The 288358-nt window shown below is 41.6% G+C and overlaps 3 protein-coding genes and 2 long non-coding RNA genes across 21 annotated transcripts; 2 read left to right on the plus strand and 3 right to left on the minus strand.

Moving 5' to 3' along the window:
* Positions 1-12794: 12794 nt before the first annotated feature.
* On the minus strand, positions 12795-133870 carry TNRC6B (trinucleotide repeat containing adaptor 6B). Of its 12 annotated transcripts, none has more exons than XM_032444638.1 (26): positions 133756-133870; positions 118066-118138; positions 112363-112461; positions 97651-97718; positions 57360-57447; positions 53415-53436; positions 51492-51836; positions 44366-46699; positions 43359-43517; positions 39367-39545; positions 38112-38186; positions 36825-36870; positions 32408-32556; positions 31030-31200; positions 28625-28750; positions 27526-27657; positions 26896-26994; positions 26569-26743; positions 26151-26285; positions 25775-25951; positions 21890-22036; positions 21557-21652; positions 16835-17155; positions 16377-16447; positions 14411-14550; positions 12795-13598 (listed from the first exon to the last, which is right to left on the minus strand). In XM_032444638.1, the coding sequence occupies exons 3-26, from the start codon at positions 112414-112416 to the stop codon at positions 13211-13213; spliced, it is 5697 nt and encodes a 1898-aa protein (XP_032300529.1). In that variant the 5' UTR covers positions 112417-112461; positions 118066-118138; positions 133756-133870; the 3' UTR covers positions 12795-13210. The 12 variants fall into 12 exon arrangements, with proteins under 12 accessions (XP_032300529.1, XP_032300536.1, XP_032300549.1 ...); XM_032444641.1 differs by having other exon boundaries at positions 13211-13598; positions 112372-112461; XM_015860596.2 differs by having other exon boundaries at positions 13211-13598; positions 16931-17155.
* LOC116653458 lies at positions 119480-128266 on the plus strand. Its single transcript, XR_004307298.1, has 3 exons — positions 119480-119563; positions 120896-121114; positions 128169-128266. It is a non-coding gene; the product is annotated as an uncharacterized LOC116653458 (long non-coding RNA).
* Positions 133871-133934: 64 nt separating the features above from the next.
* Positions 133935-138412, plus strand: LOC107312881. Of its 4 annotated transcripts, XR_001554679.2 has the most exons (4): positions 133935-134967; positions 136621-136669; positions 136852-136991; positions 137610-138412. It is a non-coding gene; the product is annotated as an uncharacterized LOC107312881 (long non-coding RNA). The 4 variants fall into 4 exon arrangements; XR_001554674.2 differs by lacking the exon at positions 136621-136669 and having other exon boundaries at positions 133935-134524; XR_001554683.2 differs by lacking the exon at positions 136621-136669 and having other exon boundaries at positions 134786-134967.
* Positions 138413-147750: 9338 nt separating this feature from the next.
* FAM83F (family with sequence similarity 83 member F) lies at positions 147751-166355 on the minus strand. The gene is made up of 5 exons (XM_015860482.2): positions 165196-166355; positions 161364-161531; positions 154747-154868; positions 153518-154227; positions 147751-148097 (listed from the first exon to the last, which is right to left on the minus strand). The coding sequence occupies exons 1-5, from the start codon at positions 165649-165651 to the stop codon at positions 148033-148035; spliced, it is 1521 nt and encodes a 506-aa protein (XP_015715968.1). The 5' UTR covers positions 165652-166355; the 3' UTR covers positions 147751-148032.
* Positions 166356-186124: 19769 nt separating this feature from the next.
* On the minus strand, positions 186125-228219 carry GRAP2 (GRB2 related adaptor protein 2). Of its 3 annotated transcripts, none has more exons than XM_032444708.1 (8): positions 228043-228219; positions 202125-202227; positions 198784-198875; positions 196765-196884; positions 194964-195132; positions 189630-189761; positions 188108-188227; positions 186125-187722 (listed from the first exon to the last, which is right to left on the minus strand). In XM_032444708.1, the coding sequence occupies exons 2-8, from the start codon at positions 202200-202202 to the stop codon at positions 187543-187545; spliced, it is 891 nt and encodes a 296-aa protein (XP_032300599.1). In that variant the 5' UTR covers positions 202203-202227; positions 228043-228219; the 3' UTR covers positions 186125-187542. The 3 variants fall into 3 exon arrangements, with proteins under 3 accessions (XP_032300599.1, XP_015715959.1, XP_015715950.1); XM_015860473.2 differs by lacking the exon at positions 228043-228219 and adding an exon at positions 207153-207658; XM_015860464.2 differs by lacking the exon at positions 228043-228219 and adding an exon at positions 203812-207085.
* Positions 228220-288358: the final 60139 nt, after the last annotated feature.

A 288358-nucleotide genomic window follows, 5' to 3' on the forward strand; every position in this document is an offset into this window, starting at 1 on the left:
TTATATACGTATTACACCATCTCTCAGTATTAATGAAATGACGACGACTTGTTTCCTTATTACTCCCAACTTGTCACACTCCAATAAAACATCACCCCTTTTTGTTTGCTTTTTCTTTTGCTTTTTTTTTTTTTAGGTTTTTTTTTTAGTTTTTTCTTTTTTCTCTAAATCCAGCATGAGAAATACAGTACCTGCTATGGCAAAAATACACATAAAATGCAACATTTCAGCTTATTTGTACATTAGTAGAGTTTAAACATTTTATTGTTGGTTTTTTTCTTTTTTTTTTTTTTTTTAAGTGAACCAGTGATTTTAAGTACCACTATACTAAAAGTAAAATAAAAATATAGGAAAGGAGGAGAAAGGGGGAGAGAGGGGGGTGGGGAGGGCAGCCAGCCGTACAAGAGCACCTGCTAAAGTGCTGAGTTTCTGTGTCCATGGAGAACCCTTGGGAAGGAAGCGTGGTGCCTGGGGGGGAGCGGATGGAGCGGCCCCACCGCAGCCCCCTGCCCTGCATCTGCTTTGTTACTGCACGTGGGAGAAGGAGGGGAGAACCAGAGCGACGGTGAGAGCTGAGCTAAGGAAGCTGTTTCAAGTATAAGAGAACAACAACAACAAAAACAAAACAAAACAAAAAAACCAAACCAAAAACTCAAACACAACCAAAAACACTTACAGGTAACTTGCAAATAGCATCAATATACAGCCACTATTTTTATTATTACGATGTCTGCTGCTGGGGGACAGTGTTTCAGGCAAGAGGACTGAGCTGTACCTTCCTGTTACCTAGTTATGTGCAAAGTAGAAAAGCTGCCTTTTCTCATTCAGCCAGTTCGGACATCACCCATTTCTGCTCTGCAACCTCCTCCATTCGTGGTGCCTTCTTGTGTTCTTTCTTTTCCCTCTTTCTTTCCCTGAAGAGAGGAAGGCGGCACTGCTTTGCTGACAAGACAGATGAAATGAACCCATTTCCCACTCCTCTCGACACACCTTCTCTCCCACTGCTAAGTGCGCAGTGAGAAGCTCACCAGACACCTGATGCCCACTGTCAGCCAGTTTCCTGAACAGGTAGAAGGCATTGACCTTTGTAAACATAATCCCTTATGTTTGTGGAACTGAAAGCAGCATTTTGCATCTCCAGCCGAGCGGTGGAGATAGATCAGGATAGATCAGCGCGCTCCCACCGCTGCACCTCCTCCCTCCTTCTGGAAGATTGCATTTGGTTACTTTGTTAGAAAGGAATTTTTTTGGTTCTTTAGGGAACACAGCTAACCTTGGATTCAAAGTAAACATGGCAGTTGCCATCAGCATTCACGCTGCTGTTTGTTCTTTGTCTGAGAAAGGAATAGCGTCACATAGTAGATGCCCTGCATGCACCCGACAGAAATGCAAGATACGTGTAAGGAAATGCTGCGGGTGCACGCGCATCATTTCAGCTCCTTCCTCTTCAGAAGGACTACATTTTGCCTCAAGGACTGGCAGAGATGGAGGATGGCACACTGCAAAGAGTGGAGAGATGTCTCTAACGCCACAGGGGGCAGCGCAGTGCAGAAAGAACCAGGCAGTATCAGACAGGAGGTTTTGCTTACGCAAAGGCCAAATTCTGAAAGGCCCAAAGCACACCCTGGAGATCTGCATCCATGTGGTGGGAAACTGGAGAAAGCAGCGAGGCTCCCTGACCGCTGCAGGCCCCATGGAGGGCCACTCCCTGTAATCCTGTGCCCCTACTGGCAGGAGACGGCTTATGGTAGTGTGGGTGAAGAGAGACACTGCTGGAAGTGTCACTGATCGCACAGTGATACGTTAATGTGGGGAAGGGAATGGGAAACCACTCTGCCCTTTGTTCACGGAGCAGTGTAAGGTGGTGTGGTTCTCCATCTGACAGCCCTTCTCTCTGTCCACAGACCACGGCCTCCCCTTCACAATGGCAAGAGATGTGCCCGCTTGAATGGCAGACATGAACAAAGGCTCTACTGAAAGGGAGGGAGAAGCACACAAACTGATCCAACCTGGAGATCGGTGAAAGCAGCAGCAAGCTCAAGTACTTCAAGTTCAAAGGTTTATCCAGAAGTGTAACTAGAGACGTGTGACCTGCAACAGAACTGGCGTAACCCTACAAGAGCAGCAGGAAAAAACTGGCATGAAGAGAGGACAAGTATGAGTAACTGAGTCTCCATTAACTTCTGTTATTTAGGATCTGAGTTGTCTAATGGCTTTATCACAGACAGTGTCACAGGTTCTCTCCCTCCACACAAGGAAAAAAAAGAAGAATGAACTGTCTTGCTGTAAAAACTCTTTAATACTTCTACCAAGCTTTTAATCTTCAAAGAACATCACAAACACGCACTAATTGATCCTCACAAAACCTCTGTGAGGTAGGTAAGTGTTATCATCACCCCTGTTTTACAAATGAAAAAACAAAGGCAAAGAAATTGAATGATTTGCGCATGGCCAAAGAGGGAAGAATAAGGGCCCATGTTACAATTCAGGAGTTCCGGGCTTCTGGTCCTGTGCTCAAAACCAACAGTCCAAACATTTTTTCCAGAAAGGAGACAATGGATGGAAATAAAAACCCATCGAGCTTCGAAGAAAAGGTAAGATCTGAATGATTACACGAGAGGGGGAAATGTACCACGAGGTATTGTTGTGAGGGAGTTTCAACTTATGATATTATTTTTTTTTCCACTTTTTTTTTGTCATTTTTTTTCCATGTATGTATTTTTAAAGGCAATCTGACAGAGTGGAACCCTGATAAGATCACATCTGCAAGGCAGGCACAGATGCGAGAGTGATCATCAAGTCTATTACTTATTACAGTACTGTGAACGTCAACAAAAATAAAACTGCTGCATGAAAACACTGAATACAGGCAGGATAATCTCTCGGTATACAATATCACATCTAAGATAATGCCAAGAATAATGCAGGTACCACGGTACCGCGGACAAAGGAGAAAAGTCAAGTCAACAAAGGGTCCCTATCCAGATGATGAAGAGGGCAGTGAGATCTACATTTTTCTGAGAAGATTGCTCCTAGAAGCTCAGCAGGCTTCGTGGAACACGTGCAATTCACAAGGACTGCATTTTGGAGATGTGAGGAAGTCAATCCTTTGTTGCCCATTGCGATACCAACTACTTAATAACGATCTCCTCTTTTAAATAGAGAGCCTAGTCTACACGTCAGCCTACGTTCCCCAAAATTTCACCTAATGCCAACATTAATGCTAAATCGCCCACTGTAATGCCAGAAGACAAAGCACTGGTAGATGCTTTGATCAGCACTAGGAAGAAGTATCACCTCCACTGTCTTGTCTGTAGCTGTGCTGCCACTATTTGAGCAGAGCCAGAAGCAGGAGTGATGAAAATCTGAGGGGAAAGCGGGTGTAAACAGACAGACCGGCTGTGCTCTGATTCTCCTGGGAGAGTGCAAGACCGCTGTAATGGAAAGCAAGTAGTAAATCCAAAAGAGCCAGTGCCTATGGCACTGTGTTTCCTGAGCTTGACCGGGGCCAGAACACAGGAGGTGGTGGGTGGATTGTTCCCCAGGTAGAGCTGGTATCCCATTCACCCTACTGGCCCTGGGTTAACACTGCATGGCTACAATTCACAATCCTGCAGAAGGTTTAGAGTGGATTTTTTTTTTAATCTTCCTCTTGTTGTTATTGTTTTGCATTCTACCTTGGTTTTCCAGATCTCCATCCAGCTGCCAAATTCTGCAAGTTTTACCAACTCCTTATTTCTAAGTCATCACTTCCCCACTCCTCCAAACTGTAACGGATGCACCATGGACACAGAAACTCCTCAACAGTTTAGCAAAGCTATCTCCGTCCCCTCCTCCCCCTTTGCAGAATGCATAGTTTACAATTCACTTACAAAATAAAGAAGCGATGCTGACCACATATGGGACCTTTTTTTTTTTCTTTTTTTTTTTTGAAAAAAGAACAAACAACCTCTTCTTAAGTTCAGTATCAAAATTCACATTTGCATAATAATACATTTCAAGGCCATTAGAGAGGAATGAGAGCGAAGCAAAGAAAACTGCAGAGTCTCTCCTCTCTTTTTGTCTTCCTGAATAGAGCTGAGGGATCCCACTGGAGTTTCTTTTCGTGGTGGGAATTATGAGGGGCTACAGCAACAGCTCTTGATCTTGTACACCTCATCTTGAATGGGATGAAGAGGTGAGTTATCAGAAAAAAACAAACGGAAGGAGACACTGCAGATTCCCATGTTTAGCTACAAACAGCTTCGAAGAAAAAAAAATTACTTCAATTTTTGTTTGTTTTCCTTTGAAACACTTCTACCTCACCATTTCAGAACCTCTTTTCTTCTTCTTCTTGTGTAATACCCTGTTCGTTTAAATGGCAACATTAAGTGTGCTGGAAGTTGACAGGTTGAAAAAAAATAAATTTTCCCATTTCTTTCATCAGGACACGGACAGAGAGGGTAAAAGTGTGCCTGCACCCACTATTTAACAGAAGCTACAAAACATCCACTTCTCTACACGGATAAATTTGTCTCAAACATCACCGCGTTTCAATTCTCCAGTGCTTACAAAAAATAAAGCCACACACACACACTCATGCACCCCAACAGAAAGAAAAGCCACATAAAACATATACAAACTCAACCTGCAACGGCAGACTAGACTGAAACTACCAACAGCTTCTGTGCATCACACGACGGCCCTTCTCACCCCCCGCCCCAATCTCTACCACATAAGAATACGTACTGTGCAGTGCAGAGACCAGCCCAAAGATGCTGCTTGCCCGAAGGGACCAGTGGGCTGAAATCTCAACATCTGACCTCTTGAAAGATAAAACTGACCATTGTCTCCCCTTCAGCCCAAGCAGTCTCCTCAGTTAGACAGTCACTATACTCACAAAGGCACATTCATAAATACCACGTTTATCTTACTGCTTGTAAAAACATACAAGGAGGAAAACATTAAGCGCTTATACCCCAACCCATCCCTACTGACCCAGCAAGAAGTATCACAATAACGTATCACTCGGTGAGACCTTACTCTACCTTCAGAAGGTACATATTAAAGAAGTCTTCCTTTTTTTTTTTTTTTTTTTTTTTTTTTTTTTTTTGCATAAATGAATGCTTCTTGTCTGTTTTTGGCTTACATATTTTGGAATACAGCACACTGACTATAAAGCTCTGTTGTAAGGCTACCCCCTAAAGTAAGGCTGTTCTACCTTGGCTTGCATTTTCACTTCATTTTGCTTCTTCTCCACACATCTCCAAAACAAAACAAAACAAAACAAAACACCACACTCAGTGCCTTATATAGAAAGGGTAGGCCATATCTGGCAGGGGGAGGGAGGGGAAAGAAAGCACATCATAACCATGTCACAAAAATTGCTTTTCTAGCAAGCTGTGCAACCTGCTTACTGCTCAACAGTAGATGGCGAAGAAAATATTCACTTATGGTTGTGTGTCATCTGCAACAGGAAAAGCATCCACTTTATCTAAAAGTAAGTAAGTTAAAAAAAAGGGGGGAAATGAGTTCTGTGAATGCAACTATGCACACTCATATCCAAGAGGAGGCATTTGATGCTCAAGGAGACATCTCTTGCAAAGCACTGCCTGCTTGTATTGCGCATCCATGCTAATTTCTCCCACCTTTTCCGCTCTGCCCACCAACATCAAGAATGTCTGCTGCAAAAATACTTAATGCTGGCTGGCACAATGCATTCTTTGCTTTTTTTCCCCACCCGTGTGCTCCATATTCATGTATGGAAAGGCTGTCAAAAACTCCCTCTCTCACAACAAAGTTAGAAGGAGCCCTAACACTGCAGAATGTCACCAGTCCCAGCTGTCACACACACGGAGAGAAAATGGCTCTTCGCAGAGAGCATTTCATTTGCTAGAATCTTGCTTACATAGTACTGGATCCCGGGAGATTTTTGGAGAGAAACTTTCCTGCATAGCTCAATGAAGACACACACACAAACTGTAGATGGGAACGGATGCTGTCTGCTGTATGCCACTGATGAAGTTGTATCTATCTTGGCCTGACAACAGTGAAAATAGACTCCATTGGGAGCTGCGGCGCTTTTTTGTATCACAAATGAAATCTTTAATTAGTTTTCATATAAAGATTAAAAGCTATAGTCACTATGACACAAGTTTTAAAGTTCCACATACACCACGAAACAGAGAGCTATGTTTTAATGGGACTGTGACTGAGATTTAACAGCAGTGCAGTCAGACCCTTGACTCCTACAAAGCTCTCTTTGGAGAGCCACTACAAGATAGACCTGGATGTTTTCTATTATCCATTGCAGGGGAACTCTGGTAAAATTCAGCAACACTGGTGTTTACAGTGACAGAACGCTTAAGGGACACACTGTGAGGGACTCAAACTAGCAAGACAACCAGAAATCTCCAGCTAGACTCTCATCCGGTAGTGCAACCAACAGCTCTGCTCCAGCAACACTTAAGGGTTTGCATTTTAAGCCTGAATATGAACTCAGCACAACAGAGGGAAGCTGGGTTTGTCAACATCAGGGAAGGTTTACAGATTTTCCCATTACTGCTAACATCCTTCTTCTGTGTTGGGAAGCCCAGTACTGAAAAGGAAGATAATTTGGGCTGTATTTTGATCACAGCAGGACTGACTGATATGATCTAACAGTATGAAATGAGGTTCCTGACGCTGAAAAACTATGGGAGATAAAGCTGTACAAAACTGAAATGGTATTTTGTGCAAAAATCACTTTAGTCACAGCAACAGATTGTGCATATGTTGTTTCAGATTCAGGAGTAAAGTTGCATTTCAAGAGCATTTATTTTTCTTTTAATTCCTTTCAACTAAATTTTCTTGGTATTACTTTCCTGCCCACAAATACATGCATGCATATCTACAGATAAGAAAGCTGCTCCTGCTGGAGGGGAACCTTTCCTCCTCAGAGATGGAAGAAACTACTTCTCACTCCATTTGGACTCGTACCCTGAGACACCAACCATCTACTGCGAAGAGAGCATGTTAAGCTCACACGATTTACAGTGAATGTGATGTATGCAACACTGGTCTGTTGGCTGCTTTGGAAATGTAACAAGTCCTCATCTACTATCTGGCCCTTGATCCAGCTTAAGTTTACTTACACAAAGAGCCCTTACTTGAGCAGTATGCACTCATTTAAGGTCAGTGGGATTAATTTATGTGAGTATCACTCCTGATTTCCCGGATCAGACTTGGCCAGATGAGGGTATCTCAGGAACACACAGTACTCCTCTTAATGTCTACAGGGAAAGCACACATCAGATTTAGAAGCCTAAAAGGTAAACATAACAAAGAATGAAGCAAAAGAAGAACCAAAAAGGTTTATGGTCCTGTTTGGATGCACTGTCAAGACACAAATAGTGAAAGATGCGGCCAACGTTTGTAGGAAGAAAAAACCTTGGGGAAGAAGTTCTAAGGACTAAATGTTTAGAAATCTATGTTAGGAGGAAGAAAGGAAAAAAAAAAAAAAAAAGCAGCCACCATAATATAAAGGTTCAATTGTTATTTCATCTTTGATGCTGCTATCCCACACAGCTTGTTGAAGAACTGTGTTTATACTGCAAAAGAAAAACACACACTTGGCTTAATATTCTTGCTCATTACTCATGCCACTTAACCTGAACTAAAGAAACTTGTAAGAAAAACCTGACACCCTGTGACTGGGAAAAATATACAACAAAAACACTCTTAAGAATGTTGGGTGAATGTCCAGGAAAGTACAAAAACTGTGGGAAAACTGGCAAGTTTTCCAACGTACACATTAAACCTGCTTTCCAAAATAAGCATTAGAGGTCTCAACACACATTTCTGAACTGCATTCTCAAACTGAGGAAGAACCAACAAACCTATTTAAAAAGTCTCAGCTGGATGCACACTGCAGGCCAGGTATGCCAACTGGAATTAACAAATGGGTACTTGTTTAGAAGACTGCTAAAATATAGCACTGAAAAAAATCAAAACAACAAAGCAGGACACATGAAACCACCTGCAAAGTAAGTACATATTTAAACTGTATAATTTGAAGAATCAAAACCAGGTACAGAATGAAGAAGTGTTCTCTGTTGCTTGAGAAAGTAGAGCTGATTTTTGAGCACAGGAGGTGCTAAGATGCCTTTCCCCCAGCCCCTTTTCTTTACTCTCTCTGTCAACAGTTTAAACAAGACGTTGCTGTCAGTTCCTTCCCTGGAATGGTTGTAAAAGCCCCCAAATACTGTAACATCTCTTCCAGCTGTCTTTTTACTCTTACAAGCCCAAATGGTAGCAAAGTATTTACAACATTTGAGCAATTGTCCTCCCTGGTAGATGAGCATGGTTACCACAATGCTCAAATAGTTTGCAGTGGGGTTAGGAATGACAGGACCGAGCCATGCCAGCATCACGGTCAGCTACGCGTAATTCAGAGAGGAATGGAACTATCAACTGTGGCTGGAAAGCAGTAAGACTAATGTGGCTTTACTGGAACAATTTTGGAAAACTGTCAGTGAGAAGATAGTTACATTTGCAGGCCTGTACCTTTAAGGAATGGAGGAGCAGGCTGCTGTAAGACAGGAGGCCTGAACTCAGCTGATGATGGAAGCTCCACACTGCATCCCTTCAGCACTCACGATTCAACTTCCAAATGACTGCCTCGCTCCTGGCCTCTATTTGACAAAGTCCAAGATCTCCCCTTTTTTTTTAAGGATACTGCCAATCTGAACAGCCTCTGGCCAAAAAAAACCTCAGTTTTTCTCCTTAAAAATAGTAATAACTAAAAAATCTTTAACATCCTAAGCGAATGTTCCTCTACTGGCCCATTATACAATTATTTTTTTTTCCCAAATTAGCTGATGCATTACAGTCAACACACACACATTTACACTCGTATGTACACAGACCACAACACAAAAACACCGGGCAACTGATATGAAAAGGACATTAATTTGGCATCTGACTTTTTTAAATAGTAAAAAGCTATCTTAACAACTACTGCTATGTAACTCACTTCATGACTCACCGCATGCACTTTTTTTCTCTAAGAACAGGTACATTTATTTCCGTTAGTGACCACACTGCCTCCCCTCCCCTCCCTTCCCCTACTGTAGAGTGCATATAGAAAGGCACTAGCGAGGTTTCTGTGGTGTGTCTCGCCATTTCAGGAGGAGTAAAACCCCTGACCCTTAGAGCCGGGGGGCAGAAGTCAGGCACCCCAGCACCAAGCTCTGAAGATCAAGACTGTCTGCCCCGACAGCCAGCAGCAATAGGGTGAACAGAAGAGTTTACCAGCTATTCCCCCCAACATGAAACAACACAGAAAGACTGAGGGTGGGCTGGGGGTTAAGAAAAGCAAGCAGCAAATCTCCAACTGGGGGACAAAACTGACCAAATAGCTGAAAATAGGGAAGGTTGATTTCTAATGTACATTTTACTGCAGTTTTTCCGTATTACCTCCCTTTTTTTTCTGTACTGAGAAAGGCAGGATAGAACTACCACTTCCTTCGGTGTTCTGTCAGCACTGGTATTTAGCACTACTTAGAAGTGGTTTAAAGAAGCAACATCGTGTATTTCCTGCTGCTCCTCCTCACTGAGGACTCTTTCAGTTAAAACTACACTGCATTTTAGTTAGGTTTACAGTTTCACTTTGCTTTTAAGAAGGTGCTTGGAAGAATATCTTAGTTTCAAATCGAAAGGGAACACACTAATAGATTTCCATTCACACACTTCTCTTTTCCATGCAAATGCACACGTCTGCACGAGTACCAAAGCACTACAAATGAGAACCCTTCTTCTCCCACTACTTCAGATGGCAACGGATTTCTGTTGCTCATGTTGACAAGTTCTCTTCATGTATTTTAATTTACTCAGTCTTTACAATTCTTGACCCCCTCCGCTCCCCCCTGCCTGACAGTAACATCTGGAGATATTTTTTTTCCTTTTTTTCTTTTTATTAATTTTTTTTTTTTTTTTAATATATTTTGAAGTAAAAACTTTCAAACATTTTGAAGATTCAGGAACTTGTAAAAGTTTATCAACAAGAAACAGCCACCTATCTAGGATAAGGTTAAATAAACCATCTTCAAAAAACTGGCTTCCTACCCTAGAATTCCTGAGAATGCTTGCAAATTTAAAGCAGGAAAATAAAATGTCAAAATTAAAACAAAAACACTGTTAAATGCTCCCAGAGTTAGTCTTCATCTAAAATATATATATGCACTTTTTGGTCTTTTTTTTTTTTTTTTTTTTTTTTAAATCTTTTAAGTTTTTTTTGTTTGTTTGTTTTTTTCCCTTTAAGCTTACAATGGAAGAACAATTTAGCTTTTCTTTTAAAATATTTCAAATCCCTCAGTACGTCTTGTAAACAAGAGGGGCTCTAGCACCCGGCTTTCACCGTAGTATCGCAATGAACTCAACTAACCCAAAGTGCAGGAAAAGGGACCGTAGGGCAGGCTGGGAGAGAGAAGCGAGGGTGGCACACAGCGATGAACCAGCGTGGAGAGCAAACCATGGGGGAGAAGGGGCACTGGCTGACTCGGGCCAAAGGTGCTTTGCTAGGAAGAACTGCTGGCGCAAGGCTTTTAGGAACCTGCTCTGCCTGTGGGAGCGCAGCTGAGCTTCAAGCAGAGACCGTCAGAAACAAAGCTCTAAGAACACGTGCACGCTTGCTAGGGACGCTAGCTAGCAGGAGCTGGAAGAGGAAATTTTCTTTGTGCATGGTGGGATGGAGGAGATGTGATAGAAAAGTATATTCCAAAGGAGCCAGAGTACGCTGCACACTCCAGTTTACTAAGCAAATACAAGCCTACTCATACTTTTTGTCACGTAACACTTGGTGTACAAATCTACAGGCATGTGTAAATGCAGCATTTCCCTCAGTCATCCTTGTGACACTGGGTTTACATAGAAAGGGCGAATTGAAAAAAGCCACAAAACTCCCCAGCCCTTCCCCCCGCCCCAACCCACAGGCACACGCACCCAGACGCACACACACACACCCTCACCCTACTTGAGTCTGCTTCTGTTTCTCCCCACCTAAGCCCTACTTAAATGTATTAGACACTGTTGGATCCTTCAATGAAAACGCTGGAGACTCTCCTATCCTCCCCCCGACAGGTATTAAAAATTGAGAACTGCTCCCGCTGAGGGTTGGAATGGACAGGTAGTTGCTGGTACTGAATGTCGGCACTTTGTTAGACAGTACGACGGCTAGACAACGCCACACGGACGCTAGCACTTACACAAAGAGTACCGGCATCTCTCTTCCCTCTTTTCCCAGCCTTCCTCCAAATGACTTCTGACTTTGTAGAAAGAGATGCTCCTTCAAGGCTGCTACGGCTCTTCACAACAAGCAGTCTCAGAAATTTTGTTCCCAGCGCACACATGCACGCACACACTGGCTATCACTGTGGATTACAAAGGTCACCCCTATCCTGCCCAGAGTACTACTTACACTGATGCTAAAAAAAACCCAAGCCTTTCCTTAAATACAGAACTTAAAAAGCAACAGTACAGAAAAAGTAAAAACAAAAAACAAAAAAGGTGCAATACTTTTTTAAAAAAAAAGTCTTTGCTAGTTATATACCTCCCTAAGCAAAACCACGTACACAGGAAAAAACACAACACAGAGAAACAAAAGGAAACGTTTTAAGTACACACTGGTTTAAGAACATTCGTAAGTAAACTTCTCTGTCAGTGATGATCTGGCGTCGTAACACACCAAGGCCTGGCACAGGTAACGCTCACTGTGAAGGACGCGGAAGGGAATCAGCTGCATGTGCTTTCAGGGGATGAGGCCAGCCGGCCAGCGGTTTGCTGACACTATGTCACTTCTGTCAGTTTTAGAGCAAGCAGTACATCAATTGAAAAGCTAATGTGGTTGGGCTGGACTTTCAAGCTTTTGATGGGTTCTTCAAGAATGAATATGGGTGCTTATTTATGCATTTGGGGGAGAAAAAAAACTTTTTGTTTTTTTTTAAAGGTTCTTGAAGTTTGCTAGAGAATAAGAACATTTTTCTTTGTCACCCAAAAAATAGCAATGTTTTCTTTCCTCCCCTTTTCCTCTCTTCAGAAGAAAAAAGAAAAATGGCTTGCATTATAGAACAAACATTCTAGGGTTCACTCCATATAAAAACCCCACATGCAGACATAAATAAATAAATACACTGATACTCAAAAGACAACACTGGCTCCCCTCTCACCAAATCCTTTGGATATGGCAGTGTTCTGCTCTACCACAGGGTTAGAACAAGGGCTAGGAAGCAACTACCCATTCAGTACGATCTGCAAACTTGAGACAGCACCCGGCTGAAATGAATTTAGAAAAAACTTACAAATTTTACTCCAGCCCAACAGGATCCTGCTTCAGCCACAGGGGCTCCACCATGCCCATCTTGTTTTCAGAAGCAAGACACGCAGATGGCCAGCCAGCCCACAGACCATCAGCAATGCAGCGTTTCAAGATTATATATAGAGAGAAAAAATGCACACACACGAATATGTGCACACGCACTCACACAGAAACAAGCACACGTGGGCAGTTACATGTGCCAGAACACACTGGTACTTATCAACCAGCCAATCACAAAGTGTTGGTTTTGTTTTTTTGTGGTTTTTTTTGTTTTGTTTTTTTTTTGTTGTTTTTCTTTTGTTGGTTTTTTTTTTTGTTTTTTTTTTAATTTTTTTTGTCTGTTTTTGTTTTTAAAGTGAGGCTCCGTCAAGTCTTCCCCTCCCTCCCCCCCATCTTTTTTTCTTTTTAACCCCACCCCTACCCCAACCCAACATGGTAGACCTAAGGACGGAAACACACCCAGTGCAAACAAAGTTAAAAAGCTATTTTTTCAGTATATATGTTTCTTAGCAACAACTTCCGTATAACATGAAAAAGTGAAAAACTAGAAACTAATTTTTTTAATTTTTTGTGTTTAAATTTAAATGGTATGTGTACTTGCTTCACATTGTCTTTCTAAGTTGGCGTTCATGATTCAAGTATTTCAAGAGTGATATGTTCTCTTTTTGGATTCATATTCCAAACGAAAAAACTGAAGTTATATAAGGGAGGCAACTATGTGCTCAGACAGTCTGTCAATGACCCACCTTTTTTTCTCTCTCCGTTTTCTTTTTTCCTTTTATAAATGTATTTATTGCAAGTTGAAAAAAACGAAAAGGTCAAGTTAGTGCTGCTGCTGTTCCAAAAAAGGTCACGAGGTCAGAGTTGAAAGTTCTAAGTTCAGATTGAATCCGACCCTCCTCCCAGAAGGTCTCCAGGTAGTAAGGGAGCAGGGCTGCCCATTCTGTGTGGATCCTCTACGCTTGGGACCCCCCACAAGCTTGAAGAATAGTTTGGGGGCCCCCACAACGAAGCGCCAGTGAGATCACCCCCACTGCTGCTGCTGCCACCACTGCTCCACTGCCCAAGCCCTGTTGACCCACCAAAGAGATTCAAAGCAGGTCCAACTGGATCTGTCTGGTTCTGTCCCGTCTCCAGGGATTGCCAGCCTGCTGTGGGTGCACTTGGGGTTGCTGCAGGTGTAGGGGGCTGAGCTTGTGTCAAAAAGCGACTAACCTCTTCATCTGTGGCAAACTCAGCCAGGATGGTAGTGTTTCCCAACACACACCTGGAAGACATATGGAAGAAAAAAATCAAAACTTCCAGTCAAAGCTGAAGTTAAGGGAAGGGATTCAGAAGGCATGGAATCAAAGCAGAAATCAGTTGGCCAGAATGGCATGAACACAGAAAACATCAGCTGTTCTCAGCAGTGAAACTGACTCAAAACACAAGAACTTCCATTTTATGAAGGGCAAAAATCAAATACTCCATTCTTAAGCTTTCTATATTTAAGCTAAAGCCTTGAACATAAACACAAGGACAATAGAAGTACATATGTGGTGTAGATAAAATGATACACGCATGTACGCTACCATTCAAACAGAACAGAGCAAGAGAAGTTTAAAAAGCCCAGGAAGTTACTTTTGTCTCCAAACCTCTCATGTTTTCAAAACATACAAGAGCCACTGTGAATTCAAAAAAATTAAGAACTGAAAAGTAAAGAAAGGTAGCTTTTCAAAGGAGCTATTTCAGTTATATCTCAAAATAAAGCATATTCCTGCACATTTGGATGACAAATTAAGAATGATCTAAATTGATTCATGGTCTTTCATAAGACAGCCCAAACTGTACAGCAATTTGCATACTGGTCACAATTCCATCCTGCTATTTGCACCTTCTCGGTTCTGCATTTTCCAGTTTTCGCCAATACTTGAAACAAGATAAATGGAAGGCACCCTTGTTTTTCATCTTCTCCTACCAATGAATGAAAGCCTCCCTTCAAAAATGCCTGAAACAAGCTTGCAAAGCACAGCACTGGAGAGGCATTTTGGTGTTCATGACTAGTCTAGCAGCAAAGGAAGGACACTGGGATTTGCTCACATGTGCAGTGCAGTCTGGGCCTTGGCTGCCTCTTGTTTGGTGTTGTATCGGATGAGAGCGGTGCCCTGGGTCAGGTTCAGATGGAATGTCAGCAGTGGGCCATGCTGCATGCAGATCGTCCTCAAGGTTGACCCATCGATCTGCGGAAGAACATCCAAAACAGAACAGATGTTAGGAACTACTTTACTACACGTACTTCAGTCTTAGTAGCTACAGTCATTAAAAGATAGTCTGCTCTCACAGAAGAAAATAGGTGGAAGCAATAGAAAGAAAGCAAAGGTAACAGGATTTAACTTTCAAACAGCATCTTAGTGTACCCCAATTTTGCATTACAGTGATTACACTTCATGCAATTAACTGACTTATCTTTTTAGCTCATCTGTAGCTTGACTCATTTTCCCCTCCTCTCTTTCTTATTCCGTCACTACCCTTACATCAAAAGGTTTTCCAGTAATGGCAGACAGGCTGTACTTCTCAGCATCTTCAGCCATTAGGATTGTGCCAGAAGAACTACAATTTATTAGTTTCCAGCACTGTGATGCCAGCAGAATTTAGACCAACCAGTAGGTAAAATGTTCTTTGCAGAATTGGAAGTCTCACCTCTACAATAAGGGGGTTTTTCAATTTTTGTTTCATTGGGTTTTATTGGTTATTTGGTTTTTTTTTCCTGGTCTCTGTGGTTTATGAAACAGTAAGCCATAGAAACAGTTTGCCAAACCAGGAACGTTCATTCCTCCTGAACTGATGTTTCCTCAGCAGTTGTTGCCTACATTCCTTCCTGCAGCACAACAGTTTCTTACCTCCAGGAACTGCTGTTCTCCAAGGCGTTCTGTACAGACAGATTCTGTTCCTTGTATGCCACAAGAACATGCACACACAAATGGGATCCACATGTGCAAATACTTAAAGGAAGTATTATTTTCTTCCTTCTCCCTTTTCTCCCTTAATACAATCTCAAATGAGGGAAAAGAAAGTTTTATGTGGCTGCAAATATGGGCAAAGTTAAAAAAAGAAACTGGAGATACTGTTTCTGAAATCATGCTGATTTTTTACTTCCTTTTACTTCAATGCATCTGATCCACAACAAAAAGAGGATTTACTACAGAAGGTTCAACTGTAATCTGCTTTTCTATTGATCTGAATACCTTCAAAGTATTATTTTTATTCTGTTAAATGATTCCTAAAGCAGCATTAATCTAACTTGCACAGGGCAGGGACTTAGAATTGTGGCTCTTTAATTCACCCCTACCATTTCCTTCGCATTAAGGAAAACAATCCTTTCTATGAAAGAAGTGTCACTTGCCATTTGGGATGATCCAAAGGAGACCTAAGTCTTTCACACTGATGCCTTTTTAAGCTCTATTAGAAGCATGGTAAATTTACTCTGTTGGACGGGAACTAGGGTCTAGACCTTAGGGCACTGCTGATATTCACACAGGTTTTTCCTAAGCATTCAATACATACTGAATGAGATTGCCGAAACCACGACACCCAGAGAACTCATTCTGAGAGGAAGAGTGCTGAGAACACTTTTGCAGGAATAACCAACTTAGCCTGTTTTTGGCAGAAGAGCTGGAAACACTGTGGTTTCAGAATGGAAACACCAAAGTGAAAGCTAGCAGTTATACCAACGTTCTTCCATCCCAAAGAAACACTGCTGTAAACCATTCTGCATTACGGTCATGCAACTTTTCTTCACTTCTAGGAAAAACAAACCTTTATGTTCCAGTACTTTCCTTAAATGCTAGGTAAGAAAAGGCTAAGTTAGTCATTCAGAAACACTGAATGTCTTGAAGTGAAATGAAAAGATTACTACAGAAAAGCTGATTAGACTACAGCCTGGGTTAGTAGAAACGCGTCTCATGCACGCTGACGAATTTGATTCTGTTAGATTTTATTCACTAAAAGCCAAGTGAAAAGCCCACAAATCACTATCTCAGCAAAGCAAACAAGTAACAGAAAATACCTGCGGAGTGAGATTGTGAAGAACCAGCCAGTAACTAGGACGAACTGAGCTACCATCACTCCAAGTAGATGCTGCAAACGGGAGACAGAGGAATCAAGAAAAACGTGTTAAAAACCTTTTTCTTTATAGTCAGGTCTTTCAGTCCCAAACAAATTCAGCATTGTTAACTCTAATAACAAACGTAAGCACAATATTTACTCCTGACAAGAAAAAGTACATCTTTCTTCATATTTCACATCAGGATCCACTTTACTAGAGTTTATTTCCTAGCTGTTTCCCCCCATCAGCTATCTTTAAGTTTTGAAAGGCCCTATGCAACAGAAATTCCTTCACTGCAGTTGTTAGCCCTCTCCACTAATCTCCTGCAGCATGACCCAGGATCCTCCCCCCTGGCCATCCCAATCACCACAGTTCATTTCCATTTCAAGAACTTAAGGAACTTTTTTTTTTCCTTTTACCAGGTAACTGCAACTTTCTCTCCTCCAAACCATTACTGCTGTAAAACGCACACTCCTCAGGTCTGATCAATGGCGTTATCAGATGATTCTTCTCACCAGAGGAAAGCCTTGAGTCCTGTGCCCCCCAGCCCCTGACCGATCGGGGTGCTGTGCTGTTCCATGGAGATGATGGTTTAGGGTTGGTCAGGCCAGGAGGCGGGCGAGGCAGCCCTGTAGTGTTCCTTGAGGAAATATGGTTTTTCCACATCTTGTTGGAGAGATGAGTGGGATTGTGTCCTATGGGATCTGGGGACCATGTTGATTTGTAATCACTGAATTTTGCTGGAAGATTGAATAAACGGTATTAGAGAAACCTAACAAGATTCAACCAGCCTTCAACTACACTATTACTGCAAACTCTTTGCAATTTCAATCACAGACAAACACATAGCACAGAATAAAAAAAGAGTTAATCTGACACAGCAAAAAATCCATGACACATGTAGTTAATCTTGGCCTACTTCATACACCCTCGCTCCCCACAAAAAGAGACTACTGTCTGAATTAACATTACTTACCACACTATATATAATCATTAACACGAGAAATATAAGACACCCATATTACACTACCACATTTCATCTGAGAAACCTGAGGATTTCCTGCTCATCTGGGTGCTACTGACTTTTAATGCCTAAAACCAAACCTTCTCATGGCCCCAATCTTGCAGAGATCCAAAGTAAGTATTTACTGCTCTTGGTCTACTAAGCTAATATTACCTGCTAAAGATGTCATTCAGTAAGATTAATTCTTTCTTATGCAACATAAATGTCATTATAGAGTGTGCACAGCAGTAACACATGATGAAGGTCATTTAGCTATATGACAACTGGACTTTAAAACCATCTTGACAGCATGCGCTGAATTTATACTAGAAAATACTGCCAAGTACTTATTAGGAGAAGAATAATACTGGGCATCCCTCATCACTCAGTAAGAAGAAATACACTTAAGCTGAAATTGCTTGAGTAATTTTCTTTTTCCTTGCTCTGTAATCAGAATCAGCAAACAGACCGACTATCCTAGGGGAAAAGGCTCTTGAGACATACATTACCTTAATCAGAATTCATTTATACATTTGCAAATGTATGTATTAATCTTTCTTTACTCACAAAAAGTAGTAAATTATTCATTTGAAACAGGAAATTAAAATCCATGCTTAAATGTCACAAAATAATACATTCGGGACTCAATAATAAAACATAAGAGCAAGAAGTAAAGGCATGCTTTGCTTCACATTTGGATCACTGCATTTCCATGACAGTAACTGTCAACAGTACTTGGATTTCAAGCACTAACCTCTGAAGTATATAAAAGTCCTTAGAAACCTTGTTTACTAGACCAAGTTTGTTTTATAGATTTGTGAATTCTAAATCCTTAATTCAGATGAACTGCTTTCCAGCTGTACAGCACTGGTGTGTAGTTTATTAAGATGTGGAGGATTTATGGCAGGCAGTGGGTACATTGTCTTCAGTTTAGCTATGACTTTAGGTTTTTCCCTTCCTCTCTTCTCCTTATGTGCTAGACAAAAGCAAAGAGAGATGAGAAAGCTGACACAAAATCACAGAATCACAGAATGACCCGGGTTGGAAGGGACCTCAAGGATCATGTAGTTCCAACCCCCTGCCTAGCAGGGCACCAAACATATCACCTTTTACTAGATAGGTTGCCAGAGCCTGTCCAACCTGGTCTTGAACACCTCCAAGGCGGGGCATCCACAACCTCCCTGGCAGCCGTGTCCAGACCTAACCACTCGTCCTATAAAGAACTTCCCCCTAACACCACCTAAATCTTCCTTCTTTTAATCTTAAAACCATTTCCCCTAGTCCTGCTATTATCGAGCCTTTTCGAAGAGTTTACTCTTCGCGAGTAACGTTCCTATCGAGTATTGAAGGCAGCATAGAGTCACGCCAACCTTCTCTTCTCCAGTGAACAAACCCAACTCCCTCAGCCTGTCCTCATAGGGGAGGGTGCTCCAGCCCCCTGATCATCTTCGTGGCCCTCCTCTGGACCCTTTCCAAAATCTCCATGTCTTTTTAGTACTGAGGCTCCACCCTGGACACAGTACTCCAGATGGGGCTCCACAAGAGCAGAGTAAGAGGGACAATCACCTCCACTATCCCTGCTGACCACCCCTCCTCCTGATGGAGCCCAGGACCTCCATTTGCTTTCCAGGCTGCCAGAGCGCAGCTGTGGCTCATGTTAAGTTTCTCATCTATCAGGACCCTAGGTCTGCCGAGCTGCTCTCTAAGGACAACTCCTCCCAGCCTGTACAGGTGCCTGGGTTCTTCCGGCCCAAGTGCAAAACCTTGCACTTTGCCGTGTTGAACCTCATTAGGGTTCACGACGGAGCCCAGCTTTCCAGCCTGTCAAGGTCCCCTGAATGGCATCCTTCCCTCCACTGTATCGACTGCACCACTCAGCTTGGTGTCATCAGCAAACTTGCTGAGGGTGCACTCCATTCCTTCATTGATATCATTAATAAAGATGTTAAAGGTCCCAAGACAGACCCTTGAGGGACACCGCTCGTTACCGGCCTCACCTGGACATAGAGCCATTGACCACCACCCTCTGTCTGCGGCTTTCAACAATTGCTTATCCATCTAGTTGTCCACCATCAAATCCACTTCCCTCCAATTTGGGAGATGAGGATGTGATGGGGGACCATGTCAAAGGCCTTGCTAGCAGGTCCAGGTAATGACATACGGTCCCGCCTTCCGCTTCGTCCCAACAAGTCCTTACGTTCACTCCATCATAGAAGGCCCACAGATAGTTAAGCATGACCTTCCCTGCGCTGCAGCCGGTGCACGCTGTCTCCGGATCAATGCTAGTTCTTTATGTGATGCAAGTATTTTGTCCAGGAGATCTGCCTCCATAACTCTTCCAGGCACGGAGGTGAGACCTCACCGGCCTGTAGTTTACCAGGGTCCTGCCCTGTCCCCTTCTTGTAAATGGGAGTGACGTGACACCTTCTCCAATCATCGGACCAGTCACCTGACAGGCACGACTTCTCAAATATGATGGAGAGCGGCTCAGGCAGACCAACCTCAGCCAGCTCTCAGGACCCTGATGCACACACCTATCTGGCCCCATAGACTTATACTCATTCAGTCTAAGCGAGGCACTCTCGGACCTTGCATCTACCCTACAGTGGGAGGCGCGATTTACCTCCCTTGGTCCCCACATGGAGGTATGGGGTGCAAGACTTAGGGACGTGACAAAAAGACTAGAATCCTGGCCACCAGTGAAGACTGAGGTGAAGAACTCATTCAGCACCTCAGCTTTCTCTTCATCTGTTGAAGCCATTTCTCCTTTTAAATTTACCAAAGTAGGTACGCCCGTTTTGGCCTGTCTCTTCTGGCCAATGTACCTGTAGAAGGTTTTCTTATTGTTTTTCACGTCCCTTGCCAAGTTCAATTCTGTCTGCGCCTTGGCTTTCCTGATCCCATGTCTGCAAGTCCGGACGGCATCCCTGTATTCTTCCCAGGTGATACAGCCTTGTTTCCAGAGCTTGTACACCCCTTTCTTCACCCTCAGTTCTCTTAGCAGGTCCTTGCTGAGCCATGCCGGTTTTCTACCTCTCCTGCCCACTTTCTTAATCAGGGGAATGGAGACCTCTTGTGCTGCCAGGAGGGCATCCTTGAAGAGCAGCCAGCTCTCCTCAACATCCTTGTCTTTGAGGGCAGCACGCCAGGGGAACACGTCATTCCTCTACTCAGGCTATGAAAGATAAATTGTTTATGTATTTTGAATCCTGCATATGTGTATACTGCTTCAAACCAATGTGATGCCACAAACTGGCAGCAGGAATACTATCTTTCTTGAGAGGTAAGCAGGATTTTCAATGTGTTTTGCAAAGATGGCAACTTATTGCATGAACTCTGCTTTTATCCCTGAAGTTGGAAAAACTGTGTGAGACAGATGCAGCTCTCAGCTAAGCTCACCAGTTCTGCTATCCATATACAATTATCCAGTTTTAAGTAGCTGCCAAAGACAGTGATGTCTCTAAAGAAAACTCCAGCATTTATGAGCAGCTCAAAATACGAAGTACGTGCAGAGATCTTTCTTCACAAGACAGCTTTGGAGACCTTACTTACTGATGCAGACACTACTGTCTGCAGGCCACCCATTGAAAGATCTATGCCTAAGCCCTTCAGTTCTTTGACTAAAAATTAGTTTCTCTCCATGTCTCAGGGAAATTTGAGCATTACAAAAAGTGAGGAAAAAGTGTTCCCTACATAGAACTTTAACACTCCAAATTTAAGATGAATAAAATCACCTCTTTATTACTCGCAATATTCCTTACCTCATGCACACAGGAACAGGTATTTTAAAAAAAAATTACAACGGCTCCCATAAGAGTTTACATATAAACAGACCACATTTAGATTGTGATTTTTCCCTCTTATATCTATTGCCTACTGCTATCTTGTTCTTTAACTTGCATGATTAAAAATGTTTTAGTGGGAGAAGGGTAGGTGAAGGAATTTTAGCCTAGTTTATAAAGCAACTACAACAGAATATTTTATTATCACAAAGACAATGACCTGATCAGCCACACACATTATTATTTCCAAATTTCGTAAGGAAATGCTGAAAAGGGTATTTCAAGGTGGAATAAGGATGAGGAATTAGTGATAATTGAAAAATGTTCTGCCCGGGTAAATTTTGAAGCCTGCATACCTGAAGTGCTATGAACGTTGGTGAAGGAATTGTCAGAGGCACTGTAGGGCCAGGCACCAGGTGAAGGCAGCGAGGTGTTGAGGGAAGAATTAGACCCTATCAAAGGCAGAAAGAGAAAGAAAGTGAAGAGTAGGCCACTTTCAGAGTTAAATCCCAAGAAAGCCATGATTTGTACCAGTGTCAGCTTTCTACATGATACACAGCTGTGGTGCACAGACACACAGGCTTCCTTCTTAGTCAAATGCAAGAGACTTATCCTGTTACGACAGGAATATCAGAATATTCTCAAATATCAGACATAAATAATCATACGCCAGTTGTTCACTGTTTTACCTGTGGTGTTGTCCCGCAGAAGTTGGTGGTCAGTATCTACAATGGGAGATGTGGCTGTCCCCCCCAGCACACTTCCAGGGGTCACGTAGGGGTCAGATTCAGGGTCAATGTTTTGTATACCTTTCCATGGCACTCCTGGTTGGAACTCTGGAACAGGACAAAAGAAGGAGTTAGATGCAGACAATGGAATGTCATTTACTAGAAGTAACTGTGGAGGATATTTCAGGAGGATAATCTTCCACACTGTTCCTAAAAAAAAACACATCAGATTTCTCTTAGATGAAATCTACTCTGTATTTCCTCCCACAGAGCTACTTCTAGTATGAGATTACAAGTCAATACTGCAAAAGTGCTGAAAGAGCATACAGAACTTTCACTTTTTGTTTAACTGGCTTCAACAGTTTTAACCTTCCTGAATACATTATATATCTGCTAAGATACTTCCTGTGTTTACAGTAAGTATCCTGAGCTTGTAAATGCAACCTTGGATGCTCTGTGCTGTAGGTACACACACAGTTTATGCATTACCCATCAGTACTGAAGTAATGCTAATGTGAGATACCTTTTGATAAAAGTGGTATGTGCATAGATTAATATTCTTCATACCTTGTTCTGAAGACAGAATATGCTTAAGTCTCTCAATTATAACTCCATGAATGTCAGATCTTTAAGACATTATACAGAGTTATAGAGAGCATGAACCAAAAAATTCCATTAACATTAAGAAAGATCAGTAACTTGGTTTCTCCTTCAAGTAGACAGATGTTCAATTAATAAAGTTCTGTGAGCCATTCTGGAAGCGATAGTAAGAAATGAATAATGCCAAATACAAAAACAGAAGCTTCCTGGGTACTGTGTAACAGTTTGGACACATGTGAAGGAGGTGACAGGTAACAGATCAATAACTTGCAGATACAAATGCAGAATATGGAATGAAACCTTCATTCCCCTGGAGTTTTGAAGTAACTGATAACCAAAGATCTACGTGAAATGCAGCAATATATATGGGAACCTGCCATGGAAAGTCTTGTTTCAGCTACTGTTACAATGATGCAGCATAGTCAAGACTACAACTTCGACAAACACAGAAGAAGGTGTGATAGTGACGATTCAAATAGCTGGCATATCGAGGGCAGTATTAGATTATGATACTGCACTGCCAGGAGAATCTCAAGAGAAATATCCTGATGGGTCAGAGCCATGACCCATCTAGCTCAGTACTCTGCCTCTAACGCTGGTAGCAAAGATCTCACATAAGGACAAGAACATAAACCTGGCCACCATGGGCAAGCTACAGCCATTGCACTCTATTAGCATTTCCATTAAGGATATCAAAATGCCTTCTCTCAGCTAACACTTGCTTGTGAACACATTTTCCACCACTTTTTCAAACAGCTAGAAATATCTACCTGTAGAAGCTCCAAAAGCAACACTACTCACATTCACCACTTATTATGGAAAAAAACTATGTTCTTACCTATGTAAAATACATATTCTCTTAGTTCCAGCACCTGTACCACAGCTGTAGCACTGGAACGGTTGAGGAATTACAATTCTGATTTTACCTTACCTACTGTCTTCAAGATTTTTTAAATGTCAGTCATTACCTCCCAATTTTTTCTAACTCTACAACACTGGACTAGGGAAGTGATTCTGCCCCTTTACTCAGCATTGGACCTGCTCTCATTGGACTGCTCTCCTGAATGGCAGAATTTCTGCATCAGATGGCATTCAGTAGGAAAACATGAAAGCTGTGATGTGGGTTAATGCTGAATGACCACTGTGTATTCACTCAAAGGAAACTCACATGCATTTCAAGAGGTTCCCTCTTGTAAACTCATTTTTATTAACTTGTTTCTCAACACTGTAAGGAAAATTTCCGTACCTAGATCTGACAGTGATCCTCATCTGCAAGCCTAGACAGAAAAAGGATCTTTATCCTTAATCAGGGTTCTTGATAAGGTAGATCATGATTATAGGTACCTCTTCCTTCTCAAGGATGCTAAAAAGCTAATAAACCCATGAAATAGCTTAAGTGGATGATGGTTATGGGACAGTAACATTCATCTCAGTAGTCTATGGACCTCACGAGAGAGACATAACAACAAAATGACAACTACCTAACAGCTGCATGACAAAACCCACCATCTCTTACACGAAGTCCACAATCACAGTCAAGAGCTATGCATTTACACAAGAGATGAGGGATGGTACTCACAATCCCAGTGACAGTTTATGTTCAGGATTCATGAACTCCATCTATCCTCTCTCAGAGTGAGACAGTAAATAATAGCAAAAAATTTACATATCACTGACAGCAGGACTGCAAGCATCACTAAAGAAGCTCAAAGGCACCAAAATGGGACAAAGTATTCTATTCAGTTTCTTGCTTCTGTAATAGCATTCTGGTACCAATCATCTTGTCAGAGCCAACATCTGCTTCAAAACCCTGGAATGCAGCAGAGCTGATACATCCCTATCCGAGTATCCTAAGCAGTACTGTGTTTCTCAGGTGGTACATAGGGGAACGCTGCTCAACTTGTGTTTCTTTTTTAGTAACCAATGAGCCTAGGAGACAGGCCCTGAAAAGAATTAAGCCCTGGGGATTTCTGGCATTATGAACATTAATTCCAGTTCAAGAAACCCCCTATGAGCAGCCAGGCCGACAGCAAAGTAATGTAAATGCACTTTTACAGAAAGCAGTCAGCGGTCTGAAAAGTCATAAACGCACAGACATTGTTCAAGTAATCCTTGAACTGTGTTACCTCATCAAAAAACATTTTCTTACCAGAGTTACACACTGAAGGTTTCTCACATTAAAAGCTTTAACTACTTTTTGTAAGCTTCCAGCTATTTTGTACCTGTAGAACAGATTTCTAGGCTTTTTAATGCAAGGCCTGTACTACTGGTTTACTCAAGGTACCTGTACCTACACTTCTTTGTGCTTGAGTGGGTACACAGCAAAGGATTAGCAGCAAGGGATGTTTACTTGGAATCTAAGAGTTCTCCAGGCACAAAAAAATCAATGCATCCTGCTATTTGCTGGACAATACTGGTGACTGATCCATAAAACAACCAGGGCACCATTCTGGGCTTAGCAACTCTTTTATATAGATAATTATGTGTTTAAATACATACACACTTTCCTTAAATATTCTTGTGTCTTCTAGTGGGCAGAAAATTCTGCCAGTGAAAGTTGACAAGACTTAAAGAATATGCCAGAGCCTGTAAATTAGAAAGAAACTTCTACTCAATCCAAAAGATTGATGCAAAGTGCTGAAATATGCCTACACTCTTCTAGCCTTTACACAACACAAGCAAACACGAACCACAACAAACATCACAGCATATAGATTTTACACAGATACTGTTGGCAAAAGAAGCCTTGTGAGTCATATTTATAGCTAACTCCTGAAAGGGGAAGTTTGTGTACTGACAAATAAGAGAAGTCAGGAGAGGAAAATCCTTTTCCCACCACCACATGAAGGCAGCCTTTATATCTTCTGCATTCTGATTCCATACTATCCATTACAATTCTTAAATCCTCTGTCAGCATAACAGAAGTAAGGAATAAATATAAAAGGAAGGAGCTGGTATTATGCATTTCAGGGACAAACGTTCAGATGAGAATTTCCTTAATTGTAAAGTCACAGAACTACAAGGGTTCAACTCATAAAAACAAAATACTAATCAGACGATTCATCAGTTAGTTCCTATTTAACTCAGACAACTTTTTAACTGGAAATTCAACGTTTATGTTTTAATTTGCATTTTTTTAAAAAATGTAATAAGCCAACCAAATACTTTCCTTGCAGTGGTTACTGAGGAAAGATCCCGGCACATCTACTATAAAGGTGGGACATAATCCCTGCCCTCATGTAATACCTGGAGGCCAGCTGGCGTTGCTGGACTTGCTTCCAATCTTGTTTGTCGGCGGAGATTTGGCAGGTAACCAACTATCACCAGCAGGGCCTGCATGGCCACCTAGTGGGTCGCCCTGAATTATGTCAAACTGGTTGTAGGGCGATCCTCCACGAGCTTTTCCAGGGGGCACTATTGCACCTGAAGCATTAAAAAGACATATTTACATTCTGGAAAGGTTGGGTCTTTATGAGAATACGGAATGCTAAAACCAAACATAGTTAAGATGCATGGTAATGAGGTCAGATGTTAACTAGCTGGAAGCAGTTACACCTGAGCTATTTCACCTCTGGTGAGATGATACTGCAAGAACACTCCCAAAGAGTAAATCCTTTCTTACCATTTTTGTGCATATTGGCATCTTGTGAAGCCACAGAGGGCAGCCCTTCCATCATAGTCCACTGTTTAAAGCGGGATTCTGTTCCAGCTTCTTTCCCTCCTACCATGCCATAGTCCATGCCGCTTGAGCCAAAGCCTGTGAAGCAAAACCAAAAACCATTATCATTTGCTGTTTATATTTAAACGTCCTCAAATGTGGAGGCCCTGCCATTATAAATAAAATAAATTCAAGCCCTAATAAATGAAATGTTTGAAAAATAACATTATAATAAGCCTTTTAAGTTGGCACTCTGCTTAAGGTACGCTGCAATATGCTGTTTTTATGATAAAAATTATGCAGTTTTATCAAGAGCTCACATTTCTTATAACCTTTGCTCTAGCAACTACATATGAATTGCTCATCCCATGGGAGCACTTACCTGAACCGTATCCAGGTATTTGTCCTTTGGTCTGCAAATCTGAAAGACCCACATTCAAAGGATTGGGTACCATGCTGTCTATATGTGGCTTAGGCCCAACAGGGTGGGATGGTGAATGCTTCATGCCAGGCTGCCTCTGTTGCTGCTGCTGGAGGGCACTCACCATACGAGCAATCTGCAAAAACAAACAAACAAAAATGCAATAAAATAAATAGGGATGGTACTGAAGAAACAGTCTGAAAAAGATCCAAAGGCCTGTGATCTCTGACAAGTACAGTGTTAGTACACTTTATGCTTTCACATGACTGACAGAAACAGTGCCCCCACCTGTTGCTCCTGCTGCTGTCGCACAGCTTGAGATAACTTCCTCTGGCTCTGTAACAGCTGCTGCTGCTGCTGCTGCTGCTGAAGGAGGAGCTGACACGCCTGCAAGACAAGTGAGGGTGGGAAGGGTGAAAATTCAAAGCTCTTCAAGGGAAATCTAACTGCCAGGAGCTGACCACCAGCTAATGCTTTACTCACAACTCAAGCATAGGCAAACCATTCCTCACAATGAAATAACATTAACAACAAAACTTTAGAAAAATACTACCTTCTTTAATTGTTTCTAACTATACATCATGCAAGAGCATCAGTAGTGCTTGCTTTATTGCCATCACTGAGACTACTAGTCTGAAGAAAATTTCATTAAAAAAATCAGCCAATTGCTTTCAATATATGAAGGCATGGCTCAGAATCATTACCAACCCATGATAACATATATAACAATTACACAGGGTTGCTCAGATTATCTGCTGGCCTCTAAGGGCTGTATTTTCACGTACAAGAAGCAGGGAATACTTGTACAAAAAAAAATCATAGAATCGGTAGAACAAAACAGAATCAGAACAGATGTAAAAAGAAAATTCAGCAGACAATTTGCAAACAGTCTGTTTCACAAGATAACTAGCTACTTACTAATTGAAACTGGGGAATCTGTGGAAGCTGGCTCAGCATGGCAATCTGCTGTGGAGAAAGCTGGGGTCCCACATTGAAAAGACCTGGATTCAAGCCACTGTTGGGGAACTGTTTGAGCATGGAGGCCGAAACCTGCATGGAAACCAATTAGATATCCTCAAGAAATACACTTCTACAAGATAAGATAATGAAATGCAAGTATTTGTATATAGGAATAGATAGGTCACCAATCTTAAATGGTGTTTGGGGAAAGACATTACAGATTTCTTTACACATCACATTTAAACATGCACAGTCTATGGCTGGAGCAGAGTGAATCTCACTTGGTTGACAATGTACAGTATTACATGTGCAGATGCAGGGACACACACACACACACACACACACACACAAAGGTTCCTCCCCCAACCACATAGTTGCTAGAGACTACACTAGCTTGACAAGGAAAAAGAAAGGCATTTGGGCAGTCACCATAGCAAAGAAACAGTGCCTCACAGAAGGGTTAATTTCTGTGTATGCTGAATAAGCTTCAGTAAAAGACAGGAGTAGGCGGAGAAGAATCCCCCTATTTTTCCCTGCATATCTGATTTACACAGGTACTCAGGATAATCTCCAGAAGTATTCACCAAGTGCAAAGGCAAGCTAAACTTGTGCAGTTGGAGAGCCTGAAGTCTTCATTAAAAGTTCTGCAATGTAACTGAAACACAAAGCTTGAGACAAACCTGCTTGAAAAAAAATAAGCAGTTTGTCACACTTCAGAAAAAATTTCATCTTTCTCTTGAGTTTTATTTTAAATACTTTCCAAAACTCTATGTAATACACAGGACTTCTGACTTCACCCTCAGGTTTTACAATACTGGGAGAGAGCATTTACAACCCACTGCCTTGGAACGACAGCAGGCTAATTCTTCTGCAGAATTTCATCTCCCAACGAATTTAAAACTCACAGTCGAACATGGTTAAAATTTTTATCTACGTTTTCTGTTTCTTAACATCAAGACTATGACAATCTCAATGATGCGCGCTGAAGGCTGTAGCTCCCTCCTTTGCTTTCTTTTTTATTTTCTTTACAAGTAACCAGTTACTTTAAATTCCTTACCTGGGGAGAAAGAAATTGGGGAGGCACTTGCGCCCGGATATTGGGGGAAGGATTTAGTGGCTGCACTGGTGTGTGCATGCCCCTCGATTGTGCTGTGCTGTTTCCAAACAAACCATGATTGCCACCCTATAAAATTAAAGCATTAGTGAGAAGAATTCTTCAGAATAATGGGTTTCTATGCTACTAGCTATTTATAAATAATGAGGCAAGTACTGACTTAAACAGAGTATTGTTCGAATTACAGAAATGCCTGCCCTTAATCAGTAACATTGCACCTGCAATAAGACCGCAATAAGACCATTTTCAAGATGCAGGCTCTTTCTTTTCTACATCCAAGAGTCGTGTTCATGTATTTAAAAGCACATGACTAAGTTTGTATTTCGCATGGTACATGTTGGGAAACAGAAACTAAATATAAACAATAACCTCAAAAAACATTCCACTAGCTTAGAAGTTTGGTAAGCCTGCCAGTGAGAATTTCTGGCCATTGTTTTAGAAAAGCGAGGTACTTTGTCACACTGGGCTGTCACGTATCACTCAATTCTGTTGCTTTCGCTGCAGGCTTTCCACTAACAAATCGGAACTCAAAACTTTCATGAAAAATTCCCTTGTGATGTGAAATATTCAGCATTCTAGACTGAGATTTTTTTTTGTTTTCCCTTCCCCCCCCCCATTATATTAAAGTATAAGGTAAAGAGTAGGTAGACTCTCAAATACGAAAAAAAAAAGCACCTCTCCTAGTGATTTTTTTTTTTTAAGTAAAAAGAACATTTGCTGTTTCTTCATTTTTTAATGAGATCTGCTTCCTGTTTCTAAAGGAACTTCTGTAGTAGTAACTCCGACTATACAGAAAGACCAAAGAGAATTTGGTCCATAATTCCATAATGGAGACTGTGTTCCATTATTTCAGACTCTGAGCAGACTCTCTTGTCTGCTTTCACCTTTCAACAAAAAGCCACAGGAGATGTTATGGACAGTCTCCTACCTGTGCAGCTGTGCGCTGCTGCTTCTAAAATCAGAAGCCAAAGCACTTCTCTCTTATACTCCTAAAGGTTCTTACATGCCATGATCCTGTCCTTTCCAACACCTTCAGCAACTCCCCTTCTCCACTGTATACAAGGATCCCTTGATCCATACCTGCATCTCTCATGTACTACGGCTTCTAAACAACTCTTTTTTTTTTTTTTTTTTAATCCCCTCAGCCATCATTCTGTTCTCTCTCTCCACACCAACATCACTGTATCTAACATAAGTTCATCCTTCTTCAAATCTGAAGTTGCGGAGGTCCTCTCCAAAACCCTCCCTACCCCTGTAAGCCAGAATTTCATAAGGTTTGCCTCCCTTCTGCCATAATGCTGTGCATTCTCCACTTTCTTTTGCTACAAAAGTCTCTCATTCTGCTTCTGTACTGGTAGCACTGTGGATCAGCTTGTTCACCTACACTGCATTTTCTCAATACTCAATACTCCTCTTTCAGAAGCAGCTCAGTAGTATGTCATACTGAGCATGCAGCAGGAGGATAAAAAAAGAAAAAATGATCCCAAGAGACAGAAAAGCTCGTATTCTGGAAAGAACTTGCTGGGATCAATTGCCTATTAAAATAATTGAGAAGCTTGGAGCTGCTGCTACACTTTCAGCTTTCTCTAAAGCTCAGTGGAGTTCTGTACACTAAAACTGAGAACGTGTCTACAAATTCTGGATTTAATCTGATGTCCAGTGCTGCATCACATAGAAACAGAGAGACAACACACAGAAACACCATTATGTCAGGCACATGACTATATAAGCTAGTCCAGTTGTAATACTCAGTTCCGTTCTTACACTTCCTAGCATTCCTCCTTGTATAATGCAAAACACAACAGCAAGGAATTATTCCAACTATAATCAACCACTCCATTTCTTCCCTGCCATTCCTCCATGCACGGAACAAAATTATTGCTACTTCAACCATTTTTAAACGTTGCTAAAATCAGTCCTTTCTATGGTCTGTAGGGAAGGGAGGAAGGAACTGGCACTATGCAAAAGGACCGCAATGTTTTTAAAGAAACATTTCTACACATGAGGTTACTGGGTAGTCTGGAACAACCCAGTGTTGGGGGTTGGTGGGGCAAATCAACAACCTCTAACTAGATTTTAAAACATCAATATACAGTTCTTCACTAACTAACTTCATGACTTCTGAAAAATAAACATCTGCTGCTGCACTGTGATTCAATAAGTAAGAGGCCAACAAAACCAGAAAGAATACATTTTGATGACAGGAGCCAAAGTGGATGGCTTGATATAACTGAAATTTCTGTTATTTATTTATTTGGTAGGAAAACAAATGCAAGCAACCAACTAACCAGGATTAAGCCCAGGTTGCAGCCATATTAACAACGCATCTTATAAGGTGGCCTGCTTACTTGTCTAGCAGCGTAGTTTTGGGGACTGAGCCCTGAGCCGATTGCTCCAAGGCCGACGTTGGATAGTGTGGAACCAGAGGGAGACAGCTTGTAGCTGGGAGAAGGGGAGAAGGGAGAGCAGGGAGCCTCATCCCCAAGGCACCCATCTTGATTGGAGAAAGGCAAAGTCAGCTGAAGCCAACAGCAGGAGTTGGTTAGTGAAGCAACAGAATGCAAGAGGAGAAAAAGAGGGACGGTGAGTGACTAGGAAGAAGCAAAGTTAATCTGTAATAGCAATTACATGGACAAAAGTTCCGACTCAAACGAGCACTTAACAATCATGATTCTGGTCCAAGGAGATGATCAATAAGTCCCTTTTCTTCTAAGGAAAACATTTTGAGAAGTAGGTTGCACTAATAAAGTTAATCTCCGACAGTGCCTACTACCACTACAGAAACAAACAAATCTTCAGTTAATTCCTAATATTAGCATATACCTATGACCACAATCTATGTTTGGAAAGCATTAGGTCTGCTAGTGGTATTTATTAAATGGGCCACCAGAGGGAGTTGACAAAATTGTTTTTGGCCTGTTATACCAAAATGGAGGAGTTTCAAAAATCAAAAAAAATCAAAAAAAAATCAGACATTAACACACCTACAGCATTTTTACACATTTTCCCCCCCATTTTACATGTGATAAAATGTATTTTAAAAAAGAAACATCACCACCTACAAACATTCTGAATCTATTGGACAATCTCAAATTCATAATGTGCGGCAATTAATATTTGATAACAACAGTGAGTGAAAGCTTCTACTTAAAACAGGCAAGCATATGAAAGAAATGCTTAACATAACATACAACAGATGTCACAGAGAAACAGATGCCATACAGAAGCTCACAGCACACGGACATACAGCCAAAAGGTTTGCAGAATTTAGAAGGGGTGTTTCTAATACATCACAGACATGAAAGCAGAAAAATATCTGAAAGACTGTGATTACTTATGTTTACTTAGATCTAAAACCCATCTTTTTTACAGTAGATGACTGTTGTCAGTAACCAAAAGAATCTCCGTGATGAAACCTGTAATGAATTTCATTACTACCAGTCATTTACCCTTCCAAGAAGAGCAAGAGAATTCCTTCCTGATCATTTAAAAGAAGTCTGTTTTAGAATAAAAAGCATTTTTCCACCTAGATAATTTAGCTTGTTTGTACATACCTGACTCCTGTTTTACAAACACATCCATTCTACAAACATAACTCCCTCACACCTTCTATTGTTGAGTTCATCCATGGTGACTGGATTTTTAGCACTCCCAGAGGAGTAGGATTAAAACTAGTATCTCAAATACAGAGGCTGATTTTAATTTATCTGGAGATATTTTTCTCACCTTCTCAAAATAAGGCCCACTATCTGTGGTTCCCATGTCTTTGGAATTAGGTGGACGGAACCCAGATCGATCCTTTCTCATTATGTCATTAAAATCCCCGAGATTCATGGCTCGTTTATCTACCTCAAACTTCTTATCTGGGAGACCACCTGCAGAAAAGAAGAAAGAAAGCATAATTAGTGCCAATCATATCCACTGCCTTGCATACCATCAGGTTCACAGCCAAAGAAAAAATATTTAAGATCAGATTTGTCTTATTTACATCTTGTATAAATCATTTATCTTACAATTGAGTACAGCAAACAGTTCCCACCAAAGAACACTGAGAAAATAAAAGAGGAAGTTTCATTTTTAAGACTGAACAAACCAATTCAGGGAATTTAATTCAAAGCATTTCTTGCAGTTTGTGTGCAAGTATGAATAAGTTAGTCAAAATTCTCCTGCAGTAATGTGAACTTAATCCTTGAACACCAACAACTTTCTGGTTGAACATAACTTCCCCGCACCAGAGAATCAATCTCTCTCAGCCTGTATGCAGCAATTATACACCCCACAAGAGACACTTTTCAAACAACCTCTTCAAGTCTCCTGACATTGTTTACTGAGTAATCCAGTGTAGCATGAGAAAGAGATGTTAATAACAGATGAGGAAACTACCACTCGCAGTGGACAAAACATCTTTCTTTTAAGCATATCATCAGCCAAGTCCTGACCAAAGGAAGTTGCTGCTTTACATATAACCACGGTCAGAGAACAATTCCTTCTGTTGTACTTGGCACTTCTATCAGATGAACAGTGTTATGCTGAAGTAAATGGAAAACATATTAATTTTAAAATATAAGCAATGTGGTAGAATCAAGCTTTAATTGTATTTGCAATTTTAAATAATTGTGTTTAGTGGAACACGTGGCCTTCACAAGAACAGTTCAAAAGGCCTGTCACCATATTTAACCAGAATTTATGACTTTCAATGAAGGAACTTGGTGATGGATATGTTATCCTACCACTGACAAGCACTGAAGTCTTTATTATACAGAGCAGACAACTAATGACTGTAAAATCCTGAAAATATTTACTTTCTCAAAAATGATTCTCAAAGGCAGCAGCATCTCTTGTTTATGTCCTATTGCAAACTGTTAATATTTATAGGTTTCCTACTGCCAAGGACCTATGAAATTAACCACTAATTACATGGGTTCTTCTTTTTGGTATAGCCTTCAGAGTTGATCTGGTTTCATCCTCTCAGATGATTTCAACATCATTTATCACAAAAACAGTGACATACCACCTCTGCAGTTAGCAAGAACACTTAAAAACAAGCACACATAAAAACTCAAATCATCTACATAGGGAACTGTAGAACAGGTTAAAAGTTCTATCATTTTTGTAAAAGACACTTCATCAGATTTTTTTTCTCCCCACTACTAATAGCTCTAAGAGACACTGTGAAAACTAGATAATGAAACAAGAGCTTGAAAGACCACTTTCATGCCTGATGAAGGAAAAAAGCTATTAAATATATCTCCCTCACCACATGCACACAGCTTAAAGGAGAAAAAAAAAATCAATCTATAAGTATATAAACATAAGAAATCAATGTGGTAAAAAAAAAAAAAAAAAAAGTACTACTAATGTGGTAAAAGTAATACTGAAAAAAAAGAACATTTGAAATATGTTTTCTAATTGACCACAAAAACTAAAACATTTGAGAGATACTGGTTTTAAACTTTTGCCATTAAGTCACAACATCCAACACTACTCAGCAACCACACTGAGTTGTTATACTCTGGTTACAGCTTTGTTAAGTATTTTCAATAGTGTACAGGATGAACTGCATTTGAATCAACAGAAATGGAAATGAATTTCCCAGTCTTCATAGATGATTTGAGAATTCCATGATCTGCAGAAGTAGCTGCTAATACATTAAAGAAATAAGACAGAAGTGACTGTCAAACAAAATAAGAAGCTACAATACTAAGCAGTCCTGGCAAGCTACTTACTGTAGTATCAAACTTCACATCTCACGACTTCTGTCAGTAGATAAAAGCTGCAGCCTATTTCCTATTTACAAAGTTCAACAAGCTATCTGTTGAAGAGATCTGATAATAAACAAATAGGGAAGTAAATCTGCCTCAGGCATTCTACTGATCCATCTCTTTTCTCTCTCGGTCAGCACAGTACCTTGCAACCAAAGCAACATATTTTTCAAACAAGACTGAGACCCACATAGTTAGAATTACTATGGCAATTACTATGACAACTGGACCTATTTTAAGACGCGTGATGATCAGAGCCAAGTTACTCTGTGCATACAAAAGCCTACGTTTTCTTTGATACATGTGGTCTCCAAGCACAGATTTAATGGAGTTCAACGCACATTTATCCACAAACTGGGAAAATATTAAGTTGGAGCTATTTGGCTGCTAAAGTCTGTCACATTGTAAAAGCGACCAAAATCCAGCTGAGGAACAAGACTACCTCATAACGAAGTCCAGCTTTTGAGGTTTAGATGTAAATATAGGCTGAGCAAACAGCTTATACTTTTCACAACAAACATAAGCAAAAAGATCAGAAATTCTAAGCAGAGAAGTAATATAAAAGCTGTAGGAAAGTCTCAGTTACATTCTTTTACTTTGAAATAAAATGCAAACTATAATAAACACATGTACCTAGGAACAAAGATGTGGCCATTAACAGGCAAGTTGAAGAACAGAACTGCAACACATCAAGAGAACACAACCTTTCTGCAGCACTTTCACAGGACATTCTGAGTGTCTAACACTCTTCCTCACAAGGTCAAATGGCATTTAAGATCCCCAAGAGTAGAAAGTTTCGAAGATCAAAATTAATGTGGAGATAAAGAATAAAAAGAACCATAATCAGCATAAGCAAGGCTACTCAGAGAAATGTGATACAAGCAGAGTCGGAATGCAGAGACCAAAGAGGACAGAGGAAAAGTTCTGCTACTTTCCCCGTAACTATGTATTACTATAAAAAGTCAAGGGGTCCTTAGCTGTTGACAAGAAGAAAGAATTCGTGGAAAAAGGAACTTTCCCTTCACCCTCTATAAGGTGTACTGCAGCAGAAAAATATACTTAAGAAAGTATTTTTTAAGCCAAGAGAAGAGAAAATGTTCAGATTGCATTAATATACTAAAACTGGAGCTGATACCAAATGTACACCTTGATTACCGCAAATCTACAACTTTGCTACCAATGAAGGTTAAAGCATGATCCAAATGATCAATTTTTTTTGGTTGAGAAAATGCCAACTCCATTACAAGATGCGATGCCTACAACAGTGGCAGATGCTGTTGACAGCACTGGTGCAAAGACAGTCAGCATCAGACCAGACGCCTTATCATTGCCACTTATCCACATAAACAAAATTGAACTATTTCATTCATTTGGCTTTAACTGGACTAGGTTTGTCTTTGTAAGCAAGGACATAAGGCAACCTTCCTGCTTCTGCAGATTCCAAAGAATCAAAAACTGAACATAGGAAGGAGACCTCCTTCCTGTTTCTAAGTATCAAAGACTGTGCTGTGTATGTCTTCATCTGAGTCTTCAAAGGACACAATAAAAAAGAAAAAAAGAAATATTAAAATTGGATCATTTCTTTTAACATATACTCGAAGAATCTTGAAGGGAAATAATCAGCTCAAATGGCATTTCTAAATGTGTGGTATTTTTACCGCAATACAATGTCAACGACTATCCAGAAACAATCTGGAGAAAAACAGAACATAAAACCAAACTTGGTTTCAAGAACAAAAAAATTCTGACAGTTTACTTTGTAGACAGTCTGCCAAAGAAAAAAGTCGTCACAAATTCCAAGGTGATTAAATAGGATTAGGTAACACAGTTAATCCAAGTGGTCAAATTCAACTTCTCATTTAGGTTCATGTTTTCCCCATGCTCCACTCCACTTAAACAGCAGAGGACTTGTGAGGTTATCTACAGGGAAAAATCTAGTTCTACTGAGCAAATAATTCACAATAACCTGAGGCAAGCAACTGAAGAAATCACCAACAGATAGTCTTTAACTTGCATCACCTCCAGGGACCTAAGCTAACTGGGATGTCCTACTGCCAAGAGGAACAGGAAGGAATGACCCTCACTTTCTTGACACTAGCAATGAATGTGAACTGCATAAATCAATACAGCCTCACACGATGTCCCTTCCCCGAGTTACAGTTGTGTTCTGTACAGGTATACATCCCAATGTTGCATTCTAGCATGGGCTGTGTAAGTATTCAAAGCTTGCAGCCAAGATACCAGATGGCATCTATCACTGTGTCCTTCTTTCAAGGGGAGCACTAAAAAGTAAGGATTAAACCTTTCCAAAGCGGAGCGTATCATCTACATGAAAATATTGCATGTGGTCTCATATTTCAATTAAACTAAATTATACGTACCTACAGACAAGTCCATCTTATTGCCTGGAATGTCCTCAGTTTGACTCTGGAAGAAAAAAGAAAGTCAGTTCTGACTTCTTTGAAATGTTGAGGAATGTTTCTGAAAGGAGCCCTTGATGGATAAAGGTGTAATTAAGGAAAAACATGTTTGTGACAATTGAAGTTTCATTCTAAACTAAAATTTAAAACAAAAACTCCTGATTTCAGTCTGGGCACATCTCATCCCAACCCCTCAACTCTGTATGTGGTGAGTTTACAGAAATGAAACCAGACACACAACACATGCAACAGACAGAGAAAGATGGATAGACAGCTGCTCTGTGAAATGAACCTCTGTCCTCATGTTCCAGTGGTCAAGGGAAGAAACACTGAAAATAGCTGCCAAAATGATAGCTCATCCTCATGACCCATCAAGTCATCAAATCTTGAAACGCGCTGCCAAGTTACACTTTAGCTGGCAGTCTGGGACAGTGTGTTCCCATAGCTTTCAGAAGCATCTACGGTCTAGCAGACTCAGTTTGAGCCTCGGAGCCAAAAGTCTTTACAAACTAATCCTAGCCCGGTTAGTGACAGTTTGTGCAGACATGGCTTCTCACACAATCTCTACATTATGATCTTTTGCTAGCCAATATTATTACTCCTGCATCAGAACATTACAGTTGATGCAATGTTCAGTAAAACATTTGACACATGGACCAGATCAGAAGTTTCCAAGCGTTTTTGTATGTTGGTATTTTTACAGTACTACTTTGCAGACTGGTTTTTGCTCTCCACGACTCCTTTATTTATTCACCATTCTAATCCATCTTTAAGTATCATTTAATGTTGAGCTCTTTTTGTCCCCAAAAAAGACCCTGTTGCACATTATTTAGTAAAACTAATTAAGACACAGGGTTGTAACTTCTCTGGCAGATGACGGAGCTTCAGAAACCTGAAGAGTCTGGAAAATCATAGATGTCTGATGATGTAACCATGAGCTGGGGCTTCTATCTTGAGTGCTCTAAACAGCACGTTATGAATAAGGCCACCAATTACAGCTGTCATAAAGTAGCTTTAAAGTGCGTACGTTTTTGTGGGTGGTTTTATTTTTGGTTTGTATTTTTTGAAGAACCATTCTTACTAACAAGAAGTTCTGGATACCCAGCTACTACTGGGTACTACGTACATGCCTACGAGGTAAATGCAGGGTAAGAAGTAACACACTTGAAAGTGAACAATCATCTCACTACTCTAAAACTTACAGCTTTATTATGAAGTTGTATGTTGTATTAATCAAAATTCACTTACTAGCAAGCCCATATTTGAAAACTGTTTGGATATAGGGTTCATCCATGAATCACTATTTCCTCCTTTTAATGAGCACTAAAAAGAGAAAAAAAAACCAGACATTTTACACATCTTTTCCACTTCCTAAATTCTGTTTTATCCTTGGGATGTGAAGCGTTGAAAGAAAATCCTAATATCTGAGAAATTTATCTCTGTAACAAACTGCTTTACATTTTTGCACAGTTGGAAATGTTTATGAAATACTTTTTTTTTCTTCATAGAACCGCACATTCCTATGTATACTGAAGCAGACGACTATGCAATATGTTTAATATACTCTTTAATCCATCACAAACAAAGATCTTTCCTTGGCTTTCTTCCCATCAACATGGACTCTCTTTCAGGGGCACTGTGCAGACCTGGCTCTCAATCTGGCCTTACTGCAACATGCAGATAATCGAAGTCAAAATTGAAAACATTTAGACAGAAATGATATTGATTTAAAAAAAAAAAAAAAACAACAACAACAAAGAATGAAAAAAACTGCACAGTGCCTTTGGTGGTTAAGAAAAACCTTTAAGTAAGAAAAAAAATCCTGAGAATAGTTACTGCAAAATAGGAATTGTAAAACTCCAAACTACACCACAAGAGTATTTCCTTGTCCTTGGAAATTGCTCTGCTCTCACCTTTTAAGTCTGCCCTGAATACCTGATTACTAGTAGACAAAGCTCAGTCTTTCTGACATTAATAGAACATCAAATGTTACTGTTATAGAGAACTTTAACATGCATGTAAGCCTTAGAAAGCAATTCATCTGGGACTGCAGCCCAGATCCTGCTCAAGGCTGAAATTTAACCATAACAAACACAAGTCAGACCCAATTCCAACAGTCAATAGAAACCGGAGGGCATGTGCCAAAGGGATTGTGGGTTCTGAACTCCAACAGGCTATGCAAGCAGAAGAGCGGCAGCTTAACAGATGTGCCAAGAACAGAAAAGCAATAGTCCTGAGATACCTACTGCTCAGTTTCATTTAGTAATGGCTCTGCAGCCTTCATACCAATATGACACTTGTTGGCAGATCTGTTAGTCACAACAGGTGTAACACACTTGAACAAATCAAAAAAACTCACATTTTTATGCTGCTCTACTGAGCACCTTCCTAGCTGAATTCCGTGCAATACCTCTTAGAAGAATTAACTATTAGAAATGCTCCAACACATCAGTCATACTGCTTTCAGACAACACTGTAGTTATGAATCATTTGAGTGTTTTACCTTCATCTGTGTTTTCTTTCCCCCTTGCCCCCAGCTTGTTGAGTTGTGGGAGGAACTGCTTCCCTGAGAGCCTGCCGTGTTCCAGACTCCTCCCTCCTCCTCCTCTTCCCAGCTGGAATGACGCGTGCCTGTCACTGGCCCATCACTCTCTCCCCAGCCATCTTGCATAGATTTAGAACCTTGATAAGAAGAAAGAAAAGCTTAAATACAAGCTCCAGTAACATGCAGCAGGTGACTAGATACTGCAACATTAGCTGAAATTTTCAGAGCGGCATAAAGTCAAAAACAGAAGTGTATTCACTCCAACAGCAGTAAAAACTTGTCTATGAACCCCATAATCCAAGAGATCTGGTGGCATGCCAGTACGTCACACTTTGCAAGGACTTTCAAGCGATATTAAATCTCTAAAAGAAATAGTGATAGACGCAAACTTCTCTCTTGCAACTTCAGCTGCATTTGGACACTTTAAAAGACAACCTATTACTTTCTCGTGTCAATGGAAGACTTCAAGGACACTTAAGAAAAAAATCCAAAGGGTGCTAAGGACTCTGGCTCAGGTGATTTGTGAGTAATTTCCTGTCTTCCTTCAAAACTGTACCACATTTCCACAACGCCAAATCCCTTCACAGAACACAGAAATGAAGAACTTAAAAGAGCAACAAGCAGAATCTGAAGGAAATGACCCAACATTGTGCTCTGACATAAGCAACACCAAAACAAGTTTAATCCCTCAAAAATCTCTTTGATTTCCGGCCTTAGCAGTAGCACTAGAAGTACTCATTAGCAGTACTGTTTAAACAGAGATATAATTGCCAGAAAGTTACAATTTCGTTATACAAACTCATGCTAAGGGCTTCTTGTCCCTGTTGCCGCCTTCTTTTGTTGTTACTCTCTAATAACAGCTGTCATGAAACTTAGAATTCTAAGTCTACTAACAAGCCAATAAGAGCCCAAATCTTTATTTTGCCCAGGGTCCAGCCATTCTCCTTCCTACAGCAACTCCTCAATCTGTGCATTTCTTCCCCGAGCACTCATCTCCTTTAGAAAGGAACTCCACCATCACCACCTTTTTCTTCACTAATCCTCCAATTGTCTGGGGTTTGAGAGTGGAAATGAGGAATAAGAATGTAGCAGGAAATCTCAATATAAATAGCAGTCAGGAAATGTAATTAATCTGTCAAGGGGAACTCTGCCTGTATTGGGCAGAAGATAAGTACAGCAGCTTTTCATGGCAATTTAAGAGCTACCTTAAACTTCACCATAAATAACAACCAAATACTTCACAGGAAACTTAACCTTTCAACACACATTTGTGTACCAAAACTCAGACCTGCTTAGGCACCATACTGGTCCAAACATAAAAATTTGCCTCTTGATCCTTTAATCATGCTACTTACACAGAAAGGGCTACAGGCTTTAACTTACTTATTTCCAGACACAGTGTTTAAATATAGTACTGTGATCCTGGTTTTAACTACACAACCAGAGAGAATTTTCTGCATTGACAGCTCTCAGGTCTAAGACACTCGAACACGAATTAGAACAGAGGTATAAAGAAGCCTTGTCAGCAGAATTCCTGCTTTATTTTCTTCGTATGTTGATTGAGAAGACACAAACAGCTACAGTAACAGAAGGAAGATGTTGAGGTACAACTAAAATTATGTTGCTATAAAAAACCCAAATACCTCCTGTCAAAGAACTGCTTTGCAGTGCTGATGAAATGATAATTAATTGAAATAATATTTCAATATTTTCAGAATATTTCAGGTCTTACACAAAACCCTTCTTTCCATGCAATGCCATCACAGAATATGTGATACAATGGAGCAAATCAACATTGCAGAGACTTTACGTCACAACTTCTCATCTTCATTTAGTTTTTTATATAAATCTATCATAATTGAAAAAACACATCAAACAAAAACACATTCCATAAAACAGCATCATACGGACATTCACATGACTTCAGTTAAGGTGAAACCTTCACACTGACTGCACAAACACCTACCACAGGAGTTAACAGTGCTGTGAATAAGGACTGCTATTTGCCAGCATTGTAGAAGAATGGGATATTATGCCAATGGCTGTCACCAGCACTAATGGCACAGTTTCTGTCTTGACCTTACCTATCCAAAGCTAAGAACAGAATATTCTCTAAGAAGCACAGCTGAGTGCTCTCCCAAGTGCTAACTTTTACTCTGCCTCACATTTCTGTACTCCAAGCAACTTTCCTAGGCTAAGCTCTACACTCTTTTGTTTGGTTGCCTGAGTCTCCCCTGTCCGACCTCTTCCTCATAATACATACAGGAAATCTACTTTCACAACCTTTTCTGCTCATTCAGTTCTCTTGGGGTTGGTTGATTTTTTTTAGTCACACCTCATCTCCCACTTCCTTCTTTGGCTCTGAACTGTAATTTTCTTGTCCAGCTGGTGCAAGTCTTTATTTCCTCTCTTTACTTTCAACCATAAATTACACCTTAGCAGGCGCTTTGCCCCAATTTCCTCTTCTAGCTTACCCAAGATATGAAATATCTCCCCTTAGTCCACTGAATAATGCAGTTTTCTCTTTTGCTCTGTCTAGGTGCCAATTAGAAAGGACTTGACATAGCATTCACAGTACACAGGAGAATGAAGGTCCCGGTTCTTACCTCTGGTGACATACTTTTAACAGCCAGCACAGGGAAAATTCCCTGTATTTTGCTCTTGCTGAGCTGGAAATAGTTTACACAAAGCACAACACATATGCTTTAGCTCTTTGGTTATGTCACCATGTGCAGACCAGCTAGGATAAGCAAGTGATTGTGTTCTTTAAAGACTATCTTAAATATTAAAAAGTCCACAGATTTTTAAAATGGATCATTAGCACCTCAGTGTCTCTTATTTTGGACACACTTACATGGCTTTTTACAAAGGAAGGAAGATGAGCCATCTAGAAAAAAGTCCAGCATCCTGAAAAGTGCCAAGTCTGTCTGTCAGGTACAAGGAGCACCACAGCCACCCAATAAACGTTTCAATATATGTTACTGGAATTTTCCAGTTTTGTTTCATGAATGGCCTAATTGTTTAATTCAAGTGTGGGAAAGAGAACATGGGAGAACAGCAAAGAATCCCTATGGTGCATTTCATCCCAGACAATCAGATGCTGTAAGAGTAGCTTGTAACTGGAAAGTCTTACCACCGGTATAACCACCAAGGTTCAGAAACAGTGAGTATTTTCAGTATTTCCTAATGGAAACTTAATAACCAAAAGTCACTGTCTTTGGCTATAACACTGCTATGCTGTAACAGCAGGAGATTGCTTTGTTTGTTCCACTTTCCTTACGAACAGTGAAATAAAAATTCTACCCATTTACATCAGGAATAACTTCCACACAAAGCAAACTCAATACAGCAGGATTCTAACTTCAAAGTGATTTTTTTTTTTTAAAGGTTCAACAGGATCTCATTCATGGAGAAGAGTAGCTATATGCAGGCAATAACTAGAAAGTATTCAGCCATTTAGGTTAGGCCACAAGGGGAAGGTCAATTTATGAGTTTTTCACATTCATGCAGCAAAAAAAGTGCATTCAAAGGCACTTCACACACATCTATTGTGAAATGTTTCTATAAGCTCTGAATTCCCTCTCCTGATGTGATCAGAAAAGGTGATTTACCATGTAATGAGCTTGTACCTTAAGTAATGGGTGTGCAGAGAGAAGATGATGTGAGAAAAAGAATTATTTCCTTGAGCAGATGTTCTATTGCTTCAACACTTGCACAAACTGAAACTGCCCTTTCAAGCAGTTAGGTAAAGAACATTTCCATTACCTTAAAGGTAAGTATCCAGTCATTGGTAAGCACTTAATCACTCATCAACCAAAATCTTACATTACATTCAGCATTGCTTCTAGGCCTCAGATAACAAATCCTCCATGGGTGACCTATATCAAAAAGCCAAACACTAGAAGTCTCCAGGACCACTGCAAATAAACTAGTATCTGTCCTATACTCACTAGATTTCATGGCATTCGGGGCGTTGGAAGGTGCATTCCCCCAGCCTGTTGTCGATGCTCCTGTATCATCTACTTCACCCCACCCGGGACTGGTTTCATTTGGCTCACCCCAGGCGGACGTACCATTATCTGGAGCAGGTGGAGTGCTTTTGCTCCAGACTGCACAAAGGAGAAAGAGTTTTCATTACAGACCATTTAGACAACAAACTATTTACTGCTGTGCAGCACCATGTCATTTATCTACTGCATTACTGCTGAAGACTCTGAGCTCTCAATACTGTGGGTGAAACAGAATAAAAAATTGTTCACATAACAGTTCACGGTGGGCTCTGACCTTCAGGTAGGAAAAGAAAGAACACAGTAATGAATAATATTCTTCTCTCAGGTTAAATATGAACCTAACCCTATTTTATCTTCTGGTGAACTTCTTTTAACTGAAAGCACCAGATCATTTGGGTTTTCATACACTGAAGAACAACTAAGAGCATAACAGTATACCTTATTTATTTCCAGGCCACGCAGGGTTGATTTCTTGATTATTTTTTTAATCATTATTTCAAAGAAGAAAATACCTTGCTAAATATTCTTCACCACACAGGAGAACCAAATTGAGCTAAGAAACTAAAGCACATGCTCATTCAATGTCAGCTGCTATTAACTATGTTTCGAAGGAAACTGTTTTTGACTTGAAACAAAGAGATTTTTTCCCTGTTTCTTTCGTAATTAAACACAAATTCTCTAAGAATTCAACCCTTCTCAGATAAGTTTTTTTTTGTTTTTTTTTTTTTAAACTGGCAAGCTGCCCAATGTTCAGATCAAAGTTACTAAGACACAATAAGCAGAAGACTGTTTGATTCAAATTAACGACACTTAAACTCAGGACCAAAACATTCAAGAAATGTTTTTTCATTATGAAATAATGCTATTAGTTGTAGGCTACAAGTGTATCTCTTATGCGTAAGGGTTACGATCGTATAAAGAAATCTGCTGAAGAAAGAAATGAGTACCTGATGCTTGGGATTTGCTAGTCATTGGAGTAGGCAGGCTCTGTTCCCGTGAGGCCTGTCCTCCTTGTGAGTTCTTGTCCCACAGGTTCACATTCTTGTAGTTATAACTACTAGGATCTCCCCATGCTGAAGTGCCATCATCAATATCCATTTTTCGACTGATTGACTGTGGAGAAGGTTCTTCCCAGCCACTAGGCTCCTCGTCTTTGGGGGCAGCTGGTTGTGGTCCGCTGTTCCAGTTTGGGTTTGAAGGTCGCCCATTACTTGGAGTTTGTGGAGGTGGACCCCAGGAACCAGAAGTCTCCTGCTGTTGCTGCTGTTGCTGCTGCTGCTGCTGCTGCTTGTTCCAGGAGTTGGGCTGTCGACCCGTCTCGTTCCACGTTGAATTTCTTTTACAATCATCCCAACCACCCTTTGAAGCAGAGCCTGTATTTGCACCGTTACCCCAAGTTCCAATCTCATTTTGCCCACCTTCACCCCAACCAGATGCTGGCTTATTTCCCGCACTTTCCCAGTTGCTGTTTTTTGCTTGGTCAACTTCCTCTCCCCAACCGTTCTTTCCAGAAGACCATCCTTGATTAGGCTGCCGTCCACCCCACCCCTGATCCTTACTAGAACTGTCATTCCAAGATGATGATGATTTCTCTTCTTGTCTTCCCCCTCCCCAATTAGATGAATTGGGGTTCTTATAGTCACTCCATCCTCCAGTATTTTTGGGGTCCTTCCACTCTGTTGGGGTTGAGAGCTCACCCCATCCAGACTTGATTTGATTGCTTTGGCTGGGTACATCGCCCCAGCCCCCTGAGTTCTTTGTCTGTGTGGCAGAGCTCTCCCACCCCTCAGTTCCTTTATCAGACTTCCCCTCGGGCCGTGGCATCTCTTCAATATCCCATACGGTATCTTGCTTAATTTGAGTTTGGCCCCAGCCAGTGTTTGAAAGCACTCGGGGGTCCAAATCAGTCCTGCTCAGCAAAGTCTGCAAGACTGCCTGGCAATCAGGATGTGTAGGCCTGTATGATCGGCGTCCAGAATTGTGACTGTCACTACTTCCTGCTTTGTGGTTGCTTCCAGTGCTTTGACCTCCAACCTCACTTCCTGCGGAGCTGGAAGATCTTCCCCAACAGGGAGCCTGGGAATTGCCTTGGTTTTCAGGAAGAGGGTGGCCTTTTTGATTGTCCCATGCTCCAGTGCTAGAATTTGGTTGGTTTGGACCACTCCATTCTCCAATCTTCAGTTCATCAGACCCAGACAGCTGTTTCCATTCTCCCTGAGAGACCCCAGATGTCAATTTGTTCCCTTCACCCCATTTGCTTTCATTTGCATGCTGAGGGCCAAAGTTCCAAGACCCACCACCCGTAGACCGGTTATTGTTATCCCAAGAATCGTTTCTTGACCCATTAGGTTTTTGAACAGAAGCTCCTTTCCAGGAGTCCTCCCTATCCTTTCCATTGTTCCCATGGTTTCCAGAATTGCTCTGTCCAGAGACTGTGTCAGTTCCAGAAGACCCCCTAGCTGTACCCCAAGATCCAACACTCCCAGTCTTTCTTTCTCCAGTGCTTTGTGAAGGGGTGTCAGTGCTCCTGGAAGGGTTCCCCAAGCCCATTTCAAAGGGCATTCCCTTATTCTCCATAGGGTTTGGTGAACTTAAGTTCAAGGAGTTAGTGTTTCCATTTTTTGGTCCATCAGTGTTATGAATTTGAGCCTGTTCTCTGCCAGAGACAAAGTTAACACCCGCATTTTCCATCTTTGACTGCTGTTCCCTAGAGGTCTGACCTACTGTGCTAATCTGTGCACTGGAGCTACCACTATCAGATTCCGAAGTCCCTTTCCTAGAATTGCCTTCTTGGACCAGAGCTGGCCAAGCAGACGGGTTGCTATTTGGGTTAAAGTTGCTGAAGCCAGAACCAGAACCAATTCTATCTTGTCCAGTCAAGTTTCTCCAATTACTTAGTCCATTGTTACTCTCGGCAGCAGGGTTGGAAGATTGAACAGATTTAGCCTTGGGATCAGATTTCCAGGCCCCAAGATTACATTCATTTCCAGCGCTTCCAGACTGGCACTGGCTTCCTTTTCCTTTGTTACTAGTGGTGCTTCCTGGCAGAGTGTTCTTCTCCAAGCCAGGGTTCGAGGCACTGTTGTTATCGGTGGTGTTTTCGGAAGAAGACTCAGCATCTTTGCTGGCAATACAAGGCCACTCTTCCATGTCAGACCCGTCTACAATCACCTTGTCCCAGATGTGAGTTGGGTTGGCGTTGGTGCCGCTGTTGGAGGAGGCTCCAGGACCCCAAGTGGAATTTGCATAATTTGAAGCAGCAGCACCTCCAATTGTTGAATCTAAAAAGAAGAAAAAAAGCATAAAAAAGACCCCAAAAAACCATTAATACTCAATACTGTCTACAAACACTGAACATCACATTTTTGATACCACTTACTATTGATTCTATTAATACATTAATCCTTCTCTCATATACGTGTAATGAAGTTGCTTAGGAAGAACAAGAGACTGGAAAACAATATTAAATATACAGATTAAAAATGTGTTTTAAGAAATTCCCCAGAAGCAATTTGTGGGCATGTGAATCCATGGTTAAGTCTCTCTGTGGCTTACAGTCCAGCTGATTCAAGTTCAACAGTGATTGCAACTCACTAAATGAACCTGCTTGGTCAAACTGGCACTGGTGGTGGACTTTTCAAAAACAGGTAAAATCATACAATGCACAGAGCAAGAATATGTATGTGCACACTTTTACGCATGCATGTTTGCATAGTCGAGTAGGAGACTGACAGCTACATGACAGTGTTCAAGAAGCATCTGGACAATGTTCTCAGAGATATGGTCTGATTTTTGGGTGATCCTCTGTGGAGCCAGGAGTTGGACTCAGTGATCCTTATGGATCACTTCCAACTCAGAATACTCTATGATTCTACAACTGATTCAAAAAAGAGACCAGTATTTCTGACAGGTGAAAAGGTAAAAAATGAAAAACAAAGAAGGAACATAAAGCTGAAGAAGTATATCCTTTGGCTTCAGGTACATCTTTTTTGAAGTGGATTTTGCTGGAAAAGTTTCTTTTCAAAGTAAATCAGTTTGTGGTTTTGTGAAAAACAGAATCAATCTTTCCACCACTAGCCAAAAGCTAACAAGATATCAAACATTTCCTCCTCTCTCTTACCCGATCTACTCCAAATCTGCCAAGTTCCAACAGCCCTTTAACTAAGTCAACTGTATTCACAAACTCAACAGAAAACAGTTAACTTTTTGCTAACACTGCATTGTACAGGGTGACCTCCAAGTCCAATAGCTCTTACAGTCAGTTAAAGAAAATGGCAGGATAAATGATTAAGGAATAGGACTACAATGTCAAGGTATTTGCATACAGTTTTAAAGCACACAAATTAACAGTGTCACAATGAAGTCTATATCAGTGCTAACAGCATGTTTGCACATGTACAGATAGTTCTCACTATCAATTTAAGAAGTCAAGCTCTCCCCCTTCCACGCAAAGTCACCTTCGCTCACCTAAATAATTTCATTTCAATTCTACTTATATCATGTTCTCTCTATATAGTGTCATTTGTATTACAAATATGTAGAAAAGTAAAAGAACTCAAAACTACCCACAAATTCTTTGTAACAAAGACTGAACACTCTCCCTTCTACAAACTCACACTGAACACTAATAAAGTTATAATGACTTATAAAAAAAGGTGATTTTTTAAAGTATACTGTTACATATTCAAGAGTAAAGACCAACATTTCTGATTACTATTAGCTATAATGGAAGCTTTCAAATGTGATGAACTGAAGTCTGCCTTCATCCATTAATCCTGGGCCACCAAAATCCAAAAAAATCATGCAGTTCCCATGCACATTCTGCTCCTTCTGTTATTTCAATGTCAATTACAAACTTCAGAAGAGCAAGGAAGTGCGATTCTAGAGGTATTTATTCCTGGCTATCCTTTTAATACAGTGAGTAACCTCATCCTTCCCTCTTCATTTTTTTTTTTTTTCCAATTAAAAAAATTTCTGATTGGACTGATGGACAGAGAAAGACAAGTTCAAGAAACAGCAAGGTTTTCTGAATGTAGCAAAGACTCAGCAAACAAATGTAAATGCAGAGCTGCCCACGCCAAGATCTTTATGTAGGTGATTCCAACAAGTATTTCACATTTCATTTCTGTGAAGATATCCTGATAGTATTAAGATAGGGATGCTTCCTAACACAGTATACTAGAACACAATTTAATGGACTATTTTAATTAAACAGCCTTCTGCTAATTGGACAGTGGCAACAAATTATCAATCTACAGTTCTGCCCTCATAAGTCTGCATAGGGGTTCTTGGTTCTTAAGCAGACTTGTCCATAATAACAAACGTGCTGAAGATGAACAAGCTTCTGATCTGACTACAATGAATAAAGTTACCAGCTAATGTTCACTTTTAAGGGTGAAAATATGGAACTGAAATAAGTGGAAGTATTGAAATGGAGTCCTGAAACAAAGATTCAGTTTTGCTGCAAGAGACCACCTGGTGATTCCTGGAGGATATTTTGATGACTGAAAGATGTTTGGCTAATAGAATTTAAGCTTTGTTTTCAAAAAATGTCTTGCACATTCTGAACAGGACTTGTAGTAGAAAAATGATATACAACCCTCTACCACACAGCACTGCTACAAGACAGTAGTACACTTGGCAAACAGAAGTCATCTTACATGGGATTAGAGTTTTACCATCTTACACTGCATTCTGGTAGGAAAATTCTGGTAGGAAAACATATATGTGAAGAAGGATTAGGTCTTCACCCTCTGTATTAATAATTGCTCTTGGTGTAGATGTTCAGTTCTGTTTATTTTCCTTCGTTTTGTACAGAAGCTGCACTGCTACAGGGCAGCAAAGTAATATATTTTTTTTTTTTTTTAATGGATCAGTTAGTGGCAATTGAAGGCTTCACCAACACAACCTATAGCTCCTTGGTGAATTTAACAATGAGAAGGATTAGCTAAACTATTTTCCCCTAGGGGAATATGCCCTTTTTCTTTGGTGTGTGTGTGGGGGGGATGAGTTCATCATAATACATGTCTGCTTGACAAATCTAGGTCCAAATCTGACACACGATTTGTAAACAGCGAGGATCTCAGAAGGAATTAGTGACAGGAGAGGCACAGCAACACCATACCTCCATAAGCAATTTCCTGAAGCCTTTTAAGTGTAGCAGCACTAACCTTCCTCTTAGACAGCTGCCCATTTCCAGTCCTGTGCCACACCTACTCCCATGTGCTATCATCTGTGTTGCTACTAACTGTCAGTGAGCTCAACTGGGAAATTATCCAGACTGAAATGAGCGTTAAACAACAACCTAGGTTAATTTTAATCCAAGTCAGCTCCTCAGCCCAGATACTGTGTTATGGTGCAGAAGTGTGTTAGGATGGGGTGAGGCAAGTCTGAAGGGCACAGATAAAGATCTCGGCAACACTCCAGACTTGCACCAGATTAAAGGAAATAACCATAGGCATAAAAGTTGCCACAATCAATAGAATACAACTATATAACATAATCTCAGTAATTCCCTTAATGCTGAAATATGAGAATTTGTAAAATCTGAGGTCAGTCTCAAAAACAATTAACAGCTGTTCAACACACAGTAATTACATAGAACTTAAGAAGTGTCTAAAATACTTCAGATTGGTCTTAATGCAGTTCATTCCAAATTAAAAAAATGGCTGTTGGAAGAAATGAGAAATTCTGAGTATTTTCAGAAAGTTTCACTACTGTAATTGTCTCTTTTGTCAGTCTATCACTGTGACTGTATGCTAATGCTGACATAATGCTAGGATTTTATACCTAAAGTGTGAAAACTCTGGGGTGTTCTTTTTCTTTTCCCACCATTCCTCTTCCCCTTCAAAAACAGCCATCTCTAACTGATACATTTTTAAACCCATTAGCTAACACTGTTCTGTTTTAGCTTAAAACTTGCCCACCATTAAACAGGGAATATCAGACATGAGACAAAAAAATCTGTCAAGCAGTGATTCACTACAAAGGAATTCAAGCGTGGAAGAAGCAAAACAAACTAAATTATTCATTTTCCAAGAAAACTTTTTTAATAAAAACAAAATCATCTCACCTAGCTTACTACATTCCAGAACTCCAAGTCACCTCAGAGTTCATCTTTTTGTGGACTGCAGAGAACTAAAAAGTTTATGCTCTCAATGATGGGTAAAGTAACCCACTCTGTTGGGGCTTTCAAAACAGACATAAGGGTAGCATTTTTCCTTTTCCTTTAAATCCTGATTGTTAGAACTGAAGTTGTCCTTGAATTCTCACATCAACTAAGTCTTTCTTTAGAAGGCAGATATCCCAAGTGGACTTTTCTTTTTCTATTATTAAAAGTTAAGAAGGAAATATTACTGTTTCTACAATCCCTCAAGCCGCTAAAATAATCAAGAGCAGTCATTAATTTTCCTGTGCTCACAAAAAAATCTTAAAATCAACATACTGCCCCTAACTCAAAGTGATCAGAAAAGCAAAAGCAAGATACTAGTTAAGTATTTTTTAAATACCTAGGATGTGTTTTAGGGAAAACTACTGTAAAAAGGCTTATCTAAGGAGTAATTCAAGAAGATTACTAAAAAAGAAGAAAAAACCTCAGGAGCAGAGGGCCCACCTTGCTATTTTTTCCAGAAGATTCAGGTACCTTTTATTTGCTAACCTGGCACCTATATGAACTTACTGTAAAATTCTGATTCCTGTTTTACTAGGACATATTAAGAAGTGATAACAGAGGAAACGCATCAAAGAAACCTTAGAAGATATTAAGAACTACTCAGTGGCAGCTATCAAATGCTACCTATTTATCCCTGTTTTATTCACCTTGCTGTGGTCCAAAGAACCCTATTAGCACCCAATTCAAACCACTCAAAACATGCATTATCTTAAAAAAATAAATAAATCACCCTTCTGGTTCCAGATCGTAGTAAAAATTGCATACAATGCTGTTAACAGGAAAATAAAAGTGTACATGCTAAAACAGTAAGAGTCAGCTTTCCAAAATTATTGTGCTTCAGTGATCCCTTTTCTTACGAGTGTACACTCACACCACTATGTAATGCCACTATTATTATTCACCTGTTGCAGTCCCACTGTCGCTCTGCAGCAGTGCTCCTGTCACTGGTTGTGCGTTGTTTGGGTTTGCTCCTGGTGCTGTCGGGGGAGGAGGCCCTGCTCCACCCCCAAGGAGCATACAGGATGGTGGAGGGGGCTGCCCACGTTTCAGTAACACTTTGTGGTCCTGCTGGCAACGGAATCGCGGCGGCACCTCCCGAGGCATGTAGCGGGCGGCGCTTGGCGGTTGTCCGTTCGGCACTGCCACCCTTTTGGCATTGTTGCCACCATTGACTGGTGGCGATGGAGAGTTGCCAATTGGGCTGGCAGCCACTGGTTGGCTTAAACTTGGTTTCGTCACTTCGGGCACTGAAAAACAGGAAAAAATCAAAGTTAGGAATTTTTCCAATTAAACCTGTGTTAGCTACAAGATGTCACTGCAACTCTTTTCTAATGCCATTCTTCTCTAAAATGCAATGCAGCTTCAACCTTATACAAATAACATTTAATTGGAACTCTGCCCTTGGCAAGCCTCTCAAAGTATTTTATTTATTTATTTATTTTAAAGTAATAGTGGTAAATGATAACACCCCAGGGCAGGACAAGGTTTAAAAGATGAACAGTCATACATAACCTTTTTTTCCCCTTCTCTTCCCCATCTTCAACTGGTTTTAGAATTGTTGTGCATCACCCTTACTGGAGACCTGAAATCAGATTCTAAGTTTTGCTTGCTTTGGCCACTGCTAGAACACAGAGCAAAAGACCATCTTCAACAATTGAGAATTAACAAGTCTGAGTGCTCTAATCTGCTCTAAAATAAGGCAGTAATATTTTACTCTTATTCAAAAAGAAGTCCTATGTTCAGCATTTGTATTAGGCCTGCCTAATAAGTTTACCACCTGGTCACCAGATGCCCCTATAAGCAAGGACAACTGCTTCTGAAGGCTATTGTGCCTTAGAGGAAAGTGAAAATGCAGACAAATCCTTGAGAAACCAATACTGTCCAGAATGGGGGGGAGGAGAGTGGGTTTGTGTCCCCTTAATAACACTCTCCCTGTGCTTTCTGAAATACTGCAGAAGAAAATCAGGTATTGCTTTAGTCATGCACCTGCAATAACTGACTAACAGAGCAGATTCCAAAGACAAGGAAAATTTAATACATCTGCTCTAGCCTCTGCTGGAGACTAATATGAGAAAGGCATGCTCAGCAACTCCTCCCCACCAAAGTGAGCATTATCAGCAAAACTTCTGCTCTTACAAAAGAGAGATCAAAACCAGGGAATCCCTCTCTTGCAGCTGTGCCCCCACATATTGTTTTGATGAGCACTTTCTGACTTCTCTATATAGGTTGCTTTCTTTGCTCCTAAGCAAAAAAAAAAAAAAAAGGTATTGTCAGCTGTAAAATCAAGCTACTATCTTAGCTCTTCTCTGCCAGTTCTTTTCAATGGCAATTTCCTCACACAATTTTTAGAAAGCTGACATACGTCACTTTCTGATCAGCTAAATAAGCTAAACATTCAAGATGTTAGTTCTTCAGTTCAGCCTTATCTTTCCGACTTTTAGGTACTTGGACTTCATTATCCCTTAATAAATTTTCCAGAAACAAGCCGTTTATGCTCGTTTCAGTATGTCACCGCATGCAGTACTTTCCTTGTCTTCCATTCCATTTACATAGTAGGTTTCAGTTTTCAGTTACTCATCTAAAAACTCTGTAAATTTGAAAGTCAGGCTAAATATTTAGCAGCCTATTTTATCTACAACCACCGTTTCCACTTCTAGTATTCTGATGCTGACAAGATGGATAGTTTTAGTTTCTTCATTGTATTCCTCTTAGCTTTTCTCTCTTCCAAATGCTCTGAGTACTTCATCCATAACTGTAACTCCCCTTCCTTTTCCAAAGGCTCAAGTCAATATGAATACTCTTTAGGATTAAACAAAGACTCCTACCTTTGGTTTTTTGATCTGTGACCTGCAAAGTAAGAGCAAGAATGTAAATACAGTTTTAAGAACCTCAAAACAAACATTCAGCAGGTCGCACTAAATCCTGAATTTATAAGCACAAGATTGGTATATGCTGAAAGAAAATAATCAGCTGATGAACTGCAAGCATCAGAACTACTTATGTCTTATATACAAATTGTGAAGAACAACACAGTTCCTGGAATACCTTCACCTCACACAAAATCATCTGGCATAAACATAGATTACAGTATTCCTGAGTTTTAGTATTCACCCCCTTCCTCTTACCAACCACTTACTTGTAAAGCACAAATAAGCTCAATGCTGATTTGTGAAGCACAAATAAACCTGAGCTATTTAACATTACAGTTTCTTCAGATTGTGCACATTAAATATTGTAGTTAAAGCACAACAAAACCTACCCTCTATCCAAGTATACCTACAGCAGATTGTTGGGGCTAGCAACAGAATTCCCACAGGGTTGCTGCATGTGAGAGTACCAATCTGTCTCTGCCACCTTCCCTTTCACTTTTCCCATAGCATCTCCTCCAAGGAGACAGAAGGTTTGTTGTTTCAATTACAAGACATACTAGAAATACCTATAAAGCATCAGGCTTCAACATCTCCTGGATGCAAGTAGTTGATTGTTGAAGTGAGCCATCATGCTGACCAATGCACTCAATGTGTCTTTTTGCTGTACTTCTACGTTCTTACAGCATAGCAGATTTCAAGCTACAGTAGACACAAGCATATCACTGGCATATTCTCTGGAATCATGTGAACTGTGGCATGTTTTGATCCTATCGATCATGAGTTCCACTACACAATAATGGAAAAACCCTAAAGATCATCATGTGTCAGGCTCTATGACACCTGTACCGAAAAAGAAATTGCTGAGCTAGTCCATAACTCTGGAAAGCACACGGGGACAGTATAGAATAATGAAAGCACAAGTAAAAAGCAGTTTATTGTTTAAACCAACCAAGCCAGAACCCTTTTGTACAGTAAAGAATAAAAAGACAAACTGAATTGCTGTGACATTGTTTACTTCACAAAGGTGAGGAGCGCAATATGCAAAGTGAAATATTCACTAAAATATAAACCAAATTCAAACATCCTAACTTCAGATTTATGCAGCTCTTCTAAGATACCAGCAATGCACCTGGACCAAAAACATGTCCGTACTGTGCCAGATGTCAGTTTTCACTTCTTTTATGAAACATCCCATGCGTGTGAAACCGTATCTGCCTCTAGAGCAGTTGAAATTCTGTTAAGCACTTAAGTGACTATTATGTTTCATTACTAAAGGAAGGTGAAATGGAAGAAAAGAATTCATGATACCAGTGCTGTAATGCTGATAGGTTTCCTATGGTAAGAGTAAACACGACCTGTAAATAACTTGTCTACTTGGAAGAACACCACTTCACCAGATGTTCAGAAAATCCTAACTTATAACCACAGCTGTCTTAGATTAAAAAAATTCTTTTGCCTGTGTTACGTCCATACCAGTCAAAACTATCTGGTTTTGTCATTTTTCAGATCCAGAATACGGAAGCTGAGAAAGCGACTGTGTGTCTCAGACTTACAGCCGTCGTCTCTCTGTGGGAAACCTGCGAGCACTGGCAGGACGGGGCCAATCTCAGCCTCCTGACAAGCTACCAAAAAGCCCCTGGGACACAAACCACAGAAATTCAGCCTATGAATCTGCTTGCATAACCTTCGGTGATTTTCATCTTTTTATTTTGTTAAGTTTCTAAAGATCCAGACAGAAATGGCTGTTTCATGTTATATAAACCCTATCTGAATGAGGTACGCCCCCAAATCACTGCTGGTGACCACCACCACAGTCACCAAGAATGGACACACACACATTTATGTTCTGCATATACTCCCAGCTGTCTTCAAGTATTACTCTTACACTTGGTCTCCAGGAGATTAACTTATTTTTGGTGTTTACCTTTTCCCAGATTTTGGCATAGTATCTTTACATTCAATCATAGCAAATAAAGTGGTGGATGAGGGACCACACAGGAAAGCTGGCAAATCTCCTTTGTATTCTAAGTACTGATTCCTCTGTAAACACTCTCAGCACTATTATCAACACTATCAATACAACCTTTCCAAGTTTTTGTTGTGTGGAGTAGTAGCATACAATCCTCAAATCACTACCCTTTACTCACAAGCCTCTGCACCTCCTGGTTCCTACGCAGCTGAAAACACACCATCTATTTTTATTTCATGCTTGAACATAAAACAGCAGCAACACTGAAGGAAAAAAGACAGATGCTGAAGAAACCTTATTCTGTAACTACTGATTTTCTGCAGTATTACTGGGGATGCATCATCATGACACTGTAATAAGGACAACAGAAATACACCCGTTTATCTGCACCAATTCTAAAATGATACACTTAAACTGGTGAAAAAAAAGTCAGAATTAAATAAAAGCTAAAACGAGCAAAAACTGGCACCACAGAATCAGTATCAGCTGTTCTTAACACAAAGCTACATAACCTAGCAGGAAAAGAGTAATGCCTAGAATGTGAAGTGTCCTGAAAAACAAGGATTGAGAGTAAAGCACTCTGCTTTCAATTTCACATTACTGTTGAGGTTGGGAAGCACAGCCTCTGGAGATGTGACAGCCTGTAGTGGTTCTCCCTCAACCTGCGTGTCTTCCAGCTCAAAGCAAATTATCAAACCCAAGTTGCTCAGGGCCACGTCCAACTTGTTTCTGAGCATCTCCAAAGAACCACAACTCCTCCAGCAAACTTGTTCTAGTGGTTGACCACTCACACATGCTCACAAAAATATCCCCCTGTGATTAAGCAGAATTTCTTGTATTTCAGTTCGTGTTTTCCTCCTCATGTTCTATCTTGTGTGCCACTGAGAAGGGCCTGGCTGCATCTTCTCTATTCCCTCCCACCAAATATCTACATGTGCTTCCCTGTGCCTCCTCTTCCCCAGGTTGAGCAGTTCCTGCTCACTCTGCCTCCCCTCATTTGTCAGGTACCTGAGTCCCTTTATGAACTCTGAGACCCTTTGCTGATTACACACAAGGATGCTTACAGCTGTCCTGGACTGGGACGCCCAAAACAAGATGTAGAGGACTTAAGTAAAAAGCACATTACAAAGTTGCAAGAGCTGTTGAGTTCACACTTTAGGTTAATCCCTGGTATGATCTACTACATTTTTAACAAAAGAGAGTTTTTTTGAACAAACTCAAAGTGTTCAATCTCATCTGTTGAGCATAAACAATTTTCAGTGATTCTTCAAGAATCTCCGCTTTAACAGAAGTGTTACAGAGAAAATGTAAAATGTAAATGATACGTAGCAAAAAATAAAACCAACTTCAACAGAAATATTTCAAACAACCTTTTCTAAGAATTCGTAGCGTTCCCATCCCCAAACACCTCCAAACACTGTGAAATGCACAGTCTGAGTGCCCATATTCAGTTACATTAATTATATACTTCTTATCACAAAACCAATCACTTTTTCTTCACCTGACAAACCAAAGAGAAAAAATATCAAAGTTTACTAAAAACTGAAGTTCAAGACAAATAATGCAGAAAATCCTTAATGAAGCATTACTGTAACTTATACAAGAGGTTTTATTCTCAAATACAAGCAATTAATGTTAACGTACAAATTAATTAATTACGTGTGTGTGTGTGTGTATATATATGTATATATACACACACATATATACGTATATATATATACATACATACACACACACACATATATATATGTGTATATATATATACACACACACACACATACATGTATATATATATATATACATATATACACACACACACACACACATACATGTATATATATATATAAATAAAAAATAAAGATATCAATCTTACCGCCCCCTACACTATTTACACTCTACTTGGACTGAAGAACTCAAATATCAACACCTACCTTCTGAGCAGATTCCTTCTTTTTCTTATCCTCCTTCTTCCTTTTCTTGTCTTCCATTAACTGTTCTTCCCTTTCTTGCTCCTTCTCTCTGCCAAAAAATGAATATAAACACTATGAGCACTTCCAAGTTCTGTGTGATCCACACGTATTATATACCTCTTCCCCACAAGAAAAGACGTCAAGACAGCAGATTCTTCTGATCATCACACTTCATTTGCATTGAAGGTTTCAGCCTAACTGAGATCAGAAAAGCACCTTCTAGTTCAGTGAGGCCACGATTGTGAAACTTATTGCAAAAAGTAAAAGTCCTATATTTGGATCAGGCCTCTTCTAGCGGTAGCCTATGTGAATTACCTACATCTGATACTAAAAATTCCTTCGAGGCATTTTGTCCAAAGCACATTTTTAATTAATTTGTACTATTATTTAATGAAGTCTCGTGTATCTTTTCATATGGCAAAAAAGGGAAGCAGTAATTTAAATAAGATGGTTTGGTTTGATATGACATTTGTCTTCACAAGGGGAAGAGATTATTCCCTTCCCTGTAGCTATGCCACTTGTAAGAGAGTAGAAGTGTCATATCAAATCAAAACCATAATTTACTAGACAAATCACCAAGTTAATTTCTAGCCTATTGTACCCAGCCAGATAGCTTTTGTCACAAACTGTGTAATATAAACTACTTTCCAGGGAGAGTCTTTTCTACCCAAGAATATTCCTTTAAAGAAAATTAAATGTAAGAAGAAAAATATGTGCAGTTAACTATTTTGTCAAGCTATTGTATCAAAACGAAAGTACCATTACATGGTTAATTCACTGCATATATACTACTGCCTGAGCTGTTTCTATGGTGAACCACGCTTTGATTAACTAATTATCTTCACTTTAATTTAAATGGATGAAGATAGATCTGGGAAGTTTCAAAACATCAACTTTAAATGCACAGAAATATCTGTACCATATTCAGAGTGAGGGGGAGAGGAAGGACAAGAAAACATTTCAACTCAGTAAGTTGGCTGTAACAGCTGAAGCTGATAGTTGTATTAAGATATTTATTTGATGCACAAATCAAAGGTCTTTGTGAGTACAATTTAAATAGATTAGAACTGAACTGCCTTTGTTATGTCTTTCAGAATTCTCTTCCACTCTGAGCTGCAATTCCTCAGGTATGAGTTATGCCCACATTTTTACCAGATACTGCCAAGTTAAAGTACAAAGAAACACAAAATTAATTGCTTCGATTCAGACAAAAACATTTTGAGATGTGTTACCACTTTCTGATTGAAGACTCTTCTAAATAGCAAAGATTCTGTTTACCTCTTCTACAGATACAAAATAGAGCATTTTCCTGGTTTCATGAACTCATTCTCCTCCTCGGTGTATGGATGAGCACTCAGTAATACCACCCTCAGGCTATTACCACATGCAGTTTATACAGTAACGGCAAGTCCAGTCTCCTTTTAACTAAACTGGAGGCAGGCATTCTCCAACATACTGAGCAGCGTTTTATGCACTCTGTCTAGGATTGCTGAAGCAAGGTCAGCTGTTGCTCTTTTCTGTTCTCTATAAAAAATCAAAGCACACTTTAGAGCTCTACACTCTGGCAAGGAAAAGCCCCACAGGTTTTTCAGTTTCACTGACATGCACAGGATGCAAAGCATTTGGGGAGGTTAGTGTACTTCATACTGTTGCGGCACTGAGATGGAATTTTCCAATTTTCTTTGAGCCACAGATTTTAAGTAATATGGAAAAAGCTCCCCGGTGACACCATTCTAAGTCACTATACCCTCAAATTCCATTTGCTACCTTCTTATTGACAAACAGCTTGGACCCTTTGGGCTGCAATGCCAGTTATAACTTCACTGTCTCTAAAAAGCTTTCATGCTGCAGGCAAACATTTAAGAGCTGTTTTAAAGGAGCTGCTGAAAAAGAGTAGGATCAAAAAATGAGTTCCAGTAACCGTCTGGCATACAGACAACTTTCTGCTCAAAAGCACCTACTTACTTCTGTGAACAGAGCAGGGAATGGAAAAGAATGAGAAAAAGTTAAAATTCACCATCAAAGCTGAAGTTATGGCTCACAGAAACATGGATTGCTAACAATAAAAAGAACCGAGGATAGAGAAGCCATAGCCTGGAAGAAAACATGTGGTTATAGTCACCTGTCTGAGTGACCTCAAGTCCAAAACAGGCAGACTGCTGCTGCTACTGCCTTGTTTTTCCATTCACCTGGATGAGGATCTGTGTTACTAAGGCTGCTGATGAATGCTCAGCCCTGGAGGCCTACCTCCCCCTGTGCTCCTTCAGTAGAGGCAGATATTTGGTACCCTACCGGGCACATCCTCATCAACTATTATATAGTTATGATCAGTACTTACTAATTCAGGCTTCAAAGCACACCGCTCAGTTCCATTGAGCTGTCAGGGATCTATCTGAACACTTGGGATATGGTCTAAGTTCAAAACCATTTAAGTTCTTGACAAAAAACCTATCTGAAACCTGGACAATTCTAAACCTAAGTTTACCACTGAAAGAACGGCAGCTACAATTATGCTGATATAACTGCTGCCAGTCAGCTTTCAGCTGAGCCAGCCTGCACTGGCAGCAGGGCAGCAGCCCGGTGAGCCCCATGCAGGAGATAGGCAAGCAGGTGACAATTTGATGGGTGGGGTTTTACTGCTTGTTTGTTTAATGCACCTTTTCTAACATCTTCTGGAGCATCATCGATCAGGCACTGATCAATACAGCAAGCTGTGTCTTTCGTGGCCCTCTTCTCTACAACCACAGCTTTTGAGAATGCTATTTTCCTGCAAAATCCTGCAAATAAATTCCTGCAAAATTTCCTGCATTCCTTTCTCCTTTTCCCCCACAACACACAGGCTGGAGGCCTGTGTACAGAGCAGAAGCTATTCTTCACGGTTGTTGTTATCCGACTGGCACCGCCAGACGAGAGGACGCAGTGCGTTGCACGCTATCTGCTGACAGCACGCCTTGGTGGGTGCAGATAACGCCACACAGAACCTTCGTCTATACAAAAAGCCACAACCCTACGAAGTCACCCTCAACTAAAATGGCATGAAAATGCAAGTTACGTGTAAGATACAAATTCCTGGAAACCCAGGAGTGGCACTTCAGAGTATAAAGTTCCAAGTTCCTTCCAAGGGCTGCAGAGCAGCTGCATAAAAGTGCCAGCAGCCCCCTGCAATGATGCAGACCAGATAGCAGAACTACGAGTTCTCTTCCCTCCTTTTGCCCCTGCTCTTTACCTTCACTGTTGTTTGCAATAACACAATATGAGAGAGACAGCAAATTTCTCTGGGTGCATCCTGAAAGTTTTCCTCCAAGCTGGGAACCAACCTTTCTATTTTCCTCCAGAACAGAAGAGATTATGAAACCGCACTTGTAGGACTGACAGCGCTTTAACAGAACAAGCTTTTATCTATATAGCTACAAGGTCACATTAACAACTAATTTTGTCTAGAGACTTAAGCCACAACCAACCGCAGCTGGAGGCCTTCACTTGACATGGGAGAATGATATGCACTGCATGGGGCAATCTCACTTGGAGGCAACAATTGTCAACCTGAACTAGCTCAGGTCTCCTCTGATTCAAAACATCAGTCCAGAAGTAAATTAATTAGTATTTTAGAAATAGATCAAAAGACTCAAATTTGAGGGTTTAAACCAGGGTTTAAATCTACAGTAATGTATCCAACTCTGGCCAAGATTTGAAGAAAGAGGGATTTCCAGTGAGGTGCAGCTACTGGTACATCTAATTAAATGAAATAGCAGCCTTCCCACACAGCACTCAGTTAAAACTCTCTATATAAATGTTATCAATAGAAAGATTGATCAGCAGAAGTATCTGCATTTCCTCCTGAAGCTGACTCTGCAGCTGTGCTAGTGAAGACAACGTGTCTTCTCAACTGGACTGTATTCAGTCCTTTATTCCACCCTCTGCACATGTTGCCCTACTGCTGTTGCTTGCATCTCTGCAGTTTTAATTGTAACAGGGGCTTTACTGGTACGTTCCTGTTTCATGCTTTATATGTACGTACATTAAAAAGAATACACCGATAGGAACAAGGGCCATGAGCAATGAAGTAGAAAACATATCACAAACTCCTAAATGAATACACAGGATTTCAGACCTCGCACTCCGAGGCTCAGGCCTTTCTTGTTGCAGCTAAGAACACCAGCAATCGACTGCTTCAGTTGGATGAAAGCTTTGAAATCAAATGAATTAACTGGAACTTCTGACACTAAAACCAAAGCAGAAGGAACTGCTGCCCCGTGGAGCATGGAAAACTCAACAATTTTAATTATACTTTCATTCAGAGTGTTACACTTTAACCCAAGTGTCCATTATTTCAACACCGTGAGAAGAGCATGGCGTGTTCAAACACACACAGGTGTGCTCCAGTGTGTTCAAACAGAACATCAAACACAAGTGAGATGTTATGCAGCCTGGGCTACAACCCAGAGCTGACCTGCTGAGTTCCTCAAGGTGAAATTACTTCCACTAGGACGGAGCCATTTAAGGTGTCGTGATCTCTCTGATCAAAAGATTCATAATGTGATTCATTGTATAAAGCAAGTTACACAAATGCACATCACAGCCACATTCTTTCTTATGCAGTGCTCAAGTGCATAAACTAGACTGGCCCAAGGCACGCAAGAGCTGGCTGAATGGGGGATAGTCCCTTAGAAACTTGGCTTCCAGGTTGAACTGCAGAAGTGGAATATGGAACTACTTTAGGACAAGTTAACTCTGACACATAGAATGGAAAAAACCAACCAACCCCTCAGAACAGCACTTCTGAGTACAAATATTTTCCAGGCTATAAAAAAAAAACAAAACTAGAGAATAAAACTCTTGAGGAAAAACTAGTTGTTTGCTTGAAATGAGACTGAAGATTGTACCATCACTGAACAGCTACAACACTGAAGAGATTGGCTATGCATCCCAAAACTGACCAGCTAGGAAAGGGACAACTGCTCTACACTTTTTGAATGAAAATGAAAGGTTAGTAGCAGAATTCAGTCCTAAAACATGAAACAATTTTTCATATCTCTAACATCATATATGAACATATATACATGCAGCATAACATGTCAGACAATAACAAAAGCCAAACCACAGGAAGGCATGCCGTGGATTTGATACACACATAAAATACACACTTCGCTATACGGGAATTGAAAACTCCTTAGAAAGTGTCTTTGAAGTGCTCTGTAAAGCAGCACTTTTAAAAGCCAGGAGTTGTTTGCCCATCAAGGAGTTAGAATAAGCTGCTTCTGTCTTCTCTTTGGCTGGAGACCAAAACCACGTCACAGCGAGAAGTTTGCTTACTTTAAATAGTGTATCTGGAACAAGAGATAGGCCTCTATCACTGCAAAACATCAGTAATTTGAAGTCGCTGGAGAAAATAACTCAACTGAGAAGATCTACATGCTGACTGCACTACAGCATGCTCTTCTAAAGAATGACTCCTTACAGAACGTTACTACACTTGTTAATAGAGAAGGATTAATTATTCCTGGAGTATTACACAGATGTACAAATGCACGGTGATTTAAAGGCTGACATATGCTCATACAGACAGAGGTGCGCTCTCAACACTTCAGCAACTGGTTGTGGAGGGTTCCAATTCAGTTTCATTAGCCTCCTGATGAAAAGAAAACCTTAGACTGCGTAAAATAAAACTGAAATCTCTTTAATATTCCATATCTCTTGTTTGTGTTTGTTCTATAGCATTACACTTACAACTATATACATTGAAAGCTCTAGTTCAAGACAAGTTCTGAGGTTTCCAAAAGTCGGCCTCGGTCGACACAAAGTTTTAAGGAAATGAAGAGCTACAGCCAAAGTTCTGGAACGTCAAATCCGAGCAAGCTTCCTTCCCTCCTTCACTCTTCAACTGCTTCAGAGCTTTTATGGATCAGTAATTATTATTTCATTACATGTGCACACAAAAATATCAAAACCACAGAAAAAGCGTTTAGAGAGTTGTGAAATGTGGTGAAAAATACCTCAAGAATGGCAAAGCATTCAGTTAGAAATCAACCCGTCATTAACAGCTCAATGATTTGTTGTCATATCAGAACATTCATTCAGCAAGACAGTTCTATTCAGGATTTCAAGGTTTCACTGAAGGATCAAATAATGTGATTTTTAAAATAGAAAGTAAACTGCATAGAAAGCCCTATTATCTGAAATTGTTTACCCAGAAAGGTACCTTTGTGGTTCTATGACCACAAAAAAATATGTCAAGAAATGAATGAATGACAACAGATACAGAACAATTAGTGGGTAACAGCTACCACAATACGAGCTCAATAAAGAACATGTGACTGCTCTCAAAAGGAGCTGAACTCTCCCTTGCATGTGTGCGACTTCTTTTCACAACCCCTTCTAAAAAGAACTTTTTACCCATCCCACTGTGCATACAGAAGCACTTCAAGAGCTCTACTTTGCCACACAACATGGGGCTCGAAATAAAGGCAGCCTATCTGGGAAAAGCGCCAGATGTCAGTCAGAGGATTGCTTATTAGTCCGCAAGTGCAGTATACACAAGTATTTGATGGTACTAGTTTGCATTAAAAGATTAAGAGCTGTAAATTCTACCAGTTTCATAACTCAAATGGCTTGTGTGTTGGGAGGGGAAAAAACACCCTCATTTGAAAACTGACAGAAGGAAAGTTGCAAAAAATCTTCTCATTTCTCAACAGCACATTTCAGGTTTCATTCCTTATTTCCAAACCAATTCACCTCTTAAGAAGCCAGTGACACTTCCTGTGCTAGATACACTGTCCTCTTACTGGTCTTATCATCAGTCACAAGAGTGACTCGTATTTAAAAGGACCTCTGGGAGTTACCTGGTGTAACCCCATGTTCACAGCAGAGCCACCATCACACAGGCTGGCCAAGGCCTAGTCATATTCTAAGTGCCTCCAAAGGCAGAGAAATAACCACCAATACGAAGAGCCTGTTCCAGTTTTTGACAACACTCACTGCACTTCCTCAAAATCCAATTTGAATTCCCTTTCTTCACCTTGCATTCACTGCCTCGTGGCTTTTTTTTTCCCTCACTGCACATCATTTCCACTAACAGCCTGACTCTCTATACATGCTCATTAGGTGGCTGACGACAGCAGTCAGCAGCATTACCTCCTTTGCTTTCTAAGGGTGAACAAATCCAGTTCTCTCAGCTTCTCCTTGTGTAAGATGTGCTCCAGACTGCTAAGTATCTTGGTGGCCATTTAATGCAACACTGTCTTTCCTGTATGGGTGCCAGAACTGGTCACAGCACATTAAAGGCTGTCTCGTAGGTACTGAATAGAGAAGAAACGCTTCTGTTGGCCCACTGGCTATACTCTTGCTAATACAGCCCATGTGTGCTTGGTTTCTTAACAGCAAGCACACCTTTCTGACTCACATTCTGGTTTTACTCTTCCAAGACCTTCAGGTGTTTTTTCTGCAGAGCTCCTTTCTAGTTTGTAGATGCCTAACCTGTGCATGACCTTACTTTACCAAAGGTGCAAGACTTCCCATTCACACTGACTGAATGTCAATAGACTTCTACTGGACCCTTCCTTCCAGCCTCTTTCCTCTTGCTATTCCCTTGAATAGCAATCACATACTCTAAAGGCATCCAGCACTCAGCCCAGCTTTGGATTATCTGCAAACTCAGTGAGGGTATGTTCCACCCCACTGACCGGGTCTCTCAGATGTGGAACAGTACTGGCCCCAGAGATGACTTGCCCAGGACACCCTACTGCCCAGCTGCCCACAGGACTTGCATCGTTGACCACAACCAATATCACTGACTCTGGCCATCCAGCTCAGGAACCATTTAAAAATAAATAAATAAATAAATAAGATTAGAACAGAAAAGTATTTCTGTACCTAGTTGCTGTGTGAGCTGGATACTAATTCCAGATGTTTTCTGCAGACCTGCAACAGAAGAACTGTACCAGTTATCCATCTGCACAGGCTGCTTGCCTATGCTGGTACACTGCTGCACTTTGCAGCCTAGACAGGCTGTGCAAGCCAAGCTCAAAGCTCTACAGGCAGCTTTACTAGTGTCTCCAAGGTGCTTTGAACTTGTTCCAAATAGTGAGGAAAATGAAGTTGATGAGCATTACTGCCATCTTAATAACATATTTTTACATGTAAGGTTGAGAATCATTATTTAAAAAAATAGCACTATTTTACCCTTCTAACAGCAGTTAGGAAAAGCTTGCTCTCCTGATGCTGGCATTACTTAGTTCTAACAGAAGCAGCTCTGTAACTTTTTATAGACTTCTGCATTAAATGCCAAGAACAAAATCATTCTTTAAGACACACACACACGTAAAAACCCCAAGGAAGCACGCTATTTGTTGTACATGGCAATTACAGCAACACACTCATAACAATTATGACACAAACACTGAAAAGGTGTAGAACAGCTCAATTAAACTATGCATTTTCTACTACAGGATCATTATGGTACCAACACAGGTCACCTAGACCTCAAGACACTGGATCACAGAACATCTCTAGTAACAAAAGTAGCGATATTTACACAGAATCACACTATGATTTGGACTGAAAGGGACTGCTGGGTTCATCTACTCCAGCTCCTGCCTTTACAGGGACACCCACAGCACCGTGCCAGGGCCACATCCAGGCGGCTTCTGAAGATCTTGAAAGGTTACAGCCAGAAGGTTCTGATCAATGGCTATATGACCAGGTGGAGGCAGGTGATGAGAAGCATCCCCCGGGGTCTGCCTTTGGACCAGTACTCTTTAACACCTTTATGATGACATAGATGATGGGATTGAGTGCATCCTCAGCAAGTTTGCTGATGACACCAAGCTGAGAGGTGCAAATGATAAGGCAGAGGAAAAAACTCAAAAGGTGGCCCAATGTGAACCTAGTGAGGTTTAAGAAAACAAATTTTTTTTTTTTTAATTTTTTTTTTTTTACACTTGGGTTGGGGTAGACCCATACATGTATACAGACTGGGAAAACACCTTGAGAGTAGCCCTGTTAGTGGTCCTGGCAGATAAAAAACTTAATGTGAGCCAGTAGTGTGTACTTGCAGCCCGGAAGGCCAACAGCATCCTGGGCTGCACCAGAAGATGGGTGGCCAGCAGGATGAGTGAGGCGATTGTCCCTCTCTGCTCAGCTCTCACGTGTTCAAGGCAGGGGGGTTGTAATACTATTGTCGTCTAGTTCCCTCAGGCCCCATGGACTTCTACATAAGTCACCCCAGGAATAATGCTTCCTATTTACTTCCACAGAAGCAACAACAGAAGGAAGAGCAAAGCAACAGTGATACAACATATTCTTAAAAACAGAAGACTTTTTTTTTTTTTTAAGTTACCACCATTAGTTGACAATCCCCATTTTGTGGTGTGACAGCAGTGCACAGCTATCTGCAACATAGCTTGTCTTTCACATTGCTATCGTCACTGCAGAAATGCACCATCCACTGTCTCTGCGCTCACATCCACTGTTTGGTCTTCATAGATGTTCAACATGCCTTAATGAATGCCAGTGGGTGCAATTCTTTCTGTATGGAGGAATTCAGAGACACCATTGCTCCATCTGCACAATCATCTCAGCACTTTGTCAGACTGCTCCCTTGCTGCTATCTGTCACACGGCAACAAAACGCAATGAATATTGGCAGGAAGGTTCAAACTTCACTGCAATTGATTACTTAAAGCTCACTGTGCTGCTTTCCAGACGGCTTGCTGCCCACAAAGCCACTTCTCCACCTGTTCAGTTGCATGACTGATGCTCAGTCTCTCAAAGGTGGGTCTTAGATTACAGAACCGAAAGCTGAGAGTGCCATTATCCATACAGGCCATCCTTCAACTGGTCTGTTTTCCTCCTTCTTCCTGTGTCCCACTCTCCAAACAAGAAGATAAAGAAGAATACCACCTGCATTCCCAAACCCTTCAAAATATCAAAGAAGATTTTAAATTCCTTGGAAATATTTTCGTATTTTCGTCATTGCAGCTACATTCAAACCTTGAAAGAGTAGGAATGGGCAGTAGTCCTCTGACTTTACGAGGCACCAGAGTATTTTCCTAACAGACAGGAAACCTCTTCAGAGAGATTGTCCAGGTAGCAAATAGGTGTTTCAGTGCATTTCACCAAAGAGCCCTTAGTTTCTAAACACTTTACACCTTTGTTTTGGTAGCACCATTTCTAACACCGTTGACTGGTTAGAGCAACTTTACATGATTGTCCCTTTCCAGGTTGTGACCTTTATCCATCGCCTCTTCTTCCATCCCCAGAGTTTTATTTCTTCTGCACTGGGGCACTCTGGGAGCAAGAGGGAGATTCCTCCCCCTGCTCTGAGAAGAGACGAAGGTACAGTCTTTCTCCTCTTGTGTGTTGCTTCAGTCTTACTCCTCTGCACTACAAGCCAGCTTAGCTTCTTCCTCTCTCTGGGACTTAAAGCTGTCAACGAGCTTATGTCAGTGCACAGCTACTCATGTATAGCTGCCAAGCCACTCTCTAATAGCTGAAAAGTCATGGCTGTCAGATAAAATCCCCAGTGACAGAAAAACAACACTCCCATTTTTAAGAATGATAAAACTCGTTGTTTAATTGATAACGGATCTTATTACATTTATTTAGTTTCCAAACACACACTTCAAATTCTCATGCTATAACAGTGAAAATAATTTAACCAAGTAAAGTAACACCCTGACAGGTGCATTATAGACCTCCAGCTCTGTAAAATATAATACAATTTTGCATCTCTGCTGCTTCAGGACACTACAGTAATAAAAACAGCATTTCTCAAATGATAAGTCACTATTTTAATTATACTAAATCAATAAACTAAAGCAAGAATGTATTTAATTTTACCAGTGGGAAGTTAAGCACAAGATTTTCTGCACAAAGTTACTATTCTTCTGTTGCAGGCCAAGTCGGAAGACGCAGGAAGTTGAAATTGTTTGAACTTCTAATGTTAAAAAAAAAAAAAAAAAAAAAAAAAAAAAAAAAAAAAAAACAAAAAAAAACAAAAAACACACACAAAACCAACACAATTTGCTCAGGTTTTTTTTGTTTTGTTTTTTGGCAAAGACATTTCGAGTTTATATTTTCTACTGCAATTATCGACAGAGGCCATATTTATTTTTAACAGGTAAAAAAAGTTTATTCATTCTCTTCCTGCAAATACACAGTTTACAAAGTTTCAAGACTATTACTATTCCTATCAGGAAATCTAAATTAGAAGTGGTGAGAGAAAGTAAGCAACATATTTTGCAGGTCTGCTTAATGCTCTATCAATCTTGCCATATCATCATTTCTTCCATCAAATCTGTGTACACTCAGTGTACTGTTAAAGTTCTCGATATTCAGACTTTTAACCAGGGTTATATAATGAACCTTTCCTGACGTCCCCTTCTCCCCTAATCAAGGCAGTCATGCTATTTTATACAGTGGCTGAAGTTGGAAGGGACCTCAAAGGTCAGCCAGCTCCAGCCCTTGTAGTGGGCAGGGCTGCCACCCACTAGAGCCCCATCCAACCCATCCATACCACTCAAATTTAGAGCTGAAGACAAGAAAAAAGTCCCCAGAAGTTAACAGTCAGACTACAACAAAACAGGAAAGATACGGGTGTGCTCAGTCACAACCCACCATAATAGATATGCACAAACCAGCACTTGTGTTCAGCTATGTCTTACACTTCACTTGTTAGCAAGTTCCTTGGAAGGCACTCTAAGGAATAGTTCTGAAGCCCCATGTGCTTTGTGTAATGAGTTAAATACAGATGTATAACGTTACATGGGAGACAAAAAACCCTGAAACCCTGCATTTGTATGCATAAAGCTTGGCAGATAATTTCACTTAACGCTATTGTGCCTTACGCAAGTTGACAAATTGTTAGCTGGCAATATTTTAAACAGCTGTATACCATCCAAAAAGTTCAGAGGTACCTCGTAGCTGTAATGAGAGTCTGCGCTCATAGCATTCCTCTGTCAGACTGCGGAAAGAAAACCACACGAGAGATTGCTATGTTTACTGTTATGAGCGAGCCTAATACTAGATGCTCTAAGAGCCAATTATCAATCTTGGCAATCACAAATACAGACACAGTCAAATACAAACAGTATTCTGCCTGCAGTAAGAACATGTTTACCAGCTCAATACCATGGATTAGCAAGTGAGTTCTTAGAATGCGATATAGATTATATGCACTTCATTCACTCATTGTGAACTTCCAGTTAAGCGCAGTGCATACAGCCTCTATCACTCAAGTTCAGTTACACAAAATTGAGCTAGTTCTGTAACTGGGTATAACATGTTCCGGTTCTGACTCTAAAACCAACTATTAAACACTGTACCTTCTCACCCTGTGCTACTTCTAACGCTGCATGTCCTTACAAAACACGGACTGTGCTTAGAGCTCAGTGAAACTGTATGCCAGGTTTTACTTTTTAATTTTGAGTTGACGTTGAGTTGAGATGACATTTAATATCCCACGCTGCAACAACACAGATCTTTCCCAGATTAAGTGACAATACAAGAGGCTGCACGACCTGCTCAAGGTTACAGTATGACTCTATTGCTCACTCCGAATTAAGAACTGGTATCCTCCTGACTCCGCCTGTATTTTCACTAATAAATACCACTAGTGAACACTTACACAGTTCCTTTCATCACAGGATGTCAAAGGTCTTTATAAATATTAATTAAGCATTGCAGCAACAACTAAGAACTATGTAAAACTTAATTCTGCATGAGTAAACCCAAGCAAAGAATAAATAACCTATGTTCAAAGACACAGGACAAGTCAGCAGCACGGAGAATAAACAGTTCTTGCCGCTAAGGAATACTTCATTAGAAATAGGGGCAAAGTTAAAACTCCAAATGTGATTTGAACAATGCAGACCTAGATAGAAAAGGTGGATTTTACAAAGCATATCAGTTGTTGGTGTCTTCCAAGGAATTACCAAATCATGTAATTAACCATTCAGCAAGATACCAGCTCCCAAAACCACAAGAAGCAGTTGACAAGTTGTTGAGCTTTCCCAGGTTACGTCTGTCACCCAATCTTCATCAAAAAACATCTTAGAAGATCCTGATCAACTCATTGTCACTTAAAAGCACAGCTAAGTTCAAGGTCCAAGTCTCTTGTAGCACGTTCAACTTTCTGGCGCGTAACCACAAAAGCTTTATGCGCAAACTGGCAGTATCTGCTCTCCAGACTCCCGCAAACACAGCCTTCAGCTGAGTACCCTCTCCAGGTATGGAAAAGCACAGATATGTGACCTTTTTATTCCAATCCAGTATTGTCATGTACCTGCTTTGGTTTCAGCATCAGTCAAACTGATTTTCTGCAATACTCCTAACCAGCTCTCAGTTGAGTTCTGTTTTGTGTGCAAAGCTGCTGATCTGTACCTTTTATCTAGAATGATAAATAATAAACATCCAGTGCCAATTGTGTAGCTGTGTTTCAGCACATTCTCATTCATTTAACAGACACTCCATAGGTCAGGGAAGACCTATGTGTACATTAACAAAGTAATGAGAACCATTTTCCCTTTAAAAACAAACAAAAGCAAACCACAAATAATGGTTGTATCAAGCACTACCAACCAGATTCTGTTTTGGAATCTAGTCAGGTCTTGGTGTGCAGGCACTACAGGTACAGAAAATAGCACTGAAAAATCTGTTTTATAAAGCTACTATTCAGTATTTGTTGTTCATAAGTTATTTACAGATGATGAAAACCTAAAATCCAGTGGAGCAGCCCAACTAAATTTTAAGCCAGGCGTTTCACAACAAAAAAGCTTAAATATATTTGCCTCTTTGAGCATGTAATTAAAGCAAATTGTCTTGTCAGACAAACTTTTAGTATGCATTTTAGGATATACACCTTAGAATATACAAACTAACTAATTTCCTTCTGTTCTTTTTTGTGCATACAAAGACTTAAAATCCAACAAAAGTCACCTTGATAAATGAATCAGCTGCTTCCTTCAAGCAGCTTTTAGAAGCAAACATATACAGCCATTCATACCATGGAGCAAAACTCGCAAGATGTTCTGCATCTTGCACCTGTGGTAATGGCAGGCAGGGATCAGCTCTCATTAAAGCCTCCACGACAATGAGAGGCAGCAGACCCTGCTCAAGGAACTAAGTGAATCAGAAGAGCATTACGTGCTTTCCTTGAGGCACTCCTACAGATATCCTGAAGTCCAAAACAGGACATGAATTGAATAACAACACTGAACGTCATAAAATGCACACCAATAAATGAAAAACATGGCTTTTACTATGAAACCATATACGCTTTCAATCAATAAGGAAAAGTGAACTGTAGTATGGTTTGCTCCTAATAAAGAGAGATGTCTGACTCAGCAATTACCTTGAAAGCAGCAAGACTTCAGAGCACTCAAAAACAACTGTGTTCAACTGTGGAAGAACTCTTTAGGAACCCTGAAATGTGTTAAGCACACAAAGCCTGCAATGGAAGCATTTGCTTGTAGTTGCGTGCTTCTCAGCCTTCTTATTGCAACCAGCTGGCCAATCTTTTCATCAGTCATTCTTCATTCAAAAGTAACATGAGTGAATTATTATTCAAAATATCACAACTCATTATTTCACAACTTGACCTGTACAAGTTATTAAGACATGAAGTGAAATTGTTTTCATTTTGTGAACCTGTGAATGAGTCAATTTTAAAGACACTGTGCCTAAGAAATGCAGAAAAACACAAACACAGCAATGCAGTACCAGCAAAAGATACGACTTGTTTTGAACAGGAAACCAATAATCCTTCATCATGAACTTATTTAAGCAGCTAAAAAATTCAAAGCCTCTTTAAACCTGTCTTTTCATATCATCACTTGAGGACATAAGAAAGGTGCGATCATTCTGATGTGGCACTGCAAGAAAATGGTCATCTACGATCAGCAAAAATGCACATACCCACATCAAAGCACATAGCTCCTACAACCATGGGGAACAGGTGTAAGCAGCACAAAATGGGAAGCAGAAGTTGCCATAACCTTTCCTAAACTCTCAAGACTGAAAATTGCTGTGTTTTTTAAGAACAGCTGCTGAATGCTTGACGAAGATGAAGTCCGTTGAATGTGAGCCATGTGCCCTTCCTTCCTTGTGAATTCTTGGAGATAAAATAACTCTAAAGGGCAATACTAAGCTTCTACACATATCAGACCATAGGCCCATGTATCACAGCACTGAGTAACTATCAAGGAAAAATCCTACTTCTAGGAATCCCACAGAATGAACCTTGTAGAAAAAATGAACCCGATACACTTCAAAGTCCACGAGAAATCAATTTTCACATATACCACAGAAAAAAGCCTCAAATACCTTGTTTTCACTTCTAAAAGCACGATGCACTGACACATCACACTGGTACAGAAATGCAAAAGTTCGCAGTATCTAAAACCTTTCAATTTCTATTTTCTTCACATGTTTAAGCGACTTGACTGCCTTAACTGCTACTGTAGTGAAAAAGAATAATCTTGAATTTAAAGGGGTAAAAAAAGTTCAAGTTTCCTTAACCTTGGTCCCCCCACCTCTCCCAGCTATGTTTGGAAGGATACCGAGAGCTGAGTGTTCTCCATAGGAAGCCTTATTGGAGACGGTATCAGAAGTCAAGTCAGGCACTTTGTAAGGTCACCGAAAACTGCTACTGCCCAATTACAAATGCATTTTAATAGCTTTAAAGGAGAAGTTCACAATCCAGAAGCATGGCTAACACTGGAAATACTACTTGTCTACTTGAAAGTTTTTGCTTAAAAAGAACAATCAATCATTACTGCAAGTCATGGAGCAAGACCATCATGAATAGCAGCCACTGCTATTATTATTAGCAACCACAATAAAGCACACACCTGCCTCAATCACACATCTGCTCAATTTAAATTGGAAAATTCAAAGCTGTTCTAAACACTGCAGTATTATGTACGGATCTTATCACTGATCTGCACAGATAACCTGAAAATGACACTCAGTGCTACCTCATAAAAAATGTGGAGCGTCCCTTCTTGTGGAAAAATGCACTCTGCAGGCCATACGCTCATTCTTAATACAGCTATTTCAAGTTAACTGGCCACAACAATTAGGAGTTAAAAACAAAATAAACTCAAGAAAATAACCCATTTGTAGGCAGAGCATCGTCACCTCTTACGTTCTGATGATCTGGTCTCCATCATCCCTTTTTATAGACTCACCACGTGCACCGTTCCCTAGCTGCAGATTTTAAAAAGTCAATTTTGTTTCATGCCTTCTGGAAATAAAGCACAGATTAAACCACCTCGTCTAGACATGAAACTCACTAATTACTGAGTAAACAACCATTTCCTTATTTCTTAAACTTTTTACAGTCTTTGCTTAAGTGAAAAGTGTTCACTGTATCCTCAGGCATTTGCCTCCACTAAGGACAGACTCCAATCAAGGAAGACTTCCTTTAACCAGCTGATGCCTGCCCAGCCTTAGTGGTCCCTCACCTGAGAATTACTGCTATTGGTGTGGAGGATGGAAAATGAGGTGTCCAAAACCTTGACTGAGGATTATCATTCCTTGTATCTCTTTTCAGAAGTGGTGATTTGCAGCTTAAACAGCACTGCTCAGGTCATTCACAGATACCAGACCCATTACAACATTCAATTCCATTAACCTGCTGTTTCCTAATGCAAGTGTTTAAAATAAGCTCAAAATTTTAGAAGCATAAAACGCCTATCAGAGGATTGGATCTACCTTGCAATTGAAAAATGTCTTGTTCATTCATATTCAAGAAGTAAGAGGGAGGCATATTAACATCTAACTATACATCACTATACATCACCACCAAAAAAAGAATCTTCTCTTGTAATATAAATTGGTTCAGTATTACTTGTGAACTCATTGGGATTCATTTGTTCACAACACGGAAACGCACTTAAAAAAGTTCTTTTGGCACAGAAAGTTTCTAAGATGAATGGGACTCGCAAACCATATATTCAACATGGCTCTGGGTCATCTCCCAGGCATGCACCACTCCTTTTTCCTAAAGAAGAGGGAAATAAAGCAGAAAGGAAGAAGAGGTAATCCGGAATATTACCTAAAATGAGGACACCACTGAACTGCCATCTGGAAGGCAGAAACTACAGACGAGCACTACCTCTGGTGTATGGACAATATATATGTAAAGGCACAACTGAGAACCTGAGGTGGAAAATACAGTGAAATGATGCTTACCATTTACAGCATTGCTGAAGTTTTAACATTAAACAGATTTGACATGTTAAATTCTAAAGTACTACATATTACTTTCAAGTAATTTTTACATTAAGATAGGCATCTTATTTCTAATTAATAATAAATATTTCTCAATCTATTTATTTTACTTCTGAGCAGTTAAAAATACTCATTTTGAACATTGCTGCTAACAGGGAAGACAGCCAGATCAAAACCATTTAAGGCATCCAGTGTAAAGATTCATTTAACAGTTTCCAGCTCAAAGTAATTCCTATCTCTGCTGACAGTGAATCTGAAGATTTCTCCACTCTGTAATATCTACATCTTCCTATCTAGCACTGACAGAGTTTGTGGAAGTGTGGAACAGAACAGCTCAATTTTATTTAGACACTACAGCAAAACACTGTATGATACTTAACAGGAATGCAAGACACCCCACAAAAACTGCTCTCCTGCTAAGTTTAACCATCTCTCTGTCCTCTTTAAGGAAGGTGGCTCTGCATAAAGACAGGTCAACTCTTTGCTGCTATATAAAGTTGAAGGTTAAAATGCATAAGCTGGTGTGGGAGACTATTTCCTGCTGAAAGAAAAGCCCTTTAAACACTAGAACCTCAAATCTAATTTGTTGGCTTATTGATACTTCTGCGCATACTGCAGAAAGCTTCTAACTCTTTCTGAAGCCACTGCATTGAGAAAATGGACTGCACAGCCAAGCAAAGAGTTTAGTATGACCACACAGTACAAGTAGCAGGGAATTCACTTGCATATGTATTTGAAATTCCAAATTTTGGGCAAGGGATCAGACCAAGTGCTTTAATCAAGATCATCTGCTGGCAACAACAACCTGAAATAAAAAGGCCTTTGATAAGCTTGCTTTTGCTAACATGTTACTTTAAAAACAGAAATGAGAACTTTAATCTGCTACTGATTAATCTACCCATCTAAATCAAAGTCCACACAGCTGAGAATGAACAATCTTAGTCAGTCAGGTCTCTGTCACCATTGCTAGGACCCAGCCCACAGCACACTTCTGGGGTGGTAATGAGATAGCACTCTACTCTGTACACTGATGAGCAGCCGAGTTTAGTTACTCAGTTCAGTATTTCCAGACATCTTTTGGGAAGAACAATACGGTTTAATGTATTACCAGTTGTAAGAGGTGAATAAAGCAAGAACTGTCAAAGCAACGTCCATCCCAAAAGCAGCCCAGGACTGCGCAACAGACCTGAAACAGTCGTTCAGTTTGAACATCGTCTGAAGCCACAGCCAAAAGGAACCGGGACTTGTAAACACCAGAAGAGCTGAAACTGAAAGGGAAACTACTGCAGAGAGCATTTCTTATCTGCTTCAGTTTGCAGGGTGCGTATAAGAGGACAGTGAGTTAGGAGGAAAAAAAAACCAAACACCAAGAAACAGACCATTGGTACTGATCACTTACTGTAACTTTTGTCACTACCAATGAAAAGTCTTAAATGCAGCCACCAAATGCACCAGCATCCACTAACAGTTCTTTCTGAATAGACAGTCACAATGCCATGCTGAGCAAAGAAGCATCAAAATGCTACATCCATCAAACAGTGTCAAATACTCTGCAAGTTTACAGTACCTGAACCTTTTTATTGTTGTTGTTAAGAGCTATTTAAGATTTGTCACATAGTCCACAGACAAAAGCAAACAGGTAGGACATCAGGGTAATGCAGTGAGTTGTTTATGGTTCTTTTTGTTTGCTTTGGCTTTGTTTGTTTCCCCCACCAGGTGCCACGCTAATAATTCATGAAAACATCCCTACTGTGAACTTGCCTGGGGCCACAGATTGCAAGAAACCTTATGTATGTAAACAGTGCACCTGAGAAAATACAACCCAAGCTCTCTTTTGCTATAACAGCTTGGAACTAACAAAACTGTGTGGAAAAGTCCCTTTTACCACCAAAACAGATTTGCTAATCCATGCCTGGATTTTCAACGGTACAGAAAAACAGCTTGTAATCACTCTATAGAATGAAGTTCTAAATCAAGGCCTCCTACCTAAAGGAAGCACCTCAATTAACCAAAACTGTCCTTCAATAAAAGCTATCAAAGTTTCTCCTCCAGGAATGAACCAACAGTCTGTGCATCCACAGAAAATCTACAGAGGTTTCCCTCTCTTTTTCTGTAGGTTTCACATGATGAAAGCCTTTCATAATTCACTGAAGGATAACAATATGCAAAACCTCATTAAAAACTTGGTGAGCATTAAATATAGAAAGTGAATAAATACTTCAGAAGGATTGTGTCTGAACTAGACTTTAACTTGTACTTTGAAACATCAAAGGAAATTGTCTGCTTTTCAGGGATTTATTTATGCATATTTTTAACATTAGGATTTCTCAAGGTAGTATGCAGAGCAGCTTTAAGCCCTGAATACCTCTACTTGCAGCAGAAGCCCTTAGTCTGACCTCGAGACCCCGCACGATGATTTATTACCATGTACGATCCAGCTTCATTAACCATATTCTTCAGTAGATGTGGAAATCCACAATCATTAAATGCAAGCTTAAAACACAGAACCTTCAGCACTGGAGATCTTGAGAAAGGTGAAATACACTATTCCACCTTTTAATCCACATTATCGAGTTATTTAAATCAGCTCTGTTCCCATAAAGCATCAGGAAAAGGAAAGCATCCTTCTATTCACAATTCAGTACAGCTGTGCACGACTGGCTGGGGCCCCAGGCCACAAGCCAGGAACTTCTGAGTTCAAGTCTGGCTCTGCCACTGACTGCCTTGCTGTGTGGCCTTCAGAGAGCCTCCACATTTCTCTGCTGCTCCTCTTCCATCCATACTCTACCTTACAGGACGGCGTTTGCTTTGTTTTTGCAGACTTTTCCACAAACAAGATACAAACTGAGAGCAATTTTTCCACTGCGGCTGTAATTGGTACAGCCTGCTAAGAAGTCTCCATGAGCCAGCTGATACTTAGTAGTTTTTAAATACATTAACTGCTAACATGCACTACATACATACGATATACTCACAAATATCAAAATAAGTAGTAAAATGGAAAATAGATTATTACAAAGTAGACGTTTCGTTTTTTGTTAAAAACACACACATGTACACACACACAAAAAAAACAAACCCACAAAACAAAGTGAAATGAAATCTGCCCTAAAAGCAATTTTAACTTCCAGTACTCAACAACCTACGACCTTGTTCTTATTAACCTACTGAGCCGGTGATGAAATCTGTTTTTAACAGCTTATATTAAGCGTACACATGGCATGCAATGCTTCAGCTCAAGCAATTACAACAACTAATATTTTAAGAATCTTAGTTTAACAACAGAGAATGGCCTAGGAATGTGCAGTACAAAAACGATTCAACCTTAATTGTAATACCTAGCATTAACTAAACTATCATTTTAAATATTAGCTTTCTTAAGAAAAAAAGATCAAGAGAAATTACATAAACTGAAAGCTTATAATATCTTGCATGTCTGCTGTAGAAGTTTCGCTTCTCATTATCTGATGAGGCAGAATGCCATGGAGACTGACAGCAGTGAACCTCAGCTTTTCCTGGACTCCAATGAAGCAGTCACGCAAACGCAGCTGGTCACCTTTAAAACAGTCTGCAGTGCTTTTAGATCCACACCCTGGGAGAAGAGCTGACCTCAGAACCTTATCGAGGCAGGCTGCCTTTCCAAAGGCTGGACCGTTCAGCCAAACCATGCAGGCATGTTTAGACTAACAACAAAGCAACTCAGTTTTATGGTATGTTAGCTAACAATACAAGTCATTGCCTTCAGCTTAAATCCTAGGATTTAGCATAGCCTCCACCTACTATCTCCTTTTGCTTCTTGTTTTACCTAAAATCTGCTAAGAACGCACTTACTGTAGTTTTTTTCCGGTATCGGGACACTGAATTTATTTGGGCAGTGATAAATTTAAGGCTATTTCCCAACTAGTAACACAACAGCAGCATAAATGAACTCAGAATACTGCTTTATTTTGAGACAAAAACAGTCAGAGACTTCATCAAAAACAACAGTTCCAGAATAGCTCCCATGCAAAGAGGAGGAGGTAAAATGCAAATTCAGACAGCATGTGTTCAAGGAGGACTAAAATGGTTCAGAGCCATGAAACATTACCCACGTACAGCATTTACAATTCTCCTGTTCCAGGTCATTTACTAACAGTTTAGCACCTTATCACAGCAGCTTTCGAAATATATTTGCTGATTAGACCCTGGAAAGTTGAAGAAATACCATCTTGAAGAAGCAGGCACGAACAATTACTAGCAAGATTAAATCTTCACCCGAATAAGATTTTGTTTTCTGCTTCCTCCAGCACGCTACCATCCACCTGCTTCCATTAGATGGAGCGAACACAAATACAACAGCAGGGCTTGTACAATGGTTAACAAGCACCGTTGCCAGGGTAATCTAGATCAGCCCTGAATAGGATTACAAGACACAGGTAGAAACCAAACCAAGCAAAAATAACCCTAATGCCTTGTCCACATCCTCCCTCTGCATCATTTGGTCTGGTTAAGACGAATCACGACATAACCTGAACATAACCCAAAAAAGAATGTAAATGTGACTTTGTAACAGAAGTATATTTAAATCACAATTGCCATTAGTTACTACGCTGGACTTATGCAGCTCCAGCTGGTGTATTCTTGTATGGAAGCGTTAAAGCTTTTGGGGTTTTGATTCAGGCTAACCAACTACGCTTAAAAACAGTTTGACCTTGGTCAGCGTTTAGATTCCAACCACTGCTCATCAACTTGTCATCATACCCACAAAGAAAAAGAGAACTGGACAGATGATGACATATATGTAACCTAAACAGAAGATCCTCTATCTACTTTCACTGTGTTTAACTACTTTTACTTATTGTTGTAAATATTTACAGCCAAATCTCTTTTGAATAAAGCAACCGGCTACTAATGACAGCCAAGGAAATGTTTATACCATCTCAAAATTCATATAAGAATCAAGGAGCCTAATGACCATTCTGCTTCATGGGATGACAGATCCCTGAAGCACACATAGAAGAGGCAGCAAAGGATGACAGTTACATTCTGATTCCTTTTGCTCCTTTTCCTCCCACATCTGTGTGCAGAAAGTCACTTTTACTGACCTCAACCTCACTTCAGCAAGAGGCAGAAAAGCCTGGAAATAATCCAGGGAGGGTAACCAGATCAGAATTTCCACACAATAAAACACGAACATTCATCTGTATGTTGCGATTACATGAATTATTATCTCTGTGAATTGTTCAGAGCAGAAAACTGAGCATAAGCCCACTGTTTATCTAGCTGGCAAAGTGACACATGAAGATGCATCAGTCTCACTTTCTTTGATTGAGTTCTTACTAGTAGTTCTTCCTCTTGCCAAAGAAAGATGTTTTGTAGACAAATACACGTAGAGTATAAATTCAGAACTCACGTAACATGCTACACATTGGGCCCTAGTACAATTATGTAACTGAAATTATGTATTTTTAATAGTATGTTGTATAAGTGCAAATAAAAATGTTTCAGTGAGAACGCTAACACAGCTACACTTGAATGCTGCAGTGTCTTCTACTACAAATAATACAGTTCAAACCAGTAAAAAAAATGGGAGGAAACCCAGAAGAGAGACTGTAAGGGAGGTTTAGGTGATGTAGGACACTACATCCTGGAGAACTGGATGGCTCAGGCATCATCAAGCTCTCAAATACAGATTGAATTATGATGACAACACATCTGTGCGTATCTGCCAAAGAGTATGTGTAAAATGGAACAAGTGAATTGAAGCCTAATTAATGGTTAAGTGGCATTAAGAGAATACATATCTAACCATTCCTGCTTTTATATAGGTCAGCTAGCCTAAAAAGTTCAGTACCTAAAAAGGCTATGGCGTGAATATACTTTAACAACTCAATTCCAGCAGCCTTGTTGCAGCTGGTTTCACATACACTTGTGCATACAGAGGCTGTGGCAAACCACCACTGTGGAATCACAGATGGGCAGCAGCTTATGACTGTTCTGCACTAATAAATGCTGTGTTTAGAGGGGAAAAATGAATCAAGGTTTATCCATAACATAATATCCCAATATTAGATCAGCTGCTTCTTCCATGACTTCTCTGAAATGATTACAAGTCCATAACTATAGAGCAGCAGAGCATTTCAGCCCTCAACTATAACCCAGCACACACTACACAAAGAGAAAGGAAAACATCCCTTAAATTGACAATACCCATCAAGCTTTAGGAACTCGCTTCAGAAGTGTGTGGATGGCACCATCTATAAAAAGCCCACAGTTTGCATATGCAGTGCTCCAAAAATATAATGCTTTGTCTCTACAAAAAATGAACTGCTTTGTCGCCTTGTCTTAGAAACAGATTCACAAACGTGAAAGAATTTAGGCAGTGAGACATGCTGGATGCACAGCTCCAGAGCTGGTACTCACCGCAGACAGAGGAAGGCACCATTTCTCATGTGCCCTTCAAAGCACTCATGGCACCACCACTACAACAACACGGAAACACTTTCAGCATACAGCATTTTTTATCTCCGTGATACTTCCACATTTGCCCTTGATGTTGAACTGGCCAAATCTTTCCTTGACACCTCACTTTAGACGGTCTGACACAGATCTGAACAGGCTGCCCAGAGAGGTCATGGATGCCCTGTCCCTGGAGGTGTTTGAGGCCTATTTGACCAGGGCCCTGGGCAGCCTGGTCTATGATTAAATGAGGAGGTTGGTGGCCCTGCCTGTAAGCAGGGGGCTGAAGATTCATTCCTTCCTACCCGAGCCATTCTGTGATTCTTAGATTTGTAAGTGTGGCACATGCAATTATATCAACTAAATTCCAGAGTTGTGTTATTAACAGAACTTGCTCTTTCCTCAAGTAAATACTGAAGTTACCTTGCTCTGAGAATCAGTATCTTCTTAGTCACCTCGACTGAAGCTCAGATCTGTGTATCCAATTAATTCTGCAGCAACAACTACAGCCAAATATTTAAAGTTTAGCCACTGAATCTAACCAGCTTCCTCAGCAAAGTTCTCCAAAGTGGAAACCCAACTTACTGCCACCCTGCTGTCACATTGCACACTCCACCAGACTTTCTGAAAGGTTACAGGACTGGAACTCAGATATCTACACCTGATCCCCTTGGTAAAAAACTGAAACACAGCTTTTCAGGGCTGAACTTCCCATGTCTTATTCCCCTGTCTCACATTTTGAACTGTTTATATAGGAACCCAGGCCTTCTGCTGAAGCAGCCCTTCAGAATGAGGCAGGTTTATTAATCAATTCAAGCAAACAAATGCAACCATAAAGATCCTCATGCCTTTTGGTTACAATGAAATCACTAGTTAAAGCAAAGACAATACCACGGCAACACCTTCCATTCACGTCAGCAAAAGCAAAGTGGTTCTATGATACCCAAAATTAAGGAGTTCCGCTTCAAGGTGCAAGCCACAACAGAATTTTCTAATAGAATGGGAAAGGGGCAAATATTCTTCCAACTGTCTGTGAACTCACATGGCGAATTTTTCTTTGCTTGTAGAGGTGGATGCTTCTACTCTACACAGCCATCTATTAATAAATCAAAGACAGAAGTCTCAACAGGTTTTTATCTGAGACCAGCAGCACAGACTGCACGACCTTCTTTAGTTTCTCTTTTATTTTCTTTTCCCTCTTTCCCAGTGGGAAGTAAAAAGGATGAAAAAAATAAGAAAGAAGGATGCTGAAAAAAGTAAGCACACGTTTTTCAGACGCTTGTTTTTCTCGATTTTTTCTTTCAATTCCAGCTGCAGGCTCCTGTATATTGACGCTCAGTGGAAATAAGGCCTTTCTCGTCAATTATCTCTGAAATGTCGAGCACAAAACTCCAGGGGCTCTGCTGACTACAGAATTCGCTGCAGTTTTTAGTCTGCTGAAACAGTCTGTCTTGGAAAAAAGAGCGTTTCCTGCAGACACCAATAACAATTGTCAGAGAAATGCAAACAGAACAATAAAATCAGCTTCCAAAGCTACTGCCATTGCTGTAAACTGGATGAAGCAAAAAGGTTCATGCACCCCAACACGGCACTGCTGTAATGCTCCAATTTTCATCTAGGAAACGTAACTCGTGTCAGGTCCTTCAAAATGGACCAAACCCCTGTTTTGTTCCTTTTGTACCGCAAGGGCAAACTGAATGTACAGCACTGACAACTGTCCAGACCTTCCTTTTGAAAACCCCGCCATTCTGTGGGTGAAAGAGCATCTCAGAAACCTACTCAAAGGACAGAGACTACACACTGGAATTGTTTCTACTATTTTCAGTGATTACTTTTACAATACTACATTAAGCATCTGAGATAGCTTCTATAGTTATGAACAGCTGCAGGTATTAGAGAATATCCCACAACTCATTTCCATACCATCAAGACACATCAGCATTTGCATGATCTGACAGCGTACAATGGAGAGTAATGCAGGAAGGCCGAAAAAGGTGAGGACTTTCCCCAAGCAGAGCTCCTAATCCGCAGCACTGCTGCTCCAGGACAAAGCTGGCGTGCCCCATGGTTCAACCATTCTAAGTTATGGCCACTACCACTGGAACTATGTAACTGATGGTTTGGTCAACTGAGCTGGGAATCCGATCTGTAACATTGTGTTTGGGAACTGTACTCCTGAAGTTCACCAATCAACAGGTACAGTCAGTCGGTTCTGGCTACATGAGGGCTCCACTAAATCCAGGGCGGCTCTGAATAACAAAAGCAAGTTTAGCCACCAGGCCAAAGACAAAGAGTGTCTACAGTGTTCTCCCGCTCAGCTACATGCTACCAACGTGAGAGTAGATTCCACTAGGTTCATTAATCCTAAACAGGAAAAAAGTACGTTACATCATATCAGAACTAGGTAATACATTACCTCTGAAGTTTCTAAGACCAAATTCGAGTGCTCTTTTTAATAGGCCCACCTTAACTGATAACACCTTTTAATCTCCAAGAGAAAAATCGATATACTGTAGGATTATTTAAAATACCTTCCAGCCAAGGGTAGGGGGAGGGGAATCTGAACTATACTACGAGACTGCAATGAAGACATACGTGTTTCCTCCGTTTGGATTCAGCTGTGCAAATATAAGGCCACAAAGAAAGGTTAAACGATCCATCTTGTGGATCTATAAAGTTGGCCTGCCAATTGCACCCGATGCACACAAAAAAATCTGTAAGTAGATTCTTTTATTTTCATCATTGTCTGCTGCTTCGACATCCAAGGTAAAAAGCACCAAAGGACCTACCAGGAGGAGATGAAGAACGTGCACCACCACCGAGAGATTTTTTCATTTAACCTCACAGAAGGAGCATTACATCACACTCCTACAATGCAGGGGGAGGTGCCTGTGCACAGCCAGCTTCAGCTATTTCCCTTTAATTTTCTGCTCGCTTCTGGAGGGAGATGCAAAATTAACTTGCCTTTCAATCGTTAGTACAAGAGCGGGCGGGGGAAAGGCGAGAAAACGCCGCTTTTCCCCTATATTTACCAACAGAACGTGGAACGCTTACGCTCCGACGAGCGGCAGACACCAGCAGCGCCCTGCAGCTGCCAGCGCGCCTGCCCCACTCCGAGCCCGCGGAGAGGGCCCTGGGGCCGCCGGGGCAGCGCCGCGCTTCGCCCGCCGCGGGGGAGGGGAGGGAGAGAAGGGAAGGAAAGGGAAGGGAGAGCAGCGCGGAGCTGCGCCGAGCCCCGCCAGGACAGCGCACGGCGCGGCGCCTCTCCCCGTGCCCCCTCCCGAGCAGGGCCGACGCGCGGCGAGCGTTTCCCCCATCCGTCCCCGCCGGAGCCGGCGGCAGGAAGAATGCAAAGCCAGCTCCGTGTATGCAAATTTTTGCAGCAGATTGAAGAGCTCGGGGTGCTGCGGGGAAGAAACGGCTGTTTCGGGAGCCTCCATTTAAATAGAACGAGATTTTCTGTACGATCTGGTAGCCGCGCGGCTCGGGGGAACGAGGAGGAACCGCAGCCATCCCGCCCAGGTGCTTTACGTGACGAATCGCCCCCAAAGCCGCACTCGCACAGAGCCATCTTTCCCAAGCGCTCCGCAGGCGCCGCCGGAGCCCCGCACACAGACATCCGCGGAGCAGCGCAGGGCACGGCCGGGTCGGGCTCTTTAACACCGACGAATGGGTAATTAAAATAAGAATAAAAAAAATTAACAGTAAAAAACCATCGCAGTAATAAAACATAAGGGCGCCACTAACCTCATAAAGTGCAGCAGTGCTTAAATCCAGCGAGTTGAGGCATACAAGGTAGAAATGGAAATGAGGAAAAAAAAAAAAAAAGAATCCTGAAACTATTTCGCGTTTGTTTTGTTGTTGTTTTTTTTTTTGTTTTTTTTTTCTCAATTTCAAATGTTCAGCAGCCAGCAGAGACTCCGTCGGCCATTTTGGCGTGAGCTCCCTCCTCCCTCGCTCGCTCGCTCTCCCGCTCCCTCCCTCGCTCTCCCTCTCTCTAAAGGAAGCAGCTTTTTGTGACCTTCAAATACAGCCCGGTCACGTGACGCCGCCGACCTGTCAATCACGCGACTGGGCCCGACCCCGCGCCGCCTTAAAGGGGCCGCGCAACGCGTGTCTGAAAGAGCCCCGCGATGGGAGACGCGCCCGGGGAGACGGCTGACGGCGACTAGATGCGCCAAGTAAGCCACTGTTTTGCACAAATGAGCTGATCGAGAGGCTCTTCCATGGTGTAACAACTGTTCATGGGCATCACACGGCTTGTCTTTCTCGTGGCCGTCACCACCACTGAAACTCACCACCCTTTGCTGCACTGTGCTCACATCCACTGCTTGGATGTGATGAATAGTGGTGGGTGCATTTTTTCCACTCAGTGGAATGCAATGACACACCTCTACTTCATCTGTACTTCCACGTCAGACACCATGGTGTCAGACTGCCCCTCTGCCACATGGCAATAAAACATAATGGGACACTGGTGGGAAGGTTCAATCCTTACTGCTGTACCACCAACATCCACCTCTGACATCACAGGCCATCAAAATAAAACAGGAGGCATTACTTTCGGAGCAGCCATTCTCCTTCACGGCTATGAAGTTTGTTGTGTTGTTGTTCCACAGACAAAGCTTTTCAAACTGGAAAACTTTTTGAGGGCAAGAAGCAAACAATCGGGGAACAAAACCATTTTGCAGTGTGGATAAAAGTTCCCAAGTAATCTACCATTCTGTCAAAAACACACGGACTATGGGTCCTAACCATTAAGCTTTCTGATGCTGACAACTCTATGAATAGCTAGTGTTAGTAAGTTATATCCTCGTTATATACTAACTTACCTGACACTTCACTTCTAAGCACCTTCCATCTGAGGATCGTAAAGCATCTTAAAAACTTGAACGAAGCTTCATAGTGCTCCTATGAGGACAGCATCTACTATGAGCAGACACGCGCGTTAAATGCTCATAGCCAGGGATTCTCTGTGCTCTTACAGCTGAGGCAGGAGAGTGCTTTTCTATATTCACATCAAACTGCATCTTGGTTTTAGACACAGACAAACCTTCTAGGTGATCTTTGTATACCAAACCAGTAAATTAGGCCTCAACTTTATGTATACAGGGATATTCTGCTGTCCAGCAGGTAAGCTGGGATATCGACCATACTCTCTAGCAGTCACCTCAAGGAGAGCAGGTCCTGGCTGATCTGCAGATCTTCAAGCTGTTTTAAAAGGATTCAGGATCATTTGGCTCTTATGCAAAACACCCTGTCTGCAGGGCTGCCATTTTGTTTTTGCTCAAAGTCCTACAGTTTGATCTGACCTTGCTTATTTTGAAGGCTGCACCCTTACCATCCTACATCACTCATCCCATCGGACCATCCGTATTGCCCATTCTACCTGTGGTAACAAAACTTATTTATTCCCTCACTAAGTTCTTCATAGCTGATGTAATGGAAGTGAAGATGTCAAATCAGCTGAGGACATAATTTTTGATGCTTCTGCTGAGGAATTAACAAATTTCTCATAGCACAAATGCCTTCTCACCAACTTTCCCCTTTTCTGTTAGTGAACCATTTGTTTCCTAGAGTATCAGAGGCAATTTCCAAAGTGAACTGAGGCCTGCAGGCCCTCCATCCTACTGCAGCTCATCAGCTCAGTTTCCTCCCCAGCCCAACCCCATAATGTGGTTGTTGTGACAGAAGCAGGAAAAGTGGTCACCAGAGGATCAACTGACCTGGATCACTGTGCTTGCAAGCACCAACTGCAGCTTGTTCACCTCTTCAAGATAAGGGGATTTAGAAAGGTCACGTTGTCTTTTCCCAAGATATAGTTAAAAGCATTGCAGGTCTGAGGGTGGGAATATAAATGCACGTAGTTGCAATATCTACTAATAAAAAAAGTAAGCAGAAAACCACTTAATTTAAGGAACAAAATTACAAGTCTTAACTATTCCTTGTGTGCTCTAACGTATGCCACGCTATTTATTTCAAGAGAACAAGTGAAAACCTAAGGTTAAAAATCAGGATTCCTAAGCATCTTGCTTCCTAAATTCGGTAGATGCCTGTGTCAAGTTCCTGGATATCAAATAGTTCAGATCACTTCTTAATTCTTTTCTGCAAACAGAGGTACCAAATACCTGCCAGTTTTCAAAGCAAAGACAATAGCTGAGTCTGGCTGTATCAACTATCAACTTTTTTATCCGCCTTCTTTTTGAAGTCTTCAAAGCAATTGTACACAAGCCATTGTTCAAGAGATGGCCTCCCCTCTGTAGGAGTTCAGACTTTGAAGTGTCCAAGCATTCTTCAAGGACAAAATACTCATTCCTAAGGATAACTATATATTCTTCTCCTCCCCCAGCTTCAGGGAGCAGTCAGACATTTGACGCTGCAGAACTGTGAAAACAGTGTTGGCAGGTGTTTTGTTTTTTTTAAACTAGCAGCCACAGGATAATGCAGCTTCTTTTCACGCAGAAAAATGCTGTGATTAAAAGTGAGCAACGTAGGAAAAGCGCAGTTTCTGAAAAGGTTAGAACCGCTTGTTGCTTCCCATACTCAAAGGCACTTATCAGTGCATTTGAGGAACACAGTATCCAACTTTAGTATGCAGAGTTTATATTGCAGTGGTGGTTTGGAACCACAGTAGAAGTCAGATCTCTTTTCTTGGCAGGGACAAAAGAAGAGCAAAAGACCCGAACACACACAGCACATTACATTTAAGAACTACGCATTACTTCAAGGCCAAGACAAAGCTTTGAAATTTTGAGAACACCCACTTTTCCACCTAATTTTTCCTTAATCTGCCACAACACTTTCCCTTACTGTTCAGCCCATGAATAATCCATCGCTATGCCTCCACTTGTTCTATCTCCTCAGATTCCCTTTCCAAAGTGGAGAAGCATAAAGCCTTCTATCTTCCTTTTAACAAAGTTGTTCCACCAACAATGGAAGTAAAAACTCATTTCCTACCAGTCTCTGTCACACACGGCTGAATCTCCACCACGCTAATCCCAGCTTCCTGCACATCCACTTCTCCTTTGATGCCAAGGCTCCACCAGCATACAAGTCCTATGCAGACTCTTCCCATAATTGTTTTGCACCTCCTGCAGCACCTCCGACCAGGCAAAAGGCAGCATCTGCTGCAGTTAATCTCAAAGCACATCTTATGATGATGATGAGCTACCAACAGACATAGCCAGAAAATATCATCTTTTGCTTTGTTCCGAAGCCCTCCTTTCAGTAGGAAATAAACTTCCATCTCTTTTCTAGGCAATCACTGATATTTAATGCATTGGTAATAGTAAATATATTGTCATTTCTTTCTCCTCCTGCTCCCTCGAGCAAAACCAGACAAGAGACTCCAAACTTACTTGGAAAGCTACATACACAGAAAGCAAATTGCATATCATGTGAGACTTCATGATAGGAAACAAACAACAAGCTCTCCAAGTCTTCCCAAAATCTTCAGTCAAGTCTCTTCCAAAAGCCAACCGAGGTTTTTTTGGAAGTTGCAGGAATCATTTACACACATATCCTTGCGAATTATGAGAGTACTCTGCATTAACACAAAGAGCAAGGAAACCTGCACAGATAATATATGAACAGATGTTCAGGGAAACAGCATAGACTACCACTCTGCTCATATACACTGCAAGCTGCTGCTTTCTAACTGTTGTTTACAACACGAGAATTCCCGTGCCAGTTAGAGGATTGATTCAACTGTCCTTCCATCCACAATAGCTGTTACTCTGCACCTCAAAAGCAGCAATAAACTCACTGGTTAAATGCTTCCCTCCCCTCTGTTTAAGGCCAGAAGCCTTAAATGTAACAGCAGCAGGCATTAAGGTTAGAATATTTAAAGAACAATCTAACTTTCATGTCTATAAACACATCACCGCAAAGGATCGCCTCCTTGTATGGATCCTTTAGACGTATCTCTACTAAAATTCAGTACATCCTTATTCACTTCAGTCTCATCTATCTGTGCAGAGCAGATTTCTCACAAATGTTTAAGGGATGTCTCACAAAAGATTCCTGTAATGAAAGCATTAGTCTTTCTCTAGACCTTCTGCTTCTTGTTTTCCTCCTGTACCTGAAAGGAAGTTGTGCTGCAGTTTGATTTCTGTAGATACTTTTTTATTTATGGTGAGACAGATCAGTACTTCTCCACAAATTGTTCTGACTTGTTTTGAGTTTTTGTGTGGGGAGTTCAGTCACTGGCCCGGAAACCTCTGAGGAAAGGAATTTCTGGCATCTTGGTTTAAACTGGCACCAACCCATTTTCCTTTGTTCGCATTAAAGGAACCACAATACGATAAGAAGAGAATATATATATTTTTAAAATACTGATGGTAATTCAAAACAAATGCATACTCAGAGGATTACTACTGGAAAAGCTTTCCTTAATCTGATTCATTTTTCTAGCAAAAAGAATTATTTGTTTCGGTAAAAATCCATGAACTGATCTTTCCAAGTAAGCTGAATATCTTTCCTGAGTAATCTGCCTTCATGTACAGGGCTGTGGTTTGAAATGTCAGAAGTAACAGCTAGCTGCCTCTGAAGGAAATTCTACAAGCTCTACTGCTGTTAAATACTCAGATGTATGCACCAACCTAACACAAACCGGTATGAGCCCTAAACATGACTGAGTTGATTAAATGCAAAGAGGTCAGCAAATCTATCAAGGCAGGAGAAAGAGAAATCATACCAGCTCACCAGATCATAGCACAACAGAGGTATGATGCAGCTGAAGAGTTCCAAAACACCTCTATAAACAAATTTTCAGTTCACACCATCTTGACCATAGGGAGTAGTACTTTTACTTGTACAGTGAGTCCTACCTTCTACATCTAATTTACTTCTATGAGGAGCTCTATATTGTACAGCAGTGGATGGTCACTTCCTGAAGGGTCTAGATAAGTTCAGCAACTTGCAACCAAGTTCATGTAATTGTTTACATCTTTTTATCCTACTTATCATTTAGCTTTCTTTTTTTCCCCTTCTCTCCATACTCTTGAAATGAATATTCAGTCATTCATCTGGATGTGCATACAAAGAATACAGAAGATCCAATGATCCAGTCTGAAGGTACTCTTTAAAACTATAATTCACAAGCATTTACAAAGCCAATGGCTTGCTCTAAGAGGCCAGATGTGAACCCTTTCTGAAATTGAGTGGCACAACCAGCTTGCTGTAGCTACCACATCTTTTTTCTCAACTACACAATTACAGTAGTAATACATAGCTATTATGCTAGTGATACAGAGAATATAGAGAAGGAGCTCAGAATTATTCTTGACTCCTAAAGAAAAGCAAGGAACATTATTTAAGTCTGTTGCTATTATTTGACTATTCAGATTTTGTAGTAGGATTTTGAGGAATGAATACAAAATCATTCCAACTTTTATTTTATGAACAAGCAACTTGCCTGATCACTTTTTTTTTTTTTTTTTTAAGCTAAAACCAGTGCTTGGTTACAAACTAAGCCACTTTTTTCAGCAGTAAATACCTCCACAAGCAGAAAGACTTTCGCCTTTTTAAGTTCATGTAGTCCAGTTGAACAACAAACTATAAATAAATAGACAATAAATGCATCGACAAGGAACTGAAAAGCAGAATTCCTTCCACCACCCCCCCCCTTTCCTTCTGTTTACAATTTGGAAGACAGTATCTCCTCTTTCAGAAAGCACTGAAATAAATATATGTTTATATATACTAGTCAGAAGTAATACATTCAATTTACTAATGGAAAATACCAGTTTTGTTTAATGAACTTCTATGCATGCATCCCAGGGATTTCCTTGTCTAAACACTGGCAGGATACTACTAAATGTTTTATTCTTATTAGTCTTTGTGACAGTTATACTAAGAGGAACCAGTAGTAGGGAGAATGAGCAAGAAATCAAACTGTCCTCCAGTTTCTTTAAGCCACGCTTTCTGCCCATCTCTAGCAAGCTACTTTATAGTAAGTGGTCATCTATGTAAAGGTAGGAGAGAAATCATGAACGGAGTATTTAGCAATTATTTTTCGATCTATGTCTTTCCAAGTAACATTTAATACAGACATCAATCAATTTTCAGTTTGTGCATCACAAGCAGTTGTTTGAGAAGAGCAGTATAACAACAAGAAAAAAAAAAGTCAAACCTATTGATACATGTTTTAGCTAAAGACTGAAACAAAGAAGAATCACAGGTCAACCTGTAAGCAACTTATCTCATTCTTGTTAAGATGCCACTCATCAGTTCCTATCTCAGAGAAACATACAGCTGAAAAGAGAGCAATTTCCAGCCATCCATATAAATGATGCATCAGAAGGCAGTTACCTGGGGCAGCTTCTGAGAAGTGTCTGCTTAGGAGAGGGAGGGGCAACAGCCACTGCAACCAAACCAGAAAGACGGCCTGAACAGTGAACTTGACGTTAATGGAGTGTCCCGTAGGTAGTCCTTAAAAAGGATGAGGGAGCAGGGGGTGGAGGTGATGTTTGAATAAAAAGGCTCCGGGATTTTAGGAATTTGGTCAGTATACAAATGCTCTCTGCTTCAAAGTACCATCAGGTGCTCAAGATGGTGGTAAATCAGAATACAACTCCCCTCCTTTTTGCTAGGAATTACAAATAGAACTAGATGATGAGAGAAATCAATAGTGGTGTTGGTGTCAGTGTGATATCAACTGGGAAATCTGCAATACGACATTTATAGATCAGCAAATTGGAACAGAAATGCACGTTCTTCTTGTTTTGGAAATACTACACGTGCAGTCTTTTCTGACCAAGGGACTTTTTTCTAAGTTCAGAAGTAGGTTTTGTGTGCTTACTATGCAGGACAAGTGCAGATCTTGGAAAAAAACAAGCTGGGATGTTCTTACCAGAAGACATCTGGAAGTTACCAGAAGACATCTGGAAGAAAGTGCTATGAAATCCCAGGGGAAAGCAGCATCATACTGTTCACATGTACAATGCGTACTGTCCACAAATGTTTTCCTCTCAGTGTCAGTAGCAGTGCAGGACAAACACATGTGAATATTAAGTGGAAACTTTACCTTCAGATTTAATATTTTTCTGTGTCATCTCAATTGTTTCTTTTTCCTCAGTCATCTACTTTCCAATTTTCCACATGCTCAGAAAATGGTTGCAGAATGACACTACGCTAATGGAGGAGGTTATAGATGTGGTCCATGGAAAGCTGGTATCTCTTCATGACAAAGTAAGACATGCTGTGCTAAATGTTTGCTATCTCCTAATACAAGCTTTGAAAGAAAAATGAGTGAGCAGGTGAAACAAGGTAGCTTAAAAACATGTAATGACAACTGAAAACATTTTCACACATTTTTAAGACTAGCCTGCAGAACTAAATACTTAATTTAAATGATTTTTGCATAGAATATTCAGGTAAGAATTTTCTTGGGGATAAATACCTCTAATGTTAGGTACAAAAAGATGAAAAAAATAACCAAAACATTGAACTAATAAAATATGGAACAGAACTCATGAATCCCTTGGCAGTTAAAATACTTCAGTATAAACTCTGCATATTTTTTCTCGTCACATTGCTTAGAAGTACTGTATCTTAAGCAGTGCAAGCCAGATTTTTCAACATTATTGACTTACAAGACTTGAAACTAAAACGTAGCTGCTCTATAGCTCCAGAACTCACTGCTGTCCCATCCATTGCTGCCCACTCAATTGCACAACAAAGGGCAATGTTTTTCCGTGCCTCAGGCTCTCCCCTTACACACACAGGTAGAGATGCAAACTTGTCCTGCCTCTCCATCGAAGGGAGTAAAAAAGGTCTTCTACAATGGGAAGCTGATGAAAGTATTCCTGAATCTCAGCTGGAACAGCTATTCAGTTTTCACCTTGAGCTTTTGTTTCATGGTCTCCCACCCTCTCATATCCTTTCAAATTTCTAATGAAGTAAAATAAACCATAAAAAAGTCAAAGGCAGAAGTCTCCTAATCGGATGCCAATACAATAGCTAGTCTGAATAATTACTAGAACTGAAGCATGTTGAGAGAACTGCAACACCCTGTGACAAAACCATCTAGTTTGGCCTCTACATATGTAGCACACATCTCAGCAGTGGCATGTTCGGATGTCAAAGGATGCTTTAGGAAAGGGGAAAGGGGAGAGAGGGGCACAGGTTTAGGCTACGTTTATCTAATGAGCTTATTCTACATGCAAAGAATCAGCTATGAGCTTTACTTTTAAACGTAACTGTTGATATTTCCAAGGAAGAGCACTGTTTGCCACAAACTTCAAGAGAAGTTGAGGTGACATAGAAATGACATACACAAAATGGAGTTGATAATCTCAGGATTTGGAGGTTATAGGGCTGCTCCAAAAGTAATGCCTCCTATTTTATTATACTGGCCTGTGACATCAGAGATGGATGTTGGTGATATGGCCTTTTCACCAATATTTCATTACATTTTGCTGCCATGTGACAGAGGGCAGCAGAGGGACAGCCTGACCGAATGGTGTCTGATATGGAAGTGCAGAAAAAGCAAAAGCTTGTCACTGAATTCTTCCATGTGGAAAAAATTACACCCACCAACATTCATTGCCGCTTGCTGAATGTTGATGGAGACCAAACAGTGGACGTAAGCACAGTAAGGCAGTGGGTGATGTGTTTCAGCAGTGGTGACAGCCATGTGAAAGACATACCATGTTCTAGATGTCCATGAACAGCTGCTACACCATGAAATGAAGAGCCTCTCAGTCAGCTCATCAGCTCAAGTCAGTGGATTATTACCAGAGAACAGTGCACGGAGCTGAATATTGGCTTCAGTGCACTGAGAATTTTGGTGGCAACGTTCAAATATTGCAATATTTGTGCCAGACAGGTCTCACAAAGGCTGATGCAGGAACAGAAAAGACATCTGTATGTAGGTATCCCAGGACCTGTTGAACCAATACATGGCTGAAGGTGACAGCTTTCCAGAGCACATCATTATCATGACAAGACATGGTATCACCACTATGAGCAGGAGTCAAAACAGCCCATGAATTCCCAATGGATGAATAAGTTCAAGATGTGGACCTCAGAGGGCAAAGTGACGTGCGCTTTCTTTTAGGATATAAAAATAGTGGTGCTTCAGGATTTCCTGGAACACAGAAAAACTATCAACTCTGACCACTACATCACAACAGTAAGCAGAATGCCCAAACTTGCATAGTCAGGCCAGAGAAGAAGACAACACCAGGCCCTGTACCAGTTTGAAGACTGTGGAGCACTCTGCCAATCTTGGCTGGACTATCCTACCATACCTCCCCGTACAGTCTGGATTTGGTGTCTTCTGACTTCCACCCATTCAGGCCAAGGAAGGGTAGGCTGCATGGGAAACAGCATTTATGCTGTCATGGCAGCTGTGAAACAGTGGGTCATCTCTGCAGGTGCAGATTTTTATGAGCACAACAAAGGCTTGTGTTCATTGCTAGCAAAAACACACAGCTAACAGTGGTATGTTGAAAAATAGTGTTTTGTAGCTGAGAATTTGCTCTGAGAAATAGTATTATTTGGTCTTTGTACTTCAATACAGAAAATAGTGAGATTATACCATTTCTTCTTTTTTCCTTAATACTAGAAGTTACTCTTGCTGTGTCATGTGTTTATCCCTGGATCAAACTGCATTAAAATAGCCAGAATTTCAGAAATAAAGTGCTTGAACTCACCCATAGATGTCGGCTCCTTGCAGCCTACTGTACAGCTGCAATTTTGCAAAGGAAATTTCAAACTAAACCGCAGCTAGTTGAAAAGTACTGCTTACATTCAACATTGCTCAGAAGTATCTTTTTATTTCTGGTTTTTTCATTGCCAATTCAAATCTTATTTGAATCCATTGGAATGCAGTTAAATATTAAAAAATATCTGGATTTGCCTAAGGTTAACACTTGCTGACTCCTCAAGCACTCTGATGCAAGTTAATTCCCTCACAGGTCAGTCGCTGAAACCACACCTTCTGAATACAGTGTCAGTGGAACTACCCAGATGAAAGGCAATTCAATTAACATGGTCAGCTTTTCAGGAAAGCAAATTAGAAGCACTCAAAAAGTAAAAATTCCATCTGCACAGCTGTAGAGAGCTGTAGACACTATGAAGTCTGAAGAACAGCTGGAAAAGACTAGTCTTCATCTAGTGTATCTAGGACTGTAGCAAACATCTGACCCTCATTCAAACTTATGATCTATTTCTTCTCATTAATAAGCTCTGATTTTAATTCAACCAAGCAGGAATTCACCACTGAATATACAGACATGGAGAACTACAGAAACATACAGGATGGAAGGGATCTCTGGAGATGATTAATCCCACCCTTTACTCAAAGTAGGGCCAACTACAGCAGGTTGTATACAGTTGAATCCAGCTGGGTTTTCAGTATCTTGCAGCACAATTTCTCTGGGCAGCCTATTCCATTGCTTGACTATTCCCATGGTTTTTGGGACTCTTTTTCCTTTCTTTCTTGAGTGCAACTTTCTGTATTTCAGGTTGTTTCCACTGCTTCTTGCCTCACCGGGCAGCACAGAGAAACATCTGCAATCCCATCAGGTATCTACCTGTACACACAGAAAAGTTTGCCCGACTCCAAACCTTCCAATCTCTAAATTAAACAGTAGCAGCTATCAGCTTTTCCTCATTTTCAGATGCCCCTCAGCCCCTCTATGGCCCATCATAGACCTACTCCAGGATGCTCAACTAATACGTAATGGAAGTAATTTTTGAATGCTTTTTTCCCCCCTCTTCTCCTTTTGAGATTGGTTCAAGAAGCTTTGAAGACAACACAACACAACCGTTCTGGAGTAAATTAAAGATATAAATTACTGGAGCTTTTTATGTCAGTCCTCTATTTATTCTGTATGCCAGATCAACGTCACTTACAAGTGTTAAGCTCCATCTCAATAGGCAGTTTTGGTTAGGTAGATGAAAATTTGAGATTGTGGGTAGAAAAAGATTCAAGCAATCAATTTAAATTTAAGAGCAATACCCACAACATAATATTCCCAGCATCATGTTGAAATTACATAAAATTATTTTCATCTCTTAGCTGTATTACTTAAACTGCTCTTTAAGACTTCTATCGACTTCTTATTTGGTACACAAAAACATACATTTATTAGTTAGAGAATAAAAAAAAACACTCCTGCCTATCACTGATGTCATTCTCTTTCCAGTAACTACAGTTTTCTGGAGAACAGAGCTGTTGTAAGGCACTTGGAAGAGCTCTAATTAGAAATCAGGTCAACTGTAAAATAACCACAGCTTCCACTTGCACCTAAAATAAGACAGCAAACAAAAGGCCAGGATAAATCCAATACAAGGTCTCTCATATCCTCACTGTAACAACAAGGTACTACTGTATAACTAAATAAGTAATTCACAAGGGCAAAAACATAACTCCCGCTCTTTAAATTTTATTCCTGCACTGATTGCTTTCTGGAACTTTCTGAAAGTTTCTACTTTTCTACTTCAGTAAGCTTTGCATCTCTTGGTACCACAGTAAGTTGGGCAGTCTGAATAGAAAGAAATAGCAGCAATTAGTTTGAGAAGTTTGGCTCGCTTCCATGATGGAAAGAATGTGCATGCTCAGCACTACAACTTCCCCAAGCTCATCTTGGCTACCTCAGAAAGATTTTCTCATTGTTGCAGAGGCAGTCAACTTAGTCAATAGCTGATCTGAAAGGTAAGGAAGACCTTCTACTTGAGTCGAATGCCAACCTTTCTGCAACAAAGTATATAGCTGATGAAAGTGACAACAGAATCCCTGTTCGTGAGGTGACAGCCAACAGGACACACTGGGAATGGGGGCTGTTGATTAAAGATTTCCACTGTGAATTTCCTAAAGATAATCTTGCTTGTTCCAAAATGTATGTCAGGGAAAACATTTAATTGTGATACCAACATTAAATTACCATTGTATTAGCCAAAGGAAAGAATACAGAATACAGCCGTACTGCAATACTCATTTAGGACCAAGCTCTGCTCTTCTGCTACTGGACTTCGGTCTGAAGTCATTGGAAACACCGTTTTCTCCACATGTTTTACAAATAGAAATCTGTCATTTTTTCCTCACATGAAGCTTTTTTCCTTATACCGCTAAGTACCGGGATCTTCAATTGCTCATCCTTACAAAAGCAATTTTGTTTACAATTTCAGTTCCTTCCATACAGTACATTTTAATGAATTAAGTCTTGTATTTCAAAGAGAACCACTCTACCATTTGCACAAGAGAAAGATCCCCTAGTTCTAGCATATTTCAAATTATTTCCCTGAAGAAGAAATACATAAATGCTTAATGTACGAATTTTCACTTTAAAAATAAAAAGTAGAATTTAATACATGAGCACGAAGCTTCCAGAATGATTCTCTTCCACAGCAAATTCTGATTTACCTTCTGAAATTGCAAAGCATATTTCTATGCTTTTAAATGTAAGGCAAGTTATCATCCTGATTATTGTTTTTTTTCAGCTGCTATCCACTGTTAAATACCGGTATCTATGAACCAAAAGGGCGAGCACCAAACAACCAACCAATGCTCCCAGCACATTTAGACAGGAGTGCTTCACACCATGGTAAGGCCCTTTTTAAATAAACATGTGACTCACTGTTTGTTTTCTTCACCAGGAGGTGGAGTCTTGCCATGCCCCTCCATTACAAAATCCTCATGTTCCATCTGCAAAGGCAAGCATTGCAGGTCAGAATTGGTGGAGCAAAACGCAAATCACCTAAAGTGGCTCTTTTCCATATGCAACAACTTAAGGCAGCCACTTGATCGGAGCAACTGGTCCAGAACAGACCACGTAGTTTCTTAGCAACAGATGTTCATCCCCATTGCTATGGTACCGTTTTCTTGCACAATTCTCAGAAAATCTTGCAAGGGAAGAATGATTTAATGGCTACAGCAGAAGACTTATCAGTCATTGTACAGACATCCTTCATGATCCTGAGCAAGTGTGACTTCTGTTGTTTCTTCCTTGTGTATAACGTAAGAATTAAAAAGAAAAGCAAAACAAACAAAACCACATTTGTCTCAACATGATCTCTCTCCAAAAAAGTTTTCTTTTTCTTGTAAAAAAAACTAATTAACTACAGATAGAAACGGCTGTAAAAACAGTCTATTTGTTTTAAAAAGTATATTTTTATACGAAAAAGACTTTCACTGCACATATCTAGCTTAGTTAGCAGGGTAAAAAAAGAGGCCTGAGGGAACCTCAAATAAATGCTGTTCCAATGACAACATAAGGTAGGCATTTCCTTTGGCTCACATGATAAAAGATTCCAAGGGCACTAAGGAAGTTTTCTGTTTAATTGTTTGCTCTTTAAATACAATTTTAGCCCACATTTTCAGTAATTTCTTCATCACAAAAGAGGAATTGCATTATATTTGTTCATTTATTATGCACACTTCACTTAATTACTTCATTCAGCCAGAAGCTCTTGCGAAGGTAGCAGAATATTCTTCTCTTTCTACAGAAATTTAACACATGCACTTAGTATTTTATGGAAACTTCCAGGCATGGTTAGCAATGCTCTACTTTATATGAAGTCAGCAAGCAGACCACAATGCAATGTTCCACAGGCTATACAAGAAATAAAGCAAATAAATCCTGATCGCACATGAATCCGTGATCCACTACATTACACTAGGAATGGAAAGGAGAGATCTATTCTGTCTGTAAAGATAACAAATTTAATTACTCCCTTAAGGATAAAAACATCAACAATCTCACATGCAAAAAAAAAAGCCCCATAAACCAGCCAACAGCCACACCAGTGGCGCAAGTGGTAGGAATGCCGCATTGCAACACCGTAGGCCCTGGGTTCGAATCCCCCTGTGGCGCAAGTGGTAGAAGTGCCGTTCTGCTACAAAGGAGGCTCGAATCCCGGGGGGTTGGACTCGATGATCTCTAAGGTCCCTTCCAAACCGCACAAGACTATGCTACTATGATGATACCCTAGGCTTTCCCTTGTGTCCCTCCTCCCCATTAGAGATAACTTCTACTCATTTCAGTCTTGATCACGTTAACAAGTGAAAAAATGCTGACAAAAAAACATTAACTGCATGGTATTGTCTAGCAAGGACAACAGAAATTACTTTTTTCTCCTGCACAAACACAGCCCTAAGTAAACACCAACTGAACTGAGAAACTGAGAACTATATGGTGGTAACAACATCCAGAAGATAGTCAGTCAAGAAAGCATAAGGTAAATTCACGCTTGTAAACATTTACCCATGCAACCAACAGTAAAAACAGTCATTTTGTTTTAAAGCATAGTTTGAAAGCAACAAAGAAACGTGCAAACAACGTACAAACAATTTAGTGAATGACTTGCACTTTTATGCATGTATTCCCACCACAAACACCTTCAAACCTGGCTGTACCTCAGCCTACACTTGCTTCTCAAGAATTCTAACATCTGCTCTTAAACTGTCATGTGAAAGGTATTCCACCAGTTGATCTGTTGCAAACTAAAACAAAAAAAGATGGGATAACAGATCTGTGGAGGCACATCAAAACAGGATGCTTCTATCAGTGAGGGGAAAGTGGTTAATAAGTTACTGTTATACAGCCTGAAATCGGGTGCTATTCTAGCATGAATGACTCTGTTTAGTGTATTTTATGTTCGGCTGAGTTGAGGAATGCCTCTTGGTTTGAAATGAGTACAGTTCACATGAATGGTAAGCAAGGGAATGGTTTGTGGGCAATACCAGGAGGAAGGATGAAATATAATGCTTGGGAGTAAAAGAGAATGACATAGAGCACGTATAACGCTAAGCTGAGAAGGCTCCCACACAAAACAGAAATTTGGTTTAATGTAGAGAAGAATTTGTAAGAATTCAAGTATAAAAATAGAAAGCTTTTAAAACCAACACAAATTTAGAATGGAATGGGAGCTTATTTTATTAGATCATAAAGAAGAAATCTGAATGAGAATTCAAACGTTAGATCACCACCAAAACAAGGTAATTGCCAAAGTATTGCCAATAAAACTGCTGCTTTACTACAGCTGTAGAGTAAATTCCGCTGGTAGCAGAGCCGCTCAAGAACATTATTATCTAGCAAGCATATCTATCAAAATTACCATTTCAAAGAGAAGAGGAGGCAAATAATTAAGAGCTACAAATCCCCTGCACTGCAGACAACATTCTTGTAGGTCCAGATCCAATCTGTTTTAAAGCAGGTGGAAAAAAAAATCCCAAATCTGCTTTGAATACGAATAGGAAACAGATACTAGGTAGAATTATCTGAAATAATCTGCATTATAAAAAAGAGGCTAGCGCTTGACTTCTTAAAGAACTGCCATGGCAAAGTCTTACAAGAACCTCACCAAAAAAATTAATCACAGTGCAAGGAAATGAACATAAGTCATGAACATAAGAACTGTCAAATGCATGAAATAAAGATTAATTGGTAGGTTTTCACTGTGCAGAAAAAGCTAACAATGAAATGCCTTGGAACACTAGAAGAGGACATGGGAACTTTAAGAAATCAAATATCAGGGAACTGGAAAACTCTGATAGAATGGATGAATGTTAAAAACATAGTTGAGTGGCCAGAGGAGCATAGTCAATGGGTGGTAGGAAGAGGCTGGCAAAAGGTGAGATGCTGAAGAGGTTTATCCTAGAAATGATCTTTACATCTTTACCAGAGACTTGAAGGGCCAAAATAGTGAACTCTGAGGTGGTCAGGCTCAGCCAACATGGCTGAGGCAGGGCTGCCATTCAGAGGGACCTAGACAGGCGAAGGAGCAGCAGGAACATCAAATTCAGACAGGACAGCTGCAAGCACCACACCTGAGAGGCCCTGGCAAAGACACCGTCTGAAGAATGACAGGTTAGGAAGCAGCTCTGTGGAAAAGGTCTTGGCAGGCAGCAAATGGATCATGAGCCAGCAGTGTGCCCAGGCTCGAAAGGCCAACGGTATCCCAGGCTGTATTAATACAAGCCTTGCCAGTAGATGAGGAAACTGATTATTCTCTCTACTCAGAGCTCAACAGACCATAACTGGAAAAATGCATCCAGTTTTGGGCCCCACAAGAAAACATACCCACAAAGTGGGCTGGCTGGCTTTTGCAGTAGTGACCACTGAGATGCTTGGTCCTGCAGCATCTGTCCTGTGAGGAAAGGCTGAGGGTTCTGAGCTTGTTCAGCTTGGAGATGGTTTTGGGGTGTCTATCCATACCTACAAGGATGTCAGCAATGAGCCAGGCTCACCACAGTGGAAAACGGTGGGAGGACATGAAACAATGAGTTCAACTCTAAGAACAAAAGCTCTGGACAAAGCAAGGTCTAAGGCAGAGGAAAAATTTTATGTGAATAAAGCCCAGTTCTGCGTTAACACAAAACAACATATGACCAATGCACACACAAGAAAGCAGTTTGACAATGTTGTAACAAGCAGCACTTCTTCACTATGATTTAAACAAAACAAACTCAGAGAAGTGACATAAAAGGATATAGTTACTTGTAACATGTACTAATTAATCAGCAATTTGTTACTGTACAAACATAACTGGCAACACTGAATTTTTAAAGTCCTTGTTGACTATGAATTTTTACCTATCCAATATAAATAAGAAGGTTTGTGTACTGGAGGATGACAAAACAAGCAATACAAGCTCCTCTGTTTCTGACAAGGAGACCATATTTACACAGTGAAAGGGACAGGACTCTGAGCAACATGATCTAGTGAAAAGCATCCCTGCCCACAGCAAGGTTGTTGGACTACATGATTTCAAAAGGACTCTTTCAACAAAAATCATTCTGTGATTCTATGCATCAGGCTATTCCATAGGTCTGATCCACCTTAGCCTCTTTTTGCAGAACCTGATTGCTTCTTGAACTTGCTTCACCAAGGGCAAGTTAGGCCTGACAAACTCGGTGGCCTTTCCTGATGGAGTTAAAGCAGCTGTGGATAAAGGGTCTGAGGCACTTCACTTTCTTAAAAGGACTGCAGGGGGAGCCGTGGGCTCCAAGAATCAAAGCAAGTGCTCTCAGCACCTGTTTCTCCTGGCAAGAGATGGTGAAGGCTTCAAGATTCTGGCAGCTGGAAGCAGGAACCAGAAATAGACCCTCGAACAGCAGGGGAGGGAAGTTGATAGAAAACCTGCTTTTATTAAAAGAGGAACTGCAAGTTGTCAAATTCTGTATTCTATTATTTTAATCTTTCTTTCCAAGCATCTGAGCATTCAATTTTTTTTTAATAAATAACTTATATGTTGAGATATCTAAATACAAGAAGACAGTTTTATATACATTCCCAAAGATATTCACAATTAGACACTTCAATACTTAGCTTCTAAAGAATGAGATATAACAAAAGTGTCTCAGACATAACAAATCAGTACTACTTTTTCCTTTCCAGAAGTCCAACAGCTGTTAGCATGGTTTCATTCCACTCTTCCTAAAAATATTCTCAACAAAGCCCTAATGGATTTGATTAGGAAGTGTACCTGGTGTGGAGTTCCTAGATAATGTCCTGTTTGACATGTTTTGAAGTTTCCACAGCAAAACCCTCATCTGTCCTGAACACTGATATCAGAAAGCACACTTCCCTAACACAATTCAACATCTCCGTTAAATATCCAAGCCCTACAAAACTGAATTGAGCATATGAGAAAACAAATGATTTTTCAGGAATGCGACAAACCCTTGTAAGAAATCCTACACTTTATTTTGAACAGTATTCCTTTCCCACCCCACCTCCCCTGCACCAGTCATAGAAACACACTGATGCAGCTCCACCAGAGAGCTACTATCGCTAACACTACCTTTTCCCATTCAACAGATCCTTTTCTTAAAAATCAAGCAAAAAAAGAAATCACATACAAAAAACCACCCTTGCCTTTTAAATAACAACAAGGACAGTAACAAGCCGCCTGAGTGAACATGAGACAAAGTCTCAAAACAACTTTCATTTATTAGCATCTCCAACGCATGAACCGAAAGCCTCACCCAGCGTATCACTAGACTTCCCTCACTGAGGAACAGTCAAGGTCAAAAGCTGCCGTCTGCGGATTGCAGCAATTTACTTCCCATGCTTAAACTTAATTTAGCACAGCCGGTTGCAAGTCCAGTTTAAGACTGATACGTTTGGTGTTTCACCACAGCTACTGCTTTAAGAGCAGTAAAACTTCCTACTCCTCAGCAGCAACAGAGCTACAGTAAGCGTGCCATCAGCATTTCTTTTGTCTCACAAATACGTGCTTTAAGTGTAATTTCACAACCTAATCATTGAAATTCAAGCAATTAGTCACCAGTCACTGTTGTTAGCAGTTGTGGAAACTATAAATGCCAAGCTGCTAGAAGGACCTGTCGGAAATATCAGACAGTTTGAGGTCTAACAGAAATGTAATCACTACCACAGTTGAAAGGAGAGTTGAGTCACCGTTCTGCCTGACTTAATATAAGCATTTGGGATAAACTGAACTAAGGGTAAATTTTACTTGTTAGCAACAGATAAAACTGTCTAATTAAACTTCCTTGAATAAAACTGGCGCAACTTAGCTGCAAATACTCAAAAGATTTTCTTAGGAATAAGTTTCTGTTCAGCAAGCTGGTATCTCAGAATGTGCACGGAGTAGCACAAATTTCTTGGCACGAATTAGTGCCAGTGTAAACTTGAGACTTTACCTTAATTTCAGTGCACAGATGAAAACATCCAAAAAAGTTTCAATTGCTATTTCCACAGCCCTTAACTTTCTTTTTTTCTCAAGTGAGAAAGTAAAGGATTTTCCTGAACTACACACAGGAAAACCCTGGAGACAAGGTGCACAGAAAAGCTGTCTGAATTTTTGGACCCATGCAGGTTTTTGCTGTATTGCACAGCACTGCAATGTTGCTGAATTTTCACCTGAACCTATTTCTGCTTTTTCTTCCCCTCGTGAAAGCACAACCTCAGCACACAACAAAACACCAGCACAAGATGAGAATCAGCTCCAAGCCTACTTGCTATTTTATTTTCTTCAAGTTTCTCATCAGCATCTCGATCGTGCATTACAATGGTACCACCATTATGCAGTCTTAACTGGTTTTCCTGTTAGTAAAAAGAGAAGTGAAAGCTTACTGATGCAATCCTACTGATAGATCACAATCTCCTCGCTAATCATTGACTGTTCTTCTGCATACTATCACACTTAAAACTCACATGACTACTTTCTGAAATCTCTAATCTGGTATCTACGTTTGGTATATGCAGCCCAATGGCTGCTCAAGTCCTGACTCAACACCAAGTGCCAACACAGTAACATACACCACACATGCATAACCCTAACAAAGCAAGGGGACAGATTACAAATGACAGCTCAGTTAGACATTAAGAACAGAGTTGGTGTAACACACAATAAGTCATTTGTGTTTCACTTAACCACTACAGCACCTGGCTCAACAACTCTAGGAATTTTCTTCTACCACCAACTCAAACTTATCATCTGCACTTGCAGAAATGAACCACATTCCGTCTTCTCTGCTAACTTCTGAGGTGCAGACACTATCTAATATTCCATGAAATTCACAGCAGCTTAACGTGAATTCCCTGCTAAGCTTAAAACAGATGTATGAATATTAATGACAGGAGTCACACACTGAAAATGCTCAGAAGGTCTGGATTCCGGCCACATTTCTCTTTCCTACTGTATAGATAGGAAAGACTGAAAAAATATTTTCCACTTCCTTCTTAGCTGTAAGGTATTTCAAATGCAACAACTCATCAACATATACAATAATCTATCTGAATCTTGGTCTGGAAGTACTCTGAGATAGTCCGCTGTTTGTGGCACAAAACTCATTTTCTAGTAACACCTTCAATAGGTTCCTTCAAGTCACTGAAGATAAGGCATGACAGGGTATCTAGGAAAGCTATTTGAAATCTTCAACTTTGAAGCTAAGAAAGCTCTGAATAGTAGTTCGGCAAATTCAGGCTCAAAATATATAAAGTATTCAGAATCCAAGTGCTCTGCATATCCTGCCACAGCTGATAATGGAGCCCATCCTTTTGTTAGCGTGTTCTGCAAGGATACAGAATGGATCTCAGTAAAATCTGTATTTAATAAAAAATGAGCATCTTTCAGTTCAATTCTTTTCTGTATTATTCTTCTGATAAAAACCAGCAGCATTCCATGGCGCATGAATTGTAGCTTGCTGGTACAACTCCAAGGTATAAAAAAAAAAAAAAAAGCAACAGCAAAAACTTCTGTATTTTCCAAGTATTTAGGGGAAAAAAATCGGACTTGAAAGCCCTCGACTACTAGTTCAAGCAGCCACTTGTATGCTGCCCAATGGCTATACAGCCAGTTCAGTTAACAGCTTATGGGACAGACACTGATGAACAAGTTATGGCAGTTTAAACTGACATCTGTAAGTAGCTGATATTGTAATAGACACATTGTTAACCACCCTGACAGAGAAGAAAGCAAACAAGTTAACTGCTCCCTTCCCCTTAGATTTGGAAAGCCAGGTGCTGCATTGCCACAAATGAGCAACTGGCACAAACAAGAATTATTAATGTACTGAGAGAGCAGATGATCATGATATTACCAAAAACTGAATTAAACTTCTGCCCTGAACATTAAATCACCTTCATTGGGCCATAAATATTCTTTGCTAGTACTAGCTTATGTCATTTCAGTCAGGCAAAGAAGTGCTGAAATTATTCGTCACTAAGAGATCTGATAGGACAGAACTCATTTTCTGTGTTTACAAGAGACAAATTATTGTGTAGACTATAAACACAGGAACTACTATTGGCCCAGAAAGTCCCTGAGCAACAAACAGCCAGAGCCTTCAGCAAGTATGCATTAACCTCATTTTAGCCTCTTAGGCATCCATTTTTGACCACTGTCAAGAAGGAACAAAAAAGCAGCAGTTATCAGAATGCACATCCCAGCTCACTTCAGCTAAAGCAGAGACACTGGCAAGGCTGATGGCTGGCTAGTATATTTTTTTTCCAAATTTCTCAGGGTTATTAAAGTCTGCGAGACATCCAACAGGCTGCCGAGCTACTGCAGCATCTGCACATCTCTGGGAGGCACACAAGCCACTCTTTCATACATCACAAACTCATCCTCAAACAAAAACTCAAAATGCCAATACAGTAAGTTATTTCTCTAGCAATCACAAACGAACGCTCTGTATCTGGGGAAACCTATCAGTGTGAATTCAGAGCACTTCCACAACATCTCTTAGCAATCTCATTCCACACAAGCTTACTGCATCTGCAGGCAGCTATTGCATTCTCCTTTCTTCACAATAACTTCTCTATAATATACACTCTTGTCTACTAACCAAATGTCTGAGTTAAATGTCTGACTTAAAACAAGTGGCAGGAAACATCGATGTGCTTTTAATGTTGCTTTTATCCACAGGGAAACTGGCACTGCACAATGTCTTTTCCAGAGTTCACGTGTTCTTAGCTGTCCACACACTCTCCAGTCTAACATAATGATGAAGATGGCTATTTTTAGAGGCAAAAACAAAAGTCTTCTTCACAAACATCATCTTCATTTCTTCCACGTGGAATGAGAGGAGGGGAGAAAAAAGGTTTAAGAAACTGAAACAAATTTAGACCCATAGAGATCACTGAGTGAAAATGCAACTGTCCTTTTAGAATCATGCAAATGTATGAAGCCAATGAGATCACTCAGTGTTACACTTTTCAATGAACCAACCCAACTAATCAGCCTACAACCAATATGAACTCCAAGGCTAAGAAAAGCTTTACTGCCCATGGCTCAAGTTCCTCCCCAAGTATTGTCTTCTGGCAAAACAAGGGAGAGATGTCAGAACAAGAATATTTATCAATGCTTTCCCCAACAACGAGATGTTAAGTAGCTGATTATACAGAGCTCTAACACATCACATTCATACACACTACAACAAGTTCCAAAACTTTTGTAAAGCCAATGCTGAATGGAACGAGATCAAAGAGCAGTATACTGAAAAGTGGTGGAAAAGTCTCTAACTGTAAACCAAAACTAACCTGGCTTGGAAAGAGACACTTCCTTAGCAAACCTATAAAGCAATGCCCATCTCTGTCCAAAAACATCATAAAGGGGCTACACTCTGTTAGTCCCAAGATGCAAAGCCATCTTTTAAGCAAACATTGTTTGCTTCATTTGTTCTGTGTTTTTTTCCCCCGTTTTACACCATCTTCTCATTTGCTGTCATCAGTTGAAGCTGAGATGCTACTGGCCAGGAAAACAGTACTGAAGAAAGCATTTATGAAAAAAAAACCTTTAAAAGAATGGAAAAGGTGAGTCTGAACTGAATTTTATTTGAGACTGACGTATTTTTTTCCCCCTCTAGAAACCAGATGCACACCTGTTCACTGGAATGATCCCATACTATTATGTATCCTCCACATGGACTGTACATATGAAAAGGCTGGATGAAAGGACAGTCTGACAACAGTCCTTAACCGATCTTAAAGTCAATTTGGTAGATGATGGTATTTCCCAAGGGGGAAAAAAAAACCCCACATGATTTTATTAACTTTCTTTTTCTGTCTCTTAAAGCACTTCAGAGTGTGCACAGGAAAATGGACGGAGTCATCTTTCAGTTTTGTAATCTGTGTTTTAAAGATTTTAGAGTTCACTCTGCATAAGGAGGTTTTACAACAGTCAGACTAGTAGAATTCTTGTCCTTCAAGCTGAGTAAATTGCTATAAGACTATCCAAAAATCAAAGTTATGAACAGCATTCCTTAACAATGGCTTACATAGTTCTGTCTCTTTAATTACGTGCTCTTTCTCACAAATTCTTCAATTACTTTACCTTTGAAAACACAAGGCCAGTGGACCCCAATAACATACTGTAGTTTATAGCTCTTTGCTACAATGCCCGGTGCTCAGAGCTGATCTTATGCTTAGAGGGAAGCATAAGGTAAGTGCCTGCAGGGCAGAAAACCCCTCTGCTTCCAAGAGACTTTACAGGGTATTTTATACAAAGACTCCTACAACTCACATTCCAAATGATGGAAACATACCTTATATACCAGGGAACAAATGCTGGAGGTTCTATGAGTAACCTCCAAGCAGAGCTAAAAAACTGATAGAGTAACGTGGTTCCAAAAATACGGTGAATGATTCATAAAAAGCAAAAAAATAGGACTCTTCAGGATCCAAAGGAGAGCTGACAGCAACTTAAGTTGAAATCCTTGAAAACTCCGACTTGCCAGGGGTTTACAAGGTTGAAAATTCATCTCTTTCTAATACGCCAATATTGTCAAGTGTAGTGGGGATTCATACTGCAAGAGAACCCAACAAGCCTGAAAGCACCAGCCAGTACTAGATTGGGAAACAGCTTTTTAAAGAAAACAGCAACAAAATCAAAGCCACCCGAACTCCAGTAACAGAGTTATTTATTCAGTTCATCACTATGCAGGCCTTCAGCCTGAATGTTTAAAATTATTTAGCACCATCTGAATAGAAACCCATTTCTGCATCACTAAGAAGAGACAAGGTTTTGGACTTACTGTTAATTAACTACCCAAATATGATTTTCTTCTTACTGTGTTAAATGTAAATCTCAAACAGTGACACCTGCCTAACTTTTGACAACCTCAATCCAGTTAACATTGACTACCAAAAACTGAGAACAGCTTGCCCATATAGAAGGGGTAAGTGAACCATTCCTTATTTTTAAGTAACAGGTATCTCCCAGCTGGCAACACTGCCCTCCCAACAATGCTTCTAGTTTCTGTTTATAAATATCAAAACATGTAATTTATCAAATCAAATACAAATGCTACTCTGGCAAGCTTAAGTTTCCTTAGTTTCAACTTCTTAAATCTTTGAGTAAGCATTCTGTACTTTTTAACCTTTTCATTATCTCAGTGTGAATGCCTCCAGATAAAACAACCACAGCCATTATCAATAGTTCTGAAGTGATGTAAACAGAAGGAAAATGCTAGTTCACAATTAGACACCAAGAGGCAAGAGAAATGAGAACACGAAGGCAGTAACATAAGAAGATTCTCACTAGCAGATAAGAACAGGTGGGTAGCTTGAAATAAAACAATGATTAACAGGTAACTTCTTCAATACGGTTTGATGAGCAGCACTGAACAGTGAGACCGAATAACAGGACAAGCTTTGACTTTCGCATTGCTGGTTTTGAAACAGCCATACTTGAAAAAGACAGAAGAAGCTGTTTTCCTACTTTCTCTCCTACAGCATGGAACTAAACCCACAATTCATAAACACCTTTCTATACACTATGCAGGTCATCATCTTCCTCCTCTGCAAGTTCATAGGTTTTTAGTGAATTATGAAGGATTATAAGGGCAGGAAGGGAGAAATATTACAACACTTGATGTGAAAATTTTAATTGCATTTTTGGGGAAAGATGTTTGCAACTTAAGCTCTGCCAATACTGAAATAATTTTAAAAAATATATTCCAAATCAGGCATAAACTTTTAGCTCCCCCTTGCAATAATTTACTGTAAAGGAACAACTGAGAAACAAAGTAGAAGTGTTGTCTGGGCAACAATCCTTAACAGATGGATAAAAATATCTGAAAAGAAATGAACCACAAAAAAGAAGCTTGCTGATATTTTCAAAGTTTTGAGTCTGCTAATGGAAAAAGCTCAATAATCGTATGTAGGAATTCAACTCACATAACATGAAATTAGAAAAAAGAAATCATAACCCAAGGAGCAGGAAAAATCGTTGGGTTTGAAGGAAGAATTTCTTAAAAAAAAAGAAAAAAAATGTAGAAAAGACTCAAAACAGACACCTCCCCACCACCACATTATTTCTATAAAGTGATACATTGTTGTGTGTTATACATGCTGATCAGTTAGATAAAATAGATCCAATATTTGCTGTGAAATAAGGCTTCCGCATCTGTCAAAAATAACTACTTAAAAAAAAACAACAAACAAACATATTTGAAAAAGGTTACTTTTGTGTGTGTTCTTTTCCCTCTTAGTGGAGTGATTATCATCTAATTATTGGAATCAAAAGTGTGCTATTGACAGCTGCCTGCTGTCTTTACCATGTTGATGCTATGCTAACAGAAAGCGTGTTTTCTGACAGCCTGGCAACAAAGAAGAAATCATGAGATATAACAATAGAGCCAGTTTAGATGAAAAGCCCTGGCAAGGAAACTGTCAAGACAGTAAGGCTCCCGAAGTCCAGTCTAGTCTACAGTGGTTTGTGGAGAGAGGAAAGCTCGCTCGTTGCTGGAAAACAATCCTTGAAAGAATGAATGACAAAAATAACAAATAAATAAATAAAACATGGTCTACCTTTCAGTCCCAACCCTATGACACCGAGTGGCCACAATGTTTAAAGCTATTTTGAGACTGGCACCATAAAAAGTTCATTCTTGCAGTACCCACATCTCCATACTCAGATGTTCATCACATTTCAGTGAAGGACATTTTGGTATCATCCCTAAAACCCTACAATACTTCACTCAAGCCTACCTCTACCTGCAATAGGAGAGAAATTCTGAACAATACAGTGAAATACACATTGCCTCAGTTTTTCTAGGACAGATCCTTCAACTGTTACAAAGTTCTCCTGTGACTATTACCTACACTGAAAACAAACACTGGGGCATACACTCCAGTGTGTAGCCCTGTGTATCACAGGATGAGGAGGACTTGATGTAGTCCTGAGAATGTTTTGCTTAACATATACCAATTCTGTGCAACTCTGAATCATACCTGTTATCCAAGCATATGCACTTAGGGATCTAAAGTCAGCTTAAAAGACTTTATTTGGAATTTAAGCTCTGCACTTTTTTGGGACACCTAATTTGGGATGAAGCTCATAATCTTTGCCATTCCAATTAAAATCAAGCACATCAAAGTACAGCATGTTTTTTATTGGAGGAAGAGTAAATTTCACAAGAGTGTTACCTCAGTCTGCTTTCTGCCACACAGACAAAAGAAAAAAAATAATACAAAGCTCATATATACACGCATTATATATACATATAAATACACACATACATGTATATATGTGTACATATGTGTGTGTATACATATAGACACACACACGAATACATATAACTTTTTGTGTATGTGTGTATATATCCATATACAAGCACTACAGCTTTCTGTGTATTTATATATCCATATGTAAGTACACACACACACAAACACACTGATTCTGTCTGATGATAATTAAGCACCAGTGACTATGCTGTTGAACACAATAATTAAACACACCATGATGTTTCCTCTCATCAGTATCCTCTACTGGTACTTGTAACCACATTCTTGTTCAGAGAAGCTTTCAACCGTCTGAGTGGGTGTAGGTGCATCCACAGATATGTTTTCATTTGTTAGTTCCTAACCTATTGAGTGATCCTTTAAATCCATTTAAAATTAACACAGTCCCCAAAGTACATACGGGACAACCATCAAGTCATTTCTATAATAATTAGTTACCTTCTAGCATGATGACTAGAGCTTAAACAATGTTTTGTTCTATTAGAGCATAAAACTACAAGAACATGTCCTCGAAAGCTACAGCCTGATAATGACAAAGTCCTGTAATGATTCCCTTTTTCAGCTGCAATTGCATTACAGGAAAACTACAAGCTAACAATGATTTGGATCTTCATGAACTTTAGAAGTCATTTTTTAAAGTGTATTAATTTCAAAGTTAATATAAATTGATTGAGAAAGGACTGTAAAATACATTTATAAACCTATTGAAAAATATGATAATGACCGTGACATTATGTAAACCAAAGTCATTCATGACTCAATACCTGCACCTTCAGGAAGTTGGTCTCAATAGCAAAAAGCAGGACATAACCACTATTATATTCAAGAGCAAACCTAACAACCTCGTCTCAACAATGTATGTGTAGTATCACAGATACCTTTACAGGTAACAGTCTGTCCAGCCTCACAACAAAGCACATGCTGATGCGTGCAAGGAGATGAAGTGATCAATCAATCAGTAATATAAACACAGATACCTGCACCCAAGACCTCACTTGCATGCCTACTTCTTCAAGTTAGTTAGCTGACAGGGTGGGTATGTAGGACAGAAACCTCAACAACTCCTCCAGTTCTAATAAACAGAATACAATCAAAGTTAGTATTTCTTGTCAAGAGTTCCCACATATCTTCCTGGCAGCACCCTAACGCAGATGCTTTCAGCCCTTAGCTTCCAAAAAAAGCTGGTATTCCTGAAAGCTTTTAAAAATGTTACTTTTAAATGCCTCCAGCATCATAAATATTATTTACTGCATGCAGTTATTTATTTAAAATATCACCAGTAGTCAACATTCACTCCACATATTTCCCATTTCAGCCAAGCAAGTTCTTGATCCGCCAAAATACCGTCCTGTTTACCTCACTGACCTTGGGACTGCCTTCCTCCAGTATTTCTCCCTCATCAGTTTGCATGGGAACAGGATCTGTGCAAAGCTCTGCAGAAATGCAAAATACTGCCTAAAAGATAAAAAGAAATATATATTTTTAAAAAGAATTATTTGCTGCCTTTAACAGTATTACACAAGATTGCAGTGCTTGACCAGGCTATGACCTTCTGCGTTCACATTCTGCACATATTCCCTGAATTTATGTTTTGCACAAACAAGGAAGGCATCTGCTATTCAGGATAAGATACAACTCTACTTAACAAGAAAAAAGCACCTAGCAGGAAATTGGTGTCTTTTCAATGTTAAAATGTGTCATTGTTGAGTATTTTTTGCATGCATTGCGTTCACTGATTAAAGCTATGGTCAATATGGAATAATCACAGACAGAAGAGGGGAGCAATTTTTTCTTACTAGAAACCAGCTTTTGTACAAATACAAGATTCACAGATTCAGCTTACAGTCTAAAGGTTATCAGTCTGAAATATTATCAAGACTACCAGTCATCCTAGGAGTTACTCTGAATTCTTATTTCAGAGATTTTCTCTTCAGCTTCATTTTAGAAATAAATATAGTCTAAGCTCTAAACGGTTCAGGAAGCAGATAAAGTCAGTCATCTTTATGTCGCTATTTCCAATCTAACAAAGGCCAACAGCTCCCAGCGCTTTCACTGTTCAGCTCTACTTGGTAACTTTTCAAATTTGCCTGACAGTATCAGTGCATTTCCAACAGAACAAATTCAACTTCCCAAATTACTACCTTAAAATTATTATCTCATTGAAAAATGCAATACAGTCAGAAAGACTTTGATTAAGAAGTTAAGAACATCTTTCACTCCAGAGTATATCTTTCACATGCAATTCAGCAGGAATCTCTAATTCAAAAAGGCAAGATATCTGCTATTAGCAGATCCATGATATTCCAGCTCTGTGGAAAGCTAAGGGCTCACACAAAGTTTAAAACAATAAATGAGCTGTTAGCCTTTAATAACTGTTCCTCTCAAGATGCTTAACTCCTCAAATGCACTAGCATTTAAATGCCTCTTAAAGTCTGCATGCCATATTTGCTCCTCAGACTACAGAGGTGCTGACTTCAGTATCACCTTCACTGCAGTAATTTCAAGCCTGAGAACTGACAATTTCAAGCACGCAAACTGTAATGAGGTCAGAAAGAGAAAGCTTTAAAAATGCGCCATCTAGGTACACATCTCTTCTGTCAAAGCTGGAGGCTGTTCATATGCAAAGGCTGTACTGCCTTCTGTGCACAGGTGGAAGACACCATTCACTGCTACAAAGTCAACACAAGAACTGACGAATAAGTTCCGCAAACAAAGGGTCTGAAGCTACAAAATGCTGCATACAGTTTAACAAGCCTTGCAACCAACAAACTGTTATGTTCATTAATATTACATAGTCTCAAGCAAAGCAGCAGCATTTTTCACAGACTTGCAGCACAGTAATATCCTTTCCTGGGTAAAGATGAACTCTCATAAAGCAGAACTCTCACCAAAATTGCCTCCCTCTTTTTCACAGGGTGTGAGGGATCTCAGAAGAATCTTGCCCTACTATCACAGCAGGTTCAGTTACAAACAATTTTATTTCCCCTTTTCACTGAATGCTAAACCTTTGAACTAGCACTGTCACTACAGATGTGGTGCTTCATCTTAGCCCATATCTTCACACACCAGCACAAGGCACAAAAGGTATAATCTTTCCAAATTAAGAAAATGCTTTCTGAACAGCTCATGAACTTGAAATGGGCAGGCTGTACAATCAATGCCACTACTGAGTGAATATATCGATCATTCTCAAACCTAAGATTTAGCTTAACAAATCAGGCATACTATGTTTATCCAAAATCTCCTCCAAATATTCAGATAGGACTTTTTGAAGTGCATGAAATAAGATCATTGAGATCCAACACAAGCTGAATGCGCTATTTCAGCTAGCAGTATAAGAAGATGCATTATTTTATCCCTTTGGTGCCCCAATCCATTGCATGCAAGTTAACTATGAATACAGTGTGACAAAACAGTTCTTTCTAGCACAACACAAATCAGTGCTCCGGAAATATCTTCAGCTTTCATCCCCTTCCAAAAACTCTACTGTAAATTACGAAGGGGCATAATCAATTCATACAGGATTAACAGCAGATTCATCTAAATTTCAGCCCTGTCTGCAGCATGTCACTGAACAACATTAATATATGCGAGACTAAAGTTTGTCACTTTAACAAGGAGATTAAGTAAACAAAGGCAGGAGCATCTCAAATGAAATACTGTATGAAATGTTCCTAAAGGAATTTGGAGTTAGGCTCTATTAGCCATATAATCCCCAAGCACAAAATACGTCTGTGCTGGAGTAACTTCCCTTCTAACAAATGAATGTGATAAGGACAGACCGTGGGGAAATTACAGCTGTAAGGCTGATAGAGAGAAGTTATTCTGCCAGTAGTCAGAAATCTGAAGTACCAAATGTTATGCAAGATACGCGTCATGCATGTGGCAAAGATCTTGCGTCCATACCAAGTGCTCTCCACCAAGGCGAGATCCCTGACCACAGCAAGGGCTCCAGCAGACAATGGATGGGCCCTGTCCATGGTACTTGACCACATTTCATTTCCCAGCCCAACCTCAGTTTGCCAGGGCACTGACTTCCTCATCTCACTTGGCAAGACCACATTCAAGCAATTGGGAAGCTCCACAGACTGTTGGACAGACAGACAGCATACAGCCCAAGAGCCAGAACTGCCAGAAGGACTGCTGTGGCACCAAAGTGACTTCAGATCAGAACTACAAGAAAGATGGAACTTGAGCTGCAGAAGCACTGAAGAGAGTTAATAAAATAAAGCAAGATCAGTAAGGTCAAAACAAGACCACTGCGAGGACTTGTCACTGTTCATTAAGTGTACTAGAAGAACTCAAATGTGAACCTCAGAACTGCTATGCTTATTTTCTGATATCTCCCCAATTATTAAAGGAAAAGGGCAAAAAGAACTAAGAAATAAAATTAGGAAAGAAGATAGAAGGGCTATAAGAACATCAGTAAGCAAGATGCCTCATGTAGGGGGGACTAAACACATCAGAACAATCCATAGCTCAGAGAGTGGAGTGAGAAGTAAAAGAAACTGCAATGGAGAAGGAAAAAGAAGAAAAAAAAGAAAAAATAGAAGAAAAAAAAGAAAAAAAAAGATTCACTTTTCATTTGCCCCACAATTCATCCACAACACAGGTTTTATCAGCTTCAATGTTCAAAACATAATTGATTTTACCACTGCATACAACATTCAGCTAGCATGAACTCATTCACATGGGATGGCAAGAAGCTGGAAGTTAAAAGGTTCTAACTTGGGGGAAAACAGAAATGCACAGAAAATATTAATCTTGCAACCGGTACAGGAAGAGCTTAAGGCCCTGAAGCCACAGACTGCAGGAGGAAGTTTTGCTGAGTACTGTCCTTTGATTGTATTTTTCCCCTGTGGATTTTGGCTTTTTTCAGGATACAAACTATGTAGTAACAAACTACATGGCCAACTTGATAGTATTTTTACCCACTTTCCTTAACTCCCTACAAAAGAAAGGATTCACACAGCCACTAGCATAAGAATGCTGCACTTCAAGCTTCCTTACTGCCAAAAGCAGACATCTAGGGATTCCCAAATCCCTGAGAAAGCATTTCTGCGGCAGACTTTTTTGTAGTAGTCATTACAACCGAGGATGACTTCACAGCCAAGGAAGTGACTGCCTACTGACAGCATACGAAGAATTAACAGTTATTTCATGTTGCTGGCAGTGTCAAACCTCTTAAGCTTGTGAGCAGAAAGTTAAAGATCACACTCAGGGTAGCTTCCTTATTTTGTACACAAAGGATGGACAGGCAGTTGGTACTGCCTGTAAGATTGAAAAGGAGGCAGGCAAAATAAGCAGTAATGTGATGCACTACATTCCCTGGGGATAAAGTTACATAAAGTTACCAGACAGTCCATTTAGAGTTTCAGATCTGACACCTATGAACAAAGCCACTCTTGGAAAAGGTCAAAGCATGATAATCCTCTTCTTTCATTCTTGCATATACACATCAAAATTACTTCAGATGGGACTGAAGTTCCTCAGCCTTTTTATTCATCTGAGGTCCTCTGGAAATACTTACTAGCTTCAGCGTGAGTGAAAAGCACTCCAGTGAAAGTCTGACAAAAGGTATGTCAACATACACCTAACAGATGCATATCTAAAGTTAGTGACAGATTTTAACTCTAAAATATAATACAGCAATTAGGAAAGGTAGAGACACTCACTAATGTGAACATGCTACCGTTCTTATGAACCTTAATGGCTAAGATAATGTTATCCTATCATAAAGTAATAAGGCTTCAGGCCAGATCAGCTTTAATGTTTAGTTCTATTTGTGTTCCATCACTTTCTCAAGCAAAGATGTACAGAATTTATTCAGCAGTAACAGGATGATTGGATACAGCTACCAGACATAAATACAGGGTAAGCACGACAGTGCAGAGCAGCCATTTTCTCACTATTGCATTCTAGAAAAGTCTGCAAGCAAAACCTAGCCAAACTTCCATAAATTCTTAAATCCATGAAGAGTAATCCCAATGAACAAGGTACTTCCTCAGTCTGACTTTCCCTCACACAGGAAGGCTGATTATTCAGAAACATAAGAGCCTCATCAGCAAGAGAGCTGGAATCCAAATGTCTTGAATTTTGCCAGGCATCAAATAATCATCACCAGAACCAAGCACCTTATCTAATTACTACATGGGTCTTTCAGCACTATTTCTTCAGATTGCCAGCAGCAATCACAGAACAAAGAGGAAAATATTGTCTTTCATTTGATATAGAGAAAAGAAGAGCTTTATAATGTAAAATCAATTGTGGTTCCTATGCATTGTGAAGTCTGAATCAGCTATGGCCCACAGAAAAACCCTCAAAGGATGGCAAGGCTGTCACCATTACAGATCATCAGCAAAACCTGAAGGTGCTCTCAAGAGCACAAAGCAAAACAAGCACACAAATGCTCTTCAGAACACAGCGAACTTGTGCCACCTTTGTAAACAGGAGTTCAAATAAAGGCAGTACTACACAGAACTATGTCCTAAATGAAACTGTTCATTTTACTAACATAACAGTTTTGATAGATCATTGCAACCACTGGCCTTTATGTACATGTGTAGACAAAATATGTTAATTTTCAACAGATTATCTAGTTATATTGCTACAGTTTCTACATTACATGGAGTTTGTTCTCACTGTACAAAAGCAACACAGAATTTAATACGTCGAAAAAGAACGTTAGAGTTTTTGTCAATTTAAATGAGTTACGATATATAAGCAAGAGCATCCAGAAGAAAAAATAAAGCTTAAATTTAAATTAATTGCTTATAGAAACTAAAAACTTGCAGAAATTAGTGGCTTTGAAAAGGAATTAATTTATGATGAGATTCTAAAGAAAGCCAACATACAAACCAACTGTAGCTGACATACACAAATCCCATCAGGCAGCAACATAAAATCTTTCATATCCAATCCAACCAGAAGTAACAAACTGGAAAAATATATCCAATGGCAGCAATGTGTTGTACAGATGGTTAAAAATTAGTATGGGTAGATGTACATCTCACCTTCAACTTTCAAGAACGCAATATTGAACTTCAGTTGATTTTTTACCTTTGACAGTTTCCAAGGGCTGCCAAAGCCCACAAGGATCCGTCCTGGCTACATTCAGTGCAAAAACGAAACTCTAGAAGACAAATATATATATATATATTAAAACATTAATAAATCAGACATCCAACATAGTCTTTACTAAATAAAAACCACGTAGAAATGGAAGACAGTTGCCTCTGAAGCTCAGCAATGCTTATTTACAAAGTATTTACAAAATGTCACAGTTACCTTGTCAGATAACATGGAGTAAATAAAAACTTGTAATTGCAAAAGAACAACACAGTTTCCTTTCCCTCAATGTAACGTATACAATATTGAGCAGATGGGGAAGAAAAAGAGCTGCAGTTACACACATTGCTAATCAAACGCTCACTCTTCACTATTCTCCTACCTCAGCTGCTACCCTAATCTAGGAAATTATTCTCCCAAGACAAGAAAGTCACATGTTGCAAAGTGATTTATTTGCTGATCCTTAGGGCCAAATTTGGATTTAATGTTTCAGAAACTTAAGACTTTTACAGAATAAAGCTGTACCACTCCTGGAAATGCATTTTAAGCTACCTTCAAGAAAACCCCAAAACCACAATACAGTTTATTAATTCAAGAAATTATTACTTACCCATCCCCCAAAAATTAGGCCAACAACCAGAACAACAAGTTCTGAGAAAAAAAGGATGCTTATCCTGTGACCTACCAAGCCATTTAAGAGGCAAGACCATTTGACGAAGACTGACAGTAAGCTAACCAGCCACCAGAATAAATTCCACATGCTGCAGCCTGACATTAAATTCTGCCTGAAAACGCATCTTGCGTGACAGAAACATCAAACTGATCCTGAGCAGGATATTTCTCTTCCAAGATTTTACTGTTGTTATCAAAGTCTGTAGAAACTTTGCCATTGGAACCACTTGTTGGGAGGGGGAAAGGGAAAAAAACCAAACAAACAAGAAAAAAAGCTTTTTGTGGTTTAACTCAGCAGGCAGTTAAACATCACACAGGCATTCACTCAGTCACCACCGCAAGTGGGATGAGACAGAACTGGAAACAGGGTACAATTCATGGACTGAGATAAAACCTATTTACTAAGGCAGAAGAGGAAAACAATCAAATATGAAATGGTAACTATATAGATATAGCCACAATGCAATTACTTGTCACATGCTGAGTGAAACCCAGCTAACAACACAACTGCCTGCCAGCCAATATCCTGCCAACAACACAACTGCCCACCATTCTCTGTTGACTGACAACCAGCAACCCCAGAGCAACAATTGCCCCAGGACAACTCCCCCCAGTTTTACAGCCTTCTGTGTTGGGTCAGGAGGTACGGAATACTCCTTACTCAATTCAGGCCAGCTGTCCTGGCTCCACCCTGCCCTCTGCTGCCACACCATAAAGGCAGCAACTGTTGCCTTTGAGCTGCCTGGCCAGGCACCAGGTGAGCACCCATCATGCAGCAACAACCAACGCAGTGGCACACTGTAAATACTATACACATGTACGCACGTTATCATTTTCTCATTATAATCATATTACCCTTTTCACAACAGTTTTGAACTGCTTGACCTATTTTGAACCACTACCTATCTGTAGGTACAGGACTGAAATGTTAGCCTTCCTTCGGAAATGAACATGAGAAACAGTACAGACCCACAGGCACAACATGCTACCTTCTCAATCAGTTTGAAATAGTTTTCCAAAGTGAGCACTACCACCTTAACAACATGATGTCCCAAAGGCAATAGCAGCCTCATACCTAAATTGAGTACAAGCAAGACGTTTTAAATTGTTGCTACAAATTAAGGATCTGGAGAATGAAGTCTAATAAAACCCTAACTCCCAATTTATTTTGCAATAAGTGAGTGCATACCCACACTATTGTTAGTAAATGCTCCATCTTTCCCTATTGATTTCTAAATGCTATAGAAGTGAAAACTGAATTGTTCAACTAAACAATTATTTATCATCCACCTGCCTGAAACACATCCAAAACATCCAGCAATGTCATTTAGAACAGTATTATTTATCCATGCAGTCCAGTACACAACACCTTATAGGTGAAGTAAAAGACTGTTGTTGGCTGAAAATGCACATCTGACATCCACCCCCATCCAATGACAGTATCAGCCAAAAAGTAAGTCTAACATCTATGCCACTTCAGAACAGAAAAAGATCTGAAGGTGGATAGCCCTGAAAGCCAACACTTAATGGGCTGCATTAGAAGAGGGGTGGCCACAGGGAGAGGGAGGTGACTGCCCCTCTACTCCGCGCTTGTAAGGCCCCAGAGGGAGTACTGCATCCAAGCCTGTGGCCCCCAGTACAGGAAGGATGTGAAGCTGCTGGAGTGGGTCCAGAGGAGGGTCACTAAGATGATCAGAGGGCTGGAGCACCTCTCCTATGAAGAAAGGTTGAAGGAGCTGGGCTTGTTTAGCTTGAAAAGAGAAGGCTCTGGGGAGACCTCGTTGCAGCCTTCCAGTACTTGAAGGGAGCGTACAAGGAGGGGGAGAGGATTTTTACATGTTTTGGCAGTGATAGGACAATTCCTTTAAACTAAAACAGGAGAAATTTAGGTTATAAGTTAGGAAGAAATTTTTAGCTCAGAAGGTGGTGAGGCACTGGCACAGCTGTTCACAGAAGCTGTGGTGCCCCATCCCTGGAGGTTCAAGGACAGGTTGGATGGGGCCCTGGGCAGCTGAGCTGGTGGGGGGGCATCCCTGCCCATGGCATGGGGTTGGTAGTGGATCTTTTAAGTTCCCCTCCAATCTAAGCCATTCTATGATTCTATGAAGTACTGCAGAATGTAGCAATAAAACCCATTTTTTTTCCCCAGGGAGTCTGCTATAGGATGGATGCCGAAATACCACAGCATTAGTATCTAGCAAAAGCACTAAAAATTCCAGCCAAGCCACCAAATGCTTATGAACCACTAATGTCTCCACAGGAAGAGATAACTGCTGCTAATTACACCAATAACATGTCCTACCTCATCACAGAATCTTGGTCGCGAAAAAGAGTATGGATTCCTATCCCTAATAAGAGAAGGCCTCAAGTGAGTATCTATCAAAAGACTGATCATTTTCCTATGGCTATTGTAAAAAATATAAAGCTGTGTTTCTAGCACAATAATGATGTTAATTAGCAAAACCAAAGTAGCTCAAAAAACTAGACTGGGTTAAAGGCAGAATATGACATGCAGATGAGTAAGACTGCAAAGACAGTACAGCAAGGAGAATCCCAGCATCTGCAGCAGTCAGAATGAATGTAAATATTACAGATACATCTCCTAACTCAGATCCTCAAATTATCTAATTCTGTCAGCAGCTTTGGGACGTGTCAACGTGCTTGTCTGGACTGCAAACGAAAAAATTATTAAGAAAAGCAGACACAGTTTGATTACGTAGCCACCAAGTGCCCAAGAGAAACAAGAGGGGAGTGAAAACAAAAATGAAAGCAAAGAAATCCCAGCCACAACTTAGGCATCTCTCAAAGGACAAAGTTGGGAGGGATCCTACCTTTCCCTCCCCAATACTCTGACATGTCTTAAGAACTAACCAGTTAATAACACGTACTGATTTAATACCCAGGTGCACTGTGACATCAGACTCAACATGTTACTTTGTCATTATGGAAACAATTCATTATATCTACAAGCTGCTGCAGTACATAAATTGTCATACTTTGACACACCAGTCCCACATGCACATACAGTGCAGCCTCCACAACATTCCCCATGCAGTTCAGGCTCTCATACTGCTAACTGCAGCAATTCATTTAGCTGAGGTAAGATATCTGAAGCTGCAGAATATCCCCTACAGTCAGGACTGCCAGGCTAACTTTTCCCCTTAAGTATTTTTTAGGGAGCTTACCAAGTTCATGATATACAGCAAGTACCTCCTTTCTGCTCACATCACATAAGCTGCCTCTATAGGAACACCACAGTATTCCAGGTGCACAGAACTGGAAGGAATAGTTTACAACCAGTAAAACGTCTTCTTCAAACTCTCCCTGTAATCTCCTATCTGAATCTGGATCACACCAATAACACGTGTGACAGAATTTCCTACTGGCTGAGAGATTTCAGAACAGCAGGGAATACTAAAAATATTTGCAGCTGAGAGGAAGAATGGGGTGAAATTTGTTCCTTATTTAAGGACTGAGATAACGCATCCAGGTGCACTCAAGGAAAGAAGGTTTGTAATTCTGAGAACTCCTGAGTATTAATTACATGTAAAAACGAATCTCATTAATAATTGTTGGGTATGTAATCCTATTTTGAAAGAATGACGACATACAAACATCACTGAACTGGCCAACACTTAAGAACACATCAATTAATTCAGAACCTACTGCCCTGTCTTAACAGCAGCTAAGCCACAAGATACTCCGGTTTTAGTTTTGCAAGCCATAACTGACTTCCAGGAACAAGAAGAGACCCACCATACATCTAAGTTAACAGCACACACCAAAAAAATGTAAATTTTTCCAGTGGCTATTATTTAGGTGCCATTTAAAAAAAGGTTCATCATATAGTTAATCAGCAGGTGGCATTTGCTGAATTCACTACAGCATTTTGCTGGTGACTGCTTGTGCTTAAGGTGTATGTATGGGAAACTGGTAATCACAGCCTGAACCTCTGATTAATCAGCTGAGGCAAGTTTTGGGTCAACTGTGGGAGCACAGGCGAGGGTAATTCAGCTGTGCTCCCGGAAGGGGGGGAGCCTGACTCCACCTCCTCTAGACCTCATTTAAGGGCTGACCACCACTGAAGCAGCATCTCTTTGAGATTGCTCCTTGGTGGAGGTTGCCTCAGTGTTTTCCAGCAGACTGAAGGCCTCTATTGGGTGAGTCTTTCCTTTAAATAACCTTTTGGATACTTATCACCACCTCTCCTGTACCATCTTTGCATTATTGTCACTATACATCACTGTACAGGCGTACAACATTACATAGTGACAAACTGTTCCTCCAATTGGAATAGCTGCCACAAACAGAAAAAGTATATATATATATATATATATATATGTGTGTATATATATATATATATAAAATTATTTTTTTTTCTGAGCTTCTGGCATTAACTAAGAGCTTTCCTGAGTATGATTTGCATTAATTTTATTTCTGACTAGCAACAGCACATTTGGAGAGAAAAAGGGGGTCTCACCACTGCCGTTTAAGTATCCCAAAATGTTTGACAGCAGTAAATTTTAAACTCTGTTCCAACTTACACACTGCAATGCTTCTGATAAAGCAACAACGCACACATGTGCTCCTTCCAAAAGGCCTCAAGCTGTCTAAAATCATCACCTCACAAAAGCCAGCTGACATAACTACACAAAAACATGACATTTCCAATTAGGAAATTGAGAAGATGGCCCAAAGCAATTCCCAACTTCAAAATAGCACAGAAATATTTCATTCCTTTCTCTCCCTCCCATCTACAGAACACTTTCACTGCAAAGGCCATGATCTACCATAAGAATTGTCCAAGACAATCCATATTGCCAAGTTTCATCACAGTAGTCCTTTACTGCATTTCACTTCCCAAGACTAAAGAAGGAAATGTAATTTATAATCATCTAGGAACAATGAAGTAGGAAAAGAGACCCTAGTGGTGTCTGAGAAAGAATTGACACCACTCTTCTATAGTATTTAGAACCACTCATTTGCCCTAATTAGGTGGAAGGAAATCCTGAAGATGCCCCTCAAGGAAAAAATAACTAAAGATACAATTCTAAATAATGCAGCCAGGAAGAAAGGGAAAAAAGCAGAAATGCTTTTTTTGTTGTTGTTGTTTTTTAAAGTAAGAAACAGGAAAACAGCATTCAGCAATAGGAGTCAAGTGCTGCACAAAAAAATCACCACAGTGTTCTATAGCAAAACACGACATGAGATGAGACATCCATTATGTTTAATTCAGTGTTGGCTGCACGACTTCATACCTTCGTTCAATATTAACTTATCTGCACTGAAGTTGTCTGCTCTAGATGGAAAATGACTCAACTGTTAATGTAGATCTGACACAGTCACTTTCAACAATACACATAACTATAACTTAGAATAGATACCCTGCGTGGCCTGTTCTTCTAAGGGACTGTAAGAACAGAAGGACTATGCAAACATTATGTCATGAACCTACAGGTACCAAGCATAAGCCCCAAACCACAGCAATTGAGTCCTACACCAAGAGCCCAAGTATAAATTAAGAAAACCACTTCATGAAGTAAAATACTGCTTAAGTCTGGTCTGGTGGTTGGCGACCGTGCCCATGGCAGGGGGACTGAAACTAGATGATCATTGTGGTCCTTTTCAACCCAGGCCATTCTATGAATCTAAGATCTGCTAAACAGACAACTGCATAACATGAAAAAAAAAATCATTTTAAAATCCTAGTTATAGGACTTTTTCTAAGCAACTAATAATATTTCTTAACTAATGTCTGTATAATTTATTTTAAAGCAAAAATTGTGATCACTTGATCACATGGACACTGGATCACCTGTCACATGCAGGATAGTAGTTAAGAATGGCAGCTCTGTACAACAAAAATGGTGCAGTCAGATTCCCTATACAGAAAATCCTGTCTCTAGCTCCTGAGTCTGAAGACGACCTTGAAAAATGAACAGAAGACAGAACATTGCATTGCCACCTCCCCAGTGTTCCAAAACATTTACACAAACAACATCCAAGGTGCCAAGTGTTCCTCCTCTCACTAAAGGAAAAAGAGATTGTTATGTGTGCTTTTTAAGAACATTTTGCTTGCACCTTTTTGATGCTTCCCAACACATAAAGAAGCAGGAAAGTTCTCTTATTTCCTGTTCATTTTTGGGTTTGCTAAAGAATTCATGAAAAACCACAGTGAACTTAAGATGTATTTTTGTCTCTAGTTTGCTGCAGCAGCCTACCCTACGTTACAGATCACTTCTCTATTGTAAGCAAGGTTAAATCCCAACTGCTGCCAGCCCAAGGCCACTCACTGGCTAAGCCTGCCAAACTCCTTTGTGCACTGCCCCCTCTATTCAGTGTGGCTGAAGCATATCTATACTTTGTATATATAAAATTACGTGTGCGTGTATGTGTATCCCCCAAACTGCTTCTACTTCTTCCTCAAACCCTTCAACGCTTCATCCCCATATTTCATGTGAAAACTATCAAAATTGAGGATCTTGGAAGTGTGTTTTATCTTGCCTGACCAACCACATCTTCTTGAATCAAACTCTATGTTCACTGATCTAATCTTTGCAAGCTCTCCAGAACGCAGGGCACTCCCCCTTGTGCTCTGCCCACTGCAATCTCCACTGGACAGGCAGCAGCATGCTATATTTTGAAGATGATTGAAGCATCTAGGAACTAAAATGTGAGGAACTGAGAATACTGGCTACGTTTTCAGCTCTACATGAAAGTTTTACTTAGTTAATGTAATGAAAGAAATTTTTGAGTAAAGTCAGAAACAAACTATTACAATATAAAAAGCCCAAGTCATTTCTTTCAATTGTTCATCTTATGCGCACTTAGGTATCCAAAACAAATGCTTTACAGGCACAAATGAGAGCTATTTCACACTGCTAGTATGGCTTCCCCCACGATAATAGCAACAATGATCGGAATCTTAATGGCACACAAGCAGTCATTACCATGAGCATTACAAATACGGTGTAATTTAATGGTGCCCTGGTGGCAAAAAACGGGGATGCAGTTAAGACATGCAAAGTGCGAGCAATCCATTTACACAGCACTCCCAAAGCTGTGTAGACTTCTCTCAGCGCTCCCAAAACTTCAGCACTGCTGAAGCAAACAAGCAGAACAAAAGCAAGGCTTTATTTCAGGATATTTGCAAAACGAGGGAAAGCCTTATGAAAACCGAGGACCTGAGTTCCAGAGTGGGAAGGGGAACAAGAGGGGTGGTAAGCTAGAGCAGACCTTAAGCATTTTTGTCTATCTTAAAACACGAGAGAGAAGACAACTTCGCAACAGCTCGACTTTAAACCTGAACTCTACAAATAACTTTACTGCTAGTAATTCCATCCGAATCATCACATCAGGTTATTTATACCATGAGAGGGAGACGACTCAAGATCGAAGTTTTCCTTTTCATCTAGAAGTATCAGTTATGAAGACCTATGTAACAATGTCTGTCAAACACAGCGACAGAAACAAACTAAAAACTGATAAAGTAGGAAACAGGCGCCTCGTGCCCTGGAAAAAAAGGGTGGCTTATCGGTCCATTGACACATTTAAATGGGAACTTCCAGGGATGATTTAAAAGACAGCACCATTAAAATCCTTCTAACACACCACAGGATTGGGAGATAACGCCCTTTCAAACTCTTCAGTTCTTACTATAGGTACATATTATCATAAAAAAAAATATCACAATCTTCTTTCTTAAAACACTGCTGCTAACTCCAATAGTGATACACAAACAAGGAAACAAGAACCTCCGTTGCATAGAGAAGCTCTAGATCTTACAGCCTGTAATGCAGCTTAGGGTGGACATACCATCAGATTGGGCTGAGACAGAGCTGGGAGGACGATGGGGGGAGGTTCTGAATAACTGACTATTTTAAGCTAAGGCATTTTATTTGACTTCCCACTAACATGATTATTTATGCAGAGAGAAGTTCAAATCTTAACACTATTAACGTCGAAGGAAAAAAAAAAGAAATACGAAGCTGTTAAGCAAATTATTCTGAACTACAAATGCAAACATCAACTTTCAACATACCCAGCTGCCAAGTTCAGCTTCATCAATATTTACAGCTTGACAACAATCTGAATGGTACTTCTCAGCTATTTAGGTGCCTAAGAAAAAGACAGGAAGCTAACTTTCAAAAATCTGCTCTATATTTAACAATGTTATTTCAGCCCTTCAAAGAAATGAGGCAATGCATTTCAGTTTTCTGGCATTGTTTTTTTTCTTTTTTACATTTAAAAAGAATATGAAGTTATTTGTGACAACTCGTCCTCAACAGCGCAAACTCTGGTAAAGGCACTCAGTGAGGACAGCTGAGTGTGGAACTACTTGTAGGAGAAGTTTAGGACCTGCTGAAGCCAGTGCCCCAAACCTTCCATTGTTTGGGGCTGGCACAAGGCAGCTCTTCAATACTATGCGGCCCTGTACTTAAAAGGTGGGCAGTCAGCATTTGTTTTTGCAGTCAGAAATACTGAATTCTGCCTTTTGGCAATACATGATAACGGATTTTCACAGCCCTATCATATCTAAAAATGTAACTCTTCAAATTTGTTCCTGGTTTTGAACATTTTTCCACATTTAAATGGGGGATTTCGTTCACTATTAAATTTGAAAATGAACTAATATGAATTCCCAGCTGTTTTTTCAGTTGCAGCTTCGTAAAACTGAGGTAACATTTACATGGCCAGATTCCTTCCACAGCGAGGCAGGGCCAAGTGAAGCTGATATACAGTATTCATGCAGAAGACATTACCAGTTTATCTAGTTACCCGAACTGGTGAAAGTATCATCCAACCAGGCTAAGCATGGGGTTAGAACTGCAGACAACCAGACCAATCATGTCTTTGTGGTCCTGCCCGCCCTAAGGCCACCGCTACTGTATGCGGTCAGGAGGATTTTCCATGGCTTATTAGGCAAGGTCAGAAGTATTTGATACAATGGGATTTACACCTTTGGTCTGAAACGTTTCTGCCCACACTAATTCACCTTTTGAAAAAGAGAAACACTTCTTGATTTGAATGCATTCTCTCCAATAGAGAAGTTCACTTCCAATAAGAGAGGAGGTGACTGGCCGATTTTATTTCCCTGCATACTTACTTCCTCTGTAAACACACTGGCAGTGCCAAAGTGCTCTTTATTTAACTTCTTAGGAGCTGTTAAATTCAGCTTAAAAAGAAATAAAACAAGAAATTCAAACACAAGTTTCAGAACGTGCGTGTTCTAACTGCAATGGAACTACCACATTTACAGCAATAGAACAATATTGTTATAATCGTGACAAACATACCCCAGAAAATTCCTCAAGAATTCCAACCCAAAACAAAGAACAAAACAAAACCCCACCAAGGTGACAGTAACTGACAACATCATAGAGCAACTATTTGATGCAACCTTATGGCCTTCTTTCTTACAGTGATTTCCAGCTGCTTCAGATCAAGGATGGCCCAGAATTCATCCTGCAGTGAAGCATGCATTGTTTTTTTGCAAGAAGCTGAGGCAAGCAAACACATCACATTCCTTTACCTCAGAGACAAAACATTTCACTCCACTACTTGATCCTAAGTTTGCATTCAAGACATCAGCTTTCCTGTGAGATTTCCCACCTACTAATCTTAACTCACAATATCTGAAGCCAGCGTGTAAAAACCAGAAAGCTGGGTTATGTGAAGCAGGGTATCATTGTATGAGCGAAGGAAGCAAATGTACAATGTGACTTCACCTTGTACTTCTGGAAAAACTTAGGACTTATCAAGTTATGATATCACAGCGTAAAAAAGCAGATTCTGCTGTCGGCTGTAGCAAGAAAATAAAATGTAGTCCAAAGCATTTCAGCTGTCTCCAGAAAAGGGAATCAGCTTATTTCTAAGGAACCACGAAACATTCCAGTAGAGAAGGAAAAGGTTTTCAATTATACAAGTGAAGGTCTCAGTAACCCACATCTCCTCAGCCGCAGACAGCGACTAAGAGGTCTGTATCTGCAGCTAGGCCGTGCTGATACAAGGCGCCTGGGTAATTCATAACTCTTGACTGTAGGATGAAGTCAAGAGGGACTGATGTTAACATGGGGATCACCTCAGGGCCAAAGCATGTTTAAGGCACTGCATGCTGGCAACCCCAGGAGGGTTCCTGCCCTCTCCTCGAGAGGAGCCCATTCCTACCATGAGCGTGGTTCAGAGATGAGGCTCTCATAGGGATCACAGGGCCCTGGAGGTCAGCAAGGACTGCCTCAGAGCAGCCCAGAGATTTGTCTGTTCCGATAACACACCAATCTAATAAACCAAACTTAAAAGAAGAGTGCTGGCCTTGAGTTTTGCAAACATACAGCGTCTTCATTTGAAATCACATTTACAATTTCACTTGTGAAACTTGTCTACTACTGCCACGTGACAAATACTGTAAAGGACCACAAGGCACAATAAGTGCTGTAAGAAAAGCAAGACTAAGATAGGGAAAAATGCGGTTTCAGGATAGAAGATCATCAGAAGAACAGCTAAAGAAAACATTTGTAACTACTGGAGAAGCTGGAATCTGACAATCTCCAAATTCAGAGAAGTTATCAGCATAGGTACAAACTAATGTTCCTTGTAGACCACTACTAAATCCAACAGCACAATGGAACAGACTCCAAAGGCAGAAGCCTTCACTGCCAAAAACTGATAACACTAATGAAAAAGCCTCGGTCAGGTTGTTGCCACTATAGTGCATTTCACTGCACTCTCAATAGCTAAAATGAAATCACAGAAATTAGATCAACTAAAAACGTTACTGAGCTATTTTCTTCCTTGCTCATTGAGATGGCTTAGAGGGCTCTTCCTCACACAGCACCCTATTATTGTATCACCTTTTGCTTAATCCTCTGTCGGGCTATTTAAAATTATCAACCCTTTGTTTTGCAACTTTGCTTCTTATCCTCTCATCCTCTAATTAGCTTTTCAGCCTTCAATCTTCTGCCTGACAGGGTCAAAATATACCGCCTCTCAGTTTATACTGGGCACATTTATTCTGACCAGTCCCCTAGAGCAGCAGGAATTCTGTCTTACAGTAGCTCCCATTTCTCCTGTCAAACAGCCCATTTCTCAAAAAACCCAAGAGCTAAACTAAGAGCCACCTTTAAATGTATTTTACTTACCCTTGTAAACCAATGTCTTTTTTCCCCCCAGTCAATCACTTATTTTCAGACTTTTCACGGAGGACCCATTGTGCTTTTCCTAATCTGCACCCGTTACATCAGGAAATACACATAAGATATCTGATTTCAGAACTTCTAAAGCTGGCGAGGCCCAGAAACGCAATCCGTACTGAGTAGCTGAAACTGGAAAAGGTCATCTCCATAGCTCACGACATGGTAAACACGGAGAACATCCAAACTCCAACCACAAACCTTACGCCGATGAGAACTTCAAAACCTCAGGGCATTCCCCTACAACGTGCAATCTGTAAGTGCAAAAACACCCTCTCCTTCTTAGCACTATGAGAAGGAAAATGTATTTGGTAGACTTAATGCCTACTGTTCCATAGGAGGAAAAAAAGCCAAACAACATCCATTCTTTGAAGCAAAGCACGCTTACTTCCTTGGGGGAAAAAAAAAAAAAAAAAGTTTTCATTATTTTTGCACATAGCAAAGCAAATATGGAGAATAAAACAGAGAAATCTAGGAAGTGTAAGAGTTTTACTGTCTGCTAAGAGTGACAGGGAAGAAGCAGCATTATACCCTACTGGCTATTACCCTCATCAACTCCCAGGCAGAAATGCCAACTGGCAGCTCCTTGTCTGACAGTGACAGCTGGCTCCGGTACCACAGTGCGTCCCTGCTTCTATTAGCAGACGGGGGTAAAAAGTTTAGTTTGGATTAACAAGAAATTGAGAGCAGTTCTTCAGGCTCTACATCGCATGCCGAGTGCTGGAAGAACAGCACAATTTAGTTTGTACTTTTATCAGAAGGAGGAAAAAGCAATTACTAAGGTATGGAACGTTATCAGCAAATTCTTTTATACCACATCTGGTTAAACAATTAGAAATATATAGTATTAATTGCTCTACATATGTGTCACTAAGTTCTCACTATTAGAACAGAAGACAATTCACTTTCCCTAAGACAATGTAACATTTTACAAGTATTTTTTTCAAAAACAAAACCATCAGAAAACCATTCAAGGCACTTCCAACAGCAGCTCAGGCAAACACACTGCAAGGACTGAGGGGGCAAAACTTGTGCTGAACAAGACCCAGCAGTATCTAATTGTGACTTTCAGATACTTCCTCCTCTAGCCATGCATTAAATACTTATTTTACCACATGAAAACAACAAAAAAAGCCACTTCTAAACAGTGACAGTCTTAGTGAGGAAAGTCTTTGCTGTTCTGCAGCAAAGAAGCCGCAAAGCAACTGCTGATTGTCATTATTGCACAAGCCGGACTATCCATATATAAACACAAACACACACACACAAATAAAGATAATGGCAATAAGCAGCCAGGACAGAAAATTCTGCATCCAAGTATCCTGCAGAAAACAGAATAAAGTAACCAAACCATTTGGTAGACTATTAAAAAACCCATTCAAATCAATAACTAAGCTCCTAGGATGTTTTTTCTATGGTCTCCAGTTCTTAATAATTGTAAAGGCAGCCTTCCATGAGCAGAAACACACCAGTTATACCGTGAAATAAAATCAAGACCTAAGAACAAAATCCATTTGAACTTCCTTTCAAATGATGCCTTCTATAGCACTCCTCACCTCACTCCACCATCCGGGATGCAGCTCCACAACCCACTGTTCCAATGCAGCAATCAGGCACTACTTCTGCAAAGCAATTTATTTCTGTTTCACTACTACCTGCCATTGGAGGAAAACCTCAGGCTAAACTTACTGTTTCAGAGCTAAGTTTGCTCTCTCTGAAACTCCCTCCTCTTCAAGTCATCCTCCAAGCCTGGAAAGCTATAGGACATCAAGTTCTAATGATCAAATGCTCATCACCAGGCAAAGCCATGACACGCTCACTAACTGCAGGGTTTGACTGCAATACTCAGTCACACAGTTGCTGGCAGGTGATACTTTCTCTGATTCAGTTTCGAGATTCTCCTTCCCCAACAACATCTATATGTTGTGTTGATGAATATGATTTAGCCGGGAAGTATTGGTAATGGTTGGACTAGATGATCTTCTAGGTCTTTTCCAACCTTGATGATAATTCTGTGAACATCCGACTGGACCAAACCTTATTTTTGTCACATTTTCAGCTCAGATTTCCAGCTGAATGTGCAGCTATGCAAACACTGCAGTAACATTCATTCATACACTGGTTTATAAAGCAGGGTCACTGTTTTACCCAGTACTTCCACATTATTGGAATTAAGAGAATCTTTTTCCTAAGCAGCCCGATAACATCATAAGGAAACAAATGAAGACTAAGTTGACGAGTTATACACACTAGAACTTTACCAATTAGCACTGCCAATTCTGAGTTAATTGCATATATATATGTGCATAGTTTTACATGAAATTGTATATTCACAAAATGTTTACATGAAACATAGCTAGCCAAGATGAAAGTAAATGATATAATGAACATCACACCTAGTTCTATGACATAATATCTACCTGCACCGCATTGCCACCACAACTTCAGAGCAAGAAAACTAATGCGTGCCTGCTGCCACACAGGGTTCCACTCTCCCCTCATCTTTTTGCCAGGCCATCAAAGCACTGCCAGGCTTTACCTGCCTGAGTAGCAAAGTTAACAACAAACGGGTGAGGAGCCACCTTCACCAAGCACTCCTAAGGTCCATCTGCATGGCAGCCCCAGCACTGACAGTGGATCACGCAGCAAAGCCCTGACCTTATCTTTGAGTTCAGGACCTCGGGTGCCACCGCAGATCAGAACGTTTGGCTGAGCTCCACAGCAGTACGTGTGTTCTGAGGCACCTGCACTGTCACAGCAACCATAGGAGAGGTGGGATTGCTAAGCAACTTCGGTACAGATGAGCTTAATAGAAAGCTGCTTGAACTCGTACAATAAGAAGTTGAAGAAGCAAAGCTGCTCTGCATACAATCATACCAAAAACTAAAGTTCAGTTCATCTGAATAGCAACAGTACTGGAAAGCAGCACGCAAAACTTTCATACAGGGCTACACAAAGTACACGGGTTTACCTGCTGCTACTCAGAAAAACGCATAGGTTTTGGAGATGAAAGTGGGACTGTAATCAGACAAGCTGTGGTTAAATATGATTACGGAGGGTTAAAAAAATAAAAAAGGAGAGGGCAGAAAAAGTTAACTCTAAAGGCGCAATGCAGACTATAGGGAGAGATAGCAAAGTCACTGTTCGGGGTAGCAAAATACGGCCAAACAACCATAGGGAGGCTAAAGCGGAGTGTACAGCATTAAGCCCCTCTGCTTCGGCCAGGGCAGCGCTGCGCTGACCCCGGGCTCGCTCAGAACGCCTCAGTTCTGCCCTGCAGCAGCCGCCGAGAGCCGGCGGGACACCGCGCTGCCCAGCACCGCCTCTCCACACCCAACCAGCGGCTCCTATCGCTACGAACACCCCGGGAAAGTTTGCTATCCCCTTCCCCGCGCCGCCGGGACACACCTCTCGGCACCGTCCCTCCTCCCACCCACGTCCCCACATCAACGTTCCACACAACCACGGCGAGCGGCCGGGATACCGCCGGGATACCGCCGCCACCTCAGCGCCGTCCCCACACCACAGCGGCTCTCTCCCGTTCCGGCCCTCTTCCCGGGGCCGCGGGCCGGGAGCCGCACGCCGCGAGGCCGGGCAGCAGCCCGACGGCCCCCAAGGGCCCTATCGGTGGAACCGGAGGGACGGAGCTCCTCGAGCCGCCGCCGCGCTGGGTGAGCCCCCCTCAGCCCGCCCGTGGCTCACTCTCACTGCAGGGCGGAGGGGCGAGCGCGCCGCTACCGCCAATGGCCCCTCACAGGCGGCGCGCGCGGCCCGCGGGCGGGAAGGGCCCTGAGGGGAAGGGGGGGGAGGACACACTCACCGCTGAGGCGCCGCCGCGCTGAGCCCCCTTCTCAGTGCCGGGGGCGGCTCCGCCCGGGGAACAACGAACGCCAAAAGGCTGCGGAGCGGAGCGCGGCCTCCTGCTGCGCCGACACAAATAGTAAGAAAAAAAAAAAAAAAAAAAAAAAAGAGAGAAAATAGTTTAAAAAAAAAAAAAACTTTCCTCGCCGCCGTCTCCCTCCCCCGAGGAGCACGAACCCAAACACACTGAGACACGCCCCCGCGCCGCCCCTCGCGCCGCCCATTGGACTGCGCCCCGACGACCCCCGCGCTGATTGGCTGTCTCGCCTGCTCGTCTTATCTTTCTCCGCCCCTGAATGCTGTCCATTGGGGAGAGCCGCACGCATCTCCCCGCCCATAAGCCAAGGCCCACGTCCATCAAAGAGAAAGACCCGCCTTCCAGCTCCTCTGATTGGACAGACTCGACGGTACCCCTTCAATGATTGGCTGCCCCGGCTGACTGTCACGTATTGACGTTACCTCCCTCGCTGGCTACCGACCGACCCCCTCCCACTCCTCCCCCTGGCTGGGAGGTTGGCCCCGTAGATGAGACGCCCGCCCCTACTTGCCCCGCCCCCTCTCGCTACGGATTGGCCGGTAGGCTGCGCCCTCGCACGCCATTGGCGAAGGCGTGTGCTCGTCACATTGTAACGCGGCCCATCGAGCAGCGGCGCTGGAAACGAAGTGGATGTGGGGGCTGCAGCAGCGTGCCTCCTTCCTCTGCCCAATGGAGGAGACGGGCACACCCGGTAATGAGGAGGACAGCGGCCACCGCCTCTTCGTGATGCCAGGGGGCAACAACGCCACACTCCTGCCGTCTGCAACATTTACTTCTTGCTCCGCCCTTCCCACACAGCGATTGGACGGGGAGGATGTCAGTCACACTACTGGCCAGCCCATTGGTCGGGGGCGACTCCTCCGCAGCCAACTGGCAGCCGCCTTCGGTGCCAGATTACGCGCAGGCGTGGGCGGGAGGGGGCGTTGTCTTCCCTATGATTGGTTGAGTTAACTGTCAATCTCCGCACCGTCTCCTGGAGGCGGGGGGAAGGCGGTGTCGGGCCGCGTGAGGCGGTGGGGGCGTCACGTGGCTCTCCCAGTTGCGCACGTGACGGGGCTGGCGGCGGCGGTTGGTGGGGGGGCGGTGTGAGGCGCTTCCTCAGAGCGCGGGTTGGCGGCAGCGCTGCTCCGCACGGTGCGGGGGGGGGGAAACGGGGCCTGGAGGGTGAGGAAGGGGCGCTCTGAGGGGACCTGTGGGGTCATCCACACTCAGACGTGGGGTTTGGTGTTGTCTCCATGGGCCCCTTCCAACTCGGGCTCTTCTGTGGTCGGAGATGCATTTGGGAGGGAGGGAAAATGGAGGTGTGTACCCCCATTTCCACGCTCTTTTGGTTCTCTGGTATTGCTGAGGGCTGCTGTTAGCACTATGTCTGTCCCCTCCCAGCCTCATCCAGGCCTGTGTGCCAGCGCCATGTTTCCACTTGGTCTCCTCAGGAGCATCCCGTTATAACGCCACAGCAGCTGAACATGGACTTTAGGTGCCAAAAAGCGAAAGAACAGAGATGCAATACCGACCTGGCTGTGCAGATACTGAGGGAAAGCAACCTCTAAGGGGGCAGGGTTTTGTTGGAAGTTCAGAAGGTCTCGTTCAGGTTCACACATGGAGAATCTCAGCTCCTGGGCTAGTTTCCAGCTCCAAAAGCCCTAATGTGTAAGAACAAAGTAGTTCTTGCTATGTTTTCACACCTCTCCTATTTGCATTTCTGTCCAGAAGTGGGACGGAGTTAGCAAGTGAGACTGTATTTTTTCATCCACTGGATGTCAGTGTTATGCTACTGCTGTGGTGCATTGCCAGGTGCTTGGAGAGCTTCGGCTGCTTGGGGATGAAGGCTTCAGGAAGAGCTTTCCCTTGTGGTTGGTGTGCGATGCTAAGGAAGTGCAGGGGAAAAGGTTTGATAGCGTGTGGATGTGCTGCTGCCTTTGGGACCCTACTCACAAAGCTCACACTGAGCCCTGAGGGAGACATGTCCTTCAGCACTGGAGTCAATCTCGCCTTTGCTCCTTATGCTGTGAAAATACGTGGCCTCATCTCTTTAAAAAACAAATTTCCTCATTATACCAGGGGCAAATAATGCTGCATCTAACAGAGTGCAGGAGAAGGGATAAAACACTAGAAACAGCCTTGAAATCTGGAGTTAGAAGTTAGGTTTTCTTAGACCTGACAGTGGTTTATTATTTCCAGCAGTGCCATAACCTTCTTTTTAGAGTTTTGCTGGCTTCTTAAAGTTAGTGTATCCGAATGAACTCTACTTACACTCACCAGAAGCTGTTGGTACTGAAAAACAGATTTTGCCAAGCCTTTTTCCTGCTTCAGATCCTTTAAGCCGCAGTTATGTAGTGGGCACAGAAAGTACCTGTGTTGTTACTGGTGCTGCGAGTACAGACAGGTTGCCTTTATGGAAGCCGCAGCAAAGCATATATTGCTGATCTTTACTGAGCATTATTATGATGTGTTTTGGTATGAAATATAGCATTGCAAATATGATCTATAGCAGCCAGCATTGGAAAAAAAAGAAGGCTGTTGTTAAAATGATTTGTGAAAAAGTTATAGAAGAATTAATGTTTCTTGTTACACACAAAATCAGGCTGATTAGGTTATTTTCTTGCTTATTTCTTTGTATTGGAAGCTGCGCTTTTTCTATCCTTTTCCTAGAAAGCTTCAGTGAAGATTCAGCATATGGCATCAGAGTATCAGATGAATAAAACATCAAATATTTGGGAACGTTGGGTACTTTAAAAATACCGATTATCCTTATTTAAAGGTGTTTATCCTAATTACTACTTGCAGCAAACACTTCTGCTAAGGATTCAGCATTTCCTGCTCCTTCAGCTTTTTGGTAAGATTGCCCAACTATTCTTATGCATCCTTCACATAGATTTCCAGGGAGAAAGCAAGAGAAAGAGGAAGTAAGACTTCATGTGCCTGGGAGATATACAAATGGGGTTAGGAAGAAAGGATTTGTATTTAAAATAAAGAAGAGCAGACTTCAAACTAATTGTTATTGTTTTTCTTTCCTAGGTCTTCTATAACAGCAGAGAACAAACACAAAAGAGCAACTTAAAGAAAAAACAGAGGGAATGAATACTAGAATTAAATGAAAGCAGGAGAAAATGAAGGAGATACGTCAAATGTGATTTTCAAACTTGAATGCATGCCAGGTGATTAATGCTAACATTCCTGCTTTGCAAAGAAGTCCTCCCCCCCCCATATATATATATATATATATATATATAGAAACTCATAGCATTCAAGTTTCAAGTCCCAGACATGTCTCCATCCGTAACCATACTCAACACAATAAGCTTATTTTGACAGAACTTATTTTCCTGTGCCATACCCATGAAAGACATGCAGTTGCAACAGTTACAAGAACAGTTTATGTATGTCATGGGCAAAATGCTCAGTAGAATTTTAAGCTTGTGCTGCCGTGCTCGCAGAATCCTGTTGAAAGGAAAGGGGGAGAAAAGAGAAGCTTGTCAGCCCACAGCTAAAGGGAAAATATTACCAATGTGATGGCAGCTGTTCTTAAACGGAGAACAGTTTATTGCAGTATTTTGTTTTGTCTTTTTTCCTGGAGGCGAAGCTAAAACAATGCTTCGTTAACATTATTTGAAGCTATTTAAATATCGTAATTTTCAGCAAAACAATATTAACATGTGGAGTTTTTTAATAGAAAAAAAAAATAGGCAATTAGGAAAATGTTTTGAATAATATTGTATTCTTTTACCCTGTCTTTTTTTTTTGCCCACTTTTTTTTTCCCCTGCTCTGCTGGCAGAGGAAGATGTCTGCGTTGTTCTTCCAGTACTGAAAATGAAGCAGTGTGCACATAAAAGTTATTGGCAGCTGTGCTGAGGCCGGAGGTCGTGCAGCTCCTCAGGCAAGATTTTATTTACCTTTTAACCTCCCCATTTCCCCAACTTGGTCGGAGATATGATACTCAACAGCAGCGGGAGCCTGCACACAACAGTTTGAGTCACCTTTAGCTGAACCTAAATAAAACTAAAGTGTAGGTATGTGAAAGCAATTGCAGTATTTTATTGTCACAGCTCCACCTTCATCATCAGGACAGAGTTAGAATTTTACATAGGGCAACTGCTAAAGGTTCTCTCCCCTTCCACTTTCCAAGGTTTAGGCGTACACTGGAGTTTTCCATTGCTTCTAGGGTAGATACGGCACTCATTTGTGTACTTTTTAATGTCACCTAGCCCCATTGCAATAGAACAGTCAGGCTTGGAAGAAAAAAGAGGGCTGGGACACAAACCTCCCATCCTCTTTATTCCTCAGGAAGCGTGAATATATATATGTGCCCTTGCAATTAGGGAATAAGGAAGTTATGCATATCTGGTAATACCACACTTGCAGGACTAATGCTATTGCTGGAAATGCTCCCACCTGTCTTGTCTAGTTCAGACTCCTACTAAGATAACAGGAATATGTGATTTTTTCCTCCCAATTATTACTGTTTTTTTCCTGGGAGTTGTAGCTGTGTAGTAATTTAAGATGTCAGCTTTCCAAGGCTTTGCAGTGATTCTAATTAATTGGGTATGTTATTTAATTTTTATTTTAACTTGGGCTTTTTCCTCAGATTCAAAAGGGCTCCCATTGTCCTTTATCATGAGGGAGATCAAAGCAAGCAGAATGGAGTAGCTGCCATTTTGCCTTAGTCTGAGGAAGCAACACTGTTGACTGTGGAAAGGTCCATACCTGTCAGAAGGACTGAAAGTTGTACTGCAGGTAGAGTAGCCGTGATGCTTTGGTCTGGTGAGCTGGGCACAGACTGTGAGCAGCAGTGATGATCTGCAAGAAGAATGTGTGAGAAGACAAGGAGGGGGTCTGGCAAACTGCATGAAGTGTAACTAGAGTGGGGCAAAAGAGTGCAGACTGGAGGGCAGAACATCTGGAGATGGAAACATCAGTTTCCTTTGCTGGTGTGGAGAACTGTGCCTCCTTCAGGCAGACTGAGGAGAGAGAACGCACAGAAATTGCCATAATCAGGCAGTTAGAGCTACAATTGGACTGCTTAACCTCTCCCTCACGTTGGATGGTGGTTACACTACTGCCCTTTCACAGGCTTCCTCCACAAGTTCTCAGAAGTGGTGTTTGATGGGGAAGCATAACGTCTGCATTTTTATTTTAAAACAAGTGCGCAACATGACTTGCTTATTGCCACCTGCAGAAGAACCGGAGTCAAGTACAGTAGAACCTGAGGACAGAAAGTGGGAATAATAGAGGAAGGGAGCATCATAAGAAGGCAAGCTAGAGGAGGAGAACAACTGCAAGACTGTACAACATTAGGACCAGTAAAAAAGAAGATAAAAAGAAGGAGTACCAAGGACTGGAAAGCTATATGAGAGGTTTCTTGGATCCAGGGCTGCACACAGAAGGTGTATTTCATCTCTCCTGCACAGACATACAGGCACACGAGCGTACACGGCCTTTCCTAGCTCTCACCAGCCACAGCCTCCTCCTTACCCTTGCATCAGCTGCAGGGAGGCCCTAGCAAGGATCCCAAAGAAAGAGCTGCCCAGAGAACAGAGGGATGATGACAATGGTGACAGCAGGAAGAGCTGCACAGGGAAATGGACCAGCAGCAGCCGTTTCTATGACTTGGCCTCCAGCAGTTTCTGGAACAGAGAACAGCGAAGCTGGGTGGGCCAGGCTGTTCCTTCTTTAATGCTCAAATCTGACTGCTTACGAACCCTGTGACTCACTCCCTGTCCCAGCTCGCCTTCTGTAATGGTTGGCAGCAAAGTAAAATCCAGGTTCACAAGTACAGCGTTGTGTCACCCCCCTTGATGGAAGCCTACCAGCAGCTTCCCTGTGGCTGAGCTGCTGTTGGGAGCTTGGGGTGGGACTGCATAGGCAAAGCCCACAGGCTGACTGCTGGGAGCAGTCACAGGACCTCTTGGTAGCAGATGATCTCTTCAAAAGCACTGATTAATCACACACAAACAGCAACAGAGGAAGACTCAATTGCTCAGGGGCTAACAAAGCATTTGGCCCACTGGGCTATTTTCTTTTTGCACAGGGAAGGAATGATGAGGAGGATTTTAGTGGATTTCATCATGCACCAACAACCGTTTGTAAAACAGCATGTAAGCCCCCACACATGTGAAAAAGCAAGCAAAAACACCAGGACTTTCCTTTTAATCCTGCACTAAACCCCCAGACAACTAGAAGAAAGTCCAAAGTTAGCTGGGTCTTCCTTCCTCCCTTCCTCCTCCTTTTCCCTGAAGGAAAGCAAGATGTTCTGTGGTTGCTGTTCTGGATTCATTGACTGTGCTAAAGAAAGCACATTCCCTCTCAAGAGCCCTGAGCAGTTCAGTTCTACTGTTTGTTTCTGCTGCTTGGACTGCACTTGATTGCTGCTGCTGCCTTACTTCCTGTCACTGAGAACCTTGCAGAGCTTAAACCAGCCCTGGCAGCAATTCTTTCTTACAGCCTTGCTTCCACAAAGAGCATTGATAATACACATTAAAGCTACTCTTAAGAAGACATTTGTGTTTATCAAGGGAGTCCAACTCCTGAATCCTTCTACTGCAGCAATTTCTTATGAAGCAGTATTCAGTGCAAAGACCCTACAGCATTTCTAAGGGTTTCCTCACGTTAGCAACACTGCTGTGCACGGGTGAGTTCCCAATTACTTATACCAAAAGCTACTTACACGGGAGACTTTGAAACAAGATGGAGCCTGCCTGAAACAACATCCTCCTTTTGGCTGCAGGGTACAGCATCTGTGGCTGGCGCCTGTGCTTGTCTGTCTCTGTCTTTGTTCTTGCGAGTTTGTCTCCTTGGATGCAGAAGGGAAGCTGTTGGTCATACTGTGCTGTCAGGATCTCCAACATTCATCCAGCATAACCCCAGTGGGTGCAGCAAAATTAATCCAGATTTGCAGAAGGATAACTTTGCCTCTGTAAATTAATTAACGTGTTTTAAAGCGGTTTGCAAATTGGTGAGGAACCAGTGGAGATTGCTTTAGCTTTTCCTTCCAGAAAAAAGTTTTGATTTATGAAAATGCTGCAGTCATAAATACCGAACAAAGGAAGTGGATATATTACATTGTCTTCATTGAGAAAGGGCGGATGCTTAGATAAACCAGGAGACAGGTCTTTATTTCAGCACAATGCCTGCAAGGATCTCTATCTCTCGTACCTCTCCAATAACTTAATTTTAACTACCTTTCTATGAGATTTATTAGGCTGCGAAGGAGAATTTCAAACAAGTAGTTGAATAACAAAGTCCTAGAAAGTACACTGTTGAATTGTCTTGCATTGTGATAGGGCAACAACACAGACAGCATAGCAGCCTTTTCCATTTCTACCTTCCATGATTACCACAGTTATACCTCAGGACACTACACAGAGCTATTTTCTTCCTTTTAGAAGCAGCAAGATGTCAACAATGGCCATGCTAAATCAGAGCAACTTATCCTCCTGCAGATGTGTTACACACTTAGCAAGACAGCTATAAATGATCCCACTTGGTTTATATTTGCTATTTTCCATTTCTGTAGTGCAAGTGCTCCGCTCAAGGGGACTGCCAGCCAACGGAAAGAATTTCTGGTAGGAGATTAAGGATAACTGAGGAAATGGTTGCATGACCTATAAAGAGAGGATCGTAAATATTGCAACAATAAAACCAATAGCTCTTTCAAAGTTTAAATAGCTTTTCTTTTCAAACACTTGAAGTAAATGCCCTTTTCCCAAGGTTGTCTAGCATCCGCGCCTTGGGATTTTGCTCAGTTTCACGAAATATATTGTAATTTCTCAGAGAGAAAGCTTTTCCTTTTAATCATTTTCCTCTGTGGAAGCGTCCTCTTCAGAGAAGCTGGAGCTCAGCTGCCTCAAAGTGCATTATTACTTCCTCTAGCACTGAAGTTTCAGGGAAGCCAGAGCACAACAGTAAAACAGCCCCTGCATTTCTTCAGCACCACGGTCACAAACTATGCAAGATGAGGCAAGTATGATCTGTCCTTCATAAACAAGCAGCACCACTTATACATTTTCTTACCTCCCAGGGGAAACCTCAGACACAAAGGTCTGCCCGTGTAAATACTCAGGTATACAATGTATTTTCTTCACAGTATAAACTGTACAAAAAGGTGGACCTGGGCTGCTGTCACTCTGCACAGTGGAACACAACTAACATTCCTATCCCACACACTCTGTTGGCATGCAACACGTAGCCTTTGTTTTCCTGCTGTAGGATCCAGCTCTAGAGCAAGCAACCTGTTTTCATGTGCTCTTTTTTTTTTTTTTCTCCCATACTCCATCTTACATCACTGTGTAGCTAATTCAGGGGAAGCTCAAGCTGTTCCACCTGCCATATCAGAGGGCTGCACGCACATCTTGCTGAAGCATTCCTATTCCTTTGCTGATCTGGCCACAGCCCGCTAGCACAATTGAAATAAAATTCACTATTCAGCAGAAGCTTTTTTTTTTTTTTTTCTTTAAATAAATCAAAAAGGAAAAGATCCTTGAATAAAGACAATACTTAAAAAGTATCCTTGACCTGACTTTCCTGTTGCTTGCCTATGGTACCATATGCATTTGCATTAAAATCAGCTCTCATTATTATATTCTGTGTTTCAGGTCCTCTGTAATGGCTACATTCCTTGTTATTCCTGTTTTAGTTTGGTTCTATGCTACATCAGTTTTCTTGCACAAATTCCGTCCGTAACCAGGAAAATAGAAGCAATGATTTCACACATCCACTGTGGTTAAATCTTGGCTTTCAGCACACCCTGTCATCTAGAAGTTGCCTGTCTCAGGTAGAAAGCAAGAGAAGGGCTGTTTCATGCTCACAGTTCTACAAGGTGACACATCTAATATGTGAGAAAAGAAAACAAAACCTGACAAGGCAGATGAAAAGGCAGGAGCTGGTATCGCAGCCAGGCAGACTGAAAATTGAGAGAAACAGTCAGAAACCTGTCAAAAACTTCTGACATTGGCAGATCACGTTATGAATTTAGGACACACCAGCAATTCTGCTCTAAGTTCCTACGTAGATGCTTCTCAGCTACTCCTTAATTTCATGTCATGTTGGAAAGCACGGTAAATTTGCCCCCATTATAAGTGAGGCAGGAGAAGCTGAAATGCTGTGTATTAAGGCGTGGTTTTCTACATCCTCACTCCCCAGGTATGCGTGCCCATGCTTGCAGCAGAAATCAATAAGTGTTGTGACAAGAGTTAGGTAAACATCTGTCAGTCCTGCTACATGCTACAGTTTCACCCACATCCACAGGATTCTCTTCTGAGAGGGTTCCTACAGTTGTTTGTGCTTTTCATAAGCTTTTCATGTTTACAAGGATTCCCAAATTCCCCCCAATGACAGGGGGACACGAGGTCCAGGTGACACAAGAAGGTCACTGATTCCTGCGATGTTCCCTGATCTTGAAAGAGCATGAATGAAAGTGTCAGGAAACAGGAAAAAATTAACAATAAATAGCAATATTGAAGATAAAGTACATTTATCGTACTTTCTTGGAAAACCTCCCTAGGGTAAGTACAGGAAAAGTGATGGTATTGTTAATACTGGAGCCCTGTGAAATGAGCTTGGATTAGACAGACTCCTTTTAAAACAGTAAGGGTGCAATTGCTACATGGACTTTAAACACAGAAAGCAAAATATTATGTTTACTGTAAGTACATGTACCGTAATGCCCAAAAAGTAAAATAGAGACTGGATTTATTCTGAAACATGGTCTGGAGTTTTAAAAAAAGGCTTTTCTATACCCAAAAAAAGGGAGCATGGGAAATGAGCTGTGGAGTTACTTAAATGTCAAGGATTGTACCGTGCCAGGTAAACCTGAAATGTAGCAGAGGGATTCTGTTTCATAAGTGAAATGTCATTACTGATGAGTACAAATTATATAGGAAAGATGGAAAGGGAAACAGAGGTAGCACTTTGTCATACGAATTTACAGCTACAGCAAGACGTAATTCAGCTGCTATGAGAGCAGTAATGAAAAATAACACCAAAAAGGGACTGACGTGGGCATCAGCTATAGCCTGCTCCAACGATTTAGAGCCTCTCTCAAGGTAGTCAGAACCAGGGGACGCTGTACTTGTGTGGGCAGCTGAATTCCCCACAGCTGATAAGGAACAGCATTTGCCAAAGCTGTTCATGTATTACATGGAAACCTACTCCAATCCAGAGAGTACAGGTTCTTCACAAACACCAGCAATCTAGGAAGTGCAGTTGAGAAGTTAAAAACACCACCAATGAATCAATTACCTGAGCATAACACAGCAAAGAGTTTATTTGTTTTACTTAGAAGAGGTCTTTGGCATAAGTCACTGGACACACGTATATTAAATATACAAATGCATCCCAAAGGAAACACAGAAGGCACACATTCAGCCATGACACTCTTTCAGAACCACCCCCCATTCCACATCAGAAATAGCAAGCTGTAAGCCCCGGTTCCATTACTCTGTTTCCAAAACCAAGACTGGCCAGTATAGGTCCCACAGTGCACCACATGGATCAGCAAACCCAGGCTGAATGACCAAGAGCGAACAAGATCTGGAGAACAGACAACCTCTTGGGATTGTCCAGGCTCAGGAAACAGACTCCAGAGAGCTGACCATGTTCTTCCCAATAGCAAAAATCAAATATCTCCCATCTTTCCCACTCCCTTGGAAGGTTAACGACTTGGTTATGTTATTCCAAGAGCTGGTTTCTTGTGCTAGGACAAAATGACATCTTATATGAAGACTGCTTTAAACACTGCTATGCCATCAGCCTCCATGATGGATCAGTTCTTCTAAGAGAACTGATGAGCATTGCTTCTCACCCTTCTGCCCCCACCACCATCAACAACATTTTATCTGTAAAGTGACAGAGGTTCATTTTACAGGTCACGGCCTACTTATGAAGAACCACAGTTAGCAAAATAAGCACAGTCACCTCACCAGGACTCAGACCTGTTGCCACTAAAGCAGCCAAATATCCAAGTTCAGCTGATCTTGTCTGCAAGGAAGAACAAGTTCCACCAGAGTCTGAAACATCCACTCTGGAACAGCGAGGTTGCGTGCATCCCTTAAGAGTCATGCTGAATCAGGTCATGCAAGAAAGCAAGTTTGCTCTCTCCAATTCCATAAATTAATAATGCGTAATAAGCCTGAGGGATTCTATGAGACACTGGAGTCAAGGCACGAGATTAGACTTCTGTGACTTCTAAACAATAAAAGCAGGGAAGGGAATTAAAAACTAATGAACAAGCACTACGTTTTAGGAACCGTGTGGCAACAAAATGGAAGACAAATTGATGAGAGATTCGCACTAGAAAGGAGATCCTGTTAGTTGACAAGGCTAAAGAAAGTGCTTTCACATTTGCCATAGGAAAAAGAAAGTAAAGTAAAACATGTTAATCAGCAAGCACAGAATAGATGAAATAGCAAGTGAAATCAGCTTCTCGGGTGATTTAAGTTACTCCACCCAAGATGAAGCAACAAAGACAAAAAGCCTAAAGAGAAGAAGGACTTCCTGGAAAACCTGACCAGATACATTAACACAGTACTTAGTAAATCAGCCTATTGCACTGCTTTAAAAATAAATAAATATCTTAACAGTCTGTGAGAACAAGGAAGCAACAGGTGTCAATATTCCTATCAGAACAAAAAACTGGAACCATGTTGGCTTTATACATTTCTCTCGAATCCCTGCTAACAAAACGAAATAAATACCAGGAGAGAAAAAAAAAAAAATCCCCCAATTATTTGGAGAATAATGGAAACATGGCAAAATCAAGCCATTTTAGGCAGTTGTACATATATGTATGGCAAATAGCTTTTGGCACATAAAATATATTTCTCATGTGTTAACTTACTTTTGTGTCCAAGTGATGGCGTAATTTCCAACACCTCTTCTCTTCCATTACCAGGAACAATTTTATTAAACACTGCTGATAATAGAAGCTGACAGACCTAGCAGTAAAACTACAGCCTGTTCCCAGAAGGCTATATAGAATAACTGGATAGAGTCACAAGCATTTAACCTACTGACTGAAAGTGCATTTAACTTAGAGCACAATACCTTTGGTATTACTCAAGGTATTCTACAAGGTAAAACCAGAGTAAAACAAACCTTCTTGCTGCTGAAGTTAAATTCACTTCCAGGAAAGGCAGTTAATCAGTCAATCAATACATTGCATTTTATCATCAACTACAGGCAGCTGTTTTAGTGTAACAATTAACACTGCAGCCCAGCACCTGGAAGAGCCTTTGGAGCAGTTTGTTCTGTGCTGGTAGAGCAGCAGTTGTCACCGTTGTACTTATGCACTGAAATAAACTCATCAGTGTCTCAACACGAAAAAAGAAAGAAAACTAAACCTATCATTTTGTGATGCCTGTATAGCTTTCTTGGAAACAGGTATGTTACCCTCCAGGAGTCTACTATGATTAGGATTTATTTCTCTTAGATATCTCAAGGGGGCTTAATTATGACAGGAAAGGATATAATTTAGATGGCAAGAAAGCAGAGTGAAGCATCAATCTGCATACTGAGGAAACAAAAACAACCTGCTTCTCCACTTTGTTAGCGGCAGAACTGGAAAAGAGCCAGTGAACTAGAGGGCAGTGGTGTCAAACAGGTCCCTTACAATGAACAGCTTCACATACCATAAACCTGTCACTTGGAAACATGATGGCTGAGGACATGTGTGAGCCAGGTCTGTAAAAGGTGGCAAGGAGATGAGGAATAGGAGTGGTCAGTACTACATCTGACAGTGGAATAATTGGGGTCACTCGATGAAATCATCAAGTAAACCATTAAAATTGCCTGAAGACTTCTTTTTAATACCACACAGTGATCTAGGGATCTATTGCCACAGAACACATGGGGGCTAAATGTATAAAAGGATTTTTAAAGAAGGACTAAGTGCATTCATTAAGGCCGGGTCCAGAAGGAACTGCCAGTTTAGGGAGTCCACAGGCTGCTGGAACAGTGGCAGAGAAAGACTTTCGTACCCAAGCTTTGTATTTTATGCTTCTGTGATCACCTGTTACTGGGTGCCCTCAGAGAGAGGATAGCAGATTAGATGGCCTTTGGTCTAATTACATGCAGTGTCTCTTATGGATCAAAGCCCACGATTTAGGCATTTTTTTTAGAGCTTGGAAATGTTAGCCTGAGGAAAAAAAATAATGAAAGAAAGAAAGGAAAGAAAGGCAAGGGAAGGGAAAGGGAAAGGGAAAGGGAAAGGGAAAGGGAAAAGGAAAAGGAAAGGGAAAGGGAAAAGGAAAGGGAAAAGGAAAGGGAAAAAAGGGAAAGGGAAAGGGAAAGGGAAAGGGAAAGGGAAAGGGAAAGGGAAAGGAAGCATTTGAAAATCGTGTCTGCCTGCCTTGCTTCTTTTCAGCCTCAGAGATGTGCTCCTTAATCGTACAGTCTCCATGAAGGGTAAAGTACCGCTCACTTAGCAACAAACAGGATTTTATAGCAGCCATTTGAAGGCTGTGTGCCTGCTCCCAGATCTGCCCACTCTCCCATGTAAGGCATTTCTTTGACCCAGTCTCAGCTGCAGGTTAAACATCCCCCTCATTCTCCAGCGCTTCTCTTTAACAGATCATTGCCGAATCGCTCTGTTTGACTACTGTACTTACGACGTGAAGAAAACAGTTGTTAAGATACTAATCCATTGGCCTCTTCTAGCTAAACCCTTCTCCCCCGACCACTAGTTTCTGTGTGGATAAGTGACAACAGGAATCTACAGGAAGACTCCTCAAGGACAAAGCACTGCTATGCTGTCTGTAAACATCACTGCTTCGCCCAGAATTTGCCACTGACTGGACTTTGACTTCCAGCCGGTCAGACCAATACATTTCTGCAATGCAGTAGAGTAAACAATGCAACACAGTGATTCTGAGTCTGTAACTAAACAGACTGAAGTAGCAGCACAAGTAAGTCAGAACATCTCCTGCATTTACCCGGACACAGAGCAAGCTCTGAGACCCAGTCATCACAGTTGTTTTTATGTACAAAATCTATATGCACACACACATATGGAATAATACATTCATCATTAACCCTCGTTGAAGGGACCAGCCATCCAAAGTCTATGTTTCACCCAGTAAATATGATTTAACTGGGGGTGCCAGCTGCATCCAGGACCACACGGTGGCTTGACAGACCACCGTGTAAGGACAAATCGATTAACATGTTACTAAACCAGCTTGTTCAGTTTTCAGTTTCCCAGACAATCAAGATAAAACACAGGTAGATTGTTTGCTTTTATCACTCGTGGTGGAGTTTGGACCCAGGTTACCTGGAATGAAAAGAAGTTAAAAATATGTTACAATTAAGTAAATAAGATCCAGATAAAGTTTGGACTCAAGCTTTAATCCCCGCTAATTATGATATGCCTTGTGTTAGACCTACATCACTCTGCATTCTCTTGGGGTTTTATTTCCTTGTTCTGTGAAATGAAGAGATACTGAAATAATAGCAAATACAGAGTATGCTGTGGAGAGAGCCACAGGAGAAGCAATTCCAGGCTTTGGCCTGTACCCAGTCCAGTGTCAGTGGAACTCTCAGATCCCAGATGGTGCTGAAAAGCAGTTTGGCCATGACTTGAGTGGAAGGTTTTCCAAGCATAAAGGGATGAAAACAAAAAAGAAAGGTGAGGTCATCTCACCCATCAGATCACAACACACATTCTCACTGAGCTTTTCCCATGTTCAGCATTAAACATCTCAAGTGGTGCTGGGAGGAGTGGTCCTTGAGAGCAGCTCAGCAGAGAAGGACCTGGGGGTCCTGATGGACGAAAGATTCAACATGAGCCAGCAGTGTGCTCTGGCAGCCCGGAAAGCAAATGGGATCCTGGGCTCCATCAGGAGAGGGGTGGTCAGCAGGGATAGGGAGGTGATTGTCCCTCTCTACTCTGCTCTTGTGAGGCCCCATCTGCAGTACTGTGTCCAGGTGTGGAGTCCTCAGTACAAAAAAAGACATGGAGATTTTGGAAAGGGTCCAGAGGAGGGCCATGAAGATGATCAGGGGGCTGGAGCACCTCTCCTATGAGGACAGGCTGAGGGAGTTGGGTTTGTTCAGCCTAGAGAAGAGAAGGTTGCGGGGTGACCTCATTGCAGCCTTTCAATACCTGAAGGGAACTTACTCCCAGGAGGGGAGTAAACTCTTTGAAAGGGCTGACAACAGCAGGACACGGGGAAATGGTTTTAAGTTGAAAGAGGGAAGATTTAGGTTGGATGTTAGGGGGAAGTTCTCTACTAGGAGAGTGGTTAGGCCCTGGAACAGGCTGCCCAGGGAGGTTGTGGATGCCCCGTCCTTGGAGGTGTTCAAGACCAGGTTGGACAGGGCCCTGGGCAACCTGATCTAGTAAAGGCGTATGTTTGGTGGCCCTGCCAGGCAGGGGGGTTGGAACTACATGATCCTTGAGGTCCCTTCCAACCCGGGTCATTCTGTGATTCTGTGATTTCCTTTGCAAGAGAAATCTAAAGACCTCGGGGTCCTGCAGTTAAGCAGCATATAATGCTGCCCAAATTGTTATCTTCTGAGGGTTTAATCCATTGCTCACACTGTAGATTTCCTTCTTCTCCAAATGTCTGTACTTTTTAACACTTGCACTTTATTGCAGCCAGATTCTGACCTGGATGCCCCAGCAGATGTTTTTCAAGCACCGTACTTAAGTGTGTTTGCATAAGCTTTTGCAAATAAGTGAGCTCTGCTGTACTCAGGGCTCAGCTAGGCTCACACAATGTATATCGCATATATCCTGAGGCTGTATGTACTGAGGGGGGCAGCTGCATGGCTTGCAGCCACTCTAAACAAGGGCAGAACCAGCTTAAATGTTTCCACCGAAGGAAGGGGGGGGTGGGGGTGGGGGGGGTTTACATCTCTCATGCAGTTGGAGCCAATGATCAGTACAGGAAAACAGCCTGATGTTACTGACAGTCTCAACCTTGCTGAAATGAGGGAAAATTCAATCCAAACACTGCCCTTGAACTGGGCTTCAAGTGAATTATTTTCATGTGTCATGGAATCATTAAGGTTGGAAAAGATCTCTATGTTCATGTTGTCCAGCCACCCATGTCACTTTTTTGCTTGTGGGTATCTGACTAACATTATCCCTACCTGTAGGTGATGGTAAAGGGAAGAGCTCCCCACTTCTGCATTGCAATTTCTGCATATCCAGGCAGGAGGCTGCACTGCAGCTTGCTCTCCCTTTTGTGGTCATTCTGAATGCTACGGCCTCCTCCCCACAACTCCCCATGGCACTTCATTCTAACTGCTGTACCCCATAGACCCATTCTGTATATTCCCAATAATCTTACCATTGCCCCTATCTCCATGCCACCCCCATTCCCCTCCTTGTCTGTATCATGTTCAAGACCTTCATGTTTACCTTCAAAAACATCAAGGCTCCTTCTCAGCTCCCAGCTCCTTTATTCTTCTCACTCTTCCTACTCTTGTCTTCTGGCTTTTATTCTACAGATCCTGCTACAGCTGGAGCAAACACAGTCCTTGTGTGTACCCAATGTCATTTCCCTCTTTCTTTTTACAACGGGAGCTAAAATGACCAGTTACCACCAGTCTGTGATCCCACTTGGGCTGAAAAGCACTGGTGACAACTAAACAGCTATTTCTGCCCACCTAGATTGCCGCTTGCAGGGGAGAAAACAAAACATAAAGCCAATGCCTTCCAAAGACACACTGCTTTCTAACCCTCGCAGTATTTCCCAGAAACTGCATGCAGACCTCAGTGTTTTTACTGATCACAGCCTGCCCAGCAGCAGCATAAAATTAACAACGTTCTGGTCAGGTTCATTGCTGCTGTTGTGCTCTGAAGCAGGCAGTAGTGAAATCCAAGAATTCTGTAGATTTGATGGTGTGGTTTAAGCAAACCTTATGAGACAAAACACAATCTCTATGCACTGTAGTAGAGCAACACCCAGGGAAGTTAATTTGAGTATGTAATTCAGGACATTACTATCTGTATTTTCTCTTGTTTTGTCCTTGTATTTTCCAGACTCCCCGTTCTAACTTGTAGTTATCATTTTCTTGCATGTAAATACCCTGTCAGATTTTCAGAGACTGTTCATCCCATCCTGGCTTGTATTCTTTTCAACATTTGCTCTTACAAGACTGAACCGGACATTTAGTCTGCTTGAATAGTGTCTTTCAATTACTCTGCAAGCAAGGGATGTAGATCTGGTCTTCCAGTACATTTGCAAGCTGTGATGTGTCTCTGTGGTACTACCAAATTACAGAATTAATGGTGACTTTGGAGGATGTGTGCGCAGGCAGGCCCGAAGGGCTTAAGTGTTGTTCTCCAAAGGTACGGGCAACCGTTTCAAACTGTGAAGCTCTGAATAATTGCATCCTAACCTGACTGCATATCTAGCACCATCTCCCTCCTTCATTTCCACTTCATACCTCCCTTCTGTCACTCAGGGTATTGCAGCATCAGTTTTGACTAGGTCTGCTCAAGGACAGCTTAAAGTTTTAAAACGTTACAGGTCATACAGTTTCCTTCGAACAAAAGGTCTCCTGTTTTTATCTTTAAGATGGAGCTTTATTCCATATCCACGTTCAGGATGCTTTTATTAAATGCTAATGACGGATCAAGTAGCTGCAGGATCCTTTCAGTTTTTCCTTTCTCATGAGTCTCATCTCTCTAATGTGCCCTCATCATCTCCGTTCACTTTGGAACCACCAGGCTAGTGAAGCTTTCTTTCACAAGCAGTGAGTCAAACGTAACGCACAGTGATCTTCCCTCAGCCTTTTACATGGGATGACCTAAGCCTACTTGCACCATACTTCAAAAGCTGTGGAGTCTCCCACTGTCACTGGAGCAGGCAATCTCATTTAGCATAAAGCAAAGCAGGAAACATTTGCATTAACTTCTTGGAAAGACCTGTCAGGAAGAACACAGCAGGAAGGTTGGAGAATGGAACCTCTGCTGCTTCCCTGTACTTTCAAAGTGGCTTGCCTGGAACCATCCCAGGTCTCCCAGGTTCAGTGTTTTGTGTTCTTTTTAGTTAAAAGAGGTGCCAGCTCTCAGGAAGTAGCAGTGACAGTTAATAAAACCTGAATAAAATAGTATGATAGTGTATGGAGTATGGAAATGGTCCAGACCAAGCTGGCATAGATCCACTGTGTTAAAAGGAGACATCCCTGCTGCCCTGACCTGTGCAATGCCCAGAAAGGCTCAGCACCCCAGTGTCCAACTAGAGAAATCAGCCTCTTTATTGCCTTAATCTGGACCCAATTTTGCCTTGACAGTGTGGGAATCAAAGCTGTCTGCTTTAAAGCAGTTGACAACAACAAACGTGGGGAATGTCTGATATTATGAAGTGCTGACAAATCAGAACTTACACAATTCTCCATTTCTGTCACTAGAGGGTAGTGCAAGTCCTCAGGTCCAATCTTCTGAAAAGAAATGCCCATACATCTGGCTATAGGTCTAGGAATTTTCTTTTTCCTGGCCCTGAGGAATAGGGCCCAGCAGCACATGCTGTCTGCTCAGAAAATAGTGATGGGATGAGAGAGTAAAGACCAAGGTTTACTTCTGCCTCCCTAAATGCCAAACACATCCTAAAATGGGTCTAGTTTAGTCTCAAATAATCAACTTATGCCTTCATATAGTTCTCATCTCTTATGTTCATTTGGCATTTTTGAGTCTGTCTTTCATTTAGCCAGAAATACTTCTAAGAATGTAATCAATCACAGCCTGGGACCTTGCTAGTACCTTGCTTTTCTTTTTGCTCTCTGGAGAATATCTTCCCACATCGCATCACGGTGGTCCTAAAGGAATTCATGTTTTTACTCCAACATTTTGAATGTATCAGAACACAGCATGGCCAGACAAGCTGGAGAGAAAATTCCCTCCCTGAACTAGTTTATTTTCCTGCTAGTGCAAGATATAATGACATCCAACACACCTCACTGGGCGAGAAAGACAACCAGGATGAGTAGTTCTTAGTTTTACTTAAAACTGACAGAGCATCTGAGATGTTAACAATGAACATGAATTAAGAGAAATTCTTATCATTTGTTTTTTTCAACCAAATGAAGCCCTGGAAGAGCTCAGTGAATATATCGACAACTCCTTAGCAAAGAAGGGAATGTTCAGATCTAATGCTTCTCCATAGCTTCTATTTTCATGACCCTCATTTCCATTTCAAAGGGATACAAAGGAGCAGGTTTAAAATACTTCCACCTCCTCCATTCCTTTCTCTCTTACCTCAACAGAAACTTGTTTCCTTCCTTCTCCACCAGTAACCCTGGCACAGTAAACACAGTCGAATGATAAAAGCCAAATGATGAAAAGAGGGGTTACACTGGAAATCTGTCTGCACGCTGCTAATCACTACAACACTAAGCACACTGTTGCTGCTTATCAGGACACTGCACTTAAAGAAATGTACACACAACCTGTTTTTCACAAGGGGACACTCATCTCTTTATCCCACATCTGCTTAGTGGGAAGCATCAGAAAGCACACACACGAGATGTAGCAATCTTACAGTAAGAATGCCATTAAATTGCCTTTGGAATTATGCTTAGTTTGATGCAACTTCTACTCTTGTTTGATGCTGTTCATTTTAGTACAGAGGAAACTACAGGATCTACTCAGGTGTCTGTGTTGAATACATTTGCACCAATCAACCAAACTCAGAGACAGCCTAAAACCACAGAAGCAGAATGTGCTGATAGGAGAAGTTTTACCTGAGATGCCTTCAGCGCTCCGAACACTGGCATGGCCCATGCTGAGCCTCTCGTATTCCAGTTTCATATTCCCAAGGTCTTCCCCTGAGTGTCCTTCACTGGCAAAAGAATTTGCTTCAATGCTTGATCCTGGAGACCGTTTGGCCTTGCGACTAAAAATCCCACTGGCAAACCGCTTTCCTTGCTTTGAGTTGGCCTGTGCATCTTCTTTCTTCACCTCACGAATGGACTCTCTGGACTTGGATTTATTTTTCAGGTCCATGTGTAATCGGGAGAATAGTTTCTGAGGGCTCCGATTCAGCTTGTTGAAGTTCTCCAGAGGTGGTTCAATCTCTGGGAGTTCTTGTTCTAATGTGATCAAGTCATTCAGAAACTGATTTAATCGTCTCTTAGACTCACTTGTTTCTTCCCTTTCCATATTATCCTGATTATCCTGCCTGTGTCGTGAAGCCCAGAGCCCATCACCACGGGTCGCCCCTGCCACTAAGCCATACTTGGGATTAATGATCTTCCGAGCCACAGTGGAGGAATGAAAGCCTTGTTTCCCAATTCCATGAAGGTTTGGATTAGCAATACCCAATTCCTTGCAGAAATTAACTTCCTCTGAGATGGCGTAGAGCTCACGAAACTCAATGTCAAACATCTCCACGTGCTGTCCTGTCAAGACTAGTAGGATGTTTCTGTCAATATGGGATGAACTCCATGTGAAGCTAAGAATAGGAAACAGAACCATAAGATTTTTGAGTGCATATTTGACCCAGCCCACCCAACAATATCTGAAACACTGTGAGAATACACAGCATTGTGCTATTTACCAATATGGATCAGGATAGATAGGTGAAGTTGTGTATTATTGTGCTTCATTAGGCACGCAGACAAGATCTGGAAGAAAATACCTGAAAACTCCGAAGAACAGCATACCCTTTTAAGAAAGCAACTGGAAGAGTCTCCAGATTGTAAACCTCTCTGAAAGGAACTGACTACAGTGGCCAATGCAGCGTGGCACTGTTTCTAGCACAATTGAACAGTCCCCTGGCAGGGACTTGTTCTGTTCTTTTGGGAGCAGTTTGTACTCTACACTACCTTCTCTCTTATCTTACGCCAATTTCTACAGATGCCAAACAGATTACAGAGAGGAGGATAAGAAAATGAATGACATGAGAACAAGACTCACAAGCCATTCTTTACCTAAGAAGAATGTAGCTCTGCCTTTTGCAAGAGCAACCCACCTGTATGATCCAGTGGCCACCTTTTCACCATCTACCATCAGGAATCGAGATGCCAATGTACCTCTGATCTTCCCTGTTGGCATGTAGAACCCAACTCCTGTCACAGAACGGATGCGGATGTTCTAACCAGGAAGTAAAAAAACCAAAATTTCATAATAAATAGAGCAAAGAATTAGATAACTGCCAATTCCAAGTCTTAACACATCACTCACTTTATCTCACACCTTCTGGGACTAGAGCTCATCATTAGACACCAAAAATCAGAAGGGCTGCAGAAAGGAAAGCGGAGTGTTGAAAACTCTATTGTTATCATCTTTCAGTACAAGTCACTCCTATGCATCAGTTTATAGCCCTGTCCAATAAGTCAGCATCTTTGTAACTCTGTCTGCTGTCTTCAGCTATTCATCTTAGCCCACTGACAAGACAATGCTTTCCAAATGAAATGATCTGCCATCTCTAGTCATGTGCTGTAGATCAGAAGGCCCAACCCAGTTCAGGGGAATGAAGCTCTGAGTCACATCTGTACTCTCTGAATCCCAATTCCTATTCCATGGCATTGGTGAGCTCTTTTCCAGACAATGTCAGCAGAACCACAAAACCAAGGAAGTCTGCAATGCCTGTGCAATCAAAAAGACTCAGAAAGTATTGTACGAGGCTTAAATTAGGTTATTTTAGGCTTGTGTTCTGATCCCAACAACATATAGTTTGATAAAACTGGACAAATTACAGGAGTAGGTAGTTTAATTATTACAGAAGGGGTGAGGAAACAGTTGTACCATTCAAAACATACATAGATGTTTCCTGCCTGTTACAAACAAAGGAACCCTGGCATCGTTTTGCTAAGAACACCAGTTCCAATGTCTACCTGCATTCATCTCTGTTCAATGGAGAGTGAAAAACACAGAATTTTATTGTGAATAAAAGGTGTGGGATAAGTGTCTCCGCTGATATCCCAAACAGATCAGCAAAGAAGTATTTCTGCAGATAGAAAAAGCAAAACTTTATGAAATGTACTGAAGTAGTTGGAAGAAGGTATTAGCCCCCAAACCTACAAATACTAACACAAAGCAGTACTAGAGACAGAGATGAAAACCCAATTTCAGGTTGCCTGATTTTCTACAACAGATTTTTATACATGCAGATAGTATAAAAGCATATTTACATGTTAGAATGTGAGTTATTCTGCTTAGACCAGTGCTGAACTCCATGGGTCCTGGCTGCTCAAGGATGAATTGTCAGACGGGTGTACATACATATTGCCTAACATTAAAACATAAAACAAACAATGCTCCAAAGCACTCACTGCCAACAAAGTTTGGAGCAAATTATCTTGTCACTCTGACATGCAAATTTGGACCGTTTTCTTCATACCATCTGTTTCTCTTAAGAATTCTTTAACAATGAAAAGCTAAAAGGTATTGTGATCTGGAGTAATAAATATAGCGTTAGCAGTCAGACAGTCTCACGTGTAATCACAGTTCTGGCAGTATTCCCTGTTACGTTCTGTGAAAGTCAATTCACCTTTGCCTCATTCTTCCCCCATCTGCAGAACAGGAGAATCATGAGGATTTGGCTAGCGCTAGCACAGCCTCAGATCCCACATAGAGCTAAGTACTATTATTATAAACCTAATTGACAGCTTAAATATCGATAGGCTGTAGAAATCAGCATGCAGGAATGAGTGATTATAAGAATGTGGATTTCTGTCAAAAAACAGTTTTCTGAATGTAACTCTTACCTTTTGAATCTGTTCCTATTTTCTTCAGTAAAATACAGTGGTGGCAGCACAAATTCTGACTAACAGTAACTGATGATACTACTATTTTGCATTCATCTATTGCTTGATCTGTCTGCAGTCCTGTGTGGGCATTAGCTAATTAATCCTCCCAACACCAATGACAGTAGTATCGCCCTGTTTTAAAGATGAGAAACTTGAGAGACAAAAAAGATGAAGTGACTTGCCCAAGGCCTAGACAGCAGTGAGTCATTCGTGTGGGATGCTGAATGCAGGCTGGGTAGAGCACAGCAGAAAGGCTGCCCTTTCCAGTATTTAGAATAACATTTGTAGACGACTGGCTGGCCGCTTAAGATAATTGCCTTTTCCTTGCCGAATAAAGCTGGATTTGGAATTTGCCAAATAATGGAATCTTGACTACAGGTGTCAATGAGGACATCTGTCCTTCAAATCAGCCGACAGCTCTGAAATGTCATATTCCTTTCTGAATTGAGGAGCATCAGCCTGTGTAAGCAGAATGTTTCTTAGCATGTAACAAGTGTGGATTTTATTGTGTTTGTATGTTATATCACCTTCTTTAGGAAGAGAGAAAGCACATCTTGAATTTCTGCAGTAACTGGGCTATGCTTAATATTGAGAAAGGCACAGAGGGGATAGAACCAAACAGCTGAACACATAAACCTCCTTGAACAAAGTAGTCACAGGAGTGTATAAACGCATCTTGAAATGCAGAAAACAAGCACAAAGTCATATAAACACCGAGTCACTTAATAGGTTATTTGTGTAATGTTTCCTACTTTGAAGGATCTTGGAGCACTTGAAGACTAATATTTCAAGCTGCATAGAGAAAGAACAGCCCTGGGTTCATGCACTGAAGATTACACAACAACAGAAGTGGAAAGACAAATATAAATGAGGTAAGATTTCAGCCATTTTCTTTGGGCACTAATGTTATTGTATGAACAAGTATTTGGGGTAAAGGACCAGTTAGTTTCCAGGTAGAAGAGACTTTTCCAAACCTGTATTCTTGTAGCAGCTTGCTTAAGTTTGGTTACATCCTGCCTCATGTAGGCTGCAGTCCATGTTAGGTTTCCCCATTTCCTTTACGCAGACTTACACCACTCCTCATTGCAAGCAGTGACTAACAACTCACTGGCAGCAACTTAATACAGACTGGTAACACTCCAGCCTAATTAATACACACAGTAGAGGAATCAGTCTTTCTTGATTTATTGTGACACACTTTTAAACCTTGTGCTGCATCCGCAGAACGTTAAATTAGACTCAACTGAGAAAGTCAGTAGTATGTTGTTACTGACACTTAGTTGACCACTAACAGACCCAGGCAGGAGTGCCCACAAGCACAGGGCATGAAGTACGTGAGATGGACTCTAAAGTTGGGTACTGCAAGTATTTTCACCAGGGAATCCTTTATGTCCCCCTGCTCTTAGACCTTCTAACAACTGATAGAAATGATTCAAAGGAAGCAGCAAACTGAGTTTCCATTGGGATGAATGGCATGAAAGATTTAAATCAGATAAAGGACAGGCAACAGCCCATAGCAGTAGATGTTACGTGACAATAGCTCAACAGTCCCTTATACTGACTGCTTTGGAGGTTTTGTTGTTGTTTTTTGTGTGTTTCCAAAAAGAAACGCTTGTAAACCACTGTTCTTGAAAGGTCACAAACAGCTTAGTAGAATTTTCTAGCAGATAATTAAAACAAAACAGCACTGCATCACATCACATTCAGCTTCTCTGTTGAGTTAGAACTGGATGAAGAAATCTGGAAGGTAAGACACGAAAAACTGAAACAAAACTGAAAGAAATGCTTTAGGACTACCTAGAGAGAGGAAAGGGAATCCTTGCTTGCTAGGGAAACAAATGTAAGAATTAATATGAAAGTGAACTTCCTGCAGATACCACATTCCCTGCATTTCCTTAGAGCTCTAGGTGAACTCCATGTCTTTAAGCAAAAGTGTCTCTCATTGAAGACTTGACTAGCAGAAGAGCAGGGAAGAAAGCACCTCTAAAAACTGGTGACAACCCTCACCCTCAGGTCAACAAGAAGAGGACGTTTTGTGGGGCTATGCATTTTATATCTATGAAAACTTTGATTCATTCTGATCTCAGAAGAACACCCTTATGTCAAACATAACAAAAGTCTGGCAAACCACGTCCTGCAGGCTCAAGAAGCCACGTGACTCATACAAACAAGACATGCTCACATTACCATCTCAGGATGAATGTGCAGATGATTGAAGTTAAATGCATTTTTAATGATCTCTGCCCTTCATGCAAAATATGAGATTTTCTCATTTCAAACATGAAGTCAATGCAGAGTCTTTGTAGAGTGAGATACAGTCTACACTGTATACAGTCTTCCTACACCATTTTTCCTGCTGTGAGACTGTGGGAGGATGGTGATACCTTGCCATCTTAAAAAAAAAAAAAATAGCCAGGAATTTTGTGAAAATGCCCAGCACTATATGTAGACAAAGAGCAAAATCCAGTGTTAGCAGGAAGCCACCCTGTACTGGGACCATTAACTGTTCACTCTGCATTGGATGAAGAGACCTATGAAATCAAAAGGAGAAGAATCACAGCAGTCTGAGCATCTGGTGATGACAGAAGACAGAATAAGCACCCTGAAGCTGCAGCAATGACAACCCATAGTAATGTGTCAATTCTTTCTCTCTCACATGAGAATTTGACACTAAACCTCATAGTTATCTCCCACATTGATGCAACTTTCTGCAGAAAAGCCGGTGCTAAAAATGTAAACCAAGCCCAGACACATTAGCTCAGTGAGGTGGGGTAAGTCCTCAAGGGAGAGACTACATCTTGCTTGAGACTCCTTGGTTATTCAAAGCCTGGTATCAGACCATAGTGATGTTTTCTCACCCAAACAGCAGCACTGATACATCCAATAAAGCCTTGCAGGAAAGCATGACCAACAAGCTGCTCCCCGCCTTCTTGACCCTTACAGTCACACTGACAATAGGAAGTTGGGCAGGCTGGTGAGAGGCCATTATCCTTGAGAAACAAGTGACCTGCTTTTCCTTACAGGAAGACTCTTCCCAGTCTTTCCGTAGCACCACAGAAAGGAACAAACTGCACTGACCTTAACAAAATTAACTAAAGCCTCCTTAGCTGTACTGGAAAAGAAACATAACATCCCTAAGATGGGAGTTTATGGTACAGGATGATGTAGCTGGGAAAACAAAAAAAGGCTAAAGGGCAACAGTCTGTGGGTTGGAAATTTGCAGAAGAGTGAGGAACTTGATTAAAGAATATTAAAAGGTTCTTCCTTGGTGGAAATCCTTCAGCTCAGTATGAGTCTGAAGAAAAACACAGCAAGTGCTGCTGCTGCGAGAGAAGCACAGAAGAGACTTAAGAGTTTTCTAGTGCTTTTGATGGCATCAATTCAAACTCTGTCTGTTTGGAAAGGGTGACTTTGTGATGCAACAACACTGCTGCAGGACCTAATCACTGCTTCAGCGTGTCTTTGTGATAACTGGAGTGTGAAGTGTGTGCAGATAGCAACAGAGAAAGAGGTAAGATGAAAAGCAGGAAGAATCTGCCTACTTTTTAAAGATGGAGAAGGCAGCCAAGAAGGAACGTGTCTGTCCAACAGCACTGCAAGTTCTTCTAAAATGCCAGAGCACTCAATCCAAGGTTTAAAGAATGCAGTATTGGAGTCATCATTCTTGCACTCGATGACATGGTGAGAAAAGTACTGGAAAACAAGTACCAGAGCAAATGGAACTACTGCTCTACTTGTATAGTCTTCTACAAAAGTGACTTCAGCCCAGGCCACAGAATACGTCTGAAGCTTGAAACAGGTCTGTTACAACAATGTCCGTGTCTTGCTTTCGAAGACACCAGAGGAAAGAAACTTCCATCTCTGCTTTGGAGAAAGATGAGAAAGCTGCTCAGCTGGATGTCTTTTCTGATGAAGAAGTCTAGAAACCATGAGCAGAGTGGTAGTTCATAGGAGCACTGTTCAGAAATATGCAATTCATTTTCACCCACATTTAAGATGGTACTGCTGGAATGGTTAATATAAGCCTCTTTAACCTTCAGAGCTTTTTGTTTGTTTGTTTTTAACTGTTGAGTGTTTGTGGAATATCTGCCAATCCTCCAGGCAAAATGGGACCTTTATTATTATTATTATTTATTTATTTTTAATAAAAAACAAACAAAACTACTCTGCAAAGCAGTTGTATCACGAGTGGTGAGTCCTGCACCCTGTAGATTGTTTCCAATCTAGTGACTTTTCCAGTATTTGGAACAAATCTGTAGTAGTGATAGTGACTAAAACAGTAAGCAACAAAATAGCAGCTACAACCATACAAAGGATTTTGGTTTGAATGCAGTGTAAAGAGATTCTACTATAGGCGCTTCTGCCAGCCAAGCAAGGCTGAGTACTCTGCTGTGGTGTATGTGCTATGTGAAGACATACTCCAGTATAGAACTATTTACTCTGTAGAACATATACAGAGAAGCTGTGCTCCCCAGTCCCAAATGTTCTCAGGAAAAGAAGGACTATAAGCTTGTTCAGGCCCAGATGAGCACTGCTATATAGGAAAGTTTTGATTTCACAAAGTATTTATATGTGTAATGTTACGGTTTGCTTGGAGACCAGTTACTCAAATAACTACTATAAAAATCTGGGACTTTCATGGGAGACCTACAGGAATTTCCTCAAGCTAATTTCTTCCTAAAAGAAATATACAAGTCACAAGAGCCAAAAAACCTCTGCAGATTTCTGCTTCAGGTGAAAGGCAAATAATCTCTCCAAGTGAGTTACAAAGTTCATTACAATTCAGGAAGGCCACTTAACTGCAAAAAAAATAATGATTCAGTCTTGAATATCTTACCCGAATCTGCAAGTCACTGAGGTCAAGGCATCTGCACATTTCCAGAAAGAGTTTCACACCATCCTCATCTAGGATTATGTAGACTGGGATCCAGCGCTTATATGCTGCATTAACAATATCTCGGAAGATGTCCCGGTCTGTAAATACATCCATGACCACTGCAATGATCTAGAAACAAGAAGACAGAAGACAAGCAACTAAGTAAAATATTAGGAACTGAAAAGGAAGCCCATTTCAATGATACAAAATAAAGTAGAGCACTGACACCAGAATGTGAAAGAGCACTCAGACAGAAGTATGGGATGTATGTGCCCAGGTGCTTCCAATAACCCTGTAACTTCCTGGCATGGCTCCTGCTGCACTTAGGAAGAAGGCAATAACTGTCTTGGAGGGGTCTCCTTCTAAGGGAAGGTAGCTGCTTCAGCAGCCTGAAGAATGCCGAAGCCAAACACCCATTTTTAATCCAGCACTGTGTAACTCTCTTTGCCTCCATTAGGATCCACTTAAACAAAGAGAGACACTGATAAAAGTCTAAAAAAGAAGAGTACAAAACTCAGCCATAACACTACTCAGAAGGTGAGTAATGGAAGAATGAATGCGCAGAGGAATCAGAGCATGACCCCTAAGCTATAGTGCAGAAAGCAGACAAAAAGAACTCTGCTCTTGGGGCTGGCTTCACAAGGAATGTTGTACAGAGCTCAAATATAAACATAATTGTAAGGAAGCGACAGGGGCAGACATTCAAGATTTGGAGGCAAAATGATCATTTGCTCTCTTCACATGTACATTTTTTCTGGTATGAAATGCATCCCTCTTTCCAGACACAGATCTTATATAAAAGCAAGAAAGCAAAAGGTTGCACTAACATGACAGACAAGCCTGAACATTCATAGGATGAGTAACAACAAAAACAAGATGACTGTGGGCAACTTTTATGCTGACCTTACATGTTTTGTCTTCCTCTCCCTTTCTGTGTCTTTAATACCATTAGAAGAATCAATTCACTTTTCCTCCTGAAGGAGTAATTCCCTGCAGCATTCTGAAGGCTATGAATGAAGGAAACTGCTGCTCTCCCCACCCCTACGAACCATCAGCTTGGTAGGTCAGATCTCTCATGCTGATGGTAGGTTGGGAATGTAGTGGCCTAAATTCTAGCTTCCCAGGTGCTGGGGTCACAGCAATGAGCTGAGCTGTGCTGCAAATAGCATGTAATGTGTGAATGGAGCTGAAGACTACACTGAACAGTAGAATTTTCTTCAGTTGACGTTTGGAAAAGGTGCAGCTCCAGTTGCAGTAGCTCTTTGTGGAAGGGGGGATAATTCTCACCAGGCACTTCTCTCCTTTGAAAATGCCCGTGAGCAAAATGGATGTGGGAAAGTGATACCACAGTAAATGTCCTCTGTTTTTGTTGAGTCTCTGTCTGTATGGCCAACAATAACCAACAGCTCTGCTCTGTCACGCTCCTTCTGTCAGCATTGCTTACACAAGCTGTTCTTTATTAGAATAAGAAAAACAGCTGACGTGTTTATGTTCATCATTAACACAAACATTCCTGATACAGGTGAACTATGGAGGAGGTATATTATAAGCTAATTTTAAGTCCTTCAACAACTTCTATTAGGTTAGAAGAACTGAATTTCAGCTCCCACCTTGATTCTTACTTTCTAGCTAAATGCAGCAAGAGGCAAGGAAAGTAACCTCTGAAAAATAGGCTGAAATTCTGCCACTTTACTCCTCAACAAATTCACACACAGACACATTATGACTTAAGTTTTCAGATATTAATTGAGGCATGCTGTGCTTTAACCCTTCACACACTCTGGTCTGGACATCATTACTCAGCAGCAAGAACGCCAAATTAAATTCATTTGAAATAAGAACATTAGCATAGGGAATTGATGAAAAATAGACAGAAGGAGTAGGAATGTATTTTTTTTCCACCCCCTCCATCCACAAGGAGACCAATGACTGTAGAAATTGCAGCACACCCTGGACAGACCATTGCTTATTAGTACTGGCATTGCAATATGAAGGAACAGTTGCCTGCCAGTTTGGCAACTCTAGGTCAGTTCAAGCTACTTTGCAAGACTATGGACTTAACCTTAACCCACAAATATGGAAACTAAGCCCATAGGAAAAGCTGATGAACTGCCTTGCAGATGGCTCTTTCAAGACTCAAACTGTGAGAGGGGCAATTGTGCTGTTGATGTTGGTATTTCCAAAACCCTGACACTGCAGATGATCTGTCAAGATAACTTAGGAGCGTTCTCAAACACAGCAAGTCAGAGCATGAGCGCCTGCCCCCTGTAGGAGTCTTTCTTTTCCCCATTCCTGTCTCTGCCCTATGGATAATAACACTACTTATCCATATCACCTATAGGTATGCCTTGCTCTTCATGGGTATTTACAGATCAACAAGCATTAACTTGCCAAAATCACTGTGGCAAGATAGCTCAATTAATGTATGTAAAACATTAATGATAAGCCACCCCTAGACATGTGCCAAATATTGCTAGTATCTCTTTAGGGCCACTCCCTCCTGAAAACCAAAACAAAGCAAAACTCCAAAGCAAACAAACAAAACCCCCACTCTAATCTGTTGAATGAAAAGCTCCTACCCAGAGATTTTATTCTCTAGGACCAGCTTGATGGAACACAACAGGGACTTATCTAAGAAAAAGACCATTAAACACCAAAATGACTATTAAACATGAAACCACCTTTGGGCTGGGAGGGGCACAGTTCACCCAGCTGATGAAAAATACCTACAAAGAAATTAATTACCTGTAGGTGCCAGGCCACAGGTATTGAAAAGAGCAAAGTTTCCCAGTTATAAAATTTGTGGAGGCATTTGCAGCAAAGCACAAGGATGCAAGCAAGAGCATCAGCAAACCAGAGCATAAGCATTTTACAGCTTCTGGTTCTTCTGTGTGACGGATTGCACCGGTAGTGAAACAGGATGACAGAGTGTGCATGTAGTGCTGCAAGGAGGGAGTGGAGAACACCCTCTGGATAAACATCTCTCTGGAAAATTTTCTGTGCTTCCCAACAGATTTGCTTTAAACAAGCATCTGCAAAAGCTCTGCATGCAGAGGGTGTGCTTGCAGAGTGGTGGCGGGGGAGAGTGCTGAATCAGAAAGCAGAAAAAACAGGAAGCAGCAAAACTAAGAGGAGTGAGGTGGCTTATGCTGTTGTCCCTTCTCCAGAGGTGAGATATCAGCTACGAAAGGGGTAATTGCACAGACAGTCTTTCCTGGAGATTTCACCCAGACCTAGAAAAACCTTGTCACTGTCCCCTACTTCTTCCATGCATGCTCTTGGAGCGTCATAGATGGCTTGTTTTCTTGCCAGAGGTGCACTGTCACCACTAACAGTCCCTTCCAGTCCAAGACAAACAGAAGGAACAGCTGCATATTGTCTGGACTCTGTCTGCCTTGCAGTTAGGGCTGTATTGGATTGCAAACACAGAAAAGAAAACAATCCAACCAGCTGTCCTATGTGAAGTTACCTGCATGTACAGGAGGGTGGCTAGAGCAGCACCACTACTTGCCTGCCCTCTGGATAATACACTGTGGTGGGGCAGGAAAAAAAACAAACCATAGCTAGAAAACCGTGATGCAGGGCTGGAGAGTGAACCCATTGCAGATGTCAGCTTTGGCAAACTGCAGTGTGATGAGTGATGAACTGCATGGAAAACCCAGTGAAGAATGCTTGCTGTGGCAGTGGGCTCCTGCCACCCGGCCACCTTGCGTGTCCCCAGCCTGGCCTCTCTGCCTGGCTGACCAACACGTGGACATAGCCCAGCCACAAAGGCACAGAGGTCACTCCCTACCTTCTGCGCCTGTTGGATCATCTCCCGCACCACCTCCTTCAGGTGGGGCACGTTCTCCTCCTTGCGAGGGTGCGTGAAGAGGGCCACTCGGCTGATGCCCCGATAGAAGGTCTTGTCAGTCCAGCCCAGGTCCAGTGGTGGTACCTCCGTGTCCGAGAGCTCAGGCCAGTAAGCCAATGAGACAGCCTTGCCACTGGGGCCTCGCACCACCTTGCTGCTCTCACAGGGGTCATCATAGGCCCGCCAGCTGCCCCGCAGGGCTTGCAGCTCCTGGCTGGAGAGGAAGTCCTGGAGACGCTCCTTTCGCAGGGTCTCCCTGTAGGCAGCCTCACCTCGGGTAACCAGTGTCTCCAGGGCCCGACGCTGCTCCTCGCTATAGTAGAAGCAGGCCTGGGCATCTGTCACCTTCTCATTGATGTGCGAGTCGTCCAGCAGGAACACCTGGGAGTCCGCCATGCTGCCGGCATCCGCAGTGCCGGGAGGCTGTGGAAGGAGAGAAGGGCAGGGCCGGCACCGCCTCACCTGGCCTGCCCGAGCCCGCCCCGACAGGTGGAGCAGCCGCACCGCCCTGTGCCGGCCCCCTCACGCTTCTCTGGTTCACTAGGGACATGGCTGTCCCCTTCATTCTGGCCCCCTCCCAGGCCTGCCTGCCTGCAGCTCTGACCACTGGGGGACAGAGATGGTGGTCCTGCAGCATGGTGAGCCAGCTGGCCCTGACCACTGTGCCTAGGGAAAGCCAGGCTGGAGCTGTTGCTGTGGCTTGCAGGAGAATCACAGAATGGCTTAGGTTATGTTTAGGGGACCTCATAGCCCACCCTGTGCCTGGGCAGGGCTGCCACCCCCTTGCTATGGCTGCCAAGGGCCCCATCTAACCTGGCCTTGAACCTCCAGGCATGAGGCACCCACGGCTCTCTGGGCAGCTGTGACAGTGCCTCACTGCACTCTGAGTAGAGCATTTTCCCCCTAACATCTACCCTAAATCTCCCCTCTTTTACTTTAAAGCCATTCCCCCTCATCCCATAGCGTGGAGGTGTGAGAAGGCAAAAATCTACTTAAAAGAGTTTTTTTTTTCTTTTTCTTTTTTTCCTTTTCCTTTTTGAAAGTGACTGCATTCATCAGGAATGAAGCAACACCGGTGTTGTGTGCCCCTATGGCGCAAGTGGTAGAAGTGTCGCTCTGCAGCACAGAGGCTCAAATCCTGGGGGTTGGACTCGATGATCTCTAAGGTTCCTTCCAACCCGCACGAGACTATTACTATTACTAACACAGGCAGAATATAACAGTGGCCATTTGGCCCAGCTGGCTGCTAGCCGGCCCCCTGCCAACCCACCAAAAGAGTAGCTCAGTGACTCCCAGAAAGCCCAAAAAGCAGGAGGTGGGTGCCCTGTTTGCAAGCAGTAGGATGACAGAGCGATTTGCCCAAGGCCACCCAGCAGGCCGGTGTCAGAGCTGGAAATAAAACTGCGCTGCTCCAAGACTCTGTCTGGGAGTGTGAATAAATAGCCTCACACGTGTCCCAGCTGAGAGACTGGGGGCTGTTATGTTAAATGATTAATTTTGCGTGGTGTATGTGATAGTTACTAGGGGCCCTAATCAAGATGCAGGCCCCATTGAGGTTTGCAGTGCGTACACAAAGGATAAAAAGTACTCCTTCCCCACTGTAGCCCAAGGACAGCACAGACAAGAGATGAGCAAGGAAATGGGGATAAAGGCAAGGCACTGGTGATATATAAACATTCAGAGGCATTTGCAGGGCTTTTCATATGTGATTAGCCCTAATTGCTCACATACACAAAACGTAGCAACCGGAGAAGCAGAGCTGGAGGAGCTGCTCTTTGTCTCCTCCCTGTAAGGGATCACCTGTGCTCAGAGTTTGTTACTGAAAAAATATAATGGAGGAGGTGAAACACTGCAGCTCTTCCCTGATTTTCTCTCTTAAAATGGGAGAGTTTTAGCATTCTAGAATGTCATCGGTAGCTCTTCCTGTCATGAAATTCACCTAAAATTCGAAATTGCAGTTTGCAGAATCTACTCCTCTGCCTTTCAAATCTCTTTAAAAAATATAATTTCACTATATGCCCCTTTAGCTTAATTATCGTGGAAACAGGGCTTATGTTGCAGTGGTGACTCCATCTGTCTGCTTGTCTGTCCATCTCTATTAGCTTCTGAACCCACTGGCTGATTTCAAATGAAGGTGGCAAAGGCATAATTACACCCCTACAGGTTTTGTGAAAATAAAGAGCCTGATAGCAAAAATAGAGCCTATCACAGTCCCCTGACAGGGAAAGTTGCATTAAGGGTTCACGCCTAATTAGACTTCAAAGATTCCATAAAAGTTGAAACACTACTAAGTTCCTGAACTGTTATGAAAAGTTTCAAATGCAGTTTATGCCATGTTAGACACCCCAGTCAGTCAACCACAACATACAAATACACAGGAGATGCTGCTTTGTTAGTGTCACTGAACTACTTTGTTTCTCTTCTACCAGAGGCTGCCATCAGCTCTGCTATTTCATGTGGAGCTAAGTAAAATCTCTTTAATCCGGGATGCTCTATTCAATTGTAGCTGCACAATGTAAGATTTTCTGTTCAGCGAAGACTCCCACACAAAAGCAACGGTGGGTTCACAAATGTATGTTTAGTTTTATGTTTAGAAGCAAGTGGATGTTTCCCACATCTAAGTGAAAGTGACAGAGATTTTCATCTTGCTGTGTTGAAATGTTTAGCCCCCATATCTCTCTCTCTAAGACAAAGTGTTGTCTGTATGTTGATATGAGAAATGGGGGCATGGAGCTGTGCAAAAGCTGAGAGACACTTCTCCTATGCATGCATGGTGTCGTCCCCCTCTGCTGCCTGCTCTCCCGGCTAAACATTCCAAACACAAGTATTTTCCATATGAGGTTTTAAAAGAAAATCTGATGATTCAACCCCTTTTGATATCCCCTGACCCTCTGGCTGACAGCTTCACCTAAAAGGCAAAAAGAACTATGGAATCAAGCTGCTCTTGCTGTCCCAGAGACAAACCAGCCCTCCAGGACTGCAGACTAAACATAGCAAAGAGGGAGGGGGAATTGCGCCCGGCTGAGGCTGACAAGTGAATTCCAGTTTCCACTCTAGATGAGGTTCATTACTGTTTCAGCTCAGGTTTTCCATTCTGACCTTAGCACTGGCTCGAGAGAAAGGAAAAAGGGGAATCCTGCTTTAGGATTTGGCTGAGGCTGCTGCAAATCCAAGCAGAGCTTCGATGAGATATCAGAACTTAGATTTATTCTTTGTTGTTGTCTTGTTTTTCCTAGGGATTACTTACTGAAGGGGGTGCCTATGATTGGGCAGGGTTGGATCTTCCTTTTGACCTTTGCCCAGCCAAGTCCCGGTTAAGAATCACAGAATCACAGAATTGTAGGGGTTGGAAGGGACCTCTAGAGATCATCGAGTCCAACCCCCCTGCCAAAGCAGGCTCCCTACACCACGTCACACAGGTAGGTGTCCAGGCGGGTCTTAAATATCTCCAGAGAAGGAGACTCCACCACCTCCCTGGGCAGCCTGTTCCAGTGCTCTGTCACCCTCACTGTAAAGAAGTTCTTCCACACATTCGTGCGGAACTTCCTATGCTGTACTTTCATCCCATTACCCCTAGTCCTATCCCCACGCACTACTGAAAAGAGACCAGACTCACCACTATGGCTCCCACACCTCAGGTATTTATAAACCTGGATCAAGTCCCCTCTCAGCCTCCTTTTTTCAAGGCTAAACAGACCCAGTTCCCTAAATCTATCCTCATAGGGGAGATGCTCCAGGCCCTTCACCATCTTAGTGGCCCTCCGCTGGACACTTTCCAAGAGATCCCTGTCTTTTTTATACTTGGGGAGCCCAGAACTGGACACAGTATTCCAGATGAGGCCTCACCAGGGCAGAGTAGAGGGGGAGGATCACTTCCTTCGACCTGCTGGACATGCTCTTTTTAATACACCCCAGTATGCCATTGGCTTTTTTGGCTACAAGGGCACACTGCTGGCTCATGGTCAATCTGTCGTCCACCAGGACACCCAGGTCCCTCTCTGAAGGTCTACCTGACTTTTCTGGTCTAGTTCCAAAACATTTTCCAAAGGAAGTAAACTAACCTATCAGGAAATATTGCCTCTCACTGCAACCCTCTCCAATCCCATTACAGTGCTTTAAATCTACTGCCTTCAAACACCTCCCACGCATATTCTGCTTACTTGGGCCTAATTGCTTCACTTTCCTTTGCAAGGCAATTCAGGTTGTGCTTTAGATAAAGATATGACACCTTATATTTAGCATTAATTGTAACTGTGCTCGTCCATACATCTCTCTTACCCATCCTTCCTATGTAATTTCAGTCCTTAAATAGCCCATCTCATGAGATAGTCTTCGATAAACCTCCCAGCGGTGTTTTGCTTGTGACTAACTGCTACAGGCTCTTGTTATACAACTTTGGGTATTCAGTTCTTAGGGAATAAAATCTCAATGCCTTTTCCCTCACCCCCTCTTTACTTCTTGTTTCTCCCAAGGGCAGTCAACATTGCTGTGCAAAATAGGAGGAAAAACATGGGGCAATATTAAAAAGAAAGGATCATTCCATGATAGTTTTCTGAAGGGGAGTACAGAATCATAGGATGGCTTGGGTTAGAAGGAATCCTCCTAAACAAAACAACATGATTTACCAAAACATCCCTACTTAACCTTACTGCTTTTCAGCTTTTTCATTAAAAACGAGTTTTGCAAATAAAAGAGGCTGGCTCAATGGACGTGGGATGCACGACTTTGCAGCCTCAAAAAGGAAGAGTAAGTAAATAGGTTGTGCTAAAACACCACTCCTTCCCTGTGTTGGCTGGCACCAAAGCAAAAGTTGCAAAGGCTTGGTGCAGATTGCATCTTCCTGATCTGTTATCTTGCAGGCCACATCCAGGAGCTTGTGGGAAGGATGTTAAACACACAGCCAGTCACACTAAGCCTGTCCCGGGCCTGAAATTCCATTTGCAAGGGCTGCCAACATGGAGTAGGAATGGGTGTGTTAATCACGTCCTGGTGCTGGCACAGCTAAAAACTCAGAAACAAGGTGATTTCAGGGTGAAGAGGAAAAAGCCTTTGCATTCACTGTTCTCTCTCCAGCAAGCTGGAGAGCTGCAGGCAGTGGAGGGAAGGTGTGTCACCTCTGCATTAGTGACAGCGCTGCAATCTTGATGATGGAGAAATGCTTTCAGATGCTTCCTTTCTGTCACATTACACTGCCTCAGGGAGAAAAGCAAAGCCTAGCTGCTGAATTGGAGAACTGCGGCAACTGTGCTGAGTGCTTCTGGCCTCCCACTCAGTCTTTCAGCTGTTGTTTCCATGTGAGAGTAAATATGTATGGAGTCCTCTGAAGAGAGCAGAAAGGAGCAACTGTGTTTGCGGGTTTGCTTCTTGAAGTGAGGTATTTGCTGACTGTGCACACACGGAAAGGCCTGTAGCTGTTTTCCCTGGCTGCTCCCATTTACAAGGCAACACTTTGAGGCAGTTTCCTGTAAGAAATCACGCTGACCTAGGCCTCTTGCTTCATCTTTCAACTGCCTTAGAAGCAAAAGCTCGTAACTGGTTTCAGTTCAGAACACAGCTGAGCTACAGAGGGGCCTTGGCCAGGTCATCGGTTGTGCCTCAGATCCCTATCTGTAAAATGAAGACAATATTGCTGTGTTTCACAGAAATGCTACAGGGAAGAGCTTTAAAAACCTCACAACCAACCAAACAGAAAAAGCAAACACAACCAATGAACCAGAAAAAAAAACACCAGCAGGTCTCCTACATTTGCTTTGGCTTATGCAAAGAAGAGGAGGAGCCAGATAGCTGTAAAGTCCCTTCACAAACGAGCTAAGCTCTGAATGGCAGATTGCAAGAAAGAAAATAGCAGAGAATAAATGGCATAGTGTCTGAACAGGATGCTTAATGCAGCTGTAACAATGCAACTCTCACAGCACAATGTACTTTATAGACAATGGAACACAAGTAACAGGACCTGAGGAAATGGCATAGAGCTGTCGGGAGGGAAGCCATGTTAGGTATTAGGAAAAGGTTCCCAACCAAGGAGTGGTTGGGCATGGAACAGGCACCTCACAGCCATTGCCATAGCCCCAAGATGCTGCAGTCTGAGAAGCATTTGGACAGTACTCTCAGATGTATTGCATGGATTTGGACTTGGTCCTCTGTAGAACTCTGGGAGTTGGACTCCTTACAGGTCAGCTTGGGATATTACTAGAGTACTTTGAGATTAATGTGAGCCTTAAAATACAATAATAAACAAGTAGGAAGCAAACTGATCCTCACAATAAAAGCAAAACTGTACGAAGGGAACAGCATAGGAAAGAAAAAATGGACCACTCCAAAAGGAGATGCAGAAGGCTGAAGTGTGGGCTCAGAGATGGAGATGGAATGAACAGATTTGTTATTCATGACCATTAAGATCTAGTTCTCAAGATGTGGTAGAATTGAGCTTATCGGGTTGGAAGATGTCCTTTCTTAGCCAGAATATGTTGGCCTCTGATGCTTATTTAGCTTAAAAGTCTGTGGAGAAATGATGTACAGGATGTCACCCACTCAGAAGTGCCAGGAGATCCACAGGATGCTTCCCTCCTGTTTGCTCCCCAGTTTTTCCACCCAGCAAAGTCTATGACTTGGGTGAGTGCAAGTGAAGTCACACTAATTTCAGTCCTTTCAGATCAGCAGCAACAGAGGGATCTGATTTTGAATTCTTCCCAGAGCAAAACACAAATACATAATGCACTTATGTTCCTCCAGTGACTGTTTTTAGATCCATTTCTTTTGCAACTCAGTTAATCAAAACTTCACTGCTCACTTTAAAATAAGTGGCATCTTTCTTAGGAAAGTTTATTGCTTTCAGTCTTAGAGGCTTAAAAATAATCAAATGGATTCTGATTGAATCCAGATTCATGAACTATTCTCATTGTTCATATCTCAACACTTTGGTCATCACATTTAAGATTCCTTTCTTCAAAGGGATAGTTTTCAGACAGATTGCCCCAAGTCACACTCTGAGGCTGCAGAATGTTACCACGTTGGCCCTCATGTGAAACTCAAAGGAGGAAGGAAGGTAGAGAAGCAGCTGTAGCAGAAACAAACCACAGCTCTGAGCTTGTCCATGGTGGGTTTTTTTGTTTTTTTTTTTTCTCTCTTTTCTTCCAAGGATGGAAGAAATGGAATAAAGGAGACCTTTATTCATTTGTTTAGCCCGTCTTCCTTAGCTGCTCTATCTTATTTGCTCTGTCATCCTTTTCTGGCATCTTTCAAAAATCTTACCTTGAAAATGACTATGGATGTTTTTCTTTTTTACTCATCCAACAAGGCTGGTTCAGTAATATGTTTCTGCTTGTCAGACCCCCACACCTTCTCCTTCTCCACCTTTCTGTCTTTATTTCCTTCAGCTGGAGAGGCAGCTGCATCCCTGGGGAAGCACACAGCCTGTGGCAGATCCCAGCCCCTCCTGGAATATTTCTGCTCTGACAGGCAGGATGACAGAGCCCATCCTTCATGGCTGTACATCCACTGTGTTGAGGATGCCAATTAGTAGAGGAAGCACTGATTGGATTTTTCCCCCCCACCATGCTGACAATTGACCTAAGCCACAGTGAGGCAGGAAATGCAATTAGACAGCGGATGATCTTGGGAAGGGCTGCAACTAATGGCTTTGCATTTTGCATTTTTCACAAACATTTAATTTATTCTCTTCCCGCAAGTTGCACATGGGATGTAGTGGAGTCATTTCATCCTTTCATGTAAGGTAATTGCCCTGTGATCCTATTTCAACACTGCAGAGCAATGTGAATAGCAAATTACAGCTCAAGTATCACTCTTGCCAATGCTTGGAGTAACACTGTGGCAGTCAACAGGGAGGATGTGCTGGTGGCCTTGGTAGCCAGGTGGCACAGGGCCTTTCCGTCCAAGAGGATTAGCTGCAGAAAGGCTCTTGGAAGCTTCTAGCCTTATCTATCATGACAGAGCAGTGTCACAGCCTGTGTCCGTCACCCCCAGGAAGCTTCAGCTGATACTCAGTATGCCAGACCAGGGGCAGCTCTGACACCTGCAGAGGAATGAGAAGGGCTGTACACAAGTACCAGTATGGAAGACTGTGCCAGCCTGACACTGAGAATGGTAAATAGATCCTGCTCTGGGCGTTCAGCACAAAAATGCCCTCTAGGCTTCAGTACATATGCAGCCATATACTGTCATGGGAATCCACAGCAGTGCAGAGGAATTAATTAAGTTGTTTGGAACAGGGTGAGTTTGCATTGGGTTGTTTGTTTGCAGCACTAGGTAAGTTACTTTTATGAATGCTGACTTAGTAAATTAGTTAGATCAGGATGGTTCCCTGCCTTCATCTTCTCAGTGGCTTGCTGGTCACTTTTGTTCTGAGCTCATCTGTATTGGGAAGGTAAATACAAGGTATCCCAATGATGACCTTTAGAACTAGAAGCCTTTACTTGAAGCATTTGTGTAACACTGCAAATGTCTATGCCATGGTAATAAATAAGCTAGTGCAATTATAGAATAAATCCTTGCCCCAGAGAGATACCCAGATGGGAATGGTGGAGCACACTGCCAAACAAAACGCAGATCAGCCAGAGAGAAACAGGATGGAAGCAGCAAGGATTTTTGTAAGAGGAAGGGAGAAAGCCTCCCCTTGCAAGAGGAAACTGAAAGAAATCAGAGGGTATGAGAAAGACAATGAAGGAGAAGGTTAAAACATGCATGAGAAAGAGAGAAAGCCTGTAAAGAGGAAAATAAATGTTGGCAGAAATGTAATCCTAGAAGAGGAAGGGAAGCTTGAAGTTTAACATCCATAGCTCTGCCACCATCCTGCTACGCTGCCTTTCCAAGTGTCAACTTACTGACTTGCAGGTTTTTTGGAGTAAGGTTGTCAGTACGATAGGAACGTGAGGCACCCGCTGCAACCAGGCTAATCTGTAACATGATAGACAGCAAAATCTAATGGAAGATGGAAAACAGTTGGCCTTGGAAGACTTGGACACGGGGAAGGCACCTCTTCAACACAGGCAGGGCGCCTCTTCTAACACAGACTGACAGCCTCTGCAGTAGAGGTGAAAGAAAACCAGATGCTGAAGAGGACCACCAAGAGCACAGCCTGTTCTTGGCAGAGAAATGAGAACAGAGAAGAGAAAGAAAGAAATACTGACACCATGGTATGTGGGTGGAGGTGGAGAATAAACAAGCAATGGTTTGGTAGACAAGGCAGGTGCTATTTTAGTCTCACTAGGCTAATTTCAGCTCTGATGTAACTTCATTTACGTCAATTTTAGTCCGTTGAATTACAGAAAAGATTAATTTGGGTCAGAATGTTGAGGTGAGGTTGAGTCAGCCTAAAATAAGTGTTGGGGTGCAAGGAAGAGATGTAAAACAGTGATCAGGTGAGGAATGGGAGCTATCCTGGATTTGGAGACCAGGGATGAGAGAGGGGGGGAAAAAAAAAAAAGAGGCAGCAAAGGGAAACTGGCCATAGTGCCCCATAGAGATGCTGGCCAATGATTCTCATTCCAACTCTGGTCAGTTTGCAAATGACATCAGCTTGTTCCTTGATTTTTGCAGCATGGTGGTTTTTTATCCCTTAGTCTTTCTCATGTTCCACCTGCCCTCACCAGTCCTCCAGGAAGCTCATACACCCACATACCATGCCCAGTGAAAGATCATAAAAATCTCTGGTTTTATTTCTTTGTATTTAATCACAAAGTTTTCCGGGTTTAACCTGAAATAGATTTTGGATCAGAGCTTCACAAGGCAGCAGAGACAGATGCATTTAGCAGGGAGAATGGATCTGATTCACTCCTGGTACAGCTTCACTGGAGTCAATGGAAATGAATTTGTTCCATTAATTTCCAGAGAAATCATGGAAGCCAAATGAAACCAGACAGGGCCATTCTCAGGCTGACAAAAGCATCCATACCTTAACCCTCACCAACCCACTTCAGGAACACATGGAAAAAGTGCCAGAAATACTTGACATCACCTTTAAGGTTTCCAAAGAAGTGCCTCTCAACAAAGCATAAGAAATAGAAGAACAATGTGTTACATTTAATGAAATGAAAACAAGAAATAATTAAGCACATCTCTTCCTTTCTTCCCTTCCCTTCCACTCCACTCTTTTTCTTTTCCTGCATATGCTTTCCATCAAATGTTTGTGATGTCTCTTAAATTGGTGTTTACTTTTCATAACTTTATGTACTGAAATAATCCCACATCATGAATCCCTGAGGTTTCTTTTCTATCCCTTGTCCTCATTTACCCTAGCTTTTTATTTTCCTATTCAGTTTATGCATTGTTGTTCTTTGAGATCATGATCTTTAATTGTATTTTATTTTAATTCCTTTCTTCTATAGCTTGGCCCTGTTTTTGTTTTTCTGTTGTCTTCTCCCTTGTTTGGCATCAGCCTCAGTGAAGAGGTCAATAACTTAAAAGGATTATATTTAACCATCTCTTTGACACTTGCCCCAGACTCAGCTTCCTGTTTCCTACCTTCCACAAATACTTGGTACTTCGCTACAAATAAACACGCATAAAGCACTCTGGTCTCATATTCAATCAGCATAACAAACACAAACTCTCTTCTACAACGTTCAATCATTATATTTAGTCGTAATATCATGCTTTTCATCTGCAAACACCCACACATGAATTGGTTAATTTGTCCTTACAACATCCCTGCAAGGTAGGTAATTACGTGTTATTATCTCCATTTTACACATAAGGAAACTCCAGGAGAAATTATGAAACTCCTAACAAGATCGCATACCCACAAATCTAAACAGGTACTAACTACAACTCCACAAACACACGCATACACACAGTAATCTACCTATACATTAGTCCACAATGAAAATAAGGAACCATCAAGTTAGCTGTAGGAAGGGAGAAAGGCACTGAACACATTGCAACCACACTAAGGGAACATTTCAGACCATGATATTGGCTTTGTGTGGCAGGGGAGAGGTGCAGGAAGCAAACGCTGAGCTCTCTGCAGCACACTCTGTAGTTTCTAGGCAGCATCTGATGACTTCCCTTTCCAGCAAATGAGCAAATGTGCAAGGTAAGCTCCTCCTTGCCCTCACATAATTCTGATGCATGACTGTGGTTTGAGTTCGTCTTTGCAGTTTCACCCCCCTTGCTCTATCAACACTTGTTTCTAAGAAGAAGTTGGGAAAACCCAGCCCTGCACAACCCCCTCCTGACCTATCTGAATGCTAACTACTTCTTAGTGCTGAACCCTACTTGGTCTACTGCCTATCAAGATGTCACGATGGGAAGATAAGAGACCTGGCCCAGAGGAAGCCACACACACAAAACCAAGGGAATACAGAGGAAACATTAGTGGGAAGGCCAGAGAACTAAAATGATGACATGAGCAATTAACTTTGCTCCATAACATTAGCACTTAGTGCCAGCACATCCTGCATGACCTGGAGTCACCATCCCTGGATGTGTTCAAGAACAGAAATGTTGCAGTGGGTGACACAGTCTAGAGCGGTCACAGGCATGGGTTGATGGTTGGACTCAATGATCTTAGTGGTCTTTCCAATCTTAATGATTCTATCATCTCCCCTCTGCCATGGGAACAGGATGCTCTGCTGCAGTCCCACACAGTACTCCCCCAGCACTCCTCACATGGAAGAGGCTCCAATGCTTTCTGTGTTCAGAGGGCTCTGCTTCAGAGGTTCAGATCCTCCAGCATATTTAGGCATTGGATTTCCCACTCAGGCAAGGGAGGTCCACTATAACTAGCACTGTAAATATGACTCCCTACTATTTCACTGTCCTCCATTCAGTGTGACACTGAGGTTCTTGTGGACTTGGAAGTCATGATTCAATGAACACCATCCTCTTCCCTCTTCAGTTGTCTTATTTTCTGAACCTATCACATCCTCTCTCAGCATAGTTACATCCAGACAAATTATTTCAATGTCCTCTTCCTTTCACTCCTTGTCTTTTGGGGTGGACTGGGGACAAAGCTATTGGATAGGAGTCACCAAGTTCAACATACATGCTTGTTCCATAAGAACTAAAAGAAGTTCTCAGGTGCTTATAGCAATAATACTAACAAACAGTAAAAGAATACAAGCAAAACTTAAAAAGCTAATGGCCATGATAAGTATAATACGTGTCATGGAAAACAAAGGTACCCACTGATGTGGAATAAGGTGATAGGGATGAAGAAGTTTAGGAAGAATACAGAATGAATTTTACGGATTAAAGTGCAGCATTTGAGCTGAGAATGCAGGATAAAGGAATTAGAAGCGGACACAATGAAGACACAAGCTTCCAGCTAATGTGGGAGTGCAAAGGGAGATGGTGGCAGGATGCAAATAGAAGGCTGTTGTGATTGCAGTGCTGAGCAAGCCAAGCTCTGTCTATGCTATCAGCATATTAGTCATATTAGAAAGTTTTGCACCCATGCTCTAAGTAACACGATGCTCAACATAAGTTTGAAGTTCGCATGAACAAAAGACAGCTGCATTAAAAATGAGCTAGTCAGTCTTGGTTAATGCTTTTTGAACATGTGTCTTGTATGTGCTAGGCTTCAGCCTCTTTGGGCATGGTATTCCTTAATGAGTTATCTCTTCCTTACATGAGGTCATCATTTATGTGAGTGTGCAACACAGTTGCTCTTTACTGACTCCGCTGGGAGGTTTCTTACCCTACACAAGACCTCCAAGTAGTGCCCTCAGTTCCCACTGCATGGGCTCTGCGCATCTGCACAGGATGCTTGGGTTGACTGCATACTGAAAAACACTCATGCCACAGTCACCAGCTTGGCTGAACCAGCTCTAAGTTAGCTGGCTGTTTATCCAAAATGACACATTTTCCCTATGCAGACAAAGTGGGGGGAAAGAAACCACCAACAGCTTTTTCAGCAAGCTGGAGGCTGCAAAAATAGGGAAGGTAGAAACAATAAAATGTAATAAGATGAGTATGTTGAGAAGGGTTCTAAAGCCGTGGTCAGCTTCATCTGAGTCATGAGAAATGAAAACCACAATGACCATATTAGACTGCCTTACATAGGTAAATATAAAGAGTCTTTAAATAGATGAAAGATGATAATTATAATTTCAAAGTGGAGTAAATCACTACCCACACCCTTTGCCTCCCTACCTGAAGATCTTATCAAGTTAAATTATGATTTCTTTCTGGAATAACGAGGTAGAACCTCAGCCAGTAAAAATCAGCACAGCATCATGGACTTACATAGCAGAGACTGACTCAGACAGAGCTCACTCCCACTGCCTGCCTCAATGTCCTCCTCCTCGTACCAGCATCACACTCAGAACTGTGTGCAGCACAGCCACATGCTCACACAAAAGCAGACTGGTGTTCAGAGATGGCTTCCCCTAGACCTGGGGAAGCCAGCACTTGAGAAAACCAGTTTTCATAACCAACCCCAGCCTTTTGTTAGCAATGGTACCTTTTGTCCTAGTGGCTCGTCTTCAATTCTCTGATGGAGCTGAAGGCTTCAGAAGATTGGACACCCATGACCACGTTTCTCTAGGTTTCCATAACCAAGACCAGCATTTTTCACCCAGCACACCTTGCTGCAAGCCCTCTCACTGCTGCTTTGAAAGACTTCATTTCAAGAGTTGGAAACAGCATAGCGGAGAGCCCTGGGAAGCTTGCTACACTGTTCAGGTGGTTACGTGCCTTCTGTTTTAATCAGACACACTTTATTTTCATCAGAATTTCTCTGAAGTCAGTGCAAAGCACCCATGCATGTGTCTTGAAGCCTTACCTGTTCTTTTTTTTTTTATCCAGACTCCTAAATTCAAAATGTTTACCACAGCTGCTCTAGCACATATTCTACTGAATAAGTGCTTGTGAAATGCCTGTGCTCTCCAAGGCACACACAGCTGAAATGAGAACACACAGCTATCATTTTGGTCAGCTGATACTAGCGAGTTAATCTTGCAACACTGCTGTGCTACTCTCCAACCTGATAAACATGACCGATAGCTGCACTCTGCCTGGAGAGAGAAGCATCAGCAACAAGTGGCACTAATTTAGCTATTTCACAGGGTAATGAGATGCCTCTTGCTATTATTCTGTTCCCTAACAGAGCTAACAGTGGTGATAGCATGAATGATTGAGACTTGTGCTAGCATGAACATGTTAGTTTTTTGTTGTTGTTGTTTTTCTTTCTGCTTTAATTTACAGTCTAAGGAATAGAAAACTGTCCTGGCTTTGCTGTTTGATTGAAAAGCTTGTGGGATAGCTTCCATGAATCATAGAATCACCAAGGTTGGAAAAGACCTAAAAGATCATCCAGTCCAACCATTCACCTATTACCAATAGCTCCCAATAAACCATGTCCCTCAACACAACATCCAGTCATGAGGGAGGTGTAGGATGCGCCATTTGCTGCAGATTTGAGGTCTTCCTCCCCTTCCCTTCCCACCCTGAAGAAGCTTTGGAGGGAGGATTCCCTATTCATGCAAAGGTGTAATGCCAATCTCAAAGCCAAGTGAATTGTTTTGCTGAGTCTGCAGCTTCGGATGAGGTGATTTAATCACACTGGCTGCCAGCAGCAAAGGCTTCCTCTTTCTCCTTCTGGCTGTGCATTCCCACCACTCACCCTGCACTGGCTCTGGGCCTCTGCAGATTGTCCATGCTGAGCTGACTCAGTGCATCCACCCAGCAGAAATCAAGGGCACGGCTAACTGCAGGGCAGCAGCAAACTGATAGAATGACTCACCTGCTCTGATGAAATCACAGCCACTGTTTTCTGCAGTTTTCTCCATCCAATAAGAGGCAAATAGCTGCTATCACTGTGGTGAGATATAGAGCTATGCAACGCCAGATAGCTGACTCTGCTGCCACACATTCCTTGGATATGCATCTCTGCCAAGCAATGGCAAAAGTCTTCAAGTTCCTGTGCAACCTACTGTACAGAATGTGCTTTGGCAAGGGGTTGGACTCAGTGAGCCCCAGAAGTCCCTTCCAACCCCTATGATTCTGTGGTTCAGGATGAGTTGTGGTGTTGCACACACTCCACTCTGATGAATGTGCAGAACATAAGGCAGTCCCACTAGCCCATGATGCTGGTAGCAAACCTGCACTTGGTATTATTTTTTCCTCAGATTTTGAAGAGACCCCCCAAAAAAGAGACCAAGTCAGTCTTCTTCTAATTTAAGAGTCACAGAGCCATTAAGGTTGGAAAAGGCCTCTAAGATCACCTTGTCCAACCGCCAGCCTATCCCCACCATGCCCACTGATCACGTCCCTCAGTGCCACATCCACACGGTTCTGGAACACCTCCAGAGATGGTGACTGCACCATCTCCCTAGGCAGCCTGTGCCACTGCTTCAGAGAAGAAATTTTTCCTCATATCCAACCTGACCCTCCTCTGGTGCAACTTGAGGCCATTCCCTCCCATCCTGTCAAGCAAACTGTTGGCATGCCACACCTGGAAGCAAGGAAGATCAGCCCAGATGGGTCCCTGCAGTGTGATGTGATCTCTAACTGACCTCTAGAGCAGCAGAGGAGGTACCTCTTCTTCCCCTTGTATTTTCTCTGGGTGGATATTACAGGATGGTTTCCCGGAACAGCCTCTTATGTGGGGAATTGAACTTCAGCTGCACTGTCAGGGTGCTGTCACCGTTTTATAACTTTAAGAGCACAATAGTGGACTCATGTCCTGAACTGCATTTTATCTGCACAGAAAATTCTCCTTTTTATTTGTGACGAGCAAACTAGCTGTGGTAGTATCTTCTGTAAATCCCAGTGGAAACGAACCTGCTTAGGCTAGCGAGGAAAAGCCTCAAGATAGCTAAGAGACCTGTTAATTTGTTTGTTTCTCCTTCCTCCCTTTGTTGCCTGAGCTAATTTTCCTTCTGTGTGTCTACCAGGACATCGGCAGACTTTGCATTCTGAAGTTAGCAGGCAGGATACCCTCCAAGCAGCATCCAGTCACACAATGACAGTAGATAATGTGCTTTGAATTTTCTTTCTGCACCGCGGTCAGTGAACTTACCTATTTCACTTGCCCATTTCCCCACTATCCTGCACCTCACAGATAAGCCTTTGGCTGTTTTCTACTGACAGTTCTGCTGATACAAGGAACTTCTTCCTTGTTTGATGCAAATTAAGGTTCCTGAATTGTCACACAAAAGCTGCCTCTAAACGTTGGAGGACTTTAATGGCCCTCTCCCTCAGAGCCATTAAAGGCAGTATCACATGCTCACTTCATGCTTCCCCTCTGAAAAGCAAAGCTCTCAGCAGTGAGAAGTGCCTGGGTGGCAGGAGCTCTTTAGTTAACATGTGTGTTGGAAGGCGTGAATGCTACTCTCCGGATCATCCAGAGAACACTAATGGCTTCAGCTGATCTCTATAGGATTGCATTTAAAAGCAGCTAAGCCAATAGCTTTGAATAGGTGTCTGAAAGGAATCTTCTACAGAGGGATTTCCTATGTCAGCAAAGAGGCACAAGGTGTGTGCTGGGCTTTTGGGTGTATCAAGGGGCAGCAGGGTGATGGGCTGCAGCTGCAGTGAGCCTTCACTGAGAGGAGTGTGAGGCACTAGCATAGGCTGTCCAGAGAAACTGCAGGTGCTCCATCCCTGGAGGCTCAAGACCAGGTTGGATGGGGCCTGGACTGCCTGAGCTGCTGGGTGGCAGCCCTGCCCATGGTAGGGGGTTGGGGCTGAGTGGGCTTTGATGTCCCTTCGAACCAAACCAGTCTGTGATTCTCTGATTTTATGATTCTATGATTCTTGGCCACGTGAGACATAGACAAGCATAGAAGCCCTGGTAAACCTCAGAGGGAACAGCATTGCCAGAATCTTCTTGCACCTCATCTGGTGCAACTCAGGCTCCTTGGCAGAGAACAGCATAGCAAGACTGTGAGCACAGCCCAAACCCAGACAGCTGTATCTCTGTTTGCACCAACATCCTTGTTCTCCATGAGATGTGATATTGATAATAATTACAGGCCTGCCACTTCCTGGTCTCTGCAGAGTTCACTCCTCACCTCACTTCTAGACTACAGCTGCTGGGGCATTTTGCATTACAGGTATCTGTTATGAAAAGCTCCACATTTCCTGTACAGCCTATTGAAATTTCAGTATCTATAGGGGGGCTCTATGAAAGAAGGGGAGACTCTTTAGCTTGGCGTGTTGTGATAGGACAAGGTGGAAATCATCAAAAGGATCATGGCCAGCAGGTTGTGGGAGATGGTCCTGTCCCTCTGCTGGTGATGCCTCACCTGGAGTACTGTATCCAGATGTGTAGTCCTCATGTGGGAATCAAATGTTGTTTCTGCATTTAGAATAAGATAAGAATATTTTATTTCAAGGTCTCATTATATAAGTGAAGCAATTTGTAGTTATTAGGTAGAAGTCACAGGTACAAAGACTGCAGCTCCTGTCTGTCCAGCTGTCTGAAATAGAACTACTGATTTTTGGTGCTGGACAAATAAGTCCTGAGTAATAAAGGATCCAAAGAGAAGAAGTTAAAATAATTAACAATATGCCTGTATAAACTAGCAACAATGTATGTTTTAGTGTTTTGTTGTACGCATTGTAAAAATATACAAGTCGTGACATACCTAAGGATGTGCCTGAAGAGATATCGGGAAGGACTGGAATCACCCCCACCCCCACCTCCCCCCGGCTCTTTGTTTAACAAAGGCGTCTGGGACAGAATGGAAGAAGCTTTGAAGGGAATCAACATATCAATACGATAAGAGTACCGAGACATCTTGGAGACAGAAACAGCAGGATGGCGACTGACAAGATAGCAAGTGAACTAACAAATTTCAGAATGTAATTAACAAATGCAAACCTCGGGTAAAATTGTAAACTGTAATACCCAACCAAAGGGGAGAGGGGAGGGGAAAACATATGGGAGAAAAGGTATAAAAACTGTAACATCATGTCCATGCTTCTGCCAACAGGGCGCCTGCCATTGCAATCGCGAATAAAAACTGCTTTTATCAGAGATACCGTCCTGACCAAAAATTATTGAGGATATTTCCAACACTCAGTACAGGAGTGAAATGGACTTGTTGGAATGCGTCCAGAGAAGGGTCACAAAACTAATACATGGAGTGGAGACTTTCAAGGCCAGGCTGGATAAGGCCCTGGGCAACCTGATCTAGCATTATAGGAGAGCTGGACTAGATGGTCTTCAGAGGTCCCTTCCAACTCTAAGGATTCTGTGATTCTAAGAAATGGTTTCAAACTGAAAGAAGGGAGGGTTAGATGGGAAATAAGGAAGAAGTCTTTTACAGCGAGGGTGGTGAGGTGCTGGCATAGGTTACCCAGAGAGGTGGTAGGTGACCCATCCCTAGAGATATCCAAGGTCAGGCTGGAGGGGCTCTGAGCACCCTGAACAGACTGTGGGTGTTCGTGTTCATTGCAGGGGAGTTGGGCCAGATGGCCTTTAAGGGTCCCTTCCAACTCAAACAATTCTCTGCTAAACTGAGAATTACTTTCAATAAAAAGAGAAAACAATCAAAGCCAACAATCAAAGAACTTGTTCTTGGGCCTTTGTATTTGCAGTACAGGGGATCCTCAGTGCCAACACTGAGGATCATCTCCACAGCACTCTTCTGTTCCCGTTATTTCCGCAGCATGCTCCAATGAGCAAGCCATCATAATAAGCATGTAGACCAAAACAGAGGCATTTCTGTTCTGTGGCACAGAAAACTGTCTGGACAGCTTTCTCATGAAAGGAGATTTCCATTTACTGTTTTTCTCTCAGCCTTATTAATCACAGAGACATTTATAAACAAAATATGGATCTGCAGCAGAATGTAGGCGAAAAGTTCATTCTGACAGGAGAAAGCACAGCTCAGCTGTGCTCATCAAACTGTTATTTTTCCATGTGCAGTCCAGCTTTCTATGTTGCATTTGTTATAATAATGTTTGCCTTCCCACATTCTTTTCCCAGTTTTATCTTTGTTTACAATCTCTTTTCTTATGCAACGTCTTTCCTGCCTAAGAGAAATACCAAACAAAACACTTGCCTGGGTTCCTCTTCATTCCTTCTATTTTTGGTTTTACATTGGCTCTCAGGATGTGTTCTGAAGGGTTAAGCCTTTATCAAACACTGACAAACACCCAGGAAACTCAGTGCACAACACCGTCATTTTAAAGTGCCTGCCCTAAGGTGCTAACATGTTCTTGTTGCATAGAATCTGAAGCTTTCACAGCACCATGATATTAAGAAGGATTCTGTTCCAGGAGGGGAAGATGAAGCAGGAAGGCTGGTGAGATACATGGGTGGAAGAGAGGACTGTACCTCTCTCTCCTTTTCATTATCATTCAGCTTGGGATTTCATGGGTAGACTACAGCAGAAGACAGGGCACTGAGAACTCATCCATCCTGTGAGCGCAGCATAGAATCATAGAATCCTTTCAGTTGGAAGGGATCCTTAAAGGCCATGTGGTCCATCTCCCCAGCAATGAACAGGGACACCTTCAGCTAGATTGGGGTGCTCAGAGCTCTTCCAGCCTGTCCTTCAGTGTCTCCAAGGATGGCGCATCTTCTGCCCCAGCAAAACTACTCTCCTTGTATCCAAGGGTTCCATTGGCACAGGAGGGGCCACAGTTCTTTGTGCTGTTGTTTTGCTGGGAAGAAAACAACTTCTGCTGTGGGAGAGTCCAAAAATGTGGTCTGACTCCTGTGCCTTCCAGCTGCTGGTAGGAGCAGGTACCTGCAAGGTGCACTGCCTCTGCTATCCAGGACAAAATGACACTGAGTCTTGCAGACCAAATCTTGGCCAGCTCACAAGGCACTGCAGAGCATGGCACCAGTCTAGTTATCATGGATGCTATGAAACCTTTGCTGCCTAGTAATTTTGGTGTCATTAGGTGCTGCCTATAATGGGAAACCATGATTTTAGTGTGGTCCTGTTGTGCTGTCCGTAATTAGCACACAGTCCTTTAATGCTAGTTACTTGAACTATTAATTCCTTAAATGTCAATTAAAAAAATCACGTGCAAATTTACCTCTTCCTCAGAAGAGTTATGACTTAACATGGGGGTACTTACAACATACCGCTCAGACCTGCTTAATTAGTTAATCTCTGTTAAGGGCTTTCAAACGCGTGAAAGAGCTATCGAATTGCTACGTGCATTATCTTCAATTAATTTTGTGCAGCTACATCTTCACTACCACGAGGGCCTTTAAAGTGCCGAGGAAAGGAAAAGGAGGCACTACTTCCAATTTTAAAAGTAACTAGAGAAAAGAACTGACTGAAAGATGATTTGATGCAGTGGGAATAGGGGTGAACATACCATTTTCCTGTTTCAGCCAGACCTGAATATGAAAGAATAATCATTCTTATCCCTCTTCTGCTTTGACAGGTGTTTTTTTTTATCCTCTTTGGTTCCATCTTTGCTTTGGGTTTTCACACTCTCTCATCAAATGTTAACCCCCTGTCTTCCATATTTGACATTAGTTAAAAAGAAGGAGGAAAAAATAAAAAGAGTGAATTAAAACAAAACACTTCAACCTGTAGAGTCACTGATGATACATACCTGTTAGTGAGGTAGCTTGTTCCAAACCAAGCCACATGGACATCACTTTAAAGGCAAGATGCTAATGGCCAGGAACAGAGCCCTTGCATCAGAACAAGGCCACGTCCAGCCCAGGGAGTTGTGTGCTCTGTCTCCATTTCCCGAACTACCCTGGTAGCCAATGGAGATTAGCTCTTAATGTGCCTTTCAAAGATTTCTATTCTATTGAGAGCTTATATGTTAATTATTCTCATTTTACTTTGACCATTAATAATCTGCTTTTGGTGGAGCTCTCTCAAACCCTTGACAGTAGGTCCTTTCTGCTAATACCCTGTCTAGGTAGCAGCTTAATTTAGGCCAGTAACATTGAATTGGGCTGCACCAGAAACCTGTTTCCTGGATCTTTTTTTTTTTTTTTTTTTTTTTTTTTCCTCCCTCTGGGACTAACAAAAGATAAGAACATTTTTCTTGCCGAGCCTAATTTGTTTTTAGAATTTTTCACTTGCCTTTTCTTTCTTTCCCAAGAATGATAAATCACCACTTCCTTGCTGACTGCTGAGGTCCCACATGTTGTGAAAAAATCAGGCAGCTTGTTTAATATAAACTTGTGTGAGCAGTGGTTATGCAGCAGTGCCTCTTTTGGATCATTTTTAATATTCATTTGCAGTATATTTGTATCACGTCTTGGCATTCACTCAGCCACGATTTGAAATCCTATTCATTTACCTTATTTCATGTGAAAGAAACTGGAACAGACTATTCAATGGCCGCAACTTTATTCCCTGCATACTGTAAAGTAACAGCTCAGTGATTCGCATGAGGCAAGTCAGAGCTGTGTATGCAGTGATCCAAAACACCCCACCTTCGCAGGGACAAAAATTCTGGCACCAAACCAGAAAAATCTCTTCTTCCCAGCCCCTCCCCAGTTCAGTTGTAAAAAGGAACCAGTAAGGCTCGCCCACTGTTATCCAATCCAGATGATATTCATTTAGCTGAAGGGCTTGATCTGCTCTAACCAGGACATCTACAAAGATGCACAGGTGCCTTGGAAAGCAGCTTGAAAATGAGACAAATTGTTGCTATAGGGTGCAGATGGAAGTACAGGAGAGCAGGGCTGTCTGTAGAAGCACTGAAATTAGCTTCTTACCCTCCCATATCTTCACCACCAGGTTGTTTGTACATAAACTTAGAGGATTTCAGCCTTTCACCTGGTATCCACACAGCCGAAGTCCACAGAAAGTGCTAGAGGTGCAAGCCAAAAACTATTTATAAAAGTCATGGTTGCCTTGCACCTCAGCTTAAGGGCTTTTCATCCCTGCCTAAAGGAAATGGGATTATCAGTCATCATTTTATTCACCTGGGCACTTGTCCTTCCTCTGAAAGAGGTGAAACAGAGCCTGAAGGGACTATGAATGCAACCAGATTAAAAAAAAAAAAAAAAGAAAGAAAAAAAAGGGGGTAGGTTCTACCCAGATATTGAAGCCTGACTTCTCTGAGTTGAATTTCCACAGAACAAGCTTAACTGCAGCAAGTTATCAATACTTAGCCAAAGGAATGATGGGGCAGGGAGGATCCAGCAAGATTTCAATTAACAGGCCAGCATTCTTGCTCCCCTCCCAGTCATGAATATGCAAAACAGGGGGGAAAATCCTTCAGAGGGTTCTCTTTCTCACCAGCATCTCAGAAGATCAATTGCCAATAAATTAAGACAAAACCAAAACCACCAAATGCCCTGGGAACATGGGAAGATACACTGCTTCTCTGTCCCTGTCATGTCAGACGAGCAGCTCTGATATGGACCTCTGGGGCACAAATGCAGCCTCACAGTAGCACCGGTGTGACATAGTTGGCAGGGAAGAGACCCAGTTCCCCACGCAGACGTCCTTTCCACCATGATGGATTGGAGCTGTCGAGGACTTCCACGATGTCTCCACTGCGGAAGCCCAGCTCATCGTGCTCCATAGCATCGAAGTCATACAAGGCACGGACCCACAGTATACGCTGGGAAGGAGAAAGAGATGAGCAGGAAACAACGAATTACATGCTTGATCCGGACTCTTCAATGAGCTCAGGCCTTCTTACAATGCCCCAGATACCTACTGTGGTGAGCTGATGCTAAGTTCCTTCTTCTAATAATTCCATTAACTAAGAATGATTTTGAGTATACTCATATATATATGCTAATGTTACTCTCCAGTCCTACCTTCAAAGTGCCACAGAATGAGATTCAAGTGGCCACAATAGAGCCTTGAGACTCAGAAGTGTCTTCTCCAATACACCCCAACATGTTCAATACACTGTTTCTCTTGCAATATCTGTACAGGTGTGGCATTGCTAAGGGACCCGTTAAGTTGGGTAGGTGTGGCCCTGCAAGTACGCTACCCACCGGTGTCTGCTGGTGCAGTGGGTCTGTGTGTCTCCGTTGCATAGCTGCTGCACTTCCTTGGCTATGATACCTTAGTCCATGCAGTGCATCTTTTCTGTCCAGGCTCCCTCCGTACCTATCCTAGAAGGAAAACAACAAGACAAATGTCACAAACATACGAAGGATTATGAGTGAGGGGCTTTAAGAGTCATTGGTGATCAAGTAGTGAGGGTCCAACCCTCATGTAAACTATCTTAGATGTCTACTTCCAGTACAGTCCCTGTGCTGCGGTCCTGGAAGCAATTCCTGCCATGGAAGAGGTCACCTTAGGTTCTTCTATTTTGTATTTTTCTCCATAGGAATTGAAATTTGGATACCCTCAACTATGTTCCCCATCTGCTGGGAAAAAGCTTCAGTGTCTTTTTTTGGCCTCTGGAAGTTTTGGAGAAAAGCTTAGCCTGTTCTAAGCCACAGGTGAAAAGCCAGCTTGCCAATATGGAGTTTCTCAGTCTCACTACTTCCCTTTCCCTTTGGGCTGCCCCATGCTGAACAGAGCAGGGAACAGGCCTAAAAACCCAGTAGCCCGATTAATGAAAGAGGAAAGAAACAAAGTCACATTCAAAGAAAAGATGGCAAGTGGCTCCACATTTAAAGTCCTACCAATGGAAATCTATGAGGGAGTAAGTTCTCTTTAGTCTGCACAACCAAGATGTGCTGAGTGTCTTCATCTCTACATGCCTGTACATGTACTGAGGGTTTTTTATGATAACAATGTGACAGAATCTGTTATCACGTTAGCTCAGGTTGCAGCAGTGCTTCAGTGTCACAGGATCTGATCACTTGTATCAACAGAGGGGAGAAAGAACAACAGCTTGTTCTTGCTGTAAACAGCTATCTTGTTCTTGCTTCTTTTATTGGACTTACTCTTCTAAATGCTCCCTTGGTCTTACTTTGTCAGCACCTTTGTCAGCATAAAATGTCTCTGAGACTGGAACACAATTTGCACCTCAGCTGTCCTTGCCTGGAGGTGAGTGACCTCAATCTGGCTTTGCAAGATTTACTGTATGGGTGCTTCACTCCTGAGAGTTTCTGCTCTGTAACAAATGTGACTCAGACGTAGAATGGGCCCCAACAAGTGCAGGCCCTCAGCTTTATCAGAGGCCATATTGTTCCATCAGCAGTCCTCTGACAGGCTATCTGGTGAGAGATAAGCTCTTTCATGATTGTCCCTGGCCACCTTATACAGGAGTTCTCATTCCTTAAGGGACACATATTAGGATTTCTCTTTAGCTGGACAAGTCCTCTCCTTGCCTGATGCTTCACTGTCTCTGCCTAGAGACACAAGTGACTGTTTCCTCGCAATAAACCAATCAGGGCCAATAGTTTGTGTGCTTAGGCTTCATGAGCCCTTTTTCCTAGTAGAATCACAGAATATCCTGAGTTGGAAAGGACCCACAAGGATCATCAAGTCCAACTCCTGGCTCCACACAGGACCACCCAGAAATCAAACCGTATGTCTGAGAGCACTGTCCAAACACTTTACCTGTTGCTGGTGCAACACAGGGACAGGATGGTCCACATATCTCTTGGGCATAGAAGAATGAGCTTCTCCAGCAGCTCCACCCACATGGAGTCCATCCCGGCTCATTCGTTCCAGGCTCCCACCACGCCTTTCCTGAGGGAAGAAAGATCCCAAAAGTGAGGTCAGGTTTTGCTTCCCACCACGATCCTGACTGAAGCTTAGCAATCATTACCCATGGATAACTATCACTACCCTTTATGTTGGAGGATCTTCCAAAGATAGGCTCCCCTGAATGGAAGGACAAATCAAGACTCTTGGATTATCATAGCTGTTCCCCATTTGAAAAGTGTGCTGCTGGGCTGAAAATTTGGTCACTTACATGAGGTCTGGCACAGGAAGCAAACTTTATTTAGAAATAATGCCCTCAGATGTCATTTGTCTCTGCAGTGAAATCCGTACATTATTATCATTTTATCATATGGCTGTAGCAGCTAGAAATTCTAACTATGAAATGAAACCCCACTGTGCCGAGTGCTAAACACACCCTGCTGAGCCCATCACCATAACAAATGCACAGAGCATTTGCCAAAGCAAACTTGACTCCTGTTTTTTATTTGCCTGTCTGCATCTTGGAGCAAATGCTGTTCCCTTTCCCTTCCTGCTCAGAGTCAGCCCAAACAGGTTGTTTTACTGGTAATCTTGCATACAAGTCTTCCTTTCTCCTTCCCCAGACTATTCTTTGCTGTGATCGCTCTCTCACAGGTCCCAGAGCCTCCATTTTACATCCTACTAATGCATTTTTAAAGTGCTAAATAAGTGAACTAAAAGGAGACAATAACACAAGTCCCCTCTTCAGCCTGAAATATAAATCCTCTCTTTTTCGGAGCCAGCAAGAAAGACCCACGTGCAGCCTATAAAACTCTACTGTTGTGGTGAGCAGGTCACACACAGAATCACAGAATTACCCGGGTTGGAAGGGACCTCAAGGATCATGTAGTTCCAACCCCCCTGCCTAGCAGGGCCACCAAACATACACATTTACTGAGATCATGGTTGCGCCAGGCCCCGTCAACCTGGTCTTTGCAACACTCCAAGGCGGGGCATCCACCAACCTCACTGGGCAGCTTTTCAGCCTCATACCAACACCTTCTAGTAAGAATTACCCCTAACACCAACTAAATCGTCCTCCTTCAACTTAAACATTTCCCTAGCCTGCTATTATCAGCGCCTTTCGAAAGAGTTTTACTCCCCTCCTGGATGTAAGGTTCCCTTCAGACGAAAGGCTGCAATGAGGCACCCCGCAATCCTTTCTCTTCTCCAGGCTGAACAAACCCAAACCCCTCAAGCTCTGTCTCTGTCATAGGGGAGTGTGGCTCCAGCCCCTGATCATCTTTTGTGGCCCTCCTCTGGACTCTTTCCAAATTTTCCATATCTTTTTGTACTGAGGGCTCCACACTGGACACAGTACTCCAGATGGGGCCTCACAAGAGCAGAGTAGAGAGGGACGATCACCTCCCTATCCTGCTGACCACCCCTCTCTCTGATGGAGCCAGGATCATTTTGCTTTCTGGGCTGCCAGAGCGCACTGGCTGCTCATGTTAAGTTTCTCATCTACAGGACCTAGTCTTTTTTCAGCTGAGGCTGCTCTCAAGGACAATCCTCCACCCTGTACAGGTGCCTGGGTTCTTACGGCCACAGTGCAAAACCTTTGCCACTTTGCCGTGTTGAATCCTCATTAGTTCACCGAGCCCAGCTTTCCCAGCGTGTCAAGGTCCCTTCTCGAATGCATCTGTTCCTCCACCGTATCAACTGCACCACTCAGCTTGGTGTCCATCAGCAAACTTGCTTGAGGGGTGCACTCCATTGCCCTCATGCGATTGTCATTAGATAAAGATGTTAAAAGAGCACCGGTCCCAAGACAGACCCTTGAGGGACGCCGGCTCGTTACCAGCCGACGGGCCTCCACGCTGGACATAGAGCCATTGACCACCACCCTCTGTCTGCGGCCATTTTACAACCAATTGCTGTTATCCATCCTAGTTGTCCACCCCACTCAGAGATCACCTCCTCCGAATTTGAGATCGAGGGATGTGATGGGGACCATGTCAAAGCCTTGCTTCAGGGTCAGGTAAGATGAACATCGGGTCGCCTTCCCTTCATCCACCAACAGCCGTCAGACTCAACATAGAAGGCACAGAGATAGTTAAGCCATGAACCTTCTCCCTGTGACGCCGTGCTGGCTGTCTCGGATCACATGCTTGTTCTTTATGTGATCAAGCATGTTTGTCCAGGAGATCTGTTTTCCATTAATCTTCCAGGGCACAGAGGTGAGACTCCACCATGGCCTTGTAGTTACCGCGGGTTCGTCCCTTGCTTCCCTTCTTGTGAAATGGGAGTGACGTGACCCTGTCTCCAGATGCCATCCGACCTCACTGACAGCCACGAACTTTGCGTCAAATAGGAATGGAGAGCGGCTTTCAGCCACCCACCTCCAGCCGAGCTCCTTCAGACCAGCTGGCATGCACGCCATCTGGCCCCCATAGCTATACTCGATTCCATCTGAAGAAGGCACTTCTCGGACTATGGCCTCTATGCCCTTACAGTGGGAGGGATTTACCTCCTTGCGTTCGCCCACAATGGAGGGGCATGGGGGTGCAAGGAGCTTAAGGGACCGTTGAAAAAGACTAGGAATCCTGGCCACGCAGTGGAAGACCGAGGGTGAAGAACTCATTCAGCACCTCATGCTATTCTCTCAACTGTTGAAGGCATTTCTTCTCCCTTTTTGAATTTACTGCAGAGTAGGGTACGCCCGATTTTGGCGCTGTCTCTTCTTGGCCAATGTACCTGTGAGAAGGTTTTCCTATGTTTTTCACATCCCTCGCCAAGTAGTTCTGCCTGCGCCTGTGGCTTTTCCTGATCAACATCTGGCAAGTTCGGCGACGGCATCCCTGGTATTCATTTCCGGGTGACACAGCTTGCGTTGTCCAGAGCTTGTACCACTGCGCCGCTTTTCTTCACTCAGTTCTCCTTAGCAGGTCCCTTGCTGAGCCATGCGTGGTGTTTTCTACCTCTCCTGCACACTGTTCCTAATGCAAGGGGAATTGGAGACCTCTGTGCCTGCCAGGAGGGCATCCCTGTGAACAGTACCAGCTCTCCCCTCAACGTCCTTAGCTTTGAGGGCAGGGCGCGCCAAGGCGGGATCTTGGCTCAGCATTCCATTGAGTAGCTGTAAGTTCTGCTCTTCTAGCAAGTTTTGAGCATCCTGGTTCCTAGCTCTTATGCCAGGCCCTACATCCGCTGACGTATCAGCAAACTCAACCATGGCATGGATCGCTCGGACCCAGGCAGGCCTCCAAGCTTGAGAATGCCTTTGATTAGGATCTCCATCAGGCGTTGTGAGGCAGCAGGTCCGCAATGCTTGGACCCTCTGGTTCGGATACCTGGTCCCAATCCTTGAACCAGAAGAGCTATTCATAATCGGAGTTCAAGAGCCTTCTTGGGAAGCTTCTTGCAGGCTCAGCCCTGCCGTTGGTTTTTCCCAGCAGACTGTCAGGATGCGTTGAAAGTCCCCCACACAGGACCAAGAGCCCGTGAGGGGTTGTGGCCAAAAATAAGAAAGAAAAAACCCCGCCCCCCCCCCCCCCCCTTTTTCAAACGCCCAAAAAAAATCCCCTTGGAAAAAAAAAAAAAAAAGCCCAAAAGGGGGGAAAAAAAAAAAAAAAGGGCCCCCCCTCATCCGCAGCCTCCTTGGATCAGGTGGCTCTGTAGTATACCCTATACTAGCTGACCTTTATTAGTCCCATCTCTAATCAACCTAACTAAGCTCATCGAACCTGTTTCTTGAACTGTTTCTCTATGGGGAAGCTCCTACAGTTTAAATCCCAATCTCTGAATAAAGGGCGACTTCCCCACACTTCCTGACTCTCGCCTATCTCTCCTAAGATGCCTATAGCCATTCGGATGGTAGTATCCCATATGTGGGAGTTCCCATTGCCACACACCATCGTTTCGTGATAGCAGAACATTCATAATTTTCAGAGTGATTCAGCAGTGTTCAGTTCCTCCTGCTTGTTACTTAATGTGACTATTCGCGCTCTTGCATGTAGTCATAAGGCAACTTCATCCGGGGCTGTCCTGTCTTACCACCTTTCATCAAGCGATTCTCAGGATCGCGCTAGAACAATAAGAGGCACCCCTAGCATCCCCTGCCTACCCCGCCCTCCTTTTGCACTGTCTGCAATCTTTGGCCCACCAGAGTTTGGTAAACAATCCTCGAATGCAACCGTTCAAAAAGACCGCAGTAGCCTATTTTGGTCCCTTCCCTCCCTTTCCCTCTCTTTGTTATCGTGTCCTAGTTTAAAGACCTATCAATGAGTCCCGCTAATTCTTCAGCTAATACCCTCTTACCCCTCAGGGACAGGCTGCTTGCATCAGCAGCCATCATTCGGGGTGCAGTGTAGATTGCCCCATGGTCAAAATAGCCGAAATTCTTGTGTCTGCACCAGCTCTTAAGCCATCTGTTTAAGGTCCTGTACTTCCTGCTCACCTCTGCCTGAACATCCTGGTAATTTAACACCAGAATCTGTTTCCCAGTAGGGCTGGGCCTTGGTTATTGCAGTGACCAAGCATAATCACTCCCAGTACTGTGTGTGCAGTGCATAGCAACCTCTGCTATGGCATTTGCTTGTCCTCCTGGCACACAACCAGGCATTCATAGGGCTGGGATTTTCCTGCTTTCTGAAGCATGTACTGCATCTTCCCTGAATACATACCTTGTTCCCACATCTGCTGTGCTCTCCTCAGCAGTGCTTTCCAGCCCCTACTAGCCACTGTTCCAGGGTTCCTCCACACCCTTTAATGCGTTCACTAAGTAACAGAAGATACTTCTGAACAAACTTTGCACTGTATTAACAGCTGCAATCTGAGTATGTTCAAGGACAACAGGACACCAGATTCAAATTCTTCTCAGACAACTGATCAGTAACCTTTGTACAAGCCTTATGAAAAAAGCTAGGAATCTCATATGGTAGAGCCTTCCTCCCTTGGTTGTGCAAGGCATCTTAGAACTCCATCTCCTGAGCCTCAGAGTAACTTTAGCAGAACTCCTCTATGTAGATTTGCAGCCCTTTCTGTTAACATCCAAAGCAAAATGTGAAATTTCTGCTCAGTTACATAACCACGTGCACTACTGAATCAACTAAACATCTGTGTTGCAGCACCCAACCGCACAGTGTTGTGGTCAGTTTTCCAAGGATAGACCCTCCCTCGTACTCTCTGCGAGACATTCCTATGGGCTGCATTCCTTCAATAGAAGGGTTACCTATTCAAGAACTCCTGAGGGTAGATTTTGTTTACCTTCTCTTCTCGGCTGTCATCCCTCAGGAGGATCTGCTTCTGCCTGGAGATGGTACTTGTCTTGTAGTAGTCTACCAGCTTGTTCAGTGAGTAGAATTTCTCTGTCCACAAGTAATAGTTTCCTTTTGAGTCCCTCATCACTTTGAAGTGCTGTACATCATCTTCGTGCCTGAATCCAATTTAGAAAGCAAGAGATTAACTGGACTGCACCATCATTTTCCTTGAAAAAGAAGGGAAACAGAACAGTTCCTTTTGCCACTTGGCCAAACTGGGACTTTTGGTAAGTAAAGCAATGGCAGCTCTTGTGTGCACTGGACCTAGAGGTGGTTTTCTATTTCAAAAGTTGTATTAACTGACAAACTTAGAATGCTAAAGGGCTGCTCAGTCACAGAGTACCGATCCTCTCAAGGAAATAGCTCTCTATTATGTACTTTGTGTGATACTCAAATGTGCAGTTGTAGTCTACCTCTTGTCCTCTCCAGTTTCCCGTTAACACCAGACTGAACTGACTGTGAGATGTATTATACCCTTCTGCAGCATGGATGTCACCACTTCATGAAGACATAGTCACAAGACATAGTCACACATTATATTTTATAATTGCACAATATCTAGTGTAATATCATGATTACTGGTCTGTCTCCCTACCAGAAGGAAAGAAAACAAAAAATTATTAGTTGCTGTTACAAGAAGGAATTATTAGTCTCACCTCCTGCCCTGCTCTGCTGTGCAGCTCTCCTTCCTTTACCTCTTAACTGATTTGGACAATTCATTTTTGCACCACATTGAATCTGGTGATCTAGTTTTGGTTCTTACTTCCTTTGTGCAACTCCAAGAACTCAAGGCACTGGTCCCAGAGGCTACATCTACACAAATAATTGGAACAGGGACCAGACAGATACTGGAGTGATGCCTTGTAGTGCTATAGTCACACAACTGCTAATGTAATCACATGGTTTTGACCTAAACCAAAAAAAACTTCTCCCAGATAGTGTTGAGTGGTGATAATAGGTACAGCATGGGCCAGGTTGACTTCCAGGCCAGAGTAAGTGCCTGACAGTGCTCAGATCATTGATGTACACATAGCCATAGTCTCTTGAACTGGGACATAGCGGAGCAAGTGATCCTGGCAACATGTTTTCTTGCATTCCCCCCCAGATACTTTTTGAGCTCTCTGGTGGTGAACAGAAAGTTCACCATGCTTGGAAAAGGCAGTGCTAATCAGTACTTGAGTTTATAACTGATTATTGACTGAACACTGATTAACTGAAAATCTGGAAACCGACCAGCATTTAACAGCTGTGCTTTGAAACACTGAGAAGGGTCAAGGTACCATAAATAGATGTAAAGCAGCTGGGCTGCTAGCAACTGAAAGCCAGTAATATCCATTTGACTGGTGGAAATAAATTAATAATGTAATAGTCTTGTCTTAATGGGTAGTATGGAATTCTTGGATATAGTAATTGAAGCTGTCGGGCAAATAATACAAATGGAAGGCACATGTTTTGTGCTGTGGGAGATGTCCCATGTACCACTCTCTGCTGCAACTCTTTCAGAGAAGCAGATCTCCAGGGAATGCCGCTTTGGAATGGGACATTCACTGTGTCACTTGAAAGGAGACTGAAACATTGGGGAATCGGGTGCCTAATCCATTCTCATTCATGTGACACAGAGGCACTGCCTGGCTGGCAGCATGCAAACTTCTTGAGAGGCAAGGTCCCATTAGGATTCCTGTCAAGAAGGAGCTAGGGAGATCATTAACCAGAAAAAGACGTAGAAAAATGTTGCGAGAAGTAGATACCTGACAGAGATGGAGAAGTCACCGTGAGAGTTCTGACTGGCTCGGACAATGAAAGAACCAACTCCTTTGCTCATGAGGATGCTCTCAGCTTCGTGTCGGGATATCTTCTCATCAAACCAGCTGTCAAGTGGGAAAAGTCATGGAAATGTGAATGAAGGTATGAATGAAGATAAGGAACAGAAAAGCTGAGGGTGAGAAGAATATGAATAAACAGTATGGTGCAAAGACAAAACAAAGGAATCCAAGGATCCCACAGACAGGCTAAGGCATGAGGTCTTGATGGATGCGGACCATTGGCTTTGAGCAGTATAAACATTTATGTGCAAAGAGGCCAAAGTAAGCTTTGGCCTGCTAAGCAACACTCAGCCAAAAGTTTAATTAAAGGCACAGTAGATGTTACTCAAAGAGGTTTTAAATTACAAAGGTACATATATACATACATACTTGCACACCTACACACACAATTCTCAGACATACATCAAATTGCTCTTGGTGAACTGATTGAAAATTACTGGACTGTGATGGATATATTGTGAGGAACAAACAGATTTTTAACAGAAGTAAGGCACGAAAGTTTCAGTGATAATAAATTGGCTTCTGCAAGAGTTATGACACCACAAAATCTCAGAACCACAGAATTCATAACTACACTCATGTCAGTCTAGCCAGTAGTATAAGGTACTGGACAAGTATTGAGAAAAGTCACCATAAAATAAAATAGTAAAACAGTACTGTGTCAATAGGAATTTTTAAGTAGAGAGAAAAATCACTGTGTATACTTCTATATGTCTGCAGGTAATAACATCCATCATCTGCACTCTTCTGATTTTGTGTAACGCTTCATTAGCTGTTTTGCATTAAAATCAAGGCCTGATAGTTTTGCAAGCTCTATAACTTCATCCTTTGAGTATCGTTGTTCTTGTCACCACCATCGCAGTTTACCTATTTATCATTAAGATATTTAAAGAGGACTATTTTAGGATCATAGGATAGAATCACGGAGTCATGAAGGTTGGAAAAGACCTCTAGGATCACCCAGTCCAACTGTCAGCCCATCCGCAGCATGCCCACTAACCACATCCCTCAGTGCCACATCCACACACTTCTTAGAGGGGCTTCAGGGAGGATTTCTGCCAATTGAAAGGAAAAAGGCAATAAAGCTGCAGTCTGTTGGCATTTTTATGGCACAGGGCCGGACAGCACGCTTAGCAAGCATTTCAACACCTCTCAGTCCTTTCTGAAAGTGCCATCTTCCCAGTAGGGAGAGAGACATGAGGTACGCCTGCCCTCTGACAGATCTTTGTTTGGGTGCGCAGACACAAAGCCTGGAGCGGGATGTGTGTTTGCGTCTGCATGTGTGTGGGAGCGGAGTGGCACGTCTGGTCTATCATCTCTGTCAATCCTCGAGCAACACCAGCTGTCACACTTGGTGCGGCGTTGCACTGACCTCTAGTGTACCGAGAGGAGCTCGCACACGTCGCAGGGGGAGGGAATGCGGATGGCAGGGTGGGGAAACGAAAGAGAATGCGGTGAAAGAGTTGGGAGGAGGGAATTACGTTTTTATAGTTCATTTACAGAGTGTTCTTGCTCTTCCTTTTGTGCTCAGCCTCTGTTGCTAAGACTTCACATAGTGACTATTCTCCTTCTGTCCAAGGAGAGCTTCATGCAGCTCCTGCCACATCCCAGTGGCCTACCTACAAGCAGCAGTAACAAAGGAGTCACTTGAGAGCGATAAAGAGAACTATTCGGTTCTGAAAGAACGGAGGATGCGCCAGGGTAGGGAGAAGGTGTGCTGGCAGAACTGATCGTGGCTTCATGCCAGCCTCAAACTGTGATGGGCTGTCGGCTGGATGAGATGATCTTAATGGTCTTTTCCAACCTTAATGCTTCTATGACTGCGAGTTATAACCAGTGCTTCCTCTGTCATGCCTGCCTATCTGCACTTGCACACACACACACATACTTGGCTGTCCTTTGGAAACGTGCAATGCTGGTGCATGCATTTTCCATGACACTTACGGAGGAACATGAAAATCAATGAAATTCTTAGGAACATAGCCCTCTTGGCTGCGGAGTTCAGCTTTGTACCACTCTTCCTGGGAGCTCAAAACCTGCAATAGAGAGACAGATTGAATGAACACATCTCCTGAGAAAGGCAAAGCTCACTAAGAGACTGACTGTAAACCAGAATTTGTTGTAAAAAATGAAAGAGAATTCCTCATATGCTTTACTTCTTAATCACCTTAAGGCAGAATTAGTGGCTGATGGCCGCTTCAGTGCAAACAAAACAGTGAAGAAGGCCAAGTGGAATTAGACTGATTGCTTGTTAACTTTATCCCTTCATCTGAATACCTCTCCAGGTGGCAGGGGATGCAGTCTGCATATCATCTCTGATGTTAGTGAGATGAGGGAAACCAGCTTGGAAGGACTTAATGGGGGTTTAAGGAATTATCTGTGCTGCTTTTAATAGTACTGGATCATCTCAGATTCACAGGGGGAAAAAGAATAAATCTGTGAAAACTCTGACATGTATGTATATGGAGGGATATATAGCTGTACCTGTGTGCGTGTGTGCTATGGCTGCAGAGAAGTCATCCTATGCTCTTAACGTGCCATTTTGCAAGAGAGTATTCAGTAGAGTCATCTGAATTGAAAGGAACCCTTAAAGACCATCTGGTCCAACTCCCCTGCAATGAACAGGAACGCCTACAGCGCCTGGTTCAGCTTGACCTTGAATATCACCAAGGGTGGGGCATCCACCAACTCTCTGGACTATTTAGTGGGCTATTTAGTAGGCTATTTATTTAGTGGGCTATTCACTGGGCTAAATGTTTAGTGTTAGTTTAGCAAAAAGTATTGTAAAGCAACTCTTACAATTCCAATTTTTAGGGCAGCAGGAATCCAGCCTGCAGCATGCATGGAGTAGCTTCAAGAGCATTCACATTTATGCTGACCAAAAAGGTCCATAGCGAGTGCACTGCTGACCACAGACTGCCCAAATTCACTGCTCCCTTGCGGATGGTCTCTGGTGCAGACCTCAGCCTGCAGGAAGAGGACAGGGATACAGCAAGTTTGTGGTTTCCCTGCAAACATTGCGGTCTTTGGTGTTCTGTCTGACATTCCAATTCATGGGACAGAATTCCTTTTTATAAAGTAGAATGTGTTTCTGTTCATTCTGGTTTTGGAGGGGAGCCTGAGAGGATGTGTCCTGACAGTTTTAAAGGAGAAAGCAAGTGGAAAAGACCTCATTTGAAATCTATTGTTTAACAATAATAATACTTGTTCTATAAGCCAGTCCCATGTTTCTGGGAGCCTAACATATTCTAACTGCTTGGTGCTGGCAACAGGATGCTACTGTCTCTGGGGCTGATTCTCCATTGCCTTGCCTGCCACATAGGTTTCTTCTGTGCATTTGAATAAAGAAAGGTTGAGAATAGAAAGCCATGGAGATCCCTTCTTGTCCAGTTACTGCTTCCCCCACCCCTGGGTGCAGGATTAAGGTTCTTTTTTTGCTGCTGTAGCCAACCAAAGGGAATGACAACCACACACCATGCCCTGCTCAAGTCCTGTTGGCAGCAGTGTCTCTAGAATGACATACCTGCTGGTCCTTAGTGCACGACTGTCAGGCTTCTGTGTGTCATCCTCTCAAAGAAGGATGTGGGATGTGTGTGTGAGAGAGAGGGTAGATTTCCTCCTGTCACTGGTGGTTGAGGGCCTCGTGTTTCCTGTTTTCTAGTCTCTGCATTGATACAGTTCATTTTATCTCCCTTGTAAATCAGAGCAGACAGCCAGCAGGTTGAGCAGGCAGCAGAAGGGGGCTTAGGATGGGGCATGAGCGTATGTGTGCGTTTGCCAGATGGAGAGACGCTGCTCAGGTTATTTTACTGCTATGTCTTGGGCAGTGTGAATTTGTTCACCTCAAGGACCTTAATAGCAAGTGGCTGTCTGACTTTTGATAGTGAAGTCTCAGTGACTGCTAATATTAATACTGATGTGTTTGACCCTTTTTCATCAGCAGTTTCTGATGTAATTTGAAAGGAAGCTTTCTAATTTCTTTCTAGTTTCTAATGATTGTACAGGAAGGGAAACTGAGTAACAAAAGGAGAAGTGACCTGGCCAACACCGTCACCATAGCCAGGGCTTTAATGAAACCACAATCTCCTGAGGGAGCAGATATCAGGTTATGATCAGGGGATGGTAGGGGTGTAGGGACTACTCTGAAATTAAGGAAGAATTAGGAATGAGAGTGTTCATCAATCCTTCACATAGTGCTGGGGGGGGAAAAGTCTCTGATCTTAATGAATTCTGGATGCCATTAGCTTTGTTTAAGTTTCAAGGATTAGAAGGGCAATAAAATAAGAATTGGTGCCGATGGAAGTGGCAGGGCTGAGACATAATATCTGGTCATTAAATAGAACAGCTGGGACTGTACAGGGAGGTAGTGAAGGTTTCTTGGTAGAACAAGATTTTATATCTCATTGTTTTGCAATATCCCTTTGGCTAGTGGAGGAGTTAAGACCTTAGAGAAGAGTTTTTTGCTCAGCCGTTTTCAACCAAAGCAGAACAGCTATGTTGTGTGTTGAAGAGAGGATACATAGTTAGGTTGGAGTAGAGTGCGGCTTCACCGATGGCACTTCAGTGGGGTTAACGAACTGTTCTACTGTAACACACACACATCAACATTCAAGAGACTCTCATACACCCTGTATTTCTTATGATAACTTCTGCCAGTTTGCCATTCTTCCACTGCTCAGATCCTGCAGGAGCGTGTATAACGTTACTAGCTGAGGACCTCTTAAACTTTCCCATTAGGTGTGTAACAGACTGTTTCATGGACATTTCCTCTTCCATTTGCAATTGCCTAAAACCCCTGCGGCAACTAACAGTAATTACTTAGTGTGAAAAGTTAGATATAAGTTCTACAGTGCATGTTAACCATCGTTTTAACACTTTAAGAGTTGGAAATGAGGAATACAGCAAACTCTCTAGCTCATATTCATCCTGCTTACCTTTACACACAGTCATCCTAAACACAGACACTCTAGATTGCCTGCATAGTTGACAAAAACAGACAGGATCTTCAAAAACTGTTCTACCATAGAAATTGATTTCTTTCACTGCAAAGATTATTATACTTCCCCGCTAATTACTAGAGGACTATAGGACAACTACATGCATAGATAGGGATCTAAAGTCAAGTAGAGTGGACCCAGCGGAGCCTACTTGTTGACCTATGGGAATCTATTGTCCTGCATTTCTATCCCAGTTTATAGACATTAACATTCATCTGCTTTGTCAAGGCAGAAAGCCTTGGCAGAATATCAGCATTGATCTTTAGTGATTCTTAGAGCTGTGCTTACCTTCAGGATATCCCCAGCCTGGAAACTCAGCTCATCCTCTCCAGAAGCAGTGAAATCAAACTTGGCGATGGCTTCCATGCTGCGTGTTGGTGACAGAGCACAGCTGAAAGGAATGTATGCAGGTCAGTATCTATAAGCTGCTGAGACTGCTGAGTCTAGCTTTCAGAAAGCTTACAAGCAGTGCTGTGATTTGCACATAAATGAGCGTGCACCTACCATTAGTAGACATTAATTACTAGATACTGAAGGACACTAGCAAGCAGAAGAGATAGCATGGTAGCAGGAAAGAAACCTTCTTCTGTGTAGACCAAGGACCACTCTGACACAGTTCCCAGTTAAGCAAATGATTTTGTCATGCAATAGAATAACGTATTTGCCCTCTGCAATCACTTACTCTTTATCTCAAGAGGGAGGCAAATCGTGGACAAAAAGAAGAGCTTGCAATAAATATATATATTTTTCTTGGACAGGGGCCACAATTCTGAAGGTTGAAAGAGACTTTCCTCTGTGATTACTTTGCATGGGTAACCACAACTTATAGCTAGGAAAAACTGTTTGCAGAAAGACCGTAGTCCCTGCTTTGAAGCTGATGGAGTGTGAAACTGTAGCACTGACAAATTTAAGGCACGCAGTTACCCTTCCTCTGCATTCATAACCAGGGAGCCTGAAACATACCAGACAGCCTGCAAACCAAAGCCTGCTTTTCATCAGCAGAGCACATGTGGCACGGGAAGTCACAACATGAGCTTCGCTTCTTCACCACTTCCTGCACATGCAACTCAGATGTACCCCAGCAGGACCACTTCTATGATCAAGGGAGTTACTCATTTCCCATGGCTGGCTTGTGCTCCCTACAGCCCAGCAGCGAGGCTGCCAATGACAAGACAAAGAGTGAGGCAGTGCCACATTAAGGAAAGGCACTGCTGTGAGATGTTCCATCAGCCCCAGCTTGTGAAGACTATCAGGCAGTTCGAGTACAGAAGTAACTTCAGTGGTTACTAAACTAGGTTCATCTGGAAACTATCATCCTGAAGCCAAGGGCTTCACCTAGCTCCACTTCCCACAAAATCACCCAGACTGTAAGGCTGGAGAAGTGCCAACTTGCCTGATCCAAAATATTCTTAACCAGAAAGCCCCAAAAAAGAAACAGTACCAACAACTCAAGTTAGGGAACTATTTCTTGTGTGTCCTGTTACAATTGAGATGAGGTCCCCCAAAAACAATGTGCTGAGCGAGCTCCAAAATTCTGTCACTTTTAAATTAGTGGGCTACTGTAATGCCTGCTGTAAGCTTCCCTTTGACACACAATCCAGGGATTTAACTGCCTGTGTACCAGTAATCCAGGCACCACTGTGTAACTGACTCAAACTTCTTAATAAGATCTAGGGGAAAATACATAGAGAGATTGGAAGGGTAAAAATTGCAGATAGAGCCATTTTGAGATGGCACCAACAGTAAGTAGTTCAAGGATCCAAAAGGGAAAACAACAATCTGGAAAGACATACAGTTTCAGAGGAAAAACAGCAACAGGAGATTTGGTCAGGATAGTCAGTCCAACTGGGAACCAGCCACAAGGCTCTGAGGCACTGAATTGTCAGTGCCACCACTGCTGACTGAGCTGCTGGCAGGAGGTAATGGAACAACACCAAGGCTTGGTCCTAGGGAGCCACAGGGACCAGCTCTTTACCTGAGCAATGTCTGCCTTGCCAGCAAAAACCCTTTTCTACGTCTCATTTCTAACTACAAGGAAGATCTTCTCTTGCTTTCTCTTGGATTCTATGCACGCTCTCTTGGATTCTGTGCACACTCTCGTTTCATGCTGCTTCTTCTGGGTGAATTGGTATTCATAGGACTGAGGTGAGCTATGCAGTACCAGGGCAGATTGATCAGCAGTCCACAGGCAGCTCTGCCTATTGAGCATCAGCCTGTCCTACAGCAGCAGGACTTGTGTGCTGGGACTTGCGGGTAGCGTGACACATAGCCATTGTGACCTGCCACATGCCTGCTGTTCCAACCAGAGCCCTGAGGTTTTGTCCAATACATCCATACCAACCTGTAACAGTCTATGTTTTACCAATGCACCTCATTCTCAAGCAACTTCCACACCTTTTCACCCCATTTTCTCTCCATCCACTTACTGATGCTCTTTAATTCTTACTCATTTGCTCTATGTGTATCAGAGCTGCAAGTATAGCTTAAGCTTGCTGTCTAATTGCCCCTTTTTTATTCCAGGTGCAACTCTATGGATGCAATTCAGACCTGATCTGAAGACTGTCCTCTGTTCTTGCACTGACATTCTTTGCACTCCTGTTTGTAACTTCCCACAGCCATTCTTGCTGATAGAGTGTAAGGGTTTTAAATAGGGGAGGAATTAGCCATTGGGACAACTAGATAAACAATAATACTCTTTCACGGTAGAGAACCAAAGAAAAAAGACCAAGGATAATTACTTTAGTAAGGGATTTATTTCAGTATTTCTTCATATGGTGGTGGGGATCAGAGCCGACAGTGCAAATGAATCCTGGAACTCCTAATGCAGAGCATTAATCTCATCTCGAGGAAAAAACACCCAACAACAAAACACAAAACAAAGCACAACAAACAAACAAACAAACAACAGAAATCAAAGAGAACAAACAAAAAACCTCCAAGCCCCAAACCAGTTCAAAACAATAAATACAAATCCTGTCTTTGATTTTTGCTCCTCAGTCACAGGATAGGCAGCAGGGCTTCTCTCTGCAGGGAGCAGGAAGGGATGGGGAGCCTTTCATTTCTCAGTCTCCCAGGTGCTAAAGATGCCACTGGAGCCGTGACCCTCTCGAGAGAAGTGTTTGTGAAACGGTTAAAATCTCCTCTCTCACCTCATTTTCAATTTCAGCAATCACAACCATGGGGAGAGACCAGGAGACAGATACCTCTTCAAACAATCTAACACATGGATTAAATGTGCTTTTCATTGCCAGCGGCTGGATTTAGAAGCGACTCAAATACCATGCACAGTGTTGGCTGTGTTGATAAATCAGCAATGCTGTGGCCTTAAGCTCTTCCCCCACAAACTACTAAAGAAGCACTAACCCATAATCCTGTCTTTGAATGGCAGCCTACCACTTTTCATCACCTGAACTTCAAACCACCTCTATTTTCTGATCCCAGTCCTCCCTCCATCTGTAACTCGAGGATGTGCAGGTCAGTGCTGGGCCCTCATGAAAAATCTCCTCCAGGGGCCCTTTCTTTTGCTCTCTGAATGTGTGTGACTTTGAGCACTACCCCATGACACACCAAGATGAGAGTTTTTTAGGTAATCATCAGAACTTCCATTTCTCAAGCACCTTTTATCCCAAAGGACAGCACTGCAGTTTGCAGGCAGTCAGATTCTGCTTTTAACTGCCTGGTGCAACTCCTTTAAGCTTTCAAGTAACCAAGGACAATTTTAGACTGTGCATAATGTTCTGAGAGAGAAAAAAAATCACCTTTGTGCAGGGTTTAGCATGAAGCCTCTGCAACTTTTAAAGGAGGATTTGTCAGTTCTGAGTATAGGCTGATGAGTACTTCCATTTTGTGCCGGTTCTCTGCATGGAGGTGAATTTTCTCTGCAGTTCCCCACTGCAACGAGGCAGATCCAATGGGCACAGGGCTACTGCTGTTCCGTGGGACTGATGCTGCAGGAGGTTCATCAAGAGTGAAGAGAAAAGCAGCCCAGCTCTGAGAGCATGAGGTAGGTATTTCAGTTTGGCAGAGTGCCATTCCCTGAGCAAGAACATCAGCCTCTCTGTTGATGAAAAGAGCTGAGGCCTAAATCATGTCAGCAAGCAGCGTAATCTGACAACAGCATCCCAAAGAGTTTCCCCTACACCAAATTGGATTAAAATTCAGTAATAACAATGCCAGGGAAGGTCACCTCCTATGAAGTTTATCACTCTGGGATGGCTCAGGTTCACCCCTACTCAATCTCACATATTAACATCACAGAAGAAAGCACGGTTTCCTACAAAGTGGCTGCTTAAAGCAGCCCTATGAACAGAATGTTGATCTCCCTGCCTGCAGCACAAATACCTCCAGCAGGCAGCTCCATCCAGCAAGGCTTCGTGCTGACAGACACAGTGCGAGCTGCTGCGTCTTTGTTCCGCTCCGCAAGAGCAACCTATCGGACTGATGAGCAACCAGGGACAGGATTCAACCCTGAACATCTGTACAGAAACTCCTGATGACATTTCAGCAGAAACAATGGCGGAGGGACCCGTTATCTAGAAGAGCTGTGATAGATAAAGGCTTTGTTGTCACCAGCTAAGCCACATACAAGTGGCATGGGAATATTTCGTTCCAAAAACACAAGCCTCTTGTTACTGAGTTAATGGCACAGCTCCGCTGACTGTCAGTGATAAGAGAGTAAAATTTATAAGGGAGAACAAGCTACTAAAGTGCTCAGCGCTGTATGTTTCAGTCTTAGCTGTGCTGCCATCCAAAGGAATGCAGGGCTCTGGGCTGAGCCCTTGCACAATGCTCTGACAAAATAAACCTACAAAGAATAGGATCCAGAGAAGGAAAACATTTATAGAGCTCTATGACCAACAGCAGTCAGTAAGAAGTAGCCAGGTGAGGATGGCTCTTGGTCACCCCGGGAAGTCTGGGGCCTCGTACTGCTCCAAGCACACAGAGCAGATCAGGGCAGCACCCTGAGACGCCATGCACAGGCAGCGCTGAAGAGTGCCACAACTCTGAACAGTGTTGTGAGAGCACAACATCATGAATCTCTGCTGGTGCTGAGGACCAGAGGCTGCTTTCCCCAGCCCAGTCTACCCCACCTCCTCCCACAGCTCCCAGCTGGTTGGATGTGGCCAAGATGCAGGGATTTGTCTCTCACAAGCACTGCTCTGGTGTGGAAGCCACCCGACAAGATGACATAGGGATCCCATGCTCTTCCCCTGCCCTGCAGTGCTTTACTTCTCCCTTCAAGATCCCACCTCCCTCCCTAGAGCTTTTCCCACTTAGCTTGGTCCCCCATCTCTCAGAGAAACACTTGCCCCATACCTTTTTTCAGTAGCTCTCCTCTCCTGTGGCACTTTTCTAGAAAGCAGGAGGTGTGTTGCTGTCTAGGGGAAAGGAAGGAAAGGAGAGCTCAGCCCATGCAGGCTCCTCCCTGCAGTGACAGTGCCACGGTGGTAATGGGTCCACGTGTGTGGATGAGGGTGGTCAGGAATTGGCATGGAGGACGGAGGACGGATGCTGAAACAGTGTCCATCACAGGACAGAGTGGGACACAGACCATTTTCAATCTCTAAAGTTGAAGATACTCAGTATGACACGTGCTTTTAATGGTGCTGTCAGTTTGCTGCCACTGCCTCAGCCCATCCTTGTTTAACAGCCAAATAACAGAGGGTACGATCCCTCAAAAAATGTGAGTTCTACCCAACTATAGAAAACAGAAAAGAGCACAGATCTGCAAGTTAAATGAGAAACCATCATAGGTTCGTTGAAAAGCATATCTTGAGGAACAAGGAGCTGAAGACATAAAAACACGTAATAAAATTATTTTCAAAGACAACAGAAGCAGGAAGCCTGCCAGAGCGTCTGTAAGGCTGACAGATGATTGAGATGTAAAAAGGGTGCTCAAAGAAGATAAGGATGAGGCATAAAAGCTGAGTGAATCCTCAGCATCCGTGGGTCTTCCAAAGGGATGTAAGCTGTTTCCCACATTGGGGTTTTCTTTGTGGAGAAAAGCCAGGGAAACTAGAAGTGGTTTTAGGACAAATCAGTATAAGAATGGGAGTAAATCCAGGGATTCGGTATTTTAGAAATCTTGACTGAAAATTAAACGGAGCGTGAAATAGTAAAGGTTGAACAATTGAGCTGTGACATACAATGTAGGACTTAACTCAGTCTCCATATTAGGGCAAAAAGCAGCAAACATGATGCCAACCATTTTAAAAGTGCTTTGAGGGGATGCAAAGAGCAGCAGGTCTAACTTCTGTATGCCTGAAATTAATATGCAGAAACCATAATGAAGAAAAAGATTACCGTGAAGAGAGAAATGACATAGAGGTTGCACCTTGTAGCTTTTGCAGAAGGCAGTCCCACTGCACAAATCTGATGCAGTTCTGTGAAGGAAATGATGAGCATGTGGGTGCAGGTGATCATTTGAGGTAACATACATTCATTTCTAAACTCTTTTTGATGAAGTCTCTTACTGAAGTGTCTTTAAAAGCCTCCCTCCAAAGATCTCCAAGAAGAGGAAAGTTCCTACTGAGGATTAACAGCTGAATAAAAATTAGGGAATGAATTAACAGTTCAACATATTCATAAATGCTATGGAAGAAAAACGAAGTGACAAAGCTTACTGACAAGAAAAAAAAGAAAATCATGGTAATACAAATTAAACCCGATCATAAAGACTTGCAGATGGCTTTGAAAATACTGCTAAAATGGAAGATGATTCTCAACACTCGTGACTGCAAAGTAATGGATGTGGGAATAAACTGCTTTCACTGCATGAACACATTGATAAACTTAAGATTAGCAACTAATACTCAGGAAAGATACCTTTGAGTTCCTGTAGATAACTCTATCAAAGCGTCAGCTCAGTGGAAGTCAGACAGGTGGGCTGGATACAGTCCTGTTGGGTTTAATCTGTACTTATTTCCATGCTCAGTGAATGGTCTGACAGATTTCATTACACTGCACATTATAATGACCTATTTCCTCTGTTTTTACCATGATGTGATCTAATGGGCCCCCCAGCAAGAGAGCTGCTGTGAGCTGTCACTCATGCCTGCTGCCTGGCACTGTCAGTGTACACTGCCTGCCTTCCTGCAAGGTGTCCAGAATGGTTACGTAAAAATACTGAACATATTTAATGTCAATCCCTACAAGACATGGCTACCTCTACCAGAAATGGAAGACTGAATGGCTGCAGTCCCTCAGCAATGAGAAAGGATAGGGAATAAGACAGAAAAGAGCCCTACACTTTCTTTTACGTCTATAAATTCTTCTCCTGTCACTGTTACAGCAGCATGTTAACCTCTTCACCACACAGCACAGATGTGTCAAAAACTGCTAAGAAGCTCCCAGACAAAATGAACAGTAACAAATGCCATAGAAAAGGTTGTAGACTCCATGTTTCCATGTTTTAGCCAAGCTCTCTTAGGCAACTGAATAAAGTCCAGTCCAAGCACACAGATTATTTATTCTACAACCGCTTGCTGCAGACTGCTTACATCATCTTCATGAACATCCACCAGCAGAGATATGGGACAGCTGAACCGTGACAAAGATACAGTGTGGGAAAGTCTGGGTAGACTAGAGAAGGAGGACGCTCAGGAGAGACCTTATCACTCTCTACAGCAACCTGAAAGGAGGTTATGGAGGTTAAGGTGGGGATCAGCCTCTGCCCCCAGATAACACTGATAGGGTGAGAGGGAATGGCCTCAAGTTGCACCCCGGGAGATTTCAGGTTAGATATGAAGAAGAATTTCTTCTCAGTAAGAGCAGTGCTGCAGTGGCATGGGCTGCCTAGGGAGGTGGTGCAGTTACCATCCCTGGAGGTGTTCCAGAGCCATGTGGATGTGGCACTGAGGGATGTGGTCAGTGGGCATGGTGGGGATGGGCTGGCGGTTGGACCAAATGATCTTAGAGGTCTTTTCCAGCCTTACTGATACCGTGATTTGAAAAAGTTTCCAGTAACTTCACACCTGGCTTTATGCTTAAACAAATGACTCAAAATTATCGTGTCTGCAAACATGCCTGAAAGCTGCCCATGAATAAACTCTTACAAAAATTTTAGCCATTTTATTCTGAGCTGGAGATTTTGAGGAAAAAAAGAAACCTTTTTCCAAGGCATTTTATTTGCTTTAATTTCTATCTGGAAAGCATGAGGTTTGCCAGGAAAAAAAAAATGCAGTTGGAAAATAAAAGGAGGAGAAAGAACAAAAAGGGAAATTATTCCAATAAAAAGGCATGAATCAAACATCTTGCCCACTCCAAATTGTTTGTGTTGATAACAGAAGAAAGATGAAGTGACTGTGTTTTGTTTGTCCTCAAAGTACAGTACTTCTCTGTGTTCCTAATTAGTTTTCCTCTAGAAAGTATCATTGCCAGCCAAGGAAACTGAAGTTGGGCTGTGGAAACAAGGGAAATTTCGCTTGCTATATTTTGTTTTAAGTAATAACTCAACATCTGTGGATTCGGGAGCATCAGGGCTGTAAATCCACATAAAGCTGAACATTATGAATGGAAGCTGTCTGTTCTTACCCGATCTCCCATCTATTCTTGTCCCACACTCAGATGTGCTCTTCACTCAGCAATCCATCCTCTCTCACTACTTTGCTTTCTGCAAACAGCTGCTCCGGCTGTCCGCAGTGACAGGTCATTAGCGGGCAGTTATTTTTTCCAGGACTGAGTGCACAGGAGTGGCAGTGCTATAAAAGCTTTTCTGCAGAGCTCCACAAACTGATCTGGGCAGCGCTCTGTCCCAGTTTGCTTCCTCTCCTGTTAATAAAGATTTTCTTGAAATCTTGTTGCTCAAACCACAGCAGTCTGATTTGTTTGCATCACAGGAATTTCAGTCAGCTCACTCTGTTCTACGTACTCTGAGAGAGTGTATAGCCCTTACTGCCTGGTACCGTTAACATAGCACCACGTACCACAGAGAGATGTGGCTTTAATCCTGAACAGCAGTGCTGTTTGGGTAGTTGAAACAAGCAAGCCTTCCCGTCATCCTGTTAATTCATTCCAAAAGATACCTCCTACCATTCTGGCTGATGAGTAGCTCTGCACTTCTGAGAGGTTTTTTTTTGTTGGGAATATATTGCTATGATCCTCTACTTTTATGTTCCAAACGAGCACTGTCAAACTTGATGAGATTAAATATTTTCTTCAAAATCCCTCCAAATGCTTTAATTTTATCTTCTGTTTTCCCCAACCCGTACCTCCCGATTACTGAATTCCTTGAGTCTCACCAGTAGCTTTTTGTATAGAACCAGATAGGTTCTCCACCTTCTGTATTTGTGGAGTGATTACACTGAACCGTGCTCATGACATCTCAGATCATCATCCTGACAGCAATTACAACATCTCAAGCACTGAACCTTCACAGAAGTGACTGGATTAGCAGAGGAGAAGGCAGCAGATTACGAAAGAGAAATTGAAGTTCTGACCTCTTTTCTTTACTGCCAAACAACCCTCCTGGATTTCCATAGATTTCTTTTAACTGCTTGCTGTGCGAGGGTTGAGACAGAGACAACTGCACTACATCTGCTATGCTGACATCTGCTTTGAGGACACAGCATGCCCACTGTGCTGTGTAGTGTTCTGCCTTAGAGGTTTTCAACCTGGAGGCCATGATCGATCTTGTAACAGAATTATAAAGGTTGGAAAAGACCACCAAGATCATTTAGTCCAGCCAGTGACTCATGGCCACCTTAGTAAGTTTTTGTAAGTTTCTATACATCAGGCCAATGAAGATACCAAGGAAGCCTCTGTTCACCTCATGTCAGTTTGCACCTTCATTGGGAAATATGGATGAATCTGCAAACCCAAAGAAGTTTGGAGACCACAGGAAAAGATGAGCAGAAATATATTCTTTGTAACAGCATGTTTCCCAAGCCTGCCCTACGCTGATCTTAGCTAAGAGCTATAGAAGACCAGCAATCCAGAGCCAGAACCCATGCACCAGGCAGCCTGAGCTCTGCTCTGGAGCTCTTCCCTGGTAGGACTTGTTCTCTGATCATGCTCAGCAACAGGAGATCTAAGAAAGCTTTCTCTTTCTTACTGCTCTCTTGGGAGCCGACACCACTTCTTTCAGCTTCATCTTGATTCAAGCAGTTGGTTTCCATCATCATCTTCAAACTGTACCAAATTACACCGGCAGCAAATTTGGCACATCCGAATGTATAATGCATGGAACTGGTTCTTTTTATGTGTTCAAATTCAAAAAACTGTCAAGTGAAGACAGAGAGAAGCACTGCTATCGATAGAAGGAGCCTCTTCCCAGACTACAACTTATCATCTTGCTTTCTGAACAGTAACAATTAGCAAAGCCCTACAGGCTACTGCAGCCATTCCCTGCGCTTCCCTGAAACAGAAATCTGATAAAACTAGGGGAGCCAGACACCTAGGCCTTTATGACGACAGTTAATTTTGTCATCACATTAGAATTCCAGCTATAGGTAAGCTAAGCAGAGGCTGCATGTGTATCAAGCAAAATCAGCATGAGCTGCGTGAGCTGCTGATTTGCTTCTTTGCTGCATGCAAGCAGAATGAGGAAGAAAGAAAGGAGAGAAAAAGACAGAAAGAAATAACTCTTCTTTGGTGATTTGAACCCAGCACTGGAGTGCTCCACAAAACATTCCTTCCCAGGATTTTAATTCTCCCTTTGACGAGCACCTAGCGACTCAGTGGGATTTGCTAAGCCTCCATTTGAAGCTAGAGAACAGTACATTTACTATTTATTTCTCCCCCCCCCCCCTCCCTGTGCTTCACCCCTTAATCATGATAAATATACCTAAACATGCTTGATTAAGCCCGACAGACAATGTGCCCCTAATCTGAACTGATCAGGGCTCTGGAGCTGCCAAAGTGAACCTGCTGTCTCTCTATCAGACAGAGTGATAAGGGGTCGGTAATGCAGCTCCATTAACTGCTTCCCACAGAATGAATTCTCTCTGCCTGCTCCTAAAGAGCAGACACTTGAGGAATGCCACCTGATGGGAAACTGCTTCAAACGGTCTCTTTTGGTACAATTGTTGAGCAGCTCCTTCTCAAGCCTTCCAGACAAACACCTAAAGTATGAAAAATGTAGTCACTTCCTCCTCTGCTATTTTTTTTTTTTTTTTCAACCCCCCTCATACCTTATCTAGCTAACTGCCTCTCAATTTTTCTCATCTTTTCTGGGTAAGCGTTGGTACTGGTTGATACGTATTTTACTGCAAAAGGGTGGTTATCAGAATGACAATCACGCTCCTGCTGTGTGCATATGCATGTGAGGGATCTGCTTTTGGGTACAGGTAGAGCTTACATTTTGTGGAGAATTTAAGACTACCGTGTATCAATAAATCAGTAGTTTTATGTGGTGTGTTTAGTGTCTTTACACTAACATTGGAGGTGCACTGCAGGATGATGTAGAATTGTTAAGGTTGGAAAAGATCTCTAAGATCAGCTAGTCCAGCCATCAGCCCATCCCCACCATGCCCACTGACCACATCCCTTAGTGCCACATACATACAGATCTGGAACACCTCCAGGGACTATGACTGCACCACCTCCCTGGGCAGCCTGTGCCACTGCAGCACCACTCCTTCTGAAAAGAAAATTTTCTTAATATCCTGAACCTCCCCTGGTGCAACTTCAGGCCATTCCCTCTATTGCTGTTACCTGGGAGCAGAGGCTGACCCCCACCTCACCATGACCTCCTTTCAGGTTGCTGTAGAGAGTGATGAGGTCTTCCCTGAGCATCCTCTTCCCAAACTGACCAACCCCAGTTCCCTCAGCCGCTCCCCATCACACTTATGCTCCAGACCCCTCACAGCTCCACTACCCTTCTATGGACATGCTCCAGGGCCACCATGTCTTTCTGGTAGTGAGGGGTCCCAACTGAACACAGCACTTGAGGTTCAGCCTCAACTACACCCAGTCACCTCTCTGCTTCTGCTGGATGCACTATTGCTGATATAAGCCAGGATGCCTTTGGCCCTCCTGGCCACCTGGGCACGCTGCTGGCATGTGTTTAGCTGACTGTCAACTGACACCCCCCAGAATTAATGCATACAGATCACAACATGTGCAAGCAAACACACTTCTGAATTTGTTCTGCAGGCCACATATGTGTATGGACATCTGCTTTTGTGTATTCCACTTTGATCTTTACCTTCCATGAAAATCTATTCTTATTAAAAGGATGTAATGGAGAGGGATCAAGAAGGCATCAGACCATGCTTGGGCTCTGTGAAGTTCTGAGGCTACTCATCAGAAAACTGGCCTTTGGGGTAATTACAAGTACTGTCAAAGCTGCTCTGATTTGCACCAGCTGTGAGCAGCTCCAGGGAACCATCCTGCGAGAAGCTACAAGTTGGCTACAGACTGCTTCATCTCAGAAGAAGCTCTCACTGTCTCATAGTCTCATAGTCTCGTGCGGGTTGGAAGAGACCTCAGAGATCATCGAGTCCAACCCCCAGGATTCGAGCCTCTGTGTAGCAGAGCGGCACTTCTACCACTTGCACCACAGGGGGGATTCGAACCCAGGGCCTCCAGTGTTGCAACACGGCATTCCTACCACTGCGCCACCGGGGCACACACTGTCCTACTGTTGATGGTGTCAGAGGTCTGCAAAGCACCACATGCCAACAGTCAGATTGCTCAAATAGATCATGCAAGAGACCAGGATGAGGAGTGATGCTGCATTTCAGACAAGTTTTCCATCAGGAAGGACTTTCCAAAAGATGTTCCCAGAGCAAAAGAATAAGAACAAAATCAAGAATCTGCCACTATGGGTGCAGATTAAAACCAACCAGCCCCCACGGATAGTAAAACCACCTACACTTCAACTCAGATATTCAGAGGTGCTTTCCTTGCATTTGAGTATCTAACTATGGGTAAAGAATACTTAAGATTAATTAGCTCCAGAACTGACAGTCAGAGGGAGATTTCCAAAATACATGGCAGCATTCAATCATAGCTCTGTAAGTCTGAGCTCTTGTACTTCAGATAAGAGCTCATCTCTCTAATACTCTTGCATACGAGTGCACACTGATGTGTATCCTTTTGGATCAAACATTTCACAACATAAAATGGAAATGCAGAAAACAAGTCTGTAAATGCCAAGATAGGATTCAGTTCACCCTATGTCTTCAAATCATTTCCGCAACAAACAACAAACTCTGCTCTACTCAGAAGTGATGAAGGACACAACAGAAGGCCATCAGGTCTTTCTTCTTGAGCACTGTGCAACATAGAGATTTCCTTGCATAGAGACATTAATCCAATCTGGTAAAAACAGTTCTTATTCTAATATTAGGTGTGATATCCCATTTCAGTGGGATATGAGAACAAAACAGTATGAAAATCTGCTAGCAATAGCATTGGGTAAATAGAATCACATTTCCAATCAGCTGCTGCATGTTTCTCTGCTCATGCCAGCTGATGGAATTTTGTGTAAAATGGGATGGAAGAAGAGTGAGAGAGCGAGGCTGTGTGTGTGTGTGTTTTTTTTTAAGAGTCCTCCTGGCAGCATGGACAATTGTGCAGAATTTGCAACACTACTGCTAAAATTACACTGTGTGCTAATGGTGTTTGGCACAAAAGCAGAATGGAAGTTAAATCAGTATGAAAAAGTAGCATCCCTTTGTCCCTTTAGCCATAGGTCTATGTTTGTACAAAATGGAACATGTCTGTGCAAGTTGTTTTCTATATAAAATTTCACCTTTTTTTATATACATGCTTCTCTTCTCGTGCTTAAACAAAACAAATAATGGAATATGTTATTGGGTTGAACATACATTTGTCTATGATAATCTATAAAACCAACACTGGAAATCTGATCATTGGGTTCCAAGAGCCCTCTTATCTTTCAGTCCATAGCCACATTTGTTCTGAAAAAAAGAGCTGATAAACTTTCTATTAAAAGTTTCACGTTTAAGTAAGGATGAAGAAATTGAAATGCTGTGAGAGGTATCAGCCACGTGGTACAATTAATACTCCCATGGTATGTTCATTGCATAATGTCACTACTGCATATTTACATCCTGAGTCTCAATGCTGCATTAGCTGTGTTTTTTCCACTTAATGGATCTTCACAGCTCAACTTCCATTTAAAGACAGCACCTCTTTTACAAGGCCTAAGTGCTACAAAACAGCCTGTCTATAAATTAAAGTCAGCCCATGTGCATCTTCGCCTGGGAATGCTTTTGAAAGGGTTTTAAAAGCAATCAATTACAATAATTTGTACATTTAAAGATGCAACTCCAACAGTCAATCCAATTTTTCTTCTGATTATAAGGCAAATGCGAATGTCAGCTTGTTACTACTCCTGGGGTTTATCTCTGCACAGAAATCGTATCATTTTAAGGAGAAGTGCAGAACATATTTCATGCTTGTCTATGCATTTTTTTTATTTTTTTTTTGTTCACTTGGATTATGATACCTTTGAAATTAAAGTGCAGCAGAGGTTTCTGAATGATTTAATGCATCAGACATTTTTACTCTCAAGTAGAAGAAACTTGTTTGTTAATCCAAATATGAGCTCTACCAGATTCAAATAGGTTCTCATCATCCTATGTTCCATGTTCCTATAGGTAGATCAGGACTGACATTCTACATTTCCCGCTCCTACAGCAACGAGGCCAGTGGGGATTCACTGCACGGCCCCTGCACGCACCGTGAAACAGTTACTACCCTACTCCTCCAGTGAACAAGTGATTGCTGCTGCTCTGTGGTGGGGAGCCATGCAGCTGCCAGACTGCTCAGTAGATCGCATGTGGTGAATGGGGAACACTGTGCAAAGGGTGTGAATGAGTCATCCGACATTTGAGGTTGACTGAAGTCATTCTGCTACATTTACTTCTAATCTTGATGTGCTATCCACATTTGCATTTTGAGCAGAATGGGAAGAAAGATTTAAATTACTTGCTACAGCACACAGCAGACTGCATGTGTTCAAGAATGTATTGAGGTGCTCAAGAAAAGGGTGGAAGGTGTTCCAGAGCTACATGGATGTGGCACTGAAGGATGTGGTCAGTGGGCATAGCGGGAATAGGCTGGCAGTTGGACCAGGTGATATTAGAGGTCTTCTCCAACCTTAATGGTTCTGTGCGTGTGAGCAAATGGGCTTACATGCATGTTGGAGTGAAGACAGCAGGCTGTGAGCTGCCTTTCCTACACTTGGACGCGAGCAGGCACTCTGCACACAAGCCTGAACACATCCAAGCAGAAGTCTGTTTGAGCATTTGTGTCTCCAGGGATCTGATTATAAATGAAAGATGTTTATTTGCAGTACGCCTGAATGGAGGAGCAGAGGTCCCACAAGCATATTTCAGGTGATGTGTGTGTTGTGTTTTCCTGAACAAATACAGATCCGAGCAACTCTGAATCCACTGGTCCACATACACTTGGAAGGCAGGCACGTGTTGCATGAGCATGTCGGTGACAAGGAGCAGCCATGCATAGGTATCAGCTCAAGCTGGAATTTAGACATTTCTCAAACATTAGCAGTAGCATTCAAATCATTTAAAGATTTTCATGGAAGGAAAGACTATATAGCAACTTTGTAAAGCGCAGTCAGGCCTCACTGATTAATATAATAATTATAATTATATAATATAATAATTATATTAATATTAATATAAGCACTCCTTGTTATCATTCCAGATAGAAGTTTCAGCATCTTACTGCTTACAACTCCCACTGTGTATTTAGCAACCTCAGTTCAATCTCTTGGGTTTGAAATTCTGGACAAATATTTTCTTAGCTCCAATTTAAGAAGAAGTAGAAAGTGATCATTATGAAGATCCTAACAAAATACTGCACAGAAGATATTTTCTGAAGGTGATGGAGGTGAGTATAAAAGATTCTTCATGAGGCTACTCAACGGGCAACTCTCAAGGAGACTGAAGATAGAGAACCTGGCTGTGGATTTAGAAGCAGGCCTATACAGTAGCTAATGATGGAAAAGGTAAAAGGTGAGGCAAGGAGAGCACTCTCACCTCAAGCCAATAAACAGTGAGGTTTGGTTTTGCATAGAGATGACAATGTGATTGCAACTAAAGCAAGACTTGCAGCATGTCACATGGGTAAAGGGCATTTTACCAAAACCTGCATTATTATTATTATCATTATTTTTAAAGTCCAAGTTATGTTAACCTTTAAATTATTAAGACTTTATAACTACTAAATACACTGCAGGCCACCCCTCCCCTGCATGTCTATTCTGTATGTTATTGATACTGCACTCAATTAACCTTGGTAAGCGACTGTAGGCCGGACACTGGCTCTCAGACTCAGTCATTCTTGCTCAAAGCCACAGTTTGCATACAAACCACTGACTGGCAGTGCTTAAATCTCTAAGTGAAATTGCTTTAATGGAAGCAAATTGTACATACATGACATTTGTATTCATATTTGTATTCATATTAAGTCTCACATTTCTGAAAACCTAATCGCTGGGCATAGCCTATGCAGTTTCTGTCCTATTAAATAAAGTGCATGCAATTCTGATTCAAAAAGTTTACGAAAATGTATTTTCTTATTTCTTTAGGTAACAACTGAAGACGTACGACTGCAGTTCCAACCTACATACTATGCTCATATTGGCTTTTGTAGAGAAGAGAAAACCCAATTCTATTAGCAAGTCCAGCCCAAAGAACACTTATTGAGGTACATACAGGTCCAAAAGCCATTGGGAGTGGCGATGAATTGAAGGGAGGCTCCACACAAAGGAACTCACAGGTAATCAGGACAGAAGCACAGCATGATCCATAGCAGCTACAAACCGGTTCTCACACTTCTGAGACCTACCTCTGGTTGCACCAGCACACTTAAATGAGAGAGCACAACTGTTTTACCTTGTCCTTGCTCTTCAGCTGAGAAACAGTTGTGTGCACATTTTAAGAAGCCAGCTTTTCAACATTTTGCTATGGTTTATGAGGGAGAGGACAACATCTTAATTCTTCAATAATACAATAAAACACCATGCACAGTTGTTCCTACAATTATCCTCCTGAATACACTGCACTGATGGCAGCTTTGTCATGAGAATTACCTCACTGAAAGGATATTAGGGAATTTGATGTGATATTGCCAGTCTTTTGCATTGTTCCTTGTGTTTCTATGTTACATCTCTTTTCCCTATCTACTGGATTGTCTTCCCTGTCCATAATGCAAACTGCTTGGAGCAAAAAGCTTTCACAAATGGTATTCTACTATATGGGGCAAGTCAACAAAAACCAGTGGGTTAGAAATATTCAACAGTATTTGTCTTGACCAATATTTAGCATGAACACACTGTACACCACCCAAGTGCAACTTTCCCATTTGAACCCAGTTTCCAAGTGGCTTTCCGTTATCTCAAGCTCTAATGGAATATTTAGTGTCATCTATAAGTCTACATGGTCTAGTATTAGACATGGAGGTTGGCAGCCCTGCATACGATAGGGGGGTCTAAGCTTGATGATCCTTGAGGTCCCTTCCAACCCAGGCCATTCTATGATTCTATGAACAGTTGCGTTAAAGTGGATCTGTGGAGATCATCCACACCAAGCCCTCACACATGGCAGCACTAACTTTGAAATTACATGTGGTGAGGATAACTCAGCATTTCTACAATGATTGCTCTAGTGGATTACAAATCTTATGCAGGAATAGAAATTATGCACCTGTGCATCTGGTCAAAGGTGTACGGAAAATCATTTAGATACAAGATCTTCATTAAACGATTTGAGTTCTCATTTCACCATCAATCACCTTAAAAGACTGTGAGAAAATAATAATTAAAAAGGTGATATTGATTTCAGTGCTGGGCTCTAACTATACAGATGCACATTGTCAAAACATGCAGTAAAGTGAAGCTAGATTTACAGTTATTATTTCCTGAATTTTGAATGGTTTATATCCCCACTGTATAATTAAAAATAAATAAATAAATAAATAAAATCATTGTTTGCAGATAGAATCCTGATAAAGAGGTAAAATAAAATAAGGAAATTCCAAAATGGAAAATAACTTGGTTAAAATTGCCAGGCAAGACACTGAAAGAGAGTCTATGTGATGAACCTTACAGCTTAAGAAAGGTGCTCCTCCTCACCATACCTTTACAAGTCTGCAGAATACAGCTTCAAGAGCTGCAAAGTATAGGAACCGTACGAGTGTAGTAAGGGCTCTGCACTGGGAAACTACCAATGCTGAGAATCACTCGTCATGAGACATAAGTATGGTCCATGAACTTCTACAGGATTTAATGCCTCAGAAAAGCAATTAGCATGACTGCTTACTTGAAGAGCAGGTTGAACTTTATCCAAACTGAATACCATTGAAAATACTTGCAACACGGCGCTTCTGCTACCATATGAAAAAGCAAGCTCTCTCTTCACTGCATTTCCACTTTCTGTTCTGTACCAGTTTCTTCTCATATCTGTTTCACCTGTTGTCAGATTTAACAAAACTATAACTATCAGTTTCATTACTGCTTCATATCTCGCTATATTTAATTACAGTATGCTGTCACTTTAGTTCTGAAAACGAGCTTTGCTTTCTAGCTTGCAGCTTGTCAAAAACTAAAATAGTGATTATTTTTTCTTCATAACAGAAACAAATCTCCAGATACTCCAGAAGCAGTAGCTAAGTATTGGCCTATTGTCTCCTGGTCTGCAACCATCTGGACTTTGCTTATTTCTGCAGTTGTTCAATGAAAGAAGTAGATGCTCAGACCCTCCCCTTAGGAAATATCGTACCAGGCTTGTTGAGATTGAACAGAACAACAACATTTCAAAAGCACATCTTTCTCAACAGCTAAATGCATCGCAGAAAAGCAGAGCTAACCATTCCAATCAAAAATTGTTCAAAACAGTAGTAATTCATTAAGAAAATAACTGCTGTTCATCCCCAAGAGATTCCCACTGAATTTCACAACCCAGGAATTAAATTCAGACTTAACTTGTATTTTTGTTACCTGATTGATTCCATTGGAGAGAGCTGAGATAGTGCTGGGCAGGGTGTAGGGGCCACACACTGCTGCCGTTTCTCCTTGGCTGGTTTTAAAAGATTACAGCTTCTCCTTTGGTTTCTCTTACTAGAACTACCCAGTTGCTTAATTAAGCAACCCTATTAAGATCTCTTTTCTTGCTGCAGCCTGACTGAGGATCATACTTCCCTAGATACTTCTGGAATGGGGTGGTTGAGTTAGTAAGCCTGAATATCAAACCATGTCAACTGTGTCCTCTGACCCCAGATTTACCCTGGAGGATACCTCTGGTTTAGCAGCCACATTCTCTTCTTCTGTATCTATCTCTTCAGCTAACAATGAAATTCATCCTCCAGTGCTTTTCAGCAGCACACAGCAGGTTGGGAGCAGGAGCAACAACTGCCCAATTAAAATCAAGATGTCTGATATGCAGAAGGCAAACTGAAATCTGCCTGGGCTATCAGGGCGAAAACCTTCAGGCTTATGCAATTAACCTCAGGATAATTGATGACCATGAGTAATCAAGCTGAGGTTTGGGGTCTCATACAAATAACATTCTGGGGAATATCATCCAGTATCGACTCAAAGAAAAGGGCTCCACTGAATCAATAACACCATCTCCTGAAGTGCAGAGGGTTTCCTTCAAAATCTTCCTTAATTACCAGATGAAATCACCAGGTGCTTGAAAGACTGAAAACAGTAGATACAGTTGTGCTAGCATTCCCACTGCCCCTCTAAGCTGTTGCATACAAAGAATGGTAAAACCCTTTAGCTGGTTGTGGGGAAGAAAGGCATCCCATTCTCAAAATCATCCCCTGATTATTTACTAGAATGGTTTAGTAATAATACAGGCAAAAACATGCATGAGAAACTTTATGGTATTACCGAAGAGATAAAAATCAAACCAGAAAAAAAAAAAGAAAAAAAAAAGAATTCTTATTCTGGAGTTCTAGGGGCCACACAAAGAGCTGTACCCAAACCACTACTCTGATAAAACACCAAGGGAATACTGCTTTCAAACAAGTCCTTCACCTTTCCTTCCCTCTACTCCTGATTTACCTTTTGCTTTAGACTGAGAGCCTGCTGAAACCTTTCTTCTGCTATGACCTTTTTGACTTCGCCTTCATTTAAAAAATTGATTTTTAACTATTTATTAATTTTTAATGAGGACAGCTATTACATATAACTCCCTGCAATTATTACCTTGATGTAACTGTTACAGGTTGATTCCCAGAAGGTATATTGCACTGACCATAACTAGACACCCTGCCATAAGATCCCCTTTGCCTTCTCATCCCTGAAATTCCACACTGAGGATCGGATCTGGAGAAAACCACTTGATTAGCAAGGAACGAATGTATTTTTTGCAATGGAGACATAAGCTCAGTCAGTGCATTGGATCTGGTGTCAAAAGTGTCTGAAAGTCAGCAAGAAGCTTGTTGTAAAATAACTGATTAATAAGAGAGCTCAGGGTGCTTAAGGAGCTGACCCCCAGAAGGTCTAGAAAGTTAAGAAAGTATTTCTAAACCCATTCTGGAGCTGCAGTTATTAACAAATAGATGATCTCCACAAGCATCATCCTGTGGCTGCTTCCACTGTTTCCCACAGTGACCTCAACAGCAGAGGGACACAAATCAGAAGAGTATTGAAAAATCAAAACAAAACCAAAAGAAAATCAATTAGTATAGCTTATGTCATGTCTGTGTCCTTACAGCTGAGCTGAGTCTTACATTTAAAATAATGATTCAGTGACATTTGTTATTGGTGTTTTTTTTACATATAAGAGGCATGATTTTCATGAAGACTCACAGCACTAACTATAAGAGCACAAAATGAATTTTCTGACAATTTACAAGCATATTTATTAACTAAATTACAAAGTCAGATTAGTTTAAAATATGGATCCATTAAGAAAATTGATGCTTTGGGTTTGACCTTTTGTTTGTTTGTTTCTGCAGTCATGGTAGTGGATTAATCCAGATCCTCATCACACTCAAAGATCACAAGGATCTTGCACTGACAACATCTGAAGGTTTTTCCAAGATTGGTGGCTTTTTTTTGTTTTCTTTCTTTTTTTTTTTTTTTTTTTTTTTTTTACCTCATAAAAAATTCCCTCTTAAAAAAAAAACAAAAACAACCCACGTTTAATTTTTGCCTTCAGAGGATGCTATGAAGAACATGTGAAGATACCTGAAAAGCCCACAGCTAGAATGGCCCTTTCACTTCCCACCAGGAGGGACACTTTGCTGCAGTTCTTCTGTAAACAGAGGGAAGCAGGTGCTGCTTTGAGTGATGAATCTCCTAACTGCACACAGATGGATCAGCCCCTCTGAGAACTGCCTTGTCGTGTCATCGTGGGAGAGAAAAAATGTTATCCTTAACATCATTTAACGCTAACCTGACATCACAAATGTTCAGATGCTTTGATTATTGCATGAGATCATTACAGTAAAAGGAGAAGACAGCATTAAACCATTAGGCATGTTGTACAGATGTAATTACTTGGGATACAGGAGATAGCAATATATGCTTTGTCAAATCAGTAGGCAAAGGATGCAGCCGCCTTACACAGCCCCTGCTGGAGGTAATGTGGTGATTATGACAATGTCTATATAATCCTCAGCACTGTAATATTACAATTCTATTCATCCTCTTTCTACTAAGAATCTCAAAGAATTTAATGACTTCAATGAGTTGTGATTTTCTTTCTGTTAAGAACAGGAAAATACTTTAAGACTAGATCCAGTTCTTCTTTACAACAGAGAAAATCAGAAGAATTTTTGTTTTCATTTGATGGATTTAATCTCAGAGACTTTTTACACCATTAGGATTCTGAAAAAAGGAAGAGCCAAACACATTCAGGTTCCACAAAGGCATTGTTTGTATGCTAGCATAGCAAACATACAACTTGAAACTTCAAACTGTGAACAGACAGTATTTGTTCCACCCACGTGTAGAGACCCAACAGAGGGTTGGGTAACCTTTCGCTGAATCATTAGGTTTTGACCATTGTTTGGGCAGTGTACGGCATGCGATAGATGTCTGGTCCAATACAGCCAATCCCATATACAAACAGTCAGGTAGAATGTCTCCAGTTTCTTATCCTTAGATGCTACACACTTGTGCATGAAAAGCAATGAGTGGGCCACATTCATGCACTGAGACAGTTGTAGAAGTTTGTCTACATCCTAAGATAATCCCTGCTTTGATTGCAAGGTTAAGGAGTGTGCTTCTTATGCTGGAATTCAGCTGGAGCTTGGAAGGGCTGTGACCTGGAAACATGATGCTGATATTTGCATAGCTGGATATTTTTTTTTTAAATAAAATAAAATAAAAGAGATGTCAGAGCTCTGAAGGTTGAAGATTTTACTCTAAGGGTTACTGGTGAATTTGTCATGATGAGACAATAAAATAAAATATCGGGGAACTAAAAAGAGAAGTCTGGAGAACACAAGGCATACAGTGCCTCAGGGAAAAGAATGGCATGTAATTATAACTGTACGCTGCTCTGAAAAGATAAAGCTGCATGTAAAAAGGTTATAGGCTCAGGGAAAGGGAGCAAAGATGGATCTTGGAACTCCAAAAGAGGGGGAAAAAAGGATTTAATCATGTATGAGTGCATACTGTTCATTTAGGCATTCCAGTCATTTTCTTTCATCTCATAATATTTTGCAGTACTGACCTGTGAACTCAATGCTAGCATAATGTGCCCATTTCTAGCAAGCTTATTCCTCAAAGGTTACTCTCCCCTGCTTAGATGTTATTTAAATGGTACCTTAGTATGGTTCTCTAATCAGCAGTGCAATTTAAAAAATGTAAGTAAGAGGAAGAGCTCAGGTCTTTTCAAGATCACATTTTTCATTCTCATCTATCTGGAACTCTTCTAGCAACAGTATTTACAACAACTCGGCTTCAGAGACAGCATTCTGGGCTAAAGCCCAAAGAAGAAAAGATGCCTTTCTTCTCATCCAGATGACCCAGCTGGGGAAGAACGATATCTGCGGCACAACAGTGGCCAGACTTCAAAAACATTTGAGTAAAGTAAAAACAAATACAAGGTTCTATCACAGGAACTGGTATGCGCTTCAAAACACGAAGGTACCTGCTAATGGTGTCTGGATGAGGAGCTACAAGATATGGTTTAGTAGTTTGTGGTGGCAATGATAATGGGAGGATGGTTGGACTAGATGATCTTGTAAGATCCTTTCAACCTTGTGATTCTACGATTCTATGATTCTATTACCACTACCAAATTTTCTCATGTTTGGGCAAGTTTCTCTTTTTCCACTCTCTTTTCAAAAAAGCACTTATTTGAAAACATATTTAAAATGCAGTCAACACTACAACCTGCAGCAGTAAAGCAGCTTTGTCTAGAGAGTAAGAAACAAGATCAAGAATGTGTTTTCCAAACTCATCTCAGCTAAACATTTGATGAGCGTCTCCAGGCAAGTCCTGTCATCTCTCCATACTATTGGAGAGACCTATGAAATGCAGGGTAGCTGTACTGAAGATATTTAAATGGGTTAGGGCACTGACAACCATAAAGCTCAATTCTGGGAAGACCTGCCCATTTTTGCACATTGACAAATTAATTAAGCTAGCATGGCTTTCAGGGCTTCTGTCATCTCAGCGGCACTACATTTATACATGTGCACATGTATATTATTATAACTATAAATTGAGAGTGCTCACACTGACCCATCTTAAGGGCAAATGGGCAAAATTCCCTTCAATAAAAAATGTGTGAAGACATTAAGTCTAAAAGTTTATACAGGAAAAGCAAAGTTACTGCCATAAAACCCTTGTTGGTAACATACTTCATTTTCTGCTGCCTCAAAGTATAAAGAATGGTGGAAAACTGAGCTGCAAGCAGTAGAAATTTTCCCTTGAGGGAGCTGCAAAATAAAGATTTTTGAAATATATCATAGAATTTGTGGATGCTGTTCGTGCTGACAGGAATCTGGCTTGCAGCCAGCCCTAAGCCTCAAGTCAAGTGCGTGACAGCCATCATATGCAGTATAGCATTTTGAGGAACTGCAAGAGGACAGTATGGTTACCTTCCTCTTAAACAAAAACCAGACTCTGGAGAGAGAGAAAAAGGTAGATGAAGACAAGGCCTTATTATACTGTAAAAACTAAAGGAACTGAAACGAGCCAAAAAACTAAAGGAACTGAAATGAAACAAAGGGGTATCAAGTGTTGATAAGAGTACTTCATGGTGAAACATATGGCATTTTCTCAGCTACAGTGGTTGGGCCCTTCTGACTACTTATATCAGAGACTAAACTTGGCAGTGAGAGTATTTTATGGCATATAACTAACAGCTCCGCTAAGAGGAGAATTTCAAGTATTTTACTGTTAAGGGAAGAAGCATAACGAAGGGAGTGAAGAACATTTTCATTATGTCAGGCAGTAAAAACAAACCATAAGAGACTGCCTACAGCAGTGGTTTCAGACCTGTGGCTTAACAGCAACCTCTTGCCTGCCAAACTTTCAGATATTGCTGGTGGCCACAGAGAGCTGCTGTCAGGCTGGAAATTGATGGGGAAGGCGAAGTATAACATCATACAGAGGATATTACTTCTCACTCCTGTTGCTCTCAAATCAGCAAAAAAATGGAAGGCACTGGCAAACAGTTGCAAGAGTGGAAGGTAAGAAGTGGGGGAAAAAAAAAAAGAAATAGTTTGACTAGATAAAGAAAGACGAGGTTTGGAAGGAGAAATGATGTCTTTTACTAGAGTAATAGCTATAGCTTACAAAAACCAGACAGATGTCCAGACACACTATACCTTCTGAAAACCAATGTAAGAACACACGATACCAGGACCGACAGCTGAGTATTCCAGGGGTTGTAAAAACTTCTGTCTCCTGAATAAGCCAATTTTTGTTCAGCCCTGGAAGGTACAACACTCTTAACAATTTTGGAAGATCTGTGAGCAGAGCAATGGTAGAGGTGAAGCTAACTTCAAAATCCAGACAGCACAACTAAGCCAAATTATGTTTTGCATTGCCTATCTACCCATCTCCAGGTTTAATTTGCTCCCTATTACACATATGGGAATGATGCATAGGGCTTTTTTGCATTTAAACTCTCATCTATGGGATCTCTGAATTTGGACTCAAGAAAAAAAACAGAAATAAATATCACGAGATAGAAAAGTAAGAGAAAATGCCTCCATGAGATACAAATAGCTTTATTTTTTTCCTTTTGTGTTTTTCCTCCACATCTTTCCTCCACTCATTTCACCATCACATCATAGCTTGGGTTTATGTCATATTCAGAGACCCGGGAGCGAAAACTGAAGATGGAACCCTCTCTCCTTCCAAGTGGAGGACTCCTGTTGGTAGCTGGATCAGCTCGACTCTTCCATGCCAAAACAGGACCAGTGAGCAGCTTTTCAGGGATTTTCAGGGATTCTCAACCCAAAACCCAACTATTCCTGCCATGCCCATTTACTAGAAACTCGATCAATAAAAAAACGTTTCTTCTCCAGACAAATATGTGACAGAGAAAAATTATTATCTTTTCTAAGAAAATTTTGTACAAGCAGGCAGTACTAAATAATCTCTTGGAGACTGATGTCCTTTTAATCCTAAGTTAGCTGCAAGGCAAATCAAGTAATATGAGCTTTCTCCACAAACACAAACAATTGTGAAGCATACACAGCCCTTGCCATGGAGCTGTATAGTGCTCTATCCTAAAGAAATGTCGGGTACCAATTCTGCATATTGCACTTACAGTGTACTGAAAAGCTTTATAAGAATGTTACAAAGCAATTAAGGAGAAATCACATTCAGGCCTTGCCCCTAGAGACCCCAGCACATTTCCCAACATCCACCAAATAGGGTTGGTGATGCCAGATCTACAGCTGCCAAAGCATTATTTTTTCCTAGGCATCTTGCCCCAGTCAGTGTTATCACACTGGGTGTTTTGGAGACTCAATAGCCTGATCTGTCTCAGAGGAACCTTAATGTTTCTGGGAAATCTGGATGTCTCTTTACTTGGTGCTTCTGGTAGAGGAAAAAAAGAGAGAGGAAAAAAAAAGTCCCCATTATTTTCTTCCCATAACTACCCCACTTCTGAGCACATTCCTGATCCCCCACTGACAAGCAGATTAACTTGATGCAGTGGCAGCATGAATGAAAAATTACTATGTCCCGAGCCTTGCAGCTAAGACCTTCCTTGTTAAACCGTACAGAAAATATTTACACAATACTACGCTTAAAATGTACAGCAAAAGAAGCAGAGTAGATCTGTACCTTTGTAGGGCTGGTGGTTGCACTCTGCTGTTTCAGGATCTGTGCTGAGATAAAGTGACGGGGAGTTTTATAACGCAGTAACCAACTTGCCTCCTGCCTTCAGCACCAGTGCTCAGCATTGGCCAAAGCCCGTGGAGCCATGTGGGACAAAAGGGCTTCACCATGGCATCTTTGCCTTTCCCTTGCCAAGCACAGCCAATCAAGCCAGCAGTGTGTAAACCACAAACCATGCAGGAACTCACAGGCACGGCTGCTTACAGAGATGGGTGTGGGGCTCAGTTTTGTGCGGTTTTATTCTTCTACTCTCACGGTGTCAGATGCTTGAGAACAGTTTCTGAGAATGCTACAACTGTTCTCTGCTCCAGCTGCATTTCAAGCAATGGGGCACTCCATATCTTGCTCAACATTTGGGTGTCTGATGCATCTGTCTGGAAAATACCAGTCTCTTGTATGCAAGTAGTGGTCTGCAGAAGCATGTCCTGAAAGATGCCCTCTTTTCTAACATGGGGTGATTGGTGGTCATGCACCATCTTTGTCTGAACTTCAGGGGCACTTCTGCTGTATACATTCTCTGATGTGAAAGAGTCCATGGTTGCACATATACAGTGTGCTCACAGTTTAGCAGGGTCTGTTGCAATAGGATAAGTAACAATGGTTTCAAATTGAAAGGGGGAGATTTAGATAGGATATGAGGAAAAAGTTTTACTGTTAAGGGCTGTGAGACACTGGCACAGGCTGCCCAGAGAGGTGGTGGATACTACGTCCCTGGAGACATCCAAGGTCAGGCTGGAGGGACTCTGAGCACCCTGACTGAGCTGTGGGTGTCCCTGTGTGTTGCAGAGGAGTTGGGCTAGATGGCCTCTAAGGATCCCTTTCAACTCACGTGATTCCATGACACGTGAGAAGATGTGTTGTATCTCTGTAAGAAAACACAAGCACACATAAGGGTCACCTCAAGCAGTTTAGGCACAGGCCATCAGAGAAATAATTTAAGAAAGCATCCAAGGTTTCAGCAGCCTCTGTGATTATATCAACTAAGCAGCTGTCTTTGAGCTGTGAGAGAAGAGATGTGAAAATCTGATTCCCAAAAGAACACGCAAACATTGTTTTACTTTTTGAATCATTGCACCAGTTCAGACACCAGCAGGAGGGCACCAAGGGAGGATGGCAGCCTGGAGAAAGCAAAAACCATCTACATCCAGCAATGAAGATTTGCTGGGATACCATCTGTGCCATGGCTCTTTAAGATGCTGAAGTAGTTGTGGATGATGTAAATACAAGGGGAAAAGATCACAATTAAGGTTTCTCTTCAGAAGAACCCCTTTTTTCCTTTTCATCCCCACTCCTGTCAGCAGGGGCCTGCAGGCCTGTGGAGGAAGAGAAGTTGGTGACTAGAAAAACGGTCTTTACCAGAGAGTAGGAGCTCCCTTAAGAAACATAGCCCTGGCCCAAAGAGCTGTGCCTGCAGCACATAGCACCGGGCATTTCATGGGGAAGTAAAAAGGACTCAACATCAAGAGAAATGTCTCCCTGCAGTCATCACTCAGAGGCCACTTGAAAACATAGCCTAAAAGGTTAATTTTGCTTTGCAAGTTGTTAGCAAGGAATTGACCATTGTCTGGAGCTGAAATAGATTTATAAATTATCAGGTTCTTGAGTCAGGGATATTAACAGTCCCTGGTTTCCTGAAGCCACTTTTCTCAATTTTGTACCCGACTGAGGATTTGGATGCGTTTCTGTTTCATTGAGCATAGTTCAGAGCTTGGTGCTTTTTCCATCCTCTGTGCTCAAATGCAGAAACAGAAAATGTTGCAACTCCTTGTTAGCATTGGTTTTGAAGAACAAGCAGCCAGGTTGGTCAGGTTGAATGTATGTCTCTCAGCACAGAACAGATGTTACAACTAGAAATGGGTAAGAAGCTATTGACCGCATTATTGATAATATTTTGCAGGAGGAGGACCAACTTTTTAAGTAGTCTGATAGCAATAGGACAAGGAAGAATGGCTTTAAACTAAAAGAAGAGAAATTTAGAGTAGAGGTTGGAAAAAATTCTTTACTCAGAGGGTGGTGAGGCACTGGCACAGCTGCCCAGAGAGCTGTGGGTGCCCCATCCCTGGAGGTTCACAGCCAGGTTGGATGGGGCCCTGGGCAGCCTGAGCTGGGGGGTGGCAGCCCTGCCCACAGCACGGGGTGAGACTGGGTGGGCTTTGAGGTCCTTTCCAACCCAATCATTCTGTGATTCTGTGATATCAGAATAATATCTTCTGCTCTCCAAAATTACAGAGAAGGATTAAGCTGTTTTGTGAATTTCTAGTAGATTACTCTTTTGCTCTTTTTAATGATTATTTTATGCTAAAAACTTCAGTCTTGCAAGCATTTCAACATGCATGTTGTTTTCAGTATTACCAAAAATCAGTTATACATGCTGTACTGTAGCACAAGGCACTCAGAGTTGGCTCAAGGACAGAGGCACAGAATGCAAGAATCAAATCATGATCTCTTGTTTGCTAACACTGAGACCTAAACAGTGTTCAGCTTCATTTATATGACATGATCTGCATTAACTGACAAACAAAAGCAAAAGGCAGGAAATTAGTTCAGGGTTGTATCCAGGCTTCAAGCCTTTATAGTCAGAATGGCTCAATTCAAATATGATTTAAGTAAGAAAATCTGCCGTATTTTATGTTTCAGTTTTGCTGTTGTTGTTTTTGTCAGAGGAAGGTCTTTTAAGTTAATGACTTGTTTTTGGTATGATTCAACAGTATTGACATATTTTTATCTCAAGCACATCCTACCCCCTTAGTGTCTTAGAGTACTAGATAGATAAATATATCTCAGCATTAATATTATGTCATCTGTCAATATAGAAGTGCAGTGGTTTTGCCCCTCAAATACTTGTACTGTAATGTCAGGTCATAGCAGTACACTCTTTTTACATGTCTAAAATATTCTGTAGCTCCTGAAGGGAAGAGGAAGTGCATGCTGACATTATTCATATTGTCCTTTTTGTATGCATACAGAACTTCAAGCTGTCACTCTTGAACTTTTCATCATTTCCTAAAAACAAAGAAACAGAAAGAAGCATGGCATGCCTTGCTTGCTGAGAACGCATCTCATCAAAATCCTATGTGTACAAAAATCAAACTGAGTGGGGACCCAGATAAGAAGAACACGGTAATAAGTTTTCCATCCAAGCAAGTTATGATTGCAGCAGGATTATCTAATCAACTCATAAACACAAAAACAAAAACAAGAACCCAACATCAAAGCATGCTGCCATATAAACGATGTCACAGTGCAACTCTGACAGAGGAAGAGAGAGAAATATACAAAAGCAAAAGAGGAGTCTCGCGATTGAAGTTTTTAATAGCTTCATTGAAACACATGACAAATTCAGTTTCTCTCAGTGGGAGAGGCAGATAAAAATGGGCTCCATTTGAAGTGCAAACAACAAAGAGGCATGGGGAGTTGTAAAACATATAGCACCCTCCTCATAAAGATCCCACTTTCTCTCAGTTCCAAGTGTTTGCAACTGTCTCTCCCCGTGAAATCTTAATTAAACCAATATATTTCCCATCTAAGTCACTTACAGATGTGTGTAGTTTGATAAAAAGGTTAATTAGCTGTATTCTTTAAAACATTAAAAAGGTACCATTTTGATCTTTTGCTTGAAATTCATGCCTATCCTTGCATCAAAATATCCCTCAGTCTGGGCTATGGTAGCTAGCAGGCAAAAGCACACTGGTAAGCAGGGAGAGGGGGAGGGGGCTGTGACAGAAAACAAACATTTATTATGAATTTTAGTATTTTTTACCTTGTGTTCTCATAGAGCACATTAGAGATTGTCTCCCTTTTTGAGGCTGAGTGTTTTTCAGGGTTTGAAAACAAATTGATCCATGATGAAGGCGGGCCCCTCTCTGGTGACTCAGCTGGGAATAGCACAGAAATCTACCCAGCCTGATGTGAACTAATAAAAGGAAAGGAGGGAAACAGGAACATCTCATAAAGCTGTAAAATGACAATTCACAAGCATCATTTAAATCATTTGGAAGCTGCATTCCCCTTTTATGCTATTACAGCATTGACTAAAATGCACCTCCTTCTGAGCATTCCAGCTGTGAAAGCTGACAGACCCAAGTGATCAGTCTAGAAACACTGTTGTTACAGCTTAGCAGAGCAATTCATAGACAAATGGAATCTTCTGGTTTAATTCTGCCACCTCTCTGCTCCTGTTTAGATCCCATCAGCTATTCCTTAGACAGAAGGGACGCTGCAGATTGACAAGAAGCATTTCCTTCCCTTCCCCCCAGCTGCAGATATTGTACTTTTGGTGCAATGTAACTTTCACTGAATCTGACATTTACATTTGGATCTTGTTGGAGGTGTGATCGAAATGCTAAGTACAGTAACTCCGTAAAAGTCACCTGAAGCTGTGGTGTCATGGTTTAATAATTTTGTAATTTTGCTATCAGTATTCCACATCATAACATCATACAAAGCATGAATAATTTTACTGAATCTGCAACTTACAGAAGAAGACTACATCTCCCAGAGAACAACACGGTCAGAGATAGGTCACGGGACCTGGACACTATATTATCCAAATTCACCTATGTGAAAGATCAGTGAACTCACACATAGCACAGCTTCTCTTGCTGAGATGGGTGACTGCGGAAAGAACTGGAGGCATGTGTCTGAATGCCTCATGCTGTTGGGTTGTTTCATCAACAGTGGATGAACAAAAGTCTCACACCATCATCAAGAGTTTCTTCAACACTGAGACACAGAAGAGGATTTTGCTTTACAGGTAGTGCTAGGAGGGACCAAGGTCAGGAGGACTTAAGAAGGCCCGTCAATTAAAATTAGGAAGGGGGGGTATTATTAAAACTAATTGCTCAAAGGAAAGTAGTAAATTGTAGCTGCACAAAGAAATAAGAGAGAGCAGTAGGGAAATCAGCTATTCCATATTGTTTTTTAGGAAAAAAAACACCCCTTGTTAAAATACTATTGCACGAACAGGTAACAACTTAGGAAAAAATTCATCATTGCTGACTTTAGGCTTACAGGTCACTTGAATTTTTTTTTTAATATAAAGACAGATGAGCTGAAATGCAGAAAATTGAAAATAAATTAGCAATCACTTGGCATGTATGAAAATTACTGCTCGAAAATAAGCAAGAAGAACTAATATTTCCTGCCTATAAAATATGTATTGGAGTAGACTGGGATTTATATTGAGCTTTCATAGCCATATTTTCATAGATTAATGAAGGGAAATGCATTGGAGACGACAGTAAGACAGGATTTGTGTATAAAAATTTGTTATGTGAGAATAGGGTAATTAACGTGACTGCTTGGCACTAGGATAGTCCAGACAACTTAAGTTACTAAGCAGCTTCCCAGGTGTATGTCAATTAGGAAGTAAGCGCTGAAGCAGTTTCAGTCAGTAGGTTTGCTCATTCCTCAGTTTTGACAGATGCCACTGACTGAAACAGCTTGGTTTTGAAGCAAATGTGTTTTTGCCAAGAAATCATACCAAAGGTATTATAATGTACTACAAGTGTAAGAGAACTACAGTAGCATGCGGGGTCAGGCAAAAGGCCAGTCTGGCCCAGTGACTTTTAGCTTATAGTGCCAATAATGTCCACCACAAAAAGTGGGCAGGAGGAAAAGAAATAGCGAGCCTTTTCTTTACATTCCTTCCAGGAGTCATTACCTACAGCAACCTGGAGACTTGTTGAAACTGAGATTATTTATAAAAAATTAGACTGAAGAGCCACATTTTTCACTGTAAATCTACCTTTTTATGTTTCTGCCCTTCATTACACCTCTTGACAATAAATTTAACAGCTTACTTAATGTGCAGTATGGAAAATTACTTCCTTCTTTTTGTTCCAAACCTACTACTTAGTAATTTCAGCAGAAGGAGAAGGCAGGTCATGCTGACTTAATGGATGATAGTCCAGAAGTTTACATTTAAAGTAAAGACACGACATTGACCACTCAACCATCTTTACCACTTAAATGTAAGTAACCTTTTCTATTTCATAATGAATCAGATCAGTTAAGAAACCCGGTAATTTAGGAAACTTGTAGCAGCATATGAAAGCTGTTATCTTTATTTTCAGTATCATCTGCAGACATTGTTTGTAGCTCTTAACCTGCAAGAAATTCTTAATAATTACTGCCTAACATCTCTACAGTGAAAAGAAATGGAAATGCCAATCAAGTCACAGTAGTTAGGTGTCCATACTGCAAAGATAATTATTCAGTTCATATCAATTATTCCACCTGCTGGTAATCCCTACAGAGAACCTGAATGTCAGAGAGGCTGTGGAAAATGAACTTCTTATTGTCCAGCCTATTGTAGAGCATTTCTTCCCGCCCATTGTTGACACACTTACGAAAGAGCAAGAGCCACGTTCTATCCTTGCCCTTGTCATAATTGGCACCTGCTAGACAAATGAATTCTGTATGGTAGGCATTGCCAACTGACACATTTTGTGAGGAAGCAAATTCTGCAAAGTACATTTTCTAAGAAAAGGAAAGAATGAAGCACAAGCTAAGCACCGGAGTTTGCCTTCAAGAAGAAATAAAGGTAACTGTTACCTGTATTTTTAAATATATGTGTTGTTATTTAAGTTAAAGATTCTGGAAAAATGATCAGAAAGTCAAAGCCAGAGAAACAATCTTTGTTTCTCTCCTCCTTTTTCAGTTATTTATACAGGACACAGTATTGCTCATCGATTCAGTTTGCATTCCAGGGAACAAATATATGGGTTACAGTATTATGTATAAAACTTACTCCTGCTGTGGTGAACCATGAAATTGCAGTTAATTTTGCTGAAATGGACCATTATATTTATAAGTAGAAGTGATAGAAAATGAGAAAGAGGAGACAAACTGTTGGGAACCGAACTTCAAATACGAGATTAAATTATTAGTAGGATCGTAGCACTGCTGGGAACAGCGTGAGCTGTTAGATGAAGTCGCTGACTTGTTGGCTTTCAGACACAACCGTGTATCCACCTTGCCATAGTAAATTAGATGAATTATTGGTAGTGATGGGCCTGTCACATTGCGCATTCATGTCCCCAAGTGATGTATGTGAAAGTGAATTCCAGCTGATACAAGCTGCATGCATCTCTTCCTGGCTCTGAGATGCCAACAGTATGCATCTGTTCTATGCAACAAAATAATCATGTTGTGAAACTGCTATCGTACAGCTGTGCATAATGATGTTGCTTGATTTTACATTGGTAGATGAGATAAATTCAGGACTGTTTATTGATTGTACAATAATCTGGAGGCTATGAGATTAGACTAAGTAAAACTAGAACTGTACCATGAGAATTTGCATTTCAATGCTCTTTTTTCCTGTCTCAGCAAACGATGGCATATGCTTCCACTGTCTCACTGCTTAATTTCAAAGGAATATGTGGTTTAATGCTGGGTTCAGTACAAGCCAGGAAAAGCAAGACTTGGCCACTCAGTTCTAAGAGGGGTGTCACCATCTTAACTGGCTACTGCCTTTCTCTTAAGTTTGGAAAACAGACGTTATGCAGAGTCTTACTCCATTCCATTTGTATAGTAAAAGGTTGTAATTTAAAAAGCCCTCGGAAGAGCAGTTTGACAGCCCTGTACTCCTCCGTAACCAGAAGCATCCACTTGACCTATAGGCTGCCATTAATTTCTTCATCAGGTCAGTCTGCACAGGGCATCCCAGTGCAACATTTGTGATACTACAGGGAGATTACAGGCATTGTCATATTCAGTGCTTGAAAAATTGCTGACAGCAGAAAGAAGGGAAAAAAGAAGAAAGCTAATGTACTATACAGCACAGAATTTTCAGGTTTATGATTCCAAAGGGGCTGGAAGCCAGAGGTCTTTCATTGCCTGTAACTTGTCATTTGAGGAGTTACGTAACATATGTTAAAGACTTTGTTTGGCATGCCCAAACCAAGAGAAATCAGCCTTATTTTCCCTTTCTTGTGGCTCCTGACAGCATCAAAATTTATATAGGAACAGGCAGGAAGCTGAAACAAAGGAAGATGTACTTTCGGATGTACATGGGAGCATGCTGTGCTGTCCCCAGGAAAGCTACTATCAAAGGCTGCTCACCAGCATCATATGCCTTCCAACCACATCAGAATTTTCTGGTTCAAACAAACTTCAACCTAATCATCTCAAGCTTAAATTATAAGAATAACTGTGTCTAAACTCCAGGTGAAGAAAAACAAAATTAAGCAAAAAATGTACTGTATTACTAAAATCTGTACTTCAGTGATTTCAGGAAAAGGGGAAAATTAAAGCATTGAGAAATAAATAATGGGTCTATTATGGTACTCTCTTGTGCAGTCACAAATAGAGTCATGTTGTGGGTGTTTAAATCTGGCAGACATTCCTCTCAGTCTGTTCACTGTTTGGTACAACTTGGTTAGATCAAAAGACTTCATTCAAAACTGGAATAGCAATGTGTATTGATGGCAATTCTTAAAATAGTTTGATGAAAGTACTTTGGGATCCCATAACCAGGAAAGCATGAATGGTTTTGGATCAAGACTGAGGTGCCTGGGCAGAGCTGGGAGGAAAACAAGTAATGAGTAACAAGTAATCAGCTTAATGAACTCTTGTTAGAGCTACACAACAGCACTGGGAATGAAATGTGCAGAGACCAACACCAGAGCAGCGATGCTGTAGATGGAGCGCTCCATAGAGATGGGTAGAGATCAACAGAATGGTTATAGGATCCTTGAAACTTCATGTTTCGTCTCAGCTACATATGTCTTGCATAATTTAGAGATCACTGATACTCATACAAACCATGTAAGATATATAGGTAAAAGAAGGAATTAATTCCTTTTTATGTAGCGTTCAAAAATGTCCTCCAATTTCCAGGCAGCTCTGCACTTTCAGAATAAATTGTCAGATGATATTCACCGTGAAATAACATGGGAATAAGATGACTGTACCCTAGTGTTAACTAAATCAGTATGGCACTATGCCACAAAACAAAGAAAAACTGCCCACTGGTAGCATTATTTTAGTACAGTTTTTGCATGCATCAGATATCACCGAGGTCTAGAAAACATCAGGACTATTTATTCAGAAGTAAATACTTCTACATAACATTTAAACCATAAAGTAAAAGGCGAGGAAACTTCTGAATAATTAATATTGCCAGCAGTTAATTTTGTTCAGATAATCTTCTAAAATGCAGTAAATTACATTTGAGCTGAAATTGCACAAGGAAGCTTAACTTAAGCAGCCAATGCTTAATATCAGAAAGAATCTGCTCAGAATTTTTGGCTTGTTTTTCAAAGTCTTAAATGCCAGATACTGAATGCAAAGTTACGGAACATGGCTATTCAAGTTGACACACAGCCCAACCAACCAAAGGCACTGCGTACAGCATTTAGTCTGTTGCTGCACCTTTCACCCTGACCCATCATTCTTAAATACTTTTTGCAGCTTAGAGGCAGCCAGTAAAACACAAAGGATGTCACATATTGTTTTAGTTTCACCAGGAGAAAAACAGAACTGTTGCAATTTTTGGACAGGGTGGCAAGAAATGTTGCGTGATATGACAAAGTAATTTGAAATAGACAGAAGATTACATCTGTTTTTATCAGTTGGGACACATGGTCTGTTGGCAGCAGCTCCCATGGAGAGCTAGTATGTGAAATCCTTTGCTAGGCATTCCTTTGCAATAATATCTAAGATTTGTATGTGTAACAATCCAGGTGCAGGATAGCAGAAGGCATGTTTATGGCAGCTGTAGTGTATGGTCACCAGTCAGCAGGCACGCTGTGTTTAGGTGCTGTGAGGTCGTCAAACACAGCTTAATGTTTCCATACCATATGTACTGTAATATCTGATCACCATGGGACTAGAGTCTAGAGATTCAGCTTAGTTTATTTGCTGGCTGATAACAAACCAGCTAGCATGCTGAATGCCATCCTTTCATTGTCACCTTTTAAACAAATTTTAACCAAGACAGAGAAAACCACTCTGTTCTGCAGGTTTTTTTTCCCTTTTTGCCTCCCAAGCTTGCTTTTTCCTTCTCACCAGGAAGCAGCCTTTGCCTTCTCCATCTTCCAGAAAAGTTTCAATTTTCCAGGTAATTTATTTCACCTGATGTATTTGTCAAATCTTGGGAAGACTGCATAGTTCCTAACAGAAGAACTTCAGAGTTCTTTCAGAGCTCATTTTATAAGAGTGATTAAATCACTCTCGATATAAAAGAAATTCCTAACTGCTTATGTACTTTTCCCCTCGCAGCTTCCCAATTCTATAATGCAATGTTAGCTACAAACAGGCTTGCATGAGAATCACTGGAGTCTATGAAATAATCATATTTTTTCCATACTAAATTCTGTTTACAGTTAACCAGGGAAAAATAATAATCACATTAAAGCTAAGAAACTGAAGAATTAAGGTGCCTCCAGTGTGTGCTTTGCAGTACCTTGCAGAATATATCTCACTCACAGACACATAACTTTTCCTTTTTGAAGCAAAACAATGCTGAAAGACACATCTACATGAGACCTTCACAACACAAAGAGAACTGATTTTTCTCATCGTGATTCCCATGACCATGTGCTATATCATATTTGAATTTCCAAAGGAATATTCAATTCCAAAGCATAGGAAATCACCCCTTTCCATCCTCTCAGTTTTAGCTCCACCTATGTGCTTGTACAGAAAGCTGTACTCCGCTCATCCTACAGGACCTAAAAAAAGTCTTTTTTAGAAGTGATTAATTTTTTCAGTGTAGGTCCCTTAATCTCTATAGAAGTTCTAGGGGAAAGTAGGCAGGAGAAGAGGAGAAGGGAAGGCGTGAGGCTGCTCGTTTAAACTCCTGCCAACCATTGGGTGCATTTAGCTGTATTACAAAATCACATCCTTTTACACAGCTTTGGTAACGATGAGAAATTTGAAAGCACATGCAAATTACGTTGCATTTGCATCCACTCAAAAAACACTTTACATTACCAGAATGATGTAAAAAAAAAAAAACAACACAAAACTGTAGTGCAAATAAAAAGTAGATCAAATATATACAGTGCTGAATTCCACTACCGGTATCTTCCTTTTGATCAGCTATCCCTGTGGAAAATATACTGGATAAAGCAATTTCTTTCTATTTACAGAGAAGTCCTAGAAGGCAGTGGATTTCAACCTTTTTGATCAGCAGAGCCCTAAAGATTGTACAGTTAAGCTGAAGACTACTGAACAGAAAAACTAGGCGTAATGATGGTAGTCTTTTTTTTTTCTGAGCTCTCAGATGACTTAAAAGCACATCATGGAACTGGTAAATATACCTTAAGTATTTGGATGAAAGCCTGAGAACCCTTTATTACAAATAGGTTAATATAGCTGATAAAAATTGCATCAGCTTTCTTCTATGTTTTGCAGCGGTTACAATATAGATGTGCAAGCCTGAACACATAACACAAAGCTCACTTAACCAGACTAAATATGGTTAACGAGACATACTCACTGACAGAAACATAAATAATGAAATATGCTTAGCTAATACCACATGACACCTGTCCCCCTAGGAGCTATGAAGAAAAAAAAACCAAGGCCAGTTCCTCCTGCAAAGCCCAACGAGTAAAACTTTTTTGTAAAGATAATGGTTTTAGTTATATGGTCTTATACGCTGCATCACCAAAAGCAGAAGGAAGACACAAACTGTAAACATTCTATGTTAGGTGACTTTTTGCTGTTCGCTCTTTTTAAAAATTAAAATTTCCAATTTAAATTATGCCTGGAGCAATAAAGGGTTACCTGAAGATACATCTCTACCATTCAGTGTGTCTGTAACCAGAAGTCAAGACTGAAAGTCAGGCTTTCTCCACCATGACCATAACAACATAGAACTGTCCAGCTGGTAGCTAGATGATCTTAGAGGTCTGTTCCAACCTTAATGATTCTATGCCATGGGGATCTCTCATCAGCATATCTCCTGTGGCTCAGTGTTATGCCAACAGCCCTGCATTATTGCCTTCTTACCTTGATAGAAGATTGGATGGCTTCATGGTGGTGTCACTGCACTGGACACAGGCCTACATTACTATTACTGTCACAGATCTCTGGTACAGTCTTGGACCAATAATCTCTTTATGCCTCTGATGGTAAAACAAGGCTAACATATCTGAAACTCACTAGGATATTCTGAAGATCAGTTGATTAGTCTTTGTGCTTGATGCTTCAAAAAACCAGTAAACATACAGCGATCTTTGATTTCTGATCTTCCATGGCTTTTTTCCCCACTTAATAAATTGCAGCTGGATGACTGCATTTTTTACTCAGCAGTTCTCCTATTAGTTTTCTAAGGTGGAGCCAGTTTTCTTCCCTTCTCATGTCTGGAGCTCTTCACCCTTTGCTGATTTAGTACAACGCATACTTTCCAAACATATTTATTTGCTGCTTTTTATCCTCATGTTCTCAAGTGCCCTTCTAAATACACATATACAAAAAACTTCAAAGAACAAAGAAATAAGAGTGCTGCAGAGATCCCACAGAGCAAATAGATAAAAAGGCTCTTGAATAGTTAGCTATATTGTCCTCTCATGATCGTACTGGAACACCCACAATGGAACTTACAGTGGAAATACCATATATTCCATAGAAACTACAGAGAGGACATTTAATTGTTAAACAATCAGAAACTTAAAAATTTGTGATTAGTCTTTCAGCTATTCCCTACTCTCTTGCTTTGCTCCCTTCATTATGGAGCAAAGTGTCAGACATAACGTAGCAATAATGCTCCCCTTAAAGTAATAAGCAGATGTGAGGGAAGGGATTCTGATCCAGGTTTGCTGGGTGTTCACTCATCTGTATAATTTTCACATAAATGAGCAAAACAACCCAGCTTCTCATATTCACATCTCCCCTGTTAAAAAAGGAAGCAAGTTTCAGACACTGGGGATATAAACACAGAAGGCAGCAGGTAAGAACAGGAGGGCTACGCTGAACTGTGAATCTGTCTGGCTTTGTCAATTATTGTGAAGAGTTATAAAATCTGTTAGCATTCAACTCCAGACATTGGCAGTTGGCATTGCAGTTAATGGACTGAATGATGCCTCAGAGGCATTTTCTACCCGATTAACTCCAGGAAATTTAACACCTGTGTAAAAAGACACCACCCCAAATAATTAAAGAAATATATATATTTCTCAGCAGAACATTTTTGCAAGGCAGAATCCATGCTGCATTGAAACCCACTTTTCCCAGCATCTGGGTGAGCAGCCTTGACTCAAGACAAGTTCTCAACAGTACTGCTCTGAAATCACCAGGGGCAAATTTTATGGGTAACAGTGCTGTATTTAGAAGGGAAGAGTTGATGGATATCTAACAGATTTATTTTCATCATCATTCAATTTCATCACCTTCACAGTAACTAACAAATAGCGAGCAGCTGGTGCTAGCAATGAAATGCTCCAAATGACAACGTGCTCTCAGGGGCAGATTTTTGGGTCCAAATATCTGAAATAAACTCAGCAATTTTGTCTGTCATCTTATTCTTCTGGTTTCAATGCTGCCGGAATTTGGACTTCACCGTGACTTGCCAAATTTCTGTTATTTTTCTAAATACAAGGGGCCATGATATCTTATTCATCTCTACGCAAGTGGGAGAAGTTTATCAGGAGTAGTCAACATGGATTCACCAAGGGGAAATCATGCTTGACCAGTCTGGTAGCCTTCTATGTCATGAAGATGAGGGGATAACAGGAGATATTGAATACCCTGACTTCAGCATGAAGATACTGCAAGCCTGCCTGGAAGTTTTCCTATGTAACTTGCTGTAGGGAACCTGCTTTAGCAGGAGGTTAGAGAAGATGACCTCCAGCAGCCCCTTCCAGCCCTCAAGGTTCTGTGAATCTGTTTCTTGCCTGGCACCCACTGACAGAAATCAGAATTCTATCAAATCAAACACACAAACTGCCATTTAAGAATTACCTTAGAGGAAAAACCTGTGCCATCTAAACATTAAAGCTTTATCTGGGTCCTCTGCACGATCTGCAAAGCGTGACATGCAGCTCAGACTACTTCAGGATAGCTCTCACTGGGACATTTTAGTACACTGAGGTGGAGCTCATTTTATCTCACGTTGTAAAACTGCACTGATCCCAGGTCCCAGTGAGACACCCCTTTTGAACTGTGCTGTGCATTCACATTTAATACTCTTACATCATCAGTAATCCTGTTTAAATCAACCAGATGCTACCCAACATGAATAAATATATCGCAATTTGACTTAGCAACATACATAGGAGATTAGGCTACTTGGCTAAATTGGTTCTGGCATCTGACTACCAGTCAGCAGAAATGAAGCCCTGAGAAAGTATCTTTTGTAAAATGCTGTGTCATTTGCAGAATTACTTTTATTAGTAGCGAATAAATGCATAAAATATCATAAAACTGTGGCTATTACAGTGCAAAACTCTGTACTACCTTAAAGTTACACTGGATGCCTGGCTGTGCACAAAAGAGACTATTTTAGAACAAGTTAATTGGTATGTGAATCATCAGTGTTTTATATCTGTCAAGCGTATGAAATATTTCACCTAGCTAGTTAAAATGTTTAATTTGGAAACTGATTTATACATAAATATAATACTATGCATATTTCTCAAGATATGCTCATAATTACTATGTGCTGAAAGATTGCAGAGTATTATGGAACCTACAGTCTTTAAGGTAAGGTGACTACACCATAGTTCTTCCATTAATGTTAGGACACAGGGAAGGACACCACTATGGCCTACACTGAAACTGGGAATTGAGAAAATAATCTATAAAATTATTAAGCAACAACCCACTCCTTAGAGTTTACAGTAGAAAAGACGGACCATGGCTGGATCGGCATTCAGCTGTTGGGTAAATGAGATCTCCAGCAATTGAACTGCAAAGCAGCAGGAGAAGGAAGAAATAATAAGAAGAAAATCTGTACCTGTCCTCAGAGGAGCACTTTTAAAACAAATTGTAACCAGTTATAACTCCACACTGCATGATTCAGAGGACGGATTTTCCAGTCAAGGCAACTAATTCTTTATGCACCCACAAAGGGAGCAGTATGCCCCAGATATTTTATGATATCTCAGAGGGAAACGGAGTGCAGCCTCATCTCTTATTCCTGCTTACCTGTGATGATTATTTCAATGGGCTCTGCAAAGACCTGCTGTAAATGGTTTGCCTCCTTGAATCCAAGTCACCTCCTATAAACCGTGCCCCTGCTTTTCAAAGAGGTTTGGAAATTACACACATATATATATTGTTTTAAGGACATTTTTGTATTATGGCAATATTCTGCCATATTCTTGCCAAATTTCTTCTCTTATTAGTATTAGCAGCATCCACAACAACCCAACTCTTCTCTCTGCTCAGCAAGCTGCATTCTCAGTGGTTGATGAAACCTGGCATAGATAAACAGTAAATCTTATTAGCTATGCCCACACGTGCTGTGCAAGGGCTTGTACATGATCTATAGCGCTGAAGGATGACATGCAATCTGATTACAAAAGAGGATTTTCTAAAAGGTTCATCTCTATGGTTGCTAAATCAGCATAGGCAAAGCTTGCACGTCTTTTCTTGGTTTTTAATGGTTTAAGATAAAACCTGTTTTCGTCCATTCTGATTTTCATGCATAGTCCACAGGAATTTAGGAAAGCAGAGCTTTCCAACTCATTGCAGCTCTCTCCTCTACCTACTTTTTCATGCTTTGTAACACTAATAGTTAGCATTTAGAAGGCACTTTACTGTTTCAACTCACTGCCTAATTAAATATCACTGCAAGATACTAACTCCTCTAAAACTGCAGTAGTTACTCAGGCACAATACTGCACAATGTTATGATATTTTGCACCATTCTAAAAATAGGGAACTGCTGTACTTTCTCATAATATGATGGCAGCAGGAGAACAGCTGACTTCTTAGTTATAAGAGCATTAGTCTGCACTCTTTCAGAAGTTAGAGGCCTGAATCTTATTGATGGTAGCATTACTTTAAGGCAACATAAAGAGGTTTTTAAGCGTTTGGACACCACTGCATTGTTTAATTCCCAGTTTTGCTTCCGGTTTTCTGTTCCCCAGTTGTCCAGCCTGGGCTCCATCTGGAGCCAAAACCACAAATTCCCCTTGTAAGGGAAGTTCAGCACACTTCAGATGTGGTTGTAAACCATGTTTAGAGCAGCCCATTTTAATACATCATAGAATCATCATAGAATGGATTGGAAAGGACCTCAAAGATCATCCAGTTCCAATCCCTTGCCACAGGCAAGGTTGCAACCACTAAATCAGGCACTAGATCACTTTGCCCAGGGCTCCATTCAACCTGGCCTTGAACACCTCCACGGATGTGGCAGTCCTGAAGGTCCTTCATGGTACGGCCTGGAGTACACATGAAGTACTTTCAGCAACAACCTATAAAAACACAATTCTGGCAAACTAAGAATTGCCCTTGATAGGATATGATCACATGGCCTCATTAAAATTTTTTAAGTGCTGCTTCATGTCCAAGCTCTTTGCAGCTTGGTTCATAGGCAAATACCAATATATGAGCATCTTCTCACAAAACTAAATGTGGTAGGCACTGGGATGCCAAGGTGATATACCAACATCTCCTTTCCCATCACAGAAGAGATTACCTGATCTTCCTTTAAAAAGGTGCCAAACACTTTAGAGAACAAGCATTCTTAATGAAAGCAACTACAGACAATAAACATCAGATATTTGCACTTCTTTAACATTCTATAATAAAGCAGTGGCCTTGATGCCTCTCTACTCACTCATTTTTCTTTGCATTTTTTCCTGTTCAAGCCACACTTTTGCTAATGCTTGTCTTCCCCATTGCCCCATTCTAGAAATACATAGCCTGGCCACATTCTGAAGCTCCCTGGATCATGGAAGTTTGGACTATGGCAGGCTCACTGTGTAACTGTGCTACAGGAAGAGCTATCCCTCATGCCATCAGAGTGAGAACATGTGCTGTCTGCTACACATAGCAAACTCCAGATACTGAGGCAAAATCTGAGCAATTCAGCTGAGCAATACAGAGGTGAGAGGCTCTTCAAAAATGGGACCTTAGGTTTGTTTGTAATACCTACACCAACATTTTCCATGTGGGACTTGCGGAGTGGCACAGATCACAAGCAGAGGCACAGACTGCAATGCCAGTACCCCGTTGTCTTTCATAGTTTTAGGTTTACCCTGTGGGCCATGCCTGGCCTCCACAACTTGTCTCCAGTCACATCTACAGTTATTGCCTGCTGAAGTGTAATGTCAGCTGACATTATTGGAGATGGCCCAAGAAGAAGACTAAGAGATGAAGGTACGGAAGCTCTTGGGGCACCTTTCTTCATTTGAACTTGCATCCACAGAAGCATTTTTTTTACTGGGAGGAGCCAGTGTAATCTCTGGCCGTAGCTTTCCAGCCCTAGATCAGCCAGAACATCCAAGACCTAATCCAGCTGCCTTGCCACTTGCATCACAGCGGGTAAGTACCCTGAAGTCTTCCCAAGTGTGTGTCCATAGTGCCTTTATTCTGATTTTAAGTGACTTACCATTTCTTTCTCCCCCACAGGTACCCGTGTCTAACCAACGGTTATAGTTATAGAGGTAAAAAAATCCCAAACATCAGACCTTAATAAATTCTGGAATGCTTCTCAAGACTGTAGAAACAAATTGTACAAAGCCCAGAAGCTCATGATGATTCTCACAGTACTGAGGATTTTTATATCCAGTTTTTGATAGTAAGCTCCCTTAGCAATCAGCAATACGAGAAGCAAGGCGCTAACCATGGGGTTAACTGAAAGTTATCTTCTAACATCTTCCACATTTTCATTCTGATTCTGCCTCTGATATATCAAATGTCACTGTAAGAACACACTCCTACTTTGTTCAAGACCAGTGTGTCTGGTCTGGTGTGTCAAGGGAGATGAAATCCAAGTCTACGTGAGATAAATAATTCACTACAATTTAATATAGGAACAGGTGTCTGAGGTTACTGTCAGAATTCCATCATTCAGAGAACAAGAATAATTGTACAGAATAGACAGGAGGTTCCACTAGTTCACTATTCTCTGTTCAGTAAGAGAAGAACAGAAGTACCACTTCATGAAAGGCTACAAGAAGTTAAAAAAATTAAGGGTGATCTTTTGATACAACCTTCTAGATTCACAACACATTACGCTTTCAAGAACCTGACATAAACAGTGTATGTTGGACATGTTCAGCAGCCACACATGTATTTACCCCACAAAAACTTTGTCTGGTTTTGAATCCCTTTCTGTTCTTGGCCTCATCAAAATGCCGTAGCACTAAGTTTTACAATTACATGTTGCGCAGAAAAGCATTGCCTTCAGTTTGCATTAAAACTAATTTATCATAGCTTATAAATTCAGTGGGTGCCCTTTAGCTCCTAGCTCCTGTGCTGTGAGAAATAACAAGTAGTCATTTCCTATTCACTTTCTCTGCAACACACATCTTTTATAGATCTGCACAACAGTTTGTGCTTTTTTTTTTTTTTTTTTTTTTTTTTTTTTTTTTTTTTTTTTTTTTTTTTTTTTTTTCCCTCCAAGCTAAATAAACCATTTTGCACTTCCTCCTATGTGAGTGACTCCATACCCTAAACCACACTTGCTCTCCTTCCAAGTAATCTTTCTAGTTCTTTGCAATAGTCAAGGTGAAAACGCACCAGGAATTCAGATGGTAGTACAGCAGTGTTTTCTAACTTGTGTAACTCTTAGCTTTCCCTTTGCCTTTTTTCACCTCTGTGCAACAATGAGCTGATTTATTTGAGACAAGCATAAGATGTCTTTTGCAAGCACTAATGACTAACTTAAAATCCATCATGGAATGCCAGAGGACACAGGAAAGATGAAGTTACTTAAGATCTGAAGGAAGGAGGACTGTGAGAATTTTAGCAGGTTAATTCACAACACCAATGCATCACTTTTCCAGTAAACTGAATTGATTTCCTCAAGCCATCCTCCTACAGAGCCTTTGTTGCATCACGTAACATTGAAATTTCTTGTATTGTGATATAGCAGTAATGGGGTAGGTGAGCACTGGGTCAGAACCAGATGGATCAGACACACATGTATTCAGCTAAGTCATTTTGAACCCATCTCTAGGAGTTCAGGATCTAAGGACAGAGAGGGAAATCATATCCTCATCAGTTTTAAAGGTATGGACTTGCAAACCTGGTTGTTAAGAACTTTTTTTTACTAGTAGTCATACAGTTTTACATTGTAACATGGTCCATCAGAAACTGATATTCCTTTATGACTAGGTTGAAAATGATGAGCAAGGGCAGAGGTGGAAGATTAGAGGAGAAAAAGAAATGATGGTGGAAAAGGTTTCAGGAAAAGAAGAGACTGTTACACCCAGACATGATGATAAGAACCTTTTGGACAAATTATTTATATGGTATTCCAAATATGCATTATAACATTAAATATATGCACCAGGTAGGGTGCCTAATTAGCTGTTCTGTAACAAGATTTAAACATTTCTCAATGCTTAAATGCACAAACAGAAGTCTGAAGCATATTTTATTGGAAAAGTAACGTACAAACAATGCAGAGCATAAATGAACAAAATCATAATGCTGCCTAAACTGCCAACGGCAAGCCAAGAAACACATATTTTTAAGTATGTTGGAAATGCTCATTGATTTATCATATAATCTCCCATTTCACTCCATAAAGCAGGTCTCAGAAGACAAGTTACATCCACTATAATTAATACTCCATTTTACATAGTAATAGTGGGGGGTGGGGGGTTGTGGTTTTTTTTTTTTTTTTTTTTGCTTTTGTTGTTGTTTTGTTAGTGATTAAGGACATTTCAGAACAGATGTGCATGCTGCCTAGATTTAAAATGACAGCAACAATTTGGTAGCCCATAAAATGGAAGAAATGTAGGGGGAGCAGAGCTAGGTGCAAAAACACCTAGGTTGGTTTGTCTCCTTAAGCCTGAAGAGAATGAGATCAGCCTTAGAGAGCAAATGGGAAGGCTTCAGTAAGGAGAACAGAAATAACACAAGAAAAGTTTTGGAACAAGAGAGAAATGCAACACTTCTCACGTAGCTCTGAAAAGAGACTTTCAGCAGACATATACGAGATTAAGCAGAACAAACTACAACATTAAGTTCTAACAGTTCGACTGCTGCCAGATGCATCAGTCTAAGTGAAGGCAGTGCTACTTAATAGATCACAGTGTACTTCACATCTCTTGACAAAAGCTTCACTTCTTAACAAGATCTTGGAAAGAAGAACTGAAATTGCATCAAGATGTCCTGAACAAGGGAGATAACATTGCTATTGATCTTCATTGTTTGCTTTTTGCACCTGGCTTTGAAGCTTTATTTTCTGCATCATTAAAAAGCTCTGAGAATCATTTTGCTGGCCCTAAGAAATCATCACTTCAAGAGAAAGAGTCAGAAGTTTTGGATTTAAGACCTGGAGCATCTAGCAACTATGAAGATACAGTAGAGGAAAAAAAAAAAAAAAAAAAAAAAAAAGCAGACATTGGGCAAAGTATCAATTAATAATTTCTACTGCGGATATTGTTACATCATTTCTTTTGATTGGCTACATACAAAAGCTTTGCCCTAAGGCAAATCTTAAATACAATGCTGTTTCAATCCCAAACATTGTTAATTTACCTTCTTTAATCTTTAATAAAAGCTGAAGACTTCTTCAGCTTTCCTTCTTCCAACTAATCCTGATATGATCACCAGGTATGGCTATTAGAACGACATGTATCAACTAGAGCCTGATTCTCATTTAGAAACAAAACAAAAAAAACAGCCATTGTCTGAATTTGGAGTTAAACATAAACAAATAGTTCTAGAAACCCAAGAATTGTCCGTCAGCTTTTTCCAGTCATTTTTCATTTCAAAGTTCTGTATTTCCAATGTGAAAGAAGACAGATCATTGTTGAAAGGATCTCCTCTTCAAGTAATTCTGGCCTATTTTTTGAAATCTGAGAGGAAGGGGGTAAAAAAAGCAACAAGCAAACTCTTGGTCATTAAGTTCACGTGAGTGTCCAAGACTTTAAAGTTGGGCCAGCTTGGAGCCGCCCAAGAGCAATTGAACTTCTGTAATATGCTTTTTGCTGGGAGAAAAAAGGAACAGACATAGATATGAGTTATTCTTCTTTGTGTGTCTAGTTTTCTTATTGCTGTCATAATTGTCTTGAAGAAAGATAAACAAAGAAGAGAGAAGCATGAATTTTGTGGCATTTCCTGAAGATCTGTGTTTAAACTTTCATCCCGTGCTTCATCAAGCAACTGCTTCCAACTTCTACATGTCTGTTTCTGTTAACCCACCCACAGAACGATCCTATAAGATCATACACATTTATGTCGCTCACAGTTACTGCTACCAGCCATATGTCAATCACAGTTCCTCCCTATCTACCCTGGGTGGCTGTCAATCTGTTATCAGGGCAGAATCTCTAACCGGTTCTGAGAATTTGTCTTTCATCATGACTGCAGTACAGAAATATCCTTTGCTAATAACAGGTGTTAGCAGTAGATGCAATTAAACTTGTCCTGACATGCTTGGATGCTATTCAGCATTGTATTTCAACTGCATTTCTTTCTATCATCTCCCTCTAAGAAAGTTACTTTTATTCTGGTGTAGCAAAAAGCCTTAGTTCTCCATTCAGTGGCTTTTCACAGTACACTGATAAACATAAACTATTTGAACAACCAGCATCCTGCTGTAATTTTTAAGGTTTTCTGCAGAAGGGAGATAAGCATCTTAAATATTACACGCTTGGATACTAGCTTTGCATGCTATCAGCAGTATACAAACAGAGAAGCTATTTATCAGTTTCTGGTTTCTCCCTGAGTATTTACAAAAGTCAGTATAGAGAGAGAGACAGATTGCCCCAGTCACTGGGGCAATTCCAACTCAGCTCATGGATAGAACTGACTGCATTTGGACAGTGTGGAGAGATGCAAGACCTCTCCCACATGTCCCTAAGTGTATATCGTTGACCTATGCCAAAGTTTCCATACCTGGAAAGGCACCTAAGTACTGAATTTCCTTGTAAAGGTTGTGTCAAGAGTCTCCACTCCCCTCCTCCAGATGTTCTGTATGTGGTTGCATAATGCTTCCTCTCTGGTCAAGATGCATTTGGCCCTTTTGCAGCCTATTACACAATAGCACCACATAGCTCATTTGATTTAATTCTCAAGTATCTTAACACAAAAGATACAATAAAATATAAAACGCTAGAAGCACAGTCAAGAGAAGTAAAAGCACTAACTGTATAAAAGATATCCCTTTTTTGAATATGTTTTCAATAGCAGCTATGAAAATGCAGTGTAAGGATTATTTTTTTGTTCTGTTTTACAAGCAAGGTTTGGTCTAGGAGTGACAGTTGCCCGTTAGTAGGCCAGGTCCACTAAAGAGGTCCATTATGTAGTTTTAGGAATGATCAAAGAGTTATGCAAGATCTCCTTACAGGTTTCTGTTCTCTTGCAGAAAAAGCACAGAGCAGCAGCTGCAGTAGTTGCACTGGAAGCACAAGTGGTATTACAGCCTGCATCACAGGAAATATTCTAGTCTTCCCAACATCCTGTTGCAAAGGAGGAAAACAAGCATTCATTTGTGTTTGTAGTTAAGCACCTGCCTCTAATAACCTCAATTTCTCATGGTCACACATGCAGTTACCTGCAGTATTTAGCATTTTAAAAAATACTGGTGCTTGGGCCAACAGGTCCATTATGCACCAGTATCAATCAGATAGGTTGCAATTTGTAAGCACCTGGCCCTTCTTCCTCCAACTTAAATCAGATGGAAAAAAAAAAATATAAGTCATCTTAACAATCAGAGTGGCTCATAAATGAATATTCAGCCCTCCATTTATCATTTCTTCTATTTCTTTTTCATCAGTACTTGAAGACGAGCTGATACCCTCCATCACTACTTCAGCATCATCCTGTTTTGCCAGGAGGTCTGCAGATGAATGGCCACTGGTGGATAAGGATGCTGTCAGCCACGTCTGGAGCTGAAATACGATGTTTAAAATGTGCACAGCTTGAGCAGAGCATACATCCTGGTTACCACACAACCTTTGGCTTCCTGGAGTTTATAAAAATAAATCTGATTTGAAAGTTATCACAATAAATACCAGTACAGAAAGCAAAACAGGCCCTACTTCATATATTAAGATATGCATTTGATAGTGAAGCCCAGTCCACCAGGAAGAACTATCATAAGCAGGGATTCTATAAGATGTTTGGTTTGATTCAGGCAATGATTCACAAGTGCAGATACACAGTGCATCTGTAGATGTTAAATCCTTTTTACTGAACCCCCTTTTTCTTCTAACTCATGGTGCTTGAATCCCACAACAGCTCTGCCATGTACAGATTATCATTCCCTTAGGTTATTCATAGGCATCCTTTACCTTACCATTTAATTACTAACAAAAATAGAGAAAATATAGTGGATTACCGAATTCAGCCTCTAGAGACATTCAGTACTATAAGGGGGGAGGCACAAATTCATTAGATACTGAAAGTTGGTTGGGAAGGGTATGTAGAAGGGGAACATTTTAGGAAGCAGACGGGAGTAGGAAGAGAGGAAGACAGGGTGGTAAAATAGAAATGAGGATCAGATCTAAGTGACATGAGAGGAGAGTACAGGCTAGGAAGACTGAAAACAAAACTCTTGCTAGTATTTTTCAGATGCATTTTGCATAATTCTAGTATAATGAAGGCAATCCTTGAAACTGAGTTTTCTGTATATTGATTTCTAACAGCTGACGTGTGCTTAAAATATATTTTTATGTAGGAGAAGTTCAGCTTCCCCCCAATATGTTCTGCACTTTCCTTCCTTATATCTCATTGGGACTAAAATCAGCTTCTTGAGGACAGTCCACCTCTTCCTCCTGCTGCTTTGTCTCCCACACCTCCAGAGAGAGCCCTCTCTAACGTCACCTGTGTTGTCACTAGCAGAGGGCTAAGGCTGTAAAATAAAAAGCATGAGGTAACAGAATTAGAATGGGAACAAGTGAACTATCAAGAAACCAGGAGACTATTTTCAAGGCAATGCTTGTCTCCTTAGAGATGAAAAATGAGGAGGAGTCAGATGAAGGAAATCTGAGTGATTAAAAAGTGAATTGGTTTTCTGATTTATTTATTTAATTTAAAACATATTCAGTGATATTTCAGCAACTCTTTACATTCATAATGAAGACGCAGAACTGAAGATGTGAAATTGAAGATTTAGGCTGGCTGTAAAATTGTATTTAGGTATGCATATGAGAAATGCATACAGAAGAATATTCCTGTTTATTCCTTCATTGAGGAAATACTGGGGAACGTGTTACTATTAATTGTGCACATAAAACAGGCTATAAATTTCTTTCTAAAAGCCTGTAAAAAGCCCTAGGTGTGGTGGCAATGTAGCAATGCTGAGAAGGTTCATTTTGACTCCTGTTAATGCAATATGCTTCTACAGAATCTGTTGCAGTAAAAGTCAATTAAAGAGCCAAAAGAATTGAAAGACTTGACTATACACATAAGACTGCATTCTTCCAGATAATAGAAATAATTGTATCATTTTCAAAAGCCTCTAATAAGTCCGAGACTGGCAGACCTACAAATACAGGGTGACAACACAAACCTAACATGGCCTTAGCAAACAACAACCTCAAAATGCAGTGAATTTAATGTGGTGAATTGTCTGTCTGTTTTCTAGATTGTTACCTGTCTCAGTTACTTTTAGTTTGGCTCATCTCATGCACGTTTTTACTCTCAAAACATGTAAGAAAAGTACAGTGTAGAGTCTAGTCAGAAGAAGGAATTGAACATCAACAATCCATGAAACATGTATATATTATATGCATATTACATTAGCAATTTTGTGATCTGCATTAGCTATACCTCCACAAGTTGGTATCTTTGTATCAACTGAACAATGCATCATCAGTCATGCATAACTGGTTATATAATCAGCATCTAGGCAGCAAACAAGTCTGTATCTAACTGCAAAGTAACATTCGCTTGCCAATAATGTGGAAACATTCAAGACATCATCTTCTTTCAAATGCCTTTTAGGTGAAGATTAGTGTTTGTACATTTGAACCTTGTAACATAAAACAAATGAATGCTCTTCACATTCTTCAGTGTGAAGCCAGCTTGTTCATTTAAGCACATGATGAAGGTGCTTTAAAGCAACTTAGTTGAGCTATAATTGTCCACACTTGGAATGTAAGGTGGTATATTTGAGTTCCTGGCAAGAGGGAGATTTCTTAATGTAAAAACTTGCATTTTAAAATGCAGTTATAACTACGTTATTGTTCTTGATTTTATACCCCAAACTTCAGAACAGACCATATGGAAAAAAGACATTTTTACCATTGCATTAGTAAATCTAGAGCAATAGGAAAAGGTGACACGGAAATCCATTTTTAAAAATAATCATTTCTTGTAGCACTTACAGCCTCCTATGAGGTCTTCATTTTGCTATGAGCTGTGACTTAAAAGCAGTCCTTTGAAGAGCTTAATTTTGTTTTGTGAGAAGACAACAGGTAAATCAGACGTTATGGAAGGGTGCAAGTGATACAGCCCTGATTAGCTTAATAAGCAGCAGAATTGCCTGCAGCTGCCCTTGCCTGAATTGCAGCTTAGCAGCAAGTACTTCAGTTTTAGAAACAAGAACACTACGGACAAGACTAGTTTTTCAAATAGACTTTTCCTGCTGACAAAATGGTGGAACACAAATTGTGCTCTCAGTTAAGGCCATCTCAGCTCTTTAGAAGTAGCGCTCCCCACCCCAGCCTTATTTGTGCAATCTAGCAAATGCCATGTGTTTCCTACTTGCAAACCCAATTTCATTGCTTCTCAGCAGCTCACCTATATCCCCTAACAACAGAGGAAAGGTATACTTCAATTTTTAATAAGCAGCAGCAACCTGAAATCGGTGCAAGCTGCTTAGCTCTAGATAAAGCAACAGCAGTTAAAAGGACAGTTAAGCCCCTAAAGAGAGAATGACTGAGAATTGGGAGTGCACGTTAAAAAATGCAGCATTTAACTGTCTCTCGTGATATATACTGTAAGCAAGGTATGAATACAGTCAAACGCAACTGAAGAAATGTTTATCTCGATTCCCTGCTCTTTTTTTCTTTGAAAACAAAGATAATGCTGTTGTGCAGTTCCCCATGCTGGAGTCATGGCTGCCTGCAGTGCCTTGCAGTAAAACTGGAGGACAGCTGAAGATGGTTTTTGACCGAAGCCATCTTATTTCCACGTGATAACTTCAGAAACAGATTAAGAAACTTCAAAGAATCTTTTGAGTTGAAAGGGACCCTTACAGGCCATCTGGTCCAACTCCCTTGCAATGAACAGGGACACCCACAGCTCAACCAGGGTGCTCCAGCCTGACCTTAGTTATCTCCAGAGCTGGGGATCCACCACCTCTTTAGGCAAGCTGTGCCAGTGCCTCACTACTCTTAATGTAAATATATATATATACACACACACACATGCATATGGAAAAGTTTATAAATTGCAGGTTTTACATATATATGTATCCAGTCAAATTCTCCCCTCTTCTTGAAACCATCTCTCCTTATCCTCTCCCAACAGACCCTGCTAGAGAGACAGTCCCTTTCCTTTATAGACACAGAAAGGCTGCTCTGAGGTCTCACCAGAGCCTTGTCTTCCCCACGTTGAACAGCCCCAGCTCTCCCAGCCTGTCCTCATGGGGAGTTGGTCCATCCTTTGGATCATGTTTGTGTCCCTCAATTTATGCCTATTTCTCTAGCAGCAGGCACAGCACAAAAGTGCTCCCATATACAGGATCCTCTGCCTTAATACCAGCAGAGCTATTACAGAGTACTTAGACGTTACTTCTTTTAAACTGCCCTGCCACTAAAAGAGGCTGCAGGCACCAGGATAAGCCCAGAGGCATGGCAGAGGATTTGCATCTTTTCAGTGGTTGTGGTTAAATAGGAGACTTCTCTGCCTCTAAATTTTTGTTCAGCATCTTCAGTTACTGCTCTGTCAAAATAGTCTTGAATTTGCCCATAGGCATCTCTGAATGAACAGACATAAACCACAGGCCTTGGAACAGAGACCTACAGAGATGCAGTGAGAAGTCATTCTCTCATCTATGTTTATATATGTGATTTTTTTTTTTTTTTAATACACTGGTACACTGAAGAAGCAATTCTGTGTTTGAATATAGTATTTTTATCTACTGCAGGTGAGATATAAGTCAGACCAGTAACCTTTCCTACAACAGAATCATAAAATATCACAAGTTGGGAGGGACCCACCCCTCATACCTCTTCCTCTCTAGGCCTTTCTCCACTTTTGTAGCCCTACTCAGACAAGTACAAGCAAATTATGGTAAGACACTAAGCTTTCTCCAATAGCAGAATTCAAAGCCTAAGTGCATGAATCAAACACACAGTTCAGTAGGTGTGCATGCTTAGCATAGGGCTTGGAGGTTCCTGGGTTTGCTACATGCTCCCCTGGGAGTTCACCAAGATGGAGAAAAGGTTTTATAGCCCTACAAAAGACTGTTTTGAACAACATGATGTTTCTCATCTCTGGGATATGCACATAGAGCAAGCTGACCTCTCTGCCTCAAGCCAGTCTGCTACTTTCTTCTCTATAGATTTGCTCAAAGAATCTAGTAATCTAAATGTACCTACTTACTTGACCATGTTCTTTTACTTGGTTACACTCTGATTTTCTGTTCTTCTTTCAAAAGAATTGGGCAGGGATTTATTAAAAGCTTTTGCTTTACAGGGACTGCGTGTGGCATTTGAGTATGTCCCCTATCCCTATAATTTTTTAAATTACTTTTTCTAGCTCATGGAACATTAAAGTTGAAGTCTCTTTAGATGGTGGGTACCAAGTTCCTTGTCTATTAGTGCCAAAGCTGCTTATCTCTTTGGGAGCAAAAACAAATTTCAGACACTCAGAACGTTAACTAGCACGCTACTGCAGTAATATAGCAATAACAGGATCACAGAAAGCAAGATTATTTTTCTTTTAGCCTTCTGTGCTCCCTCACAGGCATCTAGTTCATTTTTGAGCTATATCAGAATGATTTCTATGGTTAGTTTTCCTTGATGTCAAAGCAGCAGATGAGCAATTAAATTGGTTTTTATTTTTATTTTTTACTTCATTTTGGAAATGAAGAAAGGCAAGCAAACCCTTCAGCTACATTACAGGCACTTTTTGCAAGCAAAGTAGTCAGGTCTATTTCTGTTGAGATAAAACAATGTATTTTTTTTCAGAGGTGCAGCAATGAAAACAGAAAAGTAGTGATTATTAAACATTAACCACCTGACAGCATAACAGCTGAACATCCTGCCCTCAGAGCCAGGGCCCAAGGAGGGTTTTGGATCCCATGTGCAGCACCATGGTGCTCTGACAGAGCCTCTCCTCAGTTGCCCTTTTGGTAACCCTGTTAAAGCCACTGCAAAGCAGCAAAGACCAAGCCAAGCCTTTGCTTAGTGCTAACAGGCTCAATAGATGTGTTGAGTGCACAGATCTGGGTTGCAGCAAGCATTCATTTGTCCTACTGACTTCCTGTGAAGGTTCGGTGTCTGCAGTGGGGTGCAATGCCAAGAGCATGCATGGGGTTTGATGCTGCACTGCACACCCAGAAACAGAAAGCTACACCTCAGCTCTTATGGCAATACACAGCTGTGTTGGGATCAGGGCTGGACAAGGAAACGATCAAAAGCAGCAAACAAACCCAAATGAGATTTGCCTCTGATCCCTGTCTCGGGAAACTTTGCTACACAAACAAGCTCAGCTCCTAAAATATATTTGACACCACACGTCCAGTCACCATGAGCTAAGGTTCTTACAGTCACAGCAGCTGTAAATTATTGAATGTGACTAAATCCCATTCTCATCACCCCTGAAATGGGCTGACATTACATTTGTGTGAACAATTTCCCCCAGCTGTTTCAGTGAGCAGAACAAAATTACTTGGTCTGATCCAAACCACGTTGGTTGCTCCCCCCCCTCCACCCAGTTTTTAGAAAGTCTGCACAACCCAAAATACTTCTTTTCTCTTCCCCTCATTTCACACCATCCTTGGCCAATAATAAAGAAAAGGAAGCAAAGGACCATGAACCTGACTAAAACCAAAATAAAGCAGCTAATGAGGAGATTGAGATGCGACTATCACTATTAATATGTCTCACTTTGAACTAAAAGCTTAAGCATTCATGACAATACAGGTATTCCATTTCCCAGATGATTACCTAGCAATTAGTCCCTAGTCTTTGGTTTGATGAATATTTTAATCTTCCCATGCCAAGCAGAAAAGGTACAACAGGGAGTTTAGAAGTAAGTTGCTGTGCCAGCCTCACAAAGCCTCTCCTTATCCACAGGGTTTCCCCTTAGCTTGGCAGTCAGGAGAAGTAGATTTAGGTCTTCTCAGGTGGCATCCATTGCTTAGAATCATCAAATCACCATGATTTAGTGATTAGCGTTTCAAAGCCTTCACTTGTGGTTGGCTTCAAGAGGTGTGAACAATCTGACTTGTTCCAGTTCTCAGGTAGCATGGTAATAAGAACCTCTTTATGATGGCACCCATCCCTGTGCCCAGTTGTATTGGTTTAACACAGGCGTTAACAAGGATGGTAACTACAAGGATGGTAATAGAAGTATAGAAGATATAAGGAAAGGGGAACACACCAGTGATGACGCTAGGAGCTGAGGCAATCTTCACTAGCAAGTGATCTCCAAGAGATGCTGCCTTAGTGAGGGTCAGCCCTTAAATGAGGTCTCAGAGGAGGTGGAGTTGAGCTCCACCCCTTCTGGGAGCACAGCTACATAACTTTCACCTGTGCTTCTGCAGCTGACCCCACACTTGCCTCAGCTGATTAATCAGTGGTTCACGCTGTGATTACCAATCTCCCATACACCAGTAGACAGCTTTTCACAGCCAGAGTGCTGAGGCAGAGATGTACTTTGGGCAGTAGTTCCTTATTTTAGCATTGCAAGCAGCCTTTTATTGAGGCCCAGGCAGGCAGCTCTGGACACTTTAGGAGCCGTAAGGGGCCACTGCTGAAGCCATGCTTGGTCTCTGCAGTGATTACAGGGCTGAGCATGTGCTAGCAGTCAGGACGATGCCAGGAATAGAATCATAGAATCATCAAGGTTGGAAAAGACCTAGAAGATCATCCAGTCCAACCATTCACCTATTAATAATAGTTCCCACTAAACCATGTCCCTATAGTAATGCTAATGGAAGAGGTGATGGCAACATAGCAGCTCAAGGGAAGGACGCAACACTGCTGAGGTCCTCACCCAGGGAAGTGAGGGCACTGTCTGGGTGTGATGGCAGAGTGCTTTTTGCAAGCACTTTCACACTCCCGGCTTGCAATAAACAAATGAACCAATGTTTCTTTCAAGTGAGGTACATGTGAACATATTTTGAAATAGCATCTGAGTCTTCATGTGTGGCTGGGAGCCAGCAGGGTCTGCACTGCACACAGATGGCTGCCAGCAGTTGTTAGGGCTCTGATAGCAACCACTTTGCTCTCACTTCTGAGCACACATCATAGCAGCAAGTCCACTCTGCTCCTTCTCAGTCTCTGCCTTCAGAGGTGGCCCTTCCTAAGGGAACAGAAGATGCACTCTAATTTATCAAGAGCTCTTGCATCCCTTCAGAACAACCACATACTCTCATCTACTTGGCTCTTGCACCCAGGAGAGGATATTGCTCATAGAAGCCAAACATCTTTAGGTTATTATTTTTTCCTGGAGCTGAAAAACCCACCTCTTACAGATTCTATATACTCCCCACATTCTGTTACAAAGGAAATGCTCACCACTTCTTCTTTTACTGCCTATGTTGATTTTTCAAGTGCCTTATGTCTCTGGCTTTGTGCACCTGCATCTAACTGAACCAAATACAGTCTGATCAGATAGTCCACTAATCATTTGCTGCAGCACTGTCTAACAAGACCGAGGGAAATAAAACTCTCATTTTAATACTTATACTGAGTATACTTTGCCAAAAATCAAACTCCTACAAAATATTGGAACCTGTAAGAATCATGATAATTCTTCTACATGCAAAAGATTGTCTCGGTTCATTTAGTTTTTCCACAGCCAAAATGCCCCTTTTTGGGTACAGTTTTAAAGGTTCTTCTGATATCTTCTCATAGAACTGAATTTTCTAGAAGATCAGTGCCCAATCTTCTGAGCAATGAAACATTAACTTCATGACTACCCACTGCATATATAGAGGCTGTAACAGAGCAGTTACTATCCCAGTGCTCCATAGATGTATACTCAAGGTTGCTCTCTCAAACCACATAAAATGACAACTTGAGCATATCATGTATGTGCTGTTGTATGGGTTGCAAAACATCCACCCAACAAAGAATTCTCTTTCTAGCCATTTGGCTTCTCTTGTGGCCATCTCCTTTTTGTGGTGAAGCTTTATCACCGCCTGATTCTTGATTCTTCACAAGGATCATCAGGAGAGAGCACTGAAATAAAAATATGGTTTGCCTCATCAAACCATTTGCAATCTATTTTAGGATCTCTCACAAGTTCTGTCCTTGTTGAACACAATACCTTTCAAGACTCTGTTACGTGGTTCCATGACTGAGTTTTATTGTTAACTGAAAAGTATTTAGCATCTCATGCTTCATACCCAGACATATTTTCATGTCCAAAAAGAAAGGTCTTCTCTGACTGCCTTTCATTTTCCAGCATCCATTCCTTGCAGAAGAAAGTTTCTGTTTAAATCTTTTCTAACTCTCTTCCTTAATTCTAGAAAGAAAGAAAAGCCTCTTCAGATATATATAAATGCTTTCCTCCCCCCTCCCCCCAAATACTATTGTTGCTCAGCAGTCACTCCAAGCCTGCTTGCCTGACAGAGGTCTGCTCCTCAGTCTCTAATCAGAGCTGCATATGCTGAGCTGCTGCACAAGAAAAGCAGAAAAGCAAGCTAATTGTTTCCGGTGGTTAGGTCAGAGCTTCTTAACTTGCAAGAAAATTGGGGTCAAAAGTCATCAGGAAGAGTGACAAAGTACCTTGCCCATCCTCAAACTCTCACCACAAGTTTCAATAACTCAAGTCAAACACATTGAGCCTCAGTACCTCCAGCTTCATGCACACATTGAAACACAGCTTTTATTCTTTCCGCAAAGATTCGCACGACGAAATGAACAGTAAACTCCTCCCTCACCAATCCCCAACTCTAGGATCTTAAGATCAGTTGTATAATAATAATTATTTTTTTAAAACAGTAGTCTGCAGTCAGCAACTCACTCTTACAAGGCTGCATGCTACATTACTCTCTGCAGTGCTTGTCTCTGGGACAGGATCAGGTCACATCCCATTGCTGATGGTGCAGCGTGGACCCTCAAGATCAGGCACCACTCTGCCTCCCTCCTCAAGCCTGGCCACGCAAACAGACCAGGCACATTTGCACTTATCCTAACATACAGCTGAGAAAGGGGGAGGGACAGGAGAAACAGGATTACAAACTACATCATAAAGCTCACCTGCCTCAGTGTCAAACAAGAAAAAACAACAACACAATAACACTGAATTCAAGCACTTGAAAAACATCCAATCTCTTGAAAATTCACTGAAGAATTTAGGATGCTGATAGTATTAAATGCCTTGAGACGTTAATATTCTCACAACAGACTTGCTGGACTGTGTATAGAATGCATGGTATGGTGACAGCCCCCATGTCCTTCTAGGTGCCAAAGTTCAGGAGGGTGGTGGAGTTCCTGTACAGAACCTGCAGCCAGCTCCTCATTCACAATCTGTTTTACTACCAGGAGGTTTGAAGAGTTTTCTAGAGCAACAGAAGTTTGGCTGATATCATATTTACCTGCTTAAATCTCCTGTGTCCTCTGATATTGCAGGGAATGAGTGTTCAGAGGGAGAGAAACATGGAAGAGAGGGGAAGGGGTTGAGTTAAGTGAAGTGTATTTTAGAAGCAATATTTCATGGTATTATGTATATGGAAGAGGTTTAGGTGAGTAGACTGGTATGTACATTAAAGCAGTAACTATTTTATCGTTAGCATGAGGACAGAAGTCCAGTGAAGAATGAGTTGCCCAAAACACAAGAGAGAAAAGGATCTGTACCTATGACATTTCTTGACAGAGCTCTGCTTTACAGGAGATAAACTCATCAGCTTCACATCAGGTTCCAATGTGTGAAAGCCAGAGGATACTATGTAAAGAATACACATTTTTATCTAATTGGCTGACCTTTAGATGTGTTTTCTGCTGAAGCTGTAGCACAAGAGTCCTGAGTGAAGATGCTTCCCCAAAAGTAAGGTTTTTCAAGATCCGTAAATCTACATAGACATTTCATTTGTCCATTACTGGCAGAATATTATTGCCTCATCTTTCTATAGGTGGTGGAAGAAAGGAAGAAGGAAGAAATAAGAATATCCCTCTTAAATGGGGTATCTTGAAGAACAAATGCAGGTTGTGTTCTTGGACAGTGACTATCTGCCTTTACCTCAGTTCATTAAGCAGTTCAGATCTCCCCACTGTATCAACTGTTCAGTACTACAACCAATTACTACACTGGACTTTCTGTTATCTCTGAGCTCTATTTCTTTGAGCAACATAATCACTGATGGCTACATTCCCCCTCCCCCCCCCCCCCCATTTATACCTTCTGAAATCAAGAGATAAATTTTCTAAAATCCCTTGTCATGCTTGCCGACTCTGCTTTGTAATCTTTAATGGGATATGGCATATCAGGCTACAGAAGAAATTGCTTATACAGACCATCTCTTAAAAAAAAAAAAAAAATTCCCTAGCTTTCTGTATGAAAGCTCCAGTTAGCAGTGCACAAAGAACAGTGCAGGATATGCTTACAATAAGAAGCTCAAGAAAATTAGTAGTCAAGAAGAAAAAGGTAGTACAGACCTGTGCAAGTTATAGTCACTGTTGCTCAGCTGGCATTAGTCTGTTTGGCTCAGACTCGTATTATGGAAGAAGCTACATCTCTGTATCACATATCATCTCTCACATGGTAAATAAGGCTACATCCCCATACAGAGCTTCTTGTACCACTAATGTGCCCTTGATTTGGATGTAGCCATAAGTCACATGCAATTCTGCATGTTGTGCTTCAGTGGCACAAGAATCCAATGCACACACCCAAACTGTCCAGCAGAAAATGCCATTTGATACTGCAATGGTGTACGCAGTGAAATGGCATGTCCTAAGTGTGGAGCTGCCCATGGAAGATCCAAGCAACTCCTTGCGTTGGGATCTTCTGCACATTGGTAATGACTTAAAACTCTCACGTACTGGGGTAGCTGCCTCTTCAGAAACCAGCCATGGAAAACTGACTGAAAGAAACTAGAAAGGAGGGGAGCCACATTAACAGACTTCCACTATCACTTATAGAAATGAAGGAAAAAATATTACCATATGCTACACAGTTCTTGAATTTCTACAGATGGTACTTACCTTCTGTTGTGTAGTTGGGGGAAATAAATAAATAAATAAAATGGGTTTTACTCAGTTTTTACATGGGTCCTATAGTTTTTTGCACACTTCCCTTGTAATCCATGCCAGCATGCTTACTCCTCTCAGTTTACTATACTTTCTCTGTATAACTCCCTGCCGCACACTGTTTTACACTCACCAGAGGGAGACAACAAGATGCTGTGGGGGCACCTTCTGGAGATGCAAGCAACCCTTCATTCTCTTTATGCAAGCTGTTTCCAAAGACTCTTAATCCGAGATTTCCATGCATGGTAGAAACCTCTCTCTACTTTCCCATGACTCTCAGTTTCCAAACAATCCCATTTAAGACCATTTGGTGCCAGCAGCTAACTTTTAGCACTGCTCAGTGAATGTGCTGAATTGATGCGGGATGAGTGGGTGGAATGTTTTCTACTGTTTTACTTTTTATGAGAAAATAAAACTAATCTGGTGATATTAACAGTTGTGCTGTCACGGGTATGGCCATAGTGACAAAGTGTTCAGTCTTGACAAGATCTTCATCAGCAACAGCAAGACTGCTCATTAGATTTCATAGCATACACACTTCAACTACATTCTTTGCATCTGTGGTACTGTCAACAGTTTAGGATTAGACACACACGCACACACACACAGAGTCTTCAACTTCAAGCTTTTATAGTTGTGGTTCAGTTTATAAACAAACAGGATCCCAAATCTTGACATTTTAGCTCTTTGCTAGTGCGTAATCATCAATATGCTAACCAGGATCCAGCGTGCTAATGAGAGTTGCTCCATTAAGAACAACAATATCATCATCAGAATTACTTCTTTCCAAGAGGCTATGTAAAATCAATTTTACTGGCTGATTTTAGCTCATTATTTTCAGTCTATGATGGGCATTTGTTTCCATGCCAAGTGCTTCTGTAAATCACCTGTATTATGATGCATTAAAGCATTTTAATTTGATAGTCAGTGGTAAAAGCAGACAGATAAACAAAAAGTTTCAATCCTACTCCATAGTGCACTAATTAGCAAGAAGATTAGGGTATATATCTCTGCCCGCCCCCTCTCCCCCCTTTTATTTATTTTTTAAAGTAATATTGGAACAATGAGGCCTATTAGAAAGGCTCCACATTACTTAATTCTAAGTGTTGTGCTCCAGACATCTGTCAGCCCCTACATAAACCCAATTCTCAGGGCTAGCTGTGGATGGAAGAAAAAATGTGCCACTTGACAAATACTGTCACAGCAAAAGCCTTGGAATTATCTTCTAAAAGGACGAAAACATGAGAGGTACGAAATCTTTCCATTGTGTTGTAATTCAATAAAATATTTTCCTTGCAAATGTTAAGGCTACCGTCTAAAGGGGCAGCAGAAAATATTCTCCTCCATAAATAGTATAAAGGATATTCTCTCATTCCATCAGCACATACACCTTAACATGAACAGGCTCAGGGGAAAAAAACAGCTCTCAGTGACTTTCTCCTTCATACCCTTTAGCTGACCTGCTGCCATTAAGCCATGTACCAACAAGTAGCATAGGTGCCAGTAAGGTTTGTAGCAAAGTTACATTTCCTAAAGTTCTTGGGCAAGTTCATTGCTCTTTTTCTCTGACAGATGATTCACTTCTGTCTTATGTCATCTTTCTTTGTGACTTATCAAGACTAACTCACTTGTTTATTTCACAAGACCATAAGATGATGAATCACAATAAGATATGAGGCCTTCGTTTAGGAGCTGCAGATTAATTTCTAGCAATTTGGTCACTTGAGTTCACTTCCTAGGACACCAATCAAATACCCTAAACCAACGTCACACATGTCTCTGCTGATTAGTATAGGCTGGGGGAAGACCTGCTGGAGAGGTGCTCTGCAGAGAGGGACCTGGGCGTCCTGGTGGACGACAGATTGACCATAAGCCAGCAGTGTGCCCTTGTAGCCAAAAAAGCCAATGGCATACTGGGGTGTATTAAAAAGAGCGTGTCCAGCAGGTCGAAGGAAGTGATCCTCCCCCTCTACTCTGCCCTGGTGAGGCCTCATCTGGAATACTGTGTCCAGTTGTGGGCTCCCCAGTACAAAAAAAGACAGGGATCTCTTGGAAAGAGTCCAGCGGAGGGCCACTAAGATGGTGAAGGGCCTGGAGCATCTCCCCTATGAGGAGAGACTTAGGGAACTGGGTCTGTTTAGCCTTGAAAAAAGAAGGCTGAGAGGGGACTTGATCCAGGTTTATAAATACCTGAGGTGTGGGAGCCATAGTGGTGAGTCTGGTCTCTTTTCAGTAGTGCGTGGGGATAGGACTAGGGGTAATGGGATGAAACTACAGCATAGGAAGTTCCACACAAACGTGCGGAAGAATTTTTTTACAGTGAGGGTGACAGAGCACTGGAACAGGCTGCCCAGGGAGGTGGTGGAGTCTCCTTCTCTGGAGATATTCAAGACCCACCTGGATGCCTACCTGTGTGACGTGGTGTAGGAAGCCTGCTTTGGCAGGGGGGTTGTACTCGATGATCCCTAGAGGTCCCTTCCAACCCCTACAATTCTGTGATTCTGTGATTAGATCTCCTTTGGACATGCATGAGAAAATTCCCTTTGGGCAAATCATACACTATATTAGAACACTGTGAAGACAGTATTGTTTTAGCAGCTAAATAAAAAAATAATAGAATGACTTGGATTGGAAGGGACCCTAAAGCTTCTCATCTCCAGGCTGAAAAAGGCAAGGTGATACACAAAGGGCTTTTATCCCAGGATATGTAATTGTCAGTTCTATCAACAGCACTTGTCCTATCGCTGAACTTAATTGTTGGTTTTTCATTGCCAGCTGATATGGAAAATGAACTTTCTCCATTGCTTTGTTGTTTAGCTACTTTTGATATAAAAGATGCATAGATTGTATCAAAAAGATTGCCTGAGAGCATCCTCATCCAACATAAACGGGTAAAGAGCTTTCCTCATATTAGTAGTGGCATGCTGATACTGGATTATAAAGACTGATATCAATATTTATAAAGTATTTTTAAAAAGCAGTCTAAAACTTATTTTTCAGTTATGTTCCACTACTCATATTTCATAGCTGTTTGACTGATTTATTGCTGCTCATACTGAGCTACTGAGAATTAGACAGGATTCCCTTAGCAGCCATATCTTCTAAGCTGTATTTACAGCTTGGTCATGACAAAGATACTCATTATCATCATGGACGTGAGCTTTGCATACTACTGTCCTGTCTCAGATGTAATGGAGTAACTCAGATACAAGAAGAGAAGTCTCTGCTCTCTATAAATATAGTCCATCTGCAGTAGAATTAGACATTCTAATCAATGAGAATTTCATTACCTTAAATAGAGATGTTTAATCTTATTTTTTTAGTCAGTAATCAAAGAAAATCTCTGGGAGTGTGAAGTCATTCTCAGCTCCATCAGAATTCATGGAAAAATGCTCTTTTTGCTTTAGCACCTTGTTTCAGAGTGAACCGAGAGTGCTGACATGATAAACTGCTCCTATTGCGCTCATGTCACCAGCACTTAATTTCATCACATTGATTTATCATGAGGAACTGTAACAATTACCCGACCACAATGTTTCCCGTGTTGGTACAGGTGTGTTCAAAAGTGATGCGTTCTCTGCTGCGCGATTTCCTATTTCTCAGTTTATGCTTTCATCAATATCACTACTTGTAGGTAACTTTCTGGAAGCAGAGCTCTTCTTCAGCCCATACAGCAGCCTGAACCCATCTGGAGCCTTTCTGACTTCACTGAATTGTCCCATAGCTGATGAGATTTGATTTATAAAACTCCTAGGCAAGGAGATGGTCTTCAAGTAATTTACCTAACCAAGCCTGAAGATGCAGTGCCTTAAATTATTAACCATATGAAATTTTAATTTAATATCCTATCCTGATAGGTACTATACCCATTTACCAGCAAATCCTCACAAAATTCTATTGATGATATGAGCACTGGATCAAGTCAGGACTAAAGGAGTAACATATTAGGTTACATTTTTCATCTTCACCTTGTGCATTATATTTGGCTCTTCCCACATGGGATCCATGTCTCAGGCTGGCAGTCTGTTTTGCAGCTTTGTTCCAGTCACACATTTCACACCACATAAACACCTAAGTGATCAGAGCACATGTCAGCAGAGAACTCAGAGCCACCTGCACTCGCTTAGCTTTAAGAAATGAGTGCTTAACAGATATTGTCTGCATAGCAGGAAGGGAGTGACATCAGTAGAATTGTACCATATGGTTTATCAGCAGGTCAAGCTTCATGCTCTGATCATCACATTCATAATTCCACAGCATTAAATTACAAAGTGGTTATACCAAATAAGGAGGTGATGCTCCTCCAAATTTAAGTTCTGAAAGTACAGAGACTATTCTAAATGCATAAAGTAAGCACACAGTTAAGATCATACTCCTGATTAAAGTAGCTTAACAGTTGAGGTTAACACAAAAGCAACCCCTTCACTCCATTTGAGTAGATCAGAATGACTGCCCTATATATTTTGCTACCAAATAATCTTCTGTGCCTGATTCAGTACCAGAGTAAGAAGATTGTAACTTTCTGATTGTTGATGCTCTATTAATAGAAAAGAAATTTAGATTTAGCAACTTATGCGCAATTTGCTATAGCAATTGCAATTTGCTATCCATTGCAGTTTCCTTAAATTATTCTGAAGAACTACTTGATACATCAGTCAGTTTCCTCCCAGTTGAGGCATAGCACAGCTGCAGCAGTCACTCTGGGAGCCTCAACTGTTCCTTCTCTACAGACGCAAAGCTGTATGACAAGATCACTATTTAAGACTCTTAAAGAAACTAACCTGCCACAGGACAAGTGTCCTCAAGAGAGCATGATAAGTATTAAAGTCTCTTTGTTTTTTGTTTTTGTTTTTTTCCTCCTTTTCAGTAGAACATCACTAATAACATCCCTCAGGAAATCTGCTCACAGACATACCCCACTTAATATACTCCTGAAATAGAACATGCCATGAGATGACAAACTTTGCCGAGCATCCTAAAGGAATCAGATAAATAAGACAAAGATGACCACACGCATTTGCTAAAAAACTGGAGAGAATGATTATAAGGCAGCATAGGTCAAATAACACCCATAGGGAAAAACAGCAACTTCATCCCCAAACCATTCATTTTGTGATGGCAATGAACACTTGGGAATAAGGCATTGGAACTTATCTGTGAAAGTATCAGCTCAGTGGTCAAAAAACACATGGAATGGCATTCCAATTAGGAAGAGAAAGACACCAACATAGATCAATATGCAACCATATACACTTAAGGCGTGCGTATATTTCAAGCATGATATCATGTTCTTAGGAATGGTCTAGAGCATGAGTCATATGGGAAACAGCTGAGTTCAGATCCTACTGTTTGTTATAATTTCAGTCATTGTATTCAATAGTGCATTTTAACAACAAAGGCTAGAAAACTAATAATGAAAACCAGTAACCATAATCCTGAAATGGACATTTCAAGATAGGGCAACACATCTGTACATATCCACTTACACTGGTTTCAGACATGGCCGGAGGCTTTAACTTACTGCGTACAAAACCCCGAACTCTCCAGTTACCCATAAAACATGAATAATTTCATCAGGGACACAACAAGCTTTTCCTTGATGCAGCCTCCTCTGTTTGTCCTTTCAATTCAAACTTAAACTTATTTCAAGACAATAAATGAGTCTTAGCTTACAAAACTGCCATCTGTGATTTACTCCTGTAGGTAGGGCCATAGAGAGCTGCACTTAGGCTGATATGAAAACTGATTGTTTTGGTAGCTGAGCTGAAGAAGTGATGCTCACTCATCGTTATATTGTTCACTACTGGAAAATGGAGGTGGCGTTCAGAACAGCCGCTCTGCTGGAAGATGTTGCTGTGGAGTAAGTTCCTGCCTTCTGTCCATGGGTGTTCTGCAGAGTGTAGAAAAGAGTTCAGAGCATCCTAGAGCAGATCACTGCTCACAAGGACTGTCTGCTGGCAAAGAGGAGCCATAAAACTTTACTGAAGAAGACATCAGCACATTCCTCCATAGACAGGGAATTATGCCAGTTCCAGACACTCTCCTGCATTCCAAAGGAGGAATATATTGAACTGTAATAAATGGCTGCAGGGTTATTTCAAACCAGCATAATTAATGAGCTCAGAGACTGAGAAATCCCCTCCTGGCCCTAGGAAGCAGAGTAAGAATATGAAGCTGACATTCCTATTTGTGCAGTTAGTCCTCGGTGTGATCTTGTCATTGGGTTGGAGGCAGCGCTTGCAGGAGCGGCATAGATGGAACTTGCAGGTAGAGGGGGAGTGAAGAGCATGTGTGAATTTTGGAGCTGGTAGCTGCTCTGCCTGTATCATAGGATCATTAAGGTTGGAAAAGGCCTCTATGATCATCTAAGTCCAATCATCCACCTACCACCAATATTGCTCATCGTGAATCTGCACCTAGATATGTTGCTGTTTAGCTTGCAGTGGTTGGGTAAGTGTTTTCTGGTACACAGATCACACCTGGAACTGTACCAGGAACAGCATTGCACTATGACAGGTAGGGTCACATCACACTTAGGTTTTCTGAGGATGTGTTTATCTGCAGGTGTGCGGCTGTTCTGGGAGACAGAACCCAGATCCTCAGTAAAGCTGTAGGCAGCTCTGCTGACAGCATCTGTTTTTTCTCTCTCATCTCTCCTTCCCTGCTCGGATACCCCCAGGCTTCCCTCCTTAGGGATAGATGTTGCATCACTCTCCAGTGACAGTTCCTCAGGCCCACAGCTGTCAGAGGAGCAGGTCTTCCTCTCTCAAGTAATATGCTGCCACACTACATGTGTCCCGTCAGGTTGCTAAAATCAGTTTGGGTCACAAAACTTTTGCAGGAGCCTGCAAAGCACAGAGCCAGTTTAGGTTTCACCTTTCCAGAAGAGGTACCCAAATGTTGCTCTCTGCTGCAAGCCAACATTTTCTCCCTTTTCTTATCCCTGGGCTCTGGCTTGTTCACTGCTGTTACTACTCTGTTACCACTTTTTGCAATATAAAATAATGGATTTTAAACAAAAGGCCAACACCTTAAATTTACACTCCATGTCAAAGCCTTAGCTTTAGTTTAGACAAACATTTATTCTGCAATTTAAATATATTTTCCACTTAGAGTCATAGAACCATTAAGGTTGGAAAAGATCTATTCCAATCATTTGCCTTCCACAAATACTGCCTACTAACCACATCCCTCAGTTCCATGTCCACACGGCTCTGGAACACCCCCAGGGACTGTGACTCCACCACCTCCCTGGGCAGCCTGTGCCACTGCAGCACCATTCATATAGACAAGAAATTCTTCCTAAAATCCAACCTGAACCTCCCCTCATGCAACTTGATGCCTCTACCTCTCATTCTATTCTTAGAGAAGGAAAAACTGCTTACAAACTGACATCAACAACTAAAAAAAACCCACAGAAACAGAAAATTAAGGTAATATCTTTTCAGATTTGTAGTATATTAAATCCTCCATTTTATTTTACAAGAGTATTGTGAAGAAATGTTCCTATATATTTTCTCTTGGAGAACTAAATATGATTTTTCCTCTTCTCCCTTTTGACTTTCCATTTGGTGGGCTGAGGATTACTGTAGCTTCACTCTGTGTGTTTTGATACAGCTGGATGAGGAATCATGTGGAGTTATTTTTCCTTCTTGGTATGTAGAACTGAGTGATCCCACAAATGAAACTACAGATAAGTGAGTGGTACTTGCAGGGGAATGCTTATCATTTTTAAAAGATCTTCTTAGTTTAAAATAAGCAGTGATATTCAGTCCCATACAAACCAGAATGCATGACATCTTCATACAATAACACTACCTGGAGTCTTGAGGTTTGGTATTTACAGCAGCATAAAGTTGGATGTGAGTCCTTGCTCATTTTAAATTAAGCTTTTACACTGACCTTTGCCAGAGCATGCAAAAACCTGCCAGAAAATCATCAGGAAGCCTCATTATTTCCTTATTTTTCTTCCCACATCCCCTACCCCCAATATTGCCTGTGGTCAAACTTCTAAAATTCGCTCAGTTTAGGTAGCAATCAGGTCAACAGGAATTTTCATCAGATACCTGTTAGTGTACCCATTAGCAAATACCTGCTGTAAATAATTTCTCTCTCATTTCAGAGCAACTATTTCTGACTGAATATTTAGTGTTTAAAACATGAATAGTTTCAGACACCTGATTTTGGACAAAGATGTTTATGTTTGTGCTGTTTTCCACAAACTTTCTGGTAATTCTTAAATGAAGCCAGCACAGAAAGGATTCAACACACTTTTCCAACTACCTGGCTTTCTGTGAAGTACAGATACATTCAGTGTGTCTTGAAAGGCTATTTTAATGAGGCTAATTTGCTCTGCACTCACTGCTAACAATGACTCTCCTTAAACCTTCCTTTTATGAAGCCTTGGTAAAATTCTGATTTCTGTCTTTTTCACGTGTATTTTAGATTCAACCACTCCCATGACATCAGCTTGTCTTTAAATGTCTCCTTGTCTGATTTAGTTGACCCAGCAGACTAATCATCCCTTCCTTACTCCTGCCATACAGTCTTCACATTTATGTTCAGCTCAGGAGTTCTCATCTTCCATTTCATTCAAAGAGCTTAAATACTAGATCATAATCAGATTCCAAGCAATGTCATCCAAGCATATTTCCACTGACTTGCAGTTCTCAAGATGACAACACGAGCCTTTGTTTGCAACTTTATTCTCTCCTAATCTATATCATAGAATACTTAGAGTTGGAAGTGACCTTTAAACATAATCTAGTCCAACTCCCCTGCAATGAACAGTGACATCCGCAGACAGATTAGGTTGCTCAGAGGTCCAGCTTGGCCATGAAAGTCTCCAGGGATGAGGCATCCACCATCTTCATGGGCATCCTGTTCCAATGCCTCACCACCTGCACAGGAAAAGACTTTTTCCATATGTCCAAGGAACCTTGGAACCTTCCTTAAATCCATGTCACATGTGCCATCAGATTTCATTTATGATGTTCAAGTTACTACAATCTAACACCAATTTTTTCATTTCCTTTCTTGAAAATACACTTTCTACATCTTAATATTTTCTTACTATTTAAACTGTTAGTGTGACCCACTGTTCGAGAATGTAATCCTTAAGGACACACCACTTATACAAAATAAAGCACTTATGCTGTCCTGCTGCCTGAGTATTGCTAAGGAGTTTGCATTTTCATCTTTATTTCCATCTGTGGACTGTCCCTCCATGTCCCAACCTTCTCATTTTCTCATAAACAGGAAAATAAATATGTCTTATCAAGATAGCAACAGGGTAGTAATAGGGAAATATTTAAAGTGATAATATGAAGATAGTCCATGAGCAGCTATAGGAAATAGTGGGCAAGAAGTGGAGAATTTACGATCAAGTCCTTAAAAAAAAAAATTTAAATATCTATATATTTTTTATTACATCAAACAATATTGCAGAGGGGGAAAAATAAAAACACTGCCATAAACTAGGGAATATTCTATGCAACACAAAACCTGACATAACAGTTCTAAACAAGTGCCTACTTCTCTAAGCAATGGGCTTCTTAAAACATTATTTTACAATTTGTTTCACATACCACAGACTCAACAGAGTCCAAAGCCGTCTGTTTTACAGCCCTCAGCCTCTGCTATGTACCGTCCTTCTACAGCAATCAGAAATTTTCCTCTTGGCAGCTTGCCAGTGTATGTTCTGCATACCTCCATAAAACAGCTGGCAGTTTCTTCCCTGGCTATCAGACCAAAACAGAATAGACAATTTTTTCCCATTATCCTGAGAGGGGTCCTGTTGCGAGGGCAAAGCACAGATGTACAGTGGTTTCCACTCTTAGGAACTGTCCAGCCCTGCAATAGACCCAACCCTATTTTGCTCTGCGTATCATGGGAATAAACGATGAACTAGAACTAGCTAGCAACTAAAATATATGATTTAACTTCTTCCTACTAGCAAAGTCCAGATGCACACATAAATTCGTCTTAACAACCCTGTGAATTACAGAAAGAAATCTGCCCTGAAGTTCCCAGGATGTTCTCACTTTTAGAATATCTTCCGAGCAGACATTTATTATGTGCTCTGTGTAGAGCCTTAGTTGGAACTGAAAACTTCTCCTTAGGCAGGTTCCTAAATACAAGCAACCTGACTTCCAGTAAAGCAGAATGCATCCATGGCATGCCAGACTACCAAAACTCATCTCCTTCTTAGCGCATGGCATTTGAAAAACTGAGTAAAGCAGAGAGCAGCAGAGAAAATAGTTTGATCCCTCCAGCATAAAGAGCCAGCAGTATGATTCAGACAGGTTGGACTGAGATGAGTGGTTGACACATATCCCTAAAAATACTAGTATATTGAAGAAAACAGAAGCTGCAGTTCACATGACATCTTTCAATTTAAGCTAAAATTTAACTGATCAGCAAGATATAGAGGAACTAAGGGCTCACGTGCACCACCTAGCAGAGATAGCACAAGAGAAATTCTGAAGGCTTGCCTTCTTCTGTGGTACACTTGTTTGTGACAAGGCTTTACAAGTATAAAGCCCTCCTGCACTTTAACCACAACTCCAGAATATTTCATTTAACATAAAAGTCCTCCCTGCAGTTTTACTGAAAGTATATTTAATTCCCTGTCATTAATGTTACATAATATTGCTGAGAGCTAGATGAATTTAGCCTTAGAAACAGCAAAGTTCTCTCTATGGTTCAAATATAATTTGTATAGCTGTTTAAGTAATTTAGGATCTATTTGGAGAATATGTCTGTATGTAATATTACAAAAACATGGAACCTCCCATCCCCTCAAAACTTAGTAGCAATTTCAATTCGCAAGTATCCTTTTCAGACCGTCTTTAATATCAGGAGGCGCAAGCCACACTTAATACAACACAAATTATTGTATATAATCTATGGGTCTGTTATACAATATTCCATACTCAATATACAACCTTCCTTGCTAAAGGATGCTCCATATGACAAGAAGGGAAGGGAGAACAACAAGAGGTTAACACAATTATGTGCCAGCATGGAATGAACAGACTGATGGGTTTAAGAACACTGAAGAATACACAATGATAACAGAAGTTTGACTGGAGTAGCTGAGAACTGGAAATAGAAGGGGATATGCCAATAATAGACTCAATGCAGCTGATTTCAAGTGGCAGTTTAAGCACTGTCTGATAAAGGACTAATGGGAAAAAAAGTGACTGGTGAGGGTTGTTTGGAAGGCAGCACACAGAGAGACAGAGGATGGATGGGCCCTGATCGTCATGCTTCAGTGAAAGAGACAACTCCTGTTAATCAGAATCTGTCTGGCACTGATGAATATATTACAGTCCATTGTGGGCACATGTCCTTCCCTCTGTCCACTCAGAGGAGCAGCTGGAAAGCTTCCATTGTGATTGCTGCTCACAAGTTGTATTTTGCTATACAACAAATTTGCTATAGCGAATTTTTGTATCCCTAAGATATGCCTCTTCCCCTTCCACTCCCTTCCCCCCCCTCCCCCCCAATGGGAGGTTTGTCTGCTGAGAATCCAGCTTTGCAAACCCTAACCAGAAAGGTATCCAAAATCAATCCAAGTAACCTCCATCAAAAGGGTAGGCCAAAAAGAACTGACAGTGTATAAAACAAAGCTGGTAATCAAACAAGCACAAAGAAAATTAGTCCAATGCTGGCCCTTCATCCTCAGTTAAGGTAATGAACCAGCAGCGGATGTGCAAGAAGCACAGGCAGCCTTTTCTCCTACTGTGCAGTTTTCACACTCATCTTAAACTCCTGCCAAATATTTTTGTTCAGTGTTAATCTTTCCTTGTGACCCAATTTCCACCTCCCCCACAATTTGGAGTATTTTGGCAGATACCTGTAATTTTTACGAATTAATGTAAATGTCAGAAAGGAAAGCTGCTTCTCCCATCGCTCTCAAAGAGCTGGAAATAAAACCCAGTGTCTAAGGTTATAAAGCTCAATGCTTCACTTTGGAACATGGATAAAACAAGTTCACTCAGCAGCTCCACATTACAAATATTTCCAGAAAAATTACTGAATTCCCTGAAACCAATTCAAAAAACAGCACAAGCTATATCCCAAAGTCTTTTTCTTTTTCCAAATGCTTTTCCCGTAGCAGTTTCAGCCTGCATGCTCATTTTAGCACTAGTCTTCATGCTTTATAGCTTTTCAGATAGATTTGTAACTGTAAAAGTCTTAAAGCAAAGCTTTTAAAGGCGAGCTGAACTTTATCACATTGACCCCAAGCCCCAGGACTGCAAAAGGAAAGGAAACAAAACAATTTAGTGGTCAGATGTGCAACTTCACACATGCGCTTATGAATCTGAAACTCTCTCTCATTACCCCCATGTTCTTTTTAGTTTCTTCTCCTAGCTTCAGGAATTATCTTTGTCCACCTCTGCAACCACTCATTGCTTTTCCCAGTTTGAGAAAGCGCCCTTATAGGCAGCATAATTTTCCCAGTATGAGCACATCCTAGGCTCTATAGCAGCACTTTTCTGATGCTTGCAAAAGGTTCCTGTGGCCTTTTTTTCCATGAGAAATGAGAAAAGACAGCAACAGGGAAAAGAGAAAAAGCAACAGGCAAACATTTCTCCACTGTGATGGGACAGAAGGGCACAGGCAAGAATTTCAGATCTGCAACTTATTTGAGGTGTCCTTTCACCTCTGCTCCTCAGCATAGCACACAGTTCTCGTGCAGACCTTGAGCTGAAGCTCTCAGTGGAGCTGACCACTTGAAGATCCCCCAGGTCACCGTAGAAAGGTAAATTACTACAGCAGTGAGACATTCTTTATGTATGTCCACTAAGAGCAGAAGAGTAGGACTCAGTGACCCTCGTGGAACTGTTCCAATTCAAGATATTCTATGGTTTCATTACTTATTTTTTTAACGTGTTTTGAAGTTCTCTTTTAATAAGTCGAACTACAAACTTCTTAAAAACTCAGCAAGTCTGCAATACTGAGTGTGTATTTCTAGCCTCTAGATTAATTACGTTAATGATCTAGGCAAGCTAATCTGCTCCGACTCAGACAAATTAGTATTTCCGTGTGGCTCATTCATCCTTACCTCTTCATGTTAAGACACAGTACTTCACAGGGCCAATGAATATGAAAAAAAACCACCAACAATAAAAAACAAAAATTAAAAAAAAAACAAACACACACACAAAAAAAAAACAAACAGCTTGTCAGGAATATCACAGGCTGGAAGGGTTGAAAACAGCAGAATGGCCTCAAATTTATCTAGACGCATACAGTGGCATTTTGTAGACTCCCCACCTTCCATTTATTCCCTCCTTTTAAAAAAGCCCAGCATATCACATAACCACTAAGGTTGGAAAAGACCTTTAAGACCATCTAGTTAAGGAACAGTCATATAATGAATGTTTTGCCATTTACGCTATTGCCATCTGGACAAAGAAGAAATCAAAGCATCTGCAAATCTGGTACAATTCCTCTTTAGGCAGTGCAAAATCTACAGTCCAAATAAATTACACATGATAATTATCAGTGCTTGTATGCGATCACGCACAAAGTCCCTAACAAGGACTGGTTTTGGTCATTGTACTTTGGGATCCAGCCTGGGGATCAACTCCCTTCCCTCACAGTCAGTCCCAATTTGGAGTGATTTTTCTGTTCTTTCCAGGTACTTGATCCTTAAGGCCCCAAATCCTCAGTGTAGGTGCCACTGCTCACAAATCAATTGATACCATCACATATCATATTGATTCCTGTAATGCCTTGGAGCAGCAGACTGAAAAATGCCAATTTCAATTACTAGACAAAACAGGAGATTAATTTGTGATTATATGGCAAGAGGAAGATTACCACTAACTACATTGTGGGGAAAAAAGAAATCAAATGTCCTCACTTCAGTAAAGATGCAGAAGTCTATAACAGGTACTTGATGCATCCAGCTACATCTTTTCTTTTTCCAAACTGAAGTACTTGCTTTTACTTATGTATGTATTAATTAGCTCCATGGAGATAAATAAATATGTATACACACAAACATGCCACCATACCACAGTAAAATACCTTACAATGCGATTCAGACCAATGAGAGAAGTGTGACAGGGAGATTTTTGAGTGTATTTTTCTGGACTCTCATGAGCTGCAAAAAATTTATGAATTCCACTTGGATCTTTTTAAAGTCCTCCCTAGCTGTCATGTCCAAGCTTCTCATTGGTATTATAGAATTTAGTCCAACAAAACACTCACAAGTGGGAATAGTATCTCATTGTAGATAGAGAGGAGCTGGAAGGGAAAGTGCAAGAAGAAGCAACAAAAATGGTTGAAGAGATGGAACTCCTCCTGCCTATGACAACTGGATGAGAGAGCTGGGGCTGTTCAGCCTGGAGAAGAGAAGGCTCTAGGGAGACATGGGAGTGGCATTTCAGTATCTGAAGGCTGTCTGTAAGTAAGAAGGGGACAGGCTCTTTAGCAGGGTCTGTTGGGATAGGACAAAGGGAAGAGGTTGCAAACTAGAAGAGATTTAGACTGGATATAAGGAAAAAGGTAGCAAGGCACTGGAACAGGTTGTCCCAAGATGTGGTAGATGCTCCGTCCTGGAATCCATTCAGGGTCAGGCTGGACTGTGAGCATCTTAATCTAGCTGTAGGTGTCCCTGTTCATTGCAGGGGAGTTTATGGAGGCAGACAGAGAAGCTCAAGCTGAGTTTGGATGGCTTTGACTCAGATCTTCCACAGTAGGGATGTCATAGGTAGAGGTGGTCCATCCAGTACTGCCTCAGTTGTCAAGAACTTTATATTGCTGATGGGATCTCGTGTCATCCTAATTCTTTTCCACTGCATGCATGTAACATAGAATGACATGTGACACTGTTTTTGTGACACACAAAAACACATGACAATATCCAACACTTGGTTACATGCAACACAACAATTTTATGACATGCAGTGATGTGTGTGCACCATGCAATGACACAATACTATTTTCCATGACATGCAAGAACATGCATGTTGCACACAACAACAAGCAACACTGCTTTCATAACCTTTTCATCTCTCCAGGTCATTACTGCCAGCAAGTTGGCACTTAATGATGGTGAAACTCTGTACTTCTGTCACAGAGAATCATAGAGACATTTAATAGAATCACCAAGGTTGGAAAAGACATCCAAGATCCTTTATTCCAACCATCCAACTTCAACTGCTGGGTGAGACCTGGCAATAATTTGAATTGTATGAGGTTAATTGCTAGACAGTAATACATGTCATCACTACTATGGTTGTTACATGCCTCATCAGTGGTATTACAGTAAGAATCACCCAGACTAAAGAAGAAAGAGTTCTGATGGAAGCAGAACTAACTTCAGCAAGCTGTAATCCAACACTATGCACCATCCCTTTCACACTGAATGACTGTTATAACAAGATGGTGTCAAAAGTCATGGACTAAATTAACTTCATGGACAATTTACTGGGATGGCCTCCCACTGGGAGGGGGAAGGGAAGTAAGGAAAAGGCTGCTTGGTGTTAAGCTGCTTGCAGGATTAAACTACAACAGCAGCTTGGAAGAAACATACTATCCCATGCAGTCAGCTGAACTTACTCAGAGCTGGAATGAGACAGGAAAAGAAAGCTATCATTATCATGGTGTATGTATCTGAGCCCAGTACCACCAAGACAGACTAGGAGTCCCAACACTGCACTCCCTGGTGCTACTGGGCTGAGGAAGCCCTTCCTGTTGAGACCTCCAGCCATAGGAAAAGGCAGTGCCTGCTTAAGTCCAGAAAGTAAAACATTTCTGTGTTATGGGAAGGTCTGCCCATTGGAAAACCAATTTGAACCCCAGATGACAGAACTGTCTGTGCAGTAAGTCAGGAGCAAGGGCAATACTGTTATCCTTCGTGTCCACTGTGACCCTCACATTAGGAACTCCAGTCTCAGGGCAGGATGAGGAATAAAACTAAATACTAATACTCCAAATGGAGTGAAAAATCATTTAAAAATTCAACATTTTCTTTTTCCTTCCCCTGCTGGCCTTCTCCCTCCCTCAGTAATGCAGCAGTACACTCTCTGAAGGCCAGGTGCTTCCTGACAACCAATAACATGATTCACACTTCCATGGCAATTTCATTTTAATGGATGGGAAAGGACACTTTGAACTATCCTTTGTAGAGAAATTCTTATGCCTGGTTTATGAAAAAACTGCATCACAAGTATCACATGGTAGCTTCATGACAAGCAAAGATGAGTATCAAAGGTAGTTGCAAGAGGACTTTTGGTGAGGTTTCTCACACTGGTTCTGGCTGGAACAAGAAACTCAGCATCTTCCCCATTCTTAGGAGGGATGGCACAAAGGTCTCAATAAGTACAGGTTTTTGTATCTCAGAAGATTATATGTCCTAGAGCCAAAATCATATCAAGAAACTGGAAAAAGTGGAATTAGTAATAAGTCAAAAAGAAACAAATTCCACTTATGGGGTCAGTCCTCATTACAACCCACCATAACCCTATGTCTTCCCTCCAGCACTCACTCATCATGCTCATAATGACTTCAGATGAAATCACAGCCGAGCTCAAGGCAATGCGTCTGGATGCAGAGGGCTCATCCTCTGCCGAATCAAACTGACAAGATGCCATTGAGGCTGATGAAGGACTATCAATTTACAACAGCCGAAGATATGTCACATAAGGTAATCAGACTTTAAAAGAAATATGATGGCAAGAGTCCTAAACATTTCCAAAACACTGTGCTGTCAGAATAGATATCAGAGTACAAAGCCCTACTTTGAGAAGTTGTCAGAGACCCAGATGGGTTGCTGATTTTATCCTGCCTGGAACATTGTGCATCTACCTTTCACCCCTTTCCTGTTATTACTAATTCTTTTTTTCTTTGTACCTTAAGACCCTGAGAGAAGTCTCTGATATTATGCCAGCCCCAAAGCTTGGCTTAGAACAGGACAAATACTTTGCTGAGCTCTTTCCTCTCTAACTCCTTGTTGCTAGAAATCACACTTGAAACACTGCTTTATCATGATGTCTGTAAAGTGTGGAGTTTCAAAAGAGAAAAACAACCTATAAAAGGCAATTAAGAATATATGCCAGTGCTCTCCAAACTGTTCACAACACTTCATTCAACAAATGAACTTAAATTGGCCACTGCAGTAGAAGAGAATAAGAAATCCTTTTACACACATATCAATGGTAAGAGAAGAACCAAGGAAAATTTTCCTCCTTTAGTTGATGCAGCAGGGAATGTGACTACTGAGGATAAGGAGAGGGCTGAGGTCCTCAGTGCCTTCTTTACATCTACTTTTAATAGGCAGATCAGTTATCCTTAGGGCACTTAATGCCCTGATGTGCCCCATCACATCCTCATCTCCCCATCACATCCTCATCTCCCCATCACATCCTCATCTCCAAATTGGAGGGAGGTGGATTTGATGGGTGGACAACTAGATGGATAAGCAATTGGTTGAAAGGCCGCAGACAGAGGGTGGTGGTCAATGGCTCTATGTCCAGGTGGAGGCCGATAACAAGTGGTGTCATCCAGGAGTCTGTCTTGGGACCAGTGCTTTTTTACATGGTTATCAGTGACACCAATGATGCAATGGAGTGCACCCTCTGCTGTTTGCTGATGACACCAAGCTGAGTGGTGCAGTCGATACGGTGGAGGGAACAGATGCCATTCAGAGGGACCTTGACAGGCTGGAAAGCTGGGCTCGGGTGAACCTAATGAGGTTCAACACGGCAAAGTGCAAGGTTTTGCACTTGGGCCGGAAGAACCCCAGGCACCTGTACAGGCTGGGAGGAGTTGTCCTTGAGAGCAGCTCAGCTGAAAAAGACCTAGGGGTCCCGATAGATGAGAAACTTAACATGAGCCAGCAGTGCGCTCTGGCAGCCCGGAAAGCAAATGGGATCCTGGGCTCCATCAGGAGAGGGGTGGTCAGCAGGGATAGGGAGGTGATCGTCCCTCTCTACTCTGCTCTTGTGAGGCCCCATCTGGAGTACTGTGTCCAGGTGTGGAGCCCTCAGTACAAAAAAGATATGGAGATTTTGGAAAGGGTCCAGAGGAGGGCCACAAAGATGATCAGGGGGCTGGAGCACCTCCCCTATGAGGACAGGCTGAGGGAGTTGGGTTTGTTCAGCCTGGAGAAGAGAAGGTTGCGGGGTGACCTCATTGCAGCCTTTCAATACCTGAAGGGAACTTACTCCCAGGAGGGGAGTAAACTCTTCGAAAGGGCTGATAATAGCAGGACTAGGGGAAATGGTTATAAGTTGAAGGAGGGAAGATTTAGGTTGGATGTTAGGGGAAAGTTCTTTACTAGAAGGGTGGTTAGGTCCTGGAACAGGCTGCCCAGTGAGGTTGTGGATGCCCTGTCCTTGGAGGTGTTCAAGACCAGGTTGGACGGGGCCCTGGGCAACCTGATCTAGTAAATGTGTATGTTTGGTGGCCCTGCTAGTCAGGGGGGTTGGAACTACATGATCCTTGAGGTCCCTTCCAACCCGGGTAATTCTGTGATTCTGTGATTCTGTGGAAGTCTGGGATGCTATGCAGAATACACCCCTGGTGAATCAGGTGGAGACAGAGAGCTCCTCCTCCATCTGGACTGTCACAAGTCCACGGGACTGGATGGGCTTCATGCTAGGGAGCTGGCGGGGATGATTGCTGAGCTGCTCTCTGCCATCTATCAGCATTCCTGGCTATCTGGAGAGGTCCCAGAGGATTGGAGACTTGCCAATGCGACTTTCCAACCTTGTGATTCTATGATTCAAAACACTGATATATAACGACAGCAAAAGTTGCTAAATAGCATGCAACTAAGCTATATCCATGGAAAGGTAAAATAACTTGCATCTTTTAGGATATTTTATCAAGTACTTTTCAGACTTATGCATAACATAGGAATCATTCATCCAACCCTGAAATATAGCTGCTTTCACATCAAAACTGAGTTATGTAACAGGACATAATAAGTATAGCAGAGTCAGAGAGAGGAAAATGAAGAGTAACTGTTCTAGCTGAACTACCGAGCAAGTGCTATGTCAGCAGAATACTACTTTATCTAGGTGAGATTTAGTGGAACATTCAACATTGCATTCCAACTCATGTGGAAGATGTTACATCATTGCTAATGATTAAACCCTTGGGTTTACAGCTAAATGAAAATCCAGTACCTTTGGTAACAAAATACCTCAACCACAGTGTGGGAGGGCTCAAGTATTACTTAGTCAGCCATCGGCATTAATTCTTGAATTGCCTGTACTTCCTCAAAAGTCTCGCAGCTTAGCATCAGTCAATGACACCTAGTAAAGCCAAATATTTCTCAAGAGCCACTGTGATTATAGACCAGGCACTAAACTCATTCTTACACTTCTCTTAGGCCAGGAGCACTCAGCGCTGTTTCTGAGGTAGGTCAGTCAGGCCAGAGGATGTTCTAATGGTTATACTAAGGTCTGAAATTAAGTCCCTCACATGCCAGTGGGATTGCACAGAGAAGGGAGAGATTGTATTTCTGTCTGTGAACCACACAAAGCAGTTAGGACACAAATTCTCCCCCCATCAGCTGGAGCATCAAGATTAGATAGCCTTTAGAAGGTCCCTTCCAACTCAGTTTTATGATTCTATGAATAGCCTTTCAGAGCACTGGAACCACAGCTTGGTAATCCCAAGTGCCTTTATATCTCCAGAAAGCTTAGAAGGTAGCAGGAGCAAAGCCACCAATTTAAACTCTTCTCCACTCAACTTTGGGTGCTCTGACTAGCTACTACCCACTGCTCCTCTTGGCAACAGCTTCATTCAGGAAGAATTACAGCTAGAGAAGAGGTCCAAGATAAGCACTGATCTCCGTTAGTCTCATACCAACTATCACTATCAAGTATGGCAACAGACAGGCAACAGTCCAGCTATGAAACATATGGCTTTCTGGACAAGAAGGAAGCCTAGGTGTCAAAGAGAAGGTATCTGTGACCTGGCGTGCTTCATAGGACTGCAAAGTGTGATCTGCCCTTTGCCCCTACTAGATGATGGTCAAACAACAGTTTGTGTCCTGCTCCCAGAGAAAACTGCACAGCAGTCTGTAATGGTGATAAGAAAAAGAGGTACCATCATCCTTCCCTTCATCCCCCCCTACCCCAGAAAAAACACCAAACAACTATAGGACTTATAGGATCAACACACTCACAGCTGATGAGAGCCAGCCTGGCTGTAGGTGCACCTCCTGCTGAAGCAATATCACCTTCTGTCATTTCTATCTGTCCTTGCCTCTTTCAAATCCACAGCAGTTAAACGATGGTTGCAGGCAGACTTGCCTTCTTATCTTTGCAGTCTGCTTTTCTATCTTATTCACACATATATTTGTTTTCTGTGGTCTAAAATATCTGGAGATATCGTTTTAACCTGTAGCTGAAGCAGATCTAACTAGTCTGAATTCACCTTTGAAAAATAAATAGGAACATGTAAAGGCGTTGGAATCAAAGCTACTGCACTCAAAGACTAGATAGCTCAGCTTTGTCTTGACAGAGCTGATCTGGAGATGAGAGCCCTTGCAATCTGAGAAAAAGATAATATTAACTGACTACTGCATGTCTCTTTCAACTCCTATTTCTCTTAATTTCTCATCTTCACATGGCTTTTGTATTCCATCTCCTTCCAAGCTATTTAGAGCAACACACCAGCCTGAACACAGGCAATACTTTGCCAAATCAGGGAGATTACTGGGATGGACCCTCACCAGTCAGTCAGCACCAGCTGATAAGAAATAATTCAATACCGCCTATTCTACGGTGTCTGGCCCTGAGACACTAATCCAGAGGCTAATAAAACAGTAATCCTCTGCTGATCCTCAAGCTCCATTTCCCCTGCTCAGCCCCACATCATTGCTCCTGGATAGATCAGGTCTTGCCACCCTCAGTCTCCCCTACCTCACTCTCTCCTCACTGGTGCAAAATTGTACCTGCCTTTTAGGACCATCCTCATCTGTTCATATTGTTGTTTGCACTTTGCCTCCTGAGTTGCTGCTATCCCTAAGCACAGAATATGTCTCTGGATTTTTGTGTTGGAGTTGAGTTTGTCTCTAAGCATACTCCTGGTGCCCCCACAGTAGGTTTCCCCCTCCACAGTTGCCCAAACGCACTGCAGAATGGTACATATACAAATGAGCTGGTGAGAAGCCCTGGTTACAATATGACAGACTACATTTAACCTGCCAGGAGTTTGCTCATTTAGAGTGGGAAGCTGTAAGTCATAGCATGATCATCAGACACTCTGGTTCACTTGATCTTCCTGTAAACATCACTGAGAGCTACCGGTAAAGACAGAGCAAGGGAAGGGAGCTTCTATACTCTGATTTCTAAGACAAAGCAGCCCTTGAAAAGAGCTGTTTCTAATCATATCTAGATTCATGGAAGACAGCGGAGCTGCAGTAATCGCCCTAACCATGGAACCACTATTTAAAGAGGATTAAAAAGCTATCTATGTTCTTCATCTTCAATCTGTTCCTCCTGCCTTTCTTTCATCATCACTAGTCTCCACATACCAAGGAAAATGGTTGCACCCTGAAGGCCTACAAGTTGGGGTGTTTCCATTGCTTCTTTCCCTCTAAGAGGGAATAGAAAAGCAAAAGCACAGAAGTTTGTAAGTGACAGGATTGCCTCAAAGATACATGAAATCTCTAAAGGCACATCATACCTATGTATAAAATAAATGGTGACAATAAAAACTCATCTAAAAGCCTCCATTGTTCGGTGAGGCTTTTTATTGCCATTCATTAGTGGTCACAAGCACCCAGTGTCAGAGGGACCCTCAGCTGCTGGGCACAAAACTCCCTGCACCAGACCTTACCATGACCTAAGTGTCAAACCTAATATACACATGCATCCTTCTTCATTCAGTTCTATGGGAGAAAGGAAAATCTTAAAGTGAGAAAAAAGAGCTGAGGAAGACACAGCAATGTCTGCCCATCCTTGCTGAGGATGCACCACTGCTTCCAACCAACTCCTGTCCTCCTACCATCAGAGGGTTTGAATGTGCCAGCAGGATAAGGACATGATACATCTGTGATGGCCCAGCATTGGCACCAGGAGGAATCTTAGTGATCTGAATCAACTTTGGAGTGCAGACACTGGCTAGGAAGGTACATCACCACATCTTGTGGCTCTTGCTAAATAAAATGCTAGAATGATCCTTGCCCCAGGTTGTCTATTCGCTATGCAGTGACCGACAATCTGCATATAAACCCTGCAGCTACAAAGGATCCTAAAGCAGGTGGGCAATCCTGCATCCTTCCCACACACCACCATTTCCTTCTGCTGTATAGTCAGAAGAATTCATCACCTCCCTCTTCCCTGCCAAGCACACAGGAACTTTGCTGCTCTATCTGCATTGCTTCTGGCTACCTGTTGGCTCTGGAGATGGCAAATCTGTATCTGATTAACAGATCACAAGGAGTCAGTCAATGAAACCACATTGCTGTATCAAGATCTGGAGATGTGAAAGCAAGGCTGCAACCTCTTCTGACCCCATCACCCACTCCTCCTTGTGGAAACCTAACCTGTGACAGCCATCCTGCATCTAACTTCTCCCCTAGAGATAGGTCCTGTCCTTAAGCACCTGGCTAATTCATTTGAGATTACAGTCACAGACAGAGCATATGCTTGCTGCAGCCGTGCCTCTCTATGCTCTTTACAAAGCTCAGACGGCATGAGGATGCAGCACAGGGAGACAATGAAGGGGGACAGAGAGGGAAAGGATATTTGAGTGCTGACTGGGCTGTCCTCCTGGTGAAGGACAGTGACAAGCCAGGATTCACTGCCCACAGCTGCTCCCATTTAACTGCTTATGATGACTACTTACAGAAGGAAAATCATGACATTATCTGTTCAGTTGTTTTTTTCTTTTTTTTTTTCAGCAGTTTTTTTTTCCTTCCAGAGGAGAGGCCAATGACAGCCAGCCAGGGTGCTTCCAGCCCTCTCTTTATACCCAGCTGCCAAAATCACTGAGTTTGTACATACATACACACACCTGATCCATCTCAGTACTGATGTGAAGAAGCCTAAGAAAGCAGATTGGAGAAAGTGAGGCATAGGAACAGGTTGCCTACAGGAGTGGTGAATATCCCATCCCTGGAGAGACCCAAGGTTAGGCTGGAGGGGCTCTGAGCACCCTGATCTACCTGTAGATGTCTCTGTTCATTGCAGGGGAGTTGGACCAGATGGCCTTTATGGGTCCCTTTCAACTCAAACTGACCTGCAGCACACTTAAGACAAAGAGGCTACTCCCTGCAGGCAGCTGCTATCTGACACTTCATCACCACCAGGCAAACCAAAGCATTAACCAAAACTCCCAAAAGCTGAGCAATAGGTCTGCCTTGACTTCATGCTTACCCCTGACTTTGGCGAGGAGAGGGACCACAGCTTCACCAGTCTCACCTCATTGACACAGAGATGTGGCACAGCTGAAACAGAACTTGGCCAGATGGGATTCTCAGGAGAAAGAGATATTTCCCACCTTGCTGCTTTCTTCACCTTTGGAAGAAGAGCCAAATAAATAAATAAATTTCACTTTGCTCCTCCCCTTGTACAGCTCTTTATTATTCCTTGCTTGCTTAGGCTGTGCACACAGAATCATGCCCCAATCTCCAGTCTATGTTTGCCAGTGCTTTGAAACAGTCCTCAAGGGGAAAGTCAAACAGCCTGTGCTGCTGAGAGCTGTTGTTTGGAGAAAACAGGCAAGCTTGCTTTGCTGAGCGGTCTCATTGGGCTGCAGCAACCTGCAGGTCTGTTCTGTTCTCAGGGGAAGGTTGGTACTGGATGATGTTTATGTCCCTTCTAACCCAAGCCATTCTATGAGTCTATGTTTGAGGTTTGGGAGGAGCAGGTGAAGCAGCTGCTTTGCTATTTTAGTATTTCACCAACTTCTGGGCTGGAAAAGCCTTAGTCCCAAGGTTATTTTCACTCCCATCAGAGGGCATCAATAACTCTCCAGCAGGCTCAAAAGAATACAGCTGCTTTAAGCTCCCACCCTTAAAGCTAACAAGCAAATCCCTTTGTTCTCTAGCTAGCATCAGGTTTTTCCACCATCTCCTCCAGTTCTGGAGTCATCTTGTGAGTGTTGTGTGCAGCCACTGATGGATGCTGATAGCTGTGGGTGGGAGGGTGTCTGAGCACAATGATGACCCCTTCTCAGAGGCTCAGCAGCTTAGAAGAATTTTCCTTGAGAAAAGAGAGTGGTACCAAGTACAGGGCTGTCCCTGTCAGCCAGCTTATTTCCATTACCTCCATCCAAGTGAGTGGGAGAGAGCTGTCTGCTTGCATTGAAGTGGCTGCACTGTTGACGAGCTGCATGCCAGAAAGGAGTTCAATCTGGGAAAAGCAAGAAGTGCAGAAGGGCAGTTGAGACCCTTTTAAAACACGCTTGTCTTTTGATAATCACAGTAATAAGGTCTCTGGTGGAAAAATCATACCTAATAAAAAGTTCAGTAAGTCCAAGGAGATACTGAATGCTAGACAGGGACTAATTGGTGAAAACCTGAGACTTACTCACTGCCCATCAATATGTTAGCATGTGATATTCTTGATAGGAGGACATAACCCCAGGCTCAAGAGTTACTGCTGCAAGGAGGATGGGGTGAAACTGGTAGAAGGTAATACCACACTCTTTCTTCAGAAGTAAAGGGAGTAAGGAATAGATCAGCTATTTCTACATGGGCAATTGCAAGGACCTGCCTGAAGTCCTGAAATCATTAAGGCTGGTCAGCCTCAGTTTCTGTAAAAAGCATTTCCAACAGGAAATCCAAGCAAAGTGAGAAGATGGTTTTAACGGACAAGCGCGCAGACAAGCGTGAGCAGTAACACAAGAGTAAGGCAGGGTGCCAGAAAGGCACTTCCACATGACACAGGGCAAGCTAAGAGACATCTCTGTCTGCAGAGTACAAGGAAGGAGAGATGTGAGGACTTTTGAGCACTTGCTCAAATAGGACCATGTGTCCATTCTTTGCCAATAGAGATGTACACAGGACAAGTTTTCCTGCACTATCAAAAAAAACAGAAACAAGCCCTGCACTTCAGCTGCTCAGGTCAAGAGATGACGCTGCTGCTTAGAGGAGTTTTGGGGGAATGCTACCTCATGCACCATCACACAAACCCCGGCAAACAGGAAGGATTCACAGCATATTTTAGGGACATGGAGATATTGATGCTCAGTACCTCTAGCACTAAGTCCAGGACTCAAAATAACAAATGCAGATCATCAGACGCATGAAAATGGTCACCAGATTTAACTCTGGGCCTGTAGCCCAGGAATACCCATCCCTGAACCCATCTAAGACATAGAGAAATTGAGATGCAGCACTGGGCAATGAAACTGCCAGCTCACCCCCCTTCTCCATCCCTCTCCCAAGTGCTACACAGGAAGATGAGCAAATTTACCTTTCACTCCTTCCTTCACTAACTGTCTTATCACCATAGCAACTGTAATCCTAGGTCATGCTGCTAGGAAATAAATAAATAAATCAAAATGCAGCACAAATGAAGATACACACTATCACCAAACACAGCCTCGGTGGTAGAATCTAATTTCCATTAGAGACATAACAGTGGTTTTGCATAATTATACATATATTAATGCCCAACATGCCCATCTTCAGTTAAAATTAATGAATTCAGTTATAAATAAAAAGCATGGCTTATTGCAGATATTTTTTTTAAATTAAAATGAAAAAGGGTGGGGGGGGGGGGGGCTGGTTAGGGGGGGAAGCATTTCCAAAAGTTCAAGTCACACTCGTGTGGCAGTTTCTTAATCCTGAGATTAACAAAGAGAGCAAAATGTAA

The sequence above is a fragment of the Coturnix japonica genome, chromosome 1 (genome assembly GCF_001577835.2).
Source record: "Coturnix japonica isolate 7356 chromosome 1, Coturnix japonica 2.1, whole genome shotgun sequence".
Classification (NCBI taxonomy): Eukaryota; Metazoa; Chordata; class Aves; order Galliformes; family Phasianidae; genus Coturnix; species Coturnix japonica.

Bases quoted from the DNA above. Each gene is read 5' to 3' on its own strand.
- TNRC6B (XM_032444638.1), bottom strand. From the start codon at position 112,416: ATGCAAACTGATGAGGGAGAAATACTGGAGGAAGGCAGTCCCAAGGTC. The intron at 53,437-57,359 runs GTAGGTGTTGAT...CTTACTTTGCAG, and splicing joins AGAAGGAATCTGCTCAGAAG to GTCACAGATCAAAAAACCAA. The intron at 28,751-31,029 runs GTAAGCAGGCCA...TTAATTTTATAG, and splicing joins AAAACTACGCTGCTAGACAA to GGTGGCAATCATGGTTTGTT.
- FAM83F (XM_015860482.2), bottom strand. From the start codon at position 165,651: ATGGCGGACTCCCAGGTGTTCCTGCTGGACGACTCGCACATCAATGAG. The intron at 154,869-161,363 runs GTAAGATATTCA...CTTCCTGGTTAG, and splicing joins TCAGTGACTTGCAGATTCGG to AACATCCGCATCCGTTCTGT. The intron at 154,228-154,746 runs GTGGGTTGCTCT...TCCTATTCTTAG, and splicing joins GTGGCCACTGGATCATACAG to CTTCACATGGAGTTCATCCC.
- GRAP2 (XM_015860464.2), bottom strand. From the start codon at position 203,858: ATGAGACGTAGAAAAGGGTTTTTGCTGGCAAGGCAGACATTGCTCAG. The intron at 202,228-203,811 runs GTAAAGAGCTGG...CATTCCTTTCAG, and splicing joins GCAAGGCAGACATTGCTCAG to CTGTGCTCTGTCACCAACAC. The intron at 189,762-194,963 runs GTAAACAAAATC...TTCTTCCCTCAG, and splicing joins ATGACAGCCGAGAAGAGAAG to GAAAGGCGTGGTGGGAGCCT.